The sequence below is a fragment of the Pseudophryne corroboree genome, unplaced genomic scaffold (genome assembly GCF_028390025.1).
Source record: "Pseudophryne corroboree isolate aPseCor3 unplaced genomic scaffold, aPseCor3.hap2 scaffold_415, whole genome shotgun sequence".
NCBI lineage: Eukaryota > Metazoa > Chordata > Amphibia > Anura > Myobatrachidae > Pseudophryne > Pseudophryne corroboree.
In genome coordinates this window covers 109,656-378,351 of record NW_026970049.1, presented here as the reverse complement: position 1 = coordinate 378,351, position 268,696 = coordinate 109,656, and the positions used below count along the sequence as shown (strand labels likewise).

Sequence of the window (268,696 nt, the reverse complement as noted above, 5' to 3'; positions counted from 1 at the left end):
CTTGACAGAGATGTGCCTGAGCAGCGGCCCTCCCCAGCCCTATCCCAAATCATACTTATTTTGCATAGGAGATACCATGGTCATGAAGACTGTTCTCCCAGGGTGCGGTTCATTCATTGCATTCTGGGTATGCTGACCCCTGTGATTTCCCCAAATGTGGGAAACTCGACTGCATTATTTAATGCGAACTAGGGGTCATCCAAGCACCGCAAAAGGCCGCCATGCCCTGCATACCCCTTTTCTCTTTTCATAAGCAGACGAGGTTTGAAGCCAACCTTGACCCACTGCTTGGATGACATCACTTGCTGCCTTTCCAATGAAGCAAGTTTAATTTAATAATAGGTGAAAAACCATCCCTACAAAGGTGTTAATAAGATACTTGGCTTTGTGGACACTTTTCAGAGCACAAATTTGTTAGCATAAAAATAAAGCCAGAAAATGAAGAGCTGTTTAATCACTCAATTGGATTTTTCTGCCAGCATATTTCTTTTTCTCTGCAACCCACTGCTAAATTGTGCTTCGTGGCTGTTTTTTTTATAAAATCACTTAATCAAATCTAACTCTGATTACATCAGAGAAGGCCAGGTACCCTACACCATAACAGGGGTTTTCGAAATTTTGACTTGTCTACTTAAAGATCACCAAAATCTGATAACAAGGTCAATTACGTCCCTAGGTGGGATTGAACCACCAACCTTTTGGTTAACAACTGAACACGCTAACTGTTTGTGCCTCAGAGACACTTTGCGAAAGTACATACTGACAAAGGCTAATAAGCATTCATCTAGAACGTTTCCTAGAAAAACTTTAAAAAGTCAATAATCTGGAGAGTTTTTGTAAGATGTTTCTTCCATCAACCAATGAAGAAACACATTGGTACTTTCCCATGATGAGTGAGTGCTTCAGGATCTCTTGCACTTACATGTGCAGCAGAGTACTGTAATGGAAGCATGCTGGGTCCATAACCCAGAGGTAGGCAGATTGAAACTATCCTCTGCTATATGCATTGTTTTTTGTTAATTAAAGTAATCCAAAACTGGGATTGATATTTTTGCTCTTTTATTTTTACTTAAAGTACAATAACTTTTACCATTTTAATTTGTTTTAATAGTATATTGACAGTATTGTTTTCTTTCAAAAATCCACTTAATTTTCTTTACCCTATTATTAAAATGGTAATTGACAAAAACAAACTACATTGTCACCAGAAGAGCAGTACAAAATATACAAGTGATATATTAAAATCATCTTTCCAGCTTTAATTTCAATGATGCCTTGGTGCAACAATTTTGTGAGAAACATCTTCACCCATAAAGAAAGATTTTCTTAATTCCTTACCTGTGTGCTGATTAGATATCACCTTGTTTTCACATTAAACAGACTTCCCCATGAGGAAGCAGCAAGGATGCAGTGACGTTTATGTTTCCTGGTGTCAACCTGTATTATTTCAGTAGACATTGAAATGAGGATGCATCTTGCTTCCTTTCCAATGAAGCAAGTTTAATTCAGTAATAGGTGGATAATCATTCCTACAAAGGTGTTAATCAGAGACTTGGCTTTGTGGACACTTTTCAGAGAGCAAATTTGTTAGCATAAACATAAAATCAGAAAATGAAGAGCTGTTTAATCACTCAATTGGACTTTTCTGCCAGCATAATTTTTTTTCTCTGCAACCCACTGCTAAATTGTGCTTCCTAGCTGTTTTTTATAAAATCACTTAATCAAATCTAACTCTGATTACATCAGAGAAGGCCGGGTACCCTACACCATAAGAGGGGGTTTGAAATTTTGACTTGTCTACTTAAAGATCACCAAAATCTGATAACAAGGTCAATTACGTCCCTGGGTGGGATTGAATCACCAACCTTTAGGTTAATAGCCATACACACTGACTGATTGCGCCACAGCGACACTTTGCAAAAGTACATACTGACAAAGGCTAATAAGCATTCATCTAGAACGTTTCCTAGAAAAACTTTAAAAAGTCAATAATCTGGAGAATTTTTGTAAGAAACACATTGGTACTTTCCCATGATGAGTGAGTGCTTCAGGATCTCTTGCACTTACATGGGCTATTAACCAAAAGGTTCCCACCCAGTGATGTAATTGACCTTGTGATCAGATTTTGGTGATCTTTAAGTAGACAAGTCAAAATTTCAAACCCCCTCTTATGGTGTAGGGTACCTGGCCTTCTCTGACGTAATCAGAGTTAGATTTAATTAAGGTGCGCAAGGACATAGAAGGGAGCGGTTTAAGAAAAGAGAAGTGGAAACAGACAGCAAACTAGGCTGGAGAGAGACCTGAGACAAAGAGATCTGAATTATACGAGAGCCGACCAGGGGAAACACAAATTATGCAGTCAAGTTTCCCACATTTGGGGAAATCGCAGGAGCAGCACACCCAGAGTGCAATGGGTGAGCCTTGCCCTGGGAGAAGCACCTTCATGATCATAGTATCTCACCTGGCAGGTAAGTAGGAGTTGGGCTAGTGCTGGGGAGGGTCGCTGCTCGGGTACGCCCCTGTCAAGTGAAGGAGATCCAACTGAGGCAGCACAAGGGAACTCTCGAAAGAAGAACAAGGCTAGAAGAAGATCTGAGACAAAGAAATCTGACTTTTACCAGAGCTGACCAGAGGAAAGCACAAACACAGTCCCCCACTACCACCAGGAAACATTAACGCCACTGCATCCTTGCTGCTTTCTCATGTGGAAGTCTATTTAATGTGAAAACAAGGTGCTATCTAATTAGCACACAGAAAAGAAAATTAAGTGAATTTTTGAAAGAAAACAATACTGTCAATATACTATTAAAACAAATTAAAATGGTAAAAGTTATTGTACTTTAAGTAAAAATAAAAGAGCAAAAATGTCAATCCCAGTTTTGGATTACTTTAATTAACAAAAAAAATGCATATAGCAGAGGATAGTTTCAATCTGCCTACCTCTGGGTTATGGACCCAGCATGCTTCCATTACAGTACTCTGCTGCACATGTAAGTGCAAGAGATCCTGAAGCACTCACTCATCATGGGAAAGTACCAATGTGTTTCTTCATTGGTTGATGGAAGAAACATCTTACAAAAACTCTCCACATTATTGACTTTTTAAAATGTTTCTAGGAAACGTTCTAGATGAATGCTTATTAGCCTTTTTCAGTATATGCTTTTGCAAAGTGTCGCTGTGGCGCAATCAGTTAGTGTGTAAGGCTATTAACCAAAAAGTTGGTGGTTCAATCCCACCCAGGGACGTAATTGACCTTGTTATCAGATTTTGGTGATCTTTATGTAGACAAGTAAAAATTTCAAACCCCCTCTTATGGTGTAGGGTACCTGGCCTTCTCTGATGTAATCAGAGTTAGATTTGATTCAGTGATTTTATAAAAAACAGCTAGGAAGCACAATTTAGCAGTGGGTTGCAGAGAAAAAGAAATATGCTGGCAAAAAAATCCAATTGAGTGATTAAACAGCTCTTCATTTTCTGGCTTTATTTTTATGCTAACAAATTTGTTCTGTGAAAAGTGTCCACAAAGCCAAGTCTCTGATTAACACCTTTGTAGGGATGGTTTTTCACCTATTACTAAATTAAACTTGCTTCATTGGAAAGGCAGCAAGATGCATCCTCATTTCAATATCTACAGAAATAATACAGGTTGACACCAGGAAACATTAACGCCACTGCAAACTTGCTGCTTTCTCATGTGGAAGTCTGTTTAATGTGAAAACAAGGTGATATCTAATTAGCACACAGGTAAGGAATTAAGAAAATCTTTATTTAAGGGTGAAGATGTTTCTCACAAAATCGTTGCCCCAATGCATCATTGAAATTCAAGCTGGAAAGATGATTTTAATATATCACTTGTACATTTTGTATTGCTCTTCTGGTGACAATGTAGTTTGTTTTTGTCAATTACCATTTTAATAATCGGGTAAAGAAAATTAATTGGATTTTTGAAAGAAAACAATACTGTCAATATACTATTAAAACAAATTAAAATGGTAAAAGTTATTGTACTTTAAGTAAAAATAAAAGAACAAAAATATCAATCCCAGTTTTGGATTACTTTAATTAACAAAAAAAAATGCATATAGCAGAGGATAGTTTCAATCTGCCTACCTCTGGGTTATGGACCCAGCATGCTTCCATTACAGTACTCTGCTGCACATGTAAGTGCAAGAGGTCCTGAAGCACTCACTTATCATGGGAAAGTACCAATGTGTTTCTTCATTGGTTGATGGAAGAAACATCTTACAAAAACTCTCCACATTATTGACTTTTTAAAATGTTTCTAGGAAGCGTTCTAGATGAATGCTTATTAGCCTTTGTCAGTATGTACTTTTGCAAAGTGTCGCTGTGGCGCAATCAGTTAGTGTGTATGGTTATTCACCAAAAGGTTGGTGGTTCAATCCCACCCAGGGACGTAATTGACCTTGTTATCAGATTTTGGTGATCTTTAAGTAGACAAGTCAAAATTTCAAACCCCCTGTTATGGTGTAGGGTACCTGGCCTTCTCTGATGTAATCAGAGTTAGATTTGATTCAGTGATTTTATAAAAACAGCTAGGAAGCACAATTTAGCAGTGGGTTGCAGAGAAAAAGAAATATGCTGGCAAAAAAATCCAATTGAGTGATTAAACAGCTCTTCATTTTCTGGCTTTATTTTTATGCTAACAAATTTGTTCTCTGAAAAGTGTCCACAAAGCCAAGTCTCTGATTAACACCTTTGTAGGGATGGTTTTTCACCTATTACTAAATTAAACTTGCTTCATTGGAAAGGCAGCAAGATGCATCCTCATTTCAATGTCTACTGAAATAATACAGGTTGACACCAGGAAACATTAACGCCACTGCATCCTTGCTGCTTTCGCATGTTGAAGTCTGTTTAATGTGAAAACAAGGTGATATCTAATTAGCACACAGGTAAGGAATTAAGAAAATCTTTATTCAAGGGTGAAGGTGTTTCTCACAAAATCGTTACCCCAATGCATCATTGAAATTCAAGCTGGAAAGATGATTTTAATATATCACTTGTACATTTTGTATTGCTCTTCTGGTGACAATGTAGTTTGTTTTTGTCAATTACCATTTTAATAATAGGGTAAAGAAAATTAAGTGGATTTTTGAAAGAAAACAATACTGTCAATATACTATTAAAACAAATTAAAAAGGTAAAAGTTATTGCACTTTAAGTAAAAATAAAAGAGCAAAAATATCAATCCCAGTTTTGGATTACTTTAATTAACAAAAAAAAAATGCATATAGCAGAGGATAGTTTCAATCTGCCTACCTCTGGGTTATGGGCCCAGCATTTTTCCATTGCAGTACTCTGCTGCACATGTAAGTGCAAGAGATCCTGAAGCACTCACTCATCATGGGAAAGTACCAATGTGTTTCTTCGTTGGTTGATGGAAGAAACATCTTACAAAAACTCTCCAGATTATTGACTTTTTAAAGTTTTTCTAGGAAACGTTCTAGATGAATGCTTATTAGCCTTTGTCAGTATGTACGTTTGTAAAGTGTCTCTGTGGCGCAATCTGTTGGTGTGTTTGGTTATTAATCACAGGGTTGGTGGTTCAATCCCACGCAGGGATGTAATTGACCTTGTTATCAGATTTTGGTGATCTTTAAGTAGACAAGTCAAAATTTCAAACCCCCTTCTTATGGTGTAGGGTACCTGGCCTACTCTGATGTAATCAGAGTTAGATTTGAATCAGTGATTTTATAAAAAAAACAGCTAGGAAGCACAATTTAGCAGTGGGTTGCAGAGAAAAAGAAATATGCTGGCAGAAAAATCCAATTGAGTGATTAAACAGCTCTTCATTTTCTGGCTTTATTTTTATGCTAACGAATTTGTTCTCTGAAAAGTGTCCACAAAGCCAAGTATCTGATTAACATATTTGTAGGGATGGTTTTTCACCTATTACTAAATTAAACTTGCTTCATTGGAAAGGCAGCAAGATGCATCCTCATTTCAATATCTACTGAAATAATACAGGTTGACACCAGGAAACATTAACGCCACTGCATCCTTGCTGCTTTCTCATGTGGAAGTCTGTTTAATGTGAAAACAAGGTGATATCTAATTAGCACACAGGTAAGGAATTAAGAAAATCTTTATTTAAGGGTGAAGATGTTTCTCACAAAATCGTTGCCCCAATGCATCATTGAAATTCAAGCTGGAAAGATGATTTTAATATATCACTTGTACATTTTGTATTGCTCTTCTGGTGACAATGTAGTTTGTTTTTGTCAATTACCATTTTAATAATCGGGTAAAGAAAATTAATAGGATTTTTGAAAGAAAACAATACTGTCAATATACTATTAAAACAAATTAAAATGGTAAAAGTTATTGTACTTTAAGTAAAAATAAAAGCTAAAATATCAATCCCAGTTTTGGATTACTTTAATGAACAAAAAAAAAATGCATATAGCAAAGGATAGTTTCAATCTGCCTACCTCTGGGTTATGGGCCCAGCATGCTTCCATTGCAGTACTCTGCTGCACATGTAAGTGCAAGAGATCCTGAAGCACTCACTCATCATGCGAAAGTACCAATGTGTTTCTTCATTGGTTGATGGAAGAAACATCTTACAAAAACTCTCCACATTATTGACTTTTTAAAATGTTTCTAGGAATCGTTCTAGATGAATGCTTATTAGCCTTTGTCAGTATGTACTTCTGCAAAGTGTCGCTGTGGCGCAATCAGTTAGTGTGTAAGGCTGTTAACCAAAAGGTTGGTGGTTCAATCCCACCCAGGGACTTAATTGACCTTGTTATCAGATTTTGGTGATCTTTAAGTAGACAAGTCAAAATTTCAAACCCCCTGTTATGGTGTAGGGTACCTGGCCTTCTCTGATGTAATCAGAGTTAGATTTGATTCAGTGATTTTATAAAAACAGCTAGGAAGCACAATTTAGCAGTGGGTTGCAGAGAAAAAGAAATATGCTGGCAGAAAAATCCAATTGAGTGATTAAACAGCTCTTCATTTTCTGGCTTTATTTTTATGCTAACAAATTTGTGCTCTGAAAAGTGTCCACAAAGCCAAGTATCTGATTAACACCTTTGTAGGGATGGTTTTTCACCTATTATTAAATTAAACTTGCTTCATTGGAAAGGCAGCAAGTGATGTCATCCAAGCAGTGGGTCAAAGTTGGCTTCAAACCTCGTCTGCTTATGAAAAGAGAAAAGGGGTATGCAGGGCATGGCGGCCTTTTGCGGTGCTTGGATGACCCCTAGTTCGCATTAAATAATGCAGTCGAGTTTCCCACATTTGGGGAAATCACAGGGGTCAGCATACCCAGAATGCAATGAATGAACCGCACCCTGGGAGAACAGTCTTCATGACCATGGTATCTCCTATGCAAAATAAGTATGATTTGGGATAGGGCTGGGGAGGGCCGCTGCTCAGGCACATCTCTGTCAAGTAAAGGAGATTCAACTGAGGCAGCACAAGGGAACTCTCATCTGGGGACAACAACTGCAGGGAGAACACATATTTTCAGATGAACATGGGAGGGCAGAAGGCTGCCTAATACTGAAGCACCCTCAAACAACAAACCAAATGCAACAACTAGTGCAAGTATTCCTGGGGGAAGGCCTGCAGCAGATGGATTTGCATATGGCGATGTCATCCAAGCAGTGGGTCAAAGTTGGCTTCAACCCTCGTCTGCATATGAAAAGAGAAAAGGGGCGTGCAGGGCATGGCGGCCTTTTGCGGCACTTGGATGACCCCTAGTTCGCATTAAACACCTCCACCCTCCGTCGGTGTGGGGCTCATGTTGGCTATGCCCCAGCCCCTGAAGGATTCAAGCTGATTTCTTGCAGCAGCTGGGCACTGTAACAGCTCCAGAGCTGCTCTGTAAGGCAAGTAAAAGGGTGTGGGCCCTGCAGCACTACCTGGAGGGGGGAGGTGTTTAATGCGAACTAGGGGTCATCCAAGCACTGCAAAAGGCCGCCATGCCCTGCATGCCCCTTTTCTCTTTTCATATGCAGATGAGGGTTCCAGTCAACTTTGGCCCACTGCTTGGATAACATCACCGTATGCAAATCCGTCTTCTGCAGACCTTCCCCCAGGAATGCTTGTACTAGTTGTTGCATTTGGTTTGTTGTTTGGGGTGCTTCAGTATTAGGCAGCCTTCTGCTCTCCCATGTTCATCTGAAAATATGTGTTCTCCCTGCAGTTGTTGTCCCCAGATGAGAGTTCCCTTGTGCTGCCTCAGTTGAATCTCCTTAACTTGACAGAGATGTGCCTGAGCAGCGGCCCTCCCCAGCCCTATCCCAAATCATACTTATTTTGCATAGGAGATACCATGGTCATGAAGATTGTTCTCCCAGGGTGAGGTTCATTCATTGCATTCTGGGTATGCTGACCCCTGTGATTTCCCCAAATGTGGGAAACTCGACTGCATTATTTGTGGTAGTGGGGGACTGTGTTTGTGCTTTCCTCTGGTCAGCTCTGGTAAAAGTCAGATTTCTTTGTCTCAGATCTTCCTCTAGCCTTGTTCTTTTTTCGAGAGTTTCCTTGTGCTGCCTCAGTTGGATCTCCTTCACTTGACAGGGGGGTGCCCGAGCAGCGACCCTCCCCAGCTCAAGCCCAACTCCTACTTACCTGCCAAGTGAGATACTATGATCAGGAAGGTGCTTCTCCCAGGGCAAGGCTCACCCATTGCACTCTGGGTGTGCTGCTCCTACGATTTCCCCAAATGTGGGACACTTGACTGCATAATTTGTGTTTCCTCTGGTCGGCTACTCGTATAATTCAGATCTCTTTGTCTCAGGTCTCTCTCCAGCCTAGTTTGCTGTCTGTTTCCACTTCTCTTTTCTTGAGCCCCTGCCTTCTATGCCCTTGTGCACTCTCCTGACTTCTCCTGTCTGCTTACTTTGTGCCTTCCAACGCACAATGCAAACTACAGGTAGTGCTGCAGGGCCAACACCCTTTTACTTGCCTTACAGAGCAGCTCTGGAGCTGTTACAGTGCCCAGCTGCTGCAAGAAATCAGCTTGAATGCTTCAGGGGCTGGGGCATAGCCAACATGAGCAGCAAGATGCAGCACTGGACTATTAGTAATGTACTGTTGTATGCTGAGCACCACAATGCAGCACAAGACAATGAGCAGTGATACTGAGCACTGATGAGGATACTACTGAGAACTGACACTGAGCAGGAGAGACACACTACTAGTATTACTGAGCAGCAATAAGTAACCACTGATACTGGGCACTGATATTGAGATTTCCACTGAGAGAACATAGCCACGTCCTCTCCGCTCTCTCTTCAATGCACGAGTAAAAATGGCGGCAACGCGCAGCTCTTTATATGGAATCCGAATCTCGCGAGAATCCGACAGCGGGATGATGACATTTTCCCTTGTTCAGGTTTTCCGAGTCAGGCGGGAACAACCGAGCCTGCCTCGGACCAGTGTAAACCACGTGGAGTTCGTAGGGAATTCGGTTCTCGGAGAACCGAACCCGCTCCTCTATATATACTATATTACTATGTTACTGTAGTATACAGAACACCACAATGCAATGAGCAGTGATAGTGAGCACTGATGAGGATACTAGAACTGACACTGAGCAGCAAGATGCAGCACTGGACTATTAGTAATGTACTGTAGTATGCTGAGCACCACAATGCAGCACAAGACAATGAGCAGTGATACTGAGCACTGATGAGGATACTACTGAGAACTGACACTGAGCAGGAGAGACACACTACTAGTATTACTGAGCAGCAATAAGTAACCACTGATACTGAGCACTGATATTGAGATTTCCACTGAGAGAACATAGCCACGTCCTCTCCGCTCTCTCTTCAATGCACGAGTAAAAATGGCAGCAACGCGCAGCTCTTTATATGGAATCCGAATCTCGCAAGAATCCGACAGCGGGATGATGACATTTTCCCTTGTTCAGGTTTTCCGAGTCAGGCGGGAACAACCGAGCCTGCCTCGGACCAGTGTAAACCACGTGGAGTTCGTGGGGAATTCGGTTCTCGGAGAACCGAACCCGCTCCTCTCTACCTTATACCCATCAATTTTTTTATTTTCAATCTAAGCCCCTGCAGTTTTCTGTAAGCATCTGCTTCGCTATGATGATCAACAAGTCACAAGGGCAAACACTCAGGGCTTGAGGCGTAGATCTTAGGACCAGCTGCTACAAGCATGGCAGAGGTGTCACTATCACTGGTGACACCCAGAGAGGTGGCGAGGGAGATTGTAATGCAGTGCGCGCAGATAAACAGCGCAATGGTAAAAAGGAGGCATGGTTTCATAGGTAGGGGCGTGGCCTGGTGGCCTGAATCTACATTTTGTTGCTCCGGGTGTCCCGGGGGTTGGGGGCTGCACCCGGGGACTAGTGTGTGAGCTGTGCTGGCTCCTGCACAGTGACAGGGCATGGCCACCCAGCATGACGCCTCCCTTCTTGACCATGCTGTAATTGCAGTCGCACTGCAGTTCAGCGTGATCATAAAAAATGGTGTAGGCTCCTGCTGGTGCAGGCTGTAGAGAAAAGCTGCTGTGACCACGCCCCCTGTGTCTCCTCCGTTGCAGACCCCATTTTGAAGCCTTGCCCCCGGACTAAGAGAAAAGTATGCCCTTACGCACTATCCTGACTTCTCCTCCCGTCTGCTTAATTTGTGCCTTCCAACGCACAATGCGAACAACAGGTGGTGCTGCAGGGCCCACACCCTTTTTCTTGCCTTACAGAACAGCTCTGGAGCTGTTACAGTGCCCAGCTGCTGCAAGAAATCAGCTTGAATGCTTCAGGGGATGGGGCATGGCCAACATGAGCCCCACACCAAAGGAGGGTGGGGGTGTTTAATGCGAACTAGGGGTCATCCAAGCACTGCAAAAGGCCGCCATGCCCTGCATGCCCCTTTTCTCTTTTCATATGCAGATGAGGGTTCCAGTCAACTTTGGCCCACTGCTTGGATAACATCACCGTATGCAAATCCGTCTGCTGCAGACCTTCCCCCAGGAGTGCTTGTACTAGTTGTTGCATATGGTTTGATATTTGATGGTGCTTCAGTATTAGGCAGCCTTCCGCCCTCCCATGTTCATCTGAAAAGATGTGGTCTCCCTGCAGTTGTTGTCCCCAGATGAGAGTTCCCTTGTGCTGCCTCAGTTGAATCTCCTTTACTTGACAGAGATGTGCCTGAGCAGCGGCCCTCACCAGCCCTATCCCAAATCATACTTATTTTGCATAGGAGATACCATGGTCATGAAGATTGTTCTCCCAGGGTGAGGTTCATTCATTGCATTCTGGGTATGCTGACCCCTGTGATTTTCCCAAATGTGGGAAACTCGACTGCATTATTTGTGGTAGTGGGGGACTGTGTTTGTGCTTTCCTCTGGTCAGCTCTGGTAAAAGTCAGATTTCTTTGTCTCAGATCTTCCTCTAGCCTTGTTCTTCTTTCGAGAGTTCCCTGGTGCTGCCTCAGTTGGATCTCCTTCACTTCACAGGGGGGAACCCGAGCAGCGACCCTCCCCAGCTCTAGCCCAACTCCTACTTACCTGCCAGGTGAGATACTATGATCATGAAGGTGCTTCTCCCAGGGCAAGGCTCAACCATTGCACTCTGGGTGTGCTGCTCCTGCGATTTCCCCAAATGTGGGAAACTTGACTGCATAATTTGTGTTTCCCCTCGTCGGCTCTCGTATAATTCAGATCTCTTTGTCTCAGGTCTCTCTACAGCCTAGTTTGCTGTCTGTTTCCACTTCTCTTTTCTTGAGCCGCTCCCTTCTATGCCCTTGCGCACTATCCTGACTTCTCCCGTCTGCTTACTTCGTGCCTTCCAACGCACAATGCGAACTACAGGTAGTGCTGCAGGGCCCACACCCTTTTACTTGCCTTACAGAGTAGCTCTGGAGCAGTTACAGTGCCCAGCTGCTGCAAGAAATCAGCTTGAATGCTTCAGGGGCTGGGGCATAGCCAACATGAGCCCCACACCGAAGGAGGGTGGAGGTGTGTAATGTGAACTAGGGGTCATCCAAGCGCTGCAAAAGGCCGCCATGCCCTGCACGCCCCTTTTCTCTTTTCATATGCAGACGAGGGTTGAAGCCAACTTTGACCCACTGCTTGGATGACATCACCATATGCAAATCCATCTGCTGCAGGCCTTCCCCCAGGAATGCTTGCACTAGTTGTTGCATTTGGTTTGTTGTTTGGGGGTGCTTCAGCATTAGGCAGCCTTCTGCCCTCACATGTTCATCTGAAAATATGTGTTCTCCCTGCAGTTGTTGTCCCCAGATGAGAGTTCCCTTGTGCTGCCTCAGTTGAATCTCCTTTACTTGACAGAGATGTGCCTGAGCAGCGGCCCTCCCCAGCCCTATCCCAAATCATACTTATTTTGCATAGGCGATACCATGGTCATGAAGATTTTTCTCCCAGGGTGAGGTTCATTCATTGCATTCTGGGTATGCTGACCCCTGTGATTTCCCCAAATGTGGGAAACTCGACTGCATTATTTGTGGTAGTGGGGGACTGTGTTTGTGCTTTCCTCTGGTCAGCTCTGGAAAAAGTCTGATTTCTTTGTCTCAGATCTTCCTCTAGCCTTGTTCTTCTTTCGAGAGTTCCCTTGTGCTGCCTCAGTTGGATCTCTTTCACTTGACAGGGGGGTGCCCGAACAGCGGCATATGTTGAAGATACAATTTGTGAATTGCATTTAACACTATCTCCCTTTCCTGGGGAGAAGATGGTAGGGCCGATTTGAAAAACTGGCGAGGAGGCACCTCTTCGAATTTCAGCTTGTAACCCTGAGAAACAATTTCTATTGCCTAGGGATCCACCTGCGAATGAACCCAGATGTGGCTGAAAACTCGAAGACGTGCCCCCAACTGGGCGGACTCCTTTAGCGGAGCCCCAGCGTCATGCGGTGGATTTTGTAGAGGCCGGGGAGGACTTCTGTTCCTGGGAACTAGCTGTGTTGTGCAGCTTCTTCCCTCTGCCCTTACCTCTGGCAAGAAAGGACGCACCTCGTACTTTCTTGTTTCTCTGTGATCGAAAGGACTGCATTTGATAATGTGGTGCTTTCTTAGGCTGTGAGGGAATATAAGGCAAAAAATTTGATTTACCAGCTGTAGCTGTGGAGACTAGGTCCGAGAGACCTTCCCCAAACAATTCCTCACCCCTGTAAGGTAAAACCTCCATATGCCTTTTTGAGTCGGCATCACCTGTCCATTGCCGGGTCCATAGGACTCGTCTAGCAGAAATCGACATAGCGTTTATTCTAGAACCCAGTAGACTAATGTCACTTTGAGCATCTCTCATATATAGGACAGCATCTTTTATATGCCCTATGGTCAATAACATAGCATCCTTATCTAGGGTCTCAATCTCTGCTGATAAGGTATCTGTCCATGCTGCCACTGCGCTACAACCCCGGCCGACGCAATTACCGGTCTGAGTAAGGTACCAGAATGTGTGTAAATGGACTTTAGGGTAACCTCCTGCTTGCGGTCAGCAGGGTCCCTGATGGTAGCCGTATCCTGGGATGGCAGCGCTACCTTTTTGGATAAGCGTGTCAATGCTTTATCCACCCTAGGGGAGGATTCCCACCGTATCCTGTCCATTGGCGGGAAAGGATACGCCATAAGAATCCTTTTGGGAATCTGCAGCTTTTTGTCTGGAGATTCCCAAGCTTTTTCACATAATTCGTTCAACTCATGTGAGGGGGGAAAGGTTATCTCAGGTTTCTTTCCCTTATACATGTGTACCCTCGTGTCAGGGACAGGGGACTCTGTGATGTGCAAAACATCTTTTATTGCAATAATCATATATCGAATACATTTAGCCAATTTTGGCTGTAACTTTGCATCATCGTAGTCGACACTATGTCGGTATCTGTGTCAACTATTTGGGATAGTGGGCGCTTTTGAGACCCCGAAGGTCCCTGCGACATAGGGACAGGCATGGGTTGACTCCCTGACTGTTCCCTAGCTTCAGCTTTGTCTAATCTCTTGTGTAATAAGTTTACATTAGCACTTAAAACATTCCACATATCCATCCAGTCAGGTGTCGGCGTTGTCGATGGAGACACCACATTAATTTGCTCCTGCTCCTCTCTAGGAGAGCCTTCTACCTCAGACATGTCGACACACGTGTACCGACACACCATACACTCAGGGAATCATCTTATCTGAGGACAGTTCCCCAACAAGGCCCTTTGGAGAGACAGAGAGAGAGAGTATGCCAGCACACACCCCAGCGCTATATGACCCAGGAAAAAAACACAATAATTTTATGTTTACCCAGTAGCGCTGTATTTCCATATATATATGCGCCTAATTATGTGCCCCCCTCTTCTTTAAGACCCTCTTTCTACCGTGGTATAAGCAGGGGAGAGTCCGTGGAGCTTCCCCTCAGCGGTGCTGTGGAGAAAATGGCGCTGGTGAGTGCTGAGGGAGAAGCCCCACCCCCTCAGCGATGGGCTTCTGTCCCGCTCAAATATAGTAAAAAAATGGCGGGGGCTCTTATATATATATATACAGTGCCTAGCTGCATATATATTTATTTTGCCAAAGAGTGGTCTATATTGCTGCCCAGGGCGTCCCCCCTGCGCCCTTCACCCTTACACTGACTGCCGTGTGTGAGGTGTATTGGAGCAATGGAGCACAGCTTTACTGCTGTGCGTTACCTCAGTGAAGATCATGAAGTCTTCCGCCGCCTCTGAAGTCTTCTTTTCTTCTCATACTCACCCGGCTTCTATCTTCCGGCTCTGCGAGGGGGACGGCGGCGTGGCTCTGGGACGGACGGCGAGGGTGAGACCTGCGTACCGATCCCTCTGGAGCTAATGCTGTACAGTAGCCTAAGAAGCAGAGCCTATCAACTCACAGAAGTAGGTGTGCATCTCTCCCCTCCGCCCCTCGATGCAGGGAGTCTGTTGCCAGCAGGCTCCCTGAAAATAAAAAAATCTAACAAATATACTTTCTGTCAGGAAACTCAGGAGAGCTCCCTGAAAAGCACCCAGTCTCCTCTGGGCACAGTAGTAAACTGAGGTCTGGAGGAGGGGCATAAAGGGAGGAGCCAGTGCACACCCAGATCTAAAGTCTTTCTTAAAGTGCCCATGTCTCCTGCGGAGCCCGTCTATCCCCCATGGTCCTTACGGAGTCCCCAGCATCCTCTAGGACGTAAGAGAAAAATTATGCTGGCAGAAAAATCCAATTTAGTGATTAAACAGCTCCAGAGCTGCTCTGTAAGGCAAGTAAAAGGGTGTGGGCCCTGCAGCACTACCTGTAGTTTGCATTGTGCATTGGAAGCCTAGTTTGCTGTCTGTTTCCACTTCTTTTTTCTTGAGCCCCTCCCGTCTATACCCTTGTGCACTATCCTGACTTCTCCTCCCGTCTGCTTACTTTGTGCCTTCCAATGCACAATGCAAACTACAGGTAGTGCTGCAGGGCCCACACCCTTTTACTTGCCTTACAGAGCAGCTCTGGAGCTGTTACAGTGCCCAGCTGCTGCAAGAAATCAGCTTGAATCCTTCAGGGGCTGGGGCATAGCCAACATGAGCCCCACACCGACGGAGGGTGGAGGTGTTTAATGCGAACTAGGGGTCATCCAAGTGCCGCAAAAGGCCGCCATGCCCTGCACGCCCCTTTTCTCTTTTCATATGCAGACGAGGGTTGAAGCCAACTTTGACCCACTGCTTGGATGACATCGCCATATGCAAATCCATCTGCTGCAGGCCTTCCCCCAGGAATACTTGCACTAGTTGTTGCATTTGGTTTGTTGTTTGAGGGTGCTTCAGTATTAGGCAGCCTTCTGCCCTCCCATGTTCATCTGAAAATATGTGTTCTCCCTGCAGTTGTTGTCCCCAGATGAGAGTTCCCTTGTGCTGCCTCAGTTGAATCTCCTTTACTTGACAGAGATGTGCCTGAGCAGCGGCCCTCCCCAGCCCTATCCCAAATCATACTTATTTTGCATAGGAGATACCATGGTCATGAAGACTGTTCTCCCAGGGTGCGGTTCATTCATTGCATTCTGGGTATGCTGACCCCTGTGATTTCCCCAAATGTGGGAAACTCGACTGCATTATTTAATGCGAACTAGGGGTCATCCAAGCACCGCAAAAGGCCGCCATGCCCTGCATACCCCTTTTCTCTTTTCATAAGCAGACGAGGTTTGAAGCCAACTTTGACCCACTGCTTGGATGACATCACTTGCTGCCTTTCCAATGAAGCAAGTTTAATTTAATAATAGGTGAAAAACCATCCCTACAAAGGTGTTAATCAGATACTTGGCTTTGTGGACACTTTTCAGAGCACAAATTTGTTAGCATAAAAATAAAGCCAGAAAATGAAGAGCTGTTTAATCACTCAATTGGATTTTTCTGCCAGCATATTTCTTTTTCTCTGCAACCCACTGCTAAATTGTGCTTCCTAGCTGTTTTTATAAAATCACTGAATCAAATCTAACTCTGATTACATCAGAGAAGGCCAGGTACCCTACACCATAACAGGGGGTTTGAAATTTTGACTTGTCTACTTAAAGATCACCAAAATCTGATAACAAGGTCAATTAAGTCCCTGGGTGGGATTGAACCACCAACCTTTTGGTTAACAGCCTTACACACTAACTGATTGCGCCACAGCGACACTTTGCAGAAGTACATACTGACAAAGGCTAATAAGCATTCATCTAGAACGATTCCTAGAAACATTTTAAAAAGTCAATAATGTGGAGAGTTTTTGTAAGATGTTTCTTCCATCAACCAATGAAGAAACACATTGGTACTTTCCCATGATGAGTGAGTGCTTCAGGATCTTTTGCACTTACATGTGCAGCAGAGTACTGTAATGGAAGCATGCTGGGTCCATAACCCAGAGGTAGGCAGATTGAAACTATCCTCTGCTATATGCATTTTTTTTTTGTTAATTAAAGTAATCCAAAACTGGGATTGATATTTTTGCTCTTTTATTTTTACTTAAAGTACAATAACTTTTACCATTTTAATTTGTTTTAATAGTATATTGACAGTATTGTTTTCTTTCAAAAATCCAATTAATTTTCTTTACCCGATTATTAAAATGGTAATTGACAAAAACAAACTACATTGTCACCAGAAGAGCAATACAAAATGTACAAGTGATATATTAAAATCATCTTTCCAGCTTGAATTTCAATGATGCATTGGGGCAACGATTTTGTGAGAAACATCTTCACCCTTAAATAAAGATTTTCTTAATTCCTTACCTGTGTGCTAATTAGATATCACCTTGTTTTCACATTAAACAGACTTCCACATGAGAAAACAGCAAAGATGCAGTGGCGTTAATGTTTCCTGGTGTCAACCTGTATTATTTCCGTAGATATTGAAATGAGGATGCATCTTGCTGCCTTTCCAATGAAGCAAGTTTAATTTAGTAATAGGTGAAAAACCATCCCTACAAAGATGTTAATCAGATACTTGGCTTTGTGGACACTTTTCAGAGAACAAATTTGTAATCATAAAAATAAAGCCAGAAAATGAAGAGCTGTTTAATCACTCAATTGGATTTTTCTGCCAGCATTTTTCTTTTTCTCTGCAACCCACTGCTAAATTGTGCTTCCTAGCTGTTTTTTTATAAAATCACTTAATCAAATCTAACTCTGATTACATCAGAGAAGGCCAGGTACCCTATACCATAAGAGGGGGTTTGCAATTTTGACTTGTCTACTTAAATATCACCAAAATCTGATAACAAGGTCAATTAAGTCCCTGGGTGGGATTGAACCACCAACCTTTTGGTTAACAGCCTTACACACTAACTGATTGCGCCACAGCGACACTTTGCAAAAAGCACATACTGACAAAGACTAATAAGCATTCATCTAGAACGTTTCCTAGAAAAACTTTAAAAAGTCAATAATCTGGAGAGTTTTTGTAAGATGTTTCTTCCAGCAACCAATGAAGAAACACATTGGTACTTTCGCATGATGAGTGAGTGCTTCAGGATCTCTTGCACTTACATGTGCAGCAGAGTACTGCAATGGAAGCATGCTGGGCCCATAACCCAGAGGTAGGCAGATTGAAACTATCCTTTGCTATATGCATTTTTTTTTTGTTCATTAAAGTAATCCAAAACTGGGATTGATATTTTAGCTTTTATTTTTACTTAAAGTACAATAACTTTTACCATTTTAATTTGTTTTAATAGTATATTGACAGTATTGTTTTCTTTCAAAAATCCACTTAATTTTCTTTACCCTATTATTAAAATGGTAATTGACAAAAACAAACTACATTGTCACCATAAGAGCAATACAAAATGTACAAGTGATATATTAAAATCATCTTTCCAGCTTGAATTTCAATGATGCATTGGGGCAACGATTTTGTGAGAAACATCTTCACCCTTAAATAAAGATTTTCTTAATTCCTTACCTGTGTGCTAATTAGATATCACCTTGTTTTCACATTAAACAGACTTCCACATGAGAAAGCAGCAAGGATGCAGTGGCGTTAATGTTTCCTGGTATCAACCTGTATTATTTCAGTAGACATTGAAATGAGGATGCATCTTGCTGCCTTTCCAATGAAGCAAGTTTAATTTAGTAATAGGTGAAAAACCATCCCTACAAAGGTGTTAATCAGAGACTTGGCTTTGTGGACACTTTTCAGAGAACAAATTTGTTAGCATAAAAATAAAGCCAGAAAATGAAGAGCTGTTTAATCACTCAATTGGATTTTTTTGCCAGCATATTTCTTTTTCTCTGCAACCCACTGCTAAATTGTGCTTCCTAGCTGTTTTTATAAAATCACTGAATCAAATCTAACTCTGATTACATCAGAGAAGGCCAGGTACCCTACACCATAACAGGGGGTTTGAAATTTTGACTTGTCTACTTAAAGATCACCAAAATCTGATAACAAGGTCAATTACGTCCCTGGGTGGGATTGAACCACCAACTTTTTGGTTAATAGCCTTACACACTAACTGATTGCGCCACAGCGACACTTTGCAAAAGCATATACTGAAAAAGGCTAATAAGCATTCATCTAGAACGTTTCCTAGAAACATTTTAAAAAGTCAATAATGTGGAGAGTTTTTGTAAGATGTTTCTTCCATCAACCAATGAAGAAACACATTGGTACTTTCCCATGATGAGTGAGTGCTTCAGGATCTCTTGCACTTACATGTGCAGCAGAGTACTGTAATGGAAGCATGCTGGGTCCATAACCCAGAGGTAGGCAGATTGAAACTATCCTCTGCTATATGCATTTTTTTTGTTAATTAAAGTAATCCAAAACTGGGATTGACATTTTTGCTCTTTTATTTTTACTTAAAGTACAATAACTTTTACCATTTTAATTTGTTTTAATAGTATATTGACAGTATTGTTTTCTTTCAAAAATTCACTTAATTTTCTTTTCTGTGTGCTAATTAGATAGCACCTTGTTTTCACATTAAATAGACTTCCACATGAGAAAGCAGCAAGGATGCAGTGGCGTTAATGTTTCCTGGTGGTAGTGGGGGACTGTGTTTGTGCTTTCCTCTGGTCAGCTCTGGTAAAAGTCAGATTTCTTTGTCTCAGATCTTCCTCTAGCCTTGTTCTTCTTTCGAGAGTTCCCTTGTGCTGCCTCAGTTGGATCTCCTTCACTTGACAGGGGCGTACCCGAGCAGCGACCCTCCCCAGCACTAGCCCAACTCCTACTTACCTGCCAGGTGAGATACTATGATCATGAAGGTGCTTCTCCCAGGGCAAGGCTCACCCATTGCACTCTGGGTGTGCTGCTCCTGCGATTTCCCCAAATGTGGGAAACTTGACTGCATAATTTGTGTTTCCCCTGGTCGGCTCTCGTATAATTCAGATCTCTTTGTCTCAGGTCTCTCTCCAGCCTAGTTTGCTGTCTGTTTCCACTTCTCTTTTCTTAAACCGCTCCCTTCTATGTCCTTGCGCACCTTAATTAAATCTAACTCTGATTACGTCAGAGAAGGCCAGGTACCCTACACCATAAGAGGGGGTTTGAAATTTTGACTTGTCTACTTAAAGATCACCAAAATCTGATCACAAGGTCAATTACATCACTGGGTGGGAACCTTTTGGTTAATAGCCCATGTAAGTGCAAGAGATCCTGAAGCACTCACTCATCATGGGAAAGTACCAATGTGTTTCTTACAAAAATTCTCCAGATTATTGACTTTTTAAAGTTTTTCTAGGAAACGTTCTAGATGAATGCTTATTAGCCTTTGTCAGTATGTACTTTTGCAAAGTGTCGCTGTGGCGCAATCAGTCAGTGTGTATGGCTATTAACCTAAAGGTTGGTGATTCAATCCCACCCAGGGACGTAATTGACCTTGTTATCAGATTTTGGTGATCTTTAAGTAGACAAGTCAAAATTTCAAACCCCCTCTTATGGTGTAGGGTACCCGGCCTTCTCTGATGTAATCAGAGTTAGATTTGATTAAGTGATTTTATAAAAAACAGCTAGGAAGCACAATTTAGCAGTGGGTTGCAGAGAAAAAAAATTATGCTGGCAGAAAAGTCCAATTGAGTGATTAAACAGCTCTTCATTTTCTGATTTTATGTTTATGCTAACAAATTTGCTCTCTGAAAAGTGTCCACAAAGCCAAGTCTCTGATTAACACCTTTGTAGGAATGATTATCCACCTATTACTGAATTAAACTTGCTTCATTGGAAAGGAAGCAAGATGCATCCTCATTTCAATGTCTACTGAAATAATACAGGTTGACACCAGGAAACATAAACGTCACTGCATCCTTGCTGCTTCCTCATGGGGAAGTCTGTTTAATGTGAAAACAAGGTGATATCTAATCAGCACACAGGTAAGGAATTAAGAAAATCTTTCTTTATGGGTGAAGATGTTTCTCACAAAATTGTTGCACCAAGGCATCATTGAAATTAAAGCTGGAAAGATGATTTTAATATATCACTTGTATATTTTGTACTGCTCTTCTGGTGACAATGTAGTTTGTTTTTGTCAATTACCATTTTAATAATAGGGTAAAGAAAATTAAGTGGATTTTTGAAAGAAAACAATACTGTCAATATACTATTAAAACAAATTAAAATGGTAAAAGTTATTGTACTTTAAGTAAAAATAAAAGAGCAAAAATATCAATCCCAGTTTTGGATTACTTTAATTAACAAAAAACAATGCATATAGCAGAGGATAGTTTCAATCTGCCTACCTCTGGGTTATGGACCCAGCATGCTTCCATTACAGTACTCTGCTGCACATGTAAGTGCAAGAGATCCTGAAGCACTCACTCATCATGGGAAAGTACCAATGTGTTTCTTCATTGGTTGATGGAAGAAACATCTTACAAAAACTCTCCAGATTATTGACTTTTTAAAGTTTTTCTAGGAAACGTTCTAGATGAATGCTTATTAGCCTTTGTCAGTATGTACTTTCGCAAAGTGTCTCTGAGGCACAAACAGTTAGCGTGTTCAGTTGTTAACCAAAAGGTTGGTGGTTCAATCCCACCTAGGGACGTAATTGACCTTGTTATCAGATTTTGGTGATCTTTAAGTAGACAAGTCAAAATTTCGAAAACCCCTGTTATGGTGTAGGGTACCTGGCCTTCTCTGATGTAATCAGAGTTAGATTTGATTAAGTGATTTTATAAAAAAAACAGCCACGAAGCACAATTTAGCAGTGGGTTGCAGAGAAAAAGAAATATGCTGGCAGAAAAATCCAATTGAGTGATTAAACAGCTCTTCATTTTCTGGCTTTATTTTTATGCTAACAAATTTGTGCTCTGAAAAGTGTCCACAAAGCCAAGTATCTTATTAACACCTTTGTAGGGATGGTTTTTCACCTATTATTAAATTAAACTTGCTTCATTGGAAAGGCAGCAAGTGATGTCATCCAAGCAGTGGGTCAAGGTTGGCTTCAAACCTCGTCTGCTTATGAAAAGAGAAAAGGGGTATGCAGGGCATGGCGGCCTTTTGCGGTGCTTGGATGACCCCTAGTTCGCATTAAATAATGCAGTCGAGTTTCCCACATTTGGGGAAATCACAGGGGTCAGCATACCCAGAATGCAATGAATGAACCGCACCCTGGGAGAACAGTCTTCATGACCATGGTATCTCCTATGCAAAATAAGTATGATTTGGGATAGGGCTGGGGAGGGCCGCTGCTCAGGCACATCTCTGTCAAGTAAAGGAGATTCAACTGAGGCAGCACAAGGGAACTCTCATCTGGGGACAACAACTGCAGGGAGAACACATATTTTCAGATGAACATGGGAGGGCAGAAGGCTGCCTAATACTGAAGCACCCCCAAACAACAAACCAAATGCAACAACTAGTGCAAGCATTCCTGGGGGAAGGCCTGCAGCAGATGGATTTGCATATGGCGATGTCATCCAAGCAGTGGGTCAAAGTTGGCTTCAACCCTCGTCTGCATATGAAAAGAGAAAAGGGGCGTGCAGGGCATGGCGGCCTTTTGCGGCACTTGGATGACCCCTAGTTCGCATTAAACACCTCCACCCTCTGTCGGTGTGGGGCTCATGTTGGCTATGCCCCAGCCCCTGAAGGATTCAAGCTGATTTCTTGCAGCAGCTGGGCACTGTAACAGCTCCAGAGCTGCTCTGTAAGGCAAGTAAAAGGGTGTGGGCCCTGCAGCACTACCTGTAGTTCGCATTGTGCAAGACCCCTAGTTCGCATTAAACACCCCCACCCTCCTTCGGTGTGGGGCTCATGTTGGCCATGCCCCAGCCCCTGAAGCATTCACGCTGATTTCTTGCAGCAGCTGGGCACTGTAACAGCTCAAGAGCTGCTCTGTAAGGCAAGTAAAAGGGTGTGGGCCCTGCAGCACTACCTGTAGTTTGCATTGTGCATTGGAAGGCACAAAGTAAGCAGACGGGAGGAGAAGTCAGGATAGTGCACAAGGGTATAGACGGGAGGGGATCAAGAAAAAAGAAGTGGAAACAGACAGCAAACTAGGCTTCCAATGCACAATGCAAACTACAGGTAGTGCTGCAGGGCCCACACCCTTTTACTTGCCTTACAGAGCAGCTCTGGAGCTGTTTAATCACTCAATTGGATTTTTCTGCCAGCATAATTTTTCTCTTACGTCCTAGAGGATGCTGGGGACTCCGTAAGGACCATGGGGGATAGACGGGCTCCGCAGGAGACATGGGCACTTTAAGAAAGACTTTAGATCTGGGTGTGCACTGGCTCCTCCCTCTATGCCCCTCCTCCAGACCTCAGTTTACTACTGTGCCCAGAGGAGACTGGGTGCTTTTCAGGGAGCTCTCCTGAGTTTCCTGACAGAAAGTATATTTGTTAGATTTTTTTATTTTCAGGGAGCCTGCTGGCAACAGACTCCCTGCATCGAGGGGCGGAGGGGAGAGATGCACACCTACTTCTGTGAGTTGATAGGCTCTGCTTCTTAGGCTACTGTACAGCATTAGCTCCAGAGGGATCGGTACGCAGGTCTCACCCTCGCCGTCCGTCCCAGAGCCGCGCCGCCGTCCCCCTCGCAGAGCCGGAAGATAGAAGCCGGGTGAGTATGAGAAGAAAAGAAGACTTCAGAGGCGGCGGAAGACTTCATGATCTTCACTGAGGTAACGCACAGCAGTAAAGCTGTGCTCCATTGCTCCCATACACCTCACACACGGCAGTCAGTGTAAGGGTGAAGGGCGCAGGGGGGACGCCCTGGGCAGCAATATAGACCTCTCTTTGGCAAAATAAATATATATGCAGCTAGGCACTGTATATATATATAAGAGCCCCCGCCATTTTTTTATGGGGGGGGCTATTTGAGCGGGACAGAAGCCCGTCGCTGAGGGGGTGGGGCTTCTCCCTCAGCACTCCCCAGCGCCATTTTCTCCACAGCACCGCTGAGGGGAAGCTCCATGGACTCTCCCCTGCTTATACCACGGTAGAAAGAGGGTCTTAAAGAAGAGGGGGCACATAATTAGGCGCATATATATATGGAAATACAGCGCTACTGGGTAAACATAAAATGATTGTGTTTTTTTCCTGGGTCATATAGCGCTGGGGTGTGTGCTGGCATACTTTCTCTCTCTGTCTCTCCAAAGGGCCTTGTTGGGGAACTGTCCTCAGATAAGAGGATTCCCTGAGTGTATGGTGTGTCGGTACACGTGTGTCGACATGTCTGAGGTAGAAGGCTCTCCTAGAGAGGAGCAGGAGCAAATTAATGTGGTGTCTCCATCGACAACGCCGACACCTGACTGGATGGATATGTGGAATGTTTTAAGTGCTAATGTAAACTTATTACACAAGAGATTAGACAAAGCTGAAGCTAGGGAACAGTCAGGGAGTCAACCCATGCCTGTCCCTATGTCGCAGGGACCTTCGGGGTCTCAAAAGCGCCCACTATCCCAAATAGTTGACACAGATACCGACACAGATTCTGACTCCAGTGTCGACTACGATGATGCAAAGTTACAACCAAAATTGGCTAAATGTATTCGATATATGATTATTGCAATAAAAGATGTTTTGCACATCACAGAGTCCCCTGTCCCTGACACGAGGGTACACATGTATAAGGGAAAGAAACCTGAGATAACCTTTCCCCCCTCACATGAGTTGAACGAATTATGTGAAAAAGCTTGGGAATCTCCAGACAAAAAGCTGCAGATTCCCAAAAGGATTCTTATGGCGTATCCTTTCCCGCCAATGGACAGGATACGGTGGGAATCCTCCCCTAGGGTGGATAAAGCATTGACACGCTTATCCAAAAAGGTAGCGCTGCCATCCCAGGATACGGCTACCATCAGGGACCCTGCTGACCGCAAGCAGGAGGTTACCCTAAAGTCCATTTACACACATTCTGGTACCTTACTCAGACCGGCAATTGCGTCGGCCGAGGTTGTAGCGCGGTGGCAGCATGGACAGATACCTTATCAGCAGAGATTGAGACCCTAGATAAGGATGCTATGTTATTGACCATAGGGCATATAAAAGATGCTGTCCTATATATGAGAGATGCTCAAAGTGACATTAGTCTACTGGGTTCTAGAATAAACGCTATGTCGATTTCTGCTAGACGAGTCCTATGGACCCGGCAATGGACAGGTGATGCCGACTCAAAAAGGCATATGGAGGTTTTACCTTACAGGTGTGAGGAATTGTTTGGGGAAGGTCTCTCGGACCTTGTCTCCACAGCTACAGCTGGTAAATCAAATTTTTTGCCTTATATTCCCTCACAGCCTAAGAAAGCACCACATTATCAAATGCAGTCCTTTCGATCACAGAGAAACAAGAAAGTATGAGGTGCGTCCTTTCTTGCCAGAGGTAAGGGCAGAGGGAAGAAGCTGCACAACACAGCTAGTTCCCAGGAACAGAAGTCCTCCCCGGCCTCTACAAAATCCACCGCATGACGCTGGGGCTCCGCTAAAGGAGTCCGCCCAGTTGGGGGCACGTCTTCGTGTTTTCAGCCACATCTGGGTTCATTCGCAGGTGGATCCCTAGGCAATAAAAATTGTTTCTCAGGGTTACAAGCTGAAATTCGAAGAGGTGCCTCCTCGCCGGTTTTTCAAATCGGCCCTACCATCTTCTCCCCAGGAAAGGGAGATAGTGTTAAATGCAATTCACAAATTGTATCTTCAACAGGTGGTGGTCAAGGTTCCCCTGCTTCAACAAGGAAAGGGAAATTATTCGACCCTGTTTGTAGTCCCAAAACCGGACGGTTTGGTCAGACCCATATTAAATTTAAAATCCCTGAACCTATACTTGAAAAGGTTCAAGTTCAAGATGGAATCGCTAAGAGCGGTCATCGCCAGCCTAGAAGGGGGGGATTTTATGATATCTCTGGACATAAAGGATGCATACCTTCATGTACTCATTTATCCACCTCATCAGGCGTACCTAAGATTTGCGGTACAGTATTGTCATTACCAATTTCAGACGTTGCCGTTTGGTCTCTCCAGAATTTTCTCCGAGAATTTTCACCAAGGTAATGACGGAAATTATGGTGCTCCTGCGAAAGCAAGGTGTCACAATTATCCCGTACTTGAACGATCTCCTCATAAAAGCGAGATCAAGAGAGCAGTTGCTGAACAGCGTATAACTTTCATTGAAGGTGTTACAGCAAAACGGCTGGATTCTCAATATCCCGAAGTCGCAGTTGGTTCCTACGACTCGTCTGACTTTGCTTGGGCATTATTCTGGATACGGACCAGAAAAGGGTTTATCTTCCGATAGAAAAGGCCCAGGAACTCATGACTCTGGTCAGGAACCTATTGAAACCAAAACAGGTGTCAGTGCATCACTGCACTCGAGTCCTGGGAATGATGGTGGCATCATACGAGGCCATTCCCTTCGGCAGGTTCCATGCGAGGATCTTGCAATGGGACCTACTGGACAAGTGGTCCGGGTCACATCTACAGATTCATCAGTTGATCACCCTGTCCCCCAGGGCCAGGGTATCTCTCCTGTGGTGGCTGCAGAGTGCTCACCTTCTAGAGGGCCGCAGGTTCGGCATTCAGGACTGGATCCTGGTGACCACGAACGCGAGCCTCCGAGGTTGGGGAGCAGCCACACAGGGAAGAAATTTCCAAGGTCTTTGGTCCAGTCAGGAGACTTGTCTTCACATCAACATCCTGGAGCTAAGGGCCATATACAACGCCCTATGTCAAGCGGAGACCTTACTTCGCGACCAACCAGTTCTGATCCAGTCAGACAACGTCACCGCAGTAGTTCATGTAAACCGCCAAGGCGGCACAAGGAGCAGAGTGGCGATGGCGGAAGCCACCAGAATTCTTCGCTGGGCGGAGAATCATGTAAGCGCACTGTCAGCAGTGTTCATTCCGGGAGTGGACAACTGGGAAGCAGACTTCCTCAGCAGACACGACCTACATCCAGGAGAGTGGGGACTCCATCAGGAAGTCTTCGCACAGATTGCAAGTCGGTGGGGACTGTTCCAGATAGACATGATGGCGTCCCGCCTCAACAAAAAGCTACAGAGGTATTGCACCAGGTCAAGAGACCCTCAGGCAGTAGCTGTTTAAACAGCTCTTCATTTTCTGATTTTATGTTTATGCTAACAAATTTGCTCTCTGAAAAGTGTCCACAAAGCCAAGTCTCTGATTAACACCTTTGTAGGAATGGTTTTTCACCTATTACTGAATTAAACTTGCTTCATTGGAAAGGCAGCAAGATGCATCCTCATTTCAATGTCTACTGAAATAATACAGGTTGACACCAGGAAACATAAACGCCACTGCATCCTTGCTGCTTTCGCATGTGGAAGTCTGTTTAATGTGAAAACAAGGTGATATCTAATTAGCACACAGGTAAGGAATTAAGAAAATCTTTATTTAAGGGTGAAGGTGTTTCTCACAAAATCGTTGCCCCAATGCATCATTGAAATTCAAGCTGGAAAGATGATTTTAATATATCACTTGTACATTTTGTATTGCTCTTCTGGTGACAATGTAGTTTGTTTTTGTCAATTACCATTTTAATAATAGGGTAAAGAAAATTAAGTGGATTTTTGAAAGAAAACAATACTGTCAATATACTATTAAAACAAATTAAAATGGTAAAAGTTATTGTACTTTAAGTAAAAATAAAAGAGCAAAAATATCAATCCCAGTTTTGGATTACTTTAATTAACAAAAAAAAATGCATATAGCAGAGGATAGTTTCAATCTGCCTACCTCTGGGTTATGGGCCCAGCATGTTTCCATTGCAGTACTCTGCTGCACATGTAAGTGCAAGAGATCCTGAAGCACTCACTCATCATGGGAAAGTACCAATGTGTTTCTTCGTTGGTTGATGGAAGAAACATCTTACAAAAACTCTCCAGATTATTGACTTTTTAAAGTTTTTCTAGGAAACGTTCTAGATGAATGCTTATTAGCCTTTGTCAGTATGTATGTTTGTAAAGTGTCTCTGTGGCGCAATCGGTTAGTGTGTTTGGTTATTAATCAAAGGGTTGGTGGTTCAATCCCACCCAACGATGTAATTGACCTTGTTATCAGATTTTGGTGATCTTTAAGTAGACAAGTCAAAATTTCAAACCCCCTTCTTATGGTGTAGGGTACCTGGCCTACTCTGATGTAATCAGAGTTAGATTTGAATCAGTGATTCTATAAAAAAACAGCTAGGAAGCACAATTTAGCAGTGGGTTGCAGAGAAAAAGAAATATGCTGGCAGAAAAATCCAATTGAGTGATTAAACAGCTCTTCATTTTCTGGCTTTATTTTTATGCTAACTAATTTGTTCTCTGAAAAGTGTCCACAAAGCCAAGTATCTGATTAACATATTTGTAGGGATGGTTTTTCACCTATTACTAAATTAAACTTGCTTCATTGGAAAGGCAGCAAGATGCATCCTCATTTCAATATCTACTGAAATAATACAGGTTGACACCAGGAAACATTAACGCCACTGCATCCTTGCTGCTTTCTCATGTGGAAGTCTGTTTAATGTGAAAACAAGGTGATATCTAATTAGCACACAGGTAAGGAATAAAGAAAATCTTTATTTAAGGGTGAAGATGTTTCTCACAAAATCGTTGCCCCAATGCATCATTGAAATTCAAGCTGGAAAGATGATTTTAATATATCACTTGTACATTTTGTATTGCTCTTCTGGTGACAATGTAGTTTGTTTTTGTCAATTACCATTTTAATAATCGGGTAAAGAAAATTAATTGGATTTTTGAAAGAAAACAACACTGTCAATATACTATTAAAACAAATTAAAATGGTAAAAGTTATTGTACTTTAAGTAAAAATAAAAGCTAAAATATCAATCCCAGTTTTGGATAACTTTAATGAACAAAAAAAAATGCATATAGCAAAGGATAGTTTCAATCTGCCTACCTCTGGGTTATGGGCCCAGCATGCTTCCATTGCAGTACTCTGCTGCACATGTAAGTGCAAGAGATCCTGAAGCACTCACTCATCATGGGAAAGTACCAATGTGTTTCTTCATTGGTTGCTGGAAGAAACATCTTACAAAAACTCTCCAGATTATTGACTTTTTAAAGTTTTTCTAGGAAACGTTCTAGATGAATGCTTATTAGTCTTTGTCAGTATGTACTTTTTGCAAAGTGTCTCTGTGGCGCAATCGGTTAGTGTGTTCAGCTATTAATCAAAAGGTTGGTGGTTCAATCCCATCCAGGGACGTAATTGACCTTGTCATCAAATTTTGGTAATATTTAAGTAGACAAGTCATATAGCAGAGGATAGTTTCAATCTGCCTACCTCTGGGTTATGGACCCAGCATGCTTCCATTACAGTACTCTGCTGCACATGTAAGTGCAAGAGATCCTGAAGCACTCACTCATCATGCGAAAGTACCAATGTGTTTCTTCATTGGTTGCTGGAAGAAACATCTTACAAAAACTCTCCAGATTATTGACTTTTTAAAGTTTTTCTAGGAATCGTTCTAGATGAATGCTTATTAGCCTTTGTCAGTATGTACTTTTGCAAAGTTTCGCTGTGGCGCAATCAGTTAGTGTGTACGGCTATTAACCAAAAGGTTGGTGGTTCAATCCCACCCAGGGACGTAATTGAACTTGTAATCAGATTTTGTTGATCTTTAAGTAGACAAGTCAAAATTTCGAAAACCCCTGTTATGGTGTAGGGTACCTGGCCTTCTCTGATGTAATCAGAGTTAGATTTGATTCATACTGTTAACTGGGTAGTATATCACAAGTTATACGGTGTGATTGGTGTGGCTGGTATGAATCTTGACCTTGGATTAACAAAAATCCTTTCCTCGAACTGTCTGTCTCCTCTGGGCACAGTTTCTCTAACTGAGGTATGGAGGAGGGGCATAGAGGGAGGAGCCAGTGCACACCCAGATCTAAAGTCTTTCTTAAAGTGCCCATGTCTGCTGCGGAGCCCGTCTATCCCCCATGGTCCTTACGGAGTCCCCATCATCCTCTACGGACTACGAGAAAAAAAAATTACCGGTAGGTTTAAAATGTTATTTTTTTCTCTGCAACCCACTGCTAAATTGTGCTTCCTAGCTGTTTTTTATAAAATCACTTAATTAAATCTAACTCTGATTACGTCAGAGAAGGCCAGGTACCCTACACCATAAGAGGGGGTTTGAAATTTTGACTTGTCTACTTAAAGATCACCAAAATCTGATGACAAGGTCAATTACATCCCTGGGTGGGATTGAACCACCAACCTTTTGGTTAATAGCCCATGTAAGTGCAAGAAATCCTGAAGCACTCACTCATCATGGGAAAGTACCAATGTGTTTCTTACAAAAATTCTCCAGATTATTGACTTTTTAAAGTTTTTCTAGGAAACGTTCTAGATGAATGATTATTAGCCTTTGTCAGTATTGACTTTTGCAAGGTGTCTCTGTGGCGCAATCGGTTAGCATGTTTGGCTATTAACCAAAAGGTTGGTGGTTCAATCCCACCCAGGGATGTAATTGACCTTGTAATCAGATTTTGGTGATCTTTAAGTAGACAAGTCAAAATTTCAAAAACCCCCCTTATGGTGTAGGGTACCTGGCCTTCTCTGATGTAATCAGAGTTAGATTTGATTAAGTGATTTTATAAAAAAACAGCTAGGAAGCACAATTTAGCAGTGGGTTGCAGAGAAAAAAAATATGCTGGCAGAAAAGTCCAATTGAGTGATTAAACAGCTCTTCATTTTCTGATTTTATGTTTATGCTAACAAATTTGCTCTCTGAAAAGTGTCCACAAAGCCAAGTCTCTGATTAACACCTTTGTAGGAATGGTTTTTCACCTATTACTGAAATAAACTTGCTTCATTGGAAAGGCATCAAAGATGCATCCTCATTTCAATGTCTACTGAAATAATACAGGTTGACACCAGGAAACGTCACTGCATCCTTGCTGCTTCCTCACGGGGAAGTCTGTTTAATGTGAAAACAAGGTGATATCTAATCAGCACACAGGTAAGGAATTAAGAAAATCTTTCTTTGTGGGTGAAGATGTTTCTCACAAATTGTTGTCCCAATGCATCATTGAAATTCAAGATGGAAGATGATTTTCATATATCACTTGTACATTTTGCATTGCTCTTCTGGTGACAATGTAGTTTGTTTTTGTCAATTACCATTTCAGTAATAGGGTAAAGAAAATTAAGTGGATTTTTTAAAGAAAACAATGCTGTCAATATACTATTAAAACAAATTAAAATGATAAAAGTTATTGTACTTTAAGTAAAAATAAAAGAGCCAAAATATCAATCCCAGTTTTTGATTACTTTAATTATAAAAAAAAAAATGCACATAGCAGAGGATAGTTTCGATCAATCGACCTCTGGGTTATGGGCCCAGCATGCTTCCATTGCACTACTCTGCTGCTCATGGAAGTGTAAGAGATCCTGAAGACTAAATTGATTAAAGGCCTAAAAGTACTGGACTATAAGGAAAGACTTACTAGGCTGAATATTTATACACTAGAAAAGAGGTGCCTAAGAGGAGATATTATTAATATCTTCAAATATGTAAAGATACATAACAAAGAGTTATCAGAGGAATTATTTATTAAAAGAACACGTGGTCACTCGCTGCGACTGGAGGAAAGTTCAGAACGCAATGGAGGAAAGGTTTCTTCACTGTTAGGGCAATCAGGATGTGGAATTCCCTGCCAGGGAAGGTGGTAATGGCGGACTCTGTAATTGGATTTAAAAAAGGAATGGATACATTTCTGAATGAAAAAGCTATCCAAGGTTATAATACTTAAAATATCAACATGGTTAATCCGGGGGTAACATGAGTTATAGTAGCTAACTAGTCATAAAACATTATTCAGCAAGTATGTAGAATCATCACAACTTAAAACAGGTTGAACACGATGGGCAATTTGCCTCTATTCAACCTCAAAAACTATGTTACTATATTACTATGTTATTGTAGTATACAGAACACCACAATGCAATGAGCAGTGATAGTGAGCACTGATGAGGATACTAGAACTGACACTGAGCAGCAAGATGCAGCACTGGACTATTAGTAATGTACTGTAGTATGCTGAGCACCACAATGCAGCACAAGACAATGAGCAGTGATACTGAGCACTGATGAGGATACTACTGAGAACTGACACTGAGCAGGAGAGACACACTACTAGTATTACTGAGCAGCAATAAGTAACCACTGATACTGAGCACTGATATTGAGATTTCCACTGAGAGAACATAGCCACGTCCTCTCCGCTCTCTCTTCAATGCACGAGTAAAAATGGCAGCAACGCGCAGCTCTTTATATGGAATCCGAATCTCGCGAGAATCCGACAGCGGGATGATGACATTTTCCCTTGTTCAGGTTTTCCGAGTCAGGCGGGAACAACCGAGCCTGCCTCGGACCAGTGTAAACCACGTGGAGTTCGTGGGGAATTCGGTTCTCGGAGAACCGAACCCGCTCCTCTCTACCTTATACCCATCAATTTTTTTATTTTCAATCTAAGCCCCTGCAGTTTTCTGTAAGCATCTGCTTCGCTATGATGATCAACAAGTCACAAGGGCAAACACTCAGGGCTTGAGGCGTAGATCTTAGGACCAGCTGCTACAAGCATGGCAGAGGTGTCACTATCACTGGTGACACCCAGAGAGGTGGCGAGGGAGATTGTAATGCAGTGCGCGCAGATAAACAGCGCAATGGTAAAAAGGAGGCATGGTTTCATAGGTAGGGGCGTGGCCTGGTGGCCTGAATCTACATTTTGTTGCTCCGGGTGTCCCGGGGGTTGGGGGCTGCACCCGGGGACTAGTGTGTGAGCTGTGCTGGCTCCTGCACAGTGACAGGGCATGGCCACCCAGCATGACGCCTCCCTTCTTGACCATGCTGTAATTGCAGTCGCACTGCAGTTCAGCGTGATCATAAAAAATGGTGTAGGCTCCTGCTGGTGCAGGCTGTAGAGAAAAGCTGCTGTGACCACGCCCCCTGTGTCTCCTCCGTTGCAGACCCCATTTTGAAGCCTTGCCCCCGGACTAAGAGAAAAGTATGCCCTTGCGCACTATCCTGACTTCTCCTCCCGTCTGCTTAATTTGTGCCTTCCAACGCACAATGCGAACAACAGGTGGTGCTGCAGGGCCCACACCCTTTTTCTTGCCTTACAGAACAGCTCTGGAGCTGTTACAGTGCCCAGCTGCTGCAAGAAATCAGCTTGAATGCTTCAGGGGATGGGGCATGGCCAACATGAGCCCCACACCAAAGGAGGGTGGGGGTGTTTAATGCGAACTAGGGGTCATCCAAGCACTGCAAAAGGCCGCCATGCCCTGCATGCCCCTTTTCTCTTTTCATATGCAGATGAGGGTTCCAGTCAACTTTGGCCCACTGCTTGGATAACATCACCGTATGCAAATCCGTCTGCTGCAGACCTTCCCCCAGGAGTGCTTGTACTAGTTGTTGCATATGGTTTGATATTTGATGGTGCTTCAGTATTAGGCAGCCTTCCGCCCTCCCATGTTCATCTGAAAAGATGTGGTCTCCCTGCAGTTGTTGTCCCCAGATGAGAGTTCCCTTGTGCTGCCTCAGTTGAATCTCCTTTACTTGACAGAGATGTGCCTGAGCAGCGGCCCTCACCAGCCCTATCCCAAATCATACTTATTTTGCATAGGAGATACCATGGTCATGAAGATTGTTCTCCCAGGGTGAGGTTCATTCATTGCATTCTGGGTATGCTGACCCCTGTGATTTTCCCAAATGTGGGAAACTCGACTGCATTATTTGTGGTAGTGGGGGACTGTGTTTGTGCTTTCCTCTGGTCAGCTCTGGTAAAAGTCAGATTTCTTTGTCTCAGATCTTCCTCTAGCCTTGTTCTTCTTTCGAGAGTTCCCTGGTGCTGCCTCAGTTGGATCTCCTTCACTTCACAGGGGGGAACCCGAGCAGCGACCCTCCCCAGCTCTAGCCCAACTCCTACTTACCTGCCAGGTGAGATACTATGATCATGAAGGTGCTTCTCCCAGGGCAAGGCTCAACCATTGCACTCTGGGTGTGCTGCTCCTGCGATTTCCCCAAATGTGGGAAACTTGACTGCATAATTTGTGTTTCCCCTCGTCGGCTCTCGTATAATTCAGATCTCTTTGTCTCAGGTCTCTCTACAGCCTAGTTTGCTGTCTGTTTCCACTTCTCTTTTCTTGAGCCGCTCCCTTCTATGCCCTTGCGCACTATCCTGACTTCTCCCGTCTGCTTACTTCGTGCCTTCCAACGCACAATGCGAACTACAGGTAGTGCTGCAGGGCCCACACCCTTTTACTTGCCTTACAGAGTAGCTCTGGAGCAGTTACAGTGCCCAGCTGCTGCAAGAAATCAGCTTGAATGCTTCAGGGGCTGGGGCATAGCCAACATGAGCCCCACACCGAAGGAGGGTGGAGGTGTGTAATGCGAACTAGGGGTCATCCAAGCGCTGCAAAAGGCCGCCATGCCCTGCACGCCCCTTTTCTCTTTTCATATGCAGACGAGGGTTGAAGCCAACTTTGACCCACTGCTTGGATGACATCACCATATGCAAATCCATCTGCTGCAGGCCTTCCCCCAGGAATGCTTGCACTAGTTGTTGCATTTGGTTTGTTGTTTGGGGGTGCTTCAGCATTAGGCAGCCTTCTGCCCTCACATGTTCATCTGAAAATATGTGTTCTCCCTGCAGTTGTTGTCCCCAGATGAGAGTTCCCTTGTGCTGCCTCAGTTGAATCTCCTTTACTTGACAGAGATGTGCCTGAGCAGCGGCCCTCCCCAGCCCTATCCCAAATCATACTTATTTTGCATAGGCGATACCATGGTCATGAAGATTTTTCTCCCAGGGTGAGGTTCATTCATTGCATTCTGGGTATGCTGACCCCTGTGATTTCCCCAAATGTGGGAAACTCGACTGCATTATTTGTGGTAGTGGGGGACTGTGTTTGTGCTTTCCTCTGGTCAGCTCTGGAAAAAGTCTGATTTCTTTGTCTCAGATCTTCCTCTAGCCTTGTTCTTCTTTCGAGAGTTCCCTTGTGCTGCCTCAGTTGGATCTCTTTCACTTGACAGGGGGGTGCCCGAACAGCGGCATATGTTGAAGATACAATTTGTGAATTGCATTTAACACTATCTCCCTTTCCAGGGGAGAAGATGGTAGGGCCGATTTGAAAAACCGGCGAGGAGGCACCTCTTCGAATTTCAGCTTGTAACCCTGAGAAACAATTTCTATTGCCTAGGGATCCACCTGCGAATGAACCCAGATGTGGCTGAAAACTCGAAGACGTGCCCCCAACTGGGCGGACTCCTTTAGCGGAGCCCCAGCGTCATGCGGTGGATTTTGTAGAGGCCGGGGAGGACTTCTGTTCCTGGGAACTAGCTGTGTTGTGCAGCTTCTTCCCTCTGCCCTTACCTCTGGCAAGAAAGGACGCACCTCGTACTTTCTTGTTTCTCTGTGATCGAAAGGACTGCATTTGATAATGTGGTGCTTTCTTAGGCTGTGAGGGAATATAAGGCAAAAAATTTGATTTACCAGCTGTAGCTGTGGAGACTAGGTCCGAGAGACCTTCCCCAAACAATTCCTCACCCCTGTAAGGTAAAACCTCCATATGCCTTTTTGAGTCGGCATCACCTGTCCATTGCCGGGTCCATAGGACTCGTCTAGCAGAAATCGACATAGCGTTTATTCTAGAACCCAGTAGACTAATGTCACTTTGAGCATCTCTCATATATAGGACAGCATCTTTTATATGCCCTATGGTCAATAACATAGCATCCTTATCTAGGGTCTCAATCTCTGCTGATAAGGTATCTGTCCATGCTGCCACTGCGCTACAACCCCGGCCGACGCAATTACCGGTCTGAGTAAGGTACCAGAATGTGTGTAAATGGACTTTAGGGTAACCTCCTGCTTGCGGTCAGCAGGGTCCCTGATGGTAGCCGTATCCTGGGATGGCAGCGCTACCTTTTTGGATAAGCGTGTCAATGCTTTATCCACCCTAGGGGAGGATTCCCACCGTATCCTGTCCATTGGCGGGAAAGGATACGCCATAAGAATCCTTTTGGGAATCTGCAGCTTTTTGTCTGGAGATTCCCAAGCTTTTTCACATAATTCGTTCAACTCATGTGAGGGGGGAAAGGTTATCTCAGGTTTCTTTCCCTTATACATGTGTACCCTCGTGTCAGGGACAGGGGACTCTGTGATGTGCAAAATATCTTTTATTGCAATAATCATATATCGAATACATTTAGCCAATTTTGGCTGTAACTTTGCATCATCGTAGTCGACACTATGTCGGTATCTGTGTCAACTATTTGGGATAGTGGGCGCTTTTGAGACCCCGAAGGTCCCTGCGACATAGGGACAGGCATGGGTTGACTCCCTGACTGTTCCCTAGCTTCAGCTTTGTCTAATCTCTTGTGTAATAAGTTTACATTAGCACTTAAAACATTCCACATATCCATCCAGTCAGGTGTCGGCGTTGTCGATGGAGACACCACATTAATTTGCTCCTGCTCCTCTCTAGGAGAGCCTTCTACCTCAGACATGTCGACACACGTGTACCGACACACCATACACTCAGGGAATCCTCTTATCTGAGGACAGTTCCCCAACAAGGCCCTTTGGAGAGACAGAGAGAGAGAGTATGCCAGCACACACCCCAGCGCTATATGACCCAGGAAAAAAACACAATAATTTTATGTTTACCCAGTAGCGCTGTATTTCCATATATATATGCGCCTAATTATGTGCCCCCCTCTTCTTTAAGACCCTCTTTCTACCGTGGTATAAGCAGGGGAGAGTCCGTGGAGCTTCCCCTCAGCGGTGCTGTGGAGAAAATGGCGCTGGTGAGTGCTGAGGGAGAAGCCCCACCCCCTCAGCGATGGGCTTCTGTCCCGCTCAAATATAGTAAAAAAATGGCGGGGGCTCTTATATATATATATACAGTGCCTAGCTGCATATATATTTATTTTGCCAAAGAGTGGTCTATATTGCTGCCCAGGGCGTCCCCCCTGCGCCCTTCACCCTTACACTGACTGCCGTGTGTGAGGTGTATTGGAGCAATGGAGCACAGCTTTACTGCTGTGCGTTACCTCAGTGAAGATCATGAAGTCTTCCGCCGCCTCTGAAGTCTTCTTTTCTTCTCATACTCACCCGGCTTCTATCTTCCGGCTCTGCGAGGGGGACGGCGGCGCGGCTCTGGGACGGACGGCGAGGGTGAGACCTGCGTACCGATCCCTCTGGAGCTAATGCTGTACAGTAGCCTAAGAAGCAGAGCCTATCAACTCACAGAAGTAGGTGTGCATCTCTCCCCTCCGCCCCTCGATGCAGGGAGTCTGTTGCCAGCAGGCTCCCTGAAAATAAAAAAATCTAACAAATATACTTTCTGTCAGGAAACTCAGGAGAGCTCCCTGAAAAGCACCCAGTCTCCTCTGGGCACAGTAGTAAACTGAGGTCTGGAGGAGGGGCATAAAGGGAGGAGCCAGTGCACACCCAGATCTAAAGTCTTTCTTAAAGTGCCCATGTCTCCTGCGGAGCCCGTCTATCCCCCATGGTCCTTACGGAGTCCCCAGCATCCTCTAGGACGTAAGAGAAAAATTATGCTGGCAGAAAAATCCAATTGAGTGATTAAACAGCTCCAGAGCTGCTCTGTAAGGCAAGTAAAAGGGTGTGGGCCCTGCAGCACTACCTGTAGTTTGCATTGTGCATTGGAAGCCTAGTTTGCTGTCTGTTTCCACTTCTTTTTTCTTGAGCCCCTCCCGTCTATACCCTTGTGCACTATCCTGACTTCTCCTCCCGTCTGCTTACTTTGTGCCTTCCAATGCACAATGCAAACTACAGGTAGTGCTGCAGGGCCCACACCCTTTTACTTGCCTTACAGAGCAGCTCTGGAGCTGTTACAGTGCCCAGCTGCTGCAAGAAATCAGCTTGAATCCTTCAGGGGCTGGGGCATAGCCAACATGAGCCCCACACCGACGGAGGGTGGAGGTGTTTAATGCGAACTAGGGGTCATCCAAGTGCCGCAAAAGGCCGCCATGCCCTGCACGCCCCTTTTCTCTTTTCATATGCAGACGAGGGTTGAAGCCAACTTTGACCCACTGCTTGGATGACATCGCCATATGCAAATCCATCTGCTGCAGGCCTTCCCCCAGGAATACTTGCACTAGTTGTTGCATTTGGTTTGTTGTTTGAGGGTGCTTCAGTATTAGGCAGCCTTCTGCCCTCCCATGTTCATCTGAAAATATGTGTTCTCCCTGCAGTTGTTGTCCCCAGATGAGAGTTCCCTTGTGCTGCCTCAGTTGAATCTCCTTTACTTGACAGAGATGTGCCTGAGCAGCGGCCCTCCCCAGCCCTATCCCAAATCATACTTATTTTGCATAGGAGATACCATGGTCATGAAGACTGTTCTCCCAGGGTGCGGTTCATTCATTGCATTCTGGGTATGCTGACCCCTGTGATTTCCCCAAATGTGGGAAACTCGACTGCATTATTTAATGCGAACTAGGGGTCATCCAAGCACCGCAAAAGGCCGCCATGCCCTGCATACCCCTTTTCTCTTTTCATAAGCAGACGAGGTTTGAAGCCAACTTTGACCCACTGCTTGGATGACATCACTTGCTGCCTTTCCAATGAAGCAAGTTTAATTTAATAATAGGTGAAAAACCATCCCTACAAAGGTGTTAATCAGATACTTGGCTTTGTGGACACTTTTCAGAGCACAAATTTGTTAGCATAAAAATAAAGCCAGAAAATGAAGAGCTGTTTAATCACTCAATTGGATTTTTCTGCCAGCATATTTCTTTTTCTCTGCAACCCACTGCTAAATTGTGCTTCCTAGCTGTTTTTATAAAATCACTGAATCAAATCTAACTCTGATTACATCAGAGAAGGCCAGGTACCCTACACCATAACAGGGGGTTTGAAATTTTGACTTGTCTACTTAAAGATCACCAAAATCTGATAACAAGGTCAATTAAGTCCCTGGGTGGGATTGAACCACCAACCTTTTGGTTAACAGCCTTACACACTAACTGATTGCGCCACAGCGACACTTTGCAGAAGTACATACTGACAAAGGCTAATAAGCATTCATCTAGAACGATTCCTAGAAACATTTTAAAAAGTCAATAATGTGGAGAGTTTTTGTAAGATGTTTCTTCCATCAACCAATGAAGAAACACATTGGTACTTTCCCATGATGAGTGAGTGCTTCAGGATCTTTTGCACTTACATGTGCAGCAGAGTACTGTAATGGAAGCATGCTGGGTCCATAACCCAGAGGTAGGCAGATTGAAACTATCCTCTGCTATATGCATTTTTTTTTGTTAATTAAAGTAATCCAAAACTGGGATTGATATTTTTGCTCTTTTATTTTTACTTAAAGTACAATAACTTTTACCATTTTAATTTGTTTTAATAGTATATTGACAGTATTGTTTTCTTTCAAAAATCCAATTAATTTTCTTTACCCGATTATTAAAATGGTAATTGACAAAAACAAACTACATTGTCACCAGAAGAGCAATACAAAATGTACAAGTGATATATTAAAATCATCTTTCCAGCTTGAATTTCAATGATGCATTGGGGCAACGATTTTGTGAGAAACATCTTCACCCTTAAATAAAGATTTTCTTAATTCCTTACCTGTGTGCTAATTAGATATCACCTTGTTTTCACATTAAACAGACTTCCACATGAGAAAACAGCAAAGATGCAGTGGCGTTAATGTTTCCTGGTGTCAACCTGTATTATTTCCGTAGATATTGAAATGAGGATGCATCTTGCTGCCTTTCCAATGAAGCAAGTTTAATTTAGTAATAGGTGAAAAACCATCCCTACAAAGATGTTAATCAGATACTTGGCTTTGTGGACACTTTTCAGAGAACAAATTTGTAATCATAAAAATAAAGCCAGAAAATGAAGAGCTGTTTAATCACTCAATTGGATTTTTCTGCCAGCATTTTTCTTTTTCTCTGCAACCCACTGCTAAATTGTGCTTCCTAGCTGTTTTTTTATAAAATCACTTAATCAAATCTAACTCTGATTACATCAGAGAAGGCCAGGTACCCTATACCATAAGAGGGGGTTTGCAATTTTGACTTGTCTACTTAAATATCACCAAAATCTGATAACAAGGTCAATTAAGTCCCTGGGTGGGATTGAACCACCAACCTTTTGGTTAACAGCCTTACACACTAACTGATTGCGCCACAGCGACACTTTGCAAAAAGCACATACTGACAAAGACTAATAAGCATTCATCTAGAACGTTTCCTAGAAAAACTTTAAAAAGTCAATAATCTGGAGAGTTTTTGTAAGATGTTTCTTCCAGCAACCAATGAAGAAACACATTGGTACTTTCGCATGATGAGTGAGTGCTTCAGGATCTCTTGCACTTACATGTGCAGCAGAGTACTGCAATGGAAGCATGCTGGGCCCATAACCCAGAGGTAGGCAGATTGAAACTATCCTTTGCTATATGAATTTTTTTTTTGTTCATTAAAGTAATCCAAAACTGGGATTGATATTTTAGCTTTTATTTTTACTTAAAGTACAATAACTTTTACCATTTTAATTTGTTTTAATAGTATATTGACAGTATTGTTTTCTTTCAAAAATCCACTTAATTTTCTTTACCCTATTATTAAAATGGTAATTGACAAAAACAAACTACATTGTCACCATAAGAGCAATACAAAATGTACAAGTGATATATTAAAATCATCTTTCCAGCTTGAATTTCAATGATGCATTGGGGCAACGATTTTGTGAGAAACATCTTCACCCTTAAATAAAGATTTTCTTAATTCCTTACCTGTGTGCTAATTAGATATCACCTTGTTTTCACATTAAACAGACTTCCACATGAGAAAGCAGCAAGGATGCAGTGGCGTTAATGTTTCCTGGTATCAACCTGTATTATTTCAGTAGATATTGAAATGAGGATGCATCTTGCTGCCTTTCCAATGAAGCAAGTTTAATTTAGTAATAGGTGAAAAACCATCCCTACAAATATGTTAATCAGATACTTGGCTTTGTGGACACTTTTCAGAGAACAAATTAGTTAGTATAAAAATAAAGCCAGAAAATGAAGAGCTGTTTAATCACTCAATTGGATTTTTCTGCCAGCATATTTCTTTTTCTCTGCAACCCACTGCCAAATTGTGCTTCCTAGCTGTTTTTATAAAATCACTGAATCAAATCTAACTCTGATTACATCAGAGAAGGCCAGGTACCCTACACCATAACAGGGGGTTTGAAATTTTGACTTGTCTACTTAAAGATCACCAAAATCTGATAACAAGGTCAATTAAGTCCCTGGGTGGGATTGAACAACCAACCTTTTGGTTAATAGCCTTACACACTAACTGATTGCGCCACAGCTACACTTTGCAAAAGTACATACTGACAAAGGCTAATAAGCATTCATCTAGAACGATTCCTAGAAACATTTTAAAAAGTCAATAATGTGGAGAGTTTTTGTAAGATGTTTCTTCCATCAACCAATGAAGAAACACATTGGTACTTTCCCATGATAAGTGAGTGCTTCAGGACCTCTTGCACTTACATGTGCAGCAGAGTACTGTAATGGAAGCATGCTGGGTCCATAACCCAGAGGTAGGCAGATTGAAACTATCCTCTGCTATATGCATTTTTTTTTTTGTTAATTAAAGTAATCCAAAACTGGGATTGATATTTTTGCTCTTTTATTTTTACTTAAAGTACAATAACTTTTACCATTTTAATTTGTTTTAAGAGTATATTGACAGTATTGTTTTCTTTCAAAAATCCACTTAATTTTCTTTACCCGATAATTAAAATGGTAATTGACAAAAACAAACTACATTGTCACCAGAAGAGCAATACAAAATGTACAAGTGATATATTAAAATCATCTTTCCAGCTTGAATTTCAATGATGCATTGGGGCAACGATTTTGTGAGAAACATCTTCACCCTTAAATAAAGATTTTCTTAATTCCTTACCTGTGTGCTAATTAGATATCACCTTGTTTTCACATTAAACAGACTTCCACATGAGAAAACAGCAAAGATGCAGTGGCGTTAATGTTTCCTGGTGTCAACCTGTATTATTTCCGTAGATATTGAAATGAGGATGCATCTTGCTGCCTTTCCAATGAAGCAAGTTTAATTTAGTAATAGGTGAAAAACCATCCCTACAAAGATGTTAATCAGATACTTGGCTTTGTGGACACTTTTCAGAGAACAAATTTGTAATCATAAAAATAAAGCCAGAAAATGAAGAGCTGTTTAATCACTTAATTGGATTTTTCTGCCAGCATTTTTCTTTTTCTCTGCAACCCACTGCTAAATTGTGCTTCCTAGCTGTTTTTTTATAAAATCACTTAATCAAATCTAACTCTGATTACATCAGAGAAGGCCAGGTACCCTACACCATAAGAGGGGGTTTGCAATTTTGACTTGTCTACTTAAATATTACCAAAATCTGATCACAAGGTCAATTACGTCCCTGGATGGGATTGAACCACCAACCTTTTGATTAATAGCTGAACACACTAACCGATTGCGCCACAGAGACACTTTGCGAAAAGTACATACTGACAAAGACTAATAAGCATTCATCTAGAACGTTTCCTAGAAAAACTTTAAAAAGTCAATAATCTGGAGAGTTTTTGTAAGATGTTTCTTCCAGCAACCAATGAAGAAACACATTGGTACTTTCGCATGATGAGTGAGTGCTTCAGGATCTCTTGCACTTACATGTGCAGCAGAGTACTGCAATGGAAGCATGCTGGGCCCATAACCCAGAGGTAGGCAGATTGAAACTATCCTTTGCTATATGCATTTTTTTTTTGTTCATTAAAGTAATCCAAAACTGGGATTGATATTTTAGCTTTTATTTTTACTTAAAGTACAATAACTTTTACCATTTTAATTTGTTTTAATAGTATATTGACAGTATTGTTTTCTTTCAAAAATCCTATTAATTTTCTTTACCCGATTATTAAAATGGTAATTGACAAAAACAAACTACATTGTCACCAGAAGAGCAATACAAAATGTACAAGTGATATATTAAAATCATCTTTCCAGCTTGAATTTCAATGATGCATTGGGGCAACGATTTTGTGAGAAACATCTTCACCCTTAAATAAAGATTTTCTTAATTCCTTACCTGTGTGCTAATTAGATATCACCTTGTTTTCACATTAAACAGACTTCCACATGAGAAAGCAGCAAGGATGCAGTGGCGTTAATGTTTCCTGGTGTCAACCTGTATTATTTCAGTAGATATTGAAATGAGGATGCATCTTGCTGCCTTTCCAATGAAGCAAGTTTAATTTAGTAATAGGTGAAAAACCATCCCTACAAATATGTTAATCAGATACTTGGCTTTGTGGACACTTTTCAGAGAACAAATTCGTTAGCATAAAAATAAAGCCAGAAAATGAAGAGCTGTTTAATCACTCAATTGGATTTTTCTGCCAGCATATTTCTTTTTCTCTGCAACCCACTGCTAAATTGTGCTTCCTAGCTGTTTTTTTTATAAAATCACTGATTCAAATCTAACTCTGATTACATCAGAGTAGGCCAGGTACCCTACACCATAAGAAGGGGGTTTGAAATTTTGACTTGTCTACTTAAAGATCACCAAAATCTGATAACAAGGTCAATTACATCCCTGCGTGGGATTGAACCACCAACCCTGTGATTAATAACCAAACACACCAACAGATTGCGCCACAGAGACACTTTACAAACGTACATACTGACAAAGGCTAATAAGCATTCATCTAGAACGTTTCCTAGAAAAACTTTAAAAAGTCAATAATCTGGAGAGTTTTTGTAAGATGTTTCTTCCATCAACCAACGAAGAAACACATTGGTACTTTCCCATGATGAGTGAGTGCTTCAGGATCTCTTGCACTTACATGTGCAGCAGAGTACTGCAATGGAAAAATGCTGGGCCCATAACCCAGAGGTAGGCAGATTGAAACTATCCTCTGCTATATGCATTTTTTTTTGTTAATTAAAGTAATCCAAAACTGGGATTGATATTTTTGCTCTTTTATTTTTACTTAAAGTGCAATAACTTTTACCTTTTTAATTTGTTTTAATAGTATATTGACAGTATTGTTTTCTTTCAAAAATCCACTTAATTTTCTTTACCCTATTATTAAAATGGTAATTGACAAAAACAAACTACATTGTCACCAGAAGAGCAATACAAAATGTACAAGTGATATATTAAAATCATCTTTCCAGCTTGAATTTCAATGATGCATTGGGGTAACGATTTTGTGAGAAACACCTTCACCCTTGAATAAAGATTTTCTTAATTCCTTACCTGTGTGCTAATTAGATATCACCTTGTTTTCACATTAAACAGACTTCAACATGCGAAAGCAGCAAGGATGCAGTGGCGTTAATGTTTCCTGGTGTCAACCTGTATTATTTCAGTAGACATTGAAATGAGGATGCATCTTGCTGCCTTTCCAATGACGCAAGTTTAATTTAGTAATAGGTGAAAAACCATCCCTACAAAGGTGTTAATCAGAGACTTGGCTTTGTGGACACTTTTCAGAGAACAAATTTGTTAGCATAAAAATAAAGCCAGAAAATGAAGAGCTGTTTAATCACTCAATTGGATTTTTTTGCCAGCATATTTCTTTTTCTCTGCAACCCACTGCTAAATTGTGCTTCCTAGCTGTTTTTATAAAATCACTGAATCAAATCTAACTCTGATTACATCAGAGAAGGCCAGGTACCCTACACCATAACAGGGGGTTTGAAATTTTGACTTGTCTACTTAAAGATCACCAAAATCTGATAACAAGGTCAATTACGTCCCTGGGTGGGATTGAACCACCAACCTTTTGGTTAATAACTATACACACTAACTGATTGCGCCACAGCGACACTTTGCAAAAGTACATACTGACAAAGGCTAATAAGCATTCATCTAGAACGCTTCCTAGAAACATTTTAAAAAGTCAATAATGTGGAGAGTTTTTGTAAGATGTTTCTTCCATCAACCAATGAAGAAACACATTGGTACTTTCCCATGATAAGTGAGTGCTTCAGGACCTCTTGCACTTACATGTGCAGCAGAGTACTGTAATGGAAGCATGCTGGGTCCATAACCCAGAGGTAGGCAGATTGAAACTATCCTCTGCTATATGCATTTTTTTTTGTTAAAGTAATCCAAAACTGGGATTGATATTTTTGCTCTTTTATTTTTACTTAAAGTACAATAACTTTTACCATTTTAATTTGTTTTAATAGTATATTGACAGTATTGTTTTCTTTCAAAAATCCAATTAATTTTCTTTACCCGATTATTAAAATGGTAATTGACAAAAACAAACTACATTGTCACCAGAAGAGCAATACAAAATGTACAAGTGATATATTAAAATCATCTTTCCAGCTTGAATTTCAATGATGCATTGGGGCAACGATTTTGTGAGAAACATCTTCACCCTTAAATAAAGATTTTCTTAATTCCTTACCTGTGTGCTAATTAGATATCACCTTGTTTTCACATTAAACAGACTTCCACATGAGAAAGCAGCAAGTTTGCAGTGGCGTTAATGTTTCCTGGTGTCAACCTGTATTATTTCTGTAGATATTGAAATGAGGATGCATCTTGCTGCCTTTCCAATGAAGCAAGTTTAATTTAGTAATAGGTGAAAAACCATCCCTACAAAGGTGTTAATCAGAGACTTGGCTTTGTGGACACTTTTCACAGAACAAATTTGTTAGCATAAAAATAAAGCCAGAAAATGAAGAGCTGTTTAATCACTCAATTGGATTTTTTTGCCAGCATATTTCTTTTTCTCTGCAACCCACTGCTAAATTGTGCTTCCTAGCTGTTTTTTATAAAATCACTGAATCAAATCTAACTCTGATTACATCAGAGAAGGCCAGGTACCCTACACCATAAGAGGGGGTTTGAAATTTTTACTTGTCTACATAAAGATCACCAAAATCTGATAACAAGGTCAATTACGTCCCTGGGTGGGATTGAACCACCAACTTTTTGGTTAATAGCTTTACACACTAACTGATTGCGCCACAGCGACACTTTGCAAAAGTATATACTGAAAAAGGCTAATAAGCATTCATCTAGAACGTTTCCTAGAAACATTTTAAAAAGTCAATAATGTGGAGAGTTTTTGTAAGATGTTTCTTCCATCAACCAATGAAGAAACACATTGGTACTTTCCCATGATGAGTGAGTGCTTCAGGATCTCTTGCACTTACATGTGCAGCAGAGTACTGTAATGGAAGCATGCTGGGTCCATAACCCAGAGGTAGGCAGATTGAAACTATCCTCTGCTATATGCATTTTTTTTGTTAATTAAAGTAATCCAAAACTGGGATTGACATTTTTGCTCTTTTATTTTTACTTAAAGTACAATAACTTTTACCATTTTAATTTGTTTTAATAGTATATTGACAGTATTGTTTTCTTTCAAAAATTCACTTAATTTTCTTTTCTGTGTGCTAATTAGATAGCACCTTGTTTTCACATTAAATAGACTTCCACATGAGAAAGCAGCAAGGATGCAGTGGCGTTAATGTTTCCTGGTGGTAGTGGGGGACTGTGTTTGTGCTTTCCTCTGGTCAGCTCTGGTAAAAGTCAGATTTCTTTGTCTCAGATCTTCCTCTAGCCTTGTTCTTCTTTCGAGAGTTCCCTTGTGCTGCCTCAGTTGGATCTCCTTCACTTGACAGGGGCGTACCCGAGCAGCGACCCTCCCCAGCACTAGCCCAACTCCTACTTACCTGCCAGGTGAGATACTATGATCATGAAGGTGCTTCTCCCAGGGCAAGGCTCACCCATTGCACTCTGGGTGTGCTGCTCCTGCGATTTCCCCAAATGTGGGAAACTTGACTGCATAATTTGTGTTTCCCCTGGTCGGCTCTCGTATAATTCAGATCTCTTTGTCTCAGGTCTCTCTCCAGCCTAGTTTGCTGTCTGTTTCCACTTCTCTTTTCTTAAACCGCTCCCTTCTATGTCCTTGCGCACCTTAATTAAATCTAACTCTGATTACGTCAGAGAAGGCCAGGTACCCTACACCATAAGAGGGGGTTTGAAATTTTGACTTGTCTACTTAAAGATCACCAAAATCTGATCACAAGGTCAATTACATCACTGGGTGGGAACCTTTTGGTTAATAGCCCATGTAAGTGCAAGAGATCCTGAAGCACTCACTCATCATGGGAAAGTACCAATGTGTTTCTTACAAAAATTCTCCAGATTATTGACTTTTTAAAGTTTTTCTAGGAAACGTTCTAGATGAATGCTTATTAGCCTTTGTCAGTATGTACTTTTGCAAAGTGTCGCTGTGGCGCAATCAGTCAGTGTGTATGGCTATTAACCTAAAGGTTGGTGATTCAATCCCACCCAGGGACGTAATTGACCTTGTTATCAGATTTTGGTGATCTTTAAGTAGACAAGTCAAAATTTCAAACCCCCTCTTATGGTGTAGGGTACCCGGCCTTCTCTGATGTAATCAGAGTTAGATTTGATTAAGTGATTTTATAAAAAACAGCTAGGAAGCACAATTTAGCAGTGGGTTGCAGAGAAAAAAAATTATGCTGGCAGAAAAGTCCAATTGAGTGATTAAACAGCTCTTCATTTTCTGATTTTATGTTTATGCTAACAAATTTGCTCTCTGAAAAGTGTCCACAAAGCCAAGTCTCTGATTAACACCTTTGTAGGAATGATTATCCACCTATTACTGAATTAAACTTGCTTCATTGGAAAGGAAGCAAGATGCATCCTCATTTCAATGTCTACTGAAATAATACAGGTTGACACCAGGAAACATAAACGTCACTGCATCCTTGCTGCTTCCTCATGGGGAAGTCTGTTTAATGTGAAAACAAGGTGATATCTAATCAGCACACAGGTAAGGAATTAAGAAAATCTTTCTTTATGGGTGAAGATGTTTCTCACAAAATTGTTGCACCAAGGCATCATTGAAATTAAAGCTGGAAAGATGATTTTAATATATCACTTGTATATTTTGTACTGCTCTTCTGGTGACAATGTAGTTTGTTTTTGTCAATTACCATTTTAATAATAGGGTAAAGAAAATTAAGTGGATTTTTGAAAGAAAACAATACTGTCAATATACTATTAAAACAAATTAAAATGGTAAAAGTTATTGTACTTTAAGTAAAAATAAAAGAGCAAAAATATCAATCCCAGTTTTGGATTACTTTAATTAACAAAAAACAATGCATATAGCAGAGGATAGTTTCAATCTGCCTACCTCTGGGTTATGGACCCAGCATGCTTCCATTACAGTACTCTGCTGCACATGTAAGTGCAAGAGATCCTGAAGCACTCACTCATCATGGGAAAGTACCAATGTGTTTCTTCATTGGTTGATGGAAGAAACATCTTACAAAAACTCTCCAGATTATTGACTTTTTAAAGTTTTTCTAGGAAACGTTCTAGATGAATGCTTATTAGCCTTTGTCAGTATGTACTTTCGCAAAGTGTCTCTGAGGCACAAACAGTTAGCGTGTTCAGTTGTTAACCAAAAGGTTGGTGGTTCAATCCCACCTAGGGACGTAATTGACCTTGTTATCAGATTTTGGTGATCTTTAAGTAGACAAGTCAAAATTTCGAAAACCCCTGTTATGGTGTAGGGTACCTGGCCTTCTCTGATGTAATCAGAGTTAGATTTGATTAAGTGATTTTATAAAAAAAACAGCCACGAAGCACAATTTAGCAGTGGGTTGCAGAGAAAAAGAAATATGCTGGCAGAAAAATCCAATTGAGTGATTAAACAGCTCTTCATTTTCTGGCTTTATTTTTATGCTAACAAATTTGTGCTCTGAAAAGTGTCCACAAAGCCAAGTATCTTATTAACACCTTTGTAGGGATGGTTTTTCACCTATTATTAAATTAAACTTGCTTCATTGGAAAGGCAGCAAGTGATGTCATCCAAGCAGTGGGTCAAGGTTGGCTTCAAACCTCGTCTGCTTATGAAAAGAGAAAAGGGGTATGCAGGGCATGGCGGCCTTTTGCGGTGCTTGGATGACCCCTAGTTCGCATTAAATAATGCAGTCGAGTTTCCCACATTTGGGGAAATCACAGGGGTCAGCATACCCAGAATGCAATGAATGAACCGCACCCTGGGAGAACAGTCTTCATGACCATGGTATCTCCTATGCAAAATAAGTATGATTTGGGATAGGGCTGGGGAGGGCCGCTGCTCAGGCACATCTCTGTCAAGTAAAGGAGATTCAACTGAGGCAGCACAAGGGAACTCTCATCTGGGGACAACAACTGCAGGGAGAACACATATTTTCAGATGAACATGGGAGGGCAGAAGGCTGCCTAATACTGAAGCACCCCCAAACAACAAACCAAATGCAACAACTAGTGCAAGCATTCCTGGGGGAAGGCCTGCAGCAGATGGATTTGCATATGGCGATGTCATCCAAGCAGTGGGTCAAAGTTGGCTTCAACCCTCGTCTGCATATGAAAAGAGAAAAGGGGCGTGCAGGGCATGGCGGCCTTTTGCGGCACTTGGATGACCCCTAGTTCGCATTAAACACCTCCACCCTCTGTCGGTGTGGGGCTCATGTTGGCTATGCCCCAGCCCCTGAAGGATTCAAGCTGATTTCTTGCAGCAGCTGGGCACTGTAACAGCTCCAGAGCTGCTCTGTAAGGCAAGTAAAAGGGTGTGGGCCCTGCAGCACTACCTGTAGTTCGCATTGTGCAAGACCCCTAGTTCGCATTAAACACCCCCACCCTCCTTCGGTGTGGGGCTCATGTTGGCCATGCCCCAGCCCCTGAAGCATTCACGCTGATTTCTTGCAGCAGCTGGGCACTGTAACAGCTCAAGAGCTGCTCTGTAAGGCAAGTAAAAGGGTGTGGGCCCTGCAGCACTACCTGTAGTTTGCATTGTGCATTGGAAGGCACAAAGTAAGCAGACGGGAGGAGAAGTCAGGATAGTGCACAAGGGTATAGACGGGAGGGGATCAAGAAAAAAGAAGTGGAAACAGACAGCAAACTAGGCTTCCAATGCACAATGCAAACTACAGGTAGTGCTGCAGGGCCCACACCCTTTTACTTGCCTTACAGAGCAGCTCTGGAGCTGTTTAATCACTCAATTGGATTTTTCTGCCAGCATAATTTTTCTCTTACGTCCTAGAGGATGCTGGGGACTCCGTAAGGACCATGGGGGATAGACGGGCTCCGCAGGAGACATGGGCACTTTAAGAAAGACTTTAGATCTGGGTGTGCACTGGCTCCTCCCTCTATGCCCCTCCTCCAGACCTCAGTTTACTACTGTGCCCAGAGGAGACTGGGTGCTTTTCAGGGAGCTCTCCTGAGTTTCCTGACAGAAAGTATATTTGTTAGATTTTTTTATTTTCAGGGAGCCTGCTGGCAACAGACTCCCTGCATCGAGGGGCGGAGGGGAGAGATGCACACCTACTTCTGTGAGTTGATAGGCTCTGCTTCTTAGGCTACTGTACAGCATTAGCTCCAGAGGGATCGGTACGCAGGTCTCACCCTCGCCGTCCGTCCCAGAGCCGCGCCGCCGTCCCCCTCGCAGAGCCGGAAGATAGAAGCCGGGTGAGTATGAGAAGAAAAGAAGACTTCAGAGGCGGCGGAAGACTTCATGATCTTCACTGAGGTAACGCACAGCAGTAAAGCTGTGCTCCATTGCTCCCATACACCTCACACACGGCAGTCAGTGTAAGGGTGAAGGGCGCAGGGGGGACGCCCTGGGCAGCAATATAGACCTCTCTTTGGCAAAATAAATATATATGCAGCTAGGCACTGTATATATATATAAGAGCCCCCGCCATTTTTTTATGGGGGGGGCTATTTGAGCGGGACAGAAGCCCGTCGCTGAGGGGGTGGGGCTTCTCCCTCAGCACTCCCCAGCGCCATTTTCTCCACAGCACCGCTGAGGGGAAGCTCCATGGACTCTCCCCTGCTTATACCACGGTAGAAAGAGGGTCTTAAAGAAGAGGGGGCACATAATTAGGCGCATATATATATGGAAATACAGCGCTACTGGGTAAACATAAAGTGATTGTGTTTTTTTCCTGGGTCATATAGCGCTGGGGTGTGTGCTGGCATACTTTCTCTTTCTGTCTCTCCAAAGGGCCTTGTTGGGGAACTGTCCTCAGATAAGAGGATTCCCTGAGTGTATGGTGTGTCGGTACACGTGTGTCGACATGTCTGAGGTAGAAGGCTCTCCTAGAGAGGAGCAGGAGCAAATTAATGTGGTGTCTCCATCGACAACGCCGACACCTGACTGGATGGATATGTGGAATGTTTTAAGTGCTAATGTAAACTTATTACACAAGAGATTAGACAAAGCTGAAGCTAGGGAACAGTCAGGGAGTCAACCCATGCCTGTCCCTATGTCGCAGGGACCTTCGGGGTCTCAAAAGCGCCCACTATCCCAAATAGTTGACACAGATACCGACACAGATTCTGACTCCAGTGTCGACTACGATGATGCAAAGTTACAACCAAAATTGGCTAAATGTATTCGATATATGATTATTGCAATAAAAGATGTTTTGCACATCACAGAGTCCCCTGTCCCTGACACGAGGGTACACATGTATAAGGGAAAGAAACCTGAGATAACCTTTCCCCCCTCACATGAGTTGAACGAATTATGTGAAAAAGCTTGGGAATCTCCAGACAAAAAGCTGCAGATTCCCAAAAGGATTCTTATGGCGTATCCTTTCCCGCCAATGGACAGGATACGGTGGGAATCCTCCCCTAGGGTGGATAAAGCATTGACACGCTTATCCAAAAAGGTAGCGCTGCCATCCCAGGATACGGCTACCATCAGGGACCCTGCTGACCGCAAGCAGGAGGTTACCCTAAAGTCCATTTACACACATTCTGGTACCTTACTCAGACCGGCAATTGCGTCGGCCGAGGTTGTAGCGCGGTGGCAGCATGGACAGATACCTTATCAGCAGAGATTGAGACCCTAGATAAGGATGCTATGTTATTGACCATAGGGCATATAAAAGATGCTGTCCTATATATGAGAGATGCTCAAAGTGACATTAGTCTACTGGGTTCTAGAATAAACGCTATGTCGATTTCTGCTAGACGAGTCCTATGGACCCGGCAATGGACAGGTGATGCCGACTCAAAAAGGCATATGGAGGTTTTACCTTACAGGTGTGAGGAATTGTTTGGGGAAGGTCTCTCGGACCTTGTCTCCACAGCTACAGCTGGTAAATCAAATTTTTTGCCTTATATTCCCTCACAGCCTAAGAAAGCACCACATTATCAAATGCAGTCCTTTCGATCACAGAGAAACAAGAAAGTACGAGGTGCGTCCTTTCTTGCCAGAGGTAAGGGCAGAGGGAAGAAGCTGCACAACACAGCTAGTTCCCAGGAACAGAAGTCCTCCCCGGCCTCTACAAAATCCACCGCATGACGCTGGGGCTCCGCTAAAGGAGTCCGCCCAGTTGGGGGCACGTCTTCGTGTTTTCAGCCACATCTGGGTTCATTCGCAGGTGGATCCCTAGGCAATAGAAATTGTTTCTCAGGGTTACAAGCTGAAATTCGAAGAGGTGCCTCCTCGCCGGTTTTTCAAATCGGCCCTACCATCTTCTCCCCAGGAAAGGGAGATAGTGTTAAATGCAATTCACAAATTGTATCTTCAACAGGTGGTGGTCAAGGTTCCCCTGCTTCAACAAGGAAAGGGAAATTATTCGACCCTGTTTGTAGTCCCAAAACCGGACGGTTTGGTCAGACCCATATTAAATTTAAAATCCCTGAACCTATACTTGAAAAGGTTCAAGTTCAAGATGGAATCGCTAAGAGCGGTCATCGCCAGCCTAGAAGGGGGGGATTTTATGATATCTCTGGACATAAAGGATGCATACCTTCATGTACTCATTTATCCACCTCATCAGGCGTACCTAAGATTTGCGGTACAGTATTGTCATTACCAATTTCAGACGTTGCCGTTTGGTCTCTCCAGAATTTTCTCCGAGAATTTTCACCAAGGTAATGACGGAAATTATGGTGCTCCTGCGAAAGCAAGGTGTCACAATTATCCCGTACTTGAACGATCTCCTCATAAAAGCGAGATCAAGAGAGCAGTTGCTGAACAGCGTATAACTTTCATTGAAGGTGTTACAGCAAAACGGCTGGATTCTCAATATCCCGAAGTCGCAGTTGGTTCCTACGACTCGTCTGACTTTGCTTGGGCATTATTCTGGATACGGACCAGAAAAGGGTTTATCTTCCGATAGAAAAGGCCCAGGAACTCATGACTCTGGTCAGGAACCTATTGAAACCAAAACAGGTGTCAGTGCATCACTGCACTCGAGTCCTGGGAATGATGGTGGCATCATACGAGGCCATTCCCTTCGGCAGGTTCCATGCGAGGATCTTGCAATGGGACCTACTGGACAAGTGGTCCGGGTCACATCTACAGATTCATCAGTTGATCACCCTGTCCCCCAGGGCCAGGGTATCTCTCCTGTGGTGGCTGCAGAGTGCTCACCTTCTAGAGGGCCGCAGGTTCGGCATTCAGGACTGGATCCTGGTGACCACGAACGCGAGCCTCCGAGGTTGGGGAGCAGCCACACAGGGAAGAAATTTCCAAGGTCTTTGGTCAAGTCAGGAGACTTGTCTTCACATCAACATCCTGGAGCTAAGGGCCATATACAACGCCCTATGTCAAGCGGAGACCTTACTTCGCGACCAACCAGTTCTGATCCAGTCAGACAACGTCACCGCAGTAGTTCATGTAAACCGCCAAGGCGGCACAAGGAGCAGAGTGGCGATGGCGGAAGCCACCAGAATTCTTCGCTGGGCGGAGAATCATGTAAGCGCACTGTCAGCAGTGTTCATTCCGGGAGTGGACAACTGGGAAGCAGACTTCCTCAGCAGACACGACCTACATCCAGGAGAGTGGGGACTCCATCAGGAAGTCTTCGCACAGATTGCAAGTCGGTGGGGACTGTTCCAGATAGACATGATGGCGTCCCGCCTCAACAAAAAGCTACAGAGGTATTGCACCAGGTCAAGAGACCCTCAGGCAGTAGCTGTTTAAACAGCTCTTCATTTTCTGATTTTATGTTTATGCTAACAAATTTGCTCTCTGAAAAGTGTCCACAAAGCCAAGTCTCTGATTAACACCTTTGTAGGAATGGTTTTTCACCTATTACTGAATTAAACTTGCTTCATTGGAAAGGCAGCAAGATGCATCCTCATTTCAATGTCTACTGAAATAATACAGGTTGACACCAGGAAACATAAACGCCACTGCATCCTTGCTGCTTTCGCATGTGGAAGTCTGTTTAATGTGAAAACAAGGTGATATCTAATTAGCACACAGGTAAGGAATTAAGAAAATCTTTATTTAAGGGTGAAGGTGTTTCTCACAAAATCGTTGCCCCAATGCATCATTGAAATTCAAGCTGGAAAGATGATTTTAATATATCACTTGTACATTTTGTATTGCTCTTCTGGTGACAATGTAGTTTGTTTTTGTCAATTACCATTTTAATAATAGGGTAAAGAAAATTAAGTGGATTTTTGAAAGAAAACAATACTGTCAATATACTATTAAAACAAATTAAAATGGTAAAAGTTATTGTACTTTAAGTAAAAATAAAAGAGCAAAAATATCAATCCCAGTTTTGGATTACTTTAATTAACAAAAAAAAATGCATATAGCAGAGGATAGTTTCAATCTGCCTACCTCTGGGTTATGGGCCCAGCATGTTTCCATTGCAGTACTCTGCTGCACATGTAAGTGCAAGAGATCCTGAAGCACTCACTCATCATGGGAAAGTACCAATGTGTTTCTTCGTTGGTTGATGGAAGAAACATCTTACAAAAACTCTCCAGATTATTGACTTTTTAAAGTTTTTCTAGGAAACGTTCTAGATGAATGCTTATTAGCCTTTGTCAGTATGTATGTTTGTAAAGTGTCTCTGTGGCGCAATCGGTTAGTGTGTTTGGTTATTAATCAAAGGGTTGGTGGTTCAATCCCACCCAACGATGTAATTGACCTTGTTATCAGATTTTGGTGATCTTTAAGTAGACAAGTCAAAATTTCAAACCCCCTTCTTATGGTGTAGGGTACCTGGCCTACTCTGATGTAATCAGAGTTAGATTTGAATCAGTGATTTTATAAAAAAACAGCTAGGAAGCACAATTTAGCAGTGGGTTGCAGAGAAAAAGAAATATGCTGGCAGAAAAATCCAATTGAGTGATTAAACAGCTCTTCATTTTCTGGCTTTATTTTTATGCTAACTAATTTGTTCTCTGAAAAGTGTCCACAAAGCCAAGTATCTGATTAACATATTTGTAGGGATGGTTTTTCACCTATTACTAAATTAAACTTGCTTCATTGGAAAGGCAGCAAGATGCATCCTCATTTCAATATCTACTGAAATAATACAGGTTGACACCAGGAAACATTAACGCCACTGCATCCTTGCTGCTTTCTCATGTGGAAGTCTGTTTAATGTGAAAACAAGGTGATATCTAATTAGCACACAGGTAAGGAATAAAGAAAATCTTTATTTAAGGGTGAAGATGTTTCTCACAAAATCGTTGCCCCAATGCATCATTGAAATTCAAGCTGGAAAGATGATTTTAATATATCACTTGTACATTTTGTATTGCTCTTCTGGTGACAATGTAGTTTGTTTTTGTCAATTACCATTTTAATAATAGGGTAAAGAAAATTAAGTGGATTTTTGAAAGAAAACAATACTGTCAATATACTATTAAAACAAATTAAAAAGGTAAAAGTTATTGCACTTTAAGTAAAAATAAAAGAGCAAAAATATCAATCCCAGTTTTGGATTACTTTAATTAACAAAAAAAAATGCATATAGCAGAGGATAGTTTCAATCTGCCTACCTCTGGGTTATGGGCCCAGCATGTTTCCATTGCAGTACTCTGCTGCACATGTAAGTGCAAGAGATCCTGAAGCACTCACTCATCATGGGAAAGTACCAATGTGTTTCTTCGTTGGTTGATGGAAGAAACATCTTACAAAAACTCTCCAGATTATTGACTTTTTAAAGTTTTTCTAGGAAACGTTCTAGATGAATGCTTATTAGCCTTTGTCAGTATGTATGTTTGTAAAGTGTCTCTGTGGCGCAATCGGTTAGTGTGTTTGGTTATTAATCAAAGGGTTGGTGGTTCAATCCCACCCAACGATGTAATTGACCTTGTTATCAGATTTTGGTGATCTTTAAGTAGACAAGTCAAAATTTCAAACCCCCTTCTTATGGTGTAGGGTACCTGGCCTACTCTGATGTAATCAGAGTTAGATTTGAATCAGTGATTTTATAAAAAAACAGCTAGGAAGCACAATTTAGCAGTGGGTTGCAGAGAAAAAGAAATATGCTGGCAGAAAAATCCAATTGAGTGATTAAACAGCTCTTCATTTTCTGGCTTTATTTTTATGCTAACTAATTTGTTCTCTGAAAAGTGTCCACAAAGCCAAGTATCTGATTAACATATTTGTAGGGATGGTTTTTCACCTATTACTAAATTAAACTTGCTTCATTGGAAAGGCAGCAAGATGCATCCTCATTTCAATATCTACTGAAATAATACAGGTTGACACCAGGAAACATTAACGCCACTGCATCCTTGCTGCTTTCTCATGTGGAAGTCTGTTTAATGTGAAAACAAGGTGATATCTAATTAGCACACAGGTAAGGAATAAAGAAAATCTTTATTTAAGGGTGAAGATGTTTCTCACAAAATCGTTGCCCCAATGCATCATTGAAATTCAAGCTGGAAAGATGATTTTAATATATCACTTGTACATTTTGTATTGCTCTTCTGGTGACAATGTAGTTTGTTTTTGTCAATTACCATTTTAATAATCGGGTAAAGAAAATTAATTGGATTTTTGAAAGAAAACAACACTGTCAATATACTATTAAAACAAATTAAAATGGTAAAAGTTATTGTACTTTAAGTAAAAATAAAAGCTAAAATATCAATCCCAGTTTTGGATTACTTTAATGAACAAAAAAAAAATGCATATAGCAAAGGATAGTTTCAATCTGCCTACCTCTGGGTTATGGGCCCAGCATGCTTCCATTGCAGTACTCTGCTGCACATGTAAGTGCAAGAGATCCTGAAGCACTCACTCATCATGGGAAAGTACCAATGTGTTTCTTCATTGGTTGCTGGAAGAAACATCTTACAAAAACTCTCCAGATTATTGACTTTTTAAAGTTTTTCTAGGAAACGTTCTAGATGAATGCTTATTAGTCTTTGTCAGTATGTACTTTTTGCAAAGTGTCTCTGTGGCGCAATCGGTTAGTGTGTTCAGCTATTAATCAAAAAGTTGGTGGTTCAATCCCATCCAGGGACGTAATTGACCTTGTCATCAAATTTTGGTAATATTTAAGTAGACAAGTCATATAGCAGAGGATAGTTTCAATCTGCCTACCTCTGGGTTATGGACCCAGCATGCTTCCATTACAGTACTCTGCTGCACATGTAAGTGCAAGAGATCCTGAAGCACTCACTCATCATGCGAAAGTACCAATGTGTTTCTTCATTGGTTGCTGGAAGAAACATCTTACAAAAACTCTCCAGATTATTGACTTTTTAAAGTTTTTCTAGGAATCGTTCTAGATGAATGCTTATTAGCCTTTGTCAGTATGTACTTTTGCAAAGTTTCGCTGTGGCGCAATCAGTTAGTGTGTACGGCTATTAACCAAAAGGTTGGTGGTTCAATCCCACCCAGGGACGTAATTGAACTTGTAATCAGATTTTGTTGATCTTTAAGTAGACAAGTCAAAATTTCGAAAACCCCTGTTATGGTGTAGGGTACCTGGCCTTCTCTGATGTAATCAGAGTTAGATTTGATTCATACTGTTAACTGGGTAGTATATCACAAGTTATACGGTGTGATTGGTGTGGCTGGTATGAATCTTGACCTTGGATTAACAAAAATCCTTTCCTCGAACTGTCTGTCTCCTCTGGGCACAGTTTCTCTAACTGAGGTATGGAGGAGGGGCATAGAGGGAGGAGCCAGTGCACACCCAGATCTAAAGTCTTTCTTAAAGTGCCCATGTCTGCTGCGGAGCCCGTCTATCCCCCATGGTCCTTACGGAGTCCCCATCATCCTCTACGGACTACGAGAAAAAAAAATTACCGGTAGGTTTAAAATGTTATTTTTTTCTCTGCAACCCACTGCTAAATTGTGCTTCCTAGCTGTTTTTTATAAAATCACTTAATTAAATCTAACTCTGATTACGTCAGAGAAGGCCAGGTACCCTACACCATAAGAGGGGGTTTGAAATTTTGACTTGTCTACTTAAAGATCACCAAAATCTGATGACAAGGTCAATTACATCCCTGGGTGGGATTGAACCACCAACCTTTTGGTTAATAGCCCATGTAAGTGCAAGAAATCCTGAAGCACTCACTCATCATGGGAAAGTACCAATGTGTTTCTTACAAAAATTCTCCAGATTATTGACTTTTTAAAGTTTTTCTAGGAAACGTTCTAGATGAATGATTATTAGCCTTTGTCAGTATTGACTTTTGCAAGGTGTCTCTGTGGCGCAATCGGTTAGCATGTTTGGCTATTAACCAAAAGGTTGGTGGTTCAATCCCACCCAGGGATGTAATTGACCTTGTAATCAGATTTTGGTGATCTTTAAGTAGACAAGTCAAAATTTCAAAAACCCCCCTTATGGTGTAGGGTACCTGGCCTTCTCTGATGTAATCAGAGTTAGATTTGATTAAGTGATTTTATAAAAAAACAGCTAGGAAGCACAATTTAGCAGTGGGTTGCAGAGAAAAAAAATATGCTGGCAGAAAAGTCCAATTGAGTGATTAAACAGCTCTTCATTTTCTGATTTTATGTTTATGCTAACAAATTTGCTCTCTGAAAAGTGTCCACAAAGCCAAGTCTCTGATTAACACCTTTGTAGGAATGGTTTTTCACCTATTACTGAAATAAACTTGCTTCATTGGAAAGGCATCAAAGATGCATCCTCATTTCAATGTCTACTGAAATAATACAGGTTGACACCAGGAAACGTCACTGCATCCTTGCTGCTTCCTCACGGGGAAGTCTGTTTAATGTGAAAACAAGGTGATATCTAATCAGCACACAGGTAAGGAATTAAGAAAATCTTTCTTTGTGGGTGAAGATGTTTCTCACAAATTGTTGTCCCAATGCATCATTGAAATTCAAGATGGAAGATGATTTTCATATATCACTTGTACATTTTGCATTGCTCTTCTGGTGACAATGTAGTTTGTTTTTGTCAATTACCATTTCAGTAATAGGGTAAAGAAAATTAAGTGGATTTTTTAAAGAAAACAATGCTGTCAATATACTATTAAAACAAATTAAAATGATAAAAGTTATTGTACTTTAAGTAAAAATAAAAGAGCCAAAATATCAATCCCAGTTTTTGATTACTTTAATTATAAAAAAAAAAATGCACATAGCAGAGGATAGTTTCGATCAATCGACCTCTGGGTTATGGGCCCAGCATGCTTCCATTGCACTACTCTGCTGCTCATGGAAGTGTAAGAGATCCTGAAGACTAAATTGATTAAAGGCCTAAAAGTACTGGACTATAAGGAAAGACTTACTAGGCTGAATATTTATACACTAGAAAAGAGGTGCCTAAGAGGAGATATTATTAATATCTTCAAATATGTAAAGATACATAACAAAGAGTTATCAGAGGAATTATTTATTAAAAGAACACGTGGTCACTCGCTGCGACTGGAGGAAAGTTCAGAACGCAATGGAGGAAAGGTTTCTTCACTGTTAGGGCAATCAGGATGTGGAATTCCCTGCCAGGGAAGGTGGTAATGGCGGACTCTGTAATTGGATTTAAAAAAGGAATGGATACATTTCTGAATGAAAAAGCTATCCAAGGTTATAATACTTAAAATATCAACATGGTTAATCCGGGGGTAACATGAGTTATAGTAGCTAACTAGTCATAAAACATTATTCAGCAAGTATGTAGAATCATCACAACTTAAAACAGGTTGAACACGATGGGCAATTTGCCTCTATTCAACCTCAAAAACTATGTTACTATATTACTATGTTATTGTAGTATACAGAACACCACAATGCAATGAGCAGTGATAGTGAGCACTGATGAGGATACTAGAACTGACACTGAGCAGCAAGATGCAGCACTGGACTATTAGTAATGTACTGTAGTATGCTGAGCACCACAATGCAGCACAAGACAATGAGCAGTGATACTGAGCACTGATGAGGATACTACTGAGAACTGACACTGAGCAGGAGAGACACACTACTAGTATTACTGAGCAGCAATAAGTAACCACTGATACTGAGCACTGATATTGAGATTTCCACTGAGAGAACATAGCCACGTCCTCTCCGCTCTCTCTTCAATGCACGAGTAAAAATGGCAGCAACGCGCAGCTCTTTATATGGAATCCGAATCTCGCGAGAATCCGACAGCGGGATGATGACATTTTCCCTTGTTCAGGTTTTCCGAGTCAGGCGGGAACAACCGAGCCTGCCTCGGACCAGTGTAAACCACGTGGAGTTCGTGGGGAATTCGGTTCTCGGAGAACCGAACCCGCTCCTCTCTACCTTATACCCATCAATTTTTTTATTTTCAATCTAAGCCCCTGCAGTTTTCTGTAAGCATCTGCTTCGCTATGATGATCAACAAGTCACAAGGGCAAACACTCAGGGTTTGAGGCGTAGATCTTAGGACCAGCTGCTACAAGCATGGCAGAGGTGTCACTATCACTGGTGACACACAGAGAGGTGGCGAGGGAGATTGTAATGCAGTGCGCGCAGATAAGCAGCGCAATGGTAAAAAGGAGGCATGGTTTCATAGGTAGGGGCGTGGCCTGGTGGCCTGAATCTACATTTTGTTGCTCCGGGTGTCCCGGGGGTTGGGGGCTGCACCCGGGGACTAGTGTGTGAGCGGTGCTGGCTCCTGCACAGTGACAGGGCATGGCCACCCAGCATGACGCCTCCCTTCTTGACCATGCTGTAATTGCAGTCGCACTGCAGTTCAGCGTGATCATAAAAAATGGTGTAGGCTCCTGCTGGTGCAGACTGTATGTGCGCGCAGGAAGCCGCCACCATTTTTGTGATCACAGCGGCTGAATGTGATGTCATACAGCCGCTGTGACCACGCCCCCTGTGTCTCCTCCGTTGCAGACCCCATTTTGAAGCCTTGCCCCCGCACCGCTCCATCCCTGACTTGGAAATGGAGTGTTGCTGACCCACCTCTCCCCCCCTTCCCCACCCCGATTGACAGGCAGAGGCGATCACATTCTCTGCGGGGTGCCGCAGAAAATGCAGGCACATGCGTATGCTCTTAGCAATTTTTGCAGTTGGATCGCTTATTGTGATTGCAATCCAACCTGAATCAGGCCCTATTACCTATCACAATGCGCTGCGGGCAGTACAAAATTGGGTTAATATAGGAGAAAAACCCCCAGACCTGTGCTCCTTAACTGTACCTGGTGGCTAGTGGAGCGGCTGCCCAGTAATCAGTGTCCACCGCAGTGCGCACACGGCCCACCCCCTACGGCCTCGCTCCCCTTCATCAGCGGCCTCGTGATCCGGAAGGGTGGTGTGTGTGTGACTGACCTTAGGATGAAACCGGAGCCTCCGCTGCAGTGACCCAGCAACCAGGGCACGGGAGTATATAGCGCCGCTGGGAGTGATGAAGCTGCAGTAAAGATGTCTATTAGACCTAGCCTGCTGCAGCCCTTGTAGATTCTCATAAAACAAGTTCTTCTTTTCTTGTCAAAATTAATAGCTAAGAATAGGCTGCCTGAGGCAGGCCCCTGTTAATTGGCCTGCTACTGAAGGCACCAACTACAAACTGAGCTCCCTGTTCATGGAAGCGGGGTTATAGAGGAGAATGCACTGAGCTTCTTGGGAACAGTCAAAAGCTTTGAGCCGGTTGGTGCCTCAGATCAAGATCCTACTCTACACCCCAATGTGAATCCTTGTGGAGTCCAGTGTACCCCACAGAAGAAATTAATGTGTCACACCCATTGGCAGCAACCTTAGAATAGCTGCTGACGGGCACAATTGAGAAAGGAAGGGGGGGGGACATTTGAATCCAGCACATAGATGCAATTCAAATATGTAATTTGTACCTTCCTATTTTAAAATATAATGGATGAACCTCACCCTGTGAGAACAATCTTCATGATCAAGAGATCTAATATGTAAAATAAGTATGAGTTGGGATAGGGCTGGGGAGGGTGGCTGCTCGGGCAGCCCCTCCCCCGTCAAGTTAAGGAGATTCAACTGAGGAAGCACAAGGGAACTCTCGTCTGGGGACAACAACTGCAGGGAGACCACATCTTTTCAGATGAACATGGGATGGCGGAAGGCTGCCTAATACTGAAGCACCATCAAATATCAAACCATATCCAACAACTAGTAACAGCATTCCTGGGGGAAGGTCTGCAGCAGACGGATTTGCATACGGTGATGTCATCCAAGCAGTGGGCCAAAGTTGGCTGGAACCCTCATCTGCATATAAAAAGAGAAAAGGGGCATGCAGGGCATGGCGGCCTTTTGCAGTGCTTGGATGACCCCTAGTTCGCATTAAACACCCCCACCCTCCTTTGGTGTGGGGCTCATGTTGGCCATGCCCCATCCCCTGAAGCATTCATGCTGATTTCTTGCAGCAGCTGGGCACTGTAACAGCTCCAGAGCTGCTCTGTAAGGCAAGTAAAAGGGTGTGGGCCCTGCAGCACCACCTGTAGTTCGCATTGTGTGTTGGAAGGCACAAAGTAAGCAGACGGGAGGAGAAGTCAGGATAGTACACAAGGGCATCCTTTTCTCTTAGTCCGTAGAGGATGCTGGGGTCACATTAAGAACCATGGGGTATAGACGGGATCCGCAAGAGACATGGGCACTTTAAGACTTTCAAAGGGTGTGAACTGGCTCCTCCCTCTATGCCCCTCCTCCAGACTCCAGTTATAGGAACTGTGCCCAGGGAGATGGACATTTCGAGGAAAGGATTTATTGTTAAACTAAGGTGAGCATCTTACCAGCTCACACCTTAAGCATGCCGCAGAACGTGGCATTCAACAGAACACAAGCCAACGGCATGAACAATTGCAGCAAAAAGCTGACCAGAACCGTAACACAACATGTGTATAACCACAAGTAATAACTGCAGACACAGTATGGACTGGGACGGGTGCCCAGCATCCTCTACGTACTAAGAGAAAAGGATTTACCGGTAGGTATTAAAATCCTATTTTCTCATACGACCTAGAGGATGCTGGGGTCACATTAAGAACCATGGGGTTATACCAAAGCTCTTGAACGGGTGGGAGAGTGCGTACGACTCTGCAGCACCGAATGACCCAACTTGAGGTTATCATCAGCCAAGGTATCAAACTTGTAAAACTTAGCAAAAGTGTTTACTAAATAGCTGCTCGGCAAAGTTGCAATGCCGAGACTCCCCGACCAGCTGCCCAGGATGAACCCACCTTTCTAGTAGAATGGGTCTTCACCTAATTCAGTAACGGCAATCCTGCCGTGGAATGAGCATGCTGAATTTTACCACAGATCCAGCGCATAATGGTCTGCATGGAAGCAGGACACCCAATCATGTTGGGAGCATACAGGACAAACAGAGCCTCTGTTTTCCTAATCTGAACCGTTCTGGTGACATAAATTTTCAAAGTTCTGACCACAGCCAGAGACTTTGACTCAACGAAGGTGTCAGTGGCCAAAGGCACCATGTGGAAAGATGAACCACCTTCGGCAGAAATTGTTGACGTGTCCTCAATTCTGCTCTATCTTCATGAAAGATCAAATAAAGGCTCTTGTGATACTGCATGGTTTGTACTGTTTTCCATGTGCTCCCAGATCTTTCAAGCAAGTAGCATGGTCAAGAAAGTTCTGTTTGAAAAGAAACAAACATTTACTGTCATTGTTATGCAAATAAACTTACATTAAAGCTAACAAGAAAGCACACTCGTTCTGTCTTTAAACTGATAAAAGAAACCCCAATAATATGGGGCATGCAAAAATTGAGATAAAACTCAGTTTTGCTCCTCTCCACGGAAATCTTTAATAAAAGGCGAAATATTTGTTAGTTCTGAAGAGAAACCAGAGCATGACCAAGATTCCACCTGTCGCCTGAGTGCCATGCCAGCAGTTCTCATTCAGCTCAAAGTGAGCACCCAATTTGAATGAAAGAAAGCAGATTTCTCACCAGGCTTCCCCTTGCTATAAACATGGTTTGTACTCTTTTCCATGTGCTCCCAGATCTTTCAAACAATTAGTGTGGTCAAGAAAGTTCTGTTTGAAAAGAAACAAACATTTACTGTCATTTCTATGCAAATGAGCTTACATTAAAGCACACTCGTTCTATCTTTAAACCAATAAAATAAAACCCCAATAAGATGGGGCATGCAAAAATTGAGATAAAACTCAGTTTTGCTCCTCTCCACGGAAATCTTTAGTAAAAGGCGAAAGATTTGTTCGTTCTGAAGAGAAACCACAGCATGACCAAGATTCTACCTGTCGCCTGAGTGCCATGCCAGCAGTCCTCATTCAGCTCAAAGTGAGCACCCAATTTGAAAGAAAGAAAGCAGATTTCTCACCAGGCTTCCCCTTGCTATAAACATGGTTTGTACTCTTTTCCATGTGCTCCCAGATCTTTCAAGCAATTAGTATAGTCAAGAAAGTTCTGTTTGAAAAGAAACAAACATTTACTGTCATTTCTACGCAAATGAGCTTACATTAAAGCACACTCGTTCTATCTTTAAACTGATAAAAGAAACCCCAATAAGACGGGGCATGCAAAAATTGAGATAAAACTCAGTTTTGCTCCTCTCCACGGAAATCTTTAGTAAAAGGCAAAAGATTTGTTCGTTCTGAAGAACTAGCACAAGGGAACTCTCAAAAGAAGAACAAGGCTCTGAAACAAAGAAATCTGACTTTTACCAGAGCTGACCAGAGGAAAACACAAACACAGTCCCCCACTACCACAAATAAAGCAGTCGAGTTTCCCACATTTGGGGAAATCACAGGGGTCAGCATACCCAGAATGCAATGAATGAACCTCACCCTGGGAGAATAATCTTCATGACCATGGTATCTCCTATGCAAAATAAGTATGATTTGGGATAGAGCTGGGGAGGGCCGCTGCTCAGGCACATCTCTGTCAAGTTAAGGAGATTCAACTGAGGCAGCACAAGGGAACTCTCATCTGGGGACAACAACTGCAGGGAGAACACATATTTTCAGATGAACATGGGAGGGCAGAAGGCTGCCTAATACTGAAGCACCCCCAAACAACAAACCAAATGCAACAACTAGTGCAAGCATTCCTGGGGGAAGGCCTGCCGCAGATGGATTTGCATATGGTGATGTCATCCAAGCAGTGGGTCAAAGTTGGCTTCAACCCTCGTCTGCATATGAAAACAGAAAAGGGGCGTGCAGGGCATGGTGGCCTTTTGCGGCGCTTGTCTGACCCCTAGTTTGCATTAAACACCTCCACCCTCCTTCGGTGTGGGGCTCATGTTGGCTATGCCCCAGCCCCTGAAGCATTCAAGCTGATTTTTCTCCCAAACGAAAGACACTAGAATGAAAATTTTAAAGCCTCCTGTTAGTGCTTCATATACACGTTATAGCCCTGAATTTTCCAATGCCTATCTCTTTGCAAAAGAGAGATATCGACAAGGAAAAGCTGTATTGTACCTTTGCATTTTTCTCCCAAACGAAGGACATTAGAATGAAAATTTTAAAGCCTCCTATTAGTGCTTCATCTACACGTTATAGCCCTGAATTTTCCAATGCCTAGCTCTTTGCAAAAGAGAGATATCGGCAAGGAAAAGCTGTATTGTACCTTTGCATTTTTCTCCCAAACGAAAGACACTAGAATGAAAATTTTAAAGCCTCCTGTTAGTGCTTCATCTACACGTTATAGCCCTGAATTTTCCAATGCCTATCTCTTTGCAAAAGAGAGATATCGGCAAGGAAAAGCTGTATTGTACCTTTGCATTTTTCTCCCAAACGAAGGACATTAGAATGAAAATTTTAAAGCCTCCTATTAGTGCTTCATCTACACGTTATAGCCCTGAATTTTCCAATGCCTATCTCTTTGCAAAAGAGAGATATCGGCAAGGAAAAGCTGCATTGTACTTTTGCATTTTTCTCCCAAACGAAAGACACTAGAATGAAATTTTTAAAGCCTACTGTTAGTGCTTCATCTACACGTTATAGCCCTGCATTTTCCAATGCCTATCTCTTTGCAAAAGAGAGATATCGGCAAGGAAAAGCTGCATTGTACTTTTGCATTTTTCTCCCAAACGAAAGACACTAGAATGAAAATTTTAAAGCCTCCTGTTAGTGCTTCATCTACACGTTATAGCCCTGAATTTTCCAATGCCTAGCTCTTTGCAAAAGAGAGATATTGGCAAGGAAAAGCTGTATTGTACCTTTGCATTTTTCTCCCAAACGAAAGACACTAGAATGAAAATTTTAAAGCCTCCTGTTAGTGCTTCATCTACACGTTATAGCCCTGAATTTTCCAATGCCTATCTCTTTTCAAAAGAGAGATATCGGCAAGGAAAAACTGTATTGTACCTTTGCATTTTTCTCCCAAACGAAGGACACTAGAATGAAAATTTAAAAGCCTCCTGTTAGTGCTTCATCTACACGTTATAGCCCTGCATTTTCCAATGCCTATCTCTTTGCAAAAGAGAGATATCGGCAAGGAAAAGCAGCATTGTACCTTTGCATTTTTCTCCCAAACGAAAGACACTAGAATGAAAATTGTAAAGCCTCCTGTTAGTGCTTCATCTACACGTTATAGCCCTGCATTTTCCAATGCCTAGCTCTTTGCAAAAGAGAGATATTGGCAAGGAAAAGCTGTATTGTACCTTTGCATTTTTCTCCCAAACGAAAGACACTAGAATGAAAATTTTAAAGCCTCCTGTTAGTGCTTCATCTACATGTTATAGCCCTGCATTTTCCAATGCCTATCTCTTTGCAAAAGAGAGATATCGGCAAGGAAAAGCAGCATTGTACTTTTGCATTTTTCTCCCAAACGAAAGACACTAGAATGAAAATTTTAAAGCCTCCTATTAGTGCTTCATCTACACGTTATAGCCCTGAATTTTCCAATGCCTAGCTCTTTGCAAAAGAGAGATATCGGCAAGGAAAAGCTGTATTGTACCTTTGCATTTTTCTCCCAAACGAAAGACACTAGAATGAAAATTTTAAAGCCTCCTGTTAGTGCTTCATCTACACGTTATAGCCCTGAATTTTCCAATGCCTATCTCTTTGCAAAAGAGAGATATCGGCAAGGAAAAGCTGTATTGTACCTTTGCATGTTTCTCCCAAACGAAGGACACTAGAATGAAAATTTTAAAGCCTCCTATTAGTGCTTCATCTACACGTTATAGCCCTGAATTTTCCAATGCCTATCTCTTTGCAAAAGAGAGATATCGGCAAGGAAAAGCTGTATTGTACCTTTGCATTTTTCTCCCAAACGAAGGACACTAGAATGAAAATTTTAAAGCCTCCTTTTAGTGCTTCATCTACACGTTATAGCCCTGAATTTTCCAATGCCTATCTCTTAGCAAAAGAGAGATATCGGCAAGGAAAAGCTGTATTGTACCTTTGCATTTTTCTCCCAAACGAAAGACACTAGAATGAAAATTTTAAAGCCTCCTGTTAGTGCTTCATATACACGTTATAGCCCTGAATTTTCCAATGCCTATCTCTTTGCAAAAGAGAGATATCGGCAAGGAAAAGCTGCATTGTACTTTTACATTTTTCTCCCAAACGAAAGACACTAGAATGAAAATTTTAAAGCCTCCTGTTAGTGCTTCATCTACACGTTATAGCCCTGAATTTTCCAATGCCTATCTCTTTGCAAAAGAGAGATATCGGCAAGGAAAAGCTGCATTGTACTTTTACATTTTTCTCCCAAACGAAAGACACTAGAATGAAAATTTTAAAGCCTCCTTTTAGTGCTTCATCTACACGTAATAGCCCTGAATTTTCCAATGCCTATCTCTTTGCAAAAGAGAGATATCGGCAAGGAAATGCTGTATTGTAAAGAAAATACAAGGATAGTAAACCACTGCGCTCACTGCGGCTGCAGTTATATAGAACCCTGGTGTCACTCAACACCATATACCGTAACCATGAACAAAAAAAGGGGAACTAACACAACTGCGCACTGCTGAGAATGATTCATAAAATAGTCAAAAAGTCTTTGAAGCAATGTCTGTTTGGATAATGATGGGGGAGGTGTTGTTCAATCTTCTCCTTCTTTCTCTTCCCTTTCTATTTCCAATCGATCTCCTTCAATTTCGCCAAGTGTCCCTCAAAAACAGTGAGAAAGAGCAATATTTTGTAGGGTGTCTTAAATTTCAGGGAATTCTAAGTTGTATAGCTCAATTAGATGGTTCGTACCGTACTCACGTATAGTACGGAGAATTTCACACGTATAAAGGTTTCTTTGTGGACCCAAGATTTCATCCAGCTGGATGGTTTGTTCTGTGTGTTCCTTCAAATTCTCGCCAAATGGTGTCACAGCATGGGAGATACCGGGGGAAAGAGTGTCCCAATTACTGAATATATCTCAATTAATTTTATCCAATTAATTATACAGGTAACCAGTGGGAATAAACTGGCGTACCGTACTCACACTCCAAAAATGTTAAGTACACCCATAAAGGTATCTTTTACAGGTAATCCAAACTTCAGACAGATAAAACAGGTATAGGAGAGTAGAGGGTAAGCGTACCCCACTTACAATCTTCAATGATGTTTCCAAGCACGTAGCGGTTTCTTTTTCTAGTCTCTTCCCATGAAGTGGACCTCCACTCCTAAGTCCTCCAATCTCGGTAAAATGAGATATATATCAGGAGTGGAAGTTTGATAAAAAGTATTTTATTGAATGTAAACAGTAAAATAGCAGCAATAGGGCAAAAAGACTCCTAACAAAACAACCAGAAGATGTTTTACCACTACCAAACAAGAGATGAAATAGATCCGGATTATCTCACCTCAGTCAATAATGGTCTGGATAGTTTGTAAGTAGTGAATGGCCCTCACACCAACGCGTTTCGACCGGGAGGTCTTTTTCAAGGTGTGTTATGAGGGCAACTGTACTTCTACTTATACCCCAAAACAGGAAACAGTCATAATGTGGGCGTGATCAGTCACAATTAAAATCAATATATTAAAACACATATTCCGTAGTTAAAAACCTTCAGATTCTGTGACTAATGGGTATCTAATAACATTTGGGGACATTTCATGTACTAATAAATCGTGTTTCTTATTCTATTTGTACATATATTGTGCTGTGCGTTCCACCTGTCCGTGGTGGAACGCACCATTTCCGCCGGAAATAGATAGGGGAACAAGAAATGGTTCCCAATATATCCTGCCGATAGATGGTCCGCATCACGTGCTGCCGGAAGTGATGTGCGTTCCACTCGTTCACAGTGGAACGCACTCACTGATGGATGGTCCGCGTCACGTGCTGCCGGAAGTGATGTGCGTTCCACTCGTTCACGGTGGAACGCACTCACTGATTGATGGTCCGCGGCCTATGTTTCCGGAAGTACTGTGCGTTCCACTCGTCTTTAGTGGAACGCACTTCCTCCGGATGTGGCGGACATTCGTGAAGGGGGAGTGTAATGAGTGACGCGTACAGTAGTGTGCGTTCCACTCATTCTTAGTGGAACGCACAACCCGGAACTGGCGGGTCTCTCTCCTATACAAGAATTTTATGTTAGCTGATATTTACATATATTTTACACATTACTTTACTGGTATTTGTTAGCACAATCTATGTTCCATAAGTCCTTCCTACAGTAGATTTCCCTCTCCCAATTACACCGGTACCATCCAACTGGGTCCAGTAAAGTAATGTGTAAAATATATGTAAATATCAGCTAACATAGATTGTATTCACACTATTAATAGGTCCTATGAAAGAGAGGCCCTCTTAATAGAAGGTTTCCCTTCACCTAACCCGGTACCATCCAACTAGGTCCAATATAGGAATGTATAAAATATATGTAAATATCAGCTAACATAGATTTTATTTACACTATTAATAGGTCCTGTGAAAGAGAGGCCCTCTTAATAGAAGGTTTCTCTTCACCTAACCCTTCCTAAAATTCTTGTATAGGAGTTTACAAAAATACATGAAAATATATTTCACTATCAATTGTATTTAAGTATAATTTATTTTAACTAGTATATCATTTTTTATTTTCAATAAGATTTTACTTCTCATGTACAAACTACTGTTTTCCTCATGTCAGATTATAAAACTGGACCATCACCACAGATATGGAGAGAGACCCGCCAGTTCCGGGTTGTGCGTTCCACTAAGAATGAACGGTTGTGCGTTCCCCTTCACGAATGTCCGCCACATCCGGAGGAAGTGCGTTCCACTAAAGACGAGTGGAACGCACAGTACTTCCGGAAACATAGGCCGCGGACCATCAATCAGTGAGTGCGTTCCACCGTGAACGAGTGGAACGCACATCACTTCCGGCAGCACGTGACGCGGACCATCCATCAGTGAGTGCGTTCCACTGTGAACGAGTGGAACGCACATCACTTCCGGCAGCACGTGATGCGGACCATCTATCGGCAGGATATATTGGGAACCATTTCTTGTTCCCCTATCTATTTCCGGCGGAAATGGTGCGTTCCACCACGGACAGGTGGAACGCACAGCACAATATATGTACAAATAGAATAAGAAACACGATTTATTAGTACATGAAATGTCCCCAAATGTTATTAGATACCCATTAGTCACAGAATCTGAAGGTTTTTAACTACGGAATATGTGTTTTAATATATTGATTTTAATTGTGACTGATCACGCCCACATTATGACTGTTTCCTGTTTTGGGGTATAAGTAGAAGTACAGTTGCCCTCATAACACACCTTGAAAAAGACCTCCCGGTCGAAACGCGTTGGTGTGAGGGCCATTCACTACTTACAAACTATCCAGACCATTATTGACTGAGGTGAGATAATCCGGATCTATTTCATCTCTTGTTTGGTAGTGGTAAAACATCTTCTGGTTGTTTTGTTAGGAGTCTTTTTGCCCTATTGCTGCTATTTTACTGTTTACATTCAATAAAATACTTTTTATCAAACTTCCACTCCTGATATATATCTCATTTTACCGAGATTGGAGGACTTAGGAGTGGAGGTCCACTTCATGGGAAGAGACTAGAAAAAGAAACCGCTACGTGCTTGGAAACATCATTTAAGATTGTAAGTGGGGTACGCTTACCCTCTACTCTCCTATACCTGTTTTATCTGTCTGAAGTTTGGATTACCTGTAAAAGATACCTTTATGGGTGTACTTAACATTTTTGGAGTGTGAGTACGGTACGCCAGTTTATTCCCACTGGTTACCTGTATAATTAATTGGATAAAATTAATTGAGATATATTCAGTAATTGGGACACTCTTTCCCCCGGTATCTCCCATGCATTGACACCATTTGGCGAGAATTTGAAGGAACACACAGAACAAACCATCCAGCTGGATGAAATCTTGGGTCCACAAAGAAACCTTTATACGTGTGAAATTCTCCGTACTATACGTGAGTACGGTACGAACCATCTAATTGAGCTATACAACTTAGAATTCCCTGAAATTTAAGACACCCTACAAAATATTGCTCTTTCTCACTGTTTTTGAGGGACACTTGGCGAAATTGAAGGAGATCGATTGGAAATAGAAAGGGAAGAGAAAGAAGGAGAAGATTGAACAACACCTCCCCCATCATTATCCAAACAGACATTGCTTCAAATGCTGTATTGTACCTTTGCATTTTTCTCCCAAACGAAAGACACTAGAATGAAAATTTTAAAGCCTCCTGTTAGTGCTTCATCTACACGTTATAGCCCTGAATTTTCCAATGCCTAGCTCTTTGCAAAAGAGAGATATTGGCAAGGAAAAGCTGTATTGTACCTTTGCATTTTTCTCCCAAACGAAGGACACTAGAATGAAAATTTTAAAGCCTCCTGTTAGTGCTTCATCTACACGTTATAGCCCTGAATTTTCCAATGCCTATCTCTTTGCAAAAGAGAGATATCGGCAAGGAAAAGCAGCATTGTACTTTTGCATTTTTCTCCCAAACGAAAGACACTAGAATGAAAATTTTAAAGCCTCCTGTTAGTGCTTTATCTACACGTTATAGCCCTGAATTTTCCAATGCCTAGCTCTTTGCAAAAGAGAGATATTGGCAAGGAAAAGCTGTATTGTACCTTTGCATTTTTCTCCCAAACGAAAGACACTAGAATGAAAATTTTAAAGTCTACTGTTAGTGCTTCATCTACACGTTATAGCCCTGAATTTTCCAATGCCTAGCTCTTTGCAAAAGAGAGATATCGGCAAGGAAAAGCTGTATTGTACCTTTGCATTTTTCTCCCAAACGAAAGACACTAGAATGAAAATTTTAAAGCCTCCTGTTAGTGCTTCATCTACACGTTATAGCCCTGAATTTTCCAATGCCTATTTCTTTGCAAAAGAGAGATATCGGCAAGGAAAAGCTGTATTGTACCTTTGCATTTTTCTCCCAAACGAAGGACACTAGAATGAAAATTTTAAAGCCTCCTATTAGTGCTTCATCTACACGTTATAGCCCTGAATTTTCCAATGCCTATCTCTTTGCAAAAGAGAGATATCGGCAAGGAAAAGCTGTATTGTACCTTTGCATTTTTCTCCCAAACGAAGGACACTAGAATGAAAATTTTAAAGCCTCCTGTTAGTGCTTCATATACACGTTATAGCCCTGAATTTTCCAATGCCTATCTCTTTGCAAAAGAGAGATATCGGCAAGGAAAAGCTGCATTGTACTTTTACATTTTTCTCCCAAACGAAAGACACTAGAATGAAAATTTTAAAGCCTCCTGTTAGTGCTTCATCTACACGTTATAGCCCTGAATTTTCCAATGCCTATCTCTTTGCAAAAGAGAGATATCGGCAAGGAAAAGCTGCATTGTACTTTTACATTTTTCTCCCAAACGAAAGACACTAGAATGAAAATTTTAAAGCCTCCTTTTAGTGCTTCATCTACACGTAATACCCCTGAATTTTCCAATGCCTATCTCTTTGCAAAAGAGAGATATCGGCAAGGAAATGCTGTATTGTACCTTTGCATTTTTCTCCCAAACGAAAGACACTAGAATGAAAATTTTAAAGCCTCCTGTTAGTGCTTCATCTACACGTTATAGCCCTGAATTTTCCAATGCCTATCTCTTTGCAAAAGAGAGATATCGGCAAGGAAAAGCTGTATTGTACCTTTGCATTTTTCTCCCAAACGAAGGACACTAGAATGAAAATTTTAAAGCCTCCTTTTAGTGCTTCATCTACACGTTATAGCCCTGAATTTTCCAATGCCTATCTCTTAGCAAAAGAGAGATATCGGCAAGGAAAAGCTGTATTGTACCTTTGCATTTTTCTCCCAAACGAAAGACACTAGAATGAAAATTTTAAAGCCTCCTGTTAGTGCTTCATATACACGTTATAGCCCTGAATTTTCCAATGCCTATCTCTTTGCAAAAGAGAGATATCGGCAAGGAAAAGCTGCATTGTACTTTTGCATTTTTCTCCCAAACGAAAGACACTAGAATGAAAATTTTAAAGCCTCCTGTTTGTGCTTCATCTACACGTTATAGCCCTGAATTTTCCAATGCCTATCTCTTTGCAAAAGAGAGATATCGGCAAGGAAAAGCTGCATTGTACTTTTACATTTTTCTCCCAAACGAAAGACACTAGAATGAAAATTTTAAAGCATCCTTTTAGTGCTTCATCTACACGTAATAGCCCTGAATTTTCCAATGCCTATCTCTTTGCAAAAGAGAGATATCGGCAAGGAAATGCTGTATTGTACCTTTGCATTTTTCTCCCAAACGAAAGACACTAGAATGAAAATTTTAAAGCCTCCTGTTAGTGCTTCATCTACACGTTATAGCCCTGAATTTTCCAGTGCCTATCTCTTTGCAAAAGAGAGATATTGGCAAGGAAAAACTGTATTGTACCTTTGCATTTTTCTCCCAAACGAAAGACACTAGAATGAAAAATTTAAAGCCTCCTGTTAGTGCTTCATCTACACGTTATAGCCCTGAATTTTCCAATGCCTATCTCTTTGCAAAAGAGAGATATCGGCAAGGAAAAGCTGTATTGTACCTTTGCATTTTTCTCCCAAACGAAAGACACTAGAATGAAATTTTTAAAGCCTACTGTTAGTGCTTCATCTACACGTTATAGCCCTGCATTTTCCAATGCCTATCTCTTTGCAAAAGAGAGATATCGGCAAGGAAAAGCTGTATTGTACCTTTGCATTTTTCTCCCAAACGAAAGACACTAGAATGAAATTTTTAAAGCCTACTGTTAGTGCTTCATCTACACGTTATAGCCCTGCATTTTCCAATGCCTATCTCTTTGCAAAAGAGAGATATCGGCAAGGAAAAGCTGTATTGTACCTTTGCATTTTTCTCCCAAACGAAGGACACTAGAATGAAAATTTTAAAGCCTCCTGTTAGTGCTTCATCTACACGTTATAGCCCTGAATTTTCCAATGCCTATCTCTTAGCAAAAGAGAGATATCGGCAAGGAAAAGCTGTATTGTACCTTTGCATTTTTCTCCCAAACGAAAGACACTAGAATGAAAATTTTAAAGCCTCCTGTTAGTGCTTCATATACACGTTATAGCCCTGAATTTTCTCATGCCTATCTCTTTGCAAAAGAGAGATATCGGCAAGGAAATGCTGCATTGTACTTTTACATTTTTCTCCCAAACGAAAGACACTAGAATGAAAATTTTAAAGCCTCCTGTTAGTGCTTCATCTACACGTTATAGCCCTGAATTTTCCAATGCCTATCTCTTTGCAAAAGAGAGATATCGGCAAGGAAAAGCTGCATTGTACTTTTACATTTTTCTCCCAAACGAAAGACACTAGAATGAAAATTTTAAAGCCTCCTTTTAGTGCTTCATCTACACGTAATAGCCCTGAATTTTCCAAAGCCTATCTCTTTGCAAAAGAGAGATATCGGCAAGGAAATGCTGTATTGTACCTTTGCATTTTTCTCCCAAACGAAAGACACTAGAATGAAAATTTTAAAGCCTCCTGTTAGTGCTTCATCTACACGTTATAGCCCTGAATTTTCCAATGCCTAGCTCTTTGCAAAAGAGAGATATTGGCAAGGAAAAGCTGTATTGTACCTTTGCATTTTTCTCCCAAACGAAAGACACTAGAATGAAAATTTTAAAGCCTCCTGTTAGTGCTTCATCTACACGTTATAGCCCTGAATTTTCCAATGCCTATCTCTTTGCAAAAGAGAGATATCGGCAAGGAAAAGCTGTATTGTACCTTTGCATGTTTCTCCCAAACGAAGGACACTAGAATGAAAATTTTAAAGCCTCCTATTAGTGCTTCATCTACACGTTATAGCCCTGAATTTTCCAATGCCTATCTCTTTGCAAAAGAGAGATATCGGCAAGGAAAAGCTGTATTGTACCTTTGCATTTTTCTCCCAAACGAAGGACACTAGAATGAAAATTTTAAAGCCTTCTGTTAGTGCTTCATCTACACGTTATAGCCCTGAATTTTCAAATGCCTATCTCTTTGCAAAAGAGAGATATCGGCAAGGAAAAGCTGTATTGTACCTTTGCATTTTTCTCCCAAACGAAAGACACTAGAATGAAAATTTTAAAGCCTCCTGTTAGTGCTTCATCTACACGTTATAGCCCTGAATTTCCCAATGCCTAGCTCTTTGCAAAAGAGAGATATCGGCAAGGAAAAGCTGTATTGTACCTTTGCATTTTTCTCCCAAACGAAAGACACTAGAATGAAAATTTTAAAGCCTCCTGTTAGTGCTTCATCTACACGTTATAGCCCTGAATTTTCCAATGCCTATCTCTTTGCAAAAGAGAGATATCGGCAAGGAAAAGCTGTATTGTACCTTTGCATGTTTCTCCCAAACGAAGGACACTAGAATGAAAATTTTAAAGCCTCCTATTAGTGCTTCATCTACACGTTATAGCCCTGAATTTTCCAATGCCTATCTCTTTGCAAAAGAGAGATATCGGCAAGGAAAAGCTGTATTGTACCTTTGCATTTTTCTCCCAAACGAAGGACACTAGAATGAAAATTTTAAAGCCTTCTGTTAGTGCTTCATCTACACGTTATAGCCCTGAATTTTCAAATGCCTATCTCTTTGCAAAAGAGAGATATCGGCAAGGAAAAGCTGTATTGTACCTTTGCATTTTTCTCCCAAACGAAAGACACTAGAATGAAAATTTTAAAGCCTCCTGTTAGTGCTTCATCTACACGTTATAGCCCTGAATTTTCCAATGCCTATCTCTTTGCAAAAGAGAGATATCGGCAAGGAAAAACTGTATTGTACCTTTGCATTTTTCTCCCAAACGAAAGACACTAGAATGAAAATTTTAAAGCCTCCTGTTAGTGCTTCATCTACACGTTATAGCCCTGAATTTTCCAATGCCTAGCTCTTTGCAAAAGAGAGATATTGGCAAGGAAAAGCTGTATTGTACCTTTGCATTTTTCTCCCAAACGAAAGACACTAGAATGAAAATTTTAAAGTCTACTGTTAGTGCTTCATCTACACGTTATAGCCCTGAATTTTCCAATGCCTAGCTCTTTGCAAAAGAGAGATATCGGCAAGGAAAAGCTGTATTGTACCTTTGCATTTTTCTCCCAAACGAAAGACACTAGAATGAAAATTTTTAAGCCTCCTGTTAGTGCTTCATCTACACGTTATAGCCCTGAATTTTCCAATGCCTATCTCTTTGCAAAAGAGAGATATCGGCAAGGAAAAGCTGTATTGTACCTTTGCATTTTTCTCCCAAACGAAGGACACTAGAATGAAAATTTTAAAGCCTCCTATTAGTGCTTCATCTACACGTTATAGCCCTGAATTTTCCAATGCCTATCTCTTTGCAAAAGAGAGATATCGGCAAGGAAAAGCTGTATTGTACCTTTGCATTTTTCTCCCAAACGAAGGACACTAGAATGAAAATTTTAAAGCCTCCTTTTAGTGCTTCATCTACACGTTATAGCCCTGAATTTTCCAATGCCTATCTCTTAGCAAAAGAGAGATATCGGCAAGGAAAAGCTGTATTATACCTTTGCATTTTTCTCCCAAACGAAAGACACTAGAATGAAAATTTTAAAGCCTCCTGTTAGTGCTTCATATACACGTTATAGCCCTGAATTTTCCAATGCCTATCTCTTTGCAAAAGAGAGATATCGGCAAGGAAAAGCTGCATTGTACTTTTACATTTTTCTCCCAAACGAAAGACACTAGAATGAAAATTTTAAAGCCTCCTGTTAGTGCTTCATCTACACGTTATAGCCCTGAATTTTCCAATGCCTATCTCTTTGCAAAAGAGAGATATCGGCAAGGAAAAGCTGCATTGTACTTTTACATTTTTCTCCCAAACGAAAGACACTAGAATGAAAATTTTAAAGCCTCCTTTTAGTGCTTCATCTACACGTTATAGCCCTGAATTTTCCAATGCCTATCTCTTTGCAAAAGAGAGATATCGGCAAGGAAATGCTGTATTGTACCTTTGCATTTTTCTCCCAAACGAAAGACACTAGAATGAAAATTTTAAAGCCTCCTGTTAGTGCTTCATCTACACGTTATAGCCCTGAATTTTCCAATGCCTATCTCTTTGCAAAAGAGAGATATCGGCAAGGAAAAGCTGTATTGTACCTTTGCATTTTTCTCCCAAACGAAGGACACTAGAATGAAAATTTTAAAGCCTCCTTTTAGTGCTTCATCTACACGTTATAGCCCTGAATTTTCCAATGCCTATCTCTTAGCAAAAGAGAGATATCGGCAAGGAAAAGCTGTATTGTACCTTTGCATTTTTCTCCCAAACGAAAGACACTAGAATGAAAATTTTAAAGCCTCCTGTTAGTGCTTCATATACACGTTATAGCCCTGCATTTTCCAATGCCTATCTCTTTGCAAAAGAGAGATATCGGCAAGGAAAAGCAGCATTGTACTTTTGCATTTTTCTCCCAAACGAAAGACACTAGAATGAAAATTTTAAAGCCTCCTGTTAGTGCTTCATCTACACGTTATAGCCCTGAATTTTCCAATGCCTATCTCTTTGCAAAAGAGAGATATCGGCAAGGAAAAACTGTATTGTACCTTTGCATTTTTCTCCCAAACGAAAGACACTAGAATGAAAATTTTAAAGCCTCCTGTTAGTGCTTCATCTACACGTTATAGCCCTGAATTTTCCAATGCCTATCTCTTTGCAAAAGAGAGATATCGGCAAGGAAAAGCTGTATTGTACCTTTGCATTTTTCTCCCAAACGAAGGACACTAGAATGAAAATTTTAAAGCCTCCTATTAGTGCTTCATCTACACGTTATAGCCCTGAATTTTCCAATGCCTATCTCTTTGCAAAAGAGAGATATCGGCAAGGAAAAGCTGTATTGTACCTTTGCATTTTTCTCCCAAACGAAGGACACTAGAATGAAAATTTTAAAGCCTCCTTTTAGTGCTTCATCTACACGTTATAGCCCTGAATTTTCCAATGCCTATCTCTTAGCAAAAGAGAGATATCGGCAAGGAAAAGCTGTATTGTACCTTTGCATTTTTCTCCCAAACGAAAGACACTAGAATGAAAATTTTAAAGCCTCCTGTTAGTGCTTCATATACACGTTATAGCCCAGAATTTTCCAATGCCTATCTCTTTGCAAAAGAGAGATATCGGCAAGGAAAAGCTGCATTGTACTTTTACATTTTTCTCCCAAACGAAAGACACTAGAATGAAAATTTTAAAGCCTCCTGTTAGTGCTTCATCTACACGTTATAGCCCTGAATTTTCCAATGCCTATCTCTTTGCAAAAGAGAGATATCGGCAAGGAAAAGCTGCATTGTACTTTTACATTTTTCTCCCAAACGAAAGACACTAGAATGAAAATTTTAAAGCCTCCTTTTAGTGCTTCATCTACACGTAATAGCCCTGAATTTTCCAATGCCTATCTCTTTGCAAAAGAGAGATATCGGCAAGGAAATGCTGTATTGTACCTTTGCATTTTTCTCCCAAACGAAAGACACTAGAATGAAAATTTTAAAGCCTCCTGTTAGTGCTTCATCTACACGTTATAGCCCTGAATTTTCCAATGCCTAGCTCTTTGCAACAGAGAGATATTGGCAAGGAAAAGCTGTATTGTACCTTTGCATTTTTCTCCCAAACGAAGGACACTAGAATGAAAATTTTAAAGCCTCCTGTTAGTGCTTCATCTACACGTTATAGCCCTGAATTTTCCAATGCCTATCTCTTTGCAAAAGAGAGATATCGGCAAGGAAAAGCTGTATTGTACCTTTGCATTTTTCTCCCAAACGAAGGACACTAGAATGAAAATTTTAAAGCCTCCTTTTAGTGCTTCATCTACACGTTATAGCCCTGAATTTTCCAATGCCTATCTCTTAGCAAAAGAGAGATATCGGCAAGGAAAAGCTGTATTGTACCTTTGCATTTTTCTCCCAAACGAAAGACACTAGAATGAAAATTTTAAAGTCTACTGTTAGTGCTTCATCTACACGTTATAGCCCTGAATTTTCAAATGCCTAGCTCTTTGCAAAAGAGAGATATCGGCAAGGAAAAGCTGTATTGTACCTTTGCATTTTTCTCCCAAACGAAAGACACTAGAATGAAAATTTTAAAGCCTCCTGTTAGTGCTTCATCTACACGTTATAGCCCTGAATTTTCCAATGCCTATCTCTTTGCAAAAGAGAGATATCGGCAAGGAAAAGCTGTATTGTACCTTTGCATTTTTCTCCCAAACGAAAGACACTAGAATGAAAATTTTAAAGCCTCCTGTTAGTGCTTCATATACACGTTATAGCCCTGAATTTTCCAATGCCTATCTCTTTGCAAAAGAGAGATATCGGCAAGGAAAAGCTGCATTGTACTTTTACATTTTTCTCCCAAACGAAAGACACTAGAATGAAAATTTTAAAGCCTCCTGTTAGTGCTTCATCTACACGTTATAGCCCTGAATTTTCCAATGCCTATCTCTTTGCAAAAGAGAGATATCGGCAAGGAAAAGCTGCATTGTACTTTTACATTTTTCTCCCAAACGAAAGACACTAGAATGAAAATTTTAAAGCCTCCTTTTAGTGCTTCATCTACACGTAATAGCCCTGAATTTTCCAATGCCTATCTCTTTGCAAAAGAGAGATATCGGCAAGGAAATGCTGTGTTGTACCTTTGCATTTTTCTCCCAAACGAAAGACACTAGAATGAAAATTTTAAAGCCTCCTGTTAGTGCTTCATCTACACGTTATAGCCCTGAATTTTCCAATGCCTAGCTCTTTGCAAAAGAGAGATATTGGCAAGGAAAAGCTGTATTGTACCTTTGCATTTTTCTCCCAAACGAAAGACACTAGAATGAAAATTTTAAAGCCTCCTGTTAGTGCTTCATCTACACGTTATAGCCCTGAATTTTCCAATGCCTATCTCTTTGCAAAAGAGAGATATCGGCAAGGAAAAGCTGTAATGTACCTTTGCATTTTTCTCCCAAACGAAGGACACTAGAATGAAAATTTTAAAGCCTCCTGTTAGTGCTTCATCTACACGTTATAGCCCTGAATTTTCAAATGCCTATCTCTTTGTAAAAGAGAGATATCGGCAAGGAAAAGCTGTATTGTACCTTTGCATTTTTCTCCCAAACGAAAGACACTAGAATGAAAATTTTAAAGCCTCCTGTTAGTGCTTCATCTAAACGTTATAGCCCTGAATTTTCCAATGCCTATCTCTTTGCAAAAGAGAGATATCGGCAAGGAAAAACTGTATTGTACCTTTGCATTTTTCTCCCAAACGAAAGACACTAGAATGAAAATTTTAAAGCCTCCTGTTAGTGCTTCATCTACACGTTATAGCCCTGAATTTTCCAATGCCTAGCTCTTTGCAAAAGAGAGATATTGGCAAGGAAAAGCTGTATTGTACCTTTGCATTTTTCTCCCAAACGAAAGACACTAGAATGAAAATTTTAAAGTCTACTGTTAGTGCTTCATCTACACGTTATAGCCCTGAATTTTCCAATGCCTAGCTCTTTGCAAAAGAGAGATATCGGCAAGGAAAAGCTGTATTGTACCTTTGCATTTTTCTCCCAAACGAAAGACACTAGAATGAAAATTTTAAAGCCTCCTGTTAGTGCTTCATCTACACGTTATAGCCCTGAATTTTCCAATGCCTATCTCTTTGCAAAAGAGAGATATCGGCAAGGAAAAGTTGTATTGTACCTTTGCATTTTTCTCCCAAACGAAGGACACTAGAATGAAAATTTTAAAGCCTCCTATTAGTGCTTCATCTACACGTTATAGCCCTGAATTTTCCAATGCCTATCTCTTTGCAAAAGAGAGATATCGGCAAGGAAAAGCTGTATTGTACCTTTGCATTTTTCTCCCAAACGAAGGACACTAGAATGAAAATTTTAAAGCCTCCTGTTAGTGCTTCATCTACACGTTATAGCCCTGAATTTTCCAATGCCTCTCTTAGCAAAAGAGAGATATCGGCAAGGAAAAGCTGTATTGTACCTTTGCATTTTTCTCCCAAACGAAAGACACTAGAATGAAAATTTTAAAGCCTCCTGTTAGTGCTTCATATACACGTTATAGCCCTGAATTTTCTCATGCCTATCTCTTTGCAAAAGAGAGATATCGGCAAGGAAAAGCTGTATTGTACCTTTGCATTTTTCTCCCAAACGAAAGACACTAGAATGAAAATTTTAAAGCCTCCTGTTAGTGCTTCATCTACACGTTATAGCCCTGAATTTTCCAATGCCTATCTCTTTGCAAAAGAGAGATATCGGCAAGGAAAAGCTGTATTGTACCTTTGCATTTTTCTCCCAAACGAAAGACACTAGAATGAAAATTTTAAAGCCTCCTGTTAGTGCTTCATCTACACGTTATAGCCCTGAATTTTCCAATGCCTATCTTTTTGCAAAAGAGAGATATCGGCAAGGAAAAGCTGTATTGTACCTTTGCATTTTTCTCCCAAACGAAGGACACTAGAATGAAAATTTTAAAGCCTCCTATTAGTGCTTCATCTACACGTTATAGCCCTGAATTTTCCAATGCCTATCTCTTTGCAAAAGAGAGATATCGGCAAGGAAAAACTGTATTGTACCTTTGCATTTTTCTCCCAAACGAAAGACACTAGAATGAAAATTTTAAAGCCTCCTGTTAGTGCTTCATCTACACGTTATAGCCCTGAATTTTCCAATGCCTATCTCTTTGCAAAAGAGAGATATCGGCAAGGAAAAGCTGCATTGTACTTTTACATTTTTCTCCCAAACGAAAGACACTAGAATGAAAATTTTAAAGCCTCCTTTTAGTGCTTCATCTACACGTAATAGCCCTGAATTTTCCAATGCCTATCTCTTTGCAAAAGAGAGATATCGGCAAGGAAATGCTGTATTGTACCTTTGCATTTTTCTCCCAAACGAAAGACACTAGAATGAAAATTTTAAAGCCTCCTGTTAGTGCTTCATCTACACGTTATAGCCCTGAATTTTCCAATGCCTATCTCTTTGCAAAAGAGAGATATCGGCAAGGAAAAGCTGTATTGTACCTTTGCATTTTTCTCCCAAACGAAAGACACTAGAATGAAAATTTTAAAGCCTCCTGTTAGTGCTTCATCTACACGTTATAGCCCTGAATTTTCCAATGCCTATCTTTTTGCAAAAAAGAGATATCGGCAAGGAAAAGCTGTATTGTACCTTTGCATTTTTCTCCCAAACGAAGGACACTAGAATGAAAATTTTAAAGCCTCCTATTAGTGCTTCATCTACACGTTATAGCCCTGAATTTTCCAATGCCTATCTCTTTGCAAAAGAGAGATATCGGCAAGGAAAAACTGTATTGTACCTTTGCATTTTTCTCCCAAACGAAAGACACTAGAATGAAAATTTTAAAGCCTCCTGTTAGTGCTTCATCTACACGTTATAGCCCTGAATTTTCCAATGCCTATCTCTTTGCAAAAGAGAGATATCGGCAAGGAAAAGCTGCATTGTACTTTTACATTTTTCTCCCAAACGAAAGACACTAGAATGAAAATTTTAAAGCCTCCTTTTAGTGCTTCATCTACACGTAATAGCCCTGAATTTTCCAATGCCTATCTCTTTGCAAAAGAGAGATATCGGCAAGGAAATGCTGTATTGTACCTTTGCATTTTTCTCCCAAACGAAAGACACTAGAATGAAAATTTTAAAGCCTCCTGTTAGTGCTTCATCTACACGTTATAGCCCTGAATTTTCCAATGCCTAGCTCTTTGCAAAAGAGAGATATTGGCAAGGAAAAGCTGTATTGTACCTTTGCATTTTTCTCCCAAACGAAAGACACTAGAATGAAAATTTTAAAGCCTCCTGTTAGTGCTTCATCTACACGTTATAGCCCTGAATTTTCAAATGCCTATCTCTTTGCAAAAGAGAGATATCGGCAAGGAAAAACTGTATTGTACCTTTGCATTTTTCTCCCAAACGAAAGACACTAGAATGAAAATTTTAAAGCCTCCTGTTAGTGCTTCATCTACACGTTATAGCCCTGAATTTTCCAATGCCTAGCTCTTTGCAAAAGAGAGATATTGGCAAGGAAAAGCTGTATTGTACCTTTGCATTTTTCTCCCAAACGAAAGACACTAGAATGAAAATTTTAAAGTCTACTGTTAGTGCTTCATCTACACGTTATAGCCCTGAATTTTCCAATGCCTAGCTCTTTGCAAAAGAGAGATATCGGCAAGGAAAAGCTGTATTGTACCTTTGCATTTTTCTCCCAAACGAAAGACACTAGAATGAAAATTTTAAAGCCTCCTGTTAGTGCTTCATCTACACGTTATAGCCCTGAATTTTCCAATGCCTATCTCTTTGCAAAAGAGAGATATCGGCAAGGAAAAGCTGTATTGTACCTTTGCATTTTTCTCCCAAACGAAGGACACTAGAATGAAAATTTTAAAGCCTCCTATTAGTGCTTCATCTACACGTTATAGCCCTGAATTTTCCAATGCCTATCTCTTTGCAAAAGAGAGATATCGGCAAGGAAAAGCTGTATTGTACCTTTGCATTTTTCTCCCAAACGAAGGACACTAGAATGAAAATTTTAAAGCCTCCTGTTAGTGCTTCATCTACACGTTATAGCCCTGAATTTTCCAATGCCTATCTCTTAGCAAAAGAGAGATATCGGCAAGGAAAAGCTGTATTGTACCTTTGCATTTTTCTCCCAAACGAAAGACACTAGAATGAAAATTTTAAAGCCTCCTGTTAGTGCTTCATATACACGTTATAGCCCTGAATTTTCTCATGCCTATCTCTTTGCAAAAGAGAGATATCGGCAAGGAAAAGCTGCATTGTACTTTTACATTTTTCTCCCAAACGAAAGACACTAGAATGAAAATTTTAAAGCCTCCTGTTAGTGCTTCATCTACACGTTATAGCCCTGAATTTTCCAATGCCTATCTCTTTGCAAAAGAGAGATATCGGCAAGGAAAAACTGTATTGTACCTTTGCATTTTTCTCCCAAACGAAAGACACTAGAATGAAAATTTTAAAGCCTCCTGTTAGTGCTTCATCTACACGTTATAGCCCTGAATTTTCCAATGCCTATCTCTTTGCAAAAGAGAGATATCGGCAAGGAAAAGCTGCATTGTACTTTTACATTTTTCTCCCAAACGAAAGACACTAGAATGAAAATTTTAAAGCCTCCTTTTAGTGCTTCATCTACACGTAATAGCCCTGAATTTTCCAATGCCTATCTCTTTGCAAAAGAGAGATATCGGCAAGGAAATGCTGTATTGTACCTTTGCATTTTTCTCCCAAACGAAAGACACTAGAATGAAAATTTTAAAGCCTCCTGTTAGTGCTTCATCTACACGTTATAGCCCTGAATTTTCCAATGCCTAGCTCTTTGCAAAAGAGAGATATTGGCAAGGAAAAGCTGTATTGTACCTTTGCATTTTTCTCCCAAACGAAAGACACTAGAATGAAAATGTTAAAGCCTCCTGTTAGTGCTTCATCTACACGTTATAGCCCTGAATTTTCCAATGCCTATCTCTTTGCAAAAGAGAGATATCGGCAAGGAAAAGCTGTAATGTACCTTTGCATTTTTCTCCCAAACGAAGGACACTAGAATGAAAATTTTAAAGCCTCCTGTTAGTGCTTCATCTACACGTTATAGCCCTGAATTTTCAAATGCCTATCTCTTTGCAAAAGAGAGATATCGGCAAGGAAAAGCTGTATTGTACCTTTGCATTTTTCTCCCAAACGAAAGACACTAGAATGAAAATTTTAAAGCATCCTGTTAGTGCTTCATCTAAACGTTATAGCCCTGAATTTTCCAATGCCTATCTCTTTGCAAAAGAGAGATATCGGCAAGGAAAAACTGTATTGTACCTTTGCATTTTTCTCCCAAACGAAAGACACTAGAATGAAAATTTTAAAGCCTCCTGTTAGTGCTTCATCTACACGTTATAGCCCTGAATTTTCCAATGCCTATCTCTTAGCAAAAGAGAGATATCGGCAAGGAAAAGCTGTATTGTACCTTTGCATTTTTCTCCCAAACGAAAGACACTAGAATGAAAATTTTAAAGCCTCCTGTTAGTGCTTCATATACACGTTATAGCCCTGCATTTTCCAATGCCTATCTCTTTGCAAAAGAGAGATATCGGCAAGGAAAAGCAGCATTGTACTTTTGCATTTTTCTCCCAAACGAAAGACACTAGAATGAAAATTTTAAAGCCTCCTGTTAGTGCTTCATCTACACGTTATAGCCCTGAATTTTCCAATGCCTATCTCTTTGCAAAAGAGAGATATCGGCAAGGAAAAACTGTATTGTACCTTTGCATTTTTCTCCCAAACGAAAGACACTAGAATGAAAATTTTAAAGCCTCCTGTTAGTGCTTCATCTACACGTTATAGCCCTGAATTTTCCAATGCCTATCTCTTTGCAAAAGAGAGATATCGGCAAGGAAAAGCTGTATTGTACCTTTGCATTTTTCTCCCAAACGAAGGACACTAGAATGAAAATTTTAAAGCCTCCTATTAGTGCTTCATCTACACGTTATAGCCCTGAATTTTCCAATGCCTATCTCTTTGCAAAAGAGAGATATCGGCAAGGAAAAGCTGTATTGTACCTTTGCATTTTTCTCCCAAACGAAGGACACTAGAATGAAAATTTTAAAGCCTCCTTTTAGTGCTTCATCTACACGTTATAGCCCTGAATTTTCCAATGCCTATCTCTTAGCAAAAGAGAGATATCGGCAAGGAAAAGCTGTATTGTACCTTTGCATTTTTCTCCCAAACGAAAGACACTAGAATGAAAATTTTAAAGCCTCCTGTTAGTGCTTCATATACACGTTATAGCCCTGAATTTTCCAATGCCTATCTCTTTGCAAAAGAGAGATATCGGCAAGGAAAAGCTGCATTGTACTTTTACATTTTTCTCCCAAACGAAAGACACTAGAATGAAAATTTTAAAGCCTCCTGTTAGTGCTTCATCTACACGTTATAGCCCTGAATTTTCCAATGCCTATCTCTTTGCAAAAGAGAGATATCGGCAAGGAAAAGCTGCATTGTACTTTTACATTTTTCTCCCAAACGAAAGACACTAGAATGAAAATTTTAAAGCCTCCTTTTAGTGCTTCATCTACACGTAATAGCCCTGAATTTTCCAATGCCTATCTCTTTGCAAAAGAGAGATATCGGCAAGGAAATGCTGTATTGTACCTTTGCATTTTTCTCCCAAACGAAAGACACTAGAATGAAAATTTTAAAGCCTCCTGTTAGTGCTTCATCTACACGTTATAGCCCTGAATTTTCCAATGCCTAGCTCTTTGCAACAGAGAGATATTGGCAAGGAAAAGCTGTATTGTACCTTTGCATTTTTCTCCCAAACGAAGGACACTAGAATGAAAATTTTAAAGCCTCCTGTTAGTGCTTCATCTACACGTTATAGCCCTGAATTTTCCAATGCCTATCTCTTTGCAAAAGAGAGATATCGGCAAGGAAAAGCTGTATTGTACCTTTGCATTTTTCTCCCAAACGAAGGACACTAGAATGAAAATTTTAAAGCCTCCTTTTAGTGCTTCATCTACACGTTATAGCCCTGAATTTTCCAATGCCTATCTCTTAGCAAAAGAGAGATATCGGCAAGGAAAAGCTGTATTGTACCTTTGCATTTTTCTCCCAAACGAAAGACACTAGAATGAAAATTTTAAAGTCTACTGTTAGTGCTTCATCTACACGTTATAGCCCTGAATTTTCAAATGCCTAGCTCTTTGCAAAAGAGAGATATCGGCAAGGAAAAGCTGTATTGTACCTTTGCATTTTTCTCCCAAACGAAAGACACTAGAATGAAAATTTTAAAGCCTCCTGTTAGTGCTTCATCTACACGTTATAGCCCTGAATTTTCCAATGCCTATCTCTTTGCAAAAGAGAGATATCGGCAAGGAAAAGCTGTATTGTACCTTTGCATTTTTCTCCCAAACGAAAGACACTAGAATGAAAATTTTAAAGCCTCCTGTTAGTGCTTCATATACACGTTATAGCCCTGAATTTTCCAATGCCTATCTCTTTGCAAAAGAGAGATATCGGCAAGGAAAAGCTGCATTGTACTTTTACATTTTTCTCCCAAACGAAAGACACTAGAATGAAAATTTTAAAGCCTCCTGTTAGTGCTTCATCTACACGTTATAGCCCTGAATTTTCCAATGCCTATCTCTTTGCAAAAGAGAGATATCGGCAAGGAAAAGCTGCATTGTACTTTTACATTTTTCTCCCAAACGAAAGACACTAGAATGAAAATTTTAAAGCCTCCTTTTAGTGCTTCATCTACACGTAATAGCCCTGAATTTTCCAATGCCTATCTCTTTGCAAAAGAGAGATATCGGCAAGGAAATGCTGTGTTGTACCTTTGCATTTTTCTCCCAAACGAAAGACACTAGAATGAAAATTTTAAAGCCTCCTGTTAGTGCTTCATCTACACGTTATAGCCCTGAATTTTCCAATGCCTAGCTCTTTGCAAAAGAGAGATATTGGCAAGGAAAAGCTGTATTGTACCTTTGCATTTTTCTCCCAAACGAAAGACACTAGAATGAAAATTTTAAAGCCTCCTGTTAGTGCTTCATCTACACGTTATAGCCCTGAATTTTCCAATGCCTATCTCTTTGCAAAAGAGAGATATCGGCAAGGAAAATCTGTAATGTACCTTTGCATTTTTCTCCCAAACGAAGGACACTAGAATGAAAATTTTAAAGCCTCCTGTTAGTGCTTCATCTACACGTTATAGCCCTGAATTTTCCAATGCCTATCTCTTTGCAAAAGAGAGATATCGGCAAGGAAAAGCTGCATTGTACTTTTACATTTTTCTCCCAAACGAAAGACACTAGAATGAAAATTTTAAAGCCTCCTTTTAGTGCTTCATCTACACGTAATAGCCCTGAATTTTCCAATGCCTATCTCTTTGCAAAAGAGAGATATCGGCAAGGAAATGCTGTATTGTACCTTTGCATTTTTCTCCCAAACGAAAGACACTAGAATGAAAATTTTAAAGCCTCCTGTTAGTGCTTCATCTACACGTTATAGCCCTGAATTTTCCAATGCCTAGCTCTTTGCAAAAGAGAGATATTGGCAAGGAAAAGCTGTATTGTACCTTTGCATTTTTCTCCCAAACGAAAGACACTAGAATGAAAATTTTAAAGCCTCCTGTTAGTGCTTCATCTACACGTTATAGCCCTGAATTTTCCAATGCCTATCTCTTTGCAAAAGAGAGATATCGGCAAGGAAAAGCTGTAATGTACCTTTGCATTTTTCTCCCAAACGAAGGACACTAGAATGAAAATTTTAAAGCCTCCTTTTAGTGCTTCATCTACACGTTATAGCCCTGAATTTTCCAATGCCTATCTCTTAGCAAAAGAGAGATATCGGCAAGGAAAAGCTGTATTGTACCTTTGCATTTTTCTCCCAAACGAAAGACACTAGAATGAAAATTTTAAAGCCTCCTGTTAGTGCTTCATATACACGTTATAGCCCTGAATTTTCCAATGCCTATCTCTTTGCAAAAGAGAGATATCGGCAAGGAAAAGCTGCATTGTACTTTTACATTTTTCTCCCAAACGAAAGACACTAGAATGAAAATTTTAAAGCCTCCTGTTAGTGCTTCATCTACACGTTATAGCCCTGAATTTTCCAATGCCTATCTCTTTGCAAAAGAGAGATATCGGCAAGGAAAAGCTGCATTGTACTTTTACATTTTTCTCCCAAACGAAAGACACTAGAATGAAAATTTTAAAGCCTCCTTTTAGTGCTTCATCTACACGTAATAGCCCTGAATTTTCCAATGCCTATCTCTTTGCAAAAGAGAGATATCGGCAAGGAAATGCTGTATTGTACCTTTGCATTTTTCTCCCAAACGAAAGACACTAGAATGAAAATTTTAAAGCCTCCTGTTAGTGCTTCATCTACACGTTATAGCCCTGAATTTTCCAATGCCTAGCTCTTTGCAACAGAGAGATATTGGCAAGGAAAAGCTGTATTGTACCTTTGCATTTTTCTCCCAAACGAAGGACACTAGAATGAAAATTTTAAAGCCTCCTGTTAGTGCTTCATCTACACGTTATAGCCCTGAATTTTCCAATGCCTATCTCTTTGCAAAAGAGAGATATCGGCAAGGAAAAGCTGTATTGTACCTTTGCATTTTTCTCCCAAACGAAGGACACTAGAATGAAAATTTTAAAGCCTCCTTTTAGTGCTTCATCTACACGTTATAGCCCTGAATTTTCCAATGCCTATCTCTTAGCAAAAGAGAGATATCGGCAAGGAAAAGCTGTATTGTACCTTTGCATTTTTCTCCCAAACGAAAGACACTAGAATGAAAATTTTAAAGTCTACTGTTAGTGCTTCATCTACACGTTATAGCCCTGAATTTTCAAATGCCTAGCTCTTTGCAAAAGAGAGATATCGGCAAGGAAAAGCTGTATTGTACCTTTGCATTTTTCTCCCAAACGAAAGACACTAGAATGAAAATTTTAAAGCCTCCTGTTAGTGCTTCATCTACACGTTATAGCCCTGAATTTTCCAATGCCTATCTCTTTGCAAAAGAGAGATATCGGCAAGGAAAAGCTGTATTGTACCTTTGCATTTTTCTCCCAAACGAAAGACACTAGAATGAAAATTTTAAAGCCTCCTGTTAGTGCTTCATATACACGTTATAGCCCTGAATTTTCCAATGCCTATCTCTTTGCAAAAGAGAGATATCGGCAAGGAAAAGCTGCATTGTACTTTTACATTTTTCTCCCAAACGAAAGACACTAGAATGAAAATTTTAAAGCCTCCTGTTAGTGCTTCATCTACACGTTATAGCCCTGAATTTTCCAATGCCTATCTCTTTGCAAAAGAGAGATATCGGCAAGGAAAAGCTGCATTGTACTTTTACATTTTTCTCCCAAACGAAAGACACTAGAATGAAAATTTTAAAGCCTCCTTTTAGTGCTTCATCTACACGTAATAGCCCTGAATTTTCCAATGCCTATCTCTTTGCAAAAGAGAGATATCGGCAAGGAAATGCTGTGTTGTACCTTTGCATTTTTCTCCCAAACGAAAGACACTAGAATGAAAATTTTAAAGCCTCCTGTTAGTGCTTCATCTACACGTTATAGCCCTGAATTTTCCAATGCCTAGCTCTTTGCAAAAGAGAGATATTGGCAAGGAAAAGCTGTATTGTACCTTTGCATTTTTCTCCCAAACGAAAGACACTAGAATGAAAATTTTAAAGCCTCCTGTTAGTGCTTCATCTACACGTTATAGCCCTGAATTTTCCAATGCCTATCTCTTTGCAAAAGAGAGATATCGGCAAGGAAAATCTGTAATGTACCTTTGCATTTTTCTCCCAAACGAAGGACACTAGAATGAAAATTTTAAAGCCTCCTGTTAGTGCTTCATCTACACGTTATAGCCCTGAATTTTCCAATGCCTATCTCTTTGCAAAAGAGAGATATCGGCAAGGAAAAGCTGCATTGTACTTTTACATTTTTCTCCCAAACGAAAGACACTAGAATGAAAATTTTAAAGCCTCCTTTTAGTGCTTCATCTACACGTAATAGCCCTGAATTTTCCAATGCCTATCTCTTTGCAAAAGAGAGATATCGGCAAGGAAATGCTGTATTGTACCTTTGCATTTTTCTCCCAAACGAAAGACACTAGAATGAAAATTTTAAAGCCTCCTGTTAGTGCTTCATCTACACGTTATAGCCCTGAATTTTCCAATGCCTAGCTCTTTGCAAAAGAGAGATATTGGCAAGGAAAAGCTGTATTGTACCTTTGCATTTTTCTCCCAAACGAAAGACACTAGAATGAAAATTTTAAAGCCTCCTGTTAGTGCTTCATCTACACGTTATAGCCCTGAATTTTCCAATGCCTATCTCTTTGCAAAAGAGAGATATCGGCAAGGAAAAGCTGTAATGTACCTTTGCATTTTTCTCCCAAACGAAGGACACTAGAATGAAAATTTTAAAGCCTCCTGTTAGTGCTTCATCTACACGTTATAGCCCTGAATTTTCAAATGCCTATCTCTTTGCAAAAGAGAGATATCGGCAAGGAAAAGCTGTATTGTACCTTTGCATTTTTCTCCCAAACGAAAGACACTAGAATGAAAATTTTAAAGCATCCTGTTAGTGCTTCATCTAAACGTTATAGCCCTGAATTTTCCAATGCCTATCTCTTTGCAAAAGAGAGATATCGGCAAGGAAAAACTGTATTGTACCTTTGCATTTTTCTCCCAAACGAAAGACACTAGAATGAAAATTTTAAAGCCTCCTGTTAGTGCTTCATCTACACGTTATAGCCCTGAATTTTCCAATGCCTATCTCTTAGCAAAAGAGAGATATCGGCAAGGAAAAGCTGTATTGTACCTTTGCATTTTTCTCCCAAACGAAAGACACTAGAATGAAAATTTTAAAGCCTCCTGTTAGTGCTTCATATACACGTTATAGCCCTGCATTTTCCAATGCCTATCTCTTTGCAAAAGAGAGATATCGGCAAGGAAAAGCAGCATTGTACTTTTGCATTTTTCTCCCAAACGAAAGACACTAGAATGAAAATTTTAAAGCCTCCTGTTAGTGCTTCATCTACACGTTATAGCCCTGAATTTTCCAATGCCTATCTCTTTGCAAAAGAGAGATATCGGCAAGGAAAAACTGTATTGTACCTTTGCATTTTTCTCCCAAACGAAAGACACTAGAATGAAAATTTTAAAGCCTCCTGTTAGTGCTTCATCTACACGTTATAGCCCTGAATTTTCCAATGCCTATCTCTTTGCAAAAGAGAGATATCGGCAAGGAAAAGCTGTATTGTACCTTTGCATTTTTCTCCCAAACGAAGGACACTAGAATGAAAATTTTAAAGCCTCCTATTAGTGCTTCATCTACACGTTATAGCCCTGAATTTTCCAATGCCTATCTCTTTGCAAAAGAGAGATATCGGCAAGGAAAAGCTGTATTGTACCTTTGCATTTTTCTCCCAAACGAAGGACACTAGAATGAAAATTTTAAAGCCTCCTTTTAGTGCTTCATCTACACGTTATAGCCCTGAATTTTCCAATGCCTATCTCTTAGCAAAAGAGAGATATCGGCAAGGAAAAGCTGTATTGTACCTTTGCATTTTTCTCCCAAACGAAAGACACTAGAATGAAAATTTTAAAGCCTCCTGTTAGTGCTTCATATACACGTTATAGCCCTGAATTTTCCAATGCCTATCTCTTTGCAAAAGAGAGATATCGGCAAGGAAAAGCTGCATTGTACTTTTACATTTTTCTCCCAAACGAAAGACACTAGAATGAAAATTTTAAAGCCTCCTGTTAGTGCTTCATCTACACGTTATAGCCCTGAATTTTCCAATGCCTATCTCTTTGCAAAAGAGAGATATCGGCAAGGAAAAGCTGCATTGTACTTTTACATTTTTCTCCCAAACGAAAGACACTAGAATGAAAATTTTAAAGCCTCCTTTTAGTGCTTCATCTACACGTAATAGCCCTGAATTTTCCAATGCCTATCTCTTTGCAAAAGAGAGATATCGGCAAGGAAATGCTGTATTGTACCTTTGCATTTTTCTCCCAAACGAAAGACACTAGAATGAAAATTTTAAAGCCTCCTGTTAGTGCTTCATCTACACGTTATAGCCCTGAATTTTCCAATGCCTAGCTCTTTGCAACAGAGAGATATTGGCAAGGAAAAGCTGTATTGTACCTTTGCATTTTTCTCCCAAACGAAGGACACTAGAATGAAAATTTTAAAGCCTCCTGTTAGTGCTTCATCTACACGTTATAGCCCTGAATTTTCCAATGCCTATCTCTTTGCAAAAGAGAGATATCGGCAAGGAAAAGCTGTATTGTACCTTTGCATTTTTCTCCCAAACGAAGGACACTAGAATGAAAATTTTAAAGCCTCCTTTTAGTGCTTCATCTACACGTTATAGCCCTGAATTTTCCAATGCCTATCTCTTAGCAAAAGAGAGATATCGGCAAGGAAAAGCTGTATTGTACCTTTGCATTTTTCTCCCAAACGAAAGACACTAGAATGAAAATTTTAAAGTCTACTGTTAGTGCTTCATCTACACGTTATAGCCCTGAATTTTCAAATGCCTAGCTCTTTGCAAAAGAGAGATATCGGCAAGGAAAAGCTGTATTGTACCTTTGCATTTTTCTCCCAAACGAAAGACACTAGAATGAAAATTTTAAAGCCTCCTGTTAGTGCTTCATCTACACGTTATAGCCCTGAATTTTCCAATGCCTATCTCTTTGCAAAAGAGAGATATCGGCAAGGAAAAGCTGTATTGTACCTTTGCATTTTTCTCCCAAACGAAAGACACTAGAATGAAAATTTTAAAGCCTCCTGTTAGTGCTTCATATACACGTTATAGCCCTGAATTTTCCAATGCCTATCTCTTTGCAAAAGAGAGATATCGGCAAGGAAAAGCTGCATTGTACTTTTACATTTTTCTCCCAAACGAAAGACACTAGAATAAAAATTTTAAAGCCTCCTGTTAGTGCTTCATCTACACGTTATAGCCCTGAATTTTCCAATGCCTATCTCTTTGCAAAAGAGAGATATCGGCAAGGAAAAGCTGCATTGTACTTTTACATTTTTCTCCCAAACGAAAGACACTAGAATGAAAATTTTAAAGCCTCCTTTTAGTGCTTCATCTACACGTAATAGCCCTGAATTTTCCAATGCCTATCTCTTTGCAAAAGAGAGATATCGGCAAGGAAATGCTGTGTTGTACCTTTGCATTTTTCTCCCAAACGAAAGACACTAGAATGAAAATTTTAAAGCCTCCTGTTAGTGCTTCATCTACACGTTATAGCCCTGAATTTTCCAATGCCTAGCTCTTTGCAAAAGAGAGATATTGGCAAGGAAAAGCTGTATTGTACCTTTGCATTTTTCTCCCAAACGAAAGACACTAGAATGAAAATTTTAAAGCCTCCTGTTAGTGCTTCATCTACACGTTATAGCCCTGAATTTTCCAATGCCTATCTCTTTGCAAAAGAGAGATATCGGCAAGGAAAAGCTGTAATGTACCTTTGCATTTTTCTCCCAAACGAAGGACACTAGAATGAAAATTTTAAAGCCTCCTGTTAGTGCTTCATCTACACGTTATAGCCCTGAATTTTCAAATGCCTATCTCTTTGCAAAAGAGAGATATCGGCAAGGAAAAGCTGTATTGTACCTTTGCATTTTTCTCCCAAACGAAAGACACTAGAATGAAAATTTTAAAGCCTCCTGTTAGTGCTTCATCTAAACGTTATAGCCCTGAATTTTCCAATGCCTATCTCTTTGCAAAAGAGAGATATCGGCAAGGAAAAACTGTATTGTACCTTTGCATTTTTCTCCCAAACGAAAGACACTAGAATGAAAATTTTAAAGCCTCCTGTTAGTGCTTCATCTACACGTTATAGCCCTGAATTTTCCAATGCCTAGCTCTTTGCAAAAGAGAGATATTGGCAAGGAAAAGCTGTATTGTACCTTTGCATTTTTCTCCCAAACGAAAGACACTAGAATGAAAATTTTAAAGTCTACTGTTAGTGCTTCATCTACACGTTATAGCCCTGAATTTTCCAATGCCTAGCTCTTTGCAAAAGAGAGATATCGGCAAGGAAAAGCTGTATTGTACCTTTGCATTTTTCTCCCAAACGAAAGACACTAGAATGAAAATTTTAAAGCCTCCTGTTAGTGCTTCATCTACACGTTATAGCCCTGAATTTTCCAATGCCTATCTCTTTGCAAAAGAGAGATATCGGCAAGGAAAAGCTGTATTGTACCTTTGCATTTTTCTCCCAAACGAAGGACACTAGAATGAAAATTTTAAAGCCTCCTATTAGTGCTTCATCTACACGTTATAGCCCTGAATTTTCCAATGCCTATCTCTTTGCAAAAGAGAGATATCGGCAAGGAAAAGCTGTATTGTACCTTTGCATTTTTCTCCCAAACGAAGGACACTAGAATGAAAATTTTAAAGCCTCCTGTTAGTGCTTCATCTACACGTTATAGCCCTGAATTTTCCAATGCCTCTCTTAGCAAAAGAGAGATATCGGCAAGGAAAAGCTGTATTGTACCTTTGCATTTTTCTCCCAAACGAAAGACACTAGAATGAAAATTTTAAAGCCTCCTGTTAGTGCTTCATATACACGTTATAGCCCTGAATTTTCTCATGCCTATCTCTTTGCAAAAGAGAGATATCGGCAAGGAAAAGCTGTATTGTACCTTTGCATTTTTCTCCCAAACGAAAGACACTAGAATGAAAATTTTAAAGCCTCCTGTTAGTGCTTCATCTACACGTTATAGCCCTGAATTTTCCAATGCCTATCTCTTTGCAAAAGAGAGATATCGGCAAGGAAAAGCTGTATTGTACCTTTGCATTTTTCTCCCAAACGAAAGACACTAGAATGAAAATTTTAAAGCCTCCTGTTAGTGCTTCATCTACACGTTATAGCCCTGAATTTTCCAATGCCTATCTTTTTGCAAAAGAGAGATATCGGCAAGGAAAAGCTGTATTGTACCTTTGCATTTTTCTCCCAAACGAAGGACACTAGAATGAAAATTTTAAAGCCTCCTATTAGTGCTTCATCTACACGTTATAGCCCTGAATTTTCCAATGCCTATCTCTTTGCAAAAGAGAGATATCGGCAAGGAAAAACTGTATTGTACCTTTGCATTTTTCTCCCAAACGAAAGACACTAGAATGAAAATTTTAAAGCCTCCTGTTAGTGCTTCATCTACACGTTATAGCCCTGAATTTTCCAATGCCTATCTCTTTGCAAAAGAGAGATATCGGCAAGGAAAAGCTGCATTGTACTTTTACATTTTTCTCCCAAACGAAAGACACTAGAATGAAAATTTTAAAGCCTCCTTTTAGTGCTTCATCTACACGTAATAGCCCTGAATTTTCCAATGCCTATCTCTTTGCAAAAGAGAGATATCGGCAAGGAAATGCTGTATTGTACCTTTGCATTTTTCTCCCAAACGAAAGACACTAGAATGAAAATTTTAAAGCCTCCTGTTAGTGCTTCATCTACACGTTATAGCCCTGAATTTTCCAATGCCTATCTCTTTGCAAAAGAGAGATATCGGCAAGGAAAAGCTGTATTGTACCTTTGCATTTTTCTCCCAAACGAAAGACACTAGAATGAAAATTTTAAAGCCTCCTGTTAGTGCTTCATCTACACGTTATAGCCCTGAATTTTCCAATGCCTATCTTTTTGCAAAAAAGAGATATCGGCAAGGAAAAGCTGTATTGTACCTTTGCATTTTTCTCCCAAACGAAGGACACTAGAATGAAAATTTTAAAGCCTCCTATTAGTGCTTCATCTACACGTTATAGCCCTGAATTTTCCAATGCCTATCTCTTTGCAAAAGAGAGATATCGGCAAGGAAAAACTGTATTGTACCTTTGCATTTTTCTCCCAAACGAAAGACACTAGAATGAAAATTTTAAAGCCTCCTGTTAGTGCTTCATCTACACGTTATAGCCCTGAATTTTCCAATGCCTATCTCTTTGCAAAAGAGAGATATCGGCAAGGAAAAGCTGCATTGTACTTTTACATTTTTCTCCCAAACGAAAGACACTAGAATGAAAATTTTAAAGCCTCCTTTTAGTGCTTCATCTACACGTAATAGCCCTGAATTTTCCAATGCCTATCTCTTTGCAAAAGAGAGATATCGGCAAGGAAATGCTGTATTGTACCTTTGCATTTTTCTCCCAAACGAAAGACACTAGAATGAAAATTTTAAAGCCTCCTGTTAGTGCTTCATCTACACGTTATAGCCCTGAATTTTCCAATGCCTAGCTCTTTGCAAAAGAGAGATATTGGCAAGGAAAAGCTGTATTGTACCTTTGCATTTTTCTCCCAAACGAAAGACACTAGAATGAAAATTTTAAAGCCTCCTGTTAGTGCTTCATCTACACGTTATAGCCCTGAATTTTCAAATGCCTATCTCTTTGCAAAAGAGAGATATCGGCAAGGAAAAGCTGTATTGTACCTTTGCATTTTTCTCCCAAACGAAGGACACTAGAATGAAAATTTTAAAGCCTCCTGTTAGTGCTTCATCTACACGTTATAGCCCTGAATTTTCAAATGCCTATCTCTTTGCAAAAGAGAGATATCGGCAAGGAAAAGCTGTATTGTACCTTTGCATTTTTCTCCCAAACGAAAGACACTAGAATGAAAATTTTAAAGCCTCCTGTTAGTGCTTCATCTACACGTTATAGCCCTGAATTTTCCAATGCCTATCTCTTTGCAAAAGAGAGATATCGGCAAGGAAAAACTGTATTGTACATTTGCATTTTTCTCCCAAACGAAAGACACTAGAATGAAAATTTTAAAGCCTCCTGTTAGTGCTTCATCTACACGTTATAGCCCTGAATTTTCCAATGCCTAGCTCTTTGCAAAAGAGAGATATTGGCAAGGAAAAGCTGTATTGTACCTTTGCATTTTTCTCCCAAACGAAAGACACTAGAATGAAAATTTTAAAGTCTACTGTTAGTGCTTCATCTACACGTTATAGCCCTGAATTTTCCAATGCCTAGCTCTTTGCAAAAGAGAGATATCGGCAAGGAAAAGCTGTATTGTACCTTTGCATTTTTCTCCCAAACGAAAGACACTAGAATGAAAATTTTAAAGCCTCCTGTTAGTGCTTCATCTACACGTTATAGCCCTGAATTTTCCAATGCCTATCTCTTTGCAAAAGAGAGATATCGGCAAGGAAAAGCTGTATTGTACCTTTGCATGTTTCTCCCAAACGAAGGACACTAGAATGAAAATTTTAAAGCCTCCTATTAGTGCTTCATCTACACGTTATAGCCCTGAATTTTCCAATGCCTATCTCTTTGCAAAAGAGAGATATCGGCAAGGAAAAGCTGTATTGTACCTTTGCATTTTTCTCCCAAACGAAGGACACTAGAATGAAAATTTTAAAGCCTCCTGTTAGTGCTTACTCTACACGTTATAGCCCTGAATTTTCAAATGCCTATCTCTTTGCAAAAGAGAGATATCGGCAAGGAAAAGCTGTATTGTACCTTTGCATTTTTCTCCCAAACGAAAGAGACTAGAATGAAAATTTTAAAGCCTCCTGTTAGTGCTTCATCTACACGTTATAGCCCTGAATTTTCCAATGCCTATCTCTTTGCAAAAGAGAGATATCGGCAAGGAAAAACTGTATTGTACCTTTGCATTTTTCTCCCAAACGAAAGACACTAGAATGAAAATTTTAAAGCCTCCTGTTAGTGCTTCATCTACACGTTATAGCCCTGAATTTTCCAATGCCTAGCTCTTTGCAAAAGAGAGATATTGGCAAGGAAAAGCTGTATTGTACCTTTGCATTTTTCTCCCAAACGAAAGACACTAGAATGAAAATTTTAAAGTCTACTGTTAGTGCTTCATCTACACGTTATAGCCCTGAATTTTCCAATGCCTAGCTCTTTGCAAAAGAGAGATATCGGCAAGGAAAAGCTGTATTGTACCTTTGCATTTTTCTCCCAAACGAAAGACACTAGAATGAAAATTTTAAAGCCTCCTGTTAGTGCTTCATCTACACGTTATAGCCCTGAATTTTCCAATGCCTATCTCTTTGCAAAAGAGAGATATCGGCAAGGAAAAGCTGTATTGTACCTTTGCATTTTTCTCCCAAACGAAGGACACTAGAATGAAAATTTTAAAGCCTCCTGTTAGTGCTTCATTTACACGTTATAGCCCTGAATTTTCCAATGCCTAGCTCTTTGCAAAAGAGAGATATTGGCAAGGAAAAGCTGTAATGTACCTTTGCATTTTTCTCCCAAACGAAGGACACTAGAATGAAAATTTTAAAGCCTCCTGTTAGTGCTTCATCTACACGTTATAGCCCTGAATTTTCCAATGCCTATCTCTTTGCAAAAGAGAGATATCGGCAAGGAAAAGCAGCATTGTACTTTTGCATTTTTCTCCCAAACGAAAGACACTAGAATGAAAATTTTAAAGCCTCCTATTAGTGCTTCATCTACACGTTATAGCCCTGAATTTTCCAATGCCTAGCTCTTTGCAAAAGAGAGATATCGGCAAGGAAAAGCTGTATTGTACCTTTGCATTTTTCTCCCAAACGAAAGACACTAGAATGAAAATTTTAAAGCCTCCTGTTAGTGCTTCATCTACACGTTATAGCCCTGAATTTTCCAATGCCTATCTCTTTGCAAAAGAGAGATATCGGCAAGGAAAAGCTGTATTGTACCTTTGCATGTTTCTCCCAAACGAAGGACACTAGAATGAAAATTTTAAAGCCTCCTATTAGTGCTTCATCTACACGTTATAGCCCTGAATTTTCCAATGCCTATCTCTTTGCAAAAGAGAGATATCGGCAAGGAAAAGCTGTATTGTACCTTTGCATTTTTCTCCCAAACGAAGGACACTAGAATGAAAATTTTAAAGCCTCCTGTTAGTGCTTCATCTACACGTTAGAGCCCTGAATTTTCAAATGCCTATCTCTTTGCAAAAGAGAGATATCGGCAAGGAAAAGCTGTATTGTACCTTTGCATTTTTCTCCCAAACGAAAGACACTAGAATGAAAATTTTAAAGCCTCCTGTTAGTGCTTCATCTACACGTTATAGCCCTGAATTTTCCAATGCCTATCTCTTTGCAAAAGAGAGATATCGGCAAGGAAAAACTGTATTGTACCTTTGCATTTTTCTCCCAAACGAAAGACACTAGAATGAAAATTTTAAAGCCTCCTGTTAGTGCTTCATCTACACGTTATAGCCCTGAATTTTCCAATGCCTAGCTCTTTGCAAAAGAGAGATATTGGCAAGGAAAAGCTGTATTGTACCTTTGCATTTTTCTCCCAAACGAAAGACACTAGAATGAAAATTTTAAAGTCTACTGTTAGTGCTTCATCTACACGTTATAGCCCTGAATTTTCCAATGCCTAGCTCTTTGCAAAAGAGAGATATCGGCAAGGAAAAGCTGTATTGTACCTTTGCATTTTTCTCCCAAACGAAAGACACTAGAATGAAAATTTTAAAGCCTCCTGTTAGTGCTTCATCTACACGTTAGAGCCCTGAATTTTCAAATGCCTATCTCTTTGCAAAAGAGAGATATCGGCAAGGAAAAGCTGTATTGTACCTTTGCATTTTTCTCCCAAACGAAAGACACTAGAATGAAAATTTTAAAGCCTCCTGTTAGTGCTTCATCTACACGTTATAGCCCTGAATTTTCCAATGCCTATCTCTTTGCAAAAGAGAGATATCGGCAAGGAAAAACTGTATTGTACCTTTGCATTTTTCTCCCAAACGAAAGACACTAGAATGAAAATTTTAAAGCCTCCTGTTAGTGCTTCATCTACACGTTATAGCCCTGAATTTTCCAATGCCTAGCTCTTTGCAAAAGAGAGATATTGGCAAGGAAAAGCTGTATTGTACCTTTGCATTTTTCTCCCAAACGAAAGACACTAGAATGAAAATTTTAAAGTCTACTGTTAGTGCTTCATCTACACGTTATAGCCCTGAATTTTCCAATGCCTAGCTCTTTGCAAAAGAGAGATATCGGCAAGGAAAAGCTGTATTGTACCTTTGCATTTTTCTCCCAAACGAAAGACACTAGAATGAAAATTTTAAAGCCTCCTGTTAGTGCTTCATCTACACGTTATAGCCCTGAATTTTCCAATGCCTATCTCTTTGCAAAAGAGAGATATCGGCAAGGAAAAGCTGTATTGTACCTTTGCATTTTTCTCCCAAACGAAGGACACTAGAATGAAAATTTTAAAGCCTCCTATTAGTGCTTCATCTACACGTTATAGCCCTGAATTTTCCAATGCCTATCTCTTTGCAAAAGAGAGATATCGGCAAGGAAAAGCTGTATTGTACCTTTGCATTTTTCTCCCAAACGAAGGACACTAGAATGAAAATTTTAAAGCCTCCTTTTAGTGCTTCATCTACACGTTATAGCCCTGAATTTTCCAATGCCTATCTCTTAGCAAAAGAGAGATATCGGCAAGGAAAAGCTGTATTGTACCTTTGCATTTTTCTCCCAAACGAAAGACACTAGAATGAAAATTTTAAAGCCTCCTGTTAGTGCTTCATATACACGTTATAGCCCTGAATTTTCCAATGCCTATCTCTTTGCAAAAGAGAGATATCGGCAAGGAAAAGCTGCATTGTACTTTTACATTTTTCTCCCAAACGAAAGACACTAGAATGAAAATTTTAAAGCCTCCTGTTAGTGCTTCATCTACACGTTATAGCCCTGAATTTTCCAATGCCTATCTCTTTGCAAAAGAGAGATATCGGCAAGGAAAAGCTGCATTGTACTTTTACATTTTTCTCCCAAACGAAAGACACTAGAATGAAAATTTTAAAGCCTCCTTTTAGTGCTTCATCTACACGTTATAGCCCTGAATTTTCCAATGCCTAGCTCTTTGCAAAAGAGAGATATTGGCAAGGAAAAGCTGTATTGTACCTTTGCATTTTTCTCCCAAACGAAGGACACTAGAATGAAAATTTTAAAGCCTCCTGTTAGTGCTTCATCTACACGTTATAGCCCTGAATTTTCCAATGCCTAGCTCTTTGCAAAAGAGAGATATTGGCAAGGAAAAGCTGTATTGTACCTTTGCATTTTTCTCCCAAACGAAAGACACTAGAATGAAAATTTTAAAGTCTACTGTTAGTGCTTCATCTACACGTTATAGCCCTGAATTTTCCAATGCCTATCTCTTTGCAAAAGAGAGATATCGGCAAGGAAAAGCTGTATTGTACCTTTGCATTTTTCTCCCAAACGAAAGACACTAGAATGAAAATTTTAAAGCCTCCTGTTAGTGCTTCATATACACGTTATAGCCCTGAATTTTCCAATGCCTATCTCTTTGCAAAAGAGAGATATCGGCAAGGAAAAGCTGTATTGTACCTTTGCATTTTTCTCCCAAACGAAAGACACTAGAATGAAAATTTTAAAGCCTCCTGTTAGTGCTTCATCTACACGTTATAGCCCTGAATTTTCCAATGCCTAGCTCTTTGCAAAAGAGAGATATCGGCAAGGAAAAGCTGTATTGTACCTTTGCATTTTTCTCCCAAACGAAGGACACTAGAATGAAAATTTTAAAACCTCCTATTAGTGCTTCATCTACACGTTATAGCCCTGAATTTTCCAATGCCTATCTCTTTGCAAAAGAGAGATATCGGCAAGGAAAAGCTGTATTGTACCTTTGCATTTTTCTCCCAAACGAAGTACACTAGAATGAAAATGTTAAAGCCTCCTGTTAGTGCTTCATCTACACGTTATAGCCCTGAATTTTCCAATGCCTATCTCTTTGCAAAAGAGAGATATCGGCAAGGAAAAGCTGTATTGTACCTTTGCATTTTTCTCCCAAACGAAAGACACTAGAATGAAAATTTTAAAGCCTCCTGTTAGTGCTTCATCTACACGTTATAGCCCTGCATTTTCCAATGCCTATCTCTTTGCAAAAGAGAGATATCGGCAAGGAAAAGCTGCATTGTACTTTTGCATTTTTCTCCCAAACGAAAGACACTAGAATGAAAATTTTAAAGCCTCCTGTTAGTGCTTCATCTATACGTTATAGCCCTGAATTTTCCAATGCCTATCTCTTTGCAAAAGAGAGATATCGGCAAGGAAAAGCTGTATTGTACCTTTGCATTTTTCTCCCAAACGAAGGACACTAGAATGAAAAATTTAAAGCCTCCTGTTAGTGCTTCATCTACACGTTATAGCCCTGAATTTTCCAATGCCTATCTCTTTGCAAAAGAGAGATATCGGCAAGGAAAAGCTGTATTGTACCTTTGCATTTTTCTCCCAAACGAAAGACACTAGAATGAAAATTTTAAAGCCTACTGTTAGTGCTTCATCTACACGTTATAGCCCTGAATTTTCCAATGCCTAGCTCTTTGCAAAAGAGAGATATCGTCGGCAAGGAAATGCTGTATTGTACCTTTGCATTTTTCTCCCAAACGAAAGACACTAGAATGAAAATGTTAAAGCCTACTGTTAGTGCTTCATCTACACGTTATAGCCCTGAATTTTCCAATGCCTAGCTCTTTGCAAAAGAGAGATATCGGCAAGGAAAAGCTGTATTGTACCTTTGCATTTTTCTCCCAAACGAAAGACACTAGAATGAAAATTTTAAAGCCTCCTGTTAGTGCTTCATCTACACGTTATAGCCCTGAATTTTCCAATGCCTATCTCTTTGCAAAAGAGAGATATCAGCAAGGAAAAGCTGTATTGTACCTTTGCATTTTTCTCCCAAACGAAGGACACTAGAATGAAAATTTTAAAGCCTCCTATTAGTGCTTCATCTACACGTTATAGCCCTGAATTTTCCAATGCCTATCTCTTTGCAAAAGAGAGATATCGGCAAGGAAAAACTGTATTGTACCTTTGCATTTTTCTCCCAAACGAAAGACACTAAAGTGAAAATTTTAAAGCCTCCTGTTAGTGCTTCATCTACACGTTATAGCCCTGAATTTTCCAATGCCTATCTCTTTTCAAAAGAGAGATATCGGCAAGGAAAAGATGTATTGTACCTTTGCATTTTTCTCCCAAACGAAGGATACTAGAATGAAAATGTTAAAGCCTCCTATTAGTGCTTCATCTACACGTTATAGCCCTGAATTTTCCAATGCCTATCTCTTTGCAAAAGAGAGATATCGGCAAGGAAAAGTGTATTGTACTTTTGCATTTTTCTCCCAAACGAAAGACACTAGAATGATAATTTTAAAGCCTCCTGTTAGTGCTTCATCTACACGTTATAGCACTGCATTTTCCAATGCCTATCTCTTTGCAAAAGAGAGATATCGGCAAGGAAAAGCTGCATTGTACTTTTGCATTTTTCTCCCAAACGAAAGACACTAGAATGATAATTTTAAAGCCTCCTGTTAGTGCTTCATCTACACGTTATAGCACTGCATTTTCCAATGCCTATCTCTTTGCAAAAGAGAGATATCGGCAAGGAAAAGCTGCATTGTACTTTTGCATTTTTCTCCCAAACGAAAGACACTAGAATGAAAATTTTAAAGCCTCCTGTTAGTGCTTCATCTACACGTTATAGCCCTGAATTTTCCAATGCCTATCTCTTTGCAAAAGAGAGATATCGGCAAGGAAAAGCTGTATTGTGCCTTTGCATTTTTCTCCCAAACGAAAGACACTAGAATGAAAATGTTAAAGCCTACTGTTAGTGCTTCATCTACACGTTATAGCCCTGAATTTTCCAATGCCTAGCTCTTTGCAAAAGAGAGATATCGGCAAGGAAAAGCTGTATTGTACCTTTGCATTTTTCTCCCAAACGAAAGACACTAGAATGAAAATTTTAAAGCCTCCTGTTAGTGCTTCATCTACACGTTATAGCCCTGAATTTTCCAATGCCTATCTCTTTGCAAAAGAGAGATATCGGCAAGGAAAAGCTGTATTGTACCTTTGCATTTTTCTCCCAAACGAAGGACACTAGAATGAAAATGTTAAAGCCTCCTATTAGTGCTTCATCCACACGTTATAGCCCTGAATTTTCCAATGCCTATCTCTTTGCAAAAGAGAGATATCGGCAAGGAAAAACTGTATTGTACCTTTGCATTTTTCTCCCAAACGAAAGACACTAGAATGAAAATTTTAAAGCCTCCTGTTAGTGCTTCATCTACACGTTATAGCCCTGAATTTTCCAATGCCTATCTCTTTGCAAAAGAGAGATATCGGCAAGGAAAAGCTGTATTGTACCTTTGCATTTTTCTCCCAAACGAAAGACACTAGAATGAAAATTTTAAATCCTACTGTTAGTGCTTCATCTACACGTTATAGCCCTGAATTTTCCAATGCCTAGCTCTTTGCAAAAGAGAGATATCGACAAGGAAAAGCTGTATTGTACCTTTGCATTTTTCTCCCAAACGAAAGACACTAGAATGAAAATTTTAAAGCCTCCTGTTAGTGCTTCATCTACACGTTATAGCCCTGAATTTTCCAATGCCTATCTCTTTGCAAAAGAGAGATATCGGCAAGGAAAAGCTGTATTGTACCTTTGCATTTTTCTCCCAAACGAAGGACACTAGAATGAAAATTTTAAAGCCTCCTGTTAGTGCTTCATCTACACGTAATAGCCCTGAATTTTCCAATGCCTATCTCTTTGCAAAAGAGAGATATCGGCAAGGAAATGCTGTATTGTACCTTTGCATTTTTCTCCCAAACGAAAGACACTAGAATGAAAATTTTAAAGCCTCCTGTTAGTGCTTCATCTACACGTTATAGCCCTGCATTTTCCAATGCCTATCTCTTTGCAAAAGAGAGATATCGGCAAGGAAAAGTTGCATTGTACTTTTGCATTTTTCTCCCAAACGAAAGACACTAGAATGAAAATTGTAAAGCCTCCTGTTAGTGCTTCATCTACACGTTATAGCCCTGCATTTTCCAATGCCTATCTCTTTGCAAAAGAGAGATATCGGCAAGGAAAAGCTGTATTGTACCTTTGCATTTTTCTCCCAAACGAAAGACACTAGAATGAAAATGTTAAAGCCTACTGTAAGTGCTTCATCTACACGTTATAGCCCTGAATTTTCCAATGCCTATCTCTTTGCAAAAGAGAGATATCGGCAAGGAAAAGCTGTATTGTACCTTTGCATTTTTCTCCCAAACGAAAGACACTAGAATGAAAATTTTAAAGCCTCCTGTTAGTGCTTCATCTACACGTTATAGCCCTGAATTTTCCAATGCCTAGCTCTTTGCAAAAGAGAGATATCGGCAAGGAAAAGCTGTATTGTACCTTTGCATTTTTCTCCCAAACGAAAGACACTAGAATGAAAATTTTAAAGCCTCCTGTTAGTGCTTCATCTACACGTTATAGCCCTGAATTTTCCAATGCCTATCTCTTTGCAAAAGAGAGATATCGGCAAGGAAAAGCTGTATTGTACCTTTGCATTTTTCTCCCAAACGAAGGACACTAGAATGAAAATTTTAAAGCCTCCTATTAGTGCTTCATCTACACGTTATAGCCCTGAATTTTCCAATGCCTATCTCTTTGCAAAAGAGAGATATCGGCAAGGAAAAGCTGTATTGTACCTTTGCATTTTTCTCCCAAACGAAGTACACTAGAATGAAAATTTTAAAGCCTCCTGTTAGTGCTTCATCTACACGTTATAGCCCTGAATTTTCCAATGCCTATCTCTTTGCAAAAGAGAGATATCGGCAAGGAAATGCTGTATTGTACCTTTGCATTTTTCTCCCAAACGAAAGACACTAGAATGAAAATTTTAAAGCCTCCTGTTAGTGCTTCATCTACACGTTATAGCCCTGCATTTTCCAATGCCTATCTCTTTGCAAAAGAGAGATATCGGCAAGGAAAAGCTGCATTGTACTTTTGCATTTTTCTCCCAAACGAAAGACACTAGAATGAAAATTTTAAAGCCTCCTGTTAGTGCTTCATCTACACGTTATAGCCCTGAATTTTCCAATGCCTAGCTCTTTGCAAAAGAGAGATATTGGCAAGGAAAAGCTGTATTGTACCTTTGCATTTTTCTCCCAAACGAAAGACACTAGAATGAAAATTTTAAAGCCTCCTGTTAGTGCTTCATCTACACGATATAGCCCTGAATTTTCCAATGCCTATCTCTTTGCAAAAGAGAGATATCGGCAAGGAAAAGCTGTATTGTACCTTTGCATTTTTCTCCCAAACGAAGGACACTAGAATGAAAATTTTAAAGCCTCCTGTTAGTGCTTCATCTACACGTTATAGCCCTGAATTTTCCAATGCCTAGCTCTTTGCAAAAGAGAGATATCGGCAAGGAAAAGCTGTATTGTACCTTTGCATTTTTCTCCCAAACGAAAGACACTAGAATGAAAATTTTAAAGCCTCCTGTTAGTGCTTCATCTACACGTTATAGCCCTGAATTTTCCAATGCCTATCTCTTTGCAAAAGAGAGATATCGGCAAGGAAAAGCTGTATTGTACCTTTGCTTTTTTCTCCCAAACGAAAGACACTAGAATGAAAATTTTAAAGCCTCCTATTAGTGCTTCATCTACACGTTATAGCCCTGAATTTTCCAATGCCTATCTCTTTGCAAAAGAGAGATATCGGCAAGGAAAAGCTGCATTGTACTTTTGCATTTTTCTCCCAAACGAAAGACACTAGAATGAAAATTTTAAAGCCTCCTGTTAGTGCTTCATCTACACGTTATAGCCCTGAATTTTCCAATGCCTAGCTCTTTGCAAAAGAGAGATATTGGCAAGGAAAAGCTGTATTGTACCTTTGCATTTTTCTCCCAAACGAAAGACACTAGAATGAAAATTTAAAAGCCTCCTGTTAGTGCTTCATGTACGCGGTATAGCCCTGAATTTTCCAATGCCTAGCTCTTTGCAAAAGAGAGATATCGGCAAGGAAAAGCTGTATTGTACCTTTGCATTTTTCTCCCAAACGAAAGACACTAGAATGAAAATTTTAAAGCCTCCTGTTAGTGCTTCATCTACACGTTATAGCCCTGAATTTTCCAATGCCTATCTCTTTGCAAAAAAGAGATATCGGCAAGGAAATGCTGTATTGTACCTTTGCATTTTTCTCCCAAACGAAAGACACTAGAATGAAAATTTTAAAGCCTCCTGTTAGTGCTTCATCTACACGTTATAGCCCTGCATTTTCCAATGCCTATCTCTTTGCAAAAGAGAGATATCGGCAAGGAAAAGCTGCATTGTACTTTTGCATTTTTCTCCCAAACGAAAGACACTAGAATGAAAATTTTAAAGCCTCCTGTTAGTGCTTCATCTACACGTTATTGCCCTGAATTTTCCAATGCCTAGCTCTTTGCAAAAGAGAGATATTGGCAAGGAAAAGCTGTATTGTACCTTTGCATTTTTCTCCCAAACGAAAGACACTAGAATGAAAATTTTAAAGCCTCCTGTTAGTGCTTCATCTACACGTTATAGCCCTGAATTTTCCAATGCCTATCTCTTTGCAAAAGAGAGATATCGGCAAGGAAAAACTGTATTGTACCTTTGCATTTTTCTCCCAAACGAAAGACACTAGAATGAAAATTTTAAAGCCTCCTGTTAGTGCTTCATCTACACGTTATAGCCCTGAATTTTCCAATGCCTATCTCTTTGCAAAAGAGAGATATCGGCAAGGAAAAGCTGTATTGTACCTTTGCATTTTTCTCCCAAACGAAGGACACTAGAATGAAAATTTTAAAGCCTCCTATTAGTGCTTCATCTACACGTTATAGCCCTGAATTTTCCAATGCCTATCTCTTTGCAAAAGAGAGATATCGGCAAGGAAAAGCTGTATTGTACCTTTGCATTTTTCTCCCAAACGAAGTAAACTAGAATGAAAATGTTAAAGCCTCCTGTTAGTGCTTCATCTACACGTTATAGCCCTGAATTTTCCAATGCCTATCTCTTTGCAAAAGAGAGATATCGGCAAGGAAAAGCTGTATTGTACCTTTGCATTTTTCTCCCAAACGAAAGACACTAGAATGAAAATTTTAAAGCCTCCTGTTAGTGCTTCATCTACACGTTATAGCCCTGCATTTTCCAATGCCTATCTCTTTGCAAAAGAGAGATATCGGCAAGGAAAAGCTGCATTGTACTTTTGCATTTTTCTCCCAAACGAAAGACACTAGAATGAAAATTTTAAAGCCTCCTGTTAGTGCTTCATCTACACGTTATAGCCCTGAATTTTCCAATGCCTAGCTCTTTGCAAAAGAGAGATATTGGCAAGGAAAAGCTGTATTGTTCCTTTGCATTTTTCTCCCAAACGAAAGACACTAGAATGAAAATTTTAAAGCCTACTGTTAGTGCTTCATCTACACGTTATAGCCCTGAATTTTCCAATGCCTAGCTCTTTGCAAAAGAGAGATATCGGCAAGGAAAAGCTGTATTGTACCTTTGCATTTTTCTCCCAAACGAAAGACACTAGAATGAAAATTTTAAAGCCTCCTGTTAGTGCTTCATCTACACGTTATAGCCCTGAATTTTCCAATGCCTATCTCTTTGCAAAAGAGAGATATCGGCAAGGAAAAGCTGTATTGTACCTTTGCTTTTTTCTCCCAAACGAAAGACACTAGAATGAAAATTTTAAAGCCTCCTATTAGTGCTTCATCTACACGTTATAGCCCTGAATTTTCCAATGCCTATCTCTTTGCAAAAGAGAGATATCGGCAAGGAAAAGCTGCATTGTACTTTTGCATTTTTCTCCCAAACGAAAGACACTAGAATGAAAATTTTAAAGCCTCCTGTTAGTGCTTCATCTACACGTTATAGCCCTGAATTTTCCAATGCCTAGCTCTTTGCAAAAGAGAGATATTGGCAAGGAAAAGCTGTATTGTACCTTTGCATTTTTCTCCCAAACGAAAGACACTAGAATGAAAATTTAAAAGCCTCCTGTTAGTGCTTCATCTACACGGTATAGCCCTGAATTTTCCAATGCCTAGCTCTTTGCAAAAGAGAGATATCGGCAAGGAAAAGCTGTATTGTACCTTTGCATTTTTCTCCCAAACGAAAGACACTAGAATGCAAACTACAGGTAGTGCTGCAGGGCCCACACCCTTTTACTTGCCTTACAGAGCAGCTCTGGAGCTGTTACAGTGCCCAGCTGCTGCAAGAAATCAGCTTGAATGCTTCAGGGGATGGGGCATGGCCAACATGAGCCCCACACCAAAGGAGGGGGGAGGTGTTTAATGCGAACTAGGGGTCATCCAAGCACTGCAAAAGGCCGCCATGCCCTGCATGCCCCTTTTCTCTTTTCATATGCAGATGAGGGTTCCAGTCAACTTTGGCCCACTGCTTGGATAACATCACCGTATGCAAATCCGTCTGCTGCAGACCTTCCCCCAGGAGTGCTTGTACTAGTTGTTGCATATGGTTTGATATTTGATGGTGCTTCAGTATTAGGCAGCCTTCCGCCCTCCCATGTTCATCTGAAAAGATGTGGTCTCCCTGCAGTTGTTGTCCCCAGATGAGAGTTCACTTGTGCTGCCTCAGTTGAATCTCCTTTACTTGACAGAGATGTGCCTGAGCAGCTGCCCTCACCAGCCCTATCCCAAATCATACTTATTTTGCATAGGAGATACCATGGTCATGAAGATTGTTCTCCAAGGGTGAGGTTCATTCATTGCATTCTGGGTATGCTGACCCCTGTGATTTTCCCAAATGTGGGAAACTCGACTGCATTATTTGTGGTAGTGGGGGACTGTGTTTGTGCTTTCCTCTGGTCAGCTCTGGTAAAAGTCAGATTTCTTTGTCTCAGATCTTCCTCTAGCCTTGTTCTTCTTTCGAGAGTTCCCTTGTGCTGCCTCAGTTGGATCTCTTTCACTTGACAGGGGGGTGCCCGAACAGCGACCCTCCCCAGCTCTAGCCCAACTCCTACTTACCTGCCAGGTGAGATACTATGATCATGAAGGTGCTTCTCCCAGGGCAAGGCTCACCCATTGCACTCTGGGTGTGCTGCCCCTGCGATTTCCCCAAATGTGGGAAACTTGACTGCATAATTTGTGTTTCCCCTGGTCGGCTCTCGTATAATTCAGATCTCTTTGTCTCAGGTCTCTCTCCAGCCTAGTTTGCTGTCTGTTTCCACTTCTCTTTTCTTCAACCGCTCCCTTCTATACCCTTGTGCACTATCCTGACTTCTCCTCCCGTCTGCTTACTTTGTGCCTTCCAATGCACAATGCAAACTACAGGTAGTGCTGCAGGGCCCACACCCTTTTACTTGCCTTACAGAGCAGCTCTGGAGCTGTTACAGTGCCCAGCTGCTGCAAGAAATCAGCTTGAATGCTTCAGGGGCTGGGGCATAGCCAACATGAGCCCCACACCAAAGGAGGGTGGAGGTGTTTAATGCAAACTAGGGGTCAGCCAAGCACCGCAAAAGGCCGCCATGCCCTGCACGCCCCTTTTCTCTTTTCATATGCAGATGAGGGTTGAAGCCAACTTTGACCCACTGCTTGGATGACATCACCGTATGCAAATCCGTCTTCTGCAGAACTTCCCCCAGGAATGCTTGCACTAGTTGTTGCATTTGGTTTGTTGTTTGGGGGTGCTTCAGTATTAGGCAGCCTTCTGCCCTCCCATGTTCATCTGAAAATATGTGTTCTCCCTGCAGTTGTTGTCCCCAGATGAGAGTTCCCTTGTGCTGCCTCAGTAGAATCTCCTTTACTTGACAGAGATGTGCATGAGCAGCGGCCCTCCCCAGCCCTATTCCAAATCATACTTATTTTGCATAGGAGATACCATGGTCATGAAGATTGTTATCCCAGGGTGAGGTTCATTCATTGCATTTTGGGTATGCTGACCCCTGTGATTTCCCCAAATGTGGGAAACTTGACTGCATTATTTGTGGTAGTGGGGGACTGTGTTTGTGCTTTCCTCTGGTCAGCTCTGGTAAAAGTCAGATTTCTTTGTCTCAGATTTTCCTCTAGCCTTGTTCTTCTTTCGAGAGTTCCATTGTGCTGCCTCAGTTGGATCTCCTTCACTTGACAGGGGGGTACCCGAGCAGCGACCCTCCCCAGCTCTAGCCCAACTCCTACTTACCTGCCAGGTGAGATACTATGATCATGAAGGTGCTTCTCCCAGGGCAAGGCTCACCCATTGCACTCTGGGTGTGCTGCCCCTGCGATTTCCCCAAATGTGGGAAACTTGACTGCATAATTTGTGTTTCCCCTGGTCGGCTCTCGTATAATTCAGATCTATTTGTCTCAGGTCTCTCTCCAGCCTAGTTTGCTGTCTGTTTCCACTTCTCTTTTCTTCAGCCGCTCCCTTCTATACCCTTGTGCACTATCCTGACTTCTCCTCCCGTCTGCTTACTTTGTGCCTTCCAATGCACAATGCAAACTACAGGTAGTGCTGCAGGGCCCACACCCTTTTACTTGCCTTACAGAGCAGCTCTGGAGCTGTTACAGTGCCCAGCTGCTGCAAGAAATCAGCTTGAATGCTTCAGGGGATGGGGCATGGCCAACATGAGCCCCACACCAAAGGAGGGGGGAGGTGTTTAATGCGAACTAGGGGTCATCCAAGCACTGCAAAAGGCCGCCATGCCCTGCATGCCCCTTTTCTCTTTTCATATGCAGATGAGGGTTCCAGTCAACTTTGGCCCACTGCTTGGATAACATCACCGTATGCAAATCCGTCTGCTGCAGACCTTCCCCCAGGAGTGCTTGTACTAGTTGTTGCATATGGTTTGATATTTGATGGTGCTTCAGTATTAGGCAGCCTTCCGCCCTCCCATGTTCATCTGAAAAGATGTGGTCTCCCTGCAGTTGTTGTCCCCAGATGAGAGTTCACTTGTGCTGCCTCAGTTGAATCTCCTTTACTTGACAGAGATGTGCCTGAGCAGCTGCCCTCACCAGCCCTATCCCAAATCATACTTATTTTGCATAGGAGATACCATGGTCATGAAGATTGTTCTCCCAGGGTGAGGTTCATTCATTGCATTCTGGGTATGCTGACCCCTGTGATTTTCCCAAATGTGGGAAACTCGACTGCATTATTTGTGGTAGTGGGGGACTGTGTTTGTGCTTTCCTCTGGTCAGCTCTGGTAAAAGTCAGATTTCTTTGTCTCAGATCTTCCTCTAGCCTTGTTCTTCTTTCGAGAGTTCCCTGGTGCTGCCTCAGTTGGATCTCCTTCACTTCACAGGGGGGAACCCGAGCAGCGACCCTCCCCAGCTCTAGCCCAACTCCTACTTACCTGCCAGGTGAGATACTATGATCATGAAGGTGCTTCTCCCAGGGCAAGGCTCAACCATTGCACTCTGGGTGTGCTGCTCCTGCGATTTCCCCAAATGTGGGAAACTTGACTGCATAATTTGTGTTTCCCCTCGTCGGCTCTCGTATAATTCAGATCTCTTTGTCTCAGGTCTCTCTCCAGCCTAGTTTGCTGTCTGTTTCCACTTCTCTTTTCTTCAGCCGCTCCCTTCTATACCCTTGTGCACTATCCTGACTTCTCCTCCCGTCTGCTTACTTTGTGCCTTCCAATGCACAATGCAAACTACAGGTAGTGCTGCAGGGCCCACACCCTTTTACTTGCCTTACAGAGCAGCTCTGGAGCTGTTACAGTGCCCAGCTGCTGCAAGAAATCAGCTTGAATGCTTCAGGGGCTGGGGCATAGCCAACATGAGCCCCACACCAAAGGAGGGTGGAGGTGTTTAATGCAAACTAGGGGTCAGCCAAGCGCCGCAAAAGGCCACCATGCCCTGCACGCCCCTTTTCTCTTTTCATATGCAGACGAGGGTTGAAGCCAACTTTGACCCACTGCTTGGATGACATCACCATATGCAAATCCATCTGCGGCAGGCCTTCCCCCAGGAATGCTTGCACTAGTTGTTGCATTTGGTTTGTTGTTTGGGGGTGCTTCAGTATTAGGCAGCCTTCTGCCCTCCCATGTTCATCTGAAAATATATGTTCTCCCTGCAGTTGTTGTCCCAAGATGAGAGTTCCCTTGTGCTGCCTCAGTTGAATCTCCTTTACTTGACAGAGATGTGCATGAGCAGCGGCCCTCCCCAGCCCTATTCCAAATCATACTTATTTTGCATAGGAGATACCATGGTCATGAAGATTTTTCTCCCAGGGTGAGGTTCATTCATTGCATTTTGGGTATGCTGACCCCTGTGATTTCCCCAAATGTGGGAAACTTGACTGCATTATTTGTGGTAGTGGGAGACTGTGTTTGTGCTTTCCTCTGGTCAGCTCTGGTAAAAGTCAGATTTCTTTGTCTCAGATTTTCCTTTAGCCTTGTTCTTTTTTCGAGAGTTCCCTTGTGCTGCCTCAGTTGGATCTCCTTCACTTTACAGGGGGGTACCCGAGCAGCGACCCTCCCCAGCTCTAGCCCAACTCCTACTTACCTGCCAGGTGAGATACTATGATCATGAAGGTGCTTCTCCCAGGGCAAGGCTCACCCATTGTACTCTGGGTGTGCTGCTCCTGTGATTTCCCCAAATGTGGGAAACTTGACTGCATAATTTGTGTTTCCCCTGGTCGGCTCTCGTATAATTCAGATCTCTTTGTCTCAGGTCTCTCTCCAGCCTAGTTTGCTGTCTGTTTCCACTTCTCTTTTCTTCAGCCGCTCCCTTCTATACCCTTGTGCACTATCCTGACTTCTCCTCCCGTCTGCTTACTTTGTGCCTTCCAATGCACAATGCAAACTACAGGTAGTGCTGCAGGGCCCACACCCTTTTACTTGCCTTACAGAGCAGCTCTGGAGCTGTTACAGTGCCCAGCTGCTGCAAGAAATCAGCTTGAATGCTTCAGGGGATGGGGCATGGCCAACATGAGCCCCACACCAAAGGAGGGTGAAGGTGTTTAATGCGAACTAGGGGTCATCCAAGCACCGCAAAAGGCCGCCATGCCCTGCACGCCCCTTTTCTCTTTTCATATGCAGATGAGGGTTGAAGCCAACTTTGACCCACTGCTTGGATGACATCACCGTATGCAAATCCGTCTTCTGCAGAACTTCCCCCAGGAATGCTTGCACTAGTTGTTGCATTTGGTTTGTTGTTTGGGGGTGCTTCAGTATTAGGCAGCCTTCTGCCCTCCCATGTTCATCTGAAAATATGTGTTCTCCCTGCAGTTGTTGTCCCCAGATGAGAGTTCCCTTGTGCTGCCTCAGTTGAATCTCCTTTACTTGACAGAGATGTGCCTGAGCAGCGGCCCTCCCCAGCTCTATCCCAAATCATACTTATTTTGCATAGGAGATACCATGGTCATGAAGATTATTCTCCCAGGGTGAGGTTCATTCATTGCATTATGTGTATGCTGACCCCTGTGATTTCCCCAAATGTGGGAAACTCGACTGCTTTATTTGTGGTAGTGGGGGACTGTGTTTGTGTTTTCCTCTGGTCAGCTCTGGTAAAAGTCAGATTTCTTTGTTCAGATCTTCCTCTAGCCTTGTTCTTCTTTTGAGAGTTCCCTTGTGCTGCCTCAGTTGGATCTCCTTCACTTGACAGGGGGGTGCCCAAGCAGAGACCCTCCCCAGCTCTAGCCCAACTCCTACTTACCTGCCAGGTGAGATACTATGATCATGAAGGTGCTTCTCCCAGGGCAAGGCTCACCCATTGCACTCTGGGTGTGCTGCCCCTGCGATTTCCCCAAATGTGGGAAACTTGACTGCATAATTTGTGTTTCCCCTGGTCGGCTCTCGTGTAATTCAGATCTCTTTGTCTCAGGTCTCTCTCCAACCTAGTTTGCTGTCTGTTTCCACTTCTCTTTTCTTCAGCCGCTCCCTTCTATACCCTTGTGCACTATCCTGACTTCTCCTCCCGTCTGCTTACTTTGTGCCTTCCAATGCACAATGCAAACTACAGGTAGTGCTGCAGGGCCCACACCCTTTTACTTGCCTTACAGAGCAGCTCTGGAGATGTTACAGTGCCCAGCTGCTGCAAGAAATCAGCTTGAATGCTTCAGGGGATGGGGCATGGCCAACATGAGCCCCACACCAAAGGAGGGTGGAGGTGTTTAATGCGAACTAGGGGTCATCCAAGCACCGCAAAAGGCCGCCATGCCCTGCACGCTCCTTTTCTCTTTTCATATGCAGATGAGGGTTGAAGCCAACTTTGACCCACTGCTTGGATGACATCACCGTATGCAAATCCGTCTTCTGCAGAACTTCCCCCAGGAATGCTTGCACTAGTTGTTGCATTTGGTTTGTTGTTTGGGGGTGCTTCAGTATTAGGCAGCCTTCTGCCCTCCCATGTTCATCTGAAAATATGTGTTCTCCCTGCAGTTGTTGTCCCCAGATGAGAGTTCCCTTGTGCTGCCTCAGTTGAATCTCCTTTACTTGACAGAGATGTGCATGAGCAGCGGCCCTCCCCAGCCCTATTCCAAATCATACTTATTTTGCATAGGAGATACCATGGTCATGAAGATTGTTCTCCCAGGGTGAGGTTCATTCATTGCATTTTGGGTATGCTGACCCCTGTGATTTCCCCAAATGTGGGAAACTTGACTGCATTATTTGTGGTAGTGGGGGACTGTGTTTGTGCTTTCCTCTGGTCAGCTCTGGTAAAAGTCAGATTTCTTTGTCTCAGATTTTCCTCTAGCCTTGTTCTTCTTTCGAGAGTTCCCTTGTGCTGCCTCAGTTGGATCTCCTTCAGTTTACAGGGGGGTACCCGAGCAGCGATCCTCCCCAGCTCTAGCCCAACTCCTACTTACCTGCCAGGTGAGATACTATGATCATGAAGGTGCTTCTCCCAGGGCAAGGCTCACCCATTGCACTCTAGGTGTGCTGCTCCTGCGATTTCCCCAAATGTGGGAAACTTGACTGCATAATTTGTGTTTCCCCTGGTCGGCTCTCGTATAATTCAGATCTCTTTGTCTCAGGTCTCTCTCCAGCCTAGTTTGCTGTCTGTTTCCACTTCTCTTTTCTTGAGCCGCTCCCTTCTATGCCCTTGCGCACTATCCTGACTTCTCCTCCTGTCTGCTTACTTTGTGCCTTCCAACGCACAATGCGAACTACAGGTAGTGCTGCAGGGCCCACACCCTTTTACTTGCCTTACAGAGCAGCTCTGGAGCTGTTACAGTGCCCAGCTGCTGCAAGAAATCAGCTTGAATGCTTCAGGGGCTGGGGCATAGCCAACATGAGCCCCACACCAAAGGAGGGTGGAGGTGTTTAATGCAAACTAGGGGTCAGCCAAGTGCCGCAAAAGGCCACCATGCCCTGCACGCCCCTTTTCTCTTTTCATATGCAGACGAGGGTTGAAGCCAACTTTGACCCACTGCTTGGATGACATCACCATATGCAAATCCATCTGCGGCAGGCCTTCCCCCAGGAATGCTTGCACTAGTTGTTGCATTTGGTTTGTTGTTTGGGGGTGCTTCAGTATTAGGCAGCTTTCTGCCCTCCCATGTTCATCTGAAAATATATGTTCTCCCTGCAGTTGTTGTCCCCAGATGAGAGTTCCCTTGTGCTGCCTCAGTTGAATCTCCTTTACTTGACAGAGATGTGCATGAGCAGCGGCCCTCCCCAGCCCTATTCCAAATCATACTTATTTTGCATAGGAGATACCATGGTCATGAAGATTTTTCTCCCAGGGTGAGGTTCATTCATTGCATTTTGGGTATGCTGACCCCTGTGATTTCCCCAAATGTGGGAAACTCAACTGCATTATTTGTGGTAGTGGGGGACTGTGTTTGTGCTTTCCTCTGGTCAGCTCTAGTAAAAGTCAGATTTCTTTGTCTCACATTTTCCTCTAGCCTTGTTCTTCTTTCGAGAGTTCCCTTGTGCTGCCTTTGTTGGATCTCCTTCACTTTACAGGGGGGTACCCGAGCAGCGACCCTCCCCAGCTCTAGCCCAACTCCTACTTACCTGCCAGGTGAGATACTATGATCATTAAGGTGCTTCTCCCAGGGCAAGGCTCACCCATTGTACTCTGGGTGTGCTGCTCCTGCGATTTCCCCAAATGTGGGAAACTTGACTGCATAATTTGTGTTTCCCCTCGTCGGCTCTCGTATAATTCAGATCTCTTTGTCTCAGGTCTCTCTCCAGCCTAGTTTGCTGTCTGTTTCCACTTCTCTTTTCTTCAGCCGCTCCCTTCTATACCCTTGTGCACTATCCTGACTTCTCCTCCCGTCTGCTTACTTTGTGCCTTCCAATGCACAATGCAAACTACAGGTAGTGCTGCAGGGCCCACACCCTTTTACTTGCCTTACAGAGCAGCTCTGGAGCTGTTACAGTGCCCAGCTGCTGCAAGAAATCAGCTTGAATGCTTCAGGGGCTGGGGCATAGCCAACATCAGCCCCACACCGAAGGAGGGTGGAGGTGTTTAATGCAAACTAGGGGTCAGTCAAGCGCCGCAAAAGGCCACCATGCCCTGCACGCCCCTTTTCTGTTTTCATATGCAGATGAGGGTTGAAGCCAACTTTGACCCACTGCTTGGATGACATCACCATATGCAAATCCATCTGCGGCAGGCCTTCCCCCAGGAATGCTTGCACTAGTTGTTGCATTTGGTTTGTTGTTTGGGGGTGCTTCAGTATTAGGCAGCCTTCTGCTGCACCCTGCTTTGGTGTGGGGCTCATGTTGGCCATGCCCCATCCCCTGAAGCTTTCAAGCAGATTTCTTGCAGCAGCTGGGCACTGTAACAGCTCAAGAGCTGCTCTGTAAGGCAAGTAAAAGGGTGTGGGCCCTGCAGCACTACCTGTAGTTTGCATTGTGCATTGGAAGGCACAAAGTAAGCAGACGGGAGGAGAAGTCAGGATAGTGCACAAGGGTATAGAAGGGAGCGGCTGAAGAAAAGAGAAGTGGAAACAGACAGCAAACTAGGCTGGAGAGAGATCTGAGACAAAGAGATCTGAATTATACGATAGCCGACCAGGGGAAACACAAATTATGCAGTCAAGTTTCCCACATTTGGGGAAATCGCAGGGGCAGCACACCCAGAGTGCAATGGGTGAGCCTTGCCCTGGGAGAAGCACCTTCATGATCATAGTATCTCACCTGGCAGGTAAGTATGAGTTGGGCTAGAGCTGGGGAGGGTCGCTGCTCGGGCACCCCCCTGTTAAGTGAAGGAGATCCAACTGAGGCAGCACAAGGGAACTCTCAAAAGAAGAACAAGGCTAGAGGAAGATCTGAAACAAAGAAATCTGACTTTTACCAGAGCTGACCAGAAGAAAACACAAACACAGTCCCCCACTACCACAAATAAAGCAGTCGAGGTGAGGTTCATTCATTGCATTTTGGGTATGCTGACCCCTGTGATTTCCCCAAATGTGGGAAACTCGACTGCTTTATTTGTGGTAGTGGGGGACTGTGTTTGTGTTTTCTTCTGGTCAGCTCTGGTAAAAGTCAGATTTCTTTGTTTCAGATCTTCCTCTAGCCTTGTTCTTCTTTTGAGAGTTCCCTTGTGCTGCCTCAGTTGGATCTCCTTCACTTAACAGGGGGGTGCCCGAGCAGCGACCCTCCCCAGCTCTAGCCCAACTCCTACTTACCTGCCAGGTGAGATACTATGATCATGAAGGTGCTTCTCCCAGGGCAAGGCTCACCCATTGCACTCTGGGTGTGCAGCCCCTGCGATTTCCCCAAATGTGGGAAACTTGACTGCATAATTTGTGTTTCCCCTGGTCGGCTCTCGTATAATTCAGATCTCTTTGTCTCAGATCTCTCTCCAGCCTAGTTTGCTGTCTGTTTCCACTTCTCTTTTCTTCAGCCGCTCCCTTCTATACCCTTGTGCACTATCCTGACTTCTCCTCCCGTCTGCTTACTTTGTGCCTTCCAATGCACAATGCAAACTACAGGTAGTGCTGCAGGGCCCACACCCTTTTACTTGCCTTACAGAGCAGCTCTGGAGCTGTTACAGTGCCCAGCTGCTGCAAGAAATCTGCTTGAATGCTTCAGGGGATGGGACATGGCCAACATGAGCCCCACACCAAAGGAGGGTGGAGCAGAAGGCTGACTAATACTGAAGCACCCCCAAACAACAAACCAAATGCAACAACTAGTGCAAGCATTCCTGGGGGAAGGCCTGCCGCAGATGGATTTGCATATGGTGATGTCATCCAAGCAGTGGGTCAAAGTTGGCTTCAACCCTCGTCTGCATATGAAAACAGAAAAGGGGCGTGCAGGGCATGGTGGCCTTTTGCGGCGCTTGACCGACCCCTAGTTTGCATTAAACACCTCCACCCTCCTTCGGTGTGGGGCTCATGTTGGCTATGCCCCAGCCCCTGAAGCATTCAAGCTGATTTCTTGCAGCAGCTGGGCACTTTAACAGCTCCAGAGCTGCTCTGTAAGGCAAGTAAAAGGGTGTGGGCCCTGCAGCACTACCTGTAGTTTGCATTGTGCATTGGAAGGCACAAAGTAAGCAGACGGGAGGAGAAGTCAGGATAGTGCACAAGGGTATAGAAGGGAGCGGCTGAAGAAAAGAGAAGTGGAAACAGACAGCAAACTAGGCTGGAGAGAGACCTGAGACAAAGAGATCTGAATTATACGAGAGCCGACCAGGGGAAACACAAATTATGCAGTCAAGTTTCCCACATTTGGGGAAATCGCAGGAGCAGCACACCCAGAGTGCAATGGGTGAGCCTTGCCCTGGGAGAAGCACCTTCATGATCATAGTATCTCACCTGGCAGGTAAGTAGGAGTTGGGCTAGAGCTGGGGAGGGTCGCTGCTCGGGTACCCCCCTGTCAAGTGAAGGAGATCCAACTGAGGCAGCACAAGGGAACTCTCGAAAGAAGAACAAGGCAAGAGGAAAATCTGAGACAAAGAAATCTGACTTTTACCAGAGCTGACCAGAGGAAAGCACAAACACAGTCCCCCACTACCACAAATAATGCAGTTGAGTTTCCCACATTTGGGGAAATCACAGGGGTCAGCATACCCAAAATGCAATGAATGAACCTCACCCTGGGAGAACAATCTTCATGACCATGGTATCTCCTATGCAAAATAAGTATGATTTGGAATAGGGCTGGGGAGGGCCGCTGCTCATGCACATCTCTGTCAAGTAAAGGAGATTCAACTGAGGCAGCACAAGGGAACTCTCATCTGGGGACAACAACTGCAGGGAGAACACATATTTTCAGATGAACATGGGAGGGCAGAAGGCTGCCTAATACTGAAGCACCCCCAAACAACAAACCAAATGCAACAACTAGTGCAAGCATTCCTGGGGGAAGTTCTGCAGAAGACGGATTTGCATACGGTGATGTCATACAAGCAGTGGGTCAAAGTTGGCTTCAACCCTCATCTGCATATGAAAAGAGAAAAGGGGCGTGCAGGGCATGGCGGCCTTTTGCGGTGCTTGGATGACCCCTAGTTCGCATTAAACACCTCCACCCTCCTTTGGTGTGGGGCTCATGTTGGCTATGCCCCAGCCCCTGAAGCATTCAAGCTGATTTCTTGCAGCAGCTTGGCACTGCAACAGCTCCAGAGCTGCTCTGTAAGGCAAGTAAAAGGGTGTGGGCCCTGCAGCACTACCTGTAGTTTGCATTGTGCATTGGAAGGCACAAAGTAAGCAGACGGGAGGAGAAGTCAGGATAGTGCACAAGGGTATAGAAGGGAGCGGCTGAAGAAAAGAGAAGTGGAAACAGACAGCAAACTAGGCTGGAGAGAGACCTGAGACAAAGAGATCTGAATTATACGAGAGCCGACCAGGGGAAACACAAATTATGCAGTCAAGTTTCCCACATTTGGGGAAATCGCAGGAGCAGCACACCCAGAGTACAATGGGTGAGCCTTGCCCTGGGAGAAGCACCTTCATGATCATAGTATCTCACCTGGCAGGTAAGTAGGAGTTGGGCTAGAGCTGGGGAGGGTCGCTGCTCGGGTACCCCCCTGTAAAGTGAAGGAGATCCAACTGAGGCAGCACAAGGGAACTCTCGAAAGAAGAACAAGGCTAAAGGAAAATCTGAGACAAAGAAATCTGACTTTTACCAGAGCTGACCAGAGGAAAGCACAAACACAGTCTCCCACTACCACAAATAATGCAGTCAAGTTTCCCACATTTGGGGAAATCACAGGGGTCAGCATACCCAAAATGCAATGAATGAACCTCACCCTGGGAGAAAAATCTTCATGACCATGGTATCTCCTATGCAAAATAAGTATGATTTGGAATAGGGCTGGGGAGGGCCGCTGCTCATGCACATCTCTGTCAAGTAAAGGAGATTCAACTGAGGCAGCACAAGGGAACTCTCATCTTGGGACAACAACTGCAGGGAGAACATATATTTTCAGATGAACATGGGAGGGCAGAAGGCTGCCTAATACTGAAGCACCCCCAAACAACAAACCAAATGCAACAACTAGTGCAAGCATTCCTGGGGGAAGGCCTGCCGCAGATGGATTTGCATATGGTGATGTCATCCAAGCAGTGGGTCAAAGTTGGCTTCAACCCTCGTCTGCATATGAAAAGAGAAAAGGGGCGTGCAGGGCATGGTGGCCTTTTGCGGCGCTTGGCTGACCCCTAGTTTGCATTAAACACCTCCACCCTCCTTTGGTGTGGGGCTCATGTTGGCTATGCCCCAGCCCCTGAAGCATTCAAGCTGATTTCTTGCAGCAGCTGGGCACTGTAACAGCTCCAGAGCTGCTCTGTAAGGCAAGTAAAAGGGTCTGGGCCCTGCAGCACTACCTGTAGATCGCATTGTGCGTTGGAAGGCACAAAGTAAGCAGACAGGAGGAGAAGTCAGGATAGTGCGCAAGGGCATAGAAGGGAGCGGCTCAAGAAAAGAGAAGTGGAAACAGACAGCAAACTAGGCTGGAGAGAGACCTGAGACAAAGAGATCTGAATTATACGAGAGCCGACCAGGGGAAACACAAATTATGCAGTCAAGTTTCCCACATTTGGGGAAATCGCAGGGGCAGCACACCCAGAGTGCAATGGGTGAGCCTTGCCCTGGGAGAAGCACCTTCATGATCATAGTATCTCACCTGGCAGGTAAGTAGGAGTTGGGCTAGAGCTGGGGAGGGTCGCTGTTCGGGCACCCCCCTGTCAAGTGAAAGAGATCCAACTGAGGCAGCACAAGGGAACTCTCGAAAGAAGAACAAGGCTAGAGGAAGATCTGAGACAAAGAAATCTGACTTTTTCCAGAGCTGACCAGAGGAAAGCACAAACACAGTCCCCCACTACCACAAATAATGCAGTCGAGTTTCCCACATTTGGGGAAATCACAGGGGTCAGCATACCCAGAATGCAATGAATGAACCTCACCTTGGGAGAACAATCTTCATGACCATGGTATCGCCTATGCAAAATAAGTATGATTTGGGATAGGGCTGGGGAGGGCCGCTGCTCAGGCACATCTCTGTCAAGTAAAGGAGATTCAACTGAGGCAGCACAAGGGAACTCTCATCTGGGGACAACAACTGCAGGGAGAACACATATTTTCAGATGAACATGGGAGGGCAGAGGACTGCCTAATACTGAAGCACCCCCAAACAACAAACCAAATGCAACAACTAGTGCAAGCATTCCTGGGGGAAGGCCTGCCGCAGATGGATTTGCATATGGTGATGTCATCCAAGCAGTGGGTCAAAGTTGGCTTCAACCCTCGTCTGCATATGAAAAGAGAAAAGGGGCGTGCAGGGCATGGTGGCCTTTTGCGGCGCTTGGCTGACCCCTAGTTTGCATTAAACACCTCCACCCTCCTTTGGTGTGGGGCTCATGTTGGCTATGCCCCAGCCCCTGAAGCATTCAAGCTGATTTCTTGCAGCAGCTGGGCACTGTAACAGCTCCAGAGCTGCTCTGTAAGGCAAGTAAAAGGGTGTGGGCCCTGCAGCACTACCTGTAGTTCGCATTGTGCGTTGGAAGGCACAAAGTAAGCAGACAGGAGGAGAAGTCAGGATAGTGCGCAAGGGCATAGAAGTAAGCGGCTCAAGAAAAGAGAAGTGGAAACAGACAGCAAACTAGGCTGGAGAGAGACCTGAGACAAAGAGATCTGAATTATACGAGAGCCGACCAGGGGAAACACAAATTATACAGTCAAGTTTCCCACATTTGGGGAAATCGCAGGAGCAGCACACCCAGAGTGCAATGGGTTAGCCTTGCCCTGGGAGAAGCACCTTCATGATCATAGTATCTCACCTGGCAGGTAAGTAGGAGTTGGGCTAGAGCTGGGGAGGGTCGCTGCTAGGGTACCCCCCTGTAAAGTGAAGGAGATCCAATTAAGGCAGCACAAGGGAACTCTCGAAAGAAGAACAAGGCTAGAGGAAAATCTGAGACAAAGAAATCTGACTTTTACCAGAGCTGACCAGAGGAAAGCACAAACACAGTCCCCCACTACCACAAATAATGCAGTTGAGTTTCCCACATTTGGGGAAATCACAGGGGTCAGCATACCCAAAATGCAATGAATGAACCTCACCCTGGGAGAAAAATCTTCATGACCATGGTATCTCCTATGCAAAATAAGTATGATTTGGAATAGGGCTGGGGAGGGCCGCTGCTCATGCACATCTCTGTCAAGTAAAGGAGATTTAACTGAGGCAGCACAAGGGAACTCTCATCTGGGGACAACAACTGCAGGGAGAACACATATTTTCAGATGAACATGGGAGGGCAGAAGGCTGCCTAATACTGAAGCACCCCCAAACAACAAACCAAATGCAACAACTAGTGCAAGCATTCCAGGGGGAAGTTCTGCAGAAGACGGATTTGCATACGGTGATGTCATCCAAGCAGTGGGTCAAAGTTGGCTTCAACCCTCATCTGCATATGAAAAGAGAAAAGGGGCGTGCAGGGCATGGCGGCCTTTTGCGGTGCTTGGATGACCCCTAGTTCGCATTAAACACCTCCACCCTCCTTTGGTGTGGGGCTCATGTTGGCCATGCCCCATCCCCTGGAGCATTCAAGCTGATTTCTTGCAGCAGCTGGGCACTGTAACAGCTCCAGAGCTGCTCTGTAAGGCAAGTAAAAGGGTGTGGGCCCTGCAGCACTACCTGTAGTTTGCATTGTGCATTGGAAGGCACAAAGTAAGCAGACGGGAGGAGAAGTCAGGATAGTGCACAAGGGTATAGAAGGGAGCGGCTGAAGAAAAGAGAAGTGGAAACAGACAGCAAACTAGGCTGGAGAGAGACCTGAGACAAAGAGATCTGAATTATACGAGAGCCGACCAAGGGAAACACAAATTATGCAGTCAAGTTTCCCACATTTGGGGAAATCGCAGGGGCAGCACACCCAGAGTGCAATGGGTGAGCCTTGCCCTGGGAGAAGCACCTTCATGATCATAGTATCTCACCTGGCAGGTAAGTAGGAGTTGGGCTAGAGCTGGGGAGGGTCGCTGTTCGGGCACCCCCCTGTCAAGTGAAAGAGATCCAACTGAGGCAGCACAAGGGAACTCTCGAAAGAAGGACAAGGCTAGAGGAAGATCTGAGACAAAGAAATCTGACTTTTTCCAGAGCTGGCCAGAGGAAAGCACAAACACAGTCCCCCACTACCACAAATAATGCAGTCGAGTTTCCCACATTTGGGGAAATCACAGGGGTCAGCATACCCAGAATGCAATGAATGAACCTCACCCTGGGAGAACAATCTTCATGACCATGGTATCGCCTATGCAAAATAAGTATGATTTGGGATAGGGCTGGGGAGGGCCGCTGCTCAGGCACATCTCTGTCAAGTAAAGGAGTTTCAACTGAGGCAGCACAAGGGAACTCTCATCTGGGGACAACAACTGCAGGGAGAACACATATTTTCAGATGAACATGTGAGGGCAGAAGGCTGCCTAATACTGAAGCACCCCCAAACAACAAACCAAATGCAACAACTAGTGCAAGCATTCCTGGGGGAAGGCCTGCAGCAGATGGATTTGCATATGGTGATGTCATCCAAGCAGTGGGTCAAAGTTGGCTTCAACCCTCGTCTGCATATGAAAAGAGAAAAGGGGCGTGCAGGGCATGGCGGCCTTTTGCAGCGCTTGGATGACCCCTAGTTTGCATTACACACCTCCTCCCTCCTTCGGTGTGGGGCTCATGTTGGCTATGCCCCAGCCCCTGAAGCATTAAAGCTGATTTCTTGCAGCAGCTGGGCACTGTAACTGCTCCAGAGCTACTCTGTAAGGCAAGTAAAAGGGTGTGGGCCCTGCAGCACTACCTGTAGTTCGCATTGTGCGTTGGAAGGCACGAAGTAAGCAGACGGGAGAAGTCAGGATAGTGCGCAAGGGCATAGAAGGGAGCGGCTCAAGAAAAGAGAAGTGGAAACAGACAGCAAACTAGGCTGGAGAGAGACCTGAGACAAAGAGATCTGAATTATACGAGAGCCGACGAGGGGAAACACAAATTATGCAGTCAAGTTTCCCACATTTGGGGAAATCGCAGGAGCAGCACACCCAGAGTGCAATGGTTGAGCCTTGCCCTGGGAGAAGCACCTTCATGATCATAGTATCTCACCTGGCAGGTAAGTAGGAGTTGGGCTAGAGCTGGGGAGGGTCGCTGCTCGGGTTCCCCCCTGTGAAGTGAAGGAGATCCAACTGAAGCAGCACCAGGGAACTCTCGAAAGAAGAACAAGGCTAGAGGAAGATCTGAGACAAAGAAATCTGACTTTTACCAGAGCTGACCAGAGGAAAGCACAAACACAGTCCCCCACTACCACAAATAATGCAGTCGAGTTTCCCACATTTGGGAAAATCACAGGGGTCAGCATACCCAGAATGCAATGAATGAACCTAACCCTGGGAGAACAATCTTCATGACCATGGTATCTCCTATGCAAAATAAGTATGATTTGGGATAGGGCTGGTGAGGGCCGCTGCTCAGGCACATCTCTGTCAAGTAAAGGAGATTCAACTGAGGCAGCACAAGGGAACTCTCATCTGGGGACAACAACTGCAGGGAGACCACATCTTTTCAGATGAACATGGGAGGGCGGAAGGCTGCCTAATACTGAAGCACCATCAAATATCAAACCATGGCCCTCATTCCGAGTTGATAACTCGCAAGGCGATTTTAGCAGAGTTACACACGCTAAGCCGCCGCCTACTGGGAGTGAATCTTAGCTTCTTAAAATTGCGACCGATGTATTCGCAATATTGCGATTACAAACTACTTAGCAGTTTCAGAGTAGCTTCAGACTTACTCTGCATCTGCGATCAGTTCAGTGCTTGTCGTTCCTGGTTTGACGTCACAAACACTCCCAGAGTTCGCCCAGACACTCCCCCGTTTCTCCGGCCACTCCTGCGTTTTTTCCGGAAACTGTAGCGTTTTTTCCCACACGCCCATAAAACGGCCTGTTTCCGCCCAGTAACACCCATTTCCTGTCAATCACATTACGATCGCCGGAGCGAAGAAAAATCCGTGAGTAAAAATACTTTCTTCATTGTAAAATTACTTGGCGCAGTCGCAGTGCGAATATTGCGCATGCGTACTAAGCAGAATTTCACTGCGATGCGATGAAATTTACAGAGCGAACAACTCGGAATGAGGGCCCATATGCAACAACTAGTACAAGCACTCCTGGGGGAAGGTCTGCAGCAGACGGATTTGCATACGGTGATGTAAATCCAAGCAGTGGGCCAAAGTTGACTGGAACCCTCATCTGCATATGAAAAGAGAAAAGGGGCATGCAGGGCATGGCGGCCTTTTGCAGTGCTTGGATGACCCCTAGTTCGCATTAAACACCCCCACCCTCCTTTGGTGTGGGGCTCATGTTGGCCATGCCCCATCCCCTGATGCATTCAAGCTGATTTCTTGCAGCAGCTGGGCACTGTAACAGCTCCAGAGCTGTTCTGTAAGGCAAGTAAAAGTGTGTGGGCCCTGCAGCACCACCTGTTGTTCGCATTGTGCGTTGGAAGGCACAAATTAAGCAGACGGGAGGAGAAGTCAGGATAGTGCGCAAGGGCATTCTTTTCTCTTAGTCCGGGGGCAAGGCTTCAAAATGGGGTCTGCAACGGAGGAGACACAGGGGGCGTGGTCACAGCAGCTTTTCTCTACAGTCTGCACCAGCAGGAGCCTACACCATTTTTTATGATCACGCTGAACTGCAGTGCGACTGCAATTACAGCATGGTCAAGAAGGGAGGCGTCATGCTGGGTGGCCATGCCCTGTCACTGTGCAGGAGCCAGCACCGCTCACACACTAGTCCCCGGGTGCAGCCCCCAACCCCCGGGACACCCGGAGCAACAAAATGTAGATTCAGGCCACCAGGCCACGCCCCTACCTATGAAACCATGCCTCCTTTTTACCATTGCGCTGTTTATCTGCGCGCACTGCATTACAATCTCCCTCGCCACCTCTCTGGGTGTCACCAGTGATAGTGACACCTCTGTCATGCTTGTAGCAGCTGGTCCTAAGATCTACGCCTCAAGCCCTGAGTGTTTGCCCTTGTGACTTGTTGATCATCATAGCGAAGCAGATGCTTACAGAAAACTGCAGGGGCTTAGATTGAAAATAAAAACAATTGATGGGTATAAGGTAGAGAGGAGTGGGTTCGGTTCTCCGAGAACCGAATTCCCCACGAACTCCACGTGGTTTACATTGGTCCGAGGCAGGCTCGGTTGTTCCTGCCTGACTCGGAAAACCTGAACAAGGGAAAATGTCATCATCCCGCTGTCAGATTCTCGTGAGATTCGGATTCCATATAAAGAGCTGCGCGTTGCTGCCATTTTTACTCGTGCATTGAAGAGAGAGCGGAGAGGACGTGGCTATGTTCTCTCAGTGGAAATCTCAATATCAGTGCTCAGTATCAGTGGTTACTTATTGCTGCTCAGTAATACTAGTAGTGTGTCTCTCCTGCTCAGTGTCAGTTCTCAGTAGTATCCTCATCAGTGCTCAGTATCACTGCTCATTGTCTTGTGCTGCATTGTGGTGCTCAGCATACTACAGTACATTACTAATAGTCCAGTGCTGCATCTTGCTGCTCAGTGTCAGTTCTAGTATCCTCATCAGTGCTCACTATCACTGCTCATTGCATTGTGGTGTTCTGTATACTACAGTAACATAGTAATATAGTATATATAGAGGAGCGGGTTCGGTTCTCCGAGAACCGAATTCCCGACGAACTCCACGTGGTTTACACTGGTCCGAGGCAGGCTCGGTTGTTCCTGCCTGACTCGGAAAACCTGAACAAGGGAAAATGTCATCATCCCGCTGTCGGATTCTCGCGAGATTCGGATTCCATATAAAGAGCTGCGCGTTGCCGCCATTTTTACTCGTGCATTGAAGAGAGAGCGGAGAGGATGTGGCTATGTTCTCTCAGTGGAAATCTCAATATCAGTGCTCAGTATCAGTGGTTACTTATTGCTGCTCAGTAATACTAGTAGTGTGTCTCTCCTGCTCAGTGTCAGTTCTCAGTAGTATCCTCATCAGTGCTCAGTATCACTGCTCATTGTCTTGTGCTGCATTGTGGTGCTCAGCATACTACAGTACATTACTAATAGTCCAGTGCTGCATCTTGCTGCTCAGTGTCAGTTCTAGTATCCTCATCAGTGCTCACTATCACTGCTCATTACATTGTGGTGTTCTGTATACTACAGTAACATAGTAATATAGTAACATATGGTAACATAGTTTTTGAGGTTGAATAGAGGCAAATTGCCCATCGTGTTCAACCTGTTTTAAGTTGTGATGATTCTACATACTTGCTGAATAATGTTTTATGACTAGTTAGCTACTATAACTCATGTTACCCCCGGATTAACCATGTTGATATTTTAAGTATTATAACCTTGGATAGCTTTTTCATTCAGAAATGTATCCATTCCTTTTTTAAATCCAATTACAGAGTCCGCCATTACCACCTTCCCTGGCAGGGAATTCCACATCCTGATTGCCCTAACAGTGAAGATCATAGTATCTCACCTGGCAGGTAAGTAGGAGTTGGGCTAGAGCTGTGGAGGATTGCTGCTCGGGCACCCCCTGTCAAGTGAAGGAGATCCAACTGAGGCAGCACAAGGGAACTCTCGAAAGAAGAACAAGGCTAGAGGAAGATCTGAGACAAAGAAATCTGACTTTTACCAGAGCTGACCAGAGGAAAGCACAAACACAGTCCCCCACTACCACAAATAATGCAGTCGAGTTTCCCACATTTGGGGAAATCACAGGGGTCAGCATACCCAGAATGCAATGAATGAACCTCACCTTGGGAGAACAATCTTCATGACCATGGTATCGCCTATGCAAAATAAGTATGATTTGGGATAGGGCTGGGGAGGGCCGCTGCTCAGGCACATCTCTGTCAAGTAAAGGAGTTTCAACTGAGGCAGCACAAGGGAACTCTCATCTGGGGACAACAACTGCAGGGAGAACACATATTTTCAGATGAACATGGGAGGGCAGAAGGCTGCCTAATACTGAAGCACCCCCAAACAACAAACCAAATGCAACTACTAGTGCAAGCATTCCTGGGGGAAGGCCTGCAGCAGACGGATTTGCATATGGTGATGTCATCCAAGCAGTGGGTCAAAGTTGGCTTCAACCCTCGTCTGCATATGAAAATAAAAAAGGGGTGTGCAGGGCATGGCTGCCTTTTGCGGCGCTTGGATGACCCCTAGTTCGCATTAAACACCTCCACCCTCCTTCGGTGTGGGGCTCATGTTGGCTATGCCCCAGCCCCTGAAGCATTCAAGCTGATTTCTTGCAGCAGCTGGGCACTGTAACAGCTCCAGAGCTGCTCTGTAAAGCAAGTAAAAGGGTGTGGGCCCTGCAGCACTACCTGTAGTTTGCATTGTGCGTTGGAAGGCACAAAGTAAGCAGACGGGGAAGTCAGGATAGTGCACAAGGGCATAGAAGGGAGCGGCTGAAGAAAAGAGAAGTGGAAACAGACAGCAAACTAGGCTGGAGAGAGACCTGAGACAAAGAGATCTGAATTATACGAGAGCCGACCAGGGGAAACACAAATTATGCAGTCAAGTTTCCCACATTTGGGGAAATCGCAGGGGCAGCACACCCAGAGTGCAATGGGTGAGCCTTGCCCTGGGAGAAGCACCTTCATGATCATAGTATCTCACCTGGCAGGTAAGTAGGAGTTGGGCTAGAGCTGGGGAGGGTCTCTGCTCGGGCACCCCCCTGTCAAGTGAAGGAGATCCAACTGAGGCAGCACAAGGGAACTCTCAAAAGAAGAACAAGGCTCTGAAACAAAGAAATCTGACTTTTACCAGAGCTGACCAGAGGAAAACACAAACACAGTCCCCCACTACCACAAATAAAGCAGTCGAGTTTCCCACATTTGGGGAAATCACAGGGGTCAGCATACCCAGAATGCAATGAATGAACCTCACCCTGGGAGAATAATCTTCATGACCATGGTATCTCCTATGCAAAATAAGTATGATTTGGGATAGAGCTGGGGAGGGCCGCTGCTCAGGCACATCTCTGTCAAGTTAAGGAGATTCAACTGAGGCAGCACAAGGGAACTCTCATCTAGGGACAACAACTGCAGGGAGAACACATATTTTCAGATGAACATGGGAGGGCAGAAGGCTGCCTAATACTGAAGCACCCCCAAACAACAAACCAAATGCAACAACTAGTGCAAGCATTCCTGGGGGAAGGCCTGCCGCAGATGGATTTGCATATGGTGATGTCATCCAAGCAGTGGGTCAAAGTTGGCTTCAACCCTCGTCTGCATATGAAAACAGAAAAGGGGCGTGCAGGGCTTGGTGGCCTTTTGCTGCGCTTGTCTGACCCCTAGTTTGCATTAAACACCTCCACCCTCCTTCGGTGTGGGGCTCATGTTGGCTATGCCCCAGCCCCTGAAGCATTCAAGCTGATTTCTTGCAGCAGCTTGGCACTGCAACAGCTCCAGAGCTGCTCTGTAAGGCAAGTAAAAGGGTGTGGGCCCTGCAGCACTACCTGTAGTTTGCATTGTGCATTGGAAGGCACAAAGTAAGCAGACGGGAGGAGAAGTCAGGATAGTGCACAAGGGTATAGAAGGGAGCGGCTGAAGAAAAGAGAAGTGGAAACAGACAGCAAACTAGGCTGGAGAGAGACCTGAGACAAAGAGATCTGAATTATACGAGAGCCGACCAGGGGAAACACAAATTATGCAGTCAAGTTTCCCACATTTGGGGAAATCGCAGGGGCAGCACACCCAGAGTGCAATGGGTGAGCCTTGCCCTGGGAGAAGCACCTTCATAATCATAGTATCTCACCTGGCAGGTAAGTAGGAGTTGGGCTAGAGCTGGGGAGGGTCGCTGCTCGGGCACCCCCCTGTAAAGTGAAGGAGATCCAACTGAGGCAGCACAAGGGAACTCTCGAAAGAAGAACAAGGCTAAAGGAAAATCTGAGACAAAGAAATCTGACTTTTACCAGAGCTGACCAGAGGAAAGCACAAACACAGTCTCCCACTACCACAAATAATGCAGTCAAGTTTCCCACATTTGGGGAAATCACAGGGGTCAGCATACCCAAAATGCAATGAATGAACCTCACCCTGGGAGAAAAATCTTCATGACCATGGTATCTCCTATGCAAAATAAGTATGATTTGGAATAGGGCTGGGGAGGGCCGCTGCTCATGCACATCTCTGTCAAGTAAAGGAGATTCAACTGAGGCAGCACAAGGGAACTCTCATCTTGGGACAACAACTGCAGGGAGAACATATATTTTCAGATGAACATGGGATGGCAGAAGGCTGCCTAATACTGAAGCACCCCCAAACAACAAACCAAATGCAACAACTAGTGCAAGCATTCCTGGGGGAAGGCCTGCCGCAGAGGGATTTGCATATGGTGATGTCATCCAAGCAGTGGGTCAAAGTTGGCTTCAACCCTCGTCTGCATATGAAAAGAGAAAAGGGGCGTGCAGGGCATGGTGGCCTTTTGCGGCGCTTGGCTGACCCCTAGTTTGCATTAAACACATCCACCCTCCTTTGGTGTGGGGCTCATGTTGGCTATGCCCCAGCCCCTGAAGCATTCAAGCTGATTTCTTGCAGCAGCTGGGCACTGTAACAGCTCCAGAGCTGCTCTGTAAGGCAAGTAAAAGGGTCTGGGCCCTGCAGCACTACCTGTAGATCGCATTGTGCGTTGGAAGGCACAAAGTAAGCAGACAGGAGGAGAAGTCAGGATAGTGCGCAAGGGCATAGAAGGGAGCGGCTCAAGAAAAGAGAAGTGGAAACAGACAGCAAACTAGGCTGGAGAGAGACCTGAGACAAAGAGATCTGAATTATACGAGAGCCGACCAGGGGAAACACAAATTATGCAGTCAAGTTTCCCACATTTGGGGAAATCGCAGGGGCAGCACACCCAGAGTGCAATGGGTGAGCCTTGCCCTGGGAGAAGCACCTTCATAATCATAGTATCTCACCTGGCAGGTAAGTAGGAGTTGGGCTAGAGCTGGGGAGGGTCGCTGTTCGGGCACCCCCCTGTCAAGTGAAAGAGATCCAACTGAGGTAGCACAAGGGAACTCTCGAAAGAAGAACAAGGCTAGAGGAAGATCTGAGACAAAGAAATCTGACTTTTTCCAGAGCTGACCAGAGGAAAGCACAAACACAGTCCCCCACTACCACAAATAATGCTGTCGAGTTTCCCACATTTGGGGAAATCACAGGGGTCAGCATACCCAGAATGCAATGAATGAACCTCACCTTGGGAGAACAATCTTCATGACCATGGTATCGCCTATGCAAAATAAGTATGATTTGGGATAGGGCTGGGGAGGGCCGCTGCTCAGGCACATCTCTGTCAAGTAAAGGAGATTCAACTGAGGCAGCACAAGGGAACTCTCATCTGGGGACAACAACTGCAGGGAGAACACATATTTTCTGATGAACATGTGAGGGCAGAAGGCTGCCTAATACTGAAGCACCCCCAAACAACAAACCAAATGCAACAACTAGTGCAAGCATTCCTGGGGGAAGGCCTGCAGCAGATGGATTTGCATATGGTGATGTCATCCAAGCAGTGGGTCAAAGTTGGCTTCAACCCTCGTCTGCATATGAAAAGAGAAAAGGGGCGTGCAGGGCATGGCGGCCTTTTGCAGCGCTTGGATGACCCCTAGTTCGCATTACACACCTCCACCCTCCTTCGGTGTGGGGCTCATGTTGGCTATGCCCCAGCCCCTGAAGCATTCAAGCTGATTTCTTGCAGCAGCTGGGCACTGTAACTGCTCCAGAGCTACTCTGTAAGGCAAGTAAAAGGGTGTGGACCCTGCAGCACTACCTGTAGTTCGCATTGTGCGTTGGAAGGCACGAAGTAAGCAGACGGGAGAAGTCAGGATAGTGCGCAAGGGCATAGAAGGGAGCGGCTCAAGAAAAGAGAAGTGGAAACAGACAGCAAACTAGGCTGGAGAGAGACCTGAGACAAAGAGATCTGAATTATACGAGAGCCGACGAGGGGAAACACAAATTATGCAGTCAAGTTTCCCACATTTTGGGGAAATCGCAGGAGCAGCACACCCAGAGTGCAATGGTTGAGCCTTGCCCTGGGAGAAGCACCTTCATGATCATAGTATCTCACCTGGCAGGTAAGTAGGAGTTGGGCTAGAGCTGGGGAGGGTCGCTGCTCGGGTTCCCCCCTGTGAAGTGAAGGAGATCCAACTGAGGCAGCACCAGGGAACTCTTGAAAGAAGAACAAGGCTAGAGGAAGATCTGAGACAAAGAAATCTGACTTTTACCAGAGCTGACCAGAGGAAAGCACAAACACAGTCTCCCACTACCACAAATAATGCAGTCAAGTTTCCCACATTTGGGGAAATCACAGGGGTCAGCATACCCAAAATGCAATGAATGAACCTCACCCTGGGAGAAAAATCTTCATGACCATGGTATCTCCTATGCAAAATAAGTATGATTTGGAATAGGGCTGGGGAGGGCCGCTGCTCATGCACATCTCTGTCAAGTAAAGGAGATTCAACTGAGGCAGCACAAGGGAACTCTCATCTTGGGACAACAACTGCAGGGAGAACATATATTTTCAGATGAACATGGGAGGGCAGAAGACTGCCTAATACTGAAGCACCCCCAAACAACAAACCAAATGCAACAACTAGTGCAAGCATTCCTGGGGGAAGGCCTGCCGCAGATGGATTTGCATATGGTGATGTCATCCAAGCAGTGGGTCAAAGTTGGCTTCAACCCTCGTCTGCATATGAAAAGAGAAAAGGGGCGTGCAGGGCATGGTGGCCTTTTGCGGCACTTGGCTGACCCCTAGTTTGCATTAAACACCTCCACCCTCCTTTGGTGTGGGGCTCATGTTGGCTATGCCCCAGCCCCTGAAGCATTCAAGCTGATTTCTTGCAGCAGCTGGGCACTGTAACAGCTCCAGAGCTGCTCTGTAAGGCAAGTAAAAGGGTGTGGGCCCTGCAGCACTACCTGTAGTTCGCATTGTGCGTTGGAAGGCACAAAGTAAGCAGACAGGAGGAGAAGTCAGGATAGTGCGCAAGGGCATAGAAGGGAGCGGCTCAAGAAAAGAGAAGTGGAAACAGACAGCAAACTAGGCTGGAGAGAGACCTGAGACAAAGAGATCTGAATTATACGAGAGCCGACCAGGGGAAACACAAATTATACAGTCAAGTTTCCCACATTTGGGGAAATCGCAGGAGCAGCACACCCAGAGTGCAATGGGTTAGCCTTGCCCTGGGAGAAGCACCTTCATGATCATAGTATCTCACCTGGCAGGTAAGTAGGAGTTGGGCTAGAGCTGGGGAGGGTCGCTGCTCGGGTACCCCCCTGTAAAGTGAAGGAGATCCAACTAAGGCAGCACAAGGGAACTCTCGAAAGAAGAACAAGGCTAGAGGAAAATCTGAGACAAAGAAATCTGACTTTTACCAGAGCTGACCAGAGGAAAGCACAAACACAGTCCCCCACTACCACAAATAATGCAGCTGAGTTTCCCACATTTGGGGAAATCACAGGGGTCAGCATACCCAAAATGCAATGAATGAACCTCACCCTGGGAGAAAAATCTTCATGACCATGGTATCTCCTATGCAAAATAAGTATGATTTGGAATAGGGCTGGGGAGGGCCGCTGCTCATGCACATCTCTGTCAAGTAAAGGAGATTTAACTGAGGCAGCACAAGGGAACTCTCATCTGGGGACAACAACTGCAGGGAGAACACATATTTTCAGATGAACATGGGAGGGCAGAAGGCTGCCTAATACTGAAGCACCCCCAAACAACAAACCAAATGCAACAACTAGTGCAAGCATTCCTGGGGGAAGTTCTGCAGAAGACGGATTTGCATACGGTGATGTCATCCAAGCAGTGGGTCAAAGTTGGCTTCAACCCTCATCTGCATATGAAAAGAGAAAAGGGGCGTGCAGGGCATGGCGGCCTTTTGCGGTGCTTGGATGACCCCTAGTTCGCATTAAACACCTCCACCCTCCTTTGGTGTGGGGCTCATGTTGGCCATGCCCCATCCCCTGAAGCATTCAAGCTGATTTCTTGCAGCAGCTGGGCACTGTAACAGCTCCAGAGCTGCTCTGTAAGGCAAGTAAAAGGGTGTGGGCCCTGCAGCACTACCTGTAGTTTGCATTGTGCATTGGAAGGCACAAAGTAAGCAGACGGGAGGAGAAGTCAGGATAGTGCACAAGGGTATAGAAGGGAGCGGCTGAAGAAAAGAGAAGTGGAAACAGACAGCAAACTAGGCTGGAGAGAGACCTGAGACAAAGAGATCTGAATTATACGAGAGCCGACCAAGGGAAACACAAATTATGCAGTCAAGTTTCCCACATTTGGGGAAATCGCAGGGGCAGCACACCCAGAGTGCAATGGGTGAGCCTTGCCCTGGGAGAAGCACCTTCATGATCATAGTATCTCACCTGGCAGGTAAGTAGGAGTTGGGCTAGAGCTGGGGAGGGTCGCTGTTCGGGCACCCCCCTGTCAAGTGAAAGAGATCCAACTGAGGCAGCACAAGGGAACTCTCGAAAGAAGAACAAGGCTAGAGGAAGATCTGAGACAAAGAAATCTGACTTTTTCCAGAGCTGGCCAGAGGAAAGCACAAACACAGTCCCCCACTACCACAAATAATGCAGTCGAGTTTCCCACATTTGGGGAAATCACAGGGGTCAGCATACCCAGAATGCAATGAATGAACCTCACCCTGGGAGAACAATCTTCATGACCATGGTATCGCCTATGCAAAATAAGTATGATTTGGGATAGGGCTGGGGAGGGCCGCTTCTCAGGCACATCTCTGTCAAGTAAAGGAGATTCAACTGAGGCAGCACAAGGGAACTCTCATCTGGGGACAACAACTGCAGGGAGAACACATATTTTCAGATGAACATGTGAGGGCAGAAGGCTGCCTAATACTGAAGCACCCCCAAACAACAAACCAAATGCAACAACTAGTGCAAGCATTCCTGGGGGAAGGCCTGCAGCAGATGGATTTGCATATGGTGATGTCATCCAAGCAGTGGGTCAAAGTTGGCTTCAACCCTCGTCTGCATATGAAAAGAGAAAAGGGGCGTGCAGGGCATGGCGGCCTTTTGCAGCGCTTGGATGACCCCTAGTTTGCATTACACACCTCCTCCCTCCTTCGGTGTGGGGCTCATGTTGGCTATGCCCCAGCCCCTGAAGCATTCAAGCTGATTTCTTGCAGCAGCTGGGCACTGTAACTGCTCCAGAGCTACTCTGTAAGGCAAGTAAAAGGGTGTGGGCCCTGCAGCACTACCTGTAGTTCGCATTGTGCATTGGAAGGCACGAAGTAAGCAGACGGGAGAAGTCAGGATAGTGCGCAAGGGCATAGAAGGGAGCGGCTCAAGAAAAGAGAAGTGGAAACAGACAGCAAACTAGGCTGGAGAGAGACCTGAGACAAAGAGATCTGAATTATACGAGAGCCGACGAGGGGAAACACAAATTATGCAGTCAAGTTTCCCACATTTGGGGAAATCGCAAGAGCAGCACACCCAGAGTGCAATGGTTGAGCCTTGCCCTGGGAGAAGCACCTTCATGATCATAGTATCTCACCTGGCAGGTAAGTAGGAGTTGGGCTAGAGCTGGGGAGGGTCGCTGCTCGGGTTCCCCCCTGTGAAGTGAAGGAGATCCAACTGAAGCAGCACCAGGGAACTCTCGAAAGAAGAACAAGGCTAGAGGAAGATCTGAGACAAAGAAATCTGACTTTTACCAGAGCTGACCAGAGGAAAGCACAAACACAGTCCCCCACTACCACAAATAATGCAGTCGAGTTTCCCACATTTGGGAAAATCACAGGGGTCAGCATACCCAGAATGCAATGAATGAACCTCACCCTGGGAGAACAATCTTCATGACCATGGTATCTCCTATGCAAAATAAGTATGATTTGGGATAGGGCTGGTGAGGGCCGCTGCTCAGGCACATCTCTGTCAAGTAAAGGAGATTCAACTGAGGCAGCACAAGGGAACTCTCATCTTGGGACAACAACTGCAGGGAGACCACATCTTTTCAGATGAACATGGGAGGGCGGAAGGCAGCCTAATACTGAAGCACCATCAAATATCAAACCATGGCCCTCATTCCGAGTTGATCGCTCGCAAGGCGATTTTAGCAGAGTTACACACGCTAAGCCGCCGCCTACTGGGAGTGAATCTTAGCTTCTTAAAATTGCGACCGATGTATTCGCAATATTGCGATTACAAACTACTTAGCAGTTTCAGAGTAGCTTCAGACTTACTCGGCATCTGCGATCAGTTCAGTGCTTGTCGTTCCTGGTTTGACGTCACAAACACTCCCAGAGTTCGCCCAGACACTCCCCCGTTTCTCCGGCCACTCCTGCGTTTTTTCCGGAAACTGTAGCGTTTTTTCCCACACGCCCATAAAACGGCCTGTTTCCGCCCAGTAACACCCATTTCCTGTCAATCACATTACGATCGCCGGAGCGAAGAAAAAGCCGTGAGTAAAAATACTTTCTTCATTGTAAAATTACTTGGCGCAGTCGCAGTGCGAATATTGCGCATGCGTACTAAGCAGAATTTCACTGCGATGCGATGAAATTTACAGAGCGAACGACTCGGAATGAGGGCCCATATGCAACAACTAGTACAAGCACTCCTGGGGGAAGGTCTGCAGCAGACGGATTTGCATACGGTGATGTAAATCCAAGCAGTGGGCCAAAGTTGACTGGAACCCTCATCTGCATATGAAAAGAGAAAAGGGGCATGCAGGGCATGGCGGCCTTTTGCAGTGCTTGGATGACCCCTAGTTCGCATTAAACACCTCCACCCTCCTTTGGTGTGGGGCTCATGTTGGCCATGCCCCATCCCCTGATGCATTCAAGCTGATTTCTTGCAGCAGCTGGGCACTGTAACAGCTCCAGAGCTGTTCTGTAAGGCAAGTAAAAGGGTGTGGGCCCTGCAGCACCACCTCTTGTTCGCATTGTGCGTTGGAAGGCACAAATTAAGCAGACGGGAGGAGAAGTCAGGATAGTGCGCAAGGGCATTCTTTTCTCTTAGTCCGGGGGCAAGGCTTCAAAATGGGGTCTGCAACGGAGGAGACACAGGGGGCGTGGTCACAGCAGCTTTTCTCTACAGTCTGCACCAGCAGGAGCCTACACCATTTTTTATGATCACGCTGAACTGCAGTGCGACTGCAATTACAGCATGGTCAAGAAGGGAGGCGTCATGCTGGGTGGCCATGCCCTGTCACTGTGCAGGAGCCAGCACCGCTCACACACTAGTCCCCGGGTGCAGCCCCCAACCCCCGGGACACCCGGAGCAACAAAATGTAGATTCAGGCCACCAGGCCACGCCCCTACCTATGAAACCATGCCTCCTTTTTACCATTGCGCTGTTTATCTGCGCGCACTGCATTACAATCTCCCTCGCCACCTCTCTGGGTGTCACCAGTGATAGTGACACCTCTGCCATGCTTGTAGCAGCTGGTCCTAAGATCTACGCCTCAAGCCCTGAGTGTTTGCCCTTGTGACTTGTTGATCATCATAGCGAAGCAGATGCTTACAGAAAACTGCAGGGGCTTAGATTGAAAATAAAAACAATTGATGGGTATAAGGTAGAGAGGAGCGGGTTCGGTTCTCCGAGAACCGAATTCCCCACGAACTCCACGTGGTTTACATTGGTCCGAGGCAGGCTCGGTTGTTCCTGCCTGACTCGGAAAACCTGAACAAGGGAAAATGTCATCATCCCGCTGTCAGATTCTCGTGAGATTCGGATTCCATATAAAGAGCTGCGCGTTGCTGCCATTTTTACTCGTGCATTGAAGAGAGAGCGGAGAGGACGTGGCTATGTTCTCTCAGTGGAAATCTCAATATCAGTGCTCAGTATCAGTGGTTACTTATTGCTGCTCAGTAATACTAGTAGTGTGTCTCTCCTGCTCAGTGTCAGTTCTCAGTAGTATCCTCATCAGTGCTCAGTATCACTGCTCATTGTCTTGTGCTGCATTGTGGTGCTCAGCATACTACAGTACATTACTAATAGTCCAGTGCTGCATCTTGCTGCTCAGTGTCAGTTCTAGTATCCTCATCAGTGCTCACTATCACTGCTCATTGCATTGTGGTGTTCTGTATACTACAGTAACATAGTAATATAGTATATATAGAGGAGCGGGTTCGGTTCTCCGAGAACCGAATTCCCGACGAACTCCACGTGGTTTACATTGGTCCGAGGCAGGCTCGGTTGTTCCCGCCTGACTCGGAAAACCTGAACAAGGGAAAATGTCATCATCCCGCTGTCGGATTCTCGCGAGATTCGGATTCCATATAAAGAGCTGCGCGTTGCCGCCATTTTTACTCGTGCATTGAAGAGAGAGCGGAGAGGACGTGGCTATGTTCTCTCAGTGGAAATCTCAATATCAGTGCTCAGTATCAGTGGTTACTTATTGCTGCTCAGTAATACTAGTAGTGTGTCTCTCCTGCTCAGTGTCAGTTCTCAGTAGTATCCTCATCAGTGCTCAGTATCACTGCTCATTGTCTTGTGCTGCATTGTGGTGCTCAGCATACTACAGTACATTACTAATAGTCCAGTGCTGCATCTTGCTGCTCAGTGTCAGTTCTAGTATCCTCATCAGTGCTCACTATCACTGCTCATTACATTGTGGTGTTCTGTATACTACAGTAACATAGTAATATAGTAACATATGGTAACATAGTTTTTGAGGTTGAATAGAGGCAAATTGCCCATCGTGTTCAACCTGTTTTAAGTTGTGATGATTCTACATACTTGCTGAATAATGTTTTATGACTAGTTAGCTACTATAACTCATGTTACCCCCGGATTAACCATGTTGATATTTTAAGTATTATAACCTTGGATAGCTTTTTCATTCAGAAATGTATCCATTCCTTTTTTAAATCCAATTACAGAGTCCGCCATTACCACCTTCCCTGGCAGGGAATTCCACATCCTGATTGCCCTAACAGTGAAGATCATAGTATCTCACCTGGCAGGTAAGTAGGAGTTGGGCTAGAGCTGTGGAGGATTGCTGCTCGGGCACCCCCTGTCAAGTGAAGGAGATCCAACTGAGGCAGCACAAGGGAACTCTCGAAAGAAGAACAAGGCTAGAGGAAGATCTGAGACAAAGAAATCTGACTTTTACCAGAGCTGACCAGAGGAAAGCACAAACACAGTCCCCCACTACCACAAATAATGCAGTCGAGTTTCCCACATTTGGGGAAATCACAGGGGTCAGCATACCCAGAGTGCAATGAATGAACCTCACCCTGGGAGAACAATCTTCATGACCATGGTATCTCCTATGCAAAATAAGTATGATTTGGGATAGGGCTGGGGAGGGCCGCTGCTCAGGCACATCTCTGTCAAGTAAAGGAGATTCAACTGCGGCAGCACAAGGGAACTCTCATCTGGGGACAACAACTGCAGGGAGAACACATATTTTCAGATGAACATGGGAGGGCAGAAGGCTGCCTAATACTGAAGCACCCCCAAACAACAAACCAAATGCAACTACTAGTGCAAGCATTCCTGGGGGAAGGCCTGCAGCAGATGGATTTGCATATGGTGATGTCATCCAAGCAGTGGGTCAAAGTTGGATTCAACCCTCGTCTGCATATGAAAATAAAAAAGGGGTGTGCAGGGCATGGCTGCCTTTTGCGGCGCTTGGATGACCCCTAGTTCGCATTAAACACCTCCACCCTCCTTCGGTGTGGGGCTCATGTTGGCTATGCCCCAGCCCCTGAAGCATTCAAGCTGATTTCTTGCAGCAGCTGGGCACTGTAACAGCTCCAGAGCTGCTCTGTAAAGCAAGTAAAAGGGTGTGGGCCCTGCAGCACTACCTGTAGTTTGCATTGTGCATTGGAAGGCACAAAGTAAGCAGACGGGAGAAGTAAGGATAGTGCGCAAGGCCATAGAATGGAGCGGCTTAAGAAAAGAGAAGTGGAAACAGACAGCAAACTAGGCTGGAGAGAGACCTGAGACAAAGAGATCTGAATTATACGAGAGCCGACCAGGGGAAACACAAATTATGCAGTCAAGTTTCCCACATTTGGGGAAATCGCAGGGGCAGCAAATCCAGAGTGCAATGGGTGAGCCTTGCCCTGGGAGAAGCACCTTCATGATTATAGTATCTCACCTGGCAGGTAAGTAGAAGTTGGGCTAGAGCTGGGGAGGGTCGCTGCTCGGGCACCCCCCTGTCAAGTGAAGGAGATCCAACTGAGGCAGCACAAGGGAACTCTCGAAAGAAGAACAAGGCTAGAGGAAGAACTGAAACAAAGAAATCTGACTTTTACCAGAGCTGACCAGAGGAAAGCACAAACACAGTCCCCCACTACCACAAATAATGCAGTTGAGTTTCCCACATTTGGGGAAATCACAGGGGTCAGCATACCCAGAATGCAATGAATGAACCTCACCCTGGGAGAACAATCTTCAAGACCATGGTCTCTCCTATGCAAAATAAGTATGATTTGGGATAGGGCTGGGGAGGGCCGCTGCTCAGGCACATCTCTGTCAAGTAAAGGAGATTCAACTGAGGCAGCACAAGGGAACTCTCATCTGGGGACAACAACTGCAGGGAGAACACATATTTTCAGATGAACATGGGAGGGCAGAAGGCTGCCTAATACTGAAGCACCCCCAAACAACAAACCAAATGCTACAACTTTGCAAAAGCATATACTGAAAAAGGCTAATAAGCATTCATCTAGAACGTTTCCTAGAAACATTTTAAAAAGTCAATAATGTGGAGAGTTTTTGTAAGATGTTTCTTCCATCAACCAATGAAGAAACACATTGGTACTTTCCCATGATGAGTGAGTGCTTCAGGATCTCTTGCACATACATGTGCAGCAGAGTACTGTAATGGAAGCATGCTGGGTCCATAACCCAGAGGTAGGCAGATTGAAACTATCCTCTGCTATATGCATTTTTTTTGTTAATTAAAGTAATCCAAAACTGGGATTGACATTTTTGCTCTTTTATTTTTACTTAAAGTACAATAACTTTTACCATTTTAATTTGTTTTAATAGTATATTGACAGTATTGTTTTCTTTCAAAAATTCACTTAATTTTCTTTTCTGTGTGCTAATTAGATATCACCTTGTTTTCACATTAAATAGACTACCACATGAGAAAGCAGCAAGGATGCAGTGGCGTTAATGTTTCCTGGTGGTAGTGGGGGACTGTGTTTGTGCTTTCCTCTGGTCAGCTCTGGTAAAAGTCAGATTTCTTTGTCTCAGATCTTCCTCTAGCCTTGTTCTTCTTTCGAGAGTTCCCTTGTGCTGCCTCAGTTGGATCTCCTTCACTTGACAGGGGCGTACCCGAGCAGCGACCCTCCCCAGCACTAGCCCAACTCCTACTTACCTGCCAGGTGAGATACTATGATCATGAAGGTGCTTCTCCCAGGGCAAGGCTCACCCATTGCACTCTGGGTGTGCTGCTCCTGCGATTTCCCCAAATGTGGGAAACTTGACTGCATAATTTGTGTTTCCCCTGGTCGGCTCTCGTATAATTCAGATCTCTTTGTCTCAGGTCTCTCTCCAGCCTAGTTTGCTGTCTGTTTCCACTTCTCTTTTCTTAAACCGCTCCCTTCTATGCCCTTGCGCACCTTAATTAAATCTAACTCTGATTACGTCAGAGAAGGCCAGGTACCCTACACCATAAGAGGGGGTTTGAAATTTTGACTTGTCTACTTAAAGATCACCAAAATCTGATCACAAGGTCAATTACATCACTGGGTGGGAACCTTTTGGTTAATAGCCCATGTAAGTGCAAGAGATCCTGAAGCACTCACTCATCATGGGAAAGTACCAATGTGTTTCTTACAAAAATTCTCCAGATTATTGACTTTTTAAAGTTTTTCTAGGAAACGTTCTAGATGAATGCTTATTAGCCTTTGTCAGTATGTACTTTCGCAAAGTGTCGCTATGGCGCAATCAGTTAGTGTGTATGGCTATTAACCTAAAGGTTGGTGATTCAATCCCACCCAGGGACGTAATTGACCTTGTTATCAGATTTTGGTGATCTTTAAGTAGACAAGTCAAAATTTCAAACCCCCTCTTATGGTGTAGGGTACCCGGCCTTCTCTGATGTAATCAGAGTTAGATTTTATTAAGTGATTTTATAAAAAACAGCTAGGAAGCACAATTTAGCAGTGGGTTGCAGAGAAAAAAAATTATGCTGGCAGAAAAGTCCAATTGAGTGATTAAACAGCTCTTCATTTTCTGATTTTATGTTTATGCTAACAAATTTGCTCTCTGAAAAGTGTCCACAAAGCCAAGTCTCTGATTAACACCTTTAGTAGGAATGGTTTTTCACCTATTACTGAATTAAACTTGCTTCATTGGAAAGGCAGCAAGATGCATCCTCATTTCAATGTCTACTGAAATAATACAGGTTGACACCAGGAAACATAAACGTCACTGCATCCTTGCTGCTTCCTCAAGGGGAAGTCTGTTTAATGTGAAAACAAGGTGATATCTAATCAGCACACAGGTAAGGAATTAAGAAAATCTTTCTTTATGGGTGAAGATGTTTCTCACAAAATTGTTGCACCAAGGCATCATTGAAATTAAAGCTGGAAAGATGATTTTAATATATCACTTGTATATTTTGTACTGCTCTTCTGGTGACAATGTAGTTTGTTTTTGTCAATTACCATTTTAATAATAGGGTAAAGAAAATTAAGTGGATTTTTGAAAGAAAACAATACTGTCAATATACTATTAAAACAAATTAAAATGGTAAAAGTTATTGTACTTTAAGTAAAAATAAAAGAGCAAAAATATCAATCCCAGTTTTGGATTACTTTAATTAACAAAAAACAATGCATATAGCAGAGGATAGTTTCAATCTGCCTACCTCTGGGTTATGGACCCAGCATGCTTCCATTACAGTACTCTGCTGCACATGTAAGTGCAAGAGATCCTGAAGCACTCACTCATCATGGGAAAGTACCAATGTGTTTCTTCATTGGTTGATGGAAGAAACATCTTACAAAAACTCTCCAGATTATTGACTTTTTAAAGTTTTTCTAGGAAACGTTCTAGATGAATGCTTATTAGCCTTTGTCAGTATGTACTTTCGCAAAGTGTCTCTGAGGCACAAACAGTTAGCGTGTTCAGTTGTTAACCAAAAGGTTGGTGGTTCAATCCCACCTAGGGACGTAATTGACCTTGTTATCAGATTTTGGTGATCTTTAAGTAGACAAGTAAAAATTTCAAACCACCTCTTATGGTGTAGGGTACCTGGCCTTCTCTGATGTAATCAGAGTTAGATTTGATTAAGTGATTTTATAAAAAAAACAGCCACAAAGCACAATTTAGCAGTGGGTTGCAGAGAAAAAGAAATATGCTGGCAGAAAAATCCAATTGAGTGATTAAACAGCTCTTCATTTTCTGGCTTTATTTTTATGCTAACAAATTTGTGCTCTGAAAAGTGTCCACAAAGCCAAGTATCTGATTATCACCTTTGTAGGGATGGTTTTTCACCTATTATTAAATTAAACTTGCTTCATTGGAAAGGCAGCAAGTGATGTCATCCAAGCAGTGGGTCAAGGTTGGCTTCAAACCTCGTCTGCTTATGAAAAGAGAAAAGGGGTATGCAGGGCATGGCGGCCTTTTGCGGTGCTTGGATGACCCCTAGTTCGCATTAAATAATGCAGTCGAGTTTCCCACATTTGGGGAAATCACAGGGGTCAGCATACCCAGAATGCAATGAATGAACCGCACCCTGGGAGAACAGTCTTCATGACCATGGTATCTCCTATGCAAAATAAGTATGATTTGGGATAGGGCTGGGGAGGGCCGCTGCTCAGGCACATCTCTGTCAAGTAAAGGAGATTCAACTGAGGCAGCACAAGGGAACTCTCATCTGGGGACAACAACTGCAGGGAGAACACATATTTTCAGATGAACATGGGAGGGCAGAAGGCTGCCTAATACTGAAGCACCCCCAAACAACAAACCAAATGCAACAACTAGTGCAAGCATTCCTGGGGGAAGGCCTGCAGCAGATGGATTTGCATATGGCGATGTCATCCAAGCAGTGGGTCAAAGTTGGCTTCAACCCTCGTCTGCATATGAAAAGAGAAAAGGGGCGTGCAGGGCATGGCGGCCTTTTGCGGCACTTGGATGACCCCTAGTTCGCATTAAACACCTCCACCCTCCGTCGGTGTGGGGCTCATGTTGGCTATGCCCCAGCCCCTGAAGGATTCAAGCTGATTTCTTGCAGCAGCTGGGCACTGTAACAGCTCCAGAGCTGCTCTGTAATGCAAGTAAAAGGGTGTGGGCCCTGCAGCACTACCTGTAGTTCGCATTGTGCGAGACCCCTAGTTCGCATTAAACACCCCCACCCTCCTTCGGTGTGGGGCTCATGTTGGCCATGCCCCAGCCCCTGAAGCATTCACGCTGATTTCTTGCAGCAGCTGGGCACTGTAACAGCTCAAGAGCTGCTCTGTAAGGCAAGTAAAAGGGTGTGGGCCCTGCAGCACTACCTGTAGTTTGCATTGTGCATTGGAAGGCACAAAGTAAGCAGACGGGAGGAGAAGTCAGGATAGTGCACAAGGGTATAGACGGGAGGGGCTCAAGAAAAAAGAAGTGGAAACAGACAGCAAACTAGGCTTCCAATGCACAATGCAAACTACAGGTAGTGCTGCAGGGCCCACACCCTTTTACTTGCCTTACAGAGCAGCTCTGGAGCTGTTTAATCACTCAATTGGATTTTTCTGCCAGCATAATTTTTCTCTTACGTCCTAGAGGATGCTGGGGACTCCGTAAGGACCATGGGGGATAGACGGGCTCCGCAGGAGACATGGGCACTTTAAGAAAGACTTTAGATCTGGGTGTGCACTGGCTCCTCCCTCTATGCCCCTCCTCCAGACCTCAGTTTACTACTGTGCCCAGAGGAGACTGGGTGCTTTTCAGGGAGCTCTCCTGAGTTTCCTGACAGAAAGTATATTTGTTAGATTTTTTTATTTTCAGGGAGCCTGCTGGCAACAGACTCCCTGCATCGAGGGGCGGAGGGGAGAGATGCACACCTACTTCTGTGAGTTGATAGGCTCTGCTTCTTAGGCTACTGTACAGCATTAGCTCCAGAGGGATCGGTACGCAGGTCTCACCCTCGCCGTCCGTCCCAGAGCCGCGCCGCCGTCCCCCTCGCAGAGCCGGAAGATAGAAGCCGGGTGAGTATGAGAAGAAAAGAAGACTTCAGAGGCGGCGGAAGACTTCATGATCTTCACTGAGGTAACGCACAGCAGTAAAGCTGTGCTCCATTGCTCCCATACACCTCACACACGGCAGTCAGTGTAAGGGTGAAGGGCGCAGGGGGGACGCCCTGGGCAGCAATATAGACCTCTCTTTGGCAAAATAAATATATATGCAGCTAGGCACTGTATATATATATAAGAGCCCCCGCCATTTTTTTACTATATTTGAGCGGGACAGAAGCCCGTCGCTGAGGGGGTGGGGCTTCTCCCTCAGCACTCACCAGCGCCATTTTCTCCACAGCACCGCTGAGGGGAAGCTCCATGGACTCTCCCCTGCTTATACCACGGTAGAAAGAGGGTCTTAAAGAAGAGAGGGCACATAATTAGGCGCATATATATATGGAAATACAGCGCTACTGGGTAAACATAAAATGATTGTGTTTTTTTCCTGGGTCATATAGCGCTGGGGTGTGTGCTGGCATACTTTCTCTCTCTGTCTCTCCAAAGGGCCTTGTTGGGGAACTGTCCTCAGATAAGAGGATTCCCTGAGTGTATGGTGTGTCGGTACACGTGTGTCGACATGTCTGAGGTAGAAGGCTCTCCTAGAGAGGAGCAGGAGCAAATTAATGTGGTGTCTCCATCGACAACGCCGACACCTGACTGGATGGATATGTGGAATGTTTTAAGTGCTAATGTAAACTTATTACACAAGAGATTAGACAAAGCTGAAGCTAGGGAACAGTCAGGGAGTCAACCCATGCCTGTCCCTATGTCGCAGGGACCTTCGGGGTCTCAAAAGCGCCCACTATCCCAAATAGTTGACACAGATACCGACACGGATTCTGACTCCAGTGTCGACTACGATGATGCAAAGTTACAACCAAAATTGGCTAAATGTATTCGATATATGATTATTGCAATAAAAGATGTTTTGCACATCACAGAGTCCCCTGTCCCTGACACGAGGGTACACATGTATAAGGGAAAGAAACCTGAGATAACCTTTCCCCCCTCACATGAGTTGAACGAATTATGTGAAAAAGCTTGGGAATCTCCAGACAAAAAGCTGCAGATTCCCAAAAGGATTCTTATGGCGTATCCTTTCCCGCCAATGGACAGGATACGGTGGGAATCCTCCCCTAGGGTGGATAAAGCATTGACACGCTTATCCAAAAAGGTAGCGCTGCCATCCCAGGATACGGCTACCATCAGGGACCCTGCTGACCGCAAGCAGGAGGTTACCCTAAAGTCCATTTACACACATTCTGGTACCTTACTCAGACCGGCAATTGCGTCGGCCGAGGTTGTAGCGCGGTGGCAGCATGGACAGATACCTTATCAGCAGAGATTGAGACCCTAGATAAGGATGCTATGTTATTGACCATAGGGCATATAAAAGATGCTGTCCTATATATGAGAGATGCTCAAAGTGACATTAGTCTACTGGGTTCTAGAATAAACGCTATGTCGATTTCTGCTAGACGAGTCCTATGGACCCGGCAATGGACAGGTGATGCCGACTCAAAAAGGCATATGGAGGTTTTACCTTACAGGGGTGAGGAATTGTTTGGGGAAGGTCTCTCGGACCTTGTCTCCACAGCTACAGCTGGTAAATCAAATTTTTTGCCTTATATTCCCTCACAGCCTAAGAAAGCACCACATTATCAAATGCAGTCCTTTCGATCACAGAGAAACAAGAAAGTACGAGGTGCGTCCTTTCTTGCCAGAGGTAAGGGCAGAGGGAAGAAGCTGCACAACACAGCTAGTTCCCAGGAACAGAAGTCCTCCCCGGCCTCTACAAAATCCACCGCATGACGCTGGGGCTCCGCTAAAGGAGTCCGCCCAGTTGGGGGCACGTCTTCGAGTTTTCAGCCACATCTGGGTTCATTCGCAGGTGGATCCCTAGGCAATAGAAATTGTTTCTCAGGGTTACAAGCTGAAATTCGAAGAGGTGCCTCCTCGCCGGTTTTTCAAATCGGCCCTACCATCTTCTCCCCAGGAAAGGGAGATAGTGTTAAATGCAATTCACAAATTGTATCTTCAACAGGTGGTGGTCAAGGTTCCCCTGCTTCAACAAGGAAAGGGAAATTATTCGACCCTGTTTGTAGTCCCAAAACCGGACGGTTTGGTCAGACCCATATTAAATTTAAAATCCCTGAACCTATACTTGAAAAGGTTCAAGTTCAAGATGGAATCGCTAAGAGCGGTCATCGCCAGCCTAGAAGGGGGGGATTTTATGATATCTCTGGACATAAAGGATGCATACCTTCATGTACTCATTTATCCACCTCATCAGGCGTACCTAAGATTTGCGGTACAGTATTGTCATTACCAATTTCAGACGTTGCCGTTTGGTCTCTCCAGAATTTTCTCCGAGAATTTTCACCAAGGTAATGACAGAAATTATGGTGCTCCTGCGAAAGCAAGGTGTCACAATTATCCCGTACTTGAACGATCTCCTCATAAAAGCGAGATCAAGAGAGCAGTTGCTGAACAGCGTATAACTTTCATTGAAGGTGTTACAGCAAAACGGCTGGATTCTCAATATCCCGAAGTCGCAGTTGGTTCCTACGACTCGTCTGACTTTGCTTGGGCATTATTCTGGATACGGACCAGAAAAGGGTTTATCTTCCGATAGAAAAGGCCCAGGAACTCATGACTCTGGTCAGGAACCTATTGAAACCAAAACAGGTGTCAGTGCATCACTGCACTCGAGTCCTGGGAATGATGGTGGCATCATACGAGGCCATTCCCTTCGGCAGGTTCCATGCGAGGATCTTGCAATGGGACCTACTGGACAAGTGGTCCGGGTCACATCTACAGATTCATCAGTTGATCACCCTGTCCCCCAGGGCCAGGGTATCTCTCCTGTGGTGGCTGCAGAGTGCTCACCTTCTAGAGGGCCGCAGGTTCGGCATTCAGGACTGGATCCTGGTGACCACGAACGCGAGCCTCCGAGGTTGGGGAGCAGCCACACAGGGAAGAAATTTCCAAGGTCTTTGGTCAAGTCAGGAGACTTGTCTTCACATCAACATCCTGGAGCTAAGGGCCATATACAACGCCCTATGTCAAGCGGAGACCTTACTTCGTGACCAACCAGTTCTGATCCAGTCAGACAACGTCACCGCAGTAGTTCATGTAAACCGCCAAGGCGGCACAAGGAGCAGAGTGGCGATGGCGGAAGCCACCAGAATTCTTCGCTGGGTAGAGAATCATGTAAGCGCACTGTCAGCAGTGTTCATTCCGGGAGTGGACAACTGGGAAGCAGACTTCCTCAGCAGACACGACCTACATCCAGGAGAGTGGGGACTCCATCAGGAAGTCTTCGCACAGATTGCAAGTCGGTGGGGACTGTTCCAGATAGACATGATGGCGTCCCGCCTCAACAAAAAGCTACAGAGGTATTGCACCAGGTCAAGAGACCCTCAGGCAGTAGCTGTTTAAACAGCTCTTCATTTTCTGATTTTATGTTTATGCTAACAAATTTGCTCTCTGAAAAGTGTCCACAAAGCCAAGTCTCTGATTAACACCTTTGTAGGAATGGTTTTTCACCTATTACTGAATTAAACTTGCTTCATTGGAAAGGCAGCAAGATGCATCCTCATTTCAATGTCTACTGAAATAATACAGGTTGACACCAGGAAACATTAACGCCACTGCATCCTTGCTGCTTTCGCATGTGGAAGTCTGTTTAATGTGAAAACAAGGTGATATCTAATTAGCACACAGGTAAGGAATTAAGAAAATCTTTATTTAAGGGTGAAGGTGTTTCTCACAAAATCGTTGCCCCAATGCATCATTGAAATTCAAGCTGGAAAGATGATTTTAATATATCACTTGTACATTTTGTATTGCTCTTCTGGTGACAATGTAGTTTGTTTTTGTCAATTACCATTTTAATAATAGGGTAAAGAAAATTAAGTGGATTTTTGAAAGAAAACAATACTGTCAATATACTATTAAAACAAATTAAAATGGTAAAAGTTATTGTACTTTAAGTAAAAATAAAAGAGCAAAAATATCAATCCCAGTTTTGGATTACTTTAATTAACAAAAAAAAATGCATATAGCAGAGGATAGTTTCAATCTGCCTACCTCTGGGTTATGGGCCCAGCATGTTTCCATTGCAGTACTCTGCTGCACATGTAAGTGCAAGAGATCCTGAAGCACTCACTCATCATGGGAAAGTACCAATGTGTTTCTTCGTTGGTTGATGGAAGAAACATCTTACAAAAACTCTCCAGATTATTGACTTTTTAAAGTTTTTCTAGGAAACGTTCTAGATGAATGCTTATTAGCCTTTGTCAGTATGTATGTTTGTAAAGTGTCTCTGTGGCGCAATCGGTTAGTGTGTTTGGTTATTAATCAAAGGGTTGGTGGTTCAATCCCACCCAGCGATGTAATTGACCTTGTTATCAGATTTTGGTGATCTTTAAGTAGACAAGTCAAAATTTCAAACCCCCTTCTTATGGTGTAGGGTACCTGGCCTACTCTGATGTAATCAGAGTTAGATTTGAATCAGTGATTTTATAAAAAAAACAGCTAGGAAGCACAATTTAGCAGTGGGTTGCAGAGAAAAAGAAATATGCTGGCAGAAAAATCCAATTGAGTGATTAAACAGCTCTTCATTTTCTGGCTTTATTTTTATGCTAACTAATTTGTTCTCTGAAAAGTGTCCACAAAGCCAAGTATCTGATTAACATATTTGTAGGGATGGTTTTTCACCTATTACTAAATTAAACTTGCTTCATTGGAAAGGCAGCAAGATGCATCCTCATTTCAATATCTACTGAAATAATACAGGTTGACACCAGGAAACATTAACGCCACTGCATCCTTGCTGCTTTCTCATGTGGAAGTCTGTTTAATGTGAAAACAAGGTGATATCTAATTAGCACACAGGTAAGGAATTAAGAAAATCTTTATTTAAGGGTGAAGATGTTTCTCACAAAATCGTTGCCCCAATGCATCATTGAAATTCAAGCTGGAAAGATGATTTTAATATATCACTTGTACATTTTGTATTGCTCTTCTGGTGACAATGTAGTTTGTTTTTGTCACTTACCATTTTAATAATCGGGTAAAGAAAATTAATTGGATTTTTGAAAGAAAACAACACTGTCAATATACTATTAAAACAAATTAAAATGGTAAAAGTTATTGTACTTTAAGTAAAAATAAAAGCTAAAATATCAATCCCAGTTTTGGATTACTTTAATGAACAAAAAAAATGCATATAGCAAAGGATAGTATCAATCTGCCTACCTCTGGGTTATGGGCCCAGCATGCTTCCATTGCAGTACTCTGCTGCACATGTAAGTGCAAGAGATCCTGAAGCACTCACTCATCATGGGAAAGTACCAATGTGTTTCTTCATTGGTTGCTGGAAGAAACATCTTACAAAAACTCTCCAGGTTATTGACTTTTTAAAGTTTTTCTAGGAAACGTTCTAGATGAATGCTTATTAGTCTTTGTCAGTATGTACTTTTTGCAAAGTGTCTCTGTGGCGCAATCGGTTAGTGTGTTCAGCTATTAATCAAAAGGTTGGTGGTTCAATCCCATCCAGGGACGTAATTGACCTTGTGATCAAATTTTGGTAATATTTAAGTAGACAAGTCATATAGCAGAGGATAGTTTCAATCTGCCTACCTCTGGGTTATGGACCCAGCATGCTTCCATTACAGTACTCTGCTGCACATGTAAGTGCAAGAGATCCTGAAGCACTCACTCATCATGGGAAAGTACCAATGTGTTTCTTCATTGGTTGATGGAAGAAACATCTTACAAAAACTCTCCAGATTATTGACTATTTAAAGTTTTTATAGGAAACGTTCTAGATGAATGCTTATTAGCCTTTGTCAGTATGTACTTTTGCAAAGTTTCGCTGTGGCGCAATCAGTTAGTGTATACGGCTATTAACCAAAAGGTTGGTGGTTCAATCCCACCCAGGGATGTAATTGAACTTATTATCAGATTTTGTTGATCTTTAAGTAGACAAGTCAAAATTTCGAAAACCCCTGCTATGGTGTAGGGTACCTGGCCTTCTCTGATGTAATCAGAGTTAGATTTGATTCATACTGTTAACTGGGTAGTATATCACAAGTTATACGGTGTGATTGGTGTGGCTGGTATGAATCTTGACCTTGGATTAACAAAAATCCTTTCCTCGTACTGTCCGTCTCCTCTGGGCACAGTTTCTCTAACTGAGGTATGGAGGAGGGGCATAGAGGGAGGAGCCAGTGCACACCCAGATCTAAAGTCTTTCTTAAAGTGCCCATGTCTGCTGCGGAGCCCGTCTATCCCCCATGGTCCTTACGGAGTCCCCATCATCCTCTACGGACTACGAGAAAAAAAAATTACCGGTAGGTTTAAAATGTTATTTTTTTCTCTGCAACCCACTGCTAAATTGTGCTTCCTAGCTGTTTTTTATAAAATCACTTAATTAAATCTAACTCTGATTACGTCAGAGAAGGCCAGGTACCCTACACCATAAGAGGGGGTTTGAAATTTTGACTTGTCTACTTAAAGATCACCAAAATCTGATGACAAGGTCAATTACATCCCTGGGTGGGATTGAACCACCAACCTTTTGGTTAATAGCCCATGTAAGTGCAAGAAATCCTGAAGCACTCACTCATCATGGGAAAGTACCAATGTGTTTCTTACAAAAATTCTCCAGATTATTGACTTTTTAAAGTTTTTCTAGGAAACGTTCTAGATGAATGATTATTAGCCTTTGTCAGTATTGACTTTTGTGGCAAAACTTGGTTTACCCTGCACCAGACTGGTTATAATTGAATGACTAAATCTCAAACAACCAACTAAACAGAAAAAATATATCAAGCCCAAGTGGGCAACTATTCTGACGTTGGAGGTGCTCCCAGGAATAGTGTACCAGATACAGAATGATTTGGTGGGTGTGGAAGAGCCCACATCTTACCAAATAGAAGAAATTCCTATATTTGGAGCACTCTTTTGATGATTAATGATGTGAAAAAGATGAAAACTGTCTATAATTAAAACTTAGCTTTTATTTATCCAATACTCAACTAAAATAAAATAACAGGGGTATATTAGACGTATCAATTACTTATTCCCCTTTTAAACAGTGGTAAAAATATGAATAATTCAAAAAAGAGCAAATATCATCATCTTAAAATTATTTGTATATTTTGCTCAACAATGGATGATAAGAAAAATGATAGTAATCTATCAAACTTATCCAATGAACAGCAGTAATCACAGAAATTAATGACAAAAAAATGATAGTAATCTATCAAAAATATCCTGTGAGCAGCAGAGATGATATTGGTGATATAATTAATTACACCTTGCAGAAAAATACTGCTGTGTATGTGAGATCAGCTTCTCCCCATATTTCACAGAGTAAATCTGTGTTTTAACATCTCTTCCATGTTAAAGAGAAAATAATATCCATGTCTGTTAGAGAATACATAGTTACAATTGGGTTTTACTGCAACATTCTGTCTCCAAAATGATTCATTTGTATCTTGAATGAAAAACTGACACATTAGTGTTGTTTGTCAGGTATGTAACAAATGCAAATAAAGAAAAAACAAGATTATGCTGGCATGGATAGTAGAAAATTAGATAGTGACACTCTAGTCTGCTAGTCCCATCTGCTGTCTAACCTCATTCATGAGCGGAGGAAAGATGAGAGTAGGACCGTCGACTGTGTCACAGAAAAAAGATAGAACTGGCACACTGGCTAGAGACCCCAACGTGGTGTTAGATGGGCCCTGATGCTTATGAGCCTTGCAGGGTCCTAAATGCGCCACTTGGGTCTGAGCCAGAGTCCGAAAATGAAATAAAAAGGCCCACAGTAATAGACTAAATCACAATTGTGTTAATAACACTGCATCATTTAGCAACATTTATTGTGCAATGAGATTGCACAAAACAGACCTGCTCCTAATAAAAAACATTGCTGTTGCTAGGTAACAATTGATATTATCTTAATAGGCACAAGTTAAAACAAAATCACAGGTGTTTATATCCCCAATAATTGCGCCTTGTTTATTGCCATGTTTTTGTATGCGTTGGTACTTGTTATTTTATCAAAATTACCTGCAGGTAACTGGTCAAGTGTGAGACTGTAACTCTGAGGGCAAAGGATAGTCGGCACTCCAGTTCACTGATCCCATCTGCTGTCTGACCTCATCATTGGAGCGGAGGACAGATGAGAGTGGGATCGTGGGTTGTGCCGTGGAAAGAAAGGCAGCGGACGGCAGCCTGAGAAGCCGTATGTGGTGTTAGGCGGACCCTGTTGCCACTTGCCTTGCAGGGTCCGGATGCGCCACCGGAGACCGGGTGTCTGTCCGTGAAAGTGAAAGTTGACAGGAAGAGAGAGAGTGTGTGGGGAGTGTCGGGTGAGTGAGTCTGACCCGTAGGTTATTGTACATTACCACTCGCGATCTCCCCGAACTCGATGGATCATTGCCGCTCAGCCGTTCTGAATGACTGCTGTTGGTCACGGCTCCTCCTGCAGTGAGGAGTCCGTGCGTGAGGCCGTTAGTTGGACGTACGTTTCACCACCTGGGCTTGCTCACCTGGCAGCCTATGGTGGTGTTCAGATGGTGCATTTAAAAAGGGGATCATCAACCAATCCCTTTCCTGAGTTCTTAATTGCCTAATTATGGCATAGGTTTGTTCAGCGCTTCCATCCACCTGGCTGTGCTTATTCTATTGAAGCTCCATAAGTAATAGTTAATATACGTAGACCACTAATTATGGCATAATTTTTGTTAAACAATTCTATCCACCAGGCAGTGCTTATTCTATTAAACCTCCATAAATGAAAGTTAATATATGTGGATCACAATGGAATCAATTAAAGTAATGTTCAAAGCGTATGGTGTGTTAGATCAAAAATATCGAATAACGGTTTAATTAATAAACAGAATTTTTTTATGGAGGATAATGGTTAATCAAATCACAGTTATATAAGCTGAAAATCCAACAGAAAAATAAGATTAAAGACAATGTGCGTTTTCTAAACATACATTTAACATAATTAGAATCGACAATATGTTTCAGGAGATTTAAGCTATGACATTCTTAATGCAGAAATTAATTGATTAGTAAGAGGAAATATCTCCTGTGATAATACTAATAATAATAGTGATATCAAAATAAAAGTAATAATCATAATAGGGATAATAGGAAATAATAATAAAAAATAATGAAAATAGATATAAACATGACCGACCTGTTAATCAAAATATGCCAGTGACAGAGGTTGGTGACCCAATCGTCGTAAGTAAGATAAAAGTGACTGTAATTTACTAATTAATAGACGGTTATGATAAATAATAAATAAATAAAACTCTATTTAGAGGAACAAATCTTGTTCTGGAGATGGAAATATTGTGCATTATCCTCGCCGAATATTCATCTTTGATAATATAACCTTAAAGTTTAGGCTTTCCCGCCAAAGTCCGTATAGAGTAAAATTATGCACTGATGAATACGAAGTTGAAATTTGGGGAAATACGGAGGAGAGAAAAATGCAAAATAAATAAAAGTAATAATGATAATAATAAAAAATAATAAATAAGAATAAAAATGAGTATAAATTTGAAAATAATAGTAATAATAATGATAAATGTAAATGGGTATGAGATAGGTATAGATAAGACAATAAATATAACTGTAAAATAAAAATAAATATAAAGAATGTAAAAATAAGAATAAATATAAATATAAAATTAGAAATTAAAAATGAAACATGAAAATTAAGGATTAGAGATTATAAAGATAAATATAAATATAAATTTTTTTTTTTTTTATAAAAGGGGGGTGGGGGGGGGGGGGGGTTTGGGAGGGGGGTGGGGGGGAAATGGGTATGGAGGGACCAGGGGGAAAAAAGCGGGGGAGGGGGGGGGGGAGGAAAAGGGAGGGGGGGGAGGGGGGAAAAAGAGGGGGGAAAGGGGGAGGGGGGGGGAGGGAAGTGAAAACAAAAGGGGGAGGAGAAAAGGGGGGTGTAATTGAGGGAAGGGAAAATTGGAAGGGGAGGGGGAAGGGATGACAGAATGGGGAAAAAAAGGGTTAAATAATGGGAAATGGGTGACTACAGTGCAGGGGAGGCTTGTTTGGTTGTTGTGTATCATTAGTGTTGGTGCTCTGTATTGTGAATGTTATGAAACCTGATTGTGTAGAAATTGACTGCAGGTGATTAATTTAGGTTCTATGTGTAGGTCTGCTCGAAAAATCATCGAGCAGATGTAATTGTGACCTGATGGTTGTGGTATCAGAGATGAAAAATATGTGAATAAAAGTGACAAAATTGAAAAAAGTGACATTAAACACAAAATTAAAAGTGCACATGTGAGAAAACACAAAACAAATGTTTGTGGGTGATAAAGATGTTACCTTGATAGGTAATGTCAAAAAGTGTACCTAGTTGTTGTTCAAAACGGTCTAAAGAGTGTGTATATTCAAATAATAAGAATACTAGTGAGTACAGAATGTGTAAGAATTATAGAAATAAAAATAATGATAATAATAGAACTGGTGAAAAGTGGGGAGGAAAGGGAAAGGACGGTGAGTCAAGGAGGACACCAAGGGGGGAGTAGGTTAAAAATTGGGGTAATAGTTGTATATTGTTGAAATATACTGGTGATTTAATTTGCTATTGCAATTATTATGTTGATACATCTAATGAAAAGTGGCCTGATACACAGCATGTAATGAAAATAGGTCTTGCAGGCCGGGGTAGCACGAATTTGTTGGAGCCTAAGGAAAGGTTGAGTTAAGAAAGGGGAAAGAGAGAAAGAGAGAGAGCGCATACATTGGCGCCATCGAGATCTAAATGGCGTGTCTCAATATCACATGTAAATAATCATCATAGGAACACCGTATAGTTTATGTGTTCGTTGAGACCTGATGGAGCTAAACTTCCCAATAGGTAGGTCCACTGGCTCTCCTTTTTGAGTAGTTCCTGCATTACATCGCCCCCTCTGATTCCAAGTTTGACCTTTTCCAGGCCAAAAGCTTGCATTCGATGGGTGTTGTCATTATGGTGGAGATGAAAATGTCTGGCCACCGTGGTTATTTGTCGGAAGTTCTGCATATCCCTATCCACGTTTCGGATTGTTCCTGCATGTTCCAAAATCCGTTGTTTAAACATCCGTGTGGTTATTCCCACATATCTTTTGCCACACAGGCACTGTAGGCAATACACCACATTGGTTGTTTTGCAGTTGAAGTAATCGGAGATCCTGTGTTGGTTACCAAATTTGTCTGTGATTTCTTGTGTTGGCTTCATATAGTCACAGGCCCTGCAGGTCCCACAAGGGTATGTGCCTCTTACTGAAGGAGAGACGGAAGGGAGTCGTTGGTAATGACTTTGTACCCAATAGTCCTTTAGGTTGGGTGACCTTCTCCAGCTCATCGAGACCTTGTCTCCCAGGCTAGTTGCTAGGTCTGAGTCAGACAACAGAACATGCCAGTGTTTTTGTATACCTTCTTTAAGTTGTCTCCACTCCTGACAGAAGTCTCCCACAAATCTCAGGTCATCTTGATCCTTCACTTTCTTTTCTTGGAAGATGAGGGAATTCCTAGTTGTTTTCAAAAGGGAGTTCCGTGCCTTTTTAATGGATCTATTGCTGTAGCCTCGTTCCTTGAGACGGGCCGCTACCTCCTCACTTTTGTGTCGGTAGGTTGCCTCATCCGAACAGTTCCTCTTTAATCTTAGGAACTCCCCTTTGGGGATGTTCGCCTCCTGTTAGTGCTTCATCTACACGTTATAGCCCTGAATTTTCCAATGCCTAGCTCTTTGCAAAAGAGAGATATTGGCAAGGAAAAGCTGTATTGTACCTTTGCATTTTTCTCCCAAACGAAAGACACTAGAATGAAAATTTTAAAGCCTCCTGTTAGTGCTTCATCTACACGTTATAGCCCTGAATTTTCCAATGCCTATCTCTTTGCAAAAGAGAGATATCGGCAAGGAAAAGCTGTAATGTACCTTTGCATTTTTCTCCCAAACGAAGGACACTAGAATGAAAATTTTAAAGCCTCCTGTTAGTGCTTCATCTACACGTTATAGCCCTGAATTTTCCAATGCCTATCTCTTTGCAAAAGAGAGATATCGGCAAGGAAAAACTGTATTGTACCTTTGCATTTTTCTCCCAAACGAAAGACACTAGAATGAAAATTTTAAAGCCTCCTGTTAGTGCTTCATCTACACGTTATAGCCCTGAATTTTCCAATGCCTAGCTCTTTGCAAAAGAGAGATATTGGCAAGGAAAAGCTGTATTGTACCTTTGCATTTTTCTCCCAAACGAAAGACACTAGAATGAAAATTTTAAAGTCTACTGTTAGTGCTTCATCTACACGTTATAGCCCTGAATTTTCCAATGCCTAGCTCTTTGCAAAAGAGAGATATTGGCAAGGAAAAGCTGTATTGTACCTTTGCATTTTTCTCCCAAACGAAAGACACTAGAATGAAAATTTTAAAGCCTCCTGTTAGTGCTTCATCTACACGATATAGCCCTGAATTTTCCAATGCCTATCTCTTTGCAAAAGAGAGATATCGGCAAGGAAAAGCTGTATTGTACCTTTGCATTTTTCTCCCAAACGAAGGACACTAGAATGAAAATTTTAAAGCCTCCTGTTAGTGCTTCATCTACACGTTATAGCCCTGAATTTTCCAATGCCTATTTCTTTGCAAAAGAGAGATATCGGCAAGGAAAAGCTGTATTGTACCTTTGCATTTTTCTCCCAAACGAAAGACACTAGAATGAAAATTTTAAAGCCTACTGTTAGTGCTTCATCTACACGTTATAGCCCTGAATTTTCCAATGCCTAGCTCTTTGCAAAAGAGAGATATCGGCAAGGAAAAGCTGTATTGTACCTTTGCATTTTTCTCCCAAACGAAAGACACTAGAATGAAAATTTTAAAGCCTCCTGTTAGTGCTTCATCTACACGTTATAGCCCTGAATTTTCCAATGCCTATCTCTTTGCAAAAGAGAGATATCGGCAAGGAAAAGCTGTATTGTACCTTTGTTTTTTTCTCCCAAACGAAAGACACTAGAATGAAAATTTTAAAGCCTCCTATTAGTGCTTCATCTACACGTTATAGCCCTGAATTTTCCAATGCCTATCTCTTTGCAAAAGAGAGATATCGGCAAGGAAAAGCTGCATTGTACTTTTGCATTTTTCTCCCAAACGAAAGACACTAGAATGAAAATTTTAAAGCCTCCTGTTAGTGCTTCATCTACACGTTATAGCCCTGAATTTTCCAATGCCTAGCTCTTTGCAAAAGAGAGATATTGGCAAGGAAAAGCTGTATTGTACCTTTGCATTTTTCTCCCAAACGAAAGACACTAGAATGAAAATTTAAAAGCCTCCTGTTAGTGCTTCATGTACGCGGTATAGCCCTGAATTTTCCAATGCCTAGCTCTTTGCAAAAGAGAGATATCGGCAAGGAAAAGCTGTATTGTACCTTTGCATTTTTCTCCCAAACGAAAGACACTAGAATGAAAATTTTAAAGCCTCCTGTTAGTGCTTCATCTACACGTTATAGCCCTGAATTTTCCAATGCCTATCTCTTTGCAAAAGAGAGATATCGGCAAGGAAATGCTGTATTGTACCTTTGCATTTTTCTCCCAAACGAAAGACACTAGAATGAAAATTTTAAAGCCTCCTGTTAGTGCTTCATCTACACCAGGCATTCCCAACCACGGTCCTCAAGGCACACCAACAGTGCAGGTTTTTGTGATATCCAGGCTGCAGCACAGATGGTTTAATCAAAATAACTGAGCTACTAATTAAGTCACCTGAGCTGAGGCCTGGACATCCCTAAAACCTGCACTGTTAGTGTGCCTTGAGGACCGTGGTTGGGAATGGCTGATCTACACGTTATAGCCCTGCATTTTCCAATGCCTATCTCTTTGCAAAAGAGAGATATCGGCAAGGAAAAGCTGCATTGTACTTTTGCATTTTTCTCCCAAACGAAAGACACTAGAATGAAAATTTTAAAGCCTCCTGTTAGTGCTTCATCTACACGTTATTGCCCTGAATTTTCCAATGCCTAGCTCTTTGCAAAAGAGAGATATTGGCAAGGAAAAGCTGTATTGTACCTTTGCATTTTTCTCCCAAACGAAAGACACTAGAATGAAAATTTTAAAGCCTCCTGTTAGTGCTTCATCTACACGTTATAGCCCTGAATTTTCCAATGCCTATCTCTTTGCAAAAGAGAGATATCGGCAAGGAAAAACTGTATTGTACCTTTGCATTTTTCTCCCAAACGAAAGACACTAGAATGAAAATTTTAAAGCCTCCTGTTAGTGCTTCATCTACACGTTATAGCCCTGAATTTTCCAATGCCTATCTCTTTGCAAAAGAGAGATATCGGCAAGGAAAAGCTGTATTGTACCTTTGCATTTTTCTCCCAAACGAAGGACACTAGAATGAAAATTTTAAAGCCTCCTATTAGTGCTTCATCTACACGTTATAGCCCTGAATTTTCCAATGCCTATCTCTTTGCAAAAGAGAGATATCGGCAAGGAAAAGCTGTATTGTACCTTTGCATTTTTCTCCCAAACGAAGTACACTAGAATGAAAATGTTAAAGCCTCCTGTTAGTGCTTCATCTACACGTTATAGCCCTGAATTTTCCAATGCCTATCTCTTTGCAAAAGAGAGATATCGGCAAGGAAAAGCTGTATTGTACCTTTGCATTTTTCTCCCAAACGAAAGACACTAGAATGAAAATTTTAAAGCCTCCTGTTAGTGCTTCATCTACACGTTATAGCCCTGAATTTTCCAATGCCTATCTCTTTGCAAAAGAGAGATATCGGCAAGGAAATGCTGTATTGTACCTTTGCATTTTTCTCCCAAACGAAAGACACTAGAATGAAAATTTTAAAGCCTCCTGTTAGTGCTTCATCTACACGTTATAGCCCTGCATTTTCCAATGCCTATCTCTTTGCAAAAGAGAGATATCGGCAAGGAAAAGCTGCATTGTACTTTTGCATTTTTCTCCCAAACGAAAGACACTAGAATGAAAATTTTAAAGCCTCCTGTTAGTGCTTCATCTACACGTTATAGCCCTGAATTTTCCAATGCCTAGCTCTTTGCAAAAGAGAGATATTGGCAAGGAAAAGCTGTATTGTACCTTTGCATTTTTCTCCCAAACGAAAGACACTAGAATGAAAATTTTAAAGCCTACTGTTAGTGCTTCATCTACACGTTATAGCCCTGAATTTTCCAATGCCTAGCTCTTTGCAAAAGAGAGATATCGGCAAGGAAAAGCTGTATTGTACCTTTGCATTTTTCTCCCAAACGAAAGACACTAGAATGAAAATTTTAAAGCCTCCTGTTAGTGCTTCATCTACACGTTATAGCCCTGAATTTTCCAATGCCTATCTCTTTGCAAAAGAGAGATATCGGCAAGGAAAAGCTGTATTGTACCTTTGCTTTTTTCTCCCAAACGAAAGACACTAGAATGAAAATTTTAAAGCCTCCTATTAGTGCTTCATCTACACGTTATAGCCCTGAATTTTCCAATGCCTATCTCTTTGCAAAAGAGAGATATCGGCAAGGAAAAGCTGCATTGTACTTTTGCATTTTTCTCCCAAACGAAAGACACTAGAATGAAAATTTTAAAGCCTCCTGTTAGTGCTTCATCTACACGTTATAGCCCTGAATTTTCCAATGCCTAGCTCTTTGCAAAAGAGAGATATTGGCAAGGAAAAGCTGTATTGTACCTTTGCATTTTTCTCCCAAACGAAAGACACTAGAATGAAAATTTAAAAGCCTCCTGTTAGTGCTTCATCTACACGGTATAGCCCTGAATTTTCCAATGCCTAGCTCTTTGCAAAAGAGAGATATCGGCAAGGAAAAGCTGTATTGTACCTTTGCATTTTTCTCCCAAACGAAAGACACTAGAATGAAAATTTTAAAGCCTCCTGTTAGTGCTTCATCTACACGTTATAGCCCTGAATTTTCCAATGCCTATCTCTTTGCAAAAGAGAGATATCGGCAAGGAAATGCTGTATTGTACCTTTGCATTTTTCTCCCAAACGAAAGACACTAGAATGAAAATTTTAAAGCCTCCTGTTAGTGCTTCATCTACACGTTATAGCCCTGCATTTTCCAATGCCTATCTCTTTGCAAAAGAGAGATATCGGCAAGGAAAAGCTGCATTGTACTTTTGCATTTTTCTCCCAAACGAAAGACACTAGAATGAAAATTTTAAAGCCTCCTGTTAGTGCTTCATCTACACGTTATTGCCCTGAATTTTCCAATGCCTAGCTCTTTGCAAAAGAGAGATATTGGCAAGGAAAAGCTGTATTGTACCTTTGCATTTTTCTCCCAAACGAAAGACACTAGAATGAAAATTTTAAAGCCTCCTGTTAGTGCTTCATCTACACGTTATAGCCCTGAATTTTCCAATGCCTATCTCTTTGCAAAAGAGAGATATCGGCAAGGAAAAACTGTATTGTACCTTTGCATTTTTCTCCCAAACGAAAGACACTAAAATGAAAATTTTAAAGCCTCCTGTTAGTGCTTCATCTACACGTTATAGCCCTGAATTTTCCAATGCCTATCTCTTTGCAAAAGAGAGATATCGGCAAGGAAAAGCTGTATTGTACCTTTGCATTTTTCTCCCAAACGAAGGACACTAGAATGAAAATTTAAAAGCCTCCTGTTAGTGCTTCATCTACACGGTATAGCCCTGAATTTTCCAATGCCTATCTCTTTGCAAAAGAGAGATATCGGCAAGGAAAAGCTGTATTGTACCTTTGCATTTTTCTCCCAAACGAAAGACACTAGAATGAAAATTTTAAAGCCTCCTGTTAGTGCTTCATCTACACGTTATAGCCCTGAATTTTCCAATGCCTAGCTCTTTGCAAAAGAGAGATATTGTGCTTCCTAGCTGTTTTTTATAAAATCACTTAATTAAATCTAACTCTGATTACGTCAGAGAAGGCCAGGTACCCTACACCATAAGAGGGGGTTTGAAATTTTGACTTGTCTACTTAAAGATCACCAAAATCTGATGACAAGGTCAATTACATCCCTGGGTGGGATTGAACCTCCAACCTTTTGGTTAATAGCCCATGTAAGTGCAAGAAATCCTGAAGCACTCACTCATCATGGGGAAAGTACCAATGTGTATCTTGATTATTGACTTTTTAAAGTTTTTCTAGGAAACGTTCTAGATGAATGATTATTAGCCTTTGTCAGTATTGACTTTTGCAAGGTGTCTCTGTGGCGCAATCAGTTAGTGTGTAAGGCTATTAACCAAAAGGTTGGTGGTTCAATCCCACCCAGGGACTTAATTGACCTTGTTATCAGATTTTGGTGATCTTTAAGTAGACAAGTCAAAATTTCAAACCCACTGTTATGGTGTAGGGTACCTGGCCTTCTCTGATGTTTAGATTTGATTCAGTGATTTTATAAAAACAGCTAGGAAGCACAATTTAGCAGTGGGTTGCAGAGAAAAAGAAATATGCTGGCAGAAAAATCCAATTGAGTGATTAAACAGCTCTTCATTTTCTGGCTTTATTTTTATACTAACAAATTTGTTCTCTGAAAAGTGTCCACAAAGCCAAGTCTCTGATTAACACCTTTGTAGGGATGGTTTTTCACCTATTACTAAATTAAACTTGCTTCATTGGAAAGGCAGCAAGATGCATCCTCATTTCAATGTCTACTGAAATAATACAGGTTGACACCAGGAAACATTAACGCCACTGCATCCTTGCTGCTTTCGCATGTGGAAGTCTGTTTAATGTGAAAACAAGGTGATATCTAATTAGCACACAGGTAAGGAATTAAGAAAATCTTTATTTAAGGGTGAAGATGTTTCTCACAAAATCGTTGCCCCAATGCATCATTGAAATTCAAGCTGGAAAGATGATTTTAATATATCACTTGTACATTTTGCATTGCTCTTCTGGTGACAATGTAGTTTGTTTTGTCAATTACCATTTTAATAATCGGGTAAAGAAAATTAATTGGATTTTTGAAAGAAAACAATACTGTCAATATACTATTAAAACAAATTAAAATGGTAAAAGTTATTGTACTTTAAGTAAAAATAAAAGAGCAAAAATATCAATCCCAGTTTTTGATTACTTTAATTAACAAAAAAAAAATGCACATAGCAGAGGATAGTTTCGATCAATCAACCTCTGGGTTATGGGCCCAGCATGCTTCCATTGCACTACTCTGCTGCTCATGGAAGTGTAAGAGATCCTGAAGACTAAATTGATTAAAGGCCTAAAAGTACTGGACTATAAGGAAAGACTTACTAGGCTGAATATTTATACACTAGAAAAGAGGTGCCTAAGAGGAGATATTATTAATATCTTCAAATATGTAAAGATACATAACAAAGAGTTATCAGAGGAATTATTTATTAAACGAACACGTGGTCACTCGCTGCGACTGGAGGAAAGTTCAGAACGCAATGGAGGAAAGGTTTCTTCACTGTTAGGGCAATCAGGATGTGGAATTCCCTGCCAGGGAAGGTGGTAATGGCGGACTCTGTAATTGGATTTAAAAAAGGAATGGATACATTTCTGAATGAAAAAGCTATCCAAGGTTATAATACTTAAAATATCAACATGGTTAATCCGGGGGTAACATGAGTTATAGTAGCTAACTAGTCATAAAACATTATTCAGCAAGTATGTAGAATCATCACAACTTAAAACAGGTTGAACACGATGGGCAATTTGCCTCTATTCAACCTCAAAAACTATGTTACTATATTACTATGTTATTGTAGTATACAGAACACCACAATGCAATGAGCAGTGATAGTGAGCACTGATGAGGATACTAGAACTGACACTGAGCAGCAAGATGCAGCACTGGACTATTAGTAATGTACTGTAGTATGCTGAGTACCACAATGCAGCACAAGACAATGAGCAGTGATACTGAGCACTGATGAGGATACTACTGAGAACTGACACTGAGCAGGAGAGACACACTACTAGTATTACTGAGCAGCAATAAGTAACCACTGATACTGAGCACTGATATTGAGATTTCCACTGAGAGAACATAGCCACGTCCTCTCCGCTCTCTCTTCAATGCACGAGTAAAAATGGCAGCAACGCGCAGCTCTTTATATGGAATCCGAATCTCGCGAGAATCCGACAGCGGGATGATGACATTTTCCCTTGTTCAGGTTTTCCGAGTCAGGCGGGAACAACCGAGCCTGCCTCGGACCAGTGTAAACAACGTGGAGTTCGTGGGGAATTCGGTTCTCGGAGAACCGAACCCGCTCCTCTCTACCTTATACCCATCAATTTTTTTATTTTCAATCTAAGCCCCTGCAGTTTTCTGTAAGCATCTGCTTCGCTATGATGATCAACAAGTCACAAGGGCAAACACTCAGGGTTTGAGGCGTAGATCTTAGGACCAGCTGCTACAAGCATGGCAGAGGTGTCACTATCACTGGTGACACCCAGAGAGGTGGCGAGGGAGATTGTAATGCAGTGCGCGCAGATAAGCAGCGCAATGGTAAAAAGGAGGCATGGTTTCATAGGTAGGGGCGTGGCCTGGTGGCCTGAATCTACATTTTGTTGCTCCGGGTGTCCCGGGGGTTGGGGGCTGCACCCGGGGACTAGTGTGTGAGCGGTGCTGGCTCCTGCACAGTGACAGGGCATGGCCACCCAGCATGACGCCTCCCTTCTTGACCATGCTGTAATTGCAGTCGCACTGCAGTTCAGCGTGATCATAAAAAATGGTGTAGGCTCCTGCTGGTGCAGACTGTATGTGCGCGCAGGAAGCCGCCACCATTTTTGTGATCACAGCGGCTGAATGTGATGTCATACAGCCGCTGTGACCACGCCCCCTGTGTCTCCTCCGTTGCAGACCCCATTTTGAAGCCTTGCCCCCGCACCGCTCCATCCCTGACTTGGAAATGGAGTGTTGCTGACCCACCTCTCCCCCCCTTCCCCGCCCCGATTGACAGGCAGAGGCGATCACATTCTCTGCGGGGTGCCGCAGAAAATGCAGGCACATGCGTATGCTCTTAGCAATTTTTGCAGTTGGATCGCTTATTGCGATTGCAATCCAACCTGAATCAGGCCCTATTACCTATCACAATGCGCTGCGGGCAGTACAAAATTGGGTTAATATAGGAGAAAAACCCCCAGACCTGTGCTCCTTAACTGTACCTGGTGGCTAGTGGAGCGGCTGCCCAGTAATCAGTGTCCACCGCAGTGCGCACACGGCCCACCCCCTACGGCCTCGCTCCCCTTCATCAGCGGCCTCGTGATCCGGAAGGGTGGTGTGTGTGTGACTGACCTTAGGATGAAACCGGAGCCTCCGCTGCAGTGACCCAGCAACCAGGGCACGGGAGTATACAGCGCCGCTGGGAGTGATGAAGCTGCAGTAAAGATGTCTATTAGACCTAGCCTGCTGCAGCCCTTGTAGATTCTCATAAAACAAGTTCTTCTTTTCTTGTCAAAATTAATAGCTAAGAATAGGCTGCCTGAGGCAGGCCCCTGTTAATTGGCCTGCTACTGAAGGCACCAACTACAAACTGAGCTCCCTGTTCATGGAAGCGGGGTTATAGAGGAGAATGCACTGAGCTTCTTGGGAACAGTCAAAAGCTTTGAGCCGGTTGGTGCCTCAGATCAAGATCCTACTCTACACCCCAATGTGAATCCTTGTGGAGTCCAGTGTACCCCACAGAAGAAATTAATGTGTCACACCCATTGGCAGCAACCTTAGAATAGCTGCTGACGGGCACAATTGAGAAAGGAAGGGGGGGGGGGACATTTGAATCCAGCACATAGATGCAATTCAAATATGTAATTTGTACCTTCCTATTTTAAAATATAATGGATGAACCTCACCCTGTGAGAACAATCTTCATGATCAAGAGATCTAATATGTAAAATAAGTATGAGTTGGGATAGGGCTGGGGAGGGTGGCAGCTCGGGCAGCCCCTCCCCCGTCAAGTTAAGGAGATTCAACTGAGGAAGCACAAGGGAACTCTCGTCTGGGGACAACAACTGCAGGGAGACCACATCTTTTCAGATGAACATGGGAGGGCGGAAGGCTGCCTAATACTGAAGCACCATCAAATATCAAACCATATCCAACAACTAGTACAAGCATTCCTGGGGGAAGGTCTGCAGCAGACGGATTTGCATACGGTGATGTCATCCAAGCAGTGGGCCAAAGTTGGCTGGAACCCTCATCTGCATATAAAAAGAGAAAAGGGGCATGCAGGGCATGGCGGCCTTTTGCAGTGCTTGGATGACCCCTAGTTCGCATTAAACACCCCCACCCTCCTTTGGTGTGGGGCTCATGTTGGCCATGCCCCATCCCCTGAAGCATTCATGCTGATTTCTTGCAGCAGCTGGGCACTGTAACAGCTCCAGAGCTGCTCTGTAAGGCAAGTAAAAGGGTGTGGGCCCTGCAGCACCACCTGTAGTTCGCATTGTGCGTTGGAAGGCACAAAGTAAGCAGACGGGAGGAGAAGTCAGGATAGTACACAAGGGCATCCTTTTCTCTTAGTCCGTAGAGGATGCTGGGGTCACATTAAGAACCATGGGGTATAGACGGGATCCGCAAGAGACATGGGCACTTTAAGACTTTCAAAGGGTGTGAACTGGCTCCTCCCTCTATGCCCCTCCTCCAGACTCCAGTTATAGGAACTGTGCCCAGGGAGACGGACATTTCGAGGAAAGGATTTATTGTTAAACTAAGGTGAGCATCTTACCAGCTCACACCTTAAGCATGCCGCAGAACGTGGCATTCAACAGAACACAAGCCAACGGCATGAACAATTGCAGCAAAAAGCTGACCAGAACCGTAACACAACATGTGTATAACCACAAGTAATAACTGCAGACACAGTATGGACTGGGACGGGTGCCCAGCATCCTCTACGTACTAAGAGAAAAGGATTTACCGGTAGGTATTAAAATCCTATTTTCTCATACGACCTAGAGGATGCTGGGGTCACATTAAGAACCATGGGGTTATACCAAAGCTCTTGAACGGGTGGGAGAGTGCGTACGACTCTGCAGCACCGAATGACCCAACTTGAGGTTATCATCAGCCAAGGTATCAAACTTGTAAAACTTAGCAAAAGTGTTTACTAAATAGCTGCTCGGCAAAGTTGCAATGCCGAGACTCCCCGACCAGCTGCACAGGATGAACCCACCTTTCTAGTAGAATGGGTCTTCACCTAATTCAGTAACGGCAATCCTGCCGTGGAATGAGCATGCTGAATCTTACCACAGATCCAGCGCATAATGGTCTGCATGGAAGCAGGACACCCAATCATGTTGGGAGCATACAGGACAAACAGAGCCTCTGTTTTCCTAATCTGAACCGTTCTGGTGACATAAATTTTCAAAGTTCTGACCACAGCCAGAGACTTTGACTCAACGAAGGTGTCAGTGGCCAAAGGCACCATGTGGAAAGATGAACCACCTTCGGCAGAAATTGTTGACGTGTCCTCAATTCTGCTCTATCTTCATGAAAGATCAAATAAAGGCTCTTGTGATACTGCATGGTTTGTACTGTTTTCCATGTGCTCCCAGATCTTTCAAGCAAGTAGCATGGTCAAGAAAGTTCTGTTTGAAAAGAAACAAACATTTACTGTCATTGTTATGCAAATAAACTTACATTAAAGCTAACAAGAAAGCACACTCGTTCTGTCTTTAAACTGATAAAAGAAACCCCAATAATATGGGGCATGCAAAAATTGAGATAAAACTCAGTTTTGCTCCTCTCCACGGAAATCTTTAATAAAAGGCGAAATATTTGTTAGTTCTGAAGAGAAACCAGAGCATGACCAAGATTCCACCTGTCGCCTGAGTGCCATGCCAGCAGTTCTCATTCAGCTCAAAGTGAGCACCCAATTTGAATGAAAGAAAGCAGATTTCTCACCAGGCTTCCCCTTGCTATAAACATGGTTTGTACTCTTTTCCATGTGCTCCCAGATCTTTCAAACAATTAGTGTGGTCAAGAAAGTTCTGTTTGAAAAGAAACAAACATTTACTGTCATTTCTATGCAAATGAGCTTACATTAAAGCACACTCGTTCTATCTTTAAACCAATAAAATAAAACCCCAATAAGATGGGGCATGCAAAAATTGAGATAAAACTCAGTTTTGCTCCTCTCCACGGAAATCTTTAGTAAAAGGCGAAAGATTTGTTCGTTCTGAAGAGAAACCACAGCATGACCAAGATTCTACCTGTCGCCTGAGTGCCATGCCAGCAGTCCTCATTCAGCTCAAAGTGAGCACCCAATTTGAAAGAAAGAAAGCAGATTTCTCACCAGGCTTCCCCTTGCTATAAACATGGTTTGTACTCTTTTCCATGTGCTCCCAGATCTTTCAAGCAATTAGTATAGTCAAGAAAGTTCTGTTTGAAAAGAAACAAACATTTACTGTCATTTCTACGCAAATGAGCTTACATTAAAGCACACTCGTTCTATCTTTAAACTGATAAAAGAAACCCCAATAAGACGGGGCATGCAAAAATTGAGATAAAACTCAGTTTTGCTCCTCTCCATGGAAATCTTTAGTAAAAGGCGAAAGATTTGTTCGTTCTGAAGAGAAACCAGAGCATGACCAAGATTCCACCTGTCGCCTGAGTGCCGTGCCAGCAGTCCTCATTCAGCTCAAAGTGAGCACCCAATTTGAAAGAAAGAAAGCAGATTTCTCACCAGGCTTCCCCTTGCTATAAGCATGGTTTGTACTCTTTTCCATGTGCTCCCAGATCTTTCAAGCAATTAGTATGGTCAAGAAAGTTCTGCTTGAAAAGAAACAGACATTTATTGTCATTGTTATGCAAATAAACTTACATTAAAGCTAACAAGAAAGCACACTCGTTCTGTCTTTAATCCGATAAAAGAAACCCCAATAATATGGGGCATGCAAAAATTGAGATAAAACTCAGTTTTGCTCCTCTCCACGGAAATCTTTAGTAAAAGGCGAAAGATTTGTTCGTTCTGAAGAGAAACCAGAGCATGACCAAGATTCCACCTGTCGCCTGAGTGCCGTGCCAGCAGTCCTTATTCAGATCAAAGTGAGCGCCCAATTTGAAAGAAAGCAGATTTCTCACCTGTCTTCTCCTTGCTATAAGCATGGTTTGTACTGTATTCCATGTGCTCCCAGATCTTTCAAGCAAGTAGCATGGTCAAGAAAGTTCTGTTTGAAAAGAAACAAACATTTACTGTCATTTCTATGCAAATGAGCTTACATTAAAGCACACTCATTCTATCTTTAAACCGATAAAAGAAACCCCAAAAAGATGGGGCATGCAAAAATTGAGATAAAACTCGGTTTTGCTCCTCTCCACGGAAATCTTTAGTAAAAGGCGAAAGATTTGTTCGTTCTGAAGAGAAACCAGAGCATGACCAAGATTTTTATCTGAAAATATGTGTTCTCCCTGCAGTTGTTGTCCCCAGATGAGAGTTCCCTTGTGCTGCCTCAGTTGAATCTCCTTTACTTGACAGGGGGATGCTCGAGCAGCGACCCTCCCCAGCTCTAGCCCAACTCCTACTTACCTGCCAGGTGAGATACTATGATCATGAAGGTGCTTCTCCCAGGGCAAGGCTCACCCATTGCACTCTGGGTGTGCTGCTTCTGCGATTTCCCCAAATGTGGGAAACTTGACTGCATAATTTGTGTTTCCCCTGGTCGGCTCTCGTATAATTCAGATCTCTTTGTCTCAGGTCTCTCTCCAGCCTAGTTTGCTGTCTGTTTCTACTTCTCTTTTCTTGAGCCGCTCCCTTCTATGCCCTTGCGCACTATCCTGACTTCTCCCGTCTGCTTACTTCGTGCCTTCCAACGCACAATGCAAACTACAGGTAGTGCTGCAGGACCCACACCCTTTTACTTGCCTTACAGAGCGTCTCTGGAGCAGTTACAGTGCCCAGCTGCTGCAAGAAATCAGCTTGAATGCTTCAGGGGCTGGGGAATAGCCAACATGAGCCCCACACCGAAGGAGGGTGGAGGTGTGTAATGCGAACTAGGGGTCATCCAAGCGCCGCAAAAGGCCGCCATGCCCTGCACGCCCCTTGTCTCTTTTCATATGCAGACGAGGGTTGAAGCCAACTTTGACCCACTGTTTGGATGACATCACCATATGCAAATCCATCTGCTGCAGGCCTTCCCCCAGGAATGCTTGCACTAGTTGTTGCATTTGGTTTGTTGTTTGGGGGTGCTTCAGTATTAGGCAGCCTTCTGCCCTCCCATGTTCATCTGAAAATATGTGTTCTCCCTGCAGTTGTTGTCCCCAGATGAGAGTTCCCTTGTGCTGCCTCAGTTGAATCTCCTTTACTTGACAGAGATGTGCCTGAGCAGCGGCCCTCCCCAGCCCTATCCCAAATCATACTTATTTTGCATAGGCGATACCATGGTCATGAAGATTGTTCTCCCAGGGTGAGGTTCATTCATTGCATTCTGGGTATGCTGACCCCTGTGATTTCCCCAAATGTGGGAAACTCGACTGCATTATTTGTGGTAGTGGGGGACTGTGTTTGTGCTTTCCTCTGGTCAGCTCTGGTAAAAATCAGATTTCTTTATCTCAGATCTTCCTCTAGCCTTGTTCTTCTTTCGAGAGTTCCCTTGTGCTGCCTCAGTTGGATCTCTTTCACTTGACAGGGGGGTGCCCGAGCAGCGACCCTCCCCAGCTCTAGCCCAACTCCTACTTACCTGCCAGGTGAGATACTATGATCATGAAGGTGCTTCTCCCAGGGCAAGGCTCACCCATTGCACTCTAGTTGTGCTGCCCCTGTGATTTCCCCAAATGTGGGAAACTTGACTGCATAATTTGTGTTTCCCTTGGTCGGCTCTCGTATAATTCAGATCTCTTTGTCTCAGGTCTCTCTCCAGCCTAGTTTGCTGTCTGTTTCCACTTCTCTTTTCTTGAGCCGCTCCCTTCTATGCCCTTGCGCACTATCCTGACTTCTCCCGTCTGCTTACTTCGTGCCTTCCAACGCACAATGCAAACTACAGGTAGTGCTGCAGGGCCCACACCCTTTTACTTGCCTTACAGAGCAGCTCTGGAGCAGTTACAGTGCCCAGCTGCTGCAAGAAATCAGCTTGAATGCTTCAGGGGCTGGGGCATAGCCAACATGAGCCCCACACCGAAGGAGGGTGGAGGTGTGTAATGCGAACTAGGGGTCATCCAAGCGCCGCAAAAGGCCGCCATGCCCTGCACGCCCCTTTTCTCTTTTCATATGCAGACGAGGGTTGAAGCCAACTTTGACCCACTGCTTGGATGGCATCACCATATGCAAATCCATCTGCTGCAGGCCTTCCCCCAGGAATGCTTGCACTAGTTGTTGCATTTGGTTTGTTGTTTGGGGGTGCTTCAGTATTAGGCAGCCTTCTGCCCTCCCATGTTCATCTGAAAATATGTGTTCTCCCTGCAGTTGTTGTCCCCAGATGAGAGTTCCCTTGTGCTGCCTCAGTTGAATCTCCTTTACTTGACAGAGATGTGCCTGAGCAGCGGCCCTCCCCAGCCCTATCCCAAATCATACTTATTTTGCATAGGAGAGACCATGGTCTTGAAGATTGTTCTCCCAGGGTGAGGTTCATTCATTGCATTCTGGGTATGCTGACCCATGTGATTTCCCCAAATGTGGGAAACTCAACTGCATTATTTGTGGTAGTGGGGGACTGTGTTTGTGCTTTCCTCTGGTCAGCTCTAGTAAAAGTCAGATTTCTTTGTTTCAGTTCTTCCTCTAGCCTTGTTCTTCTTTCGAGAGTTCCCTTGTGCTGCCTCAGTGTGTATGGTTATTAATCAAAAGGTTGGTGGTTCAATCCCACTAAGGGACGTAATTGACCTTGTTATCAGATTTTGGTGATATTTAAGTAGACAAGTCAAAATTTCAAACCCCCTGTTATGGTGTAGGGTACCTGGCCTTCTCTGATGTAATCAGAGTTAGATTTGATTCAGTGATTTTATAAAAACAGCTAGGAAGCACAATTTAGCAGTGGGTTGCAGAGAAAAAGAAATATGCTGGCAAAAAAATCCAATTGAGTGATTAAACAGCTCTTCATTTTCTGGCTTTATTTTTATGCTAACAAATTTGTACTCTGAAAAGTGTCCACAAAGCCAAGTCTCTGATTAACACCTTTGTAGGGATGGTTTTTCACCTATTACTAAATTAAACTTGCTTCATTGGAAAGGCAGCAAGATGCATCCTCATTTCAATGTCTACTGAAATAATACAGGTTGACACCAGGAAACATTAACGCCACTGCATCCTTGCTGCTTTCGCATGTGGAAGTCTGTTTAATGTGAAAACAAGGTGATATCTAATTAGCACACAGGTAAGGAATTAAGAAAATCTTTATTTAAGGGTGAAGGTGTTTCTCACAAAATCGTTGCCCCAATGCATCATTGAAATTCAAGCTGGAAAGATGATTTTAATATATCACTTGTACATTTTGTATTGCTCTTCTGGTGACAATGTAGTTTGTTTTTGTCAATTACCATTTTAATAATAGGGTAAAGAAAATTAAGTGGATTTTTGAAAGAAAACAATACTGTCAATATACTATTAAAACAAATTAAAATGGTAAAAGTTAGTGTACTTTAAGTAAAAATAAAAGAGCAAAAATATCAATCCCAGTTTTGGATTACTTTAATTAACAAAAAAAATGCATATAGCAGAGGATAGTTTCAATCTGCCTACCTCTGGGTTATGGGCCCAGCATTTTTCCATTGCAGTACTCTGCTGCACATGTAAGTGCAAGAGATCCTGAAGCACTCACTCATCATGGGAAAGTACCAATGTGTTTCTTCGTTGGTTGATGGAAGAAACATCTTACAAAAACTCTCCAGATTATTGACTTTTTAAAGTTTTTCTAGGAAACGTTCTAGATGAATGCTTATTAGCCTTTGTCAGTACGTACGTTTGTAAAGTGTCTCTGTGGCGCAATCTGTTAGTGTGTTTGGTTATTAATCAAAGGGTTGGTGGTTCAATCCCACCCAGGGATGTAATTGACCTTGTTATCAGATTTTGGTGATCTTTAAGTAGACAAGTCAAAATTTCAAACCCCCTTCTTATGGTGTAGGGTACCTGGCCTACTCTGATGTAATCAGAGTTAGATTTGAATCAGTGATTTTATAAAAAAAAACAGCTAGGAAGCACAATTTAGCAGTGGGTTGCAGAGAAAAAGAAATATGCTGGCAGAAAAATCCAATTGAGTGATTAAACAGCTCTTCATTTTCTGGCTTTATTTTTATGCTAACAAATTTGTTCTCTGAAAAGTGTCCACAAAGCTAAGTCTCTGATTAACACCTTTGTAGGGATGGTTTTTCACCTATTACTAAATTAAACTTGCTTCATTGGAAAGGCAGCAAGATGCATCCTCATTTCAATGTCTACTGAAATAATACAGGTTGACACCAGGAAACATTAACGCCACTGCATCCTTGCTGCTTTCGCATGTGGAAGTCTGTTTAATGTGAAAACAAGGTGATATCTAATTAGCACACAGGTAAGGAATTAAGAAAATCTTTATTTAAGGGTGAAGATGTTTCTCACAAAATCGTTGCCCCAATGCATCATTGAAATTCAAGCTGGAAAGATGATTTTAATATATCACTTGTACATTTTGTATTGCTCTTCTGGTGACAATGTAGTTTGTTTTTGTCAATTACCATTTTAATAATCGGGTAAAGAAAATTAATTGGATTTTTGAAAGAAAACAATACTGTCAATATACTATTAAAACAAATTAAAATGGTAAAAGTTATTGTACTTTAAGTAAAAATAAAAGAGCAAAAATATCAATCCCAGTTTTGGATTACTTTAATTAACAAAAAAAAAATGCATATAGCAGAGGATAGTTTCAATCTGCCTACCTCTGGGTTATGGACCCAGCATGCTTCCATTACAGTACTCTGCTGCACATGTAAGTGCAAGAGGTCCTGAAGCACTCACTTATCATGGGAAAGTACCAATGTGTTTCTTCATTGGTTGATGGAAGAAACATCTTACAAAAACTCTCCACATTATTGACTTTTTAAAATGTTTCTAGGAAACGTTCTAGATGAATGCTTATTAGCCTTTGTCAGTATGTACTTTTGCAAAGTGTCGCTGTGGCGCAATCAGTTAGTGTGTATGGTTATTAACCAAAAGGTTGGTGGTTCAATCCCACCCAGGGACGTAATTGACCTTGTTATCAGATTTTGGTGATCTTTAAGTAGACAAGTCAAAATTTCAAACCCCCTGTTATGGTGTAGGGTACCTGGCCTTCTCTGATGTAATCAGAGTTAGATTTGATTCAGTGATTTTATAAAAACAGCTAGGAAGCACAATTTAGCAGTGGGTTGCAGAGAAAAAGAAATATGCTGGCAAAAAAATCCAATTGAGTGATTAAACAGCTCTTCATTTTCTGGCTTTATTTTTATGCTAACAAATTTGTTCTCTGAAAAGTGTCCACAAAGCCAAGTCTCTGATTAACACCTTTGTAGGGATGGTTTTTCACCTATTACTAAATTAAACTTGCTTCATTGGAAAGGCAGCAAGATGCATCCTCATTTCAATGTCTACTGAAATAATACAGGTTGACACCAGGAAACATTAACGCCACTGCATCCTTGCTGCTTTCGCATGTGGAAGTCTGTTTAATGTGAAAACAAGGTGATATCTAATTAGCACACAGGTAAGGAATTAAGAAAATCTTTATTTAAGGGTGAAGGTGTTTCTCACAAAATCGTTGCCCCAATGCATCATTGAAATTCAAGCTGGAAAGATGATTTTAATATATCACTTGTACATTTTGTATTGCTCTTCTGGTGACAATGTAGTTTGTTTTTGTCAATTACCATTTTAATAATAGGGTAAAGAAAATTAAGTGGATTTTTGAAAGAAAACAATACTGTCAATATACTATTAAAACAAATTAAAATGGTAAAAGTTATTGTACTTTAAGTAAAAATAAAAGAGCAAAAATATCAATCCCAGTTTTGGATTACTTTAATTAACAAAAAAAAATGCATATAGCAGAGGATAGTTTCAATCTGCCTACCTCTGGGTTATGGGCCCAGCATTTTTCCATTGCAGTACTCTGCTGCACATGTAAGTGCAAGAGATCCTGAAGCACTCACTCATCATGGGAAAGTACCAATGTGTTTCTTCGTTGGTTGATGGAAGAAACATCTTACAAAAACTCTCCAGATTATTGACTTTTTAAAGTTTTTCTAGGAAACGTTCTAGATGAATGCTTATTAGCCTTTGTCAGTATGTACGTTTGTAAAGTGTCTCTGTGGCGCAATCTGTTAGTGTGTTTGGTTATTAATCAAAGGGTTGGTGGTTCAATCCCACCCAGGGATGTAATTGACCTTGTTATCAGATTTTGGTGATCTTTAAGTAGACAAGTCAAAATTTCAAACCCCCTTCTTATGGTGTAGGGTACCTGGCCTACTCTGATGTAATCAGAGTTAGATTTGAATCAGTGATTTTATAAAAAAAACAGCTAGGAAGCACAATTTAGCAGTGGGTTGCAGAGAAAAAGAAATATGCTGGCAGAAAAATCCAATTGAGTGATTAAACAGCTCTTCATTTTCTGGCTTTATTTTTATGCTAACGAATTTGTTCTCTGAAAAGTGTCCACAAAGCCAAGTATCTGATTAACATATTTGTAGGGATGGTTTTTCACCTATTACTAAATTAAACTTGCTTCATTGGAAAGGCAGCAAGATGCATCCTCATTTCAATATCTACTGAAATAATACAGGTTGACACCAGGAAACATTAACGCCACTGCATCCTTGCTGCTTTCTCATGTGGAAGTCTGTTTAATGTGAAAACAAGGTGATATCTAATTAGCACACAGGTAAGGAATTAAGAAAATCTTTATTTAAGGGTGAAGATGTTTCTCACAAAATCGTTGCCCCAATGCATCATTGAAATTCAAGCTGGAAAGATGATTTTAATATATCACTTGTACATTTTGTATTGCTCTTCTGGTGACACTGTAGTTTGTTTTTGTCAATTACCATTTTAATAATCGGGTAAAGAAAATTAATTGGATTTTTGAAAGAAAACAATACTGTCAATATACTATTAAAACAAATTAAAATGGTAAAAGTTATTGTACTTTAAGTAAAAAAAAAAGCTAAAATATCAATCCCAGTTTTGGATTATTTTAATGAACAAAAAAAAAATGCATATAGCAAAGGATAGTTTCAATCTGCCTACCTCTGGGTTATGGGCCCAGCATGCTTCCATTGCAGTACTCTGCTGCACATGTAAGTGCAAGAGATCCTGAAGCACTCACTCATCATGCGAAAGTAACAATGTGTTTCTTCATTGGTTGCTGGAAGAAACATCTTACAAAAACTCTCCAGATTATTGACTTTTTAAAGTTTTTCTAGGAAACGTTCTAGATGAATGCTTATTAGTCTTTGTCAGTATGTACTTTTCGCAAAGTGTCTCTGTGGCGCGATCGGTTAGTGTGTTCAGCTATTAATCAAAAGGTTGGTGGTTCAATCCCATCCAGGGACGTAATTGACCTTGTGATCAGATTTTGGTAATATTTAAGTAGACAAGTCAAAATTGCAAACCCCCTCTTATGGTGTAGGGTACCTGGCCTTCTCTGATGTAATCAGAGTTAGATTTGATTAAGTGATTTTATAAAAAAAACAGCTAGGAAGCACAATTTAGCAGTGGGTTGCAGAGAAAAAGAAAAATGCTGGCAGAAAAATCCAATTGAGTGATTAAACAGCTCTTCATTTTCTGGCTTTATTTTTATGATTACAAATTTGTTCTCTGAAAAGTGTCCACAAAGCCAAGTATCTGATTAACATCTTTGTAGGGATGGTTTTTCACCTATTACTAAATTAAACTTGCTTCATTGGAAAGGCAGCAAGATGCATCCTCATTTCAATATCTACGGAAATAATACAGGTTGACACCAGGAAACATTAACGCCACTGCATCTTTGCTGTTTTCTCATGTGGAAGTCTGTTTAATGTGAAAACAAGGTGATATCTAATTAGCACACAGGTAAGGAATTAAGAACATCTTTATTTAAGGGTGAAGATGTTTCTCACAAAATCGTTGCCCCAATGCATCATTGAAATTCAAGCTGGAAAGATGATTTTAATATATCACTTGTACATTTTGTATTGCTCTTCTGGTGACAATGTAGTTTGTTTTTGTCAATTACCATTTTAATAATCGGGTAAAGAAAATTAATAGGATTTTTGAAAGAAAACAATACTATTAAAACAAATTAAAATGGTAAAAGTTATTGTACTTTAAGTAAAAATAAAAGAGCAAAAATATCAATCCCAGTTTTGGATTACTTTAATTAACAAAAAAAATGCATATAGCAGAGGATAGTTTCAATCTGCCTACCTCTGGGTTATGGACCCAGCATGCTTCCATTACAGTACTCTGCTGCACATGTAAGTGCAAGAGATCCTGAAGCACTCACTCATCATGGGAAAGTACCAATGTGTTTCTTCATTGGTTGATGGAAGAAACATCTTACAAAAACTCTCCACATTATTGACTTTTTAAAATGTTTCTAGGAATCATTCTAGATGAATGCTTATTAGCCTTTGTCAGTAAGTACTTTTGCAAAGTGTCGCTGTGGCGCAATCAGTTAGTGTGTAAGGCTATTAACCAAAAGGTTGGTGGTTCAATCCCACCCAGGGACTTAATTGACTTTGTTATCAGATTTTGGTGATCTTTAAGTAGACAAGTCAAAATTTCAAACCCACTGTTATGGTGTAGGGTACCTGGCCTTCTCTGATGTTTAGATTTGATTCAGTGATTTTATAAAAACAGCTAGGAAGCACAATTTAGCAGTGGGTTGCAGAGAAAAAGAAATATGCTGGCAGAAAAATCCAATTGAGTGATTAAACAGCTCTTCATTTTCTGGCTTTATTTTTATACTAACAAATTTGTTCTCTGAAAAGTGTCCACAAAGCCAAGTCTCTGATTAACACCTTTGTAGGGATGGTTTTTCACCTATTACTAAATTAAACTTGCTTCATTGGAAAGGCAGCAAGATGCATCCTCATTTCAATGTCTACTGAAATAATACAGGTTGACACCAGGAAACATTAACGCCACTGCATCCTTGCTGCTTTCGCATGTGGAAGTCTGTTTAATGTGAAAACAAGGTGATATCTAATTAGCACACAGGTAAGGAATTAAGAAAATCTTTATTTAAGGGTGAAGATGTTTCTCACAAAATCGTTGCCCCAATGCATCATTGAAATTCAAGCTGGAAAGATGATTTTAATATATCACTTGTACATTTTGTATTGCTCTTCTGGTGACAATGTAGTTTGTTTTTGTCAATTACCATTTTAATAATCGGGTAAAGAAAATTAATTGGATTTTTGAAAGAAAACAATACTGTCAATATACTATTAAAACAAATTAAAATGGTAAAAGTTATTGTACTTTAAGTAAAAATAAAAGAGCAAAAATATCAATCCCAGTTTTGGATTACTTTAATTAACAAAAAAAAATGCATATAGCAGAGGATAGTTTCAATCTGCCTACCTCTGGGTTATGGACCCAGCATGCTTCCATTACAGTACTCTGTTGCACATGTAAGTGCAAGAGGTCCTGAAGCACTCACTTATCATGGGAAAGTACCAATGTGTTTCTTCATTGGTTGATGGAAGAAACATCTTACAAAAACTCTCCACATTATTGACTTTTTAAAATGTTTCTAGGAATCGTTCTAGATGAATGCTTATTAGCCTTTGTCAGTATGTTCTTTTGCAAAGTGTTGTTTTGGCGCAATCAGTTAGTGTGTAAGGCTATTAACCAAAAGGTTGGTGGTTCAATCCCACCCAGGGACTTAATTGACCTTGTTATCAGATTTTGGTGATCTTTAAGTAGACAAGTCAAAATTTCAAACCCCCTGTTATGGTGTAGGGTACCTGGCCTTCTCTAATGTAATCAGAGTTAGATTTGATTCAGTGATTTTATAAAAACAGCTAGGAAGAACAATTTAGCAGTGGGTTGCAGAGAAAAAGAAATATGCTGGCAGAAAAATCCAATTGAGTGATTAAACAGCTCTTCATTTTCTGGCTTTATTTTTATACTAACAAATTTGTTCTCTGAAAAGTGTCCACAAAGACAAGTCTCTGATTAACACCTTTGTAGGGATGGTTTTTCACCTATTACTAAATTAAACTTGCTTCATTGGAAAGGCAGCAAGATGCATCTTCATTTCAATGTCTACTGAAATAATACAGGTTGACACCAGGAAACATTAACGCCACTGCATCCTTGCTGCTTTTGCATGTGGAAGTCTGTTTAATGTGAAAACAAGGTGATATCTAATTAGCACACAGGTAAGGAATTAAGAAAATCTTTATTTAAGGGTGAAGATGTTTCTCACAAAATCGTTGCCCCAATGCATCATTGAAATTCAAGCTGGAAAGATGATTTTAATATATCACTTGTACATTTTGTATTGCTCTTCTGGTGACAATGTAGTTTGTTTTTGTCAATTACCATTTTAATAATCGGGTAAAGAAAATTAAGTGGATTTTTGAAAGAAAACAATACTGTCAATATACTATTAAAACAAATTAAAATGGTAAAAGTTATTGTACTTTAAGTAAAAATAAAAGAGCAAAAATATCAATCCCAGTTTTGGATTACTTTAATTAACAAAAAAAAATGCATATAGCAGAGGATAGTTTCAATTTGCCTACCTCTGGGTTATGGACCCAGCATGCTTCCATTACAGTACTCTGCTGCACATGTAAGTGCAAGAGGTCCTGAAGCACTCACTTATCATGGGAAAGTACCAATGTGTTTCTTCATTGGTTGATGGAAGAAACATCTTACAAAAACTCTCCACATTATTGACTTTTTAAAATGTTTCTAGGAATCGTTCTAGATGAATGCTTATTAGCCTTTGTCAGTATGTACTTTTGCTAAGTGTAGCTGTGGCGCAATCAGTTAGTGTGTAAGGCTATTAACCAAAAGGTTGGTTGTTCAATCCCACCCAGGGATTTAATTGACCTTGTTATCAGATTTTGGTGATCTTTAAGTAGACAAGTCAAAATTTCAAACCCCCTGTTATGGTGTAGGGTACCTGGCCTTCTCTGATGTAATCAGAGTTAGATTTGATTCAGTGATTTTATAAAAACAGCTAGGAAGCACAATTTGGCAGTGGGTTGCAGAGAAAAAGAAATATGCTGGCACAAAAATCCAATTGAGTGTTTAAACAGCTCTTCATTTTCTGGCTTTATTTTTATGCTAACTAATTTGTTCTCTGAAAAGTGTCCACAAAGCCAAGTATCTGATTAACATATTTGTAGGGATGGTTTTTCACCTATTACTAAATTAAACTTGCTTCATTGGAAAGGCAGCAAGATGTATCCTCATTTCAATATCTACTGAAATAATACAGGTTGACACCAGGAAACATTAACGCCACTGCATCCTTGCTGCTTTCTCATGTGGAAGTCTGTTTAATGTGAAAACAAGGTGATATCTAATTAGCACACAGGTAAGGAATTAAGAAAATCTTTATTTAAGGGTGAAGATGTTTCTCACAAAATCGTTGCCCCAATGCATCATTGAAATTCAAGCTGGAAAGATGATTTTAATATATCACTTGTACATTTTGTATTGCTCTTATGGTGACAATGTAGTTTGTTTTTGTCAATTACCATTTTAATAATAGGGTAAAGAAAATTAAGTGGATTTTTGAAAGAAAACAATACTGTCAATATACTATTAAAACAAATTAAAATGGTAAAAGTTATTGTACTTTAAGTAAAAATAAAAGCGAAAATATCAATCCCAGTTTTGGATTACTTTAATGAACAAAAAAAAAAATTCATATAGCAAAGGATAGTTTCAATCTGCCTACCTCTGGGTTATGGGCCCAGCATGCTTCCATTGCAGTACTCTGCTGCACATGTAAGTGCAAGAGATCCTGAAGCACTCACTCATCATGCGAAAGTACTAATGTGTTTCTTCATTGGTTGCTGGAAGAAACATCTTACAAAAACTCTCCAGATTATTGACTTTTTAAAGTTTTTCTAGGAAACGTTCTAGATGAATGCTTATTAGTCTTTGTCAGTATGTGCTTTTTGCAAAGTGTTGCTGTGGCGCAATCAGTTAGTGTGTATGGTTATTAACCAAAAGGTTGGTGGTTCAATCCCACCCAGGGACGTAATTGACCTTGTTATCAGATTTTGGTGATCTTTAAGTAGACAAGTCAAAATTCCAAACCCCCTGTTATGGTGTAGGGTACCTGGCCTTCTCTGATGTAATCAGAGTTAGATTTGATTCAGTGATTTTATAAAAACAGCTAGGAAGCACAATTTAGCAGTGGGTTGCAGAGAAAAAGAAATATGCTGGCAAAAAAATCCAATTGAGTGATTAAACAGCTCTTCATTTTCTGGCTTTATTTTTATGCTAACAAATTTGTTCTCTGAAAAGTGTCCACAAAGCCAAGTCTCTGATTAACACCTTTGTAGGGATGGTTTTTCACCTATTACTAAATTAAACTTGCTTCATTGGAAAGGCAGCAAGATGCATCCTCATTTCAATGTCTACTGAAATAATACAGGTTGACACCAGGAAACATTAACGCCACTGCATCCTTGCTGCTTTCGCATGTGGAAGTCTGTTTAATGTGAAAACAAGGTGATATCTAATTAGCACACAGGTAAGGAATTAAGAAAATCTTTATTTAAGGGTGAAGGTGTTTCTCACAAAATCGTTGCCCCAATGCATCATTGAAATTCAAGCTGGAAAGATGATTTTAATATATCACTTGTACATTTTGTATTGCTCTTCTGGTGACAATGTAGTTTGTTTTTGTCAATTACCATTTTAATAATAGGGTAAAGAAAATTAAGTGGATTTTTGAAAGAAAACAATACTGTCAATATACTATTAAAACAAATTAAAATGGTAAAAGTTATTGTACTTTAAGTAAAAATAAAAGAGCAAAAATATCAATCCCAGTTTTGGATTACTTTAATTAACAAAAAAAATGCATATAGCAGAGGATAGTTTCAATCTGCCTACCTCTGGGTTATGGGCCCAGCATTTTTCCATTGCAGTACTCTGCTGCACATGTAAGTGCAAGAGATCCTGAAGCACTCACTCATCATGGGAAAGTACCAATGTGTTTCTTCGTTGGTTGATGGAAGAAACATCTTACAAAAACTCTCCAGATTATTGACTTTTTAAAGTTTTTCTAGGAAACGTTCTAGATGAATGCTTATTAGCCTTTGTCAGTATGTACGTTTGTAAAGTGTCTCTGTGGCGCAATCTGTTAGTGTGTTTGGTTATTAATCAAAGGGTTGGTGGTTCAATCCCACCCAGGGATGTAATTGACCTTGTTATCAGATTTTGGTGATCTTTAAGTAGACAAGTCAAAATTTCAAACCCCCTTCTTATGGTGTAGGGTACCTGGCCTACTCTGATGTAATCAGAGTTAGATTTGAATCAGTGATTTTATAAAAAAAACAGCTAGGAAGCACAATTTAGCAGTGGGTTGCAGAGAAAAAGAAATATGCTGGCAGAAAAATCCAATTGAGTGATTAAACAGCTCTTCATTTTCTGGCTTTATTTTTATGCTAACGAATTTGTTCTCTGAAAAGTGTCCACAAAGCCAAGTATCTGATTAACATATTTGTAGGGATGGTTTTTCACCTATTACTAAATTAAACTTGCTTCATTGGAAAGGCAGCAAGATGCATCCTCATTTCAATATCTACTGAAATAATACAGGTTGACACCAGGAAACATTAACGCCACTGCATCCTTGCTGCTTTCTCATGTGGAAGTCTGTTTAATGTGAAAACAAGGTGATATCTAATTAGCACACAGGTAAGGAATTAAGAAAATCTTTATTTAAGGGTGAAGATGTTTCTCACAAAATCGTTGCCCCAATGCATCATTGAAATTCAAGCTGGAAAGATGATTTTAATATATCACTTGTACATTTTGTATTGCTCTTCTGGTGACAATGTAGTTTGTTTTTGTCAATTACCATTTTAATAATCGGATAAAGAAAATTAATTGGATTTTTGAAAGAAAACAATACTGTCAATATACTATTAAAACAAATTAAAATGGTAAAAGTTATTGTACTTTAAGTAAAAATAAAAGCTAAAATATCAATCCCAGTTTTGGATTACTTTAATGAACAAAAAAAAAATGCATATAGCAAAGGATAGTTTCAATCTGCCTACCTCTGGGTTATGGGCCCAGCATGCTTCCATTGCAGTACTCTGCTGCACATGTAAGTGCAAGAGATCCTGAAGCACTCACTCATCATGCGAAAGTACTAATGTGTTTCTTCATTGGTTGCTGGTGAAACATCTTACAAAAACTCTCCAGATTATTGACTTTTTAAAGTTTTTCTAGGAAACGTTCTAGATGAATGCTTATTAGTCTTTGTCAGTATGTGCTTTTTGCAAAGTGTCTCTGTGGCGCAATCGGTTAGTGTGTTCAGCTATTTATCAAAAGGTTGGTGGTTCAATCCCACCCAGGGACGTAATTGACCTTGTGATCACATTTTGGTGATATTTAAGTAGACAAGTCAAAATTGCAAACCCCCTCTTATGGTATAGGGTACCTGGCCTTCTCTGATGTAATCAGAGTTAGATTTGATTAAGTGATTTTATAAAAAAACAGCTAGGAAGCACAATTTAGCAGTGGGTTGCAGAGAAAAAGAAAAATGCTGGCAGAAAAATCCAATTGAGTGATTAAACAGCTCTTCATTTTCTGGCTTTATTTTTATGATTACAAATTTGTTCTCTGAAAAGTGTCCACAAAGCCAAGTATCTGATTAACATCTTTGTAGGGATGGTTTTTCACCTATTACTAAATTAAACTTGCTTCATTGGAAAGGCAGCAAGATGCATCCTCATTTCAATATCTACGGAAATAATACAGGTTGACACCAGGAAACATTAACGCCACTGCATCTTTGCTGTTTTCTCATGTGGAAGTCTGTTTAATGTGAAAACAAGGTGATATCTAATTAGCACACAGGTAAGGAATTAAGAAAATCTTTATTTAAGGGTGAAGATGTTTCTCACAAAATCGTTGCCCCAATGCATCATTGAAATTCAAGCTGGAAAGATGATTTTAATATATCACTTGTACATTTTGTATTGCTCTTCTGGTGACAATGTAGTTTGTTTTTGTCAATTACCATTTTAATAATCGGGTAAAGAAAATTAATTGGATTTTTGAAAGAAAACAATACTGTCAATATACTATTAAAACAAATTAAAATGGTAAAAGTTATTGTACTTTAAGTAAAAATAAAAGAGCAAAAATATCAATCCCAGTTTTGGATTACTTTAATTAACAAAAAAAAATGCATATAGCAGAGGATAGTTTCAATATGCCTACCTCTGGGTTATGGACCCAGCATGCTTCCATTACAGTACTCTGCTGCACATGTAAGTGCAAAAGATCCTGAAGCACTCACTCATCATGGGAAAGTACCAATGTGTTTCTTCATTGGTTGATGGAAGAAACATCTTACAAAAACTCTCCACATTATTGACTTTTTAAAATGTTTCTAGGAATCGTTCTAGATGAATGCTTATTAGCCTTTGTCAGTATGTACTTTTGCAAAGTGTCGCTGTGGCGCAATCAGAAGGTGTGTAAGGCTATTAACCAAAAGGTTGGTGGTTCAATCCCACCTAGGGACTTAATTGACCTTGTTATCAGATTTTGGTGATCTTTAAGTAGACAAGTCAAAATTTCAAACCCCCTGTTATGGTGTAGGGTACCTGGCCTTCTCTGATGTAATCAGAGTTAGATTTGATTCAGTGATTTTATAAAAACAGCTAGGAAGCACAATTTAGCAGTGGGTTGCAGAGAAAAAGAAATATGCTGGCAGAAAAATCCAATTGAGTGATTAAACAGCTCTTCATTTTCTGGCTTTATTTTTATGCTAACAAATTTGTGCTCTGAAAAGTGTCCACAAAGCCAAGTATCTGATTAACACCTTTGTAGGGATGGTTTTTCACCTATTATTAAATTAAACTTGCTTCATTGGAAAGGCAGCAAGTGATGTCATCCAAGCATTGGGTCAAAGTTGGCTTCAAACCTCGTCTGCTTATGAAAAGAGAAAAGGGGTATGCAGGGCATGGCGGCCTTTTGCGGTGCTTGGATGACCCCTAGTTCGCATTAAATAATGCAGTCGAGTTTCCCACATTTGGGGAAATCACAGAGGTCAGCATACCCAGAATGCAATGAATGAACCGCACCCTGGGAGAACAGTCTTCATGACCATGGTATCTCCTATGCAAAATAAGTATGATTTGGGATAGGGCTGGGGAGGGCCGCTGCTCAGGCACATCTCTGTCAAGTAAAGGAGATTCAACTGAGGCAGCACAAGGGAACTCTCATCTGGGGACAACAACTGCAGGGAGAACACATATTTTCAGATGAACATGGGAGGGCAGAAGGCTGCCTAATACTGAAGCACCCCCAAACAACAAACCAAATGCAACAACTAGTGCAAGCATTCCTGGGGGAAGGCCTGCAGCAGATGGATTTGCATATGGCGATGTCATCCAAGCAGTGGGTCAAAGTTGGCTTCAACCCTCGTCTGCATATGAAAAGAGAAAAGGGGTGTGCAGGGCATGGCGGCCTTTTGCGGCACTTGGATGACCCCTAGTTCGCATTAAACACCTCCACCCTCCGTCGGTGTGGGGCTCATGTTGGCTATGCCCCAGCCCCTGAAGGATTCAAGCTGATTTCTTGCAGCAGCTGGGCACTGTAACAGCTCCAGAGCTGCTCTGTAAGGCAAGTAAAAGGGTGTGGGCCCTGCAGCAATACCTGTAGTTCGCATTGTGCGAGACCCCTAGTTCGCATTAAACACCCCCACCCTCCTTCGGTGTGGGGCTCATGTTGGCCATGCCCCAGCCCCTGAAGCATTCACGCTGATTTCTTGCAGCAGCTGGGCACTGTAACAGCTCAAGAGCTGCTCTGTAAGGTAAGTAAAAGGGTGTGGGCCCTGCAGCACTACCTGTAGTTTGCATTGTGCATTGGAAGGCACAAAGTAAGCAGACGGGAGGAGAAGTCAGGATAGTGCACAAGGGTATAGACGGGAGGGGCTCAAGAAAAAAGAAGTGGAAACAGACAGCAAACTAGGCTTCCAATGCACAATGCAAACTACAGGTAGTGCTGCAGGGCCCACACCCTTTTACTTGCCTTACAGAGCAGCTCTGGAGCTGTTTAATCACTCAATTGGATTTTTCTGCCAGCATAATTTTTCTCTTACGTCCTAGAGGATGCTGGGGATTCCGTAAGGACCATGGGGGATAGACGGGCTCCGCAGGAGACATGGGCACTTTAAGAAAGACTTTAGATCTGGGTGTGCACTGGCTCCTCCCTCTATGCCCCTCCTCCAGACCTCAGTTTACTACTGTGCCCAGAGGAGACTGGGTGCTTTTCAGGGAGCTCTCCTGAGTTTCCTGACAGAAAGTATATTTGTTAGATTTTTTTATTTTCAGGGAGCCTGCTGGCAACAGACTCCCTGCATCGAGGGGCGGAGGGGAGAGATGCACACCTACTTCTGTGAGTTGATAGGCTCTGCTTCTTAGGCTACTGTACAGCATTAGCTCCAGAGGGATCGGTACGCAGGTCTCACCCTCGCCGTCCGTCCCAGAGCCGCGCCGCCGTCCCCCTCGCAGAGCCGGAAGATAGAAGCCGGGTGAGTATGAGAAGAAAAGAAGACTTCAGAGGCGGCGGAAGACTTCATGATCTTCACTGAGGTAACGCACAGCAGTAAAGCTGTGCTCCATTGCTCCAATACACCTCACACACGGCAGTCAGTGTAAGGGTGAAGGGCGCAGGGGGGACGCCCTGGGCAGCAATATAGACCTCTCTTTGGCAAAATAAATATATATGCAGCTAGGCACTGTATATATATATATAAGAGCCCCCGCCATTTTTTTACTATATTTGAGCGGGACAGAAGCCCGTCGCTGAGGGGGTGGGGCTTCTCCCTCAGCACTCACCAGCGCCATTTTCTCCACAGCACCGCTGAGGGGAAGCTCCACGGACTCTCCCCTGCTTATACCACGGTAGAAAGAGGGTCTTAAAGAAGAGGGGGGCACATAATTAGGCGCATATATATATGGAAATACAGCGCTACTGGGTAAACATAAAATTATTGTGTTTTTTTCCTGGGTCATATAGCGCTGGGGTGTGTGCTGGCATACTCTCTCTCTCTGTCTCTCCAAAGGGCCTTGTTGGGGAACTGTCCTCAGATAAGAGGATTCCCTGAGTGTATGGTGTGTCGGTACACGTGTGTCGACATGTCTGAGGTAGAAGGCTCTCCTAGAGAGGAGCAGGAGCAAATTAATGTGGTGTCTCCATCGACAACGCCGACACCTGACTGGATGGATATGTGGAATGTTTTAAGTGCTAATGTAAACTTATTACACAAGAGATTAGACAAAGCTGAAGCTAGGGAACAGTCAGGGAGTCAACCCATGCCTGTCCCTATGTCGCAGGGACCTTCGGGGTCTCAAAAGCGTCCACTATCCCAAATAGTTGACACAGATACCGACACAGATTCTGACTCCAGTGTCGACTACGATGATGCAAAGTTACAGCCAAAATTGGCTAAATGTATTCGATATATGATTATTGCAATAAAAGATGTTTTGCACATCACAGAGTCCCCTGTCCCTGACACGAGGGTACACATGTATAAGGGAAAGAAACCTGAGATAACCTTTCCCTCCTCACATGAGTTGAACGAATTATGTGAAAAAGCTTGGGAATCTCCAGACAAAAAGCTGCAGATTCCCAAAAGGATTCTTATGGCGTATCCTTTCCCGCCAATGGACAGGATACGGTGGGAATCCTCCCCTAGGGTGGATAAAGCATTGACACGCTTATCCAAAAAGGTAGCGCTGCCATCCCAGGATACGGCTACCATCAGGGACCCTGCTGACCGCAAGCAGGAGGTTACCCTAAAGTCCATTTACACACATTCTGGTACCTTACTCAGACCGGCAATTGCGTCGGCCGGGGTTGTAGCGCGGTGGCAGCATGGACAGATACCTTATCAGCAGAGATTGAGACCCTAGATAAGGATGCTATGTTATTGACCATAGGGCATATAAAAGATGCTGTCCTATATATGAGAGATGCTCAAAGTGACATTAGTCTACTGGGTTCTAGAATAAACGCTATGTCGATTTCTGCTAGACGAGTCCTATGGACCCGGTAATGGACAGGTGATGCCGACTCAAAAAGGCATATGGAGGTTTTACCTTACAGGGGTGAGGAATTGTTTGGGGAAGGTCTCTCGGACCTAGTCTCCACAGCTACAGCTGGTAAATCAAATTTTTTGCCTTATATTCCCTCACAGCCTAAGAAAGCACCACATTATCAAATACAGTCCTTTCGATCACAGAGAAACAAGAAAGTACGAGGTGCGTCCTTTCTTGCCAGAGGTAAGGGCAGAGGGAAGAAGCTGCACAACACAGCTAGTTCCCAGGAACAGAAGTCCTCCCCGGCCTCTACAAAATCCACCGCATGACGCTGGGGCTCCGCTAAAGGAGTCCGCCCAGTTGGGGGCACGTCTTCGAGTTTTCAGCCACATCTGGGTTCATTCGCAGGTGGATCCCTAGGCAATAGAAATTGTTTCTCAGGGTTACAAGCTGAAATTCGAAGAGGTGCCTCCTCGCCGGTTTTTCAAATCGGCCCTACCATCTTCTCCCCAGGAAAGGGAGATAGTGTTAAATGCAATTCACAAATTGTATCTTCAACATATGCAGATGAGGGTTCCAGCCAACTTTGGCCCACTGCTTGGATGACATCACCGTATGCAAATCCGTCTTCTGCAGACCTTCTCCCAGGAATGCTTGTACTAGTTGTTGCATTTGGTTTGTTGTTTGGGCGTGCTTCAGTATTAGGCAGCCTTCTGCCCTCCCATGTTCATCTGAAAATATGTGTTCTCCCGGCAGTTGTTGTCCCCAGATGAGAGTTCCCTTGTGCTGCCTCAGTTGAATCTCCTTTACTTGACAGAGATGTGCATGAGCAGCGGCCCTCCCCAGCCCTATCTCAAATCATACTTATTTTGCATAGGAGATACCATGGTCATAAAGATTGTTCTCCCAGGGTGAGGTTCATTCATTGCATTCTGGGTATGCTGACCCCTGTGATTTCCCCAAATGTGGGAAACTCAACTGCATTATTTGTGGTAGTGGGGGACTGTGTTTGTGTTTTCCTCTGGTCAGCTCTGGTAAAAGTCAGATTTCTTTGTCTCAGATCTTCCTCTAGCCTTGTTCTTCTTTCGAGAGTTCCATTGTGCTGCCTCAGTTTGACCTCCTTCACTTGACAGGGGGGTACCCGAGCAGCGACCCTCCCTAGCTCTAGCCCAACTCCTACATACCTGCCAGGTGAGATACTATGATCATGAAGGTGCTTCTCCCAGGGCAAGGCTCACCCATTGCACTCTGGGTGTGCTGCTCCTGCGATTTCCCCAAATGTGGGAAACTTGACTGCATAATTTGTGTTTCCCCTGGTCGGCTCTCGTATAATTCAGATCTCTTTGTCTCAGGTCTCTCTCCAGCCTAGTTTGCTGTCTGTTTCCACTTCTGTTTTCTTGAGCCGCTCCCTTCTATGCCCTTGCGCACTATCCTGACTTCTCCCGTCTGCTTACTTTGTGCCTTCCAACGCACAATGCGAACTACAGGTAGTGCTGCAGGGCCCACACCCTTTTACTTGCCGTACAGAGCAGCTCTGGAGCTGTTACAGTGCCCAGCTGCTGCAAGAAATCAGCTTGAATGCTTCAGGGGCTGGGGCATAGCCAACATGAGCCCCACACCGAAGGAGGGTGGAGGTATTTAATGCGAACTAGGGGTCATCCAAGCACCGCAAAAGGCCGCCATGCCCTGCATAACCCTTTTCTCTTTTCATATGCAGATGAGGGTTCCAGCCAACTTTGGCCCACTGCTTGGATGACATCACCGTATGCAAATCCGTCTTCTGCAGACCTTCTCCCAGGAATGCTTTTACTAGTTGTTACATTTGGTTTGTTGTTTGGGGGTGCTTCAGTATTAGGCAGCCTTCTGCCCTCCCATGTTCATCTGAAAATATGTGTTCTCCCTGCAGTTGTTGTCCCCAGATGAGAGTTCCCTTGTGCTGCCTCAGTTGAATCACCTTTACTTGACAGAGATGTGCCTGAGCAGCGGCCCTCCCCAGCCCTATCCCAAATCATACTTATTTTGCATAGAAGTTTCCATGGTCATGAAGATTGTTCTCCCAGGGTGAGGTTCATTCATTGCATTCTGGGTATGCTGACCCCTGTGATTTCCCCAAATGTGGGAAACTCGACTGCATTAATTGTGGTAGTGGGGGACTGTGTTTGTGCTTTCCTCTGGTCAGCTCTGGTAAAAGACAGATTTCTTTGTCTCAGATCTTCCTCTAGCCTTGTTCTTTTTTCGAGAGTTTCCTTGTGCTGCCTCAGTTGGATCTCCTTCACTTGACAGGGGGGTGCCCGAGCAGCGACCCTCCCCATCTCTAGCCCAACTCCTACTTACCTGCCAGGTGAGATACTATGATCAGGAAGGTGCTTCTCCCAGGGCAAGGCTCACCCATTGCACTCTGGGTGTGCTGCTACTACGATTTCCCCAAATGTGGGACACTTGACTGCATAATTTGTGTTTCCTCTAGTCGGCTACTCGTATAATTCAGATCTCTTTGTCTCAGGTCTCTCTCCAGCCTAGTTTGCTGTCTGTTTCCACTTCTCTTTTCTTGAGCCGCTGCCTTCTATGCCCTTATGCACTCTCCTGACTTCTCCTGTCTGCTTACTTTGTGCCTTCCAACGCACAATGCAAACTACAGGTAGTGCTGCAGGGCCCACACCCTTTTACTTGCCTTTCAGAGCAGCTCTGGAGCTGTTACAGTGCCCAGCTGCTGCAAGAAATCAGCTTGAATGCTTCAGGGGCTGGGGCATAGCCAACATGAGCCCCACACCGACGGAGGGTGGAGGTGTTTAATGCGAACTAAGGGTCATCCAAGCGCCGCAAAAGGCCGCCATGCCCTGCATACCCCTTTTCTCTTTTCATATGCAGATGAGGGTTCCAGCCAACTTTGGCCCACTGCTTGGATGACATCACCGTATGCAAATCCGTCTTCTGCAGACCTTCCCCCAGGAATGCTTGTACTAGTTGTTGCATTTGGTTTGTTGTTTGGGGTGCTTCAGTATTAGGCAGCCTTCAGCTCTCCCATGTTCATCTGAAAATATGTGTTCTCCCTGCAGTTGTTGTCCCCAGATGAGAGTTCCCTTGTGCTGCCTCAGTTGAATCTCCTTTACTTGAAAGAGATGTGCCTGAGCAGCGGCCCTCCCCAGCCCTATCCCAAATCATACTTATTTTGCATAGGAGATACCATGGTCATGAAGATTGTTCTCCCAGGGTGAGGTTCATTCATTGCATTCTGGGTATGCTGACCCCTGTGATTTCCCCAAATGTGGGAAACTCGACTGCATTATTTGTGGTAGTGGGGGACTGTGTTTGTGCTTTCCTCTGGTCAGCTCTGGTAAAAGTCAGATTTCTTTGTCTCAGATCTTCCTCTAGCCTTGTTCTTTTTTTGAGAGTTTCCTTGTGCTGCCTCAGTTGGATCTCCTTCACTTGACAGGGGGGTGCCCGAGCAGCGACCCTCCCCAGCTCAAGCCCAACTCCTACTTACCTGCCAAGTGAGATACTATGATCAGGAAGGTGCTTCTACCAGGGCAAGGCTCACCCATTGCACTCTGGGTGTGCTGCTCCTACGATTTCCCCAAATGTGGGACACTTGACTGCATAATTTGTGTTTCCTCTGGTCGGCTACTCGTATAATTCAGATCTCTTTGTCTCAGGTCTCTCTCCAGCCTAGTTTGCTGTCTGTTTCCACTTCTCTTTTCTTGAGCCCCTGCCTTCTATGCCCTTGTGCACTCTCCTGACTTCTCCTGTCTGCTTACTTTGTGCCTTCCAACGCACAATGCAAACTACAGGTAGTGCTGCAGGGCCAACACCCTTTTACTTGCCTTACAGAGCAGCTCTGGAGCTGTTACAGTGCCCAGCTGCTGCAAGAAATCAGCTTGAATGCTTCAGGGGCTGGGGCATAGCCAACATGAGCAGCAAGATGCAGCACTGGACTATTAGTAATGTACTGTTGTATGCTGAGCACCACAATGCAGCACAAGACAATGAGCAGTGATACTGAGCACTGATGAGGATACTACTGAGAACTGACACTGAGCAGGAGAGACACACTACTAGTATTACTGAGCAGCAATAAGTAACCACTGATACTGGGCACTGATATTGAGATTTCCACTGAGAGAACATAGCCACGTCCTCTCCGCTCTCTCTTCAATGCACGAGTAAAAATGGCGGCAACGCGCAGCTCTTTATATGGAATCCGAATCTCGCGAGAATCTGACAGCGGGATGATGACATTTTCCCTTGTTCAGGTTTTCATAGTCAGGCGGGAACAACCGAGCCTGCCACGGACCAGTGTAAACCACGTGGAGTTCGTCGGGAATTCGGTTCTCGGAGAACCGAACCCGCTCCTCTATATATACTATATTACTATGTTACTGTAGTATACAGAACACCACAATGCAATGAGCAGTGATAGTGAGCACTGATGAGGATACTAGAACTGACACTGAGCAGCAAGATGCAGCACTGGACTATTAGTAATGTACTGTAGTATGCTGAGCACCACAATGCAGCACAAGACAATGAGCAGTGATACTGAGCACTGATGAGGATACTACTGAGAACTGACACTGAGCAGGAGAGACACACTACTAGTATTACTGAGCAGCAATAAGTAACCACTGATACTGAGCACTGATATTGAGATTTCCACTGAGAGAACATAGCCACGTCCTCTCCGCTCTCTCTTCAATGCACGAGTAAAAATGGCAGCAACGCGCAGCTCTTTATATGGAATCCGAATCTCGCAAGAATCCGACAGCGGGATGATGACATTTTCCCTTGTTCAGGTTTTCCGAGTCAGGCGGGAACAACCGAGCCTGCCTCGGACCAGTGTAAACCACGTGGAGTTCGTGGGGAATTCGGTTCTCGGAGAACCGAACCCGCTCCTCTCTACCTTATACCCATCAATTTTTTTATTTTCAATCTAAGCCCCTGCAGTTTTCTGTAAGCATCTGCTTCGCTATGATGATCAACAAGTCACAAGGGCAAACACTCAGGGCTTGAGGCGTAGATCTTAGGACCAGCTGCTACAAGCATGGCAGAGGTGTCACTATCACTGGTGACACCCAGAAAGGTAGCGAGGGAGATTGTAATGCAGTGCGCGCAGATAAACAGCGCAATGGTAAAAAGGAGGCATGGTTTCATAGGTAGGGGCGTGGCCTGGTGGCCTGAATCTACATTTTGTTGCTCCGGGTGTCCCGGGGGTTGGGGGCTGCACCCGGGGACTAGTGTGTGAGCTGTGCTGGCTCCTGCACAGTGACAGGGCATGGCCACCCAGCATGACGCCTCCCTTCTTGACCATGCTGTAATTGCAGTCGCACTGCAGTTCAGCGTGATCATAAAAAATGGTGTAGGCTCCTGCTGGTGCAGGCTGTAGAGAAAAGCTGCTGTGACCACGCCCCCTGTGTCTCCTCCGTTGCAGACCCCATTTTGAAGCCTTGCCCCCGGACTAAGAGAAAAGTATGCCCTTGCGCACTATCCTGACTTCTCCTCCCGTCTGCTTAATTTGTGCCTTCCAACGCACAATGCGAACAACAGGTGGTGCTGCAGGGCCCACACCCTTTTACTTGCCTTACAGAACAGCTCTGGAGCTGTTACAGTGCCCAGCTGCTGCAAGAAATCAGCTTGAATGCTTCAGGGGATGGGGCATGGCCAACATGAGCCCCACACCAAAGGAGGGTGGGGGTGTTTAATGCGAACTAGGGGTCATCCAAGCACTGCAAAAGGCCGCCATGCCCTGCATGCCCCTTTTCTCTTTTCATATGCAGATGAGGGTTCCAGTCAACTTTGGCCCACTGCTTGGATAACATCACCGTATGCAAATCCGTCTGCTGCAGACCTTCCCCAAGGAGTGCTTGTACTAGTTGTTGCATATGGTTTGATATTTGATGGTGCTTCAGTATTAGGCAGCCTTCCGCCCTCCCATGTTCATCTGAAAAGATGTGGTCTCCCTGCAGTTGTTGTCCCCAGATGAGAGTTCCCTTGTGCTGCCTCAGTTGAATCTCCTTTACTTGACAGAGATGTGCCTGAGCAGCGGCCCTCACCAGCCCTATCCCAAATCATACTTATTTTGCATAGGAGATACCATGGTCATGAAGATTGTTCTCCCAGGGTGAGGTTCATTCATTGCATTCTGGGTATGCTGACCCCTGTGATTTTCCCAAATGTGGGAAACTCGACTGCATTATTTGTGGTAGTGGGGGACTGTGTTTGTGCTTTCCTCTGGTCAGCTCTGGTAAAAGTCAGATTTCTTTGTCTCAGATCTTCCTCTAGCCTTGTTCTTCTTTCGAGAGTTCCCTTGTGCTGCCTCAGTTGGATCTCTTTCACTTGACAGGGGGGTGCCCGAACAGCGACCCTCCCCAGCTCTAGCCCAACTCCTACTTACCTGCCAGGTGAGATACTATGATCATGAAGGTGCTTCTCCCAGGGCAAGGCTCACCCATTGCACTCTGGGTGTGCTGCCCCTGCGATTTCCCCAAATGTGGGAAACTTGACTGCATAATTTGTGTTTCCCCTGGTCGGCTCTCGTATAATTCAGATCTCTTTGTCTCAGGTCTCTCTCCAGCCTAGTTTGCTGTCTGTTTCCACTTCTCTTTTCTTCAACCGCTCCCTTCTATACCCTTGTGCACTATCCTGACTTCTCCTCCCGTCTGCTTACTTTGTGCCTTCCAATGCACAATGCAAACTACAGGTAGTGCTGCAGGGCCCACACCCTTTTACTTGCCTTACAGAGCAGCTCTGGAGCTGTTACAGTGCCCAGCTGCTGCAAGAAATCAGCTTGAATGCTTCAGGGGATGGGGCATGGCCAACATGAGCCCCACACCAAAGGAGGGTGGAGGTGTTTAATGCGAACTAGGGGTCATCCAAGCACCACAAAAGGCCGCCATGCCCTGCACGCCCCTTTTCTCTTTTCATATGCAGATGAGGGTTGAAGCCAACTTTGACCCACTGCTTGGATGACATCACCGTATGCAAATCCGTCTTCTGCAGAACTTCCCCCAGGAATGCTTGCACTAGTTGTTGCATTTGGTTTGTTGTTTGGGGGTGCTTCAGTATTAGGCAGCCTTCTGCCCTCCCATGTTCATCTGAAAATATGTGTTCTCCCTGCAGTTGTTGTCCCCAGATGAGAGTTCCCTTGTGCTGCCTCAGTTGAATCTCCTTTACTTGACAGAGATGTGCATGAGCAGCGGCCCTCCCCAGCCCTATTCCAAATCATACTTATTTTGCATAGGAGATACCATGGTCATGAAGATTGTTCTCCCAGGGTGAGGTTCATTCATTGCATTTTGGGTATGCTGACCCCTGTGATTTCCCCAAATGTGGGAAACTTGACTGCATTATTTGTGGTAGTGGGGGACTGTGTTTGTGCTTTCCTCTGGTCAGCTCTGGTAAAAGTCAGATTTCTTTGTCTCAGATTTTCCTCTAGCCTTGTTCTTCTTTCGAGAGTTCCATTGTGCTGCCTCAGTTGGATCTCCTTCACTTGACAGGGGGGTACCCGAGCAGCGACCCTCCCCAGCTCTAGCCCAACTCCTACTTACCTGCCAGGTGAGATACTATGATCATGAAGGTGCTTCTCCCAGGGCAAGGCTCACCCATTGCACTCTGGGTGTGCTGCCCCTGCGATTTCCCCAAATGTGGGAAACTTGACTGCATAATTTGTGTTTCCCCTGGTCGGCTCTCGTATAATTCAGATCTATTTGTCTCAGGTCTCTCTCCAGCCTAGTTTGCTGTCTGTTTCCACTTCTCTTTTCTTCAGCCGCTCCCTTCTATACCCTTGTGCACTATCCTGACTTCTCCTCCCGTCTGCTTACTTTGTGCCTTCCAATGCACAATGCAAACTACAGGTAGTGCTGCAGGGCCCACACCCTTTTACTTGCCTTACAGAGCAGCTCTGGAGCTGTTACAGTGCCCAGCTGCTGCAAGAAATCAGCTTGAATGCTTCAGGGGATGGGGCATGGCCAACATGAGCCCCACACCAAAGGAGGGGGGAGGTGTTTAATGCGATCTAGGGGTCATCCAAGCACTGCAAAAGGCCACCATGCCCTGCATGCCCCTTTTCTCTTTTCATATGCAGATGAGGGTTCCAGTCAACTTTGGCCCACTGCTTGGATAACATCACCGTATGCAAATCCGTCTGCTGCAGACCTTCCCCCAGGAGTGCTTGTACTAGTTGTTGCATATGGTTTGATATTTGATGGTGCTTCAGTATTAGGCAGCCTTCCGCCCTCCCATGTTCATCTGAAAAGATGTGGTCTCCCTGCAGTTGTTGTCCCCAGATGAGAGTTCACTTGTGCTGCCTCAGTTGAATCTCCTTTACTTGACAGAGATGTGCCTGAGCAGCTGCCCTCACCAGCCCTATCCCAAATCATACTTATTTTGCATAGGAGATACCATGGTCATGAAGATTGTTCTCCCAGGGTGAGGTTCATTCATTGCATTCTGGGTATGCTGACCCCTGTGATTTTCCCAAATGTGGGAAACTCGACTGCATTATTTGTGGTAGTGGGGGACTGTGTTTGTGCTTTCCTCTGGTCAGCTCTGGTAAAAGTCAGATTTCTTTGTCTCAGATCTTCCTCTAGCCTTGTTCTTCTTTCGAGAGTTCCCTTGTGCTGCCTCAGTTGGATCTCTTTCACTTGACAGGGGGGTGCCCGAACAGCGACCCTCCCCAGCTCTAGCCCAACTCCTACTTACCTGCCAGGTGAGATACTATGATCATGAAGGTGCTTCTCCCAGGGCAAGGCTCACCCATTGCACTCTGGGTGTGCTGCCCCTGCGATTTCCCCAAATGTGGGAAACTTGACTGCATAATTTGTGTTTCCCCTGGTCGGCTCTCGTATAATTCAGATCTATTTGTCTCAGGTCTCTCTCCAGCCTAGTTTGCTGTCTGTTTCCACTTCTCTTTTCTTCAGCCGCTCCCTTCTATACCCTTGTGCACTATCCTGACTTCTCCTCCCGTCTGCTTACTTTGTGCCTTCCAATGCACAATGCAAACTACAGGTAGTGCTGCAGGGCCCACACCCTTTTACTTGCCTTACAGAGCAGCTCTGGAGCTGTTACAGTGCCCAGCTGCTGCAAGAAATCAGCTTGAATGCTTCAGGGGATGGGGCATGGCCAACATGAGCCCCACACCAAAGGAGGGGGGAGGTGTTTAATGCGATCTAGGGGTCATCCAAGCACTGCAAAAGGCCACCATGCCCTGCATGCCCCTTTTCTCTTTTCATATGCAGATGAGGGTTCCAGTCAACTTTGGCCCACTGCTTGGATAACATCACCGTATGCAAATCCGTCTGCTGCAGACCTTCCCCCAGGAGTGCTTGTACTAGTTGTTGCATATGGTTTGATATTTGATGGTGCTTCAGTATTAGGCAGCCTTCCGCCCTCCCATGTTCATCTGAAAAGATGTGGTCTCCCTGCAGTTGTTGTCCCCAGATGAGAGTTCACTTGTGCTGCCTCAGTTGAATCTCCTTTACTTGACAGAGATGTGCCTGAGCAGCTGCCCTCACCAGCCCTATCCCAAATCATACTTATTTTGCATAGGAGATACCATGGTCATGAAGATTGTTCTCCCAGGGTGAGGTTCATTCATTGCATTCTGGGTATGCTGACCCCTGTGATTTTCCCAAATGTGGGAAACTCGACTGCATTATTTGTGGTAGTGGGGGACTGTGTTTGTGCTTTCCTCTGGTCAGCTCTGGTAAAAGTCAGATTTCTTTGTCTCAGATCTTCCTCTAGCCTTGTTCTTCTTTCGAGAGTTCCCTTGTGCTGCCTCAGTTGGATCTCTTTCACTTGACAGGGGGGTGCCCGAACAGCGACCCTCCCCAGCTCTAGCCCAACTCCTACTTACCTGCCAGGTGAGATACTATGATCATGAAGGTGCTTCTCCCAGGGCAAGGCTCACCCATTGCACTCTGGGTGTGCTGCCCCTGCGATTTCCCCAAATGTGGGAAACTTGACTGCATAATTTGTGTTTCCCCTGGTCGGCTCTCGTATAATTCAGATCTCTTTGTCTCAGGTCTCTCTCCAGCCTAGTTTGCTGTCTGTTTCCACTTCTCTTTTCTTCAACCGCTCCCTTCTATACCCTTGTGCACTATCCTGACTTCTCCTCCCGTCTGCTTACTTTGTGCCTTCCAATGCACAATGCAAACTACAGGTAGTGCTGCAGGGCCCACACCCTTTTACTTGCCTTACAGAGCAGCTCTGGAGCTGTTACAGTGCCCAGCTGCTGCAAGAAATCAGCTTGAATGCTTCAGGGGATGGGGCATGGCCAACATGAGCCCCACACCAAAGGAGGGTGGAGGTGTTTAATGCGAACTAGGGGTCATCCAAGCACCGCAAAAGGCCGCCATGCCCTGCACGCCCCTTTTCTCTTTTCAAATGCAGATGAGGGTTGAAGCCAACTTTGACCCACTGCTTGGATGACATCACCGTATGCAAATCCGTCTTCTGCAGAACTTCCCCCAGGAATGCTTGCACTAGTTGTTGCATTTGGTTTGTTGTTTGGGGGTGCTTCAGTATTAGGCAGCCTTCTGCCCTCCCATGTTCATCTGAAAATATGTGTTCTCCCTGCAGTTGTTGTCCCCAGATGAGAGTTCCCTTGTGCTGCCTCAGTTGAATCTCCTTTACTTGACAGAGATGTGCATGAGCAGCGGCCCTCCCCAGCCCTATTCCAAATCATACTTATTTTGCATAGGAGATACCATGGTCATGAAGATTGTTCTCCCAGGGTGAGGTTCATTCATTGCATTTTGGGTATGCTGACCCCTGTGATTTCCCCAAATGTGGGAAACTTGACTGCATTATTTGTGGTAGTGGGGGACTGTGTTTGTGCTTTCCTCTGGTCAGCTCTGGTAAAAGTCAGATTTCTTTGTCTCAGATTTTCCTCTAGCCTTGTTCTTCTTTCGAGAGTTCCATTGTGCTGCCTCAGTTGGATCTCCTTCACTTGACAGGGGGGTACCCGAGCAGCGACCCTCCCCAGCTCTAGCCCAACTCCTACTTACCTGCCAGGTGAGATACTATGATCATGAAGGTGCTTCTCCCAGGGCAAGGCTCACCCATTGCACTCTGGGTGTGCTGCCCCTGCGATTTCCCCAAATGTGGGAAACTTGACTGCATAATTTGTGTTTCCCCTGGTCGGCTCTCGTATAATTCAGATCTATTTGTCTCAGGTCTCTCTCCAGCCTAGTTTGCTGTCTGTTTCCACTTCTCTTTTCTTCAGCCGCTCCCTTCTATACCCTTGTGCACTATCCTGACTTCTCCTCCCGTCTGCTTACTTTGTGCCTTCCAATGCACAATGCAAACTACAGGTAGTGCTGCAGGGCCCACACCCTTTTACTTGCCTTACAGAGCAGCTCTGGAGCTGTTACAGTGCCCAGCTGCTGCAAGAAATCAGCTTGAATGCTTCAGGGGATGGGGCATGGCCAACATGAGCCCCACACCAAAGGAGGGGGGAGGTGTTTAATGCGAACTAGGGGTCATCCAAGCACTGCAAAAGGCCGCCATGCCCTGCATGCCCCTTTTCTCTTTTCATATGCAGATGAGGGTTCCAGTCAACTTTGGCCCACTGCTTGGATAACATCACCGTATGCAAATCCGTCTGCTGCAGACCTTCCCCCAGGAGTGCTTGTACTAGTTGTTGCATATGGTTTGATATTTGATGGTGCTTCAGTATTAGGCAGCCTTCCGCCCTCCCATGTTCATCTGAAAAGATGTGGTCTCCCTGCAGTTGTTGTCCCCAGATGAGAGTTCACTTGTGCTGCCTCAGTTGAATCTCCTTTACTTGACAGAGATGTGCCTGAGCAGCTGCCCTCACCAGCCCTATCCCAAATCATACTTATTTTGCATAGGAGATACCATGGTCATGAAGATTGTTCTCCCAGGGTGAGGTTCATTCATTGCATTCTGGGTATGCTGACCCCTGTGATTTTCCCAAATGTGGGAAACTCGACTGCATTATTTGTGGTAGTGGGGGACTGTGTTTGTGCTTTCCTCTGGTCAGCTCTGGTAAAAGTCAGATTTCTTTGTCTCAGATCTTCCTCTAGCCTTGTTCTTCTTTCGAGAGTTCCCTGGTGCTGCCTCAGTTGGATCTCCTTCACTTCACAGGGGGGAACCCGAGCAGCGACCCTCCCCAGCTCTAGCCCAACTCCTACTTACCTGCCAGGTGAGATACTATGATCATGAAGGTGCTTCTCCCAGGGCAAGGCTCAACCATTGCACTCTGGGTGTGCTGCTCCTGCGATTTCCCCAAATGTGGGAAACTTGACTGCATAATTTGTGTTTCCCCTCGTCGGCTCTCGTATAATTCAGATCTCTTTGTCTCAGGTCTCTCTCCAGCCTAGTTTGCTGTCTGTTTCCACTTCTCTTTTCTTCAGCCGCTCCCTTCTATACCCTTGTGCACTATCCTGACTTCTCCTCCCGTCTGCTTACTTTGTGCCTTCCAATGCACAATGCAAACTACAGGTAGTGCTGCAGGGCCCACACCCTTTTACTTGCCTTACAGAGCAGCTCTGGAGCTGTTACAGTGCCCAGCTGCTGCAAGAAATCAGCTTGAATGCTTCAGGGGCTGGGGCATAGCCAACATGAGCCCCACACCAAAGGAGGGTGGAGGTGTTTAATGCAAACTAGGGGTCAGCCAAGCGCCGCAAAAGGCCACCATGCCCTGCACGCCCCTTTTCTCTTTTCATATGCAGACGAGGGTTGAAGCCAACTTTGACCCACTGCTTGGATGACATCACCATATGCAAATCCATCTGCGGCAGGCCTTCCCCCAGGAATGCTTGCACTAGTTGTTGCATTTGGTTTGTTGTTTGGGGGTGCTTCAGTATTAGGCAGCCTTCTGCCCTCCCATGTTCATCTTCAGGGGATGGGGCATGGCCAACATGAGCCCCACACCAAAGGAGGGTGGAGGTGTTTAATGCGAACTAGGGGTCATCCAAGCACCGCAAAAGGCCGCCATGCCCTGCACGCCCCTTTTCTCTTTTCATATGCAGATGAGGGTTGAAGCCAACTTTGACCCACTGCTTGGATGACATCACCGTATGCAAATCCGTCTTCTGCAGAACTTCACTTGACAGGGGGGTGCCCGAGCAGCGACCCTCCCCATCTCTAGCCCAACTCCTACTTACCTGCCAGGTGAGATACTATGATCAGGAAGGTGCTTCTCCCAGGGCAAGGCTCACCCATTGCACTCTGGGTGTGCTGCTCCTACGATTTCCCCAAATGTGGGACACTGGACTGCATAATTTGTGTTTCCTCTAGTCGGCTAAACGTATAATTCAGATCTCTTTGTCTCAGGTCTCTCTCCAGCCTAGTTTGCTGTCTGTTTCCACTTCTCTTTTCTTGAGCCGCTGCCTTCTATGCCCTTGTGCACTCTCCTGACTTCTCCTGTCTGCTTACTTTGTGCCTTCCAACGCACAATGCAAACTACAGGTAGTGCTGCAGGGCCCACACCCTTTTACTTGCCTTTCAGAGCAGCTCTGGAGCTGTTACAGTGCCCAGCTGCTGCAAGAAATCAGCTTGAATGCTTCAGGGGCTGGGGCATAGCCAACATGAGCCCCACACCGACGGAGGGTGGAGGTGTTTAATGCGAACTAAGGGTCATCCAAGCGCCGCAAAAGGCCGCCATGCCCTGCATACCCCTTTTCTCTTTTCATATGCAGATGAGGGTTCCAGCCAACTTTGGCCCACTGCTTGGATGACATCACCGTATGCAAATCCGTCTTCTGCAGACCTTCCCCCAGGAATGCTTGTACTAGTTGTTGCATTTGGTTTGTTGTTTGGGGTGCTTCAGTATTAGGCAGCCTTCAGCTCTCCCATGTTCATCTGAAAATATGTGTTCTCCCTGCAGTTGTTGTCCCCAGATGAGAGTACCCTTGTGCTGCCTCAGTTGAATCTCCTTTACTTGAAAGAGATGTGCCTGAGCAGCGGCCCTCCCCAGCCCTATCCCAAATCATACTTATTTTGCATAGGAGATACCATGGTCATGAAGATTGTTCTCCCAGGGTGAGGTTCATTCATTGCATTCTGGGTATGCTGACCCCTGTGATTTCCCCAAATGTGGGAAACTCGACTGCATTATTTGTGGTAGTGGGGGACTGTGTTTGTGCTTTCCTCTGGTCAGCTCTGGTAAAAGTCAGATTTCTTTGTCTCAGATCTTCCTCTAGCCTTGTTCTTTTTTTGAGAGTTTCCTTGTGCTGCCTCAGTTGGATCTCCTTCACTTGACAGGGGGGTGCCCGAGCAGCGACCCTCCCCAGCTCAAGCCCAACTCCTACTTACCTGCCAAGTGAGATACTATGATCAGGAAGGTGCTTCTACCAGGGCAAGGCTCACCCATTGCACTCTGGGTGTGCTGCTCCTACGATTTCCCCAAATGTGGGACACTTGACTGCATAATTTGTGTTTCCTCTGGTCGGCTACTCGTATAATTCAGATCTCTTTGTCTCAGGTCTCTCTCCAGCCTAGTTTGCTGTCTGTTTCCACTTCTCTTTTCTTGAGCCCCTGCCTTCTATGCCCTTGTGCACTCTCCTGACTTCTCCTGTCTGCTTACTTTGTGCCTTCCAACGCACAATGCAAACTACAGGTAGTGCTGCAGGGCCAACACCCTTTTACTTGCCTTACAGAGCAGCTCTGGAGCTGTTACAGTGCCCAGCTGCTGCAAGAAATCAGCTTGAATGCTTCAGGGGCTGGGGCATAGCCAACATGAGCAGCAAGATGCAGCACTGGACTATTAGTAATGTACTGTTGTATGCTGAGCACCACAATGCAGCACAAGACAATGAGCAGTGATACTGAGCACTGATGAGGATACTACTGAGAACTGACACTGAGCAGGAGAGACACACTACTAGTATTACTGAGCAGCAATAAGTAACCACTGATACTGGGCACTGATATTGAGATTTCCACTGAGAGAACATAGCCACGTCCTCTCCGCTCTCTCTTCAATGCACGATTAAAAATGGCGGCAACGCGCAGCTCTTTATATGGAATCCGAATCTCGCGAGAATCCGACAGCGGGATGATGACATTTTCCCTTGTTCAGGTTTTCCGAGTCAGGCGGGAACAACCGAGCCTGCCACGGACCAGTGTAAACCACGTGGAGTTCGTCGGGAATTCGGTTCTCGGAGAACCGAACCCGCTCCTCTATATATACTATATTACTATGTTACTGTAGTATACAGAACACCACAATGCAATGAGCAGTGATAGTGAGCACTGATGAGGATACTAGAACTGACACTGAGCAGCAAGATGCAGCACTGGACTATTAGTAATGTACTGTAGTATGCTGAGCACCACAATGCAGCACAAGACAATGAGCAGTGATACTGAGCACTGATGAGGATACTACTGAGAACTGACACTGAGCAGGAGAGACACACTACTAGTATTACTGAGCAGCAATAAGTAACCACTGATACTGAGCACTGATATTGAGATTTCCACTGAGAGAACATAGCCACGTCCTCTCCGCTCTCTCTTCAATGCACGAGTAAAAATGGCAGCAACGCGCAGCTCTTTATATGGAATCCGAATCTCGCAAGAATCCGACAGCGGGATGATGACATTTTCCCTTGTTCAGGTTTTCCGAGTCAGGCGGGAACAACCGAGCCTGCCTCGGACCAGTGTAAACCACGTGGAGTTCGTGGGGAATTCGGTTCTCGGAGAACCGAACCCGCTCCTCTCTACCTTATACCCATCAATTTTTTTATTTTCAATCTAAGCCCCTGCAGTTTTCTGTAAGCATCTGCTTCGCTATGATGATCAACAAGTCACAAGGGCAAACACTCAGGGCTTGAGGCGTAGATCTTAGGACCAGCTGCTACAAGCATGGCAGAGGTGTCACTATCACTGGTGACACCCAGAAAGGTGGCGAGGGAGATTGTAATGCAGTGCGCGCAGATAAACAGCGCAATGGTAAAAAGGAGGCATGGTTTCATAGGTAGGGGCGTGGCCTGGTGGCCTGAATCTACATTTTGTTGCTCCGGGTGTCCCGGGGGTTGGGGGCTGCACCCGGGGACTAGTGTGTGAGCTGTGCTGGCTCCTGCACAGTGACAGGGCATGGCCACCCAGCATGACGCCTCCCTTCTTGACCATGCTGTAATTGCAGTCGCACTGCAGTTCAGCGTGATCATAAAAAATGGTGTAGGCTCCTGCTGGTGCAGGCTGTAGAGAAAAGCTGCTGTGACCACGCCCCCTGTGTCTCCTCCGTTGCAGACCCCATTTTGAAGCCTTGCCCCCGGACTAAGAGAAAAGTATGCCCTTGCGCACTATCCTGACTTCTCCTCCCGTCTGCTTAATTTGTGCCTTCCAACGCACAATGCGAACAACAGGTGGTGCTGCAGGGCCCACACCCTTTTACTTGCCTTACAGAACAGCTCTGGAGCTGTTACAGTGCCCAGCTGCTGCAAGAAATCAGCTTGAATGCTTCAGGGGATGGGGCATGGCCAACATGAGCCCCACACCAAAGGAGGGTGGGGGTGTTTAATGCGAACTAGGGGTCATCCAAGCACTGCAAAAGGCCGCCATGCCCTGCATGCCCCTTTTCTCTTTTCATATGCAGATGAGGGTTCCAGTCAACTTTGGCCCACTGCTTGGATAACATCACCGTATGCAAATCCGTCTGCTGCAGACCTTCCCCAAGGAGTGCTTGTACTAGTTGTTGCATATGGTTTGATATTTGATGGTGCTTCAGTATTAGGCAGCCTTCCGCCCTCCCATGTTCATCTGAAAAGATGTGGTCTCCCTGCAGTTGTTGTCCCCAGATGAGAGTTCCCTTGTGCTGCCTCAGTTGAATCTCCTTTACTTGACAGAGATGTGCCTGAGCAGCGGCCCTCACCAGCCCTATCCCAAATCATACTTATTTTGCATAGGAGATACCATGGTCATGAAGATTGTTCTCCCAGGGTGAGGTTCATTCATTGCATTCTGGGTATGCTGACCCCTGTGATTTTCCCAAATGTGGGAAACTCGACTGCATTATTTGTGGTAGTGGGGGACTGTGTTTGTGCTTTCCTCTGGTCAGCTCTGGTAAAAGTCAGATTTCTTTGTCTCAGATCTTCCTCTAGCCTTGTTCTTCTTTCGAGAGTTCCCTTGTGCTGCCTCAGTTGGATCTCTTTCACTTGACAGGGGGGTGCCCGAACAGCGACCCTCCCCAGCTCTAGCCCAACTCCTACTTACCTGCCAGGTGAGATACTATGATCATGAAGGTGCTTCTCCCAGGGCAAGGCTCACCCATTGCACTCTGGGTGTGCTGCCCCTGCGATTTCCCCAAATGTGGGAAACTTGACTGCATAATTTGTGTTTCCCCTGGTCGGCTCTCGTATAATTCAGATCTCTTTGTCTCAGGTCTCTCTCCAGCCTAGTTTGCTGTCTGTTTCCACTTCTCTTTTCTTCAACCGCTCCCTTCTATACCCTTGTGCACTATCCTGACTTCTCCTCCCGTCTGCTTACTTTGTGCCTTCCAATGCACAATGCAAACTACAGGTAGTGCTGCAGGGCCCACACCCTTTTACTTGCCTTACAGAGCAGCTCTGGAGCTGTTACAGTGCCCAGCTGCTGCAAGAAATCAGCTTGAATGCTTCAGGGGATGGGGCATGGCCAACATGAGCCCCACACCAAAGGAGGGTGGAGGTGTTTAATGCGAACTAGGGGTCATCCAAGCACCGCAAAAGGCCGCCATGCCCTGCACGCCCCTTTTCTCTTTTCATATGCAGATGAGGGTTGAAGCCAACTTTGACCCACTGCTTGGATGACATCACCGTATGCAAATCCGTCTTCTGCAGAACTTCCCCCAGGAATGCTTGCACTAGTTGTTGCATTTGGTTTGTTGTTTGGGGGTGCTTCAGTATTAGGCAGCCTTCTGCCCTCCCATGTTCATCTGAAAATATGTGTTCTCCCTGCAGTTGTTGTCCCCAGATGAGAGTTCCCTTGTGCTGCCTCAGTTGAATCTCCTTTACTTGACAGAGATGTGCATGAGCAGCGGCCCTCCCCAGCCCTATTCCAAATCATACTTATTTTGCATAGGAGATACCATGGTCATGAAGATTGTTCTCCCAGGGTGAGGTTCATTCATTGCATTTTGGGTATGCTGACCCCTGTGATTTCCCCAAATGTGGGAAACTTGACTGCATTATTTGTGGTAGTGGGGGACTGTGTTTGTGCTTTCCTCTGGTCAGCTCTGGTAAAAGTCAGATTTCTTTGTCTCAGATTTTCCTCTAGCCTTGTTCTTCTTTCGAGAGTTCCATTGTGCTGCCTCAGTTGGATCTCCTTCACTTGACAGGGGGGTACCCGAGCAGCGACCCTCCCCAGCTCTAGCCCAACTCCTACTTACCTGCCAGGTGAGATACTATGATCATGAAGGTGCTTCTCCCAGGGCAAGGCTCACCCATTGCACTCTGGGTGTGCTGCCCCTGCGATTTCCCCAAATGTGGGAAACTTGACTGCATAATTTGTGTTTCCCCTGGTCGGCTCTCGTATAATTCAGATCTATTTGTCTCAGGTCTCTCTCCAGCCTAGTTTGCTGTCTGTTTCCACTTCTCTTTTCTTCAGCCGCTCCCTTCTATACCCTTGTGCACTATCCTGACTTCTCCTCCCGTCTGCTTACTTTGTGCCTTCCAATGCACAATGCAAACTACAGGTAGTGCTGCAGGGCCCACACCCTTTTACTTGCCTTACAGAGCAGCTCTGGAGCTGTTACAGTGCCCAGCTGCTGCAAGAAATCAGCTTGAATGCTTCAGGGGATGGGGCATGGCCAACATGAGCCCCACACCAAAGGAGGGGGGAGGTGTTTAATGCGAACTAGGGGTCATCCAAGCACTGCGAAAGGCCGCCATGCCCTGCATGCCCCTTTTCTCTTTTCATATGCAGATGAGGGTTCCAGTCAACTTTGGCCCACTGCTTGGATAACATCACCGTATGCAAATCCGTCTGCTGCAGACCTTCCCCCAGGAGTGCTTGTACTAGTTGTTGCATATGGTTTGATATTTGATGGTGCTTCAGTATTAGGCAGCCTTCCGCCCTCCCATGTTCATCTGAAAAGATGTGGTCTCCCTGCAGTTGTTGTCCCCAGATGAGAGTTCACTTGTGCTGCCTCAGTTGAATCTCCTTTACTTGACAGAGATGTGCCTGAGCAGCTGCCCTCACCAGCCCTATCCCAAATCATACTTATTTTGCATAGGAGATACCATGGTCATGAAGATTGTTCTCCCAGGGTGAGGTTCATTCATTGCATTCTGGGTATGCTGACCCCTGTGATTTTCCCAAATGTGGGAAACTCGACTGCATTATTTGTGGTAGTGGGGGACTGTGTTTGTGCTTTCCTCTGGTCAGCTCTGGTAAAAGTCAGATTTCTTTGTCTCAGATCTTCCTCTAGCCTTGTTCTTCTTTCGAGAGTTCCCTGGTGCTGCCTCAGTTGGATCTCCTTCACTTCACAGGGGGGAACCCGAGCAGCGACCCTCCCCAGCTCTAGCCCAACTCCTACTTACCTGCCAGGTGAGATACTATGATCATGAAGGTGCTTCTCCCAGGGCAAGGCTCAACCATTGCACTCTGGGTGTGCTGCTCCTGCGATTTCCCCAAATGTGGGAAACTTGACTGCATAATTTGTGTTTCCCCTCGTCGGCTCTCGTATAATTCAGATCTCTTTGTCTCAGGTCTCTCTCCAGCCTAGTTTGCTGTCTGTTTCCACTTCTCTTTTCTTCAGCCGCTCCCTTCTATACCCTTGTGCACTATCCTGACTTCTCCTCCCGTCTGCTTACTTTGTGCCTTCCAATGCACAATGCAAACTACAGGTAGTGCTGCAGGGCCCACACCCTTTTACTTGCCTTACAGAGCAGCTCTGGAGCTGTTACAGTGCCCAGCTGCTGCAAGAAATCAGCTTGAATGCTTCAGGGGCTGGGGCATAGCCAACATGAGCCCCACACCAAAGGAGGGTGGAGGTGTTTAATGCAAACTAGGGGTCAGCCAAGCGCCGCAAAAGGCCACCATGCCCTGCACGCCCCTTTTCTCTTTTCATATGCAGACGAGGGTTGAAGCCAACTTTGACCCACTGCTTGGATGACATCACCATATGCAAATCCATCTGCGGCAGGCCTTCCCCCAGGAATGCTTGCACTAGTTGTTGCATTTGGTTTGTTGTTTGGGGGTGCTTCAGTATTAGGCAGCCTTCTGCCCTCCCATGTTCATCTGAAAATATATGTTCTCCCTGCAGTTGTTGTCCCAAGATGAGAGTTCCCTAGTGCTGCCTCAGTTGAATCTCCTTTACTTGACAGAGATGTGCATGAGCAGCGGCCCTCCCCAGCCCTATTCCAAATCATACTTATTTTGCATAGGAGATACCATGGTCATGAAGATTTTTCTCCCAGGGTGAGGTTCATTCATTGCATTTTGGGTATGCTGACCCCTGTGATTTCCCCAAATGTGGGAAACTTGACTGCATTATTTGTGGTAGTGGGAGACTGTGTTTGTGCTTTCCTCTGGTCAGCTCTGGTAAAAGTCAGATTTCTTTGTCTCAGATTTTCCTTTAGCCTTGTTCTTTTTTCGAGAGTTCCCTTGTGCTGCCTCAGTTGGATCTCCTTCACTTTACAGGGGGGTACCCGAGCAGCGACCCTCCCCAGCTCTAGCCCAACTCCTACTTACCTGCCAGGTGAGATACTATGATCATGAAGGTGCTTCTCCCAGGGCAAGGCTCACCCATTGTACTCTGGGTGTGCTGCTCCTGCGATTTCCCCAAATGTGGGAAACTTGACTGCATAATTTGTGTTTCCCCTGGTCGGCTCTCGTATAATTCAGATCTCTTTGTCTCAGGTCTCTCTCCAGCCTAGTTTGCTGTCTGTTTCCACTTCTCTTTTCTTCAGCCGCTCCCTTTTATACCCTTGTGCACTATCCTGACTTCTCCTCCCGTCTGCTTACTTTGTGCCTTCCAATGCACAATGCAAACTACAGGTAGTGCTGCAGGGCCCACACCCTTTTACTTGCCTTACAGAGCAGCTCTGGAGCTGTTACAGTGCCCAGCTGCTGCAAGAAATCAGCTTGAATGCTTCAGGGGATGGGGCATGGCCAACATGAGCCCCACACCAAAGGAGGGTGGAGGTGTTTAATGCGAACTAGGGGTCATCCAAGCACCGCAAAAGGCCGCCATGCCCTGCACGCCCCTTTTCTCTTTTCATATGCAGATGAGGGTTGAAGCCAACTTTGACCCACTGCTTGGATGACATCACCGTATGCAAATCCGTCTTCTGCAGAACTTCCCCCAGGAATGCTTGCACTAGTTGTTGCATTTGGTTTGTTGTTTGGGGGTGCTTCAGTATTAGGCAGCCTTCTGCCCTCCCATGTTCATCTGAAAATATGTGTTCTCCCTGCAGTTGTTGTCCCCAGATGAGAGTTCCCTTGTGCTGCCTCAGTTGAATCTCCTTTACTTGACAGAGATGTGCCTGAGCAGCGGCCCTCCCCAGCTCTATCCCAAATCATACTTATTTTGCATAGGAGATACCATGGTCATGAAGATTATTCTCCCAGGGTGAGGTTCATTCATTGCATTATGGGTATGCTGACCCCTGTGATTTCCCCAAATGTGGGAAACTCGACTGCTTTATTTGTGGTAGTGGGGGACTGTGTTTGTGTTTTCCTCTGGTCAGCTCTGGTAAAAGTCAGATTTCTTTGTTCAGATCTTCCTCTAGCCTTGTTCTTCTTTCGAGAGTTCCCTTGTGCTGCCTCAGTTGGATCTCCTTCACTTGACAGGGGGGTGCCCAAGCAGAGACCCTCCCCAGCTCTAGCCCAACTCCTACTTACCTGCCAGGTGAGATACTATGATCATGAAGGTGCTTCTCCCAGGGCAAGGCTCACCCATTGCACTCTGGGTGTGCTGCCCCTGCGATTTCCCCAAATGTGGGAAACTTGACTGCATAATTTGTGTTTCCCCTGGTCGGCTCTCGTGTAATTCAGATCTCTTTGTCTCAGGTCTCTCTCCAACCTAGTTTGCTGTCTGTTTCCACTTCTCTTTTCTTCAGCCGCTCCCTTCTATACCCTTGTGCACTATCCTGACTTCTCCTCCCGTCTGCTTACTTTGTGCCTTCCAATGCACAATGCAAACTACAGGTAGTGCTGCAGGGCCCACACCCTTTTACTTGCCTTACAGAGCAGCTCTGGAGATGTTACAGTGCCCAGCTGCTGCAAGAAATCAGCTTGAATGCTTCAGGGGATGGGGCATGGCCAACATGAGCCCCACACCAAAGGAGGGTGGAGGTGTTTAATGCGAACTAGGGGTCATCCAAGCACCGCAAAAGGCCGCCATGCCCTGCACGCTCCTTTTCTCTTTTCATATGCAGATGAGGGTTGAAGCCAACTTTGACCCACTGCTTGGATGACATCACCGTATGCAAATCCGTCTTCTGCAGAACTTCCCCCAGGAATGCTTGCACTAGTTGTTGCATTTGGTTTGTTGTTTGGGGGTGCTTCAGTATTAGGCAGCCTTCTGCCCTCCCATGTTCATCTGAAAATATGTGTTCTCCCTGCAGTTGTTGTCCCCAGATGAGAGTTCCCTTGTGCTGCCTCAGTTGAATCTCCTTTACTTGACAGAGATGTGCATGAGCAGCGGCCCTCCCCAGCCCTATTCCAAATCATACTTATTTTGCATAGGAGATACCATGGTCATGAAGATTGTTCTCCCAGGGTGAGGTTCATTCATTGCATTTTGGGTATGCTGACCCCTGTGATTTCCCCAAATGTGGGAAACTTGACTGCATTATTTGTGGTAGTGGGGGACTGTGTTTGTGCTTTCCTCTGGTCAGCTCTGGTAAAAGTCAGATTTCTTTGTCTCAGATTTTCCTCTAGCCTTGTTCTTCTTTCGAGAGTTCCCTTGTGCTGCCTCAGTTGGATCTCCTTCAGTTTACAGGGGGGTACCCGTGCAGCGATCCTCCCCAGCTCTAGCCCAACTCCTACTTACCTGCCAGGTGAGATACTATGATCATGAAGGTGCTTCTCCCAGGGCAAGGCTCACCCATTGCACTCTAGGTGTGCTGCTCCTGCGATTTCCCCAAATGTGGGAAACTTGACTGCATAATTTGTGTTTCCCCTGGTCGGCTCTCGTATAATTCAGATCTCTTTGTCTCAGGTCTCTCTCCAGCCTAGTTTGCTGTCTGTTTCCACTTCTCTTTTCTTGAGCCGCTCCCTTCTATGCCCTTGCGCACTATCCTGACTTCTCCTCCTGTCTGCTTACTTTGTGCCTTCCAACGCACAATGCGAACTACAGGTAGTGCTGCAGGGCCCACACCCTTTTACTTGCCTTACAGAGCAGCTCTGGAGCTGTTACAGTGCCCAGCTGCTGCAAGAAATCAGCTTGAATGCTTCAGGGGCTGGGGCATAGCCAACATGAGCCCCACACCAAAGGAGGGTGGAGGTGTTTAATGCAAACTAGGGGTCAGCCAAGTGCCGCAAAAGGCCACCATGCCCTGCACGCCCCTTTTCTCTTTTCATATGCAGACGAGGGTTGAAGCCAACTTTGACCCACTGCTTGGATGACATCACCATATGCAAATCCATCTGCGGCAGGCCTTCCCCCAGGAATGCTTGCACTAGTTGTTGCATTTGGTTTGTTGTTTGGGGGTGCTTCAGTATTAGGCAGCTTTCTGCCCTCCCATGTTCATCTGAAAATATATGTTCTCCCTGCAGTTGTTGTCCCCAGATGAGAGTTCCCTTGTGCTGCCTCAGTTGAATCTCCTTTACTTGACAGAGATGTGCATGAGCAGCGGCCCTCCCCAGCCCTATTCCAAATCATACTTATTTTGCATAGGAGATACCATGGTCATGAAGATTTTTCTCCCAGGGTGAGGTTCATTCATTGCATTTTGGGTATGCTGACCCCTGTGATTTCCCCAAATGTGGGAAACTCAACTGCATTATTTGTGGTAGTGGGGGACTGTGTTTGTGCTTTCCTCTGGTCAGCTCTAGTAAAAGTCAGATTTCTTTGTCTCACATTTTCCTCTAGCCTTGTTCTTCTTTCGAGAGTTCCCTTGTGCTGCCTTTGTTGGATCTCCTTCACTTTACAGGGGGGTACCCGAGCAGCGACCCTCCCCAGCTCTAGCCCAACTCCTACTTACCTGCCAGGTGAGATACTATGATCATTAAGGTGCTTCTCCCAGGGCAAGGCTCACCCATTGTACTCTGGGTGTGCTGCTCCTGCGATTTCCCCAAATGTGGGAAACTTGACTGCATAATTTGTGTTTCCCCTCGTCGGCTCTCGTATAATTCAGATCTCTTTGTCTCAGGTCTCTCTCCAGCCTAGTTTGCTGTCTGTTTCCACTTCTCTTTTCTTCAGCCGCTCCCTTCTATACCCTTGTGCACTATCCTGACTTCTCCTCCCGTCTGCTTACTTTGTGCCTTCCAATGCACAATGCAAACTACAGGTAGTGCTGCAGGGCCCACACCCTTTTACTTGCCTTACAGAGCAGCTCTGGAGCTGTTACAGTGCCCAGCTGCTGCAAGAAATCTGCTTGAATGCTTCAGGGGATGGGACATGGCCAACATGAGCCCCACACCAAAGGAGGGTGGAGCAGAAGGCTGACTAATACTGAAGCACCCCCAAACAACAAACCAAATGCAACAACTAGTGCAAGCATTCCTGGGGGAAGGCCTGCCGCAGATGGATTTGCATATGGTGATGTCATCCAAGCAGTGGGTCAAAGTTGGCTTCAACCCTCGTCTGCATATGAAAACAGAAAAGGGGCGTGCAGGGCATGGTGGCCTTTTGCGGCGCTTGACCGACCCCTAGTTTGCATTAAACACCTCCACCCTCCTTCGGTGTGGGGCTCATGTTGGCTATGCCCCAGCCCCTGAAGCATTCAAGCTGATTTCTTGCAGCAGCTGGGCACTGTAACAGCTCCAGAGCTGCTCTGTAAGGCAAGTAAAAGGGTGTGGGCCCTGCAGCACTACCTGTAGTTTGCATTGTGCATTGGAAGGCACAAAGTAAGCAGACGGGAGGAGAAGTCAGGATAGTGCACAAGGGTATAGAAGGGAGCGGCTGAAGAAAAGAGAAGTGGAAACAGACAGCAAACTAGGCTGGAGAGAGACAAAGAGATCTGAATTATACGAGAGCCGACCAGGGGAAACACAAATTATGCAGTCAAGTTTCCCACATTTGGGGAAATCGCAGGGGCAGCACACCCAGAGTGCAATGGGTGAGCCTTGCCCTGGGAGAAGCACCTTCATGATCATAGTATCTCACCTGGCAGGTAAGTAGGAGTTGGGCTAGAGCTGGGGAGGGTCGCTGCTCGGGTACCCCCCTGTCAAGTGAAGGAGATCCAACTGAGGCAGCACAAGGGAACTCTCGAAAGAAGAACAAGGCAAGAGGAAAATCTGAGACAAAGAAATCTGACTTTTACCAGAGCTGACCAGAGGAAAGCACAAACACAGTCCCCCACTACCACAAATAATGCAGTTGAGTTTCCCACATTTGGGGAAATCACAGGGGTCAGCATACCCAAAATGCAATGAATGAACCTCACCCTGGGAGAACAATCTTCATGACCATGGTATCTCCTATGCAAAATAAGTATGATTTGGAATAGGGCTGGGGAGGGCCGCTGCTCTGGCACATCTCTGTCAAGTAAAGGAGATTCAACTGAGGCAGCACAAGGGAACTCTCATCTGGGGACAACAACTGCAGGGAGAACACATATTTTCAGATGAACATGGGAGGGCAGAAGGCTGCCTAATACTGAAGCACCCCCAAACAACAAACCAAATGCAACAACTAGTGCAAGCATTCCTGGGGGAAGTTCTGCAGAAGACGGATTTGCATACGGTGATGTCATACAAGCAGTGGGTCAAAGTTGGCTTCAACCCTCATCTGCATATGAAAAGAGAAAAGGGGCGTGCAGGGCATGGCGGCCTTTTGCGGTGCTTGGATGACCCCTAGTTCGCATTAAACACCTCCACCCTCCTTTGGTGTGGGGCTCATGTTGGCCATGCCCCATCCCCTGAAGCATTCAAGCAGATTTCTTGCAGCAGCTGGGCACTGTAACAGCTCCAGAGCTGCTCTGTAAGGCAAGTAAAAGGGTGTGGGCCCTGCAGCACTACCTGTAGTTTGCATTGTGCATTGGAAGGCACAAAGTAAGCAGACGGGAGGAGAAGTCAGGATAGTGCACAAGGGTATAGAAGGGAGCGGCTGAAGAAAAGAGAAGTGGAAACAGACAGCAAACTAGGCTGGAGAGAGACCTGAGACAAAGAGATCTGAATTATACGAGAGCCGACCAGGGGAAACACAAATTATGCAGTCAAGTTTCCCACATTTGGGGAAATCGCAGGGGCAGCACACCCAGAGTGCAATGGGTGAGCCTTGCCCTGGGAGAAGCACCTTCATGATCATAGTATCTCACCTGGCAGGTAAGTAGGAGTTGGGCTAGAGCTGGGGAGGGTCTCTGCTCGGGCACCCCCCTGTCAAGTGAAGGAGATCCAACTGAGGCAGCACAAGGGAACTCTCAAAAGAAGAACAAGGCTCTGAAACAAAGAAATCTGACTTTTACCAGAGCTGACCAGAGGAAAACACAAACACAGTCCCCCACTACCACAAATAAAGCAGTCGAGTTTCCCACATTTGGGGAAATCACAGGGGTCAGCATACCCAGAATGCAATGAATGAACCTCACCCTGGGAGAATAATCTTCATGACCATGGTATCTCCTATGCAAAATAAGTATGATTTGGGATAGAGCTGGGGAGGGCCGCTGCTCAGGCACATCTCTGTCAAGTTAAGGAGATTCAACTGAGGCAGCACAAGGGAACTCTCATCTAGGGACAACAACTGCAGGGAGAACACATATTTTCAGATGAACATGGGAGGGCAGACGGCTGCCTAATACTGAAGCACCCCCAAACAACCAACCAAATGCAACAACTAGTGCAAGCATTCCTGGGGGAAGGCCTGCCGCAGATGGATTTGCATATGGTGATGTCATCCAAGCAGTGGGTCAAAGTTGGCTTCAACCCTCGTCTGCATATGAAAACAGAAAAGGGGCGTGCAGGGCATGGTGGCCTTTTGCTGCGCTTGTCTGACCCCTAGTTTGCATTAAACACCTCCACCCTTCTTCGGTGTGGGGCTCATGTTGGCTATGCCCCAGCCCCTGAAGCATTCAAGCTGATTTCTTGCAGCAGCTTGGCACTGCAACAGCTCCAGAGCTGCTCTGTAAGGCAAGTAAAAGGGTGTGGGCCCTGCAGCACTACCTGTAGTTTGCATTGTGCATTGGAAGGCACAAAGTAAGCAGACGGGAGGAGAAGTCAGGATAGTGCACAAGGGTATAGAAGGGAGCGGCTGAAGAAAAGAGAAGTGGAAACAGACAGCAAACTAGGCTGGAGAGAGACCTGAGACAAAGAGATCTGAATTATACGAGAGCCGACCAGGGGAAACACAAATTATGCAGTCAAGTTTCCCACATTTGGGGAAATCGCAGGAGCAGCACACCCAGAGTACAATGGGTGAGCCTTGCCCTGGGAGAAGCACCTTCATGATCATAGTATCTCACCTGGCAGGTAAGTAGGAGTTGGGCTAGAGCTGGGGAGGGTCGCTGCTCGGGTACCCCCCTGTAAAGTGAAGGAGATCCAACTGAGGCAGCACAAGGGAACTCTCGAAAGAAGAACAAGGCTAAAGGAAAATCTGAGACAAAGAAATCTGACTTTTACCAGAGCTGACCAGAGGAAAGCACAAACACAGTCTCCCACTACCACAAATAATGCAGTCAAGTTTCCCACATTTGGGGAAATCACAGGGGTCAGCATACCCAAAATGCAATGAATGAACCTCACCCTGGGAGAAAAATCTTCATGACCATGGTATCTCCTATGCAAAATAAGTATGATTTGGAATAGGGCTGGGGAGGGCCGCTGCTCATGCACATCTCTGTCAAGTAAAGGAGATTCAACTGAGGCAGCACAAGGGAACTCTCATCTTGGGACAACAACTGCAGGGAGAACATATATTTTCAGATGAACATGGGAGGGCAGAAGGCTGCCTAATACTGAAGCACCCCCAAACAACAAACCAAATGCAACAACTAGTGCAAGCATTCCTGGGGGAAGGCCTGCCGCAGATGGATTTGCATATGGTGATGTCATCCAAGCAGTGGGTCAAAGTTGGCTTCAACCCTCGTCTGCATATGAAAAGAGAAAAGGGGCGTGCAGGGCATGGTGGCCTTTTGCGGCGCTTGGCTGACCCCTAGTTTGCATTAAACACCTCCACCCTCCTTTGGTGTGGGGCTCATGTTGGCTATGCCCCAGCCCCTGAAGCATTCAAGCTGATTTCTTGCAGCAGCTGGGCACTGTAACAGCTCCAGAGCTGCTCTGTAAGGCAAGTAAAAGGGTCTGGGCCCTGCAGCACTACCTGTAGATCGCATTGTGCGTTGGAAGGCACAAAGTAAGCAGACAGGAGGAGAAGTCAGGATAGTGCGCAAGGGCATAGAAGGGAGCGGCTCAAGAAAAGAGAAGTGGAAACAGACAGCAAACTAGGCTGGAGAGAGACCTGAGACAAAGAGATCTGAATTATACGAGAGCCGACCAGGGGAAACACAAATTATGCAGTCAAGTTTCCCACATTTGGGGAAATCGCAGGGGCAGCACACCCAGAGTGCAATGGGTGAGCCTTGCCCTGGGAGAAGCACCTTCATGATCATAGTATCTCACCTGGCAGGTAAGTAGGAGTTGGGCTAGAGCTGGGGAGGGTCGCTGTTCGGGCACCCCCCTGTCAAGTGAAAGAGATCCAACTGAGGCAGCACAAGGGAACTCTCGAAAGAAGAACAAGGCTAGAGGAAGATCTGAGACAAAGAAATCTGACTTTTTCCAGAGCTGACCAGAGGAAAGCACAAACACAGTCCCCCACTACCACAAATAATGCAGTCGAGTTTCCCACATTTGGGGAAATCACAGGGGTCAGCATACCCAGAATGCAATGAATGAACCTCACCTTGGGAGAACAATCTTCATGACCATGGTATCGCCTATGCAAAATAAGTATGATTTGGGATAGGGCTGGGGAGGGCCGCTGCTCAGGCACATCTCTGTCAAGTAAAGGAGATTCAACTGAGGCAGCACAAGGGAACTCTCATCTGGGGACAACAACTGCAGGGAGAACACATATTTTCAGATGAACATGTGAGGGCAGAAGGCTGCCTAATACTGAAGCACCCCCAAACAACAAACCAAATGCAACAACTAGTGCAAGCATTCCTGGGGGAAGGCCTGCAGCAGATGGATTTGCATATGGTGATGTCATCCAAGCAGTGGGTCAAAGTTGGCTTCAACCCTCGTCTGCATATGAAAAGAGAAAAGGGGCGTGCAGGGCATGGCGGCCTTTTGCAGCGCTTGGATGACCCCTAGTTCGCATTACACACCTCCACCCTCCTTCGGTGTGGGGCTCATGTTGGCTATGCCCCAGCCCCTGAAGCATTCAAGCTGATTTCTTGCAGCAGCTGGGCACTGTAACTGCTCCAGAGCTACTCTGTAAAGCAAGTAAAAGGGTGTGGGCCCTGCAGCACTACCTGTAGTTCGCATTGTGCGTTGGAAGGCACGAAGTAAGCAGACGGGAGAAGTCAGGATAGTGCGCAAGGGCATAGAAGGGAGCGGCTCAAGAAAAGAGAAGTGGAAACAGACAGCAAACTAGGCTGGAGAGAGACCTGAGACAAAGAGATCTGAATTATACAAGAGCCGACGAGGGGAAACACAAATTATGCAGTCACGTTTCCCACATTTGGGGAAATCGCAGGAGCAGCACACCCAGAGTGCAATGGTTGAGCCTTGCCCTGGGAGAAGCACCTTCATGATCATAGTATCTCACCTGGCAGGTAAGTAGGAGTTGGGCTAGAGCTGGGGAGGGTCGCTGCTCGGGTTCCCCCCTGTGAAGTGAAGGAGATCCAACTGAGGCAGCACCAGGGAACTCTCAAAAGAAGAACAAGGCTAGAGGAAGATCTGAGACAAAGAAATCTGACTTTTACCAGAGCTGACCAGAGGAAAGCACAAACACAGTCTCCCACTACCACAAATAATGCAGTCAAGTTTCCCACATTTGGGGAAATCACAGGGGTCAGCATACCCAAAATGCAATGAATGAACCTCACCCTGGGAGAAAAATCTTCATGACCATGGTATCTCCTATGCAAAATAAGTATGATTTGGAATAGGGCTGGGGAGGGCCGCTGCTCATGCACATCTCTGTCAAGTAAAGGAGATTCAACTGAGGCAGCACAAGGGAACTCTCATCTTGGGACAACAACTGCAGGGAGAACATATATTTTCAGATGAACATGGGAGGGCAGAGGACTGCCTAATACTGAAGCACCCCCAAACAACAAACCAAATGCAACAACTAGTGCAAGCATTCCTGGGGGAAGGCCTGCCGCAGATGGATTTGCATATGGTGATGTCATCCAAGCAGTGGGTCAAAGTTGGCTTCAACCCTCGTCTGCATATGAAAAGAGAAAAGGGGCGTGCAGGGCATGGTGGCCTTTTGCGGCGCTTGGCTGACCCCTAGTTTGCATTAAACACCTCCACCCTCCTTTGGTGTGGGGCTCATGTTGGCTATGCCCCAGCCCCTGAAGCATTCAAGCTGATTTCTTGCAGCAGCTGGGCACTGTAACAGCTCCAGAGCTGCTCTGTAAGGCAAGTAAAAGGGTGTGGGCCCTGCAGCACTACCTGTAGTTCGCATTGTGCGTTGGAAGGCACAAAGTAAGCAGACAGGAGGAGAAGTCAGGATAGTGCGCAAGGGCATAGAAGTAAGCGGCTCAAGAAAAGAGAAGTGGAAACAGACAGCAAACTAGGCTGGAGAGAGATCTGAGACAAAGAGATCTGAATTATACGAGAGCCGACCAGGGGAAACACAAATTATACAGTCAAGTTTCCCACATTTGGGGAAATCGCAGGAGCAGCACACCCAGAGTGCAATGGGTTAGCCTTGCCCTGGGAGAAGCACCTTCATGATCATAGTATCTCACCTGGCAGGTAAGTAGGAGTTGGGCTAGAGCTGGGGAGGGTCGCTGCTAGGGTACCCCCCTGTAAAGTGAAGGAGATCCAATTAAGGCAGCACAAGGGAACTCTCGAAAGAAGAACAAGGCTAGAGGAAAATCTGAGACAAAGAAATCTGACTTTTACCAGAGCTGACCAGAGGAAAGCACAAACACAGTCCCCCACTACCACAAATAATGCAGTCGAGTTTCCCACATTTGGGGAAATCACAGGGGTCAGCATACCCAGAATGCAATGAATGAACCTAACCCTGGGAGAACAATCTTCATGACCATGGTATCTCCTATGCAAAATAAGTATGATTTGGGATAGGGCTGGTGAGGGCCGCTGCTCAGGCACATCTCTGTCAAGTAAAGGAGATTCAACTGAGGCAGCACAAGGGAACTCTCATCTGGGGACAACAACTGCAGGGAGACCACATCTTTTCAGATGAACATGGGAGGGCGGAAGGCTGCCTAATACTGAAGCACCATCAAATATCAAACCATGGCCCTCATTCCGAGTTGATCGCTCGCAAGGCGATTTTAGCAGAGTTACACACGCTAAGCCGCCGCCTACTGGGAGTGAATCTTAGCTTCTTAAAATTGCGACCGATGTATTCGCAATATTGCGATTACAAACTACTTAGCAGTTTCAGAGTAGCTTCAGACTTACTCTGCATCTGCGATCAGTTCAGTGCTTGTCGTTCCTGGTTTGACGTCACAAACACTCCCAGAGTTCGCCCAGACACTCCCCCGTTTCTCCGGCCACTCCTGCGTTTTTTCCGGAAACTGTAGCGTTTTTTCCCACACGCCCATAAAACGGCCTGTTTCCGCCCAGTAACACCCATTTCCTGTCAATCACATTACGATCGCCGGAGCGAAGAAAAAGCCGTGAGTAAAAATACTTTCTTCATTGTAAAATTACTTGGCGCAGTCGCAGTGCGAATATTGCGCATGCGTACTAAGCAGAATTTCACTGCGATGCGATGAAATTTACAGAGCGAACGACTCGGAATGAGGGCCCATATGCAACAACTAGTACAAGCACTCCTGGGGGAAGGTCTGCAGCAGACGGATTTGCATACGGTGATGTAAATCCAAGCAGTGGGCCAAAGTTGACTGGAACCCTCATCTGCATATGAAAAGAGAAAAGGGGCATGCAGGGCATGGCGGCCTTTTGCAGTGCTTGGATGACCCCTAGTTCGCATTAAACACCCCCACCCTCCTTTGGTGTGGGGCTCATGTTGGCCATGCCCCATCCCCTGATGCATTCAAGCTGATTTCTTGCAGCAGCTGGGCACTGTAACAGCTCCAGAGCTGTTCTGTAAGGCAAGTAAAAGTGTGTGGGCCCTGCAGCACCACCTGTTGTTCGCATTGTGCGTTGGAAGGCACAAATTAAGCAGACGGGAGGAGAAGTCAGGATAGTGCGCAAGGGCATTCTTTTCTCTTAGTCCGGGGTCAAGGCTTCCACTTCTCTTTTCTTCAGCCGCTCCCTTCTATACCCTTGTGCACTATCCTGACTTCTCCTCCCGTCTGCTTACTTTGTGCCTTCCAATGCACAATGCAAACTACAGGTAGTGCTGCAGGGCCCACACCCTTTTACTTGCCTTACAGAGCAGCTCTGGAGCTGTTACAGTGCCCAGCTGCTGCAAGAAATCAGCTTGAATGCTCCAGGGGATGGGGCATGGCCAACATGAGCCCCACACCAAAGGAGGGTGGAGGTGTTTAATGCGAACTAGGGGTCATCCAAGCACCGCAAAAGGCCGCCATGCCCTGCACGCCCCTTTTCTCTTTTCATATGCAGATGAGGGTTGAAGCCAACTTTGACCCACTGCTTGGATGACATCACCGTATGCAAATCCGTCTTCTGCAGAACTTCCCCCAGGAATGCTTGCACTAGTTGTTGCATTTGGTTTGTTGTTTGGGGGTGCTTCAGTATTAGGCAGCCTTCTGCCCTCCCATGTTCATCTGAAAATATGTGTTCTCCCTGCAGTTGTTGTCCCCAGATGAGAGTTCCCTTGTGCTGCCTCAGTTAAATCTCCTTTACTTGACAGAGATGTGCATGAGCAGCGGCCCTCCCCAGCCCTATTCCAAATCATACTTATTTTGCATAGGAGATACCATGGTCATGAAGATTTTTCTCCCAGGGTGAGGTTCATTCATTGCATTTTGGGTATGCTGACCCCTGTTATTTCCCCAAATGTGGGAAACTCAACTGCATTATTTGTGGTAGTGGGGGACTGTGTTTGTGCTTTCCTCTGGTCAGCTCTGGTAAAAGTCAGATTTCTTTGTCTCAGATTTTCCTCTAGCCTTGTTCTTCTTTCGAGAGTTCCCTTGTGCTGCCTTAATTGGATCTCCTTCACTTTACAGGGGGGTACCCTAGCAGCGACCCTCCCCAGCTCTAGCCCAACTCCTACTTACCTGCCAGGTGAGATACTATGATCATGAAGGTGCTTCTCCCAGGGCAAGGCAAACCCATTGCACTCTGGGTGTGCTGCTCCTGCGATTTCCCCAAATGTGGGAAACTTGACTGTATAATTTGTGTTTCCCCTGGTCGGCTCTCGTATAATTCAGATCTCTTTGTCTCAGATCTCTCTCCAGCCTAGTTTGCTGTCTGTTTCCACTTCTCTTTTCTTGAGCCGCTTACTTCTATGCCCTTGCGCACTATCCTGACTTCTCCTCCTGTCTGCTTACTTTGTGCCTTCCAACGCACAATGCGAACTACAGGTAGTGCTGCAGGGCCCACACCCTTTTACTTGCCTTACAGAGCAGCTCTGGAGCTGTTACAGTGCCCAGCTGCTGCAAGAAATCAGCTTGAATGCTTCAGGGGCTGGGGCATAGCCAACATGAGCCCCACACCAAAGGAGGGTGGAGGTGTTTAATGCAAACTAGGGGTCAGCCAAGCGCCGCAAAAGGCCACCATGCCCTGCACGCCCCTTTTCTCTTTTCATATGCAGACGAGGGTTGAAGCCAACTTTGACCCACTGCTTGGATGACATCACCATATGCAAATCCATCTGCGGCAGGCCTTCCCCCAGGAATGCTTGCACTAGTTGTTGCATTTGGTTTGTTGTTTGGGGGTGCTTCAGTATTAGGCAGTCCTCTGCCCTCCCATGTTCATCTGAAAATATATGTTCTCCCTGCAGTTGTTGTCCCAAGATGAGAGTTCCCTTGTGCTGCCTCAGTTGAATCTCCTTTACTTGACAGAGATGTGCATGAGCAGCGGCCCTCCCCAGCCCTATTCCAAATCATACTTATTTTGCATAGGAGATACCATGGTCATGAAGATTTTTCTCCCAGGGTGAGGTTCATTCATTGCATTTTGGGTATGCTGACCCCTGTGATTTCCCCAAATGTGGGAAACTTGACTGCATTATTTGTGGTAGTGGGAGACTGTGTTTGTGCTTTCCTCTGGTCAGCTCTGGTAAAAGTCAGATTTCTTTGTCTCAGATCTTCCTCTAGCCTTGTTCTTCTTTCGAGAGTTCCCTGGTGCTGCCTCAGTTGGATCTCCTTCACTTCACAGGGGGGAACCCGAGCAGCGACCCTCCCCAGCTCTAGCCCAACTCCTACTTACCTGCCAGGTGAGATACTATGATCATGAAGGTGCTTCTCCCAGGGCAAGGCTCAACCATTGCACTCTGGGTGTGCTGCTCCTGCGATTTCCCCAAATGTGGGAAACGTGACTGCATAATTTGTGTTTCCCCTAGTCGGCTCTCGTATAATTCAGATCTCTTTGTCTCAGGTCTCTCTCCAGCCTAGTTTGCTGTCTGTTTCCACTTCTCTTTTCTTGAGCCGCTCCCTTCTATGCCCTTGCGCACTATCCTGACTTCTCCCGTCTGCTTACTTCGTGCCTTCCAACGCACAATGCGAACTACAGGTAGTGCTGCAGGGCCCACACCCTTTTACTTGCCTTACAGAGTAGCTCTGGAGCAGTTACAGTGCCCAGCTGCTGCAAGAAATCAGCTTGAATGCTTCAGGGGCTGGGGCATAGCCAACATGAGCCCCACACCGAAGGAGGGTGGAGGTGTGTAATGCGAACTAGGGGTCATCCAAGCGCTGCAAAAGGCCGCCATGCCCTGCACGCCCCTTTTCTCTTTTCATATGCAGACGAGGGTTGAAGCCAACTTTGACCCACTGCTTGGATGACATCACCATATGCAAATCCATCTGCTGCAGGCCTTCCCCCAGGAATGCTTGCACTAGTTGTTGCATTTGGTTTGTTGTTTGGGGGTGCTTCAGTATTAGGCAGCCTTCTGCCCTCACATGTTCATCTGAAAATATGTGTTCTCCCTGCAGTTGTTGTCCCCAGATGAGAGTTCCCTTGTGCTGCCTCAGTTGAATCTCCTTTACTTGACAGAGATGTGCCTGAGCAGCGGCCCTCCCCAGCCCTATCCCAAATCATACTTATTTTGCATAGGCGATACCATGGTCATGAAGATTGTTCTCCCAAGGTGAGGTTCATTCATTGCATTCTGGGTATGCTGACCCCTGTGATTTCCCCAAATGTGGGAAACTCGACTGCATTATTTGTGGTAGTGGGGGACTGTGTTTGTGCTTTCCTCTGGTCAGCTCTGGAAAAAGTCAGATTTCTTTGTCTCAGATCTTCCTCTAGCCTTGTTCTTCTTTCGAGAGTTCCCTTGTGCTGCCTCAGTTGGATCTCTTTCACTTGACAGGGGGGTGCCCGAACAGCGACCCTCCCCAGCTCTAGCCCAACTCCTACTTACCTGCCAGGTGAGATACTATGATCATGAAGGTGCTTCTCCCAGGGCAAGGCTCACCCATTGCACTCTGGGTGTGCTGCCCCTGCGATTTCCCCAAATGTGGGAAACTTGACTGCATAATTTGTGTTTCCCCTGGTCGGCTCTCGTATAATTCAGATCTCTTTGTCTCAGGTCTCTCTCCAGCCTAGTTTGCTGTCTGTTTCCACTTCTCTTTTCTTGAGCCGCTCCCTTCTATGCCCTTGCGCACTATCCTGACTTCTCCTCCTGTCTGCTTACTTTGTGCCTTCCAACGCACAATGCGATCTACAGGTAGTGCTGCAGGGCCCAGACCCTTTTACTTGCCTTACAGAGCAGCTCTGGAGCTGTTACAGTGCCCAGCTGCTGCAAGAAATCAGCTTGAATGCTTCAGGGGCTGGGGCATAGCCAACATGAGCCCCACACCAAAGGAGGGTGGAGGTGTTTAATGCAAACTAGGGGTCAGCCAAGCGCCGCAAAAGGCCACCATGCCCTGCACGCCCCTTTTCTCTTTTCATATGCAGACGAGGGTTGAAGCCAACTTTGACCCACTGCTTGGATGACATCACCATATGCAAATCCATCTGCGGCAGGCCTTCCCCCAGGAATGCTTGCACTAGTTGTTGCATTTGGTTTGTTGTTTGGGGGTGCTTCAGTATTAGGCAGCCTTCTGCCCTCCCATGTTCATCTGAAAATATATGTTCTCCCTGCAGTTGTTGTCCCAAGATGAGAGTTCCCTTGTGCTGCCTCAGTTGAATCTCCTTTACTTGACAGAGATGTGCATGAGCAGCGGCCCTCCCCAGCCCTATTCCAAATCATACTTATTTTGCATAGGAGATACCATGGTCATGAAGATTTTTCTCCCAGGGTGAGGTTCATTCATTGCATTTTGGGTATGCTGACCCCTGTGATTTCCCCAAATGTGGGAAACTTGACTGCATTATTTGTGGTAGTGGGAGACTGTGTTTGTGCTTTCCTCTGGTCAGCTCTGGTAAAAGTCAGATTTCTTTGTCTCAGATTTTCCTTTAGCCTTGTTCTTCTTTCGAGAGTTCCCTTGTGCTGCCTCAGTTGGATCTCCTTCACTTTACAGGGGGGTACCCGAGCAGCGACCCTCCCCAGCTCTAGCCCAACTCCTACTTACCTGCCAGGTGAGATACTATGATCATGAAGGTGCTTCTCCCAGGGCAAGGCTCACCCATTGTACTCTGGGTGTGCTGCTCCTGCGATTTCCCCAAATGTGGGAAACTTGACTGCATAATTTGTGTTTCCCCTGGTCGGCTCTCGTATAATTCAGATCTCTTTGTCTCAGGTCTCTCTCCAGCCTAGTTTGCTGTCTGTTTCCACTTCTCTTTTCTTCAGCCGCTCCCTTCTATACCCTTGTGCACTATCCTGACTTCTCCTCCCGTCTGCTTACTTTGTGCCTTCCAATGCACAATGCAAACTACAGGTAGTGCTGCAGGGCCCACACCCTTTTACTTGCCTTACAGAGCAGCTCTGGAGCTGTTGCAGTGCCAAGCTGCTGCAAGAAATCAGCTTGAATGCTTCAGGGGCTGGGGCATAGCCAACATGAGCCCCACACCGAAGAAGGGTGGAGGTGTTTAATGCAAACTAGGGGTCAGACAAGCGCAGCAAAAGGCCACCATGCCCTGCACGCCCCTTTTCTGTTTTCATATGCAGACGAGGGTTGAAGCCAACTTTGACCCACTGCTTGGATGACATCACCATATGCAAATCCATCTGCGGCAGGCCTTCCCCCAGGAATGCTTGCACTAGTTGTTGCATTTGGTTTGTTGTTTGGGGGTGCTTCAGTATTAGGCAGCCGTCTGCCCTCCCATGTTCATCTGAAAATATGTGTTCTCCCTGCAGTTGTTGTCCCTAGATGAGAGTTCCCTTGTGCTGCCTCAGTTGAATCTCCTTAACTTGACAGAGATGTGCCTGAGCAGCGGCCCTCCCCAGCTCTATCCCAAATCATACTTATTTTGCATAGGAGATACCATGGTCATGAAGATTATTCTCCCAGGGTGAGGTTCATTCATTGCATTCTGGGTATGCTGACCCCTGTGATTTCCCCAAATGTGGGAAACTCGACTGCTTTATTTGTGGTAGTGGGGGACTGTGTTTGTGTTTTCCTCTGGTCAGCTCTGGTAAAAGTCAGATTTCTTTGTTTCAGAGCCTTGTTCTTCTTTTGAGAGTTCCCTTGTGCTGCCTCAGTTGGATCTCCTTCACTTGACAGGGGGGTGCCCGAGCAGAGACCCTCCCCAGCTCTAGCCCAACTCCTACTTACCTGCCAGGTGAGATACTATGATCATGAAGGTGCTTCTCCCAGGGCAAGGCTCACCCATTGCACTCTGGGTGTGCTGCCCCTGCGATTTCCCCAAATGTGGGAAACTTGACTGCATAATTTGTGTTTCCCCTGGTCGGCTCTCGTATAATTCAGATCTCTTTGTCTCAGGTCTCTCTCCAGCCTAGTTTGCTGTCTGTTTCCACTTCTCTTTTCTTCAGCCGCTCCCTTCTATACCCTTGTGCACTATCCTGACTTCTCCTCCCGTCTGCTTACTTTGTGCCTTCCAATGCACAATGCAAACTACAGGTAGTGCTGCAGGGCCCACACCCTTTTACTTGCCTTACAGAGCAGCTCTGGAGCTGTTACAGTGCCCAGCTGCTGCAAGAAATCTGCTTGAATGCTTCAGGGGATGGGGCATGGCCAACATGAGCCCCACACCAAAGGAGGGTGGAGGTGTTTAATGCGAACTAGGGGTCATCCAAGCACCGCAAAAGGCCGCCATGCCCTGCACGCCCCTTTTCTCTTTTCATATGCAGATGAGGGTTGAAGCCAACTTTGACCCACTGCTTGTATGACATCACCGTATGCAAATCCGTCTTCTGCAGAACTTCCCCCAGGAATGCTTGCACTAGTTGTTGCATTTGGTTTGTTGTTTGGGGGTGCTTCAGTATTAGGCAGCCTTCTGCCCTCCCATGTTCATCTGAAAATATGTGTTCTCCCTGCAGTTGTTGTCCCCAGATGAGAGTTCCCTTGTGCTGCCTCAGTTGAATCTCCTTTACTTGACAGAGATGTGCCAGAGCAGCGGCCCTCCCCAGCCCTATTCCAAATCATACTTATTTTGCATAGGAGATACCATGGTCATGAAGATTGTTCTCCCAGGGTGAGGTTCATTCATTGCATTTTGGGTATGCTGACCCCTGTGATTTCCCCAAATGTGGGAAACTCAACTGCATTATTTGTGGTAGTGGGGGACTGTGTTTGTGCTTTCCTCTGGTCAGCTCTGGTAAAAGTCAGATTTCTTTGTCTCAGATTTTCCTCTTGCCTTGTTCTTCTTTCGAGAGTTCCCTTGTGCTGCCTCAGTTGGATCTCCTTCACTTGACAGGGGGGTACCCGAGCAGCGACCCTCCCCAGCTCTAGCCCAACTCCTACTTACCTGCCAGGTGAGATACTATGATCATGAAGGTGCTTCTCCCAGGGCAAGGCTCACCCATTGCACTCTGGGTGTGCTGCTCCTGCGATTTCCCCAAATGTGGGAAACTTGACTGCATAATTTGTGTTTCCCCTGGTCGGCTCTCGTATAATTCAGATCTCTTTGTCTCTCTCCAGCCTAGTTTGCTGTCTGTTTCCACTTCTCTTTTCTTCAGCCGCTCCCTTCTATACCCTTGTGCACTATCCTGACTTCTCCTCCCGTCTGCTTACTTTGTGCCTTCCAATGCACAATGCAAACTACAGGTAGTGCTGCAGGGCCCACACCCTTTTACTTGCCTTACAGAGCAGCTCTGGAGCTGTTACAGTGCCCAGCTGCTGCAAGAAATCAGCTTGAATGCTTCAGGGGCTGGGGCATAGCCAACATGAGCCCCACACCGAAGGAGGGTGGAGGTGTTTAATGCAAACTAGGGGTCGGTCAAGCGCCGCAAAAGGCCACCATGCCCTGCACGCCCCTTTTCTGTTTTCATATGCAGACGAGGGTTGAAGCCAACTTTGACCCACTGCTTGGATGACATCACCATATGCAAATCCATCTGCGGCAGGCCTTCCCCCAGGAATGCTTGCACTAGTTGTTGCATTTGGTTTGTTGTTTGGGGGTGCTTCAGTATTAGTCAGCCTTCTGCTCCACCCTCCTTTGGTGTGGGGCTCATGTTGGCCATGTCCCATCCCCTGAAGCATTCAAGCAGATTTCTTGCAGCAGCTGGGCACTGTAACAGCTCCAGAGCTGCTCTGTAAGGCAAGTAAAAGGGTGTGGGCCCTGCAGCACTACCTGTAGTTTGCATTGTGCATTGGAAGGCACAAAGTAAGCAGACGGGAGGAGAAGTCAGGATAGTGCACAAGGGTATAGAAGGGAGCGGCTGAAGAAAAGAGAAGTGGAAACAGACAGCAAACTAGGCTGGAGAGAGACCTGAGACAAAGAGATCTGAATTATACGAGAGCCGACGAGGGGAAACACAAATTATGCAGTCAAGTTTCCCACATTTGGGGAAATCGCAGGAGCAGCACACCCAGAGTACAATGGGTGAGCCTTGCCCTGGGAGAAGCACCTTCATGATCATAGTATCTCACCTGGCAGGTAAGTAGGAGTTGGGCTAGAGCTGGGGAGGGTCGCTGCTCGGGTACCCCCCTGTAAAGTGAAGGAGATCCAACAAAGGCAGCACAAGGGAACTCTCGAAAGAAGAACAAGGCTAGAGGAAAATGTGAGACAAAGAAATCTGACTTTTACTAGAGCTGACCAGAGGAAAGCACAAACACAGTCCCCCACTACCACAAATAATGCAGTTGAGTTTCCCACATTTGGGGAAATCACAGGGGTCAGCATACCCAAAATGCAATGAATGAACCTCACCCTGGGAGAAAAATCTTCATGACCATGGTATCTCCTATGCAAAATAAGTATGATTTGGAATAGGGCTGGGGAGGGCCGCTGCTCATGCACATCTCTGTCAAGTAAAGGAGATTCAACTGAGGCAGCACAAGGGAACTCTCATCTGGGGACAACAACTGCAGGGAGAACATATATTTTCAGATGAACATGGGAGGGCAGAAAGCTGCCTAATACTGAAGCACCCCCAAACAACAAACCAAATGCAACAACTAGTGCAAGCATTCCTGGGGGAAGGCCTGCCGCAGATGGATTTGCATATGGTGATGTCATCCAAGCAGTGGGTCAAAGTTGGCTTCAACCCTCGTCTGCATATGAAAAGAGAAAAGGGGCGTGCAGGGCATGGTGGCCTTTTGCGGCACTTGGCTGACCCCTAGTTTGCATTAAACACCTCCACCCTCCTTTGGTGTGGGGCTCATGTTGGCTATGCCCCAGCCCCTGAAGCATTCAAGCTGATTTCTTGCAGCAGCTGGGCACTGTAACAGCTCCAGAGCTGCTCTGTAAGGCAAGTAAAAGGGTGTGGGCCCTGCAGCACTACCTGTAGTTCGCATTGTGCGTTGGAAGGCACAAAGTAAGCAGACAGGAGGAGAAGTCAGGATAGTGCGCAAGGGCATAGAAGGGAGCGGCTCAAGAAAAGAGAAGTGGAAACAGACAGCAAACTAGGCTGGAGAGAGACCTGAGACAAAGAGATCTGAATTATACGAGAGCCGACCAGGGGAAACACAAATTATGCAGTCAAGTTTCCCACATTTGGGGAAATCGCAGGAGCAGCACACCTAGAGTGCAATGGGTGAGCCTTGCCCTGGGAGAAGCACCTTCATGATCATAGTATCTCACCTGGCAGGTAAGTAGGAGTTGGGCTAGAGCTGGGGAGGATCGCTGCTCGGGTACCCCCCTGTAAACTGAAGGAGATCCAACTGAGGCAGCACAAGGGAACTCTCGAAAGAAGAACAAGGCTAGAGGAAAATCTGAGACAAAGAAATCTGACTTTTACCAGAGCTGACCAGAGGAAAGCACAAACACAGTCCCCCACTACCACAAATAATGCAGTCAAGTTTCCCACATTTGGGGAAATCACAGGGGTCAGCATACCCAAAATGCAATGAATGAACCTCACCCTGGGAGAACAATCTTCATGACCATGGTATCTCCTATGCAAAATAAGTATGATTTGGAATAGGGCTGGGGAGGGCCGCTGCTCATGCACATCTCTGTCAAGTAAAGGAGATTCAACTGAGGCAGCACAAGGGAACTCTCATCTGGGGACAACAACTGCAGGGAGAACACATATTTTCAGATGAACATGGGAGGGCAGAATGCTGCCTAATACTGAAGCACCCCCAAACAACAAACCAAATGCAACAACTAGTGCAAGCATTCCTGGGGGAAGTTCTGCAGAAGACGGATTTGCATACGGTGATGTCATCCAAGCAGTGGGTCAAAGTTGGCTTCAACCCTCATCTGCATATGAAAAGAGAAAAGGAGCGTGCAGGGCATGGCGGCCTTTTGCAGTGCTTGGATGACCCCTAGTTCGCATTAAACACCTCCACCCTCCTTTGGTGTGGGGCTCATGTTGGCCATGCCCCATCCCCTGAAGCATTCAAGCTGATTTCTTGCAGCAGCTGGGCACTGTAACATCTCCAGAGCTGCTCTGTAAGGCAAGTAAAAGGGTGTGGGCCTTGCAGCACTACCTGTAGTTTGCATTGTGCATTGGAAGGCACAAAGTAAGCAGACGGGAGGAGAAGTCAGGATAGTGCACAAGGGTATAGAAGGGAGCGGCTGAAGAAAAGAGAAGTGGAAACAGACAGCAAACTAGGTTGGAGAGAGACCTGAGACAAAGAGATCTGAATTACACGAGAGCCGACCAGGGGAAACACAAATTATGCAGTCAAGTTTCCCACATTTGGGGAAATCGCAGGGGCAGCACACCCAGAGTGCAATGGGTGAGCCTTGCCCTGGGAGAAGCACCTTCATGATCATAGTATCTCACCTGGCAGGTAAGTAGGAGTTGGGCTAGAGCTGGGGAGGGTCTCTGCTTGGGCACCCCCCTGTCAAGTGAAGGAGATCCAACTGAGGCAGCACAAGGAACTCTCGAAAGAAGAACAAGGCTAGAGGAAGATCTGAACAAAGAAATCTGACTTTTACCAGAGCTGACCAGAGGAAAACACAAACACAGTCCCCCACTACCACAAATAAAGCAGTCGAGTTTCCCACATTTGGGGAAATCACAGGGGTCAGCATACCCATAATGCAATGAATGAACCTCACCCTGGGAGAATAATCTTCATGACCATGGTATCTCCTATGCAAAATAAGTATGATTTGGGATAGAGCTGGGGAGGGCCGCTGCTCAGGCACATCTCTGTCAAGTAAAGGAGATTCAACTGAGGCAGCACAAGGGAACTCTCATCTGGGGACAACAACTGCAGGGAGAACACATATTTTCAGATGAACATGGGAGGGCAGAAGGCTGCCTAATACTGAAGCACCCCCAAACAACAAACCAAATGCAACAACTAGTGCAAGCATTCCTGGGGGAAGTTCTGCAGAAGACGGATTTGCATACGGTGATGTCATCCAAGCAGTGGGTCAAAGTTGGCTTCAACCCTCATCTGCATATGAAAAGAGAAAAGGGGCGTGCAGGGCATGGTGGCCTTTTGCGGCGCTTGGCTGACCCCTAGTTTGCATTAAACACCTCCACCCTCCTTTGGTGTGGGGCTCATGTTGGCTATGCCCCAGCCCCTGAAGCATTCAAGCTGATTTCTTGCAGCAGCTGGGCACTGTAACAGCTCCAGAGCTGCTCTGTAAGGCAAGTAAAAGGGTGTGGGCCCTGCAGCACTACCTGTAGTTTGCATTGTGCATTGGAAGGCACAAAGTAAGCAGACGGGAGGAGAAGTCAGGATAGTGCACAAGGGTATAGAAGGGAGCGGCTGAAGAAAAGAGAAGTGGAAACAGACAGCAAACTAGGCTGGAGAGAGACCTGAGACAAAGAGATCTGAATTATACGAGAGCCGACGAGGGGAAACACAAATTATGCAGTCAAGTTTCCCACATTTGGGGAAATCGCAGGAGCAGCACACCCAGAGTGCAATGGTTGAGCCTTGCCCTGGGAGAAGCACCTTCATGATCATAGTATCTCACCTGGCAGGTAAGTAGGAGTTGGGCTAGAGCTGGGGAGGGTCGCTGCTCGGGTTCCCCCCTGTGAAGTGAAGGAGATCCAACTGAGGCAGCACCAGGGAACTCTCGAAAGAAGAACAAGGCTAGAGGAAGATCTGAGACAAAGAAATCTGACTTTTACCAGAGCTGACCAGAGGAAAGCACAAACACAGTCCCCCACTACCACAAATAATGCAGTCGAGTTTCCCACATTTGGGAAAATCACAGGGGTCAGCATACCCAGAATGCAATGAATGAACCTCACCCTGGGAGAACAATCTTCATGACCATGGTATCTCCTATGCAAAATAAGTATGATTTGGGATAGGGCTGGTGAGGGCAGCTGCTCAGGCACATCTCTGTCAAGTAAAGGAGATTCAACTGAGGCAGCACAAGTGAACTCTCATCTGGGGACAACAACTGCAGGGAGACCACATCTTTTCAGATGAACATGGGAGGGCGGAAGGCTGCCTAATACTGAAGCACCATCAAATATCAAACCATATGCAACAACTAGTACAAGCACTCCTGGGGGAAGGTCTGCAGCAGACGGATTTGCATACGGTGATGTTATCCAAGCAGTGGGCCAAAGTTGACTGGAACCCTCATCTGCATATGAAAAGAGAAAAGGGGCATGCAGGGCATGGCGGCCTTTCGCAGTGCTTGGATGACCCCTAGTTCGCATTAAACACCTCCCCCCTCCTTTGGTGTGGGGCTCATGTTGGCCATGCCCCATCCCCTGAAGCATTCAAGCTGATTTCTTGCAGCAGCTGGGCACTGTAACAGCTCCAGAGCTGCTCTGTAAGGCAAGTAAAAGGGTGTGGGCCCTGCAGCACTACCTGTAGTTTGCATTGTGCATTGGAAGGCACAAAGTAAGCAGACGGGAGGAGAAGTCAGGATAGTGCACAAGGGTATAGAAGGGAGCGGCTGAAGAAAAGAGAAGTGGAAACAGACAGCAAACTAGGCTGGAGAGAGACCTGAGACAAATAGATCTGAATTATACGAGAGCCGACCAGGGGAAACACAAATTATGCAGTCAAGTTTCCCACATTTGGGGAAATCGCAGGGGCAGCACACCCAGAGTGCAATGGGTGAGCCTTGCCCTGGGAGAAGCACCTTCATGATCATAGTATCTCACCTGGCAGGTAAGTAGGAGTTGGGCTAGAGCTGGGGAGGGTCGCTGCTCGGGTACCCCCCTGTCAAGTGAAGGAGATCCAACTGAGGCAGCACAATGGAACTCTCGAAAGAAGAACAAGGCTAGAGGAAAATCTGAGACAAAGAAATCTGACTTTTACCAGAGCTGACCAGAGGAAAGCACAAACACAGTCCCCCACTACCACAAATAATGCAGTCAAGTTTCCCACATTTGGGGAAATCACAGGGGTCAGCATACCCAAAATGCAATGAATGAACCTCACCCTGGGAGAACAATCTTCATGACCATGGTATCTCCTATGCAAAATAAGTATGATTTGGAATAGGGCTGGGGAGGGCCGCTGCTCATGCACATCTCTGTCAAGTAAAGGAGATTCAACTGAGGCAGCACAAGGGAACTCTCATCTGGGGACAACAACTGCAGGGAGAACACATATTTTCAGATGAACATGGGAGGGCAGAAGGCTGCCTAATACTGAAGCACCCCCAAACAACAAACCAAATGCAACAACTAGTGCAAGCATTCCTGGGGGAAGTTCTGCAGAAGACGGATTTGCATACGGTGATGTCATCCAAGCAGTGGGTCAAAGTTGGCTTCAACCCTCATCTGCATATGAAAAGAGAAAAGGGGCGTGCAGGGCATGGCGGCCTTTTGCGGTGCTTGGATGACCCCTAGTTCGCATTAAACACCTCCACCCTCCTTTGGTGTGGGGCTCATGTTGGCCATGCCCCATCCCCTGAAGCATTCAAGCTGATTTCTTGCAGCAGCTGGGCACTGTAACAGCTCCAGAGCTGCTCTGTAAGGCAAGTAAAAGGGTGTGGGCCCTGCAGCACTACCTGTAGTTTGCATTGTGCATTGGAAGGCACAAAGTAAGCAGACGGGAGGAGAAGTCAGGATAGTGCACAAGGGTATAGAAGGGAGCGGTTGAAGAAAAGAGAAGTGGAAACAGACAGCAAACTAGGCTGGAGAGAGACCTGAGACAAAGAGATCTGAATTATACGAGAGCCGACCAGGGGAAACACAAATTATGCAGTCAAGTTTCCCACATTTGGGGAAATCGCAGGGGCAGCACACCCAGAGTGCAATGGGTGAGCCTTGCCCTGGGAGAAGCACCTTCATGATCATAGTATCTCACCTGGCAGGTAAGTAGGAGTTGGGCTAGAGCTGGGGAGGGTCGCTGTTCGGGCACCCCCCTGTCAAGTGAAAGAGATCCAACTGAGGCAGCACAAGGGAACTCTCGAAAGAAGAACAAGGCTAGAGGAAGATCTGAGACAAAGAAATCTGACTTTTACCAGAGCTGACCAGAGGAAAGCACAAACACAGTCCCCCACTACCACAAATAATGCAGTCGAGTTTCCCACATTTGGGAAAATCACAGGGGTCAGCATACCCAGAATGCAATGAATGAACCTCACCCTGGGAGAACAATCTTCATGACCATGGTATCTCCTATGCAAAATAAGTATGATTTGGGATAGGGCTGGTGAGGGCCGCTGCTCAGGCACATCTCTGTCAAGTAAAGGAGATTCAACTGAGGCAGCACAAGGGAACTCTCATCTGGGGACAACAACTGCAGGGAGACCACATCTTTTCAGATGAACATGGGAGGGCGGAAGGCTGCCTAATACTGAAGCACCATCAAATATCAAACCATATGCAACAACTAGTACAAGCACTCCTTGGGGAAGGTCTGCAGCAGACGGATTTGCATACGGTGATGTTATCCAAGCAGTGGGCCAAAGTTGACTGGAACCCTCATCTGCATATGAAAAGAGAAAAGGGGCATGCAGGGCATGGCGGCCTTTTGCAGTGCTTGGATGACCCCTAGTTCGCATTAAACACCCCCACCCTCCTTTGGTGTGGGGCTCATGTTGGCCATGCCCCATCCCCTGAAGCATTCAAGCTGATTTCTTGCAGCAGCTGGGCACTGTAACAGCTCCAGAGCTGTTCTGTAAGGCAAGTAAAAGGGTGTGGGCCCTGCAGCACCACCTGTTGTTCGCATTGTGCGTTGGAAGGCACAAATTAAGCAGACGGGAGGAGAAGTCAGGATAGTGCGCAAGGGCATACTTTTCTCTTAGTCCGGGGGCAAGGCTTCAAAATGGGGTCTGCAACGGAGGAGACACAGGGGGCGTGGTCACAGCAGCTTTTCTCTACAGCCTGCACTAGCAGGAGCCTACACCATTTTTTATGATCACGCTGAACTGCAGTGCGACTGCAATTACAGCATGGTCAAGAAGGGAGGCGTCATGCTGGGTGGCCATGCCCTGTCACTGTGCAGGAGCCAGCACAGCTCACACACTAGTCCCCGGGTGCAGCCCCCAACCCCCGGGACACCCGGAGCAACAAAATGTAGATTCAGGCCACCAGGCCACGCCCCTACCTATGAAACCATGCCTCCTTTTTACCATTGCGCTGTTTATCTGCGCGCACTGCATTACTATCTCCCTCGCCACCTTTCTGGGTGTCACCAGTGATAGTGACACCTCTGCCATGCTTGTAGCAGCTGGTCCTAAGATCTACGCCTCAAGCCCTGAGTGTTTGCCCTTGTGACTTGTTGATCATCATAGCGAAGCAGATGCTTACAGAAAACTGCAGGGGCTTAGATTGAAAATAAAAAAATTGATGGGTATAAGGTAGAGAGGAGCGGGTTCGGTTCTCCGAGAACCGAATTCCCCACGAACTCCACGTGGTTTACACTGGTCCGAGGCAGGCTCGGTTGTTCCCGCCTGACTCGGAAAACCTGAACAAGGGAAAATGTCATCATCCCGCTGTCGGATTCTTGCGAGATTCGGATTCCATATAAAGAGCTGCGCGTTGCTGCCATTTTTACTCGTGCATTGAAGAGAGAGCGGAGAGGACGTGGCTATGTTCTCTCAGTGGAAATCTCAATATCAGTGCTCAGTATCAGTGGTTACTTATTGCTGCTCAGTAATACTAGTAGTGTGTCTCTCCTGCTCAGTGTCAGTTCTCAGTAGTATCCTCATCAGTGCTCAGTATCACTGCTCATTGTCTTGTGCTGCATTGTGGTGCTCAGCATACTACAGTACATTACTAATAGTCCAGTGCTGCATCTTGCTGCTCAGTGTCAGTTCTAGTATCCTCATCAGTGCTCACTATCACTGCTCATTGCATTGTGGTGTTCTGTATACTACAGTAACATAGTAATATAGTATATATAGAGGAGCGGGTTCGGTTCTCCGAGAACCGAATTCCCGACGAACTCCACGTGGTTTACACTGGTCCGTGGCAGGCTCGGTTGTTCCCGCCTGACTCGGAAAACCTGAACAAGGGAAAATGTCATCATCCCGCTGTCGGATTCTCGCGAGATTCGGATTCCATATAAAGAGCTGCGCGTTGCCGCCATTTTTACTCGTGCATTGAAGAGAGAGCGGAGAGGACGTGGCTATGTTCTCTCAGTGGAAATCTCAATATCAGTGCCCAGTATCAGTGGTTACTTATTGCTGCTCAGTAATACTAGTAGTGTGTCTCTCCTGCTCAGTGTCAGTTCTCAGTAGTATCCTCATCAGTGCTCAGTATCACTGCTCATTGTCTTGTGCTGCATTGTGGTGCTCAGCATACAACAGTACATTACTAATAGTCCAGTGCTGCATCTTGCTGCTCATGTTGGCTATGCCCCAGCCCCTGAAGCATTCAAGCTGATTTCTTGCAGCAGCTGGGCACTGTAACAGCTCCAGAGCTGCTCTGTAAGGCAAGTAAAAGGGTGTTGGCCCTGCAGCACTACCTGTAGTTTGCATTGTGCGTTGGAAGGCACAAAGTAAGCAGACAGGAGAAGTCAGGAGAGTGCACAAGGGCATAGAAGGCAGGGGCTCAAGAAAAGAGAAGTGGAAACAGACAGCAAACTAGGCTGGAGAGAGACCTGAGACAAAGAGATCTGAATTATACGAGTAGCCGACCAGAGGAAACACAAATTATGCAGTCAAGTGTCCCACATTTGGGGAAATCGTAGGAGCAGCACACCCAGAGTGCAATGGGTGAGCCTTGCCCTGGTAGAAGCACCTTCCTGATCATAGTATCTCACTTGGCAGGTAAGTAGGAGTTGGGCTTGAGCTGGGGAGGGTCGCTGCTCGGGCACCCCCCTGTCAAGTGAAGGAGATCCAACTGAGGCAGCACAAGGAAACTCTCAAAAAAAGAACAAGGCTAGAGGAAGATCTGAGACAAAGAAATCTGACTTTTACCAGAGCTGACCAGAGGAAAGCACAAACACAGTCCCCCACTACCACAAATAATGCAGTCGAGTTTCCCACATTTGGGGAAATCACAGGGGTCAGCATACCCAGAATGCAATGAATGAACCTCACCCTGGGAGAACAATCTTCATGACCATGGTATCTCCTATGCAAAATAAGTATGATTTGGGATAGGGCTGGGGAGGGCCGCTGCTCAGGCACATCTCTTTCAAGTAAAGGAGATTCAACTGAGGCAGCACAAGGGTACTCTCATCTGGGGACAACAACTGCAGGGAGAACACATATTTTCAGATGAACATGGGAGAGCTGAAGGCTGCCTAATACTGAAGCACCCCAAACAACAAACCAAATGCAACAACTAGTACAAGCATTCCTGGGGGAAGGTCTGCAGAAGACGGATTTGCATACGGTGATGTCATCCAAGCAGTGGGCCAAAGTTGGCTGGAACCCTCATCTGCATATGAAAAGAGAAAAGGGGTATGCAGGGCATGGCGGCCTTTTGCGGCGCTTGGATGACCCTTAGTTCGCATTAAACACCTCCACCCTCCGTCGGTGTGGGGCTCATGTTGGCTATGCCCCAGCCCCTGAAGCATTCAAGCTGATTTCTTGCAGCAGCTGGGCACTGTAACAGCTCCAGAGCTGCTCTGAAAGGCAAGTAAAAGGGTGTGGGCCCTGCAGCACTACCTGTAGTTTGCATTGTGCGTTGGAAGGCACAAAGTAAGCAGACAGGAGAAGTCAGGAGAGTGCACAAGGGCATAGAAGGCAGCGGCTCAAGAAAAGAGAAGTGGAAACAGACAGCAAACTAGGCTGGAGAGAGACCTGAGACAAAGAGATCTGAATTATACGAGTAGCCGACTAGAGGAAACACAAATTATGCAGTCAAGTGTCCCACATTTGGGGAAATCGTAGGAGCAGCACACCCAGAGTGCAATGGGTGAGCCTTGCCCTGGGAGAAGCACCTTCCTGATCATAGTATCTCACCTGGCAGGTAAGTAGGAGTTGGGCTAGAGATGGGGAGGGTCGCTGCTCGGGCACCCCCCTGTCAAGTGAAGTTCTGCAGAAGACGGATTTGCATACGGTGATGTCATCCAAGCAGTGGGTCAAAGTTGGCTTCAACCCTCATCTGCATATGAAAAGAGAAAAGGGGCGTGCAGGGCATGGCGGCCTTTTGCGGTGCTTGGATGACCCCTAGTTCGCATTAAACACCTCCACCCTCCTTTGGTGTGGGGCTCATGTTGGCCATGCCCCATCCCCTGAAGATGAACATGGGAGGGCAGAAGGCTGCCTAATACTGAAGCACCCCCAAACAACAAACCAAATGCAACAACTAGTGCAAGCATTCCTGGGGGAAGGCCTGCCGCAGATGGATTTGCATATGGTGATGTCATCCAAGCAGTGGGTCAAAGTTGGCTTCAACCCTCGTCTGCATATGAAAAGAGAAAAGGGGCGTGCAGGGCATGGTGGCCTTTTGCGGCGCTTGGCTGACCCCTAGTTTGCATTAAACACCTCCACCCTCCTTTGGTGTGGGGCTCATGTTGGCTATGCCCCAGCCCCTGAAGCATTCAAGCTGATTTCTTGCAGCAGCTGGGCACTGTAACAGCTCCAGAGCTGCTCTGTAAGGCAAGTAAAAGGGTGTGGGCCCTGCAGCACTACCTGTAGTTTGCATTGTGCATTGGAAGGCACAAAGTAAGCAGACGGGAGGAGAAGTCAGGATAGTGCACAAGGGTATAGAAGGGAGCGGCTGAAGAAAAGAGAAGTGGAAACAGACAGCAAACTAGGCTGGAGAGAGACCTGAGACAAAGAGATCTGAATTATACGAGAGCCGACCAGGGGAAACACAAATTATGCAGTCAAGTTTCCCACATTTGGGGAAATCGCAGGAGCAGCACACCCAGAGTGCAATGGTTGAGCCTTGCCCTGGGAGAAGCACCTTCATGATCATAGTATCTCACCTGGCAGGTAAGTAGGAGTTGGGCTAGAGCTGGGGAGGGTCGCTGCTCGGGTTCCCCCCTGTGAAGTGAAGGAGATCCAACTGAGGCAGCACCAGGGAACTCTCGAAAGAAGAACAAGGCTAGAGGAAGATCTGAGACAAAGAAATCTGACTTTTACCAGAGCTGACCAGAGGAAAGCACAAACACAGTCCCCCACTACCACAAATAATGCAGTCGAGTTTCCCACATTTGGGAAAATCACAGGGGTCAGCATACCCAGAATGCAATGAATGAACCTCACCCTGGGAGAACAATCTTCATGACCATGGTATCTCCTATGCAAAATAAGTATGATTTGGGATAGGGCTGGTGAGGGCAGCTGCTCAGGCACATCTCTGTCAAGTAAAGGAGATTCAACTGAGGCAGCACAAGTGAACTCTCATCTGGGGACAACAACTGCAGGGAGACCACATCTTTTCAGATGAACATGGGAGGGCGGAAGGCTGCCTAATACTGAAGCACCATCAAATATCAAACCATATGCAACAACTAGTACAAGCACTCCTGGGGGAAGGTCTGCAGCAGACGGATTTGCATACGGTGATGTTATCCAAGCAGTGGGCCAAAGTTGACTGGAACCCTCATCTGCATATGAAAAGAGAAAAGGGGCATGCAGGGCATGGCGGCCTTTTGCAGTGCTTGGATGACCCCTAGTTCGCATTAAACACCTCCCCCCTCCTTTGGTGTGGGGCTCATGTTGGCCATGCCCCATCCCCTGAAGCATTCAAACTGATTTCTTGCAGCAGCTGGGCACTGTAACAGCTCCAGAGCTGCTCTGTAAGGCAAGTAAAAGGGTGTGGGCTCTGCAGCACTACCTGTAGTTTGCATTGTGCATTGGAAGGCACAAAGTAAGCAGACGGGAGGAGAAGTCAGGATAGTGCACAAGGGTATAGAAGGGAGCGGCTGAAGAAAAGAGAAGTGGAAACAGACAGCAAACTAGGCTGGAGAGAGACCTGAGACAAATAGATCTGAATTATACGAGAGCCGACCAGGGGAAACACAAATTATGCAGTCAAGTTTCCCACATTTGGGGAAATCGCAGGGGCAGCACACCCAGAGTGCAATGGGTGAGCCTTGCCCTGGGAGAAGCACCTTCATGATCATAGTATCTCACCTGGCAGGTAAGTAGGAGTTGGGCTAGAGCTGGGGAGGGTCGCTGCTCGGGTACCCCCCTGTCAAGTGAAGGAGATCCAACTGAGGCAGCACAATGGAACTCTCGAAAGAAGAACAAGGCTAGAGGAAAATCTGAGACAAAGAAATCTGACTTTTACCAGAGCTGACCAGAGGAAAGCACAAACACAGTCCCCCACTACCACAAATAATGCAGTCAAGTTTCCCACATTTGGGGAAATCACAGGGGTCAGCATACCCAAAATGCAATGAATGAACCTCACCCTGGGAGAACAATCTTCATGACCATGGTATCTCCTATGCAAAATAAGTATGATTTGGAATAGGGCTGGGGAGGGCCGCTGCTCATGCACATCTCTGTCAAGTAAAGGAGATTCAACTGAGGCAGCACAAGGGAACTCTCATCTGGGGACAACAACTGCAGGGAGAACACATATTTTCAGAAGAACATGGGAGGGCAGAAGGCTGCCTAATACTGAAGCACCCCCAAACAACAAACCAAATGCAACAACTAGTGCAAGCATTCCTGGGGGAAGTTCTGCAGAAGACGGATTTGCATACGGTGATGTCATCCAAGCAGTGGGTCAAAGTTGGCTTCAACCCTCATCTGCATTTGAAAAGAGAAAAGGGGCGTGCAGGGCATGGCGGCCTTTTGCGGTGCTTGGATGACCCCTAGTTCGCATTAAACACCTCCACCCTCCTTTGGTGTGGGGCTCATGTTGGCCATGCCCCATCCCCTGAAGCATTCAAGCTGATTTCTTGCAGCAGCTGGGCACTGTAACAGCTCCAGAGCTGCTCTGTAAGGCAAGTAAAAGGGTGTGGGCCCTGCAGCACTACCTGTAGTTTGCATTGTGCATTGGAAGGCACAAAGTAAGCAGACGGGAGAAGTCAGGATAGTGCACAAGGGTATAGAAGGGAGCGGTTGAAGAAAAGAGAAGTGGAAACAGACAGCAAACTAGGCTGGAGAGAGACCTGAGACAAAGAGATCTGAATTATACGAGAGCCGACCAGGGGAAACACAAATTATGCAGTCAAGTTTCCCACATTTGGGGAAATCGCAGGGGCAGCACACCCAGAGTGCAATGGGTGAGCCTTGCCCTGGGAGAAGCACCTTCATGATCATAGTATCTCACCTGGCAGGTAAGTAGGAGTTGGGCTAGAGCTGGGGAGGGTCGCTGTTCGGGCACCCCCCTGTCAAGTGAAAGAGATCCAACTGAGGCAGCACAAGGGAACTCTCGAAAGAAGAACAAGGCTAGAGGAAGATCTGAGACAAAGAAATCTGACTTTTACCAGAGCTGACCAGAGGAAAGCACAAACACAGTCCCCCACTACCACAAATAATGCAGTCGAGTTTCCCACATTTGGGAAAATCACAGGGGTCAGCATAACCAGAATGCAATGAATGAACCTCACCCTGGGAGAACAATCTTCATGACCATGGTATCTCCTATGCAAAATAAGTATGATTTGGGATAGGGCTGGTGAGGGCAGCTGCTCAGGCACATCTCTGTCAAGTAAAGGAGATTCAACTGAGGCAGCACAAGTGAACTCTCATCTGGGGACAACAACTGCAGGGAGACCACATCTTTTCAGATGAACATGGGAGGGCGGAAGGCTGCCTAATACTGAAGCACCATCAAATATCAAACCATATGCAACAACTAGTACAAGCACTCCTGGGGGAAGGTCTGCAGCAGACGGATTTGCATACGGTGATGTTATCCAAGCAGTGGGCCAAAGTTGACTGGAACCCTCATCTGCATATGAAAAGAGAAAAGGGGCATGCAGGGCATGGCGGCCTTTTGCAGTGCTTGGATGACCCCTAGTTCGCATTAAACACCTCCCCCCTCCTTTGGTGTGGGGCTCATGTTGGCCATGCCCCATCCCCTGAAGCATTCAAGCTGATTTCTTGCAGCAGCTGGGCACTGTAACAGCTCCAGAGCTGCTCTGTAAGGCAAGTAAAAGGGTGTGGGCCCTGCAGCACTACCTGTAGTTTGCATTGTGCATTGGAAGGCACAAAGTAAGCAGACGGGAGGAGAAGTCAGGATAGTGCACAAGGGTATAGAAGGGAGCGGCTGAAGAAAAGAGAAGTGGAAACAGACAGCAAACTAGGCTGGAGAGAGACCTGAGACAAATAGATCTGAATTATACGAGAGCCGACCAGGGGAAACACAAATTATGCAGTCAAGTTTCCCACATTTGGGGAAATCGCAGGGGCAGCACACCCAGAGTGCAATGGGTGAGCCTTGCCCTGGGAGAAGCACCTTCATGATCATAGTATCTCACCTGGCAGGTAAGTAGGAGTTGGGCTAGAGCTGGGGAGGGTCGCTGCTCGGGTACCCCCCTGTCAAGTGAAGGAGATCCAACTGAGGCAGCACAATGGAACTCTCGAAAGAAGAACAAGGCTAGAGGAAAATCTGAGACAAAGAAATCTGACTTTTACCAGAGCTGACCAGAGGAAAGCACAAACACAGTCCCCCACTACCACAAATAATGCAGTCAAGTTTCCCACATTTGGGGAAATCACAGGGGTCAGCATACCCAAAATGCAATGAATGAACCTCACCCTGGGAGAACAATCTTCATGACCATGGTATCTCCTATGCAAAATAAGTATGATTTGGAATAGGGCTGGGGAGGGCCGCTGCTCATGCACATCTCTGTCAAGTAAAGGAGATTCAACTGAGGCAGCACAAGGGAACTCTCATCTGGGGACAACAACTGCAGGGAGAACACATATTTTCAGATGAACATGGGAGGGCAGAAGGCTGCCTAATACTGAAGCACCCCCAAACAACAAACCAAATGCAACAACTAGTGCAAGCATTCCTGGGGGAAGTTCTGCAGAAGACGGATTTGCATACGGTGATGTCATCCAAGCAGTGGGTCAAAGTTGGCTTCAACCCTCATCTGCATATGAAAAGAGAAAAGGGGCGTGCAGGGCATGGCGGCCTTTTGCGGTGCTTGGATGACCCCTAGTTCGCATTAAACACCTCCACCCTCCTTTGGTGTGGGGCTCATGTTGGCCATGCCCCATCCCCTGAAGCATTCAAGCTGATTTCTTGCAGCAGCTGGGCACTGTAACAGCTCCAGAGCTGCTCTGTAAGGCAAGTAAAAGGGTGTGGGCCCTGCAGCACTACCTGTAGTTTGCATTGTGCATTGGAAGGCACAAAGTAAGCAGACGGGAGGAGAAGTCAGGATAGTGCACAAGGGTATAGAAGGGAGCGGTTGAAGAAAAGAGAAGTGGAAACAGACAGCAAACTAGGCTGGAGAGAGACCTGAGACAAAGAGATCTGAATTATACGAGAGCCGACCAGGGGAAACACAAATTATGCAGTCAAGTTTCCCACATTTGGGGAAATCGCAGGGGCAGCACACCCAGAGTGCAATGGGTGAGCCTTGCCCTGGGAGAAGCACCTTCATGATCATAGTATCTCACCTGGCAGGTAAGTAGGAGTTGGGCTAGAGCTGGGGAGGGTCGCTGTTCGGGCACCCCCCTGTCAAGTGAAAGAGATCCAACTGAGGCAGCACAAGGGAACTCTCGAAAGAAGAACAAGGCTAGAGGAAGATCTGAGACAAAGAAATCTGACTTTTACCAGAGCTGACCAGAGGAAAGCACAAACACAGTCCCCCACTACCACAAATAATGCAGTCGAGTTTCCCACATTTGGGAAAATCACAGGGGTCAGCATACCCAGAATGCAATGAATGAACCTCACCCTGGGAGAACAATCTTCATGACCATGGTATCTCCTATGCAAAATAAGTATGATTTGGGATAGGGCTGGTGAGGGCCGCTGCTCAGGCACATCTCTGTCAAGTAAAGGAGATTCAACTGAGGCAGCACAAGGGAACTCTCATCTGGGGACAACAACTGCAGGGAGACCACATCTTTTCAGATGAACATGGGAGGGCGGAAGGCTGCCTAATACTGAAGCACCATCAAATATCAAACCATATGCAACAACTAGTACAAGCACTCCTTGGGGAAGGTCTGCAGCAGACGGATTTGCATACGGTGATGTTATCCAAGCAGTGGGCCAAAGTTGACTGGAACCCTCATCTGCATATGAAAAGAGAAAAGGGGCATGCAGGGCATGGCGGCCTTTTGCAGTGCTTGGATGACCCCTAGTTCGCATTAAACACCCCCACCCTCCTTTGGTGTGGGGCTCATGTTGGCCATGCCCCATCCCCTGAAGCATTCAAGCTGATTTCTTGCAGCAGCTGGGCACTGTAACAGCTCCAGAGCTGTTCTGTAAGGCAAGTAAAAGGGTGTGGGCCCTGCAGCACCACCTGTTGTTCGCATTGTGCGTTGGAAGGCACAAATTAAGCAGACGGGAGGAGAAGTCAGGATAGTGCGCAAGGGCATACTTTTCTCTTAGTCCGGGGGCAAGGCTTCAAAATGGGGTCTGCAACGGAGGAGACACAGGGGGCGTGGTCACAGCAGCTTTTCTCTACAGCCTGCACCAGCAGGAGCCTACACCATTTTTTATGATCACGCTGAACTGCAGTGCGACTGCAATTACAGCATGGTCAAGAAGGGAGGCGTCATGCTGGGTGGCCATGCCCTGTCACTGTGCAGGAGCCAGCACAGCTCACACACTAGTCCCCGGGTGCAGCCCCCAACCCCCGGGACACCCGGAGCAACAAAATGTAGATTCAGGCCACCAGGCCACGCCCCTACCTATGAAACCATGCCTCCTTTTTACCATTGCGCTGTTTATCTGCGCGCACTGCATTACAATCTCCCTCGCTACCTTTCTGGGTGTCACCAGTGATAGTGACACCTCTGCCATGCTTGTAGCAGCTGGTCCTAAGATCTACGCCTCAAGCCCTGAGTGTTTGCCCTTGTGACTTGTTGATCATCATAGCGAAGCAGATGCTTACAGAAAACTGCAGGGGCTTAGATTGAAAATAAAAAAATTGATGGGTATAAGGTAGAGAGGAGCGGGTTCGGTTCTCCGAGAACCGAATTCCCCACGAACTCCACGTGGTTTACACTGGTCCGAGGCAGGCTCGGTTGTTCCCGCCTGACTCGGAAAACCTGAACAAGGGAAAATGTCATCATCCCGCTGTCGGATTCTTGCGAGATTCGGATTCCATATAAAGAGCTGCGCGTTGCTGCCATTTTTACTCGTGCATTGAAGAGAGAGCGGAGAGGACGTGGCTATGTTCTCTCAGTGGAAATCTCAATATCAGTGCTCAGTATCAGTGGTTACTTATTGCTGCTCAGTAATACTAGTAGTGTGTCTCTCCTGCTCAGTGTCAGTTCTCAGTAGTATCCTCATCAGTGCTCAGTATCACTGCTCATTGTCTTGTGCTGCATTGTGGTGCTCAGCATACTACAGTACATTACTAATAGTCCAGTGCTGCATCTTGCTGCTCAGTGTCAGTTCTAGTATCCTCATCAGTGCTCACTATCACTGCTCATTGCATTGTGGTGTTCTGTATACTACAGTAACATAGTAATATAGTATATATAGAGGAGCGGGTTCGGTTCTCCGAGAACCGAATTCCCGACGAACTCCACGTGGTTTACACTGGTCCGTGGCAGGCTCGGTTGTTCCCGCCTGACTATGAAAACCTGAACAAGGGAAAATGTCATCATCCCGCTGTCAGATTCTCGCGAGATTCGGATTCCATATAAAGAGCTGCGCGTTGCCGCCATTTTTACTCGTGCATTGAAGAGAGAGCGGAGAGGACGTGGCTATGTTCTCTCAGTGGAAATCTCAATATCAGTGCCCAGTATCAGTGGTTACTTATTGCTGCTCAGTAATACTAGTAGTGTGTCTCTCCTGCTCAGTGTCAGTTCTCAGTAGTATCCTCATCAGTGCTCAGTATCACTGCTCATTGTCTTGTGCTGCATTGTGGTGCTCAGCATACAACAGTACATTACTAATAGTCCAGTGCTGCATCTTGCTGCTCATGTTGGCTATGCCCCAGCCCCTGAAGCATTCAAGCTGATTTCTTGCAGCAGCTGGGCACTGTAACAGCTCCAGAGCTGCTCTGTAAGGCAAGTAAAAGGGTGTTGGCCCTGCAGCACTACCTGTAGTTTGCATTGTGCGTTGGAAGGCACAAAGTAAGCAGACAGGAGAAGTCAGGAGAGTGCACAAGGGCATAGAAGGCAGGGGCTCAAGAAAAGAGAAGTGGAAACAGACAGCAAACTAGGCTGGAGAGAGACCTGAGACAAAGAGATCTGAATTATACGAGTAGCCGACCAGAGGAAACACAAATTATGCAGTCAAGTGTCCCACATTTGGGGAAATCGTAGGAGCAGCACACCCAGAGTGCAATGGGTGAGCCTTGCCCTGGTAGAAGCACCTTCCTGATCATAGTATCTCACTTGGCAGGTAAGTAGGAGTTGGGCTTGAGCTGGGGAGGGTCGCTGCTCGGGCACCCCCCTGTCAAGTGAAGGAGATCCAACTGAGGCAGCACAAGGAAACTCTCAAAAAAAGAACAAGGCTAGAGGAAGATCTGAGACAAAGAAATCTGACTTTTACCAGAGCTGACCAGAGGAAAGCACAAACACAGTCCCCCACTACCACAAATAATGCAGTTGAGTTTCCCACATTTGGGGAAATCACAGGGGTCAGCATACCCAGAATGCAATGAATGAACCTCACCCTGGGAGAACAATCTTCATGACCATGGTATCTCCTATGCAAAATAAGTATGATTTGGGATAGGGCTGGGGAGGGCCGCTGCTCAGGCACATCTCTTTCAAGTAAAGGAGATTCAACTGAGGCAGCACAAGGGAACTCTCATCTGGGGACAACAACTGCAGGGAGAACACATATTTTCAGATGAACATGGGAGAGCTGAAGGCTGCCTAATACTGAAGCACCCCAAACAACAAACCAAATGCAACAACTAGTACAAGCATTCCTGGGGGAAGGTCTGCAGAAGACGGATTTGCATACGGTGATGTCATCCAAGCAGTGGGCCAAAGTTGGCTGGAACCCTCATCTGCATATGAAAAGAGAAAAGGGGTATGCAGGGCATGGCGGCCTTTTGCGGCGCTTGGATGACCCTTAGTTCGCATTAAACACCTCCACCCTCCGTCGGTGTGGGGCTCATGTTGGCTATGCCCCAGCCCCTGAAGCATTCAAGCTGATTTCTTGCAGCAGCTGGGCACTGTAACAGCTCCAGAGCTGCTCTGAAAGGCAAGTAAAAGGGTGTGGGCCCTGCAGCACTACCTGTAGTTTGCATTGTGCGTTGGAAGGCACAAAGTAAGCAGACAGGAGAAGTCAGGAGAGTGCACAAGGGCATAGAAGGCAGCGGCTCAAGAAAAGAGAAGTGGAAACAGACAGCAAACTAGGCTGGAGAGAGACCTGAGACAAAGAGATCTGAATTATACGAGTAGCCGACTAGAGGAAACACAAATTATGCAGTCAAGTGTCCCACATTTGGGGAAATCGTAGGAGCAGCACACCCAGAGTGCAATGGGTGAGCCTTGCCCTGGGAGAAGCACCTTCCTGATCATAGTATCTCACCTGGCAGGTAAGTAGGAGTTGGGCTAGAGATGGGGAGGGTCGCTGCTCGGGCACCCCCCTGTCAAGTGAAGGAGATCCAACTGAGGCAGCACAAGGAAACTCTCGAAAAAAGAACAAGGCTAGAGGAAGATCTGAGACAAAGAAATCTGTCTTTTACCAGAGCTGACCAGAGGAAAGCACAAACACAGTCCCCCACTACCACAATTAATGCAGTCGAGTTTCCCACATTTGGGGAAATCACAGGGGTCAGCATACCCAGAATGCAATGAATGAACCTCACCCTGGGAGAACAATCTTCATGACCATGGAAACTTCTATGCAAAATAAGTATGATTTGGGATAGGGCTGGGGAGGGCCGCTGCTCATGCACATCTCTGTCAAGTAAAGGAGATTCAACTGAGGCAGCACAAGGGAACTCTCATCTGGGGACAACAACTGCAGGGAGAACACATATTTTCAGATGAACATGGGAGGGCAGAAGGCTGCCTAATACTGAAGCACCCCCAAACAACAAACCAAATGTAACAACTAGTAAAAGCATTCCTGGGAGAAGGTCTGCAGAAGACGGATTTGCATACGGTGATGTCATCCAAGCAGTGGGCCAAAGTTGGCTGGAACCCTCATCTGCATATGAAAAGAGAAAAGGGTTATGCAGGGCATGGCGGCCTTTTGCGGTGCTTGGATGACCCCTAGTTCGCATTAAATACCTCCACCCTCCTTCGGTGTGGGGCTCATGTTGGCTATGCCCCAGCCCCTGAAGCATTCAAGCTGATTTCTTGCAGCAGCTGGGCACTGTAACTGCTCCAGAGCTACTCTGTAAGGCAAGTAAAAGGGTGTGGGCCCTGCAGCACTACCTGTAGTTCGCATTGTGCGTTGGAAGGCACGAAGTAAGCAGACGGGAGAAGTCAGGATAGTGCGCAAGGGCATAGAAGGGAGCGGCTCAAGAAAAGAGAAGTGGAAACAGACAGCAAACTAGGCTGGAGAGAGACCTGAGACAAAGAGATCTGAATTATACGAGAGCCGACCAGGGGAAACACAAATTATGCAGTCAAGTTTCCCACATTTGGGGAAATCGCAGGAGCAGCACACCCAGAGTGCAATGGGTGAGCCTTGCCCTGGGAGAAGCACCTTCATGATCATAGTATCTCACCTGGCAGGTATGTAGGAGTTGGGCTAGAGCTGGGGAGGGTCGCTGCTCGGGTACCCCCCTGTCAAGTGAAGGAGGTCAAACTGAGGCAGCACAATGGAACTCTCGAAAGAAGAACAAGGCTAGAGGAAGATCTGAGACAAAGAAATCTGACTTTTACCAGAGCTGACCAGAGGAAAACACAAACACAGTCCCCCACTACCACAAATAATGCAGTTGAGTTTCCCACATTTGGGGAAATCACAGGGGTCAGCATACCCAGAATGCAATGAATGAACCTCACCCTGGGAGAACAATCTTTATGACCATGGTATCTCCTATGCAAAATAAGTATGATTTGAGATAGGGCTGGGGAGGGCCGCTGCTCAGGCACATCTCTGTCAAGTAAAGGAGATTCAACTGAGGCAGCACAAGGGAACTCTCATCTGGGGACAACAACTGCCGGGAGAACACATATTTTCAGATGAACATGGGAGGGCAGAAGGCTGCCTAATACTGAAGCACGCCCAAACAACAAACCAAATGCAACAACTAGTACAAGCATTCCTGGGAGAAGGTCTGCAGAAGACGGATTTGCATACGGTGATGTCATCCAAGCAGTGGGCCAAAGTTGGCTGGAACCCTCATCTGCATATGTTGAAGATACAATTTGTGAATTGCATTTAACACTATCTCCCTTTCCTGGGGAGAAGATGGTAGGGCCGATTTGAAAAACCGGCGAGGAGGCACCTCTTCGAATTTCAGCTTGTAACCCTGAGAAACAATTTCTATTGCCTAGGGATCCACCTGCGAATGAACCCAGATGTGGCTGAAAACTCGAAGACGTGCCCCCAACTGGGCGGACTCCTTTAGCGGAGCCCCAGCGTCATGCGGTGGATTTTGTAGAGGCCGGGGAGGACTTCTGTTCCTGGGAACTAGCTGTGTTGTGCAGCTTCTTCCCTCTGCCCTTACCTCTGGCAAGAAAGGACGCACCTCGTACTTTCTTGTTTCTCTGTGATCGAAAGGACTGTATTTGATAATGTGGTGCTTTCTTAGGCTGTGAGGGAATATAAGGCAAAAAATTTGATTTACCAGCTGTAGCTGTGGAGACTAGGTCCGAGAGACCTTCCCCAAACAATTCCTCACCCCTGTAAGGTAAAACCTCCATATGCCTTTTTGAGTCGGCATCACCTGTCCATTGCCGGGTCCATAGGACTCGTCTAGCAGAAATCGACATAGCGTTTATTCTAGAACCCAGTAGACTAATGTCACTTTGAGCATCTCTCATATATAGGACAGCATCTTTTATATGCCCTATGGTCAATAACATAGCATCCTTATCTAGGGTCTCAATCTCTGCTGATAAGGTATCTGTCCATGCTGCCACCGCGCTACAACCCCGGCCGACGCAATTGCCGGTCTGAGTAAGGTACCAGAATGTGTGTAAATGGACTTTAGGGTAACCTCCTGCTTGCGGTCAGCAGGGTCCCTGATGGTAGCTGTATCCTGGGATGGCAGCGCTACCTTTTTGGATAAGCGTGTCAATGCTTTATCCACCCTAGGGGAGGATTCCCACCGTATCCTGTCCATTGGCGGGAAAGGATACGCCATAAGAATCCTTTTGGGAATCTGCAGCTTTTTGTCTGGAGATTCCCAAGCTTTTTCACATAATTCGTTCAACTCATGTGAGGAGGGAAAGGTTATCTCAGGTTTCTTTCCCTTATACATGTGTACCCTCGTGTCAGGGACAGGGGACTCTGTGATGTGCAAAACATCTTTTATTGCAATAATCATATATCGAATACATTTAGCCAATTTTGGCTGTAACTTTGCATCATCGTAGTCGACACTGGAGTCAGAATCTGTGTCGGTATCTGTGTCAACTATTTGGGATAGTGGGCGCTTTTGAGACCCCGAAGGTCCCTGCGACATAGGGACAGGCATGGGTTGACTCCCTGACTGTTCCCTAGCTTCAGCTTTGTCTAATCTCTTGTGTAATAAGTTTACATTAGCACTTAAAACATTCCACATATCCATCCAGTCAGGTGTCGGCGTTGTCGATGGAGACACCACATTAATTTGCTCCTGCTCCTCTCTAGGAGAGCCTTCTACCTCAGACATGTCGACACACGTGTACCGACACACCATACACTCAGGGAATCCTCTTATCTGAGGACAGTTCCCCAACAAGGCCCTTTGGAGAGACAGAGAGAGAGAGTATGCCAGCACACACCCCAGCGCTATATGACCCAGGAAAAAAACACAATAATTTTATGTTTACCCAGTAGCGCTGTATTTCCATATATATATGCGCCTAATTATGTGCCCCCCTCTTCTTTAAGACCCTCTTTCTACCGTGGTATAAGCAGGGGAGAGTCCGTGGAGCTTCCCCTCAGCGGTGCTGTGGAGAAAATGGCGCTGGTGAGTGCTGAGGGAGAAGCCCCACCCCCTCAGCGACGGGCTTCTGTCCCGCTCAAATATAGTAAAAAAATGGCGGGGGCTCTTATATATATATATACAGTGCCTAGCTGCATATATATTTATTTTGCCAAAGAGAGGTCTATATTGCTGCCCAGGGCGTCCCCCCTGCGCCCTTCACCCTTACACTGACTGCCGTGTGTGAAGTGTATTGGAGCAATGGAGCACAGCTTTACTGCTGTGCGTTACCTCAGTGAAGATCATGAAGTCTTCCGCCGCCTCTGAAGTCTTCTTTTCTTCTCATACTCACCCGGCTTCTATCTTCCGGCTCTGCGAGGGGGACGGCGGCGCGGCTCTGGGACGGACGGCGAGGGTGAGACCTGCGTACCGATCCCTCTGGAGCTAATGCTGTACAGTAGCCTAAGAAGCAGAGCCTATCAACTCACAGAAGTAGGTGTGCATCTCTCCCCTCCGCCCCTCGATGCAGGGAGTCTGTTGCCAGCAGGCTCCCTGAAAATAAAAAAATCTAACAAATATACTTTCTGTCAGGAAACTCAGGAGAGCTCCCTGAAAAGCACCCAGTCTCCTCTGGGCACAGTAGTAAACTGAGGTCTGGAGGAGGGGCATAGAGGGAGGAGCCAGTGCACACCCAGATCTAAAGTCTTTCTTAAAGTGCCCATGTCTCCTGCGGAGCCCGTCTATCCCCCATGGTCCTTACGGAATCCCCAGCATCCTCTAGGACGTAAGAGAAAAATTATGCTGGCAGAAAAATCCAATTGAGTGATTAAACAGCTCCAGAGCTGCTCTGTAAGGCAAGTAAAAGGGTGTGGGCCCTGCAGCACTACCTGTAGTTTGCATTGTGCATTGGAAGCCTAGTTTGCTGTCTGTTTCCACTTCTTTTTTCTTGAGCCCCTCCCGTCTATACCCTTGTGCACTATCCTGACTTCTCCTCCCGTCTGCTTACTTTGTGCCTTCCAATGCACAATGCAAACTACAGGTAGTGCTGCAGGGCCCACACCCTTTTACTTGCCTTACAGAGCAGCTCTTGAGCTGTTACAGTGCCCAGCTGCTGCAAGAAATCAGCGTGAATGCTTCAGGGGCTGGGGCATGGCCAACATGAGCCCCACACCGAAGGAGGGTGGGGGTGTTTAATGCGAACTAGGGGTCTCGCACAATGCGAACTACAGGTATTGCTGCAGGGCCCACACCCTTTTACTTGCCTTACAGAGCAGCTCTGGAGCTGTTACAGTGCCCAGCTGCTGCAAGAAATCAGCTTGAATCCTTCAGGGGCTGGGGCATAGCCAACATGAGCCCCACACCGACGGAGGGTGGAGGTGTTTAATGCGAACTAGGGGTCATCCAAGTGCCGCAAAAGGCCGCCATGCCCTGCACACCCCTTTTCTCTTTTCATATGCAGACGAGGGTTGAAGCCAACTTTGACCCACTGCTTGGATGACATCGCCATATGCAAATCCATCTGCTGCAGGCCTTCCCCCAGGAATGCTTGCACTAGTTGTTGCATTTGGTTTGTTGTTTGGGGGTGTTTCAGTATTAGGCAGCCTTCTGCCCTCCCATGTTCATCTGAAAATATGTGTTCTCCCTGCAGTTGTTGTCCCCAGATGAGAGTTCCCTTGTGCTGCCTCAGTTGAATCTCCTTTACTTGACAGAGATGTGCCTGAGCAGCGGCCCTCCCCAGCCCTATCCCAAATCATACTTATTTTGCATAGGAGATACCATGGTCATGAAGACTGTTCTCCCAGGGTGCGGTTCATTCATTGCATTCTGGGTATGCTGACCTCTGTGATTTCCCCAAATGTGGGAAACTCGACTGCATTATTTAATGCGAACTAGGGGTCATCCAAGCACCGCAAAAGGCCGCCATGCCCTGCATACCCCTTTTCTCTTTTCATAAGCAGACGAGGTTTGAAGCCAACTTTGACCCAATGCTTGGATGACATCACTTGCTGCCTTTCCAATGAAGCAAGTTTAATTTAATAATAGGTGAAAAACCATCCCTACAAAGGTGTTAATCAGATACTTGGCTTTGTGGACACTTTTCAGAGCACAAATTTGTTAGCATAAAAATAAAGCCAGAAAATGAAGAGCTGTTTAATCACTCAATTGGATTTTTCTGCCAGCATATTTCTTTTTCTCTGCAACCCACTGCTAAATTGTGCTTCCTAGCTGTTTTTATAAAATCACTGAATCAAATCTAACTCTGATTACATCAGAGAAGGCCAGGTACCCTACACCATAACAGGGGGTTTGAAATTTTGACTTGTCTACTTAAAGATCACCAAAATCTGATAACAAGGTCAATTAAGTCCCTGGGTGGGATTGAACCACCAACCTTTTGATTAATAGCCTTACACACTAACTGATTGCGCCACAGCGACACTTTGCAAAAGTACATACTGACAAAGGCTAATAAGCATTCATCTAGAACGATTCCTAGAAACATTTTAAAAAGTCAATAATGTGGAGAGTTTTTGTAAGATGTTTCTTCCATCAACCAATGAAGAAACACATTGGTACTTTCCCATGATGAGTGAGTGCTTCAGGATCTTTTGCACTTACATGTGCAGCAGAGTACTGTAATGGAAGCATGCTGGGTCCATAACCCAGAGGTAGGCATATTGAAACTATCCTCTGCTATATGCATTTTTTTTTGTTAATTAAAGTAATCCAAAACTGGGATTGATATTTTTGCTCTTTTATTTTTACTTAAAGTACAATAACTTTTACCATTTTAATTTGTTTTAATAGTATATTGACAGTATTGTTTTCTTTCAAAAATCCAATTAATTTTCTTTACCCGATTATTAAAATGGTAATTGACAAAAACAAACTACATTGTCACCAGAAGAGCAATACAAAATGTACAAGTGATATATTAAAATCATCTTTCCAGCTTGAATTTCAATGATGCATTGGGGCAACGATTTTGTGAGAAACATCTTCACCCTTAAATAAAGATTTTCTTAATTCCTTACCTGTGTGCTAATTAGATATCACCTTGTTTTCACATTAAACAGACTTCCAAATGAGAAAACAGCAAAGATGCAGTGGCGTTAATGTTTCCTGGTGTCAACCTGTATTATTTCCGTAGATATTGAAATGAGGATGCATCTTGCTGCCTTTCCAATGAAGCAAGTTTAATTTAGTAATAGGTGAAAAACCATCCCTACAAAGATGTTAATCAGATACTTGGCTTTGTGGACACTTTTCAGAGAACAAATTTGTAATCATAAAAATAAAGCCAGAAAATGAAGAGCTGTTTAATCACTCAATTGGATTTTTCTGCCAGCATTTTTCTTTTTCTCTGCAACCCACTGCTAAATTGTGCTTCCTAGCTGTTTTTTTATAAAATCACTTAATCAAATCTAACTCTGATTACATCAGAGAAGGCCAGGTACCCTATACCATAAGAGGGGGTTTGCAATTTTGACTTGTCTACTTAAATATCACCAAAATGTGATCACAAGGTCAATTACGTCCCTGGGTGGGATTGAACCACCAACCTTTTGATAAATAGCTGAACACACTAACCGATTGCGCCACAGAGACACTTTGCAAAAAGCACATACTGACAAAGACTAATAAGCATTCATCTAGAACGTTTCCTAGAAAAACTTTAAAAAGTCAATAATCTGGAGAGTTTTTGTAAGATGTTTCACCAGCAACCAATGAAGAAACACATTAGTACTTTCGCATGATGAGTGAGTGCTTCAGGATCTCTTGCACTTACATGTGCAGCAGAGTACTGCAATGGAAGCATGCTGGGCCCATAACCCAGAGGTAGGCAGATTGAAACTATCCTTTGCTATATGCATTTTTTTTTTGTTCATTAAAGTAATCCAAAACTGGGATTGATATTTTAGCTTTTATTTTTACTTAAAATACAATAACTTTTACCATTTTAATTTGTTTTAATAGTATATTGACAGTATTGTTTTCTTTCAAAAATCCAATTAATTTTCTTTATCCGATTATTAAAATGGTAATTGACAAAAACAAACTACATTGTCACCAGAAGAGCAATACAAAATGTACAAGTGATATATTAAAATCATCTTTCCAGCTTGAATTTCAATGATGCATTGGGGCAACGATTTTGTGAGAAACATCTTCACCCTTAAATAAAGATTTTCTTAATTCCTTACCTGTGTGCTAATTAGATATCACCTTGTTTTCACATTAAACAGACTTCCACATGAGAAAGCAGCAAGGATGCAGTGGCGTTAATGTTTCCTGGTGTCAACCTGTATTATTTCAGTAGATATTGAAATGAGGATGCATCTTGCTGCCTTTCCAATGAAGCAAGTTTAATTTAGTAATAGGTGAAAAACCATCCCTACAAATATGTTAATCAGATACTTGGCTTTGTGGACACTTTTCAGAGAACAAATTCGTTAGCATAAAAATAAAGCCAGAAAATGAAGAGCTGTTTAATCACTCAATTGGATTTTTCTGCCAGCATATTTCTTTTTCTCTGCAACCCACTGCTAAATTGTGCTTCCTAGCTGTTTTTTTTATAAAATCACTGATTCAAATCTAACTCTGATTACATCAGAGTAGGCCAGGTACCCTACACCATAAGAAGGGGGTTTGAAATTTTGACTTGTCTACTTAAAGATCACCAAAATCTGATAACAAGGTCAATTACATCCCTGGGTGGGATTGAACCACCAACCCTTTGATTAATAACCAAACACACTAACAGATTGCGCCACAGAGACACTTTACAAACGTACATACTGACAAAGGCTAATAAGCATTCATCTAGAACGTTTCCTAGAAAAACTTTAAAAAGTCAATAATCTGGAGAGTTTTTGTAAGATGTTTCTTCCATCAACCAACGAAGAAACACATTGGTACTTTCCCATGATGAGTGAGTGCTTCAGGATCTCTTGCACTTACATGTGCAGCAGAGTACTGCAATGGAAAAATGCTGGGCCCATAACCCAGAGGTAGGCAGATTGAAACTATCCTCTGCTATATGCATTTTTTTTGTTAATTAAAGTAATCCAAAACTGGGATTGATATTTTTGCTCTTTTATTTTTACTTAAAGTACAATAACTTTTACCATTTTAATTTGTTTTAATAGTATATTGACAGTATTGTTTTCTTTCAAAAATCCACTTAATTTTCTTTACCCTATTATTAAAATGGTAATTGACAAAAACAAACTACATTGTCACCAGAAGAGCAATACAAAATGTACAAGTGATATATTAAAATCATCTTTCCAGCTTGAATTTCAATGATGCATTGGGGCAACGATTTTGTGAGAAACACCTTCACCCTTAAATAAAGATTTTCTTAATTCCTTACCTGTGTGCTAATTAGATATCACCTTGTTTTCACATTAAACAGACTTCCACATGCGAAAGCAGCAAGGATGCAGTGGCGTTAATGTTTCCTGGTGTCAACCTGTATTATTTCAGTAGACATTGAAATGAGGATGCATCTTGCTGCCTTTCCAATGAAGCAAGTTTAATTTAGTAATAGGTGAAAAACCATCCCTACAAAGGTGTTAATCAGAGACTTGGCTTTGTGGACACTTTTCAGAGAACAAATTTGTTAGCATAAAAATAAAGCCAGAAAATGAAGAGCTGTTTAATCACTCAATTGGATTTTTTTGCCAGCATATTTCTTTTTCTCTGCAACCCACTGCTAAATTGTGCTTCCTAGCTGTTTTTATAAAATCACTGAATCAAATCTAACTCTGATTACATCAGAGAAGGCCAGGTACCCTACACCATAACAGGGGGTTTGAAATTTTGACTTGTCTACTTAAAGATCACCAAAATCTGATAACAAGGTCAATTACGTCCCTGGGTGGGATTGAACCACCAACCTTTTGGTTAATAACCATACACACTAACTGATTGCGCCACAGCGACACTTTGCAAAAAGCACATACTGACAAAGACTAATAAGCATTCATCTAGAACGTTTCCTAGAAAAACTTTAAAAAGTCAATAATCTGGAGAGTTTTTGTAAGATGTTTCTTCCAGCAACCAATGAAGAAACACATTAGTACTTTCGCATGATGAGTGAGTGCTTCAGGATCTCTTGCACTTACATGTGCAGCAGAGTACTGCAATGGAAGCATGCTGGGCCCATAACCCAGAGGTAGGCAGATTGAAACTATCCTTTGCTATATGAATTTTTTTTTTTGTTCATTAAAGTAATCCAAAACTGGGATTGATATTTTCGCTTTTATTTTTACTTAAAGTACAATAACTTTTACCATTTTAATTTGTTTTAATAGTATATTGACAGTATTGTTTTCTTTCAAAAATCCACTTAATTTTCTTTACCCTATTATTAAAATGGTAATTGACAAAAACAAACTACATTGTCACCATAAGAGCAATACAAAATGTACAAGTGATATATTAAAATCATCTTTCCAGCTTGAATTTCAATGATGCATTGGGGCAACGATTTTGTGAGAAACATCTTCACCCTTAAATAAAGATTTTCTTAATTCCTTACCTGTGTGCTAATTAGATATCACCTTGTTTTCACATTAAACAGACTTCCACATGAGAAAGCAGCAAGGATGCAGTGGCGTTAATGTTTCCTGGTGTCAACCTGTATTATTTCAGTAGATATTGAAATGAGGATACATCTTGCTGCCTTTCCAATGAAGCAAGTTTAATTTAGTAATAGGTGAAAAACCATCCCTACAAATATGTTAATCAGATACTTGGCTTTGTGGACACTTTTCAGAGAACAAATTAGTTAGCATAAAAATAAAGCCAGAAAATGAAGAGCTGTTTAAACACTCAATTGGATTTTTGTGCCAGCATATTTCTTTTTCTCTGCAACCCACTGCCAAATTGTGCTTCCTAGCTGTTTTTATAAAATCACTGAATCAAATCTAACTCTGATTACATCAGAGAAGGCCAGGTACCCTACACCATAACAGGGGGTTTGAAATTTTGACTTGTCTACTTAAAGATCACCAAAATCTGATAACAAGGTCAATTAAATCCCTGGGTGGGATTGAACAACCAACCTTTTGGTTAATAGCCTTACACACTAACTGATTGCGCCACAGCTACACTTAGCAAAAGTACATACTGACAAAGGCTAATAAGCATTCATCTAGAACGATTCCTAGAAACATTTTAAAAAGTCAATAATGTGGAGAGTTTTTGTAAGATGTTTCTTCCATCAACCAATGAAGAAACACATTGGTACTTTCCCATGATAAGTGAGTGCTTCAGGACCTCTTGCACTTACATGTGCAGCAGAGTACTGTAATGGAAGCATGCTGGGTCCATAACCCAGAGGTAGGCAAATTGAAACTATCCTCTGCTATATGCATTTTTTTTTGTTAATTAAAGTAATCCAAAACTGGGATTGATATTTTTGCTCTTTTATTTTTACTTAAAGTACAATAACTTTTACCATTTTAATTTGTTTTAATAGTATATTGACAGTATTGTTTTCTTTCAAAAATCCACTTAATTTTCTTTACCCGATTATTAAAATGGTAATTGACAAAAACAAACTACATTGTCACCAGAAGAGCAATACAAAATGTACAAGTGATATGTTAAAATCATCTTTCCAGCTTGAATTTCAATGATGCATTGGGGCAACGATTTTGTGAGAAACATCTTCACCCTTAAATAAAGATTTTCTTAATTCCTTACCTGTGTGCTAATTAGATATCACCTTGTTTTCACATTAAACAGACTTCCACATGCGAAAGCAGCAAGGATGCAGTGGCGTTAATGTTTCCTGGTGTCAACCTGTATTATTTCAGTAGACATTGAAATGAAGATGCATCTTGCTGCCTTTCCAATGAAGCAAGTTTAATTTAGTAATAGGTGAAAAACCATCCCTACAAAGGTGTTAATCAGAGACTTGTCTTTGTGGACACTTTTCAGAGAACAAATTTGTTAGTATAAAAATAAAGCCAGAAAATGAAGAGCTGTTTAATCACTCAATTGGATTTTTCTGCCAGCATATTTCTTTTTCTCTGCAACCCACTGCTAAATTGTTCTTCCTAGCTGTTTTTATAAAATCACTGAATCAAATCTAACTCTGATTACATTAGAGAAGGCCAGGTACCCTACACCATAACAGGGGGTTTGAAATTTTGACTTGTCTACTTAAAGATCACCAAAATCTGATAACAAGGTCAATTAAGTCCCTGGGTGGGATTGAACCACCAACCTTTTGGTTAATAGCCTTACACACTAACTGATTGCGCCAAAACAACACTTTGCAAAAGAACATACTGACAAAGGCTAATAAGCATTCATCTAGAACGATTCCTAGAAACATTTTAAAAAGTCAATAATGTGGAGAGTTTTTGTAAGATGTTTCTTCCATCAACCAATGAAGAAACACATTGGTACTTTCCCATGATAAGTGAGTGCTTCAGGACCTCTTGCACTTACATGTGCAACAGAGTACTGTAATGGAAGCATGCTGGGTCCATAACCCAGAGGTAGGCAGATTGAAACTATCCTCTGCTATATGCATTTTTTTTTGTTAATTAAAGTAATCCAAAACTGGGATTGATATTTTTGCTCTTTTATTTTTACTTAAAGTACAATAACTTTTACCATTTTAATTTGTTTTAATAGTATATTGACAGTATTGTTTTCTTTCAAAAATCCAATTAATTTTCTTTACCCGATTATTAAAATGGTAATTGACAAAAACAAACTACATTGTCACCAGAAGAGCAATACAAAATGTACAAGTGATATATTAAAATCATCTTTCCAGCTTGAATTTCAATGATGCATTGGGGCAACGATTTTGTGAGAAACATCTTCACCCTTAAATAAAGATTTTCTTAATTCCTTACCTGTGTGCTAATTAGATATCACCTTGTTTTCACATTAAACAGACTTCCACATGCGAAAGCAGCAAGGATGCAGTGGCGTTAATGTTTCCTGGTGTCAACCTGTATTATTTCAGTAGACATTGAAATGAGGATGCATCTTGCTGCCTTTCCAATGAAGCAAGTTTAATTTAGTAATAGGTGAAAAACCATCCCTACAAAGGTGTTAATCAGAGACTTGGCTTTGTGGACACTTTTCAGAGAACAAATTTGTTAGTATAAAAATAAAGCCAGAAAATGAAGAGCTGTTTAATCACTCAATTGGATTTTTCTGCCAGCATATTTCTTTTTCTCTGCAACCCACTGCTAAATTGTGCTTCCTAGCTGTTTTTATAAAATCACTGAATCAAATCTAAACATCAGAGAAGGCCAGGTACCCTACACCATAACAGTGGGTTTGAAATTTTGACTTGTCTACTTAAAGATCACCAAAATCTGATAACAAGGTCAATTAAGTCCCTGGGTGGGATTGAACCACCAACCTTTTGGTTAATAGCCTTACACACTAACTGATTGCGCCACAGCGACACTTTGCAAAAGTACTTACTGACAAAGGCTAATAAGCATTCATCTAGAATGATTCCTAGAAACATTTTAAAAAGTCAATAATGTGGAGAGTTTTTGTAAGATGTTTCTTCCATCAACCAATGAAGAAACACATTGGTACTTTCCCATGATGAGTGAGTGCTTCAGGATCTCTTGCACTTACATGTGCAGCAGAGTACTGTAATGGAAGCATGCTGGGTCCATAACCCAGAGGTAGGCAGATTGAAACTATCCTCTGCTATATGCATTTTTTTGTTAATTAAAGTAATCCAAAACTGGGATTGATATTTTTGCTCTTTTATTTTTACTTAAAGTACAATAACTTTTACCATTTTAATTTGTTTTAATAGTATTGTTTTCTTTCAAAAATCCTATTAATTTTCTTTACCCGATTATTAAAATGGTAATTGACAAAAACAAACTACATTGTCACCAGAAGAGCAATACAAAATGTACAAGTGATATATTAAAATCATCTTTCCAGCTTGAATTTCAATGATGCATTGGGGCAACGATTTTGTGAGAAACATCTTCACCCTTAAATAAAGATGTTCTTAATTCCTTACCTGTGTGCTAATTAGATATCACCTTGTTTTCACATTAAACAGACTTCCACATGAGAAAACAGCAAAGATGCAGTGGCGTTAATGTTTCCTGGTGTCAACCTGTATTATTTCCGTAGATATTGAAATGAGGATGCATCTTGCTGCCTTTCCAATGAAGCAAGTTTAATTTAGTAATAGGTGAAAAACCATCCCTACAAAGATGTTAATCAGATACTTGGCTTTGTGGACACTTTTCAGAGAACAAATTTGTTATCATAAAAATAAAGCCAGAAAATGAAGAGCTGTTTAATCACTCAATTGGATTTTTCTGCCAGCATTTTTCTTTTTCTCTGCAACCCACTGCTAAATTGTGCTTCCTAGCTGTTTTTTTTATAAAATCACTTAATCAAATCTAACTCTGATTACATCAGAGAAGGCCAGGTACCCTACACCATAAGAGGGGGTTTGCAATTTTGACTTGTCTACTTAAATATTACCAAAATCTGATCACAAGGTCAATTACGTCCCTGGATGGGATTGAACCACCAACCTTTTGATTAATAGCTGAACACACTAACCGATCGCGCCACAGAGACACTTTGCGAAAAGTACATACTGACAAAGACTAATAAGCATTCATCTAGAACGTTTCCTAGAAAAACTTTAAAAAGTCAATAATCTGGAGAGTTTTTGTAAGATGTTTCTTCCAGCAACCAATGAAGAAACACATTGTTACTTTCGCATGATGAGTGAGTGCTTCAGGATCTCTTGCACTTACATGTGCAGCAGAGTACTACAATGGAAGCATGCTGGGCCCATAACCCAGAGGTAGGCAGATTGAAACTATCCTTTGCTATATGCATTTTTTTTTTGTTCATTAAAATAATCCAAAACTGGGATTGATATTTTAGCTTTTTTTTTTACTTAAAGTACAATAACTTTTACCATTTTAATTTGTTTTAATAGTATATTGACAGTATTGTTTTCTTTCAAAAATCCAATTAATTTTCTTTACCCGATTATTAAAATGGTAATTGACAAAAACAAACTACAGTGTCACCAGAAGAGCAATACAAAATGTACAAGTGATATATTAAAATCATCTTTCCAGCTTGAATTTCAATGATGCATTGGGGCAACGATTTTGTGAGAAACATCTTCACCCTTAAATAAAGATTTTCTTAATTCCTTACCTGTGTGCTAATTAGATATCACCTTGTTTTCACATTAAACAGACTTCCACATGAGAAAGCAGCAAGGATGCAGTGGCGTTAATGTTTCCGGGTGTCAACCTGTATTATTTCAGTAGACATTGAAATGAGGATGCATCTTGCTGCCTTTCCAATGAAGCAAGTTTAATTTAGTAATAGGTGAAAAACCATCCCTACAAAGGTGTTAATCAGAGACTTGGCTTTGTGGACACTTTTCAGAGAACAAATTTGTTAGTATAAAAATAAAGCCAGAAAATGAAGAGCTGTTTAATCACTCAATTGGATTTTTCTGCCAGCATATTTCTTTTTCTCTGCAACCCACTGCTAAATTGTGCTTCCTAGCTGTTTTTATAAAATCACTGAATCAAATCTAAACATCAGAGAAGGCCAGGTACCCTACACCATAACAGTGGGTTTGAAATTTTGACTTGTCTACTTAAAGATCACCAAAATCTGATAACAAGGTCAATTAAGTCCCTGGGTGGGATTGAACCACCAACCTTTTGGTTAATAGCCTTACACACTAACTGATTGCGCCACAGAGACACCTTGCAAAAGTCAATACTGACAAAGGCTAATAATCATTCATCTAGAACGTTTCCTAGAAAAACTTTAAAAAGTCAATAATCAAGATACACATTGGTACTTTCCCATGATGAGTGAGTGCTTCAGGATTTCTTGCACTTACATGGGCTATTAACCAAAAGGTTGGAGGTTCAATCCCACCCAGGGATGTAATTGACCTTGTCATCAGATTTTGGTGATCTTTAAGTAGACAAGTCAAAATTTCAAACCCCCTCTTATGGTGTAGGGTACCTGGCCTTCTCTGACGTAATCAGAGTTAGATTTAATTAAGTGATTTTATAAAAAACAGCTAGGAAGCACAATATCTCTCTTTTGCAAAGAGCTAGGCATTGGAAAATTCAGGGCTATAACGTGTAGATGAAGCACTAACAGGAGGCTTTAAAATTTTCATTCTAGTGTCTTTCGTTTGGGAGAAAAATGCAAAGGTACAATACAGCTTTTCCTTGCCGATATCTCTCTTTTGCAAAGAGATAGGCATTGGAAAATTCAGGGCTATACCGTGTAGATGAAGCACTAACAGGAGGCTTTTAAATTTTCATTCTAGTGTCCTTCGTTTGGGAGAAAAATGCAAAGGTACAATACAGCTTTTCCTTGCCGATATCTCTCTTTTGCAAAGAGATAGGCATTGGAAAATTCAGGGCTATAACGTGTAGATGAAGCACTAACAGGAGGCTTTAAAATTTTCATTTTAGTGTCTTTCGTTTGGGAGAAAAATGCAAAGGTACAATACAGTTTTTCCTTGCCGATATCTCTCTTTTGCAAAGAGATAGGCATTGGAAAATTCAGGGCTATAACGTGTAGATGAAGCACTAACAGGAGGCTTTAAAATTTTCATTCTATTGTCTTTCGTTTGGGAGAAAAATGCAAAGGTACAATACAGCTTTTCCTTGCCAATATCTCTCTTTTGCAAAGAGCTAGGCATTGGAAAATTCAGGGCAATAACGTGTAGATGAAGCACTAACAGGAGGCTTTAAAATTTTCATTCTAGTGTCTTTCGTTTGGGAGAAAAATGCAAAAGTACAATGCAGCTTTTCCTTGCCGATATCTCTCTTTTGCAAAGAGATAGGCATTGGAAAATGCAGGGCTATAACGTGTAGATGAAGCACTAACAGGAGGCTTTAAAATGTTCATTCTAGTGTCTTTCGTTTGGGAGAAAAATGCAAAGGTACAATACAGCATTTCCTTGCCGATATCTCTCTTTTGCAAAGAGATAGGCATTGGAAAATTCAGGGCTATAACGTGTAGATGAAGCACTAACAGGAGGCTTTAAAATTTTCATTCTAGTGTCTTTCGTTTGGGAGAAAAATGCAAAGGTACAATACAGCTTTTCCTTGCCGATATCTCTCTTTTGCAAAGAGCTAGGCATTGGAAAATTCAGGGCTATACCGTGTAGATGAAGCACTAACAGGAGGCTTTTAAATTTTCATTCTAGTGTCTTTCGTTTGGGAGAAAAATGCAAAGGTACAATACAGCTTTTCCTTGCCAATATCTCTCTTTTGCAAAGAGCTAGGCATTGGAAAATTCAGGGCTATAACGTGTAGATGAAGCACTAACAGGAGGCTTTAAAATTTTCATTCTAGTGTCTTTCGTTTGGGAGAAAAATGCAAAAGTACAATACAGCTTTTCCTTGCCGATATCTCTCTTTTGCAAAGAGATAGGCATTGGAAAATTCAGGGCTATAACGTGTAGATGAAGCACTAATAGGAGGCTTTAAAATTTTCATTCTAGTGTCTTTCGTTTGGGAGAAAAAAGCAAAGGTACAATACAGCTTTTCCTTGCCGATATCTCTCTTTTGCAAAGAGATAGGCATTGGAAAATTCAGGGCTATAACGTGTAGATGAAGCACTAACAGGAGGCTTTAAAATTTTCATTCTAGTGTCTTTCGTTTGGGAGAAAAATGCAAAAGTACAATGCAGCTTTTCCTTGCCGATATCTCTCTTTTGCAAAGAGATAGGCATTGGAAAATGCAGGGCTATAACGTGTAGATGAAGCACTAACAGGAGGCTTTAAAATTTTCATTCTAGTGTCTTTCGTTTGGGAGAAAAATGCAAAGGTACAATACAGCATTTCCTTGCCGATATCACTCTTTTGCAAAGAGATAGGCATTGGAAAATTCAGGGCTATAACGTGTAGATGAAGCACTAACAGGAGGCTTTAAAATTTTCATTCTAGTGTCTTTCGTTTGGGAGAAAAATGCAAAAGTACAATGCAGCTTTTCCTTGCCGATATCTCTCTTTTGCAAAGAGATAGGCATTGGAAAATTCAGGGCTATAACGTGTAGATGAAGCACTAATAGGAGGCTTTAAAATTTTCATTCTAGTGTCTTTCGTTTGGGAGAAAAAAACAAAGGTACAATCACAGCTTTTCCTTGCCGATATCTCTCTTTTGCAAAGAGATAGGCATTGGAAAATTCAGGGCTATAACGTGTAGATGAAGCACTAACAGGAGGCTTTAAAATTTTCATTCTAGTGTCTTTCGTTTGGGAGAAAAATGCAAAGGTACAATACAGCTTTTCCTTGCCGATATCTCTCTTTTGCAAAGAGCTAGGCATTGGAAAATTCAGGGCTATAACGTGTAGATGAAGCACTAACAGTAGGCTTTAAAATTTTCATTCTAGTGTCTTTCGTTTGGGAGAAAAATGCAAAGGTACAATACAGCTTTTCCTTGCCGATATCTCTCTTTTGCAAAGAAATAGGCATTGGAAAATTCAGGGCTATAACGTGTAGATGAAGCACTAACAGGAGGCTTTAAAATTTTCATTCTAGTGTCTTTCGTTTGGGAGAAAAATGCAAAAGTACAATGCAGCTTTTCCTTGCCGATATCTCTCTTTTGCAAAGAGATAGGCATTGGAAAATGCAGGGCTATAACGTGTAGATGAAGCACTAACAGGAGGCTTTAAAATTTTCATTCTAGTGTCTTTCGTTTGGGAGAAAAATGCAAAGGTACAATACAGCATTTCCTTGCCGATATCTCTCTTTTGCAAAGAGATAGGCATTGGAAAATTCAGGGCTATAACGTGTAGATGAAGCACTAACAGGAGGCTTTAAAATTTTCATTCTAGTGTACTTCGTTTGGGAGAAAAATGCAAAGGTACAATACAGCTTTTCCTTGCCGATATCTCTCTTTTGCAAAGAGATAGGCATTGGAAAATTCAGGGCTATAACGTGTAGATGAAGCACTAATAGGAGGCTTTAAAATTTTCATTCTAGTGTCCTTCGTTTGGGAGAAAAATGCA

General features: G+C 43.8%; 146 non-coding genes and 24 pseudogenes across 146 annotated transcripts; 81 read left to right on the top strand and 89 right to left on the bottom strand.

Annotated features, from left to right (window-relative positions):
- The first annotated feature begins 51 nt into the window (after positions 1-51).
- Positions 52-230, top strand: LOC135025433 (U1 spliceosomal RNA; annotated as a pseudogene).
- Positions 231-2,313: 2,083 nt separating this feature from the next.
- Positions 2,314-2,476, bottom strand: LOC135025347 (U1 spliceosomal RNA). Its single transcript, XR_010222129.1, has one exon. It is a non-coding gene; the product is annotated as a U1 spliceosomal RNA (small nuclear RNA).
- Positions 2,477-7,190: 4,714 nt separating this feature from the next.
- LOC135025432 (U1 spliceosomal RNA) lies at positions 7,191-7,369 on the bottom strand (annotated as a pseudogene).
- Positions 7,370-8,280: 911 nt separating this feature from the next.
- LOC135025294 (U1 spliceosomal RNA) lies at positions 8,281-8,444 on the top strand. Its single transcript, XR_010222077.1, has one exon. It is a non-coding gene; the product is annotated as a U1 spliceosomal RNA (small nuclear RNA).
- A 152-nt stretch (positions 8,445-8,596) lies between these two features.
- Positions 8,597-8,760, top strand: LOC135025383 (U1 spliceosomal RNA). The gene has a single exon (XR_010222164.1). It is a non-coding gene; the product is annotated as a U1 spliceosomal RNA (small nuclear RNA).
- A 2,424-nt stretch (positions 8,761-11,184) lies between these two features.
- Positions 11,185-11,348, top strand: LOC135025459 (U1 spliceosomal RNA). Its single transcript, XR_010222208.1, has one exon. It is a non-coding gene; the product is annotated as a U1 spliceosomal RNA (small nuclear RNA).
- A 152-nt stretch (positions 11,349-11,500) lies between these two features.
- LOC135025392 (U1 spliceosomal RNA) lies at positions 11,501-11,636 on the top strand (annotated as a pseudogene).
- A 698-nt stretch (positions 11,637-12,334) lies between these two features.
- LOC135025257 (U1 spliceosomal RNA) lies at positions 12,335-12,498 on the top strand. The gene has a single exon (XR_010222041.1). It is a non-coding gene; the product is annotated as a U1 spliceosomal RNA (small nuclear RNA).
- Positions 12,499-15,900: 3,402 nt separating this feature from the next.
- On the top strand, positions 15,901-16,079 carry LOC135025431 (U1 spliceosomal RNA; annotated as a pseudogene).
- Positions 16,080-19,622: 3,543 nt separating this feature from the next.
- On the top strand, positions 19,623-19,785 carry LOC135025346 (U1 spliceosomal RNA). Its single transcript, XR_010222128.1, has one exon. It is a non-coding gene; the product is annotated as a U1 spliceosomal RNA (small nuclear RNA).
- A 2,083-nt stretch (positions 19,786-21,868) lies between these two features.
- On the bottom strand, positions 21,869-22,047 carry LOC135025428 (U1 spliceosomal RNA; annotated as a pseudogene).
- An 11,409-nt stretch (positions 22,048-33,456) lies between these two features.
- LOC135025458 (U1 spliceosomal RNA) lies at positions 33,457-33,620 on the top strand. The gene has a single exon (XR_010222207.1). It is a non-coding gene; the product is annotated as a U1 spliceosomal RNA (small nuclear RNA).
- Positions 33,621-33,772: 152 nt separating this feature from the next.
- On the top strand, positions 33,773-33,908 carry LOC135025391 (U1 spliceosomal RNA; annotated as a pseudogene).
- Positions 33,909-34,606: 698 nt separating this feature from the next.
- Positions 34,607-34,770, top strand: LOC135025256 (U1 spliceosomal RNA). The gene has a single exon (XR_010222040.1). It is a non-coding gene; the product is annotated as a U1 spliceosomal RNA (small nuclear RNA).
- A 3,402-nt stretch (positions 34,771-38,172) lies between these two features.
- Positions 38,173-38,351, top strand: LOC135025427 (U1 spliceosomal RNA; annotated as a pseudogene).
- An 8,223-nt stretch (positions 38,352-46,574) lies between these two features.
- LOC135025344 (U1 spliceosomal RNA) lies at positions 46,575-46,737 on the top strand. Its single transcript, XR_010222126.1, has one exon. It is a non-coding gene; the product is annotated as a U1 spliceosomal RNA (small nuclear RNA).
- A 2,083-nt stretch (positions 46,738-48,820) lies between these two features.
- Positions 48,821-48,999, bottom strand: LOC135025426 (U1 spliceosomal RNA; annotated as a pseudogene).
- Positions 49,000-63,820: 14,821 nt separating this feature from the next.
- LOC135025453 (U5 spliceosomal RNA) lies at positions 63,821-63,936 on the bottom strand. The gene has a single exon (XR_010222202.1). It is a non-coding gene; the product is annotated as a U5 spliceosomal RNA (small nuclear RNA).
- A 275-nt stretch (positions 63,937-64,211) lies between these two features.
- Positions 64,212-64,327, bottom strand: LOC135025447 (U5 spliceosomal RNA). The gene has a single exon (XR_010222196.1). It is a non-coding gene; the product is annotated as a U5 spliceosomal RNA (small nuclear RNA).
- Positions 64,328-64,601: 274 nt separating this feature from the next.
- On the bottom strand, positions 64,602-64,718 carry LOC135025455 (U5 spliceosomal RNA). The gene has a single exon (XR_010222204.1). It is a non-coding gene; the product is annotated as a U5 spliceosomal RNA (small nuclear RNA).
- A 59-nt stretch (positions 64,719-64,777) lies between these two features.
- Positions 64,778-64,941, bottom strand: LOC135025264 (U1 spliceosomal RNA). Its single transcript, XR_010222048.1, has one exon. It is a non-coding gene; the product is annotated as a U1 spliceosomal RNA (small nuclear RNA).
- A 45,460-nt stretch (positions 64,942-110,401) lies between these two features.
- LOC135025475 (U1 spliceosomal RNA) lies at positions 110,402-110,565 on the top strand. Its single transcript, XR_010222224.1, has one exon. It is a non-coding gene; the product is annotated as a U1 spliceosomal RNA (small nuclear RNA).
- Positions 110,566-110,717: 152 nt separating this feature from the next.
- Positions 110,718-110,880, top strand: LOC135025322 (U1 spliceosomal RNA). Its single transcript, XR_010222105.1, has one exon. It is a non-coding gene; the product is annotated as a U1 spliceosomal RNA (small nuclear RNA).
- A 674-nt stretch (positions 110,881-111,554) lies between these two features.
- LOC135025253 (U1 spliceosomal RNA) lies at positions 111,555-111,718 on the top strand. The gene has a single exon (XR_010222037.1). It is a non-coding gene; the product is annotated as a U1 spliceosomal RNA (small nuclear RNA).
- A 152-nt stretch (positions 111,719-111,870) lies between these two features.
- Positions 111,871-112,033, top strand: LOC135025333 (U1 spliceosomal RNA). The gene has a single exon (XR_010222116.1). It is a non-coding gene; the product is annotated as a U1 spliceosomal RNA (small nuclear RNA).
- Positions 112,034-112,707: 674 nt separating this feature from the next.
- On the top strand, positions 112,708-112,871 carry LOC135025452 (U1 spliceosomal RNA). The gene has a single exon (XR_010222201.1). It is a non-coding gene; the product is annotated as a U1 spliceosomal RNA (small nuclear RNA).
- Positions 112,872-113,023: 152 nt separating this feature from the next.
- On the top strand, positions 113,024-113,159 carry LOC135025390 (U1 spliceosomal RNA; annotated as a pseudogene).
- A 701-nt stretch (positions 113,160-113,860) lies between these two features.
- Positions 113,861-114,024, top strand: LOC135025287 (U1 spliceosomal RNA). The gene has a single exon (XR_010222070.1). It is a non-coding gene; the product is annotated as a U1 spliceosomal RNA (small nuclear RNA).
- A 152-nt stretch (positions 114,025-114,176) lies between these two features.
- Positions 114,177-114,339, top strand: LOC135025376 (U1 spliceosomal RNA). The gene has a single exon (XR_010222157.1). It is a non-coding gene; the product is annotated as a U1 spliceosomal RNA (small nuclear RNA).
- Positions 114,340-115,013: 674 nt separating this feature from the next.
- LOC135025277 (U1 spliceosomal RNA) lies at positions 115,014-115,177 on the top strand. The gene has a single exon (XR_010222060.1). It is a non-coding gene; the product is annotated as a U1 spliceosomal RNA (small nuclear RNA).
- A 151-nt stretch (positions 115,178-115,328) lies between these two features.
- LOC135025299 (U1 spliceosomal RNA) lies at positions 115,329-115,491 on the top strand. Its single transcript, XR_010222082.1, has one exon. It is a non-coding gene; the product is annotated as a U1 spliceosomal RNA (small nuclear RNA).
- A 674-nt stretch (positions 115,492-116,165) lies between these two features.
- LOC135025234 (U1 spliceosomal RNA) lies at positions 116,166-116,329 on the top strand. Its single transcript, XR_010222019.1, has one exon. It is a non-coding gene; the product is annotated as a U1 spliceosomal RNA (small nuclear RNA).
- Positions 116,330-116,481: 152 nt separating this feature from the next.
- On the top strand, positions 116,482-116,644 carry LOC135025405 (U1 spliceosomal RNA). The gene has a single exon (XR_010222171.1). It is a non-coding gene; the product is annotated as a U1 spliceosomal RNA (small nuclear RNA).
- Positions 116,645-117,318: 674 nt separating this feature from the next.
- On the top strand, positions 117,319-117,482 carry LOC135025469 (U1 spliceosomal RNA). Its single transcript, XR_010222218.1, has one exon. It is a non-coding gene; the product is annotated as a U1 spliceosomal RNA (small nuclear RNA).
- Positions 117,483-117,634: 152 nt separating this feature from the next.
- Positions 117,635-117,770, top strand: LOC135025399 (U1 spliceosomal RNA; annotated as a pseudogene).
- An 855-nt stretch (positions 117,771-118,625) lies between these two features.
- Positions 118,626-118,788, bottom strand: LOC135025304 (U1 spliceosomal RNA). The gene has a single exon (XR_010222087.1). It is a non-coding gene; the product is annotated as a U1 spliceosomal RNA (small nuclear RNA).
- A 468-nt stretch (positions 118,789-119,256) lies between these two features.
- Positions 119,257-119,419, top strand: LOC135025352 (U1 spliceosomal RNA). The gene has a single exon (XR_010222134.1). It is a non-coding gene; the product is annotated as a U1 spliceosomal RNA (small nuclear RNA).
- An 828-nt stretch (positions 119,420-120,247) lies between these two features.
- LOC135025343 (U1 spliceosomal RNA) lies at positions 120,248-120,410 on the bottom strand. Its single transcript, XR_010222125.1, has one exon. It is a non-coding gene; the product is annotated as a U1 spliceosomal RNA (small nuclear RNA).
- Positions 120,411-120,562: 152 nt separating this feature from the next.
- LOC135025468 (U1 spliceosomal RNA) lies at positions 120,563-120,726 on the bottom strand. Its single transcript, XR_010222217.1, has one exon. It is a non-coding gene; the product is annotated as a U1 spliceosomal RNA (small nuclear RNA).
- Positions 120,727-121,400: 674 nt separating this feature from the next.
- On the bottom strand, positions 121,401-121,563 carry LOC135025358 (U1 spliceosomal RNA). Its single transcript, XR_010222140.1, has one exon. It is a non-coding gene; the product is annotated as a U1 spliceosomal RNA (small nuclear RNA).
- A 152-nt stretch (positions 121,564-121,715) lies between these two features.
- On the bottom strand, positions 121,716-121,879 carry LOC135025286 (U1 spliceosomal RNA). The gene has a single exon (XR_010222069.1). It is a non-coding gene; the product is annotated as a U1 spliceosomal RNA (small nuclear RNA).
- Positions 121,880-122,553: 674 nt separating this feature from the next.
- Positions 122,554-122,716, bottom strand: LOC135025321 (U1 spliceosomal RNA). Its single transcript, XR_010222104.1, has one exon. It is a non-coding gene; the product is annotated as a U1 spliceosomal RNA (small nuclear RNA).
- A 152-nt stretch (positions 122,717-122,868) lies between these two features.
- Positions 122,869-123,032, bottom strand: LOC135025276 (U1 spliceosomal RNA). The gene has a single exon (XR_010222059.1). It is a non-coding gene; the product is annotated as a U1 spliceosomal RNA (small nuclear RNA).
- A 674-nt stretch (positions 123,033-123,706) lies between these two features.
- On the bottom strand, positions 123,707-123,869 carry LOC135025375 (U1 spliceosomal RNA). The gene has a single exon (XR_010222156.1). It is a non-coding gene; the product is annotated as a U1 spliceosomal RNA (small nuclear RNA).
- Positions 123,870-124,021: 152 nt separating this feature from the next.
- Positions 124,022-124,185, bottom strand: LOC135025467 (U1 spliceosomal RNA). The gene has a single exon (XR_010222216.1). It is a non-coding gene; the product is annotated as a U1 spliceosomal RNA (small nuclear RNA).
- Positions 124,186-124,859: 674 nt separating this feature from the next.
- LOC135025350 (U1 spliceosomal RNA) lies at positions 124,860-125,022 on the bottom strand. Its single transcript, XR_010222132.1, has one exon. It is a non-coding gene; the product is annotated as a U1 spliceosomal RNA (small nuclear RNA).
- Positions 125,023-125,174: 152 nt separating this feature from the next.
- Positions 125,175-125,338, bottom strand: LOC135025252 (U1 spliceosomal RNA). The gene has a single exon (XR_010222036.1). It is a non-coding gene; the product is annotated as a U1 spliceosomal RNA (small nuclear RNA).
- Positions 125,339-126,036: 698 nt separating this feature from the next.
- Positions 126,037-126,172, bottom strand: LOC135025389 (U1 spliceosomal RNA; annotated as a pseudogene).
- A 152-nt stretch (positions 126,173-126,324) lies between these two features.
- LOC135025247 (U1 spliceosomal RNA) lies at positions 126,325-126,488 on the bottom strand. The gene has a single exon (XR_010222031.1). It is a non-coding gene; the product is annotated as a U1 spliceosomal RNA (small nuclear RNA).
- Positions 126,489-129,728: 3,240 nt separating this feature from the next.
- Positions 129,729-129,892, bottom strand: LOC135025275 (U1 spliceosomal RNA). Its single transcript, XR_010222058.1, has one exon. It is a non-coding gene; the product is annotated as a U1 spliceosomal RNA (small nuclear RNA).
- Positions 129,893-130,562: 670 nt separating this feature from the next.
- Positions 130,563-130,725, bottom strand: LOC135025320 (U1 spliceosomal RNA). The gene has a single exon (XR_010222103.1). It is a non-coding gene; the product is annotated as a U1 spliceosomal RNA (small nuclear RNA).
- Positions 130,726-130,867: 142 nt separating this feature from the next.
- LOC135025263 (U1 spliceosomal RNA) lies at positions 130,868-131,031 on the bottom strand. The gene has a single exon (XR_010222047.1). It is a non-coding gene; the product is annotated as a U1 spliceosomal RNA (small nuclear RNA).
- A 674-nt stretch (positions 131,032-131,705) lies between these two features.
- Positions 131,706-131,868, bottom strand: LOC135025364 (U1 spliceosomal RNA). The gene has a single exon (XR_010222146.1). It is a non-coding gene; the product is annotated as a U1 spliceosomal RNA (small nuclear RNA).
- Positions 131,869-132,020: 152 nt separating this feature from the next.
- LOC135025285 (U1 spliceosomal RNA) lies at positions 132,021-132,184 on the bottom strand. The gene has a single exon (XR_010222068.1). It is a non-coding gene; the product is annotated as a U1 spliceosomal RNA (small nuclear RNA).
- A 674-nt stretch (positions 132,185-132,858) lies between these two features.
- On the bottom strand, positions 132,859-133,021 carry LOC135025363 (U1 spliceosomal RNA). The gene has a single exon (XR_010222145.1). It is a non-coding gene; the product is annotated as a U1 spliceosomal RNA (small nuclear RNA).
- A 152-nt stretch (positions 133,022-133,173) lies between these two features.
- On the bottom strand, positions 133,174-133,337 carry LOC135025293 (U1 spliceosomal RNA). Its single transcript, XR_010222076.1, has one exon. It is a non-coding gene; the product is annotated as a U1 spliceosomal RNA (small nuclear RNA).
- A 698-nt stretch (positions 133,338-134,035) lies between these two features.
- Positions 134,036-134,172, bottom strand: LOC135025408 (U1 spliceosomal RNA; annotated as a pseudogene).
- A 152-nt stretch (positions 134,173-134,324) lies between these two features.
- On the bottom strand, positions 134,325-134,488 carry LOC135025284 (U1 spliceosomal RNA). Its single transcript, XR_010222067.1, has one exon. It is a non-coding gene; the product is annotated as a U1 spliceosomal RNA (small nuclear RNA).
- A 674-nt stretch (positions 134,489-135,162) lies between these two features.
- Positions 135,163-135,325, bottom strand: LOC135025374 (U1 spliceosomal RNA). Its single transcript, XR_010222155.1, has one exon. It is a non-coding gene; the product is annotated as a U1 spliceosomal RNA (small nuclear RNA).
- Positions 135,326-135,477: 152 nt separating this feature from the next.
- LOC135025474 (U1 spliceosomal RNA) lies at positions 135,478-135,641 on the bottom strand. Its single transcript, XR_010222223.1, has one exon. It is a non-coding gene; the product is annotated as a U1 spliceosomal RNA (small nuclear RNA).
- A 674-nt stretch (positions 135,642-136,315) lies between these two features.
- LOC135025349 (U1 spliceosomal RNA) lies at positions 136,316-136,478 on the bottom strand. The gene has a single exon (XR_010222131.1). It is a non-coding gene; the product is annotated as a U1 spliceosomal RNA (small nuclear RNA).
- Positions 136,479-136,630: 152 nt separating this feature from the next.
- LOC135025251 (U1 spliceosomal RNA) lies at positions 136,631-136,794 on the bottom strand. The gene has a single exon (XR_010222035.1). It is a non-coding gene; the product is annotated as a U1 spliceosomal RNA (small nuclear RNA).
- A 698-nt stretch (positions 136,795-137,492) lies between these two features.
- Positions 137,493-137,628, bottom strand: LOC135025409 (U1 spliceosomal RNA; annotated as a pseudogene).
- Positions 137,629-137,780: 152 nt separating this feature from the next.
- LOC135025441 (U1 spliceosomal RNA) lies at positions 137,781-137,944 on the bottom strand. The gene has a single exon (XR_010222190.1). It is a non-coding gene; the product is annotated as a U1 spliceosomal RNA (small nuclear RNA).
- A 3,240-nt stretch (positions 137,945-141,184) lies between these two features.
- Positions 141,185-141,348, bottom strand: LOC135025231 (U1 spliceosomal RNA). Its single transcript, XR_010222016.1, has one exon. It is a non-coding gene; the product is annotated as a U1 spliceosomal RNA (small nuclear RNA).
- A 671-nt stretch (positions 141,349-142,019) lies between these two features.
- LOC135025412 (U1 spliceosomal RNA) lies at positions 142,020-142,182 on the bottom strand. Its single transcript, XR_010222175.1, has one exon. It is a non-coding gene; the product is annotated as a U1 spliceosomal RNA (small nuclear RNA).
- A 152-nt stretch (positions 142,183-142,334) lies between these two features.
- On the bottom strand, positions 142,335-142,498 carry LOC135025473 (U1 spliceosomal RNA). Its single transcript, XR_010222222.1, has one exon. It is a non-coding gene; the product is annotated as a U1 spliceosomal RNA (small nuclear RNA).
- An 891-nt stretch (positions 142,499-143,389) lies between these two features.
- On the top strand, positions 143,390-143,552 carry LOC135025342 (U1 spliceosomal RNA). Its single transcript, XR_010222124.1, has one exon. It is a non-coding gene; the product is annotated as a U1 spliceosomal RNA (small nuclear RNA).
- Positions 143,553-145,635: 2,083 nt separating this feature from the next.
- On the bottom strand, positions 145,636-145,814 carry LOC135025425 (U1 spliceosomal RNA; annotated as a pseudogene).
- Positions 145,815-169,924: 24,110 nt separating this feature from the next.
- Positions 169,925-170,040, bottom strand: LOC135025451 (U5 spliceosomal RNA). Its single transcript, XR_010222200.1, has one exon. It is a non-coding gene; the product is annotated as a U5 spliceosomal RNA (small nuclear RNA).
- A 275-nt stretch (positions 170,041-170,315) lies between these two features.
- On the bottom strand, positions 170,316-170,431 carry LOC135025446 (U5 spliceosomal RNA). The gene has a single exon (XR_010222195.1). It is a non-coding gene; the product is annotated as a U5 spliceosomal RNA (small nuclear RNA).
- A 274-nt stretch (positions 170,432-170,705) lies between these two features.
- On the bottom strand, positions 170,706-170,821 carry LOC135025448 (U5 spliceosomal RNA). Its single transcript, XR_010222197.1, has one exon. It is a non-coding gene; the product is annotated as a U5 spliceosomal RNA (small nuclear RNA).
- A 286-nt stretch (positions 170,822-171,107) lies between these two features.
- LOC135025439 (U5 spliceosomal RNA) lies at positions 171,108-171,223 on the bottom strand. The gene has a single exon (XR_010222188.1). It is a non-coding gene; the product is annotated as a U5 spliceosomal RNA (small nuclear RNA).
- Positions 171,224-171,493: 270 nt separating this feature from the next.
- Positions 171,494-171,609, bottom strand: LOC135025442 (U5 spliceosomal RNA). Its single transcript, XR_010222191.1, has one exon. It is a non-coding gene; the product is annotated as a U5 spliceosomal RNA (small nuclear RNA).
- Positions 171,610-171,753: 144 nt separating this feature from the next.
- LOC135025361 (U1 spliceosomal RNA) lies at positions 171,754-171,916 on the top strand. The gene has a single exon (XR_010222143.1). It is a non-coding gene; the product is annotated as a U1 spliceosomal RNA (small nuclear RNA).
- A 671-nt stretch (positions 171,917-172,587) lies between these two features.
- Positions 172,588-172,751, top strand: LOC135025250 (U1 spliceosomal RNA). Its single transcript, XR_010222034.1, has one exon. It is a non-coding gene; the product is annotated as a U1 spliceosomal RNA (small nuclear RNA).
- A 152-nt stretch (positions 172,752-172,903) lies between these two features.
- On the top strand, positions 172,904-173,066 carry LOC135025423 (U1 spliceosomal RNA). The gene has a single exon (XR_010222184.1). It is a non-coding gene; the product is annotated as a U1 spliceosomal RNA (small nuclear RNA).
- Positions 173,067-173,737: 671 nt separating this feature from the next.
- LOC135025258 (U1 spliceosomal RNA) lies at positions 173,738-173,901 on the top strand. Its single transcript, XR_010222042.1, has one exon. It is a non-coding gene; the product is annotated as a U1 spliceosomal RNA (small nuclear RNA).
- Positions 173,902-187,328: 13,427 nt separating this feature from the next.
- Positions 187,329-187,507, bottom strand: LOC135025438 (U1 spliceosomal RNA; annotated as a pseudogene).
- Positions 187,508-191,280: 3,773 nt separating this feature from the next.
- On the top strand, positions 191,281-191,444 carry LOC135025244 (U1 spliceosomal RNA). Its single transcript, XR_010222028.1, has one exon. It is a non-coding gene; the product is annotated as a U1 spliceosomal RNA (small nuclear RNA).
- A 152-nt stretch (positions 191,445-191,596) lies between these two features.
- On the top strand, positions 191,597-191,759 carry LOC135025369 (U1 spliceosomal RNA). The gene has a single exon (XR_010222151.1). It is a non-coding gene; the product is annotated as a U1 spliceosomal RNA (small nuclear RNA).
- Positions 191,760-192,430: 671 nt separating this feature from the next.
- On the top strand, positions 192,431-192,594 carry LOC135025296 (U1 spliceosomal RNA). The gene has a single exon (XR_010222079.1). It is a non-coding gene; the product is annotated as a U1 spliceosomal RNA (small nuclear RNA).
- A 152-nt stretch (positions 192,595-192,746) lies between these two features.
- LOC135025411 (U1 spliceosomal RNA) lies at positions 192,747-192,910 on the top strand. Its single transcript, XR_010222174.1, has one exon. It is a non-coding gene; the product is annotated as a U1 spliceosomal RNA (small nuclear RNA).
- A 670-nt stretch (positions 192,911-193,580) lies between these two features.
- Positions 193,581-193,744, top strand: LOC135025283 (U1 spliceosomal RNA). Its single transcript, XR_010222066.1, has one exon. It is a non-coding gene; the product is annotated as a U1 spliceosomal RNA (small nuclear RNA).
- A 152-nt stretch (positions 193,745-193,896) lies between these two features.
- Positions 193,897-194,060, top strand: LOC135025420 (U1 spliceosomal RNA). Its single transcript, XR_010222181.1, has one exon. It is a non-coding gene; the product is annotated as a U1 spliceosomal RNA (small nuclear RNA).
- Positions 194,061-196,484: 2,424 nt separating this feature from the next.
- LOC135025429 (U1 spliceosomal RNA) lies at positions 196,485-196,648 on the top strand. Its single transcript, XR_010222185.1, has one exon. It is a non-coding gene; the product is annotated as a U1 spliceosomal RNA (small nuclear RNA).
- Positions 196,649-196,800: 152 nt separating this feature from the next.
- LOC135025319 (U1 spliceosomal RNA) lies at positions 196,801-196,963 on the top strand. Its single transcript, XR_010222102.1, has one exon. It is a non-coding gene; the product is annotated as a U1 spliceosomal RNA (small nuclear RNA).
- A 674-nt stretch (positions 196,964-197,637) lies between these two features.
- On the top strand, positions 197,638-197,801 carry LOC135025233 (U1 spliceosomal RNA). The gene has a single exon (XR_010222018.1). It is a non-coding gene; the product is annotated as a U1 spliceosomal RNA (small nuclear RNA).
- Positions 197,802-197,953: 152 nt separating this feature from the next.
- LOC135025332 (U1 spliceosomal RNA) lies at positions 197,954-198,116 on the top strand. Its single transcript, XR_010222115.1, has one exon. It is a non-coding gene; the product is annotated as a U1 spliceosomal RNA (small nuclear RNA).
- A 674-nt stretch (positions 198,117-198,790) lies between these two features.
- LOC135025418 (U1 spliceosomal RNA) lies at positions 198,791-198,954 on the top strand. The gene has a single exon (XR_010222179.1). It is a non-coding gene; the product is annotated as a U1 spliceosomal RNA (small nuclear RNA).
- A 152-nt stretch (positions 198,955-199,106) lies between these two features.
- LOC135025331 (U1 spliceosomal RNA) lies at positions 199,107-199,269 on the top strand. Its single transcript, XR_010222114.1, has one exon. It is a non-coding gene; the product is annotated as a U1 spliceosomal RNA (small nuclear RNA).
- A 674-nt stretch (positions 199,270-199,943) lies between these two features.
- Positions 199,944-200,107, top strand: LOC135025407 (U1 spliceosomal RNA). The gene has a single exon (XR_010222173.1). It is a non-coding gene; the product is annotated as a U1 spliceosomal RNA (small nuclear RNA).
- Positions 200,108-200,259: 152 nt separating this feature from the next.
- Positions 200,260-200,422, top strand: LOC135025318 (U1 spliceosomal RNA). Its single transcript, XR_010222101.1, has one exon. It is a non-coding gene; the product is annotated as a U1 spliceosomal RNA (small nuclear RNA).
- A 674-nt stretch (positions 200,423-201,096) lies between these two features.
- On the top strand, positions 201,097-201,260 carry LOC135025232 (U1 spliceosomal RNA). The gene has a single exon (XR_010222017.1). It is a non-coding gene; the product is annotated as a U1 spliceosomal RNA (small nuclear RNA).
- Positions 201,261-201,412: 152 nt separating this feature from the next.
- Positions 201,413-201,575, top strand: LOC135025330 (U1 spliceosomal RNA). The gene has a single exon (XR_010222113.1). It is a non-coding gene; the product is annotated as a U1 spliceosomal RNA (small nuclear RNA).
- A 674-nt stretch (positions 201,576-202,249) lies between these two features.
- On the top strand, positions 202,250-202,413 carry LOC135025396 (U1 spliceosomal RNA). Its single transcript, XR_010222166.1, has one exon. It is a non-coding gene; the product is annotated as a U1 spliceosomal RNA (small nuclear RNA).
- A 152-nt stretch (positions 202,414-202,565) lies between these two features.
- LOC135025388 (U1 spliceosomal RNA) lies at positions 202,566-202,701 on the top strand (annotated as a pseudogene).
- An 835-nt stretch (positions 202,702-203,536) lies between these two features.
- Positions 203,537-203,687, top strand: LOC135025410 (U1 spliceosomal RNA; annotated as a pseudogene).
- A 683-nt stretch (positions 203,688-204,370) lies between these two features.
- On the top strand, positions 204,371-204,534 carry LOC135025271 (U1 spliceosomal RNA). Its single transcript, XR_010222055.1, has one exon. It is a non-coding gene; the product is annotated as a U1 spliceosomal RNA (small nuclear RNA).
- Positions 204,535-204,686: 152 nt separating this feature from the next.
- Positions 204,687-204,850, top strand: LOC135025419 (U1 spliceosomal RNA). Its single transcript, XR_010222180.1, has one exon. It is a non-coding gene; the product is annotated as a U1 spliceosomal RNA (small nuclear RNA).
- Positions 204,851-207,274: 2,424 nt separating this feature from the next.
- LOC135025385 (U1 spliceosomal RNA) lies at positions 207,275-207,438 on the top strand. Its single transcript, XR_010222165.1, has one exon. It is a non-coding gene; the product is annotated as a U1 spliceosomal RNA (small nuclear RNA).
- Positions 207,439-207,590: 152 nt separating this feature from the next.
- LOC135025317 (U1 spliceosomal RNA) lies at positions 207,591-207,753 on the top strand. Its single transcript, XR_010222100.1, has one exon. It is a non-coding gene; the product is annotated as a U1 spliceosomal RNA (small nuclear RNA).
- Positions 207,754-208,427: 674 nt separating this feature from the next.
- On the top strand, positions 208,428-208,591 carry LOC135025484 (U1 spliceosomal RNA). Its single transcript, XR_010222233.1, has one exon. It is a non-coding gene; the product is annotated as a U1 spliceosomal RNA (small nuclear RNA).
- A 152-nt stretch (positions 208,592-208,743) lies between these two features.
- LOC135025329 (U1 spliceosomal RNA) lies at positions 208,744-208,906 on the top strand. Its single transcript, XR_010222112.1, has one exon. It is a non-coding gene; the product is annotated as a U1 spliceosomal RNA (small nuclear RNA).
- Positions 208,907-209,580: 674 nt separating this feature from the next.
- Positions 209,581-209,744, top strand: LOC135025373 (U1 spliceosomal RNA). Its single transcript, XR_010222154.1, has one exon. It is a non-coding gene; the product is annotated as a U1 spliceosomal RNA (small nuclear RNA).
- Positions 209,745-209,896: 152 nt separating this feature from the next.
- LOC135025387 (U1 spliceosomal RNA) lies at positions 209,897-210,032 on the top strand (annotated as a pseudogene).
- A 701-nt stretch (positions 210,033-210,733) lies between these two features.
- Positions 210,734-210,897, top strand: LOC135025282 (U1 spliceosomal RNA). Its single transcript, XR_010222065.1, has one exon. It is a non-coding gene; the product is annotated as a U1 spliceosomal RNA (small nuclear RNA).
- Positions 210,898-211,049: 152 nt separating this feature from the next.
- On the top strand, positions 211,050-211,212 carry LOC135025357 (U1 spliceosomal RNA). The gene has a single exon (XR_010222139.1). It is a non-coding gene; the product is annotated as a U1 spliceosomal RNA (small nuclear RNA).
- A 674-nt stretch (positions 211,213-211,886) lies between these two features.
- On the top strand, positions 211,887-212,050 carry LOC135025268 (U1 spliceosomal RNA). The gene has a single exon (XR_010222052.1). It is a non-coding gene; the product is annotated as a U1 spliceosomal RNA (small nuclear RNA).
- Positions 212,051-212,201: 151 nt separating this feature from the next.
- LOC135025298 (U1 spliceosomal RNA) lies at positions 212,202-212,364 on the top strand. Its single transcript, XR_010222081.1, has one exon. It is a non-coding gene; the product is annotated as a U1 spliceosomal RNA (small nuclear RNA).
- Positions 212,365-213,038: 674 nt separating this feature from the next.
- Positions 213,039-213,202, top strand: LOC135025483 (U1 spliceosomal RNA). The gene has a single exon (XR_010222232.1). It is a non-coding gene; the product is annotated as a U1 spliceosomal RNA (small nuclear RNA).
- A 152-nt stretch (positions 213,203-213,354) lies between these two features.
- LOC135025404 (U1 spliceosomal RNA) lies at positions 213,355-213,517 on the top strand. Its single transcript, XR_010222170.1, has one exon. It is a non-coding gene; the product is annotated as a U1 spliceosomal RNA (small nuclear RNA).
- A 674-nt stretch (positions 213,518-214,191) lies between these two features.
- Positions 214,192-214,355, top strand: LOC135025466 (U1 spliceosomal RNA). The gene has a single exon (XR_010222215.1). It is a non-coding gene; the product is annotated as a U1 spliceosomal RNA (small nuclear RNA).
- Positions 214,356-214,507: 152 nt separating this feature from the next.
- On the top strand, positions 214,508-214,643 carry LOC135025398 (U1 spliceosomal RNA; annotated as a pseudogene).
- An 848-nt stretch (positions 214,644-215,491) lies between these two features.
- On the bottom strand, positions 215,492-215,654 carry LOC135025308 (U1 spliceosomal RNA). Its single transcript, XR_010222091.1, has one exon. It is a non-coding gene; the product is annotated as a U1 spliceosomal RNA (small nuclear RNA).
- Positions 215,655-215,806: 152 nt separating this feature from the next.
- Positions 215,807-215,970, bottom strand: LOC135025457 (U1 spliceosomal RNA). Its single transcript, XR_010222206.1, has one exon. It is a non-coding gene; the product is annotated as a U1 spliceosomal RNA (small nuclear RNA).
- A 674-nt stretch (positions 215,971-216,644) lies between these two features.
- On the bottom strand, positions 216,645-216,807 carry LOC135025315 (U1 spliceosomal RNA). Its single transcript, XR_010222098.1, has one exon. It is a non-coding gene; the product is annotated as a U1 spliceosomal RNA (small nuclear RNA).
- Positions 216,808-216,949: 142 nt separating this feature from the next.
- On the bottom strand, positions 216,950-217,113 carry LOC135025262 (U1 spliceosomal RNA). The gene has a single exon (XR_010222046.1). It is a non-coding gene; the product is annotated as a U1 spliceosomal RNA (small nuclear RNA).
- A 674-nt stretch (positions 217,114-217,787) lies between these two features.
- On the bottom strand, positions 217,788-217,950 carry LOC135025356 (U1 spliceosomal RNA). The gene has a single exon (XR_010222138.1). It is a non-coding gene; the product is annotated as a U1 spliceosomal RNA (small nuclear RNA).
- A 152-nt stretch (positions 217,951-218,102) lies between these two features.
- On the bottom strand, positions 218,103-218,266 carry LOC135025281 (U1 spliceosomal RNA). Its single transcript, XR_010222064.1, has one exon. It is a non-coding gene; the product is annotated as a U1 spliceosomal RNA (small nuclear RNA).
- Positions 218,267-218,940: 674 nt separating this feature from the next.
- Positions 218,941-219,103, bottom strand: LOC135025314 (U1 spliceosomal RNA). The gene has a single exon (XR_010222097.1). It is a non-coding gene; the product is annotated as a U1 spliceosomal RNA (small nuclear RNA).
- A 152-nt stretch (positions 219,104-219,255) lies between these two features.
- LOC135025274 (U1 spliceosomal RNA) lies at positions 219,256-219,419 on the bottom strand. The gene has a single exon (XR_010222057.1). It is a non-coding gene; the product is annotated as a U1 spliceosomal RNA (small nuclear RNA).
- Positions 219,420-220,117: 698 nt separating this feature from the next.
- LOC135025414 (U1 spliceosomal RNA) lies at positions 220,118-220,253 on the bottom strand (annotated as a pseudogene).
- Positions 220,254-220,405: 152 nt separating this feature from the next.
- On the bottom strand, positions 220,406-220,569 carry LOC135025280 (U1 spliceosomal RNA). Its single transcript, XR_010222063.1, has one exon. It is a non-coding gene; the product is annotated as a U1 spliceosomal RNA (small nuclear RNA).
- Positions 220,570-221,243: 674 nt separating this feature from the next.
- Positions 221,244-221,406, bottom strand: LOC135025372 (U1 spliceosomal RNA). Its single transcript, XR_010222153.1, has one exon. It is a non-coding gene; the product is annotated as a U1 spliceosomal RNA (small nuclear RNA).
- Positions 221,407-221,558: 152 nt separating this feature from the next.
- Positions 221,559-221,722, bottom strand: LOC135025245 (U1 spliceosomal RNA). Its single transcript, XR_010222029.1, has one exon. It is a non-coding gene; the product is annotated as a U1 spliceosomal RNA (small nuclear RNA).
- Positions 221,723-223,500: 1,778 nt separating this feature from the next.
- On the top strand, positions 223,501-223,664 carry LOC135025255 (U1 spliceosomal RNA). The gene has a single exon (XR_010222039.1). It is a non-coding gene; the product is annotated as a U1 spliceosomal RNA (small nuclear RNA).
- Positions 223,665-223,816: 152 nt separating this feature from the next.
- Positions 223,817-223,979, top strand: LOC135025397 (U1 spliceosomal RNA). Its single transcript, XR_010222167.1, has one exon. It is a non-coding gene; the product is annotated as a U1 spliceosomal RNA (small nuclear RNA).
- Positions 223,980-224,653: 674 nt separating this feature from the next.
- LOC135025279 (U1 spliceosomal RNA) lies at positions 224,654-224,817 on the top strand. The gene has a single exon (XR_010222062.1). It is a non-coding gene; the product is annotated as a U1 spliceosomal RNA (small nuclear RNA).
- Positions 224,818-224,969: 152 nt separating this feature from the next.
- On the top strand, positions 224,970-225,104 carry LOC135025415 (U1 spliceosomal RNA; annotated as a pseudogene).
- Positions 225,105-225,803: 699 nt separating this feature from the next.
- LOC135025273 (U1 spliceosomal RNA) lies at positions 225,804-225,967 on the top strand. Its single transcript, XR_010222056.1, has one exon. It is a non-coding gene; the product is annotated as a U1 spliceosomal RNA (small nuclear RNA).
- A 152-nt stretch (positions 225,968-226,119) lies between these two features.
- Positions 226,120-226,282, top strand: LOC135025313 (U1 spliceosomal RNA). Its single transcript, XR_010222096.1, has one exon. It is a non-coding gene; the product is annotated as a U1 spliceosomal RNA (small nuclear RNA).
- Positions 226,283-226,956: 674 nt separating this feature from the next.
- LOC135025278 (U1 spliceosomal RNA) lies at positions 226,957-227,120 on the top strand. Its single transcript, XR_010222061.1, has one exon. It is a non-coding gene; the product is annotated as a U1 spliceosomal RNA (small nuclear RNA).
- A 152-nt stretch (positions 227,121-227,272) lies between these two features.
- Positions 227,273-227,435, top strand: LOC135025355 (U1 spliceosomal RNA). The gene has a single exon (XR_010222137.1). It is a non-coding gene; the product is annotated as a U1 spliceosomal RNA (small nuclear RNA).
- A 674-nt stretch (positions 227,436-228,109) lies between these two features.
- On the top strand, positions 228,110-228,273 carry LOC135025261 (U1 spliceosomal RNA). Its single transcript, XR_010222045.1, has one exon. It is a non-coding gene; the product is annotated as a U1 spliceosomal RNA (small nuclear RNA).
- Positions 228,274-228,415: 142 nt separating this feature from the next.
- LOC135025312 (U1 spliceosomal RNA) lies at positions 228,416-228,578 on the top strand. The gene has a single exon (XR_010222095.1). It is a non-coding gene; the product is annotated as a U1 spliceosomal RNA (small nuclear RNA).
- A 674-nt stretch (positions 228,579-229,252) lies between these two features.
- LOC135025345 (U1 spliceosomal RNA) lies at positions 229,253-229,416 on the top strand. Its single transcript, XR_010222127.1, has one exon. It is a non-coding gene; the product is annotated as a U1 spliceosomal RNA (small nuclear RNA).
- Positions 229,417-229,568: 152 nt separating this feature from the next.
- LOC135025340 (U1 spliceosomal RNA) lies at positions 229,569-229,731 on the top strand. Its single transcript, XR_010222122.1, has one exon. It is a non-coding gene; the product is annotated as a U1 spliceosomal RNA (small nuclear RNA).
- An 848-nt stretch (positions 229,732-230,579) lies between these two features.
- LOC135025370 (U1 spliceosomal RNA) lies at positions 230,580-230,715 on the bottom strand (annotated as a pseudogene).
- A 152-nt stretch (positions 230,716-230,867) lies between these two features.
- On the bottom strand, positions 230,868-231,031 carry LOC135025465 (U1 spliceosomal RNA). Its single transcript, XR_010222214.1, has one exon. It is a non-coding gene; the product is annotated as a U1 spliceosomal RNA (small nuclear RNA).
- Positions 231,032-231,705: 674 nt separating this feature from the next.
- Positions 231,706-231,868, bottom strand: LOC135025403 (U1 spliceosomal RNA). Its single transcript, XR_010222169.1, has one exon. It is a non-coding gene; the product is annotated as a U1 spliceosomal RNA (small nuclear RNA).
- A 152-nt stretch (positions 231,869-232,020) lies between these two features.
- LOC135025482 (U1 spliceosomal RNA) lies at positions 232,021-232,184 on the bottom strand. The gene has a single exon (XR_010222231.1). It is a non-coding gene; the product is annotated as a U1 spliceosomal RNA (small nuclear RNA).
- Positions 232,185-232,858: 674 nt separating this feature from the next.
- LOC135025297 (U1 spliceosomal RNA) lies at positions 232,859-233,021 on the bottom strand. The gene has a single exon (XR_010222080.1). It is a non-coding gene; the product is annotated as a U1 spliceosomal RNA (small nuclear RNA).
- A 150-nt stretch (positions 233,022-233,171) lies between these two features.
- Positions 233,172-233,335, bottom strand: LOC135025267 (U1 spliceosomal RNA). Its single transcript, XR_010222051.1, has one exon. It is a non-coding gene; the product is annotated as a U1 spliceosomal RNA (small nuclear RNA).
- A 701-nt stretch (positions 233,336-234,036) lies between these two features.
- On the bottom strand, positions 234,037-234,172 carry LOC135025386 (U1 spliceosomal RNA; annotated as a pseudogene).
- Positions 234,173-234,324: 152 nt separating this feature from the next.
- Positions 234,325-234,488, bottom strand: LOC135025362 (U1 spliceosomal RNA). Its single transcript, XR_010222144.1, has one exon. It is a non-coding gene; the product is annotated as a U1 spliceosomal RNA (small nuclear RNA).
- A 674-nt stretch (positions 234,489-235,162) lies between these two features.
- Positions 235,163-235,325, bottom strand: LOC135025328 (U1 spliceosomal RNA). The gene has a single exon (XR_010222111.1). It is a non-coding gene; the product is annotated as a U1 spliceosomal RNA (small nuclear RNA).
- A 152-nt stretch (positions 235,326-235,477) lies between these two features.
- On the bottom strand, positions 235,478-235,641 carry LOC135025481 (U1 spliceosomal RNA). Its single transcript, XR_010222230.1, has one exon. It is a non-coding gene; the product is annotated as a U1 spliceosomal RNA (small nuclear RNA).
- Positions 235,642-236,315: 674 nt separating this feature from the next.
- LOC135025311 (U1 spliceosomal RNA) lies at positions 236,316-236,478 on the bottom strand. The gene has a single exon (XR_010222094.1). It is a non-coding gene; the product is annotated as a U1 spliceosomal RNA (small nuclear RNA).
- Positions 236,479-236,630: 152 nt separating this feature from the next.
- On the bottom strand, positions 236,631-236,794 carry LOC135025351 (U1 spliceosomal RNA). Its single transcript, XR_010222133.1, has one exon. It is a non-coding gene; the product is annotated as a U1 spliceosomal RNA (small nuclear RNA).
- A 2,424-nt stretch (positions 236,795-239,218) lies between these two features.
- LOC135025417 (U1 spliceosomal RNA) lies at positions 239,219-239,382 on the bottom strand. Its single transcript, XR_010222178.1, has one exon. It is a non-coding gene; the product is annotated as a U1 spliceosomal RNA (small nuclear RNA).
- Positions 239,383-239,534: 152 nt separating this feature from the next.
- Positions 239,535-239,698, bottom strand: LOC135025260 (U1 spliceosomal RNA). Its single transcript, XR_010222044.1, has one exon. It is a non-coding gene; the product is annotated as a U1 spliceosomal RNA (small nuclear RNA).
- A 670-nt stretch (positions 239,699-240,368) lies between these two features.
- Positions 240,369-240,532, bottom strand: LOC135025381 (U1 spliceosomal RNA). The gene has a single exon (XR_010222162.1). It is a non-coding gene; the product is annotated as a U1 spliceosomal RNA (small nuclear RNA).
- Positions 240,533-241,340: 808 nt separating this feature from the next.
- On the bottom strand, positions 241,341-241,503 carry LOC135025365 (U1 spliceosomal RNA). Its single transcript, XR_010222147.1, has one exon. It is a non-coding gene; the product is annotated as a U1 spliceosomal RNA (small nuclear RNA).
- Positions 241,504-241,655: 152 nt separating this feature from the next.
- On the bottom strand, positions 241,656-241,819 carry LOC135025339 (U1 spliceosomal RNA). The gene has a single exon (XR_010222121.1). It is a non-coding gene; the product is annotated as a U1 spliceosomal RNA (small nuclear RNA).
- Positions 241,820-242,493: 674 nt separating this feature from the next.
- LOC135025326 (U1 spliceosomal RNA) lies at positions 242,494-242,656 on the bottom strand. Its single transcript, XR_010222109.1, has one exon. It is a non-coding gene; the product is annotated as a U1 spliceosomal RNA (small nuclear RNA).
- A 152-nt stretch (positions 242,657-242,808) lies between these two features.
- LOC135025480 (U1 spliceosomal RNA) lies at positions 242,809-242,972 on the bottom strand. The gene has a single exon (XR_010222229.1). It is a non-coding gene; the product is annotated as a U1 spliceosomal RNA (small nuclear RNA).
- Positions 242,973-243,643: 671 nt separating this feature from the next.
- LOC135025310 (U1 spliceosomal RNA) lies at positions 243,644-243,806 on the bottom strand. Its single transcript, XR_010222093.1, has one exon. It is a non-coding gene; the product is annotated as a U1 spliceosomal RNA (small nuclear RNA).
- A 152-nt stretch (positions 243,807-243,958) lies between these two features.
- Positions 243,959-244,122, bottom strand: LOC135025471 (U1 spliceosomal RNA). Its single transcript, XR_010222220.1, has one exon. It is a non-coding gene; the product is annotated as a U1 spliceosomal RNA (small nuclear RNA).
- A 674-nt stretch (positions 244,123-244,796) lies between these two features.
- Positions 244,797-244,959, bottom strand: LOC135025325 (U1 spliceosomal RNA). Its single transcript, XR_010222108.1, has one exon. It is a non-coding gene; the product is annotated as a U1 spliceosomal RNA (small nuclear RNA).
- A 152-nt stretch (positions 244,960-245,111) lies between these two features.
- On the bottom strand, positions 245,112-245,275 carry LOC135025478 (U1 spliceosomal RNA). Its single transcript, XR_010222227.1, has one exon. It is a non-coding gene; the product is annotated as a U1 spliceosomal RNA (small nuclear RNA).
- Positions 245,276-245,949: 674 nt separating this feature from the next.
- Positions 245,950-246,112, bottom strand: LOC135025309 (U1 spliceosomal RNA). The gene has a single exon (XR_010222092.1). It is a non-coding gene; the product is annotated as a U1 spliceosomal RNA (small nuclear RNA).
- A 152-nt stretch (positions 246,113-246,264) lies between these two features.
- Positions 246,265-246,428, bottom strand: LOC135025327 (U1 spliceosomal RNA). Its single transcript, XR_010222110.1, has one exon. It is a non-coding gene; the product is annotated as a U1 spliceosomal RNA (small nuclear RNA).
- A 2,424-nt stretch (positions 246,429-248,852) lies between these two features.
- On the bottom strand, positions 248,853-249,016 carry LOC135025416 (U1 spliceosomal RNA). Its single transcript, XR_010222177.1, has one exon. It is a non-coding gene; the product is annotated as a U1 spliceosomal RNA (small nuclear RNA).
- Positions 249,017-249,168: 152 nt separating this feature from the next.
- LOC135025238 (U1 spliceosomal RNA) lies at positions 249,169-249,332 on the bottom strand. Its single transcript, XR_010222022.1, has one exon. It is a non-coding gene; the product is annotated as a U1 spliceosomal RNA (small nuclear RNA).
- A 670-nt stretch (positions 249,333-250,002) lies between these two features.
- Positions 250,003-250,166, bottom strand: LOC135025380 (U1 spliceosomal RNA). Its single transcript, XR_010222161.1, has one exon. It is a non-coding gene; the product is annotated as a U1 spliceosomal RNA (small nuclear RNA).
- Positions 250,167-250,318: 152 nt separating this feature from the next.
- On the bottom strand, positions 250,319-250,482 carry LOC135025295 (U1 spliceosomal RNA). Its single transcript, XR_010222078.1, has one exon. It is a non-coding gene; the product is annotated as a U1 spliceosomal RNA (small nuclear RNA).
- Positions 250,483-251,153: 671 nt separating this feature from the next.
- Positions 251,154-251,316, bottom strand: LOC135025368 (U1 spliceosomal RNA). The gene has a single exon (XR_010222150.1). It is a non-coding gene; the product is annotated as a U1 spliceosomal RNA (small nuclear RNA).
- A 152-nt stretch (positions 251,317-251,468) lies between these two features.
- LOC135025243 (U1 spliceosomal RNA) lies at positions 251,469-251,632 on the bottom strand. The gene has a single exon (XR_010222027.1). It is a non-coding gene; the product is annotated as a U1 spliceosomal RNA (small nuclear RNA).
- A 3,773-nt stretch (positions 251,633-255,405) lies between these two features.
- Positions 255,406-255,584, top strand: LOC135025437 (U1 spliceosomal RNA; annotated as a pseudogene).
- Positions 255,585-268,696: the final 13,112 nt, after the last annotated feature.